Here is a 288,358-nt window from a genome sequence, read left to right on the forward strand (position 1 = left end):
GCAATCTTGGGAATGCAAGAATTGGAGCACTAGCTGGTTTTCATGCATCCCTGTTTTTCTGTCTTGGTTAGCACCAGTTCTAGGAATGAGTTCTTAAAGAGTTCTCATTGGCACAAGACAAAATTGTGCTTTGGAACCACAACAAGCAACATCTGTCTGGCAGCCCCAGCGTGCTAGAACTTTTTTTTTGTGCTGCCAAGTCACAGCTCTCAGTCAATCCTGTAGGGCCATGGTGGCGAACCTTTGGCACTCCAGATGTTATGGACTACAATTCCCATCAGCCCCTTCCAGCATGGCCAATTGGCCATCTGGAGTGCCAAAGGTTCGCCACCACTGCTGTAGGGTTTTCAGGGTAAGAGACATTCAGAAGTGGTTTGCCATTGCCTGCCTCTGCATCACAACCCTGGGATTCCTTGGAGGTCACCCGTTCAAATACTAACCAGGGTTAGCTTCTGAGATCTGGGGCTGTCCTGGTCAGAACTAGAACGTAGGGGCTGAATAAAACATAGAATAGCTTACTGCCATTCACTGTCCCTACCCGGTGGCCCACTTTTATGGTTACCATGGCAAGGTCTTAGCATAAGAATCCTGTTGGATCAGTCTGTTCAGTTTCTCCATTACTATGCTGACTCTAAAAACTGGGAAGTTTGTATTTAAGGAACCTCTATGCTGTCTCTAGAGTCCTGCTTAAAATAATTATACAATACAACATTTTATTAGGCATAGTTAAAATAATTCTTAATATAAAAAACAAATTACTGTATATTCACACATAAAGCAGGACGTTAAGTTGCAATATCCATTGGGCAGTCTTGTCAGACCCAGTGATCAGTCACATCTAAGCAGTATTATGTTCATTTTTCACACAAGCAAAAAATGAATAGGGGATTCCCTGGGAAGATACATAATACTGCGTACAGTTGGGTTACTAGATTTGATATGCAACCCATAAGAATGTATGGCAAGGCACACAGGTCCTAAATATTACAAACACAATACTTAGAAATGTTGCCATAAAATTTTTCCAATACTTCCCTGAAAAATATTTCCCTGACTGCTCAGTTTGAGAAGGTAAAAGTGCTTGAAGGTTTAGAACAGCTGTGAGGCAGGCCAGGCTTAGACTATTTGGTAAACTGAAAGTAAGCTTACGTTTTGAGATGTTTGTCTCACTGAACTCTGCTAAGAAAATTTGAAGTTCTGGTATTTTAAATGCCATTATGGGGCCTGGGCTGGTCCAATCTTGACAGGTCTCTGAAGATGAGCAAGGTTGGCCATGGTTAGTATTTGGCTGGGAAATCAAGGAAGCTGAGGGTTGCTGTGTACAGCCGAACAATGGCAAATCGCTTTCCACTAAGTACAGCAAAACCTTGTTATAAGCCAGAGAAGCACAAGATGGCCTCAGTTTTCCAGTGTTTAGTATATGCATAGAAAGTAGGGAAAGGTGTGTCAATAGGCAGCCTGCCAGCTATATTTCAGTAGCTGAGCACATGGGGAGACTTTGGCTGTCTAAAGCCAGTGCTTGCATTACTTTCAAATGGCTTCCGGAGGAAATGAATTGCTCTTGTCAGTAGGCTTGAAAAGAAAATTGCGGATTAAATTATAACCTTAGCAGTACTCTAAAGAACTATTTTTATTTCAAAATAAGAGCCCAGTAGCACCTTACAAGATTGACAAAAATGTCCCGCATATATACATTAGTAAGCCAAACCCTGCTCTACCAGTTCACCGGGGACTGGTCCATAAAAATTTCCTGTGTTGTAATAAAAATGTAAGTCTTTGAGGTGCCATTTTTTTTTGTAATGGATTAATTGAATGGATTTGGGAGGGGCTGTGGCTTATCTTGGAACCGCGTGGCGTAGTGGTTAAGTGCTTGCACTGCCACACAGTCAGGAGTTCAAACCCCCTGTGGGTCAGATATCCTGGCAGCTGGTTCATAGTCAACTCAGCCATTCATCCATTCCTTGGTCGATAAATGAGTACTTAGCTCATAGCTAGGGGGTAAAGAATAGTCGGGGAAAACAATGGCAAACTACCCCACAAAAGAGGCTTGCCTATGAAATTACTGCTTGCAGTGGTACCCCGGGGTCAGACACGACTGAAGGGGAAACTACCTTTTTTACCTTTATGGCTTATCTGCTTTGCATTTAGAAGGTCCCAGGTTCAATTTCTCTTATTTCCAGGTCATGTGAAAGACCCTAAGCAGCTACTGCCAAACAATTCTGCACAGACCAATGATCTGATGCAGGAGCCCTTATTCATATGTGCATTTGCGTGTATGTTTCTCAAAAAAAAAAGGCCAACACTTGTTCACTTTACAAATGAAACTGGTGTATGGCTTAACTGCACATCCAGTACTACATGCTTTGAATGTAATTTGAGAATTCTGCATGTTGAATTACTCATGTGTTTACACAGATTGTACATGCATACAGCACAATGTGTGAACAGTATAACATAGCTTCATGTTAGAGATTCGAGACCAGTGGCCCCTTAGAGATCTACAAGAATTTCAGGGTATTTGACTCTTAGGTGCTCCCAGTCTTGTTCTACTGCAGACCAACCTGGCTTCCTTCTGAAAATAGCTTTATGCCTATCCTTGAAATGAAAGTCAGTACAATGGTTTCTAGATATGTATAGCATTTGATTTCTTATGCCAAACGACAACGAGGACACCCCCGAAACACTGAGGAGAACATTCAAGCAGGACCTGAGGGCACTGAAACACTCATCCAAGACTGGAAATGCTGGAGAGCACTTGTTGCCCAATGTGCTACTTAGCATGGGAGGATCTAACTAACCTCTGACCTCGTAGGCTTAGGATAAGTACTGTTCTGTTTTCCAGTTTTGTTTTTGCAAGTCACGTAACAATACCTCCTGCTTCTATTTCGCACTCTTTTTTTGCTGTTATGGACTTGCCCTTCATCTGCTGGGTTCATCCTTTTTTTGCTGTTATGGACTTGCCCTTCATCTGCTGGGTTCATCCTGGGGATAAACTAGGAATTTGGTTGAGGCCACCCATTTCCCACTATTTCATTCCACTGACTTCCCAACCACTAAACACCAGTTGTCATCCGTAACTTGCCCTATGAAGGACAGACTGGGCATTGTCCCCATTTCTTTTCTTTCTCTTGGTTGTTGGCCCTCCCTGCCTGGATAAGATTATTTAGAGCAATAATTCCAAACCTGGGGTACATACCCCAGGGGTATGAGCCAGAGCACTTGGGGGTATGTGAGAAAATGACATAATGGGTTTGCTAATATAGGGGTACAATTTTAGGGAAATGGGTTGTCGAGGGGTACGTGAAAAAAGGTTGGGAACTACTGGTTCAGAGATGTGCTGAAGACCTATCAGTGTTGTTATCTGCGATGTGATATTAGTGTTATTTGATAAATTTTAATCTCGGAATTATATAATGGGTTTACTAGCATGGGGGTACAATGCCAACATGGGGGTACAGATAGAAATGTTATTGTAATATTAGGTTTATTTCTGCAAGCGAGATAGAAAAGTAATAAAAACAAATAACTAGGGAAAAAGTTATAACAAGCGAAGCGACTTCCTTCCTTCCTTGCCAGTTACTTCTACGCATGTCCAAGGGTCAACATGGCGGCGGGAGAAGCTGAGTCTAGTTGCCACGGCAACCACGGCGCAGGCACGCGCCATCCCTGCCGGGGGCGGAAGAAGCATAGAGTACTTCCGGTGTTTCTGTGGAAGGGCGGGCGTTATACCGGAAGGGGCTGCGCTTTGTTAGGCACCGAGGAGGACGGAGTGTGGGTGAGTGAGAAGCGTTAGGGGCATGTAACCTGCTTCTGTGTTGGGGTTTGCGCATTCCCACGTTCCCCTAGGCAGAAAAGGCTGTGACTCTCTTCTGGCTTCCCCGCCCCCTGGAGACGCTGAAGCCCCTGCCCTTGTCTTGGGCCTCGCCTGGTTTGCTCCTGTGGAGTTTAGGCTCAGTCCTCCCTTCCTTCCTTGGAATGTGTTTGGCTGGCGGGTTTCCAGCCTGGGACTGTCATATTCAGAATGGGCTGGAGTAATTCGTCGGAGAAGGAAGCAACAGAGGAGTGTTAAAGCGCCAAGAGAGGTGCTCCAGACCTACCTGTCACTCCTGAGATGAATCTCGTAGTCACCTGCCCTGGTGAGATGTAGCCTTGCCAAAGATGTCGGTGGAGAAGCTTCTTTCTGGTTGTACTTTTCGAAGTGTGTGAGAGATAAATGGTTGCTTCTGAAAAGAGAGCTCAGAATGGCAAGCTATAGTTGTGATTCATGTAAAAATATGAACTGAAACATAAGATGTGCGCTCAAGCAAACCAACACGATCAGTTATTGTACTTTTGTGTATAACCAATCCCATAGCAAGTGTGTATGCGTTTTGATTCACTGAAGATAAGTCTTTCTTGATGAGGGAATAATTATTGAGAAGAGGTTCCCTCAAGCTTCTCATTAGGTACCCATAGTAGCTGAAGGTACCCATAGGTACCCATAGTAGCTCATTAGGTACCCATAGTAGCTGAAGCAAGAGGATTGAGGGTAAGAGAAGGAGAGTTTGGATTTATACCCTGTCTTTCTCTCCTGTAAGGAGACTCAAACTGCTTCCCTTCCCCTCCCCCCAGCAGACACCTTGTGAAGTAGGTGGACCTGAGAGAGCTCTGGGAGAACTGTGACTAGCTCAAGGTCACCCAGCAGGCTTCATGTGGGGAAATAAATCCAGTTCACCAGATAAGAGTCTGTCGCTCATGTGGAGAAGTGGAAAATCAAACTCAAATCTTCGGATTAGAGTCCACCTTCCCTTAACCACTACATTAGTGGATTGTTTAAATTATATGTAACTGCTGCCGGAGTTTTAATGTTTAAGTTATGTTGTTGAGTTGCTGTTAATAACAGCCATGTTGTTGAGCCGCCTCGAGCCCTCCGGGGAAGAGGCGACCTATAAATCTAAAATATAAATATATAAATAAATAAATAAAACATTACGCTGGCTCTCCAAGAGAAAGAAGAGTTTGTGTTGGTAGTCAAGACACTTGACAAACATGTTGGGCAGGAAAGCAAACTTCTGTCTCTGGCGATCTTATGTAGAATAGTGGATATGCTTTCTTGTAGGACTGCCTCTTTGCCTCCACTTGTGCTCTGTATCTATGAATAAATCAAATTTTTACAGAATTGCTGTAAGACTCCAATGGTGTCTCCTCCAAAAGGAACTATCCCTCCGAACCTCTCACTCTTAAAGAAGGGAGTGTGTAAATATTATTTACTTAGCATTAGGCAAAGCAGTAGTTCAAAAGCTCTTCTCATAACTGAGTTCAATCCTGATGGAAGTTGGTTTCAGGTAGCTGGCTTAAGGTTGACTCAGCCTTATCCTTCTGCAGTTGGTAAAATGAATATCCAACTTGCTGGGGGTTAAGTGGAAACAACTGGGGAAGGCAATAGCAAACCGCCTTGTAAAACGTGGTCTTCCTAATAAGCATCGTGATATGATGTCACCCCTTGGGTCCGTTCTGACACAGTGCTGGCACCTTTCCCTTTTTAAAGCAATGATTTGTCATAAGATTACTATAAAATGAAGCTATAAGAAAACTAATTTAACTTGAGAAGTTTATGGGAACACGTGCATTCTAAGTTATTACAAGATTTGGAAGATGAGATGCTGTTTCTGTACAGAAGGTATTTTTAAGAAGGATAAATCTCCTTTTGCTTCATGTTTCCCCAGTCACCACAAAAACTAACTGTATTTGAAAATACATTAGAATGAGTTGTTAAAATTTGCTGCCTTTCTTAGGCTCATTCTGCACATGCAGAATAATGCACTTTCAAACTGCTTTCAGTGCTCTTTGAAGCTGTGCGGAATAGCAAAATCCACTTGCAAACAGTTGTGAAAGTGGTTTGAAAACGCATTATTTTGTGTGTGCGGAAGGGGCCTAAGTGATCAAATAAACTGGTAGTTTATAAACTTTGTTCCTAGGAATCAAGGCGTTTTGCAGATTATAGGAAACATCTTAGGAAAATTGATCCTGTTGAATGAGTTGCTTTGAAGACCATGTCTTCTGCTGAGTTTGGGTGGAGTAAATCATATCAGATCCTCTAATGCAGTGTTTGTAATCTTTTTTTGTTTCTAATCTTTTTGTTTCTAATTTTTTTTGACCCAACAGGTCCACATTAATTTGGTATAATGACTCATACAAAAATTATTGGAGCCCTAGGCGGACTTTGACCTATGGATTGGCAGTCTTCTATACTAGCTAACCAAATATTTTTGACATCACATATAGGGTACAGCTGCCCCCACTGTGACCCACAAGTAAGTGAAATGCTGATACATACCATCTTTGCATATGGAGGTTACATTCCATTTTTTACCATTCTTTTCGCCATCGCTCCCCCTAATCTCCCCTAAGATTGTAAGAAACTCATTCTAGTAACCATCAGGGTACATTTTACAACCATCAGGACACTTTTTACGTGACCAGCATGTAGATGCCATGAAGAAAAAATACCAGCTGCTGTATATCATGGAACAAACTGCTTCCAAAGTCAGATCGGTTTCCAAAATATAGAAGAGCAATGGAAAGGGCTGGCATGGAACCTAGTTGTAGGTCCTGACCCACAGGATAGGAAACACTGCTCTAAAGGCTTCACAGGAATGGCGAATGCCCTACATTGTGTTGCAGAAGTCTTTGCAAAGTGGGTTCCTCAGCAGGAGAGGATGACCCAAAGACAGGGAAAAAAATCCCATGGATGGAGCTAAAATCCAGTTTCCTCTTGAAAGTAAATACAGTGAGAAAAATGTCTTGAGGCAACTGTATGCTCATGTATTGATTTCATGTATTGCTCTTTCTTCCTTTCTCTAGCACTTTGGACAAATCAAGGCTGATAGCTTGCCACAACCAACCTTGGCATGTATTTGGAAACACTGCTTCATAAAGGTAAAGTTGAGCTTGGGGAGCTGTTGCTGCTTCTTTTGAAGGGTCTTTTGGTCGTCTGTTCTTAAAATATGTTTGGTCTGCAGGAGCTTTACAGTGTTACTTGGAAATGACAGGCTGCTTGGGACGTTGCTGAAGCTGCTAGTGAGGGAAGCACTTGCCACAAAATAGTTCTGTTTTGTGTAGGAGAGCTTTGTGAGTCCTTTCCCTGCTCAGACTGTACCACTGCAGCTGGCTGCCAGAATTCTCTTGCCCTATGAAGGTTCACTGCAGGTGGAATCCAAGGGTCTAGAATTTGCAGATGTAACACCTTTCCTACTCCCACAAAAACCAACAATAGGCTCCTGTGTGAAGAAACAGTTTCTGGGAAGAGGGTGATTCGTGTGGATTGGATTGGATTGGGTGTTGGCATTGTCTTGGGTTGGTCAGTGTGAGGATAAAAGGTGCTTAATTTGCCACTAGCTAAATGTAACTGAAATTGGCAAAAGTTTCTGGTGCCAAGAATTATTTGAACATGTGCCATTTAAGACGATTGATAAAGTTAGCTCACAAGTTGACAGCTCTATTAGCTTGAGCCTTAGCTAAAGAGCTTTTAGAAGGACAGGTGCCAGGTTGTAGGTGATGGTTAGGTTGTCGAGCCTAACCTGACAAAATTGTGCAGAAATCAGTCCTCATATCCCCTATTGCTACCTCTTTATCACCACTTTATCATCACTCATAAGAATACTTAGGAAGTAGCAGGAAATCTGTGTTTATAAATACAGCAGAGTGGCTAATGCCACTTAAATGCTAACTAATTCATAAAGAGGGGTCTTGGTTATGCCCACTGATTACTTTGCAGATCTGTAGGATTTTTTGTAGGCTGTCCCTAATCAACTTTGGCTTTTGAAAAATCACTATCTGAAATTTAAAATAGATTCTCCTCTGTTGCAAGTCAAAAGGGTCCAGGAGAGCAGCCCTTTGGCTCAAGCAACATGTGTTTAGCTGCCAGGACCTTCTCTTCAAGATCTAAGACAAGCCCTTAGTGCTATCCTTAAAATGTAATTCCTTGTCTCTGCGTTGGAATATTTCTAAAGAGATCTGCTAAAATATTATGTGAAGATAAATGTCTGAGTGCTGAAGGCTCACAAAGGACTCCAAAGGCTTTTTAATTAAAAACCAGTATCCTACGCTAGAGAGTAATGTGTAGCAGTTAAATTGTCAGATTAGGATCTGGGAAACGCAGGTTCAGATGTCCACTCCGCTATGGAAACTTTCTGGGTGATCTTGGGCCAGTCACACACTGTCAGCACTGACCCCGACTAGTATTTGGAAGGATACCTCCAAGGAATACCAGGTTAGAGACTTAGAGGCAGTCAATGGCAAACCACCTCCGAATATCTCTTGGCTTGAAAACCCCACCAGGGGTCGCTATAAGTCACTGTGACTTGACAGCAAAAAAAGCGAACCCACTTTGATTTAACATGACAATACTTTGCTGAAATGTTGTTTCATTATTTAAAAGCTTGTAGGCTGTACATTGTGGCCACCATTTGCATTCTTATGTAGCCTTGCATGTACAGAAATTTACAGTTGAAGGAAAATCTCAATAAGAAGCAAGTTTCTAATAAAAATGTGTACAAATGTCTACAATCAACAAGATAAATGAAAACTAGAGACTCATTAAAGAATAGTGTCTCACTGGAAGTCAGTTATTCTTGAATACAGTATTTGATTCTGGGCGTATCAACTCAAAGTAGAACTGGGAGAAGATATGGGGGAAACGAAAGTGGGCAGATGGACTGAAGCCGCTGTTTCCAAGTGGGTACCATTCCGGTCATTTTCCCCAGCAGGTTCATAGGAAACAGACGCTAAAGACTGTGATACTTAAGTGTTTATGAACATTTCCATTTTGTGTTTTTTTACTTGATCTCTTCTCTCTCCTCTCCCCCAAGTTGCCTGACCGGCTGCCAGCCTGCTGGGTCACGAAAAAATGCCAGACCGCGACAACTCTTACAACGGTAGCGGCAGTGACGAGGCAAGCGCGAACTCTGACGACATCTGCCGAGATTTTCTGCGCAACGTCTGCAAGCGGGGCAAGCGCTGCCGTTTCCGCCACCCGGACATCAACGAGGTGACCAACCTGGGCGTTAGCAAGAACGAGTTCATCTTCTGCCATGACTTCCAGAACAAAGAGTGCGTCCGCATCAACTGCCGCTTCATCCACGGCACCAAGGAAGACGAGGACTGCTATAAGAAGACCGGGGAGCTCCCCCCGCGCCTCCGCCAGAAAGTGGCGGCTGGCCTCGGCCTTTCCGCGGCTGATCTTCCCAACAGCAAGGAGGAAGTCCCCATTTGCAGGGATTTTCTGAAGGGGGATTGCCAGCGGGGAGCCAAATGCAAGTTCCAGCACCTCCAGCGAGATTTTGAATTCGACGCCCGGGGGCTGACTACCCGGGAGCAGGGCATCACCACGCCCGTGCGGCGGTACGACCCCTACGACCCCATGTACGATTCCGACCGCTGCTACGACGACCACGATCCCGTGCTCAAGAGACGGCGGGTGGACGGACTTCACTTTGAGACGTACGAGTACAACTTCACCAGCCCGCGCACCGTGGAGTACCGACTCCTGGAAGAGGAGAACATCATGCTGCGCAAACGTGTCGAAGACCTCAAGAAGCAGGTCAACAACCTCCTGGCCACCAACGAGGTCCTCTTGGAACAGAACGCCCAGTTCCGCAACCAGGCCAAGGTGATGACGCTCAGTGCCCCAGCCACAGCCACGGAACAGACTCTGGCCCCCACTGTGGGCACAGTCACTAACTACAATCACAGCATTGCACAGACCCACACCACCCTGAGCAGCCAAGCTCTACAGCCGCGGCCGGTGACGCAACAGGATTTGGTGGCTCCGGCTGGCGCACAGGCAGCACCGCCCAGCAACGCAGCGCCTCCCATGAACCCTGAAATCACCCCGCTCTCGGCAGCTCTGGCTCAGACCATCGCCCAGGGAATGGCTCCACCGGTCTCCATGGCGCCTGTGGCGGTGTCGGTGGCCCCCGTGGCTGTGTCAATGGCACAGCCACTGGGGGCCATAACCATGAGCCATGCCACCACGCCCATGGTGACGTACCCCATAGCCTCACAGAGCATGAGGATGCCTCACTAGTCCCCTTCATGAGGGAAGTGACCTCGTGCAGTATCTGTTGCCCCTAAGTTGGGGGTTAAAGCACTGTTTGGATCCACCTGATAGTGAACCAGGCTGGAGAAAAGAGGCTGGCTTCAGATGCGGATCTGAAACCCACTGGAGTTCTCATCTCTACGCAGTGGGGAAGGACGCTAGCTTGGGTGGACGTTGCCTCAAGCTGGAACATGAGGCTTGGGCCGGTCGCTGCGGTCGGGCTCAGGGATGACTGGATAAACAAAGCAATCTAGACAGCGTAGTGCTCGCCTACCCTTTTTCTCTACCGTGTGTCTCTTTTGAAGCACTTCCGTTCTCATGAAATCACCAGCCAGTCCCTTTCCAAGTTTAGTAACTGAGTTTATTATCTCCCTAGTGGGAGCCTTGTCCTCACAACCCTAGTAGACACGCGCAGTCCATCCTGCTCTTACCCATGGGGAAGATGTCAGTAGGATTTCCCCTGGCTCAGTCAGACGTAGAGGGGGAAAAGGGTTGGAAGGCTGCTTGTTCTGCAGAGGCTAAGATAGCCTGGGTCATCCAGCTTTGGCAAGCTTTAAGGCAAACATGCAGGCTCCTGGGTATAATTTATTTGAGCTCTGTTATAGCAAACAGTGGGACTAGAACTGGCAGCAGAAGTACATCCATCTGTTTCTTTTGATTCGATAGGCATCGAGTGTGGAAATGGCCACCATGACCCTAGAATGTGTTCTCCCTTACTGAAAACAAACTGGGTAGAATACAGATAGCATATTTTGTATTGTTTCCTCGGTTTCTCAGAGTTCACAGTGGATGGATACCTCGAGACTATATCAAGGATGAGCAGTTTTCTTTTCTGTTGTCAACTAGAGGAGTATTCTGTGCCTTTCCAGCCCCCTATAATCTCCCCCGCTCTTGAGCTTTCCGCAGAGGGTTTTGCGGCTTCCTGCCTGTACCTCCAGTGGGAATTGCAGTCATATATGGTTTTGGTAGGAGCTTCTCTGCCATGTGTCACTCCCGACATTTTTTTTTTTTAAGAGATGCTTCTCTCAGTGTTGTGCTTTTGGTTGTTGGCGTGAATTTCGCGCTCACCCTTGGGTCTAAAAGTAGCTTTCTGCATCTTTCACCGTTCTCTTTGGATTGGTTTTTATGAAGACGTTTTAAAGGAAACTTCTTCCTGACCCAGCTGTTTCCACAGTTCAGTGGAAATGTTTTCAGCTATTAAAGCTAATGTACCGTCCTCGCTCATATGACTGGTGTTGATATAATTCTTCAAAGTGTGTGTATAAAATGTATATATTTTTAAAAGGTTATCTTGTCATCACTTAAATGCAAAGCAGTCTCCAGAGTGAATTCGCTTCCAGAAATGCTTACAATGCTGCGGGATGCAATGAGACAATACGTGAAAAGTGTGGATGGGGAAGGAATCTAGCAAACTTTTTCTGGGTAAAATCTCTTGTTGTGGGGGGTGGGCAGCATAGGCTACGTTTGCTTCTGAGTTCAACCCCAGATGGATTTCAGTGGATCATTTCCCAGCCTGCTTTGCAACAAACCTTCTATTTCAGTGTATGTCAATTGAAGTTAGCAGTAGGAAATTCATGGGAAAAAGGATTTGATGTGCATATTAAACAAGCTATTTAGGATGCAACAATTCACAATCAACCAAACCCTTTAACTTTAATTAGCTGGAATCTAACTTAATATTCTGTGATGTACCAGTATGTTTCTTTGCTGCCACCCTATGGTTGCAGGAGGGAAATCCAGAATCCCATTTGTGAGGTAGATGAGAACTGCACAGACTTCTGTCAAAAGAGCAAATCGGTGCCTGGGTACTGGATTAGATCCACACGTTATACTCAGCTTCAATTATTTGATAGTCTTTGATGTAGAGAGTCACTGTGTCTCTTGCCATACCATGTGGCAATGTAACCAGACCTAACTAGCCTCCCTCAGCTGTTGAACATTTTACACGCCCTCCCATACCAGTGATAGAATTGCTTCTTTTTTTATTGTGCAGCAAGGCCGGGCAAAAGAGAGCTGCAGCAATTGATTAGTCTATGTTGGAGCTGTTCAAGCAATTGCTCGTGAGCTACCAGTAGTTTGCTGGCGGCTGTGGAGTAGCTTACTCAGACCCTGGAAGCCACAGGAAAATGTTTTTGAAGGAGCTCCTCCAGGCCTTTAAGAAAAAAGCTTTTATTCCTTAGGATTTTTCTCTGTGCCACTTAGTTGATAGTTTTGTTTCTTCCTAGTCCATGTTCTGACTTCTGACTCTTCCTAGTCCATGTTCTGCTTCTAGGACAGAGAAAACTCACAAACAAGCTGGAGTGAGAGGAGTTGCTCAGGATATTTTTCATTATTCTGAAGTAGCTCTCGTTAAATAAAAGGTTGATAGCCCCTAGGATGGGTACTGAACACCTTTGCTATGACTTGTGTGCGGTTCTCCTGCTCATAAGAGACACCGTATATCAGATATGAGTGACGCATCATTATATTCCAAGTTTCATTTCAAATGCATGGAGTTTTATTATTGGGTCCCTACACACGGAACATACAGAAGTGGGACTTCTGCAAAAGTTATACACCAAACTTTATTTTGTTCCTTGACTATTTATGAGTATGTACATTTGGTAAAAATCAGCTCTCAGAAGCAAGGTGTCAGTTTCCCTGCTTTAAAAAGGGAGTTTGAGTTGCTTCGGTTTCCAGCTTTCAGTTTTAAACAGGAATGTCCCAACTGGAGTCTAACTTATCTAACACTCTGCTTATGTATTACTTCTCAAGATTTAAACCCTGCTGTTCTTCCATTTAGGTCTTCCAGGTGAGTTACAAGTAAGTTCAAACAAGAATTATCCTCTAATTACCAGCAGCAACTTACACAGATTGGCAAGTGAAGCTTTTAAGAACATAAGAGCAAGCGAGCTGGATCAGACCAGAGTCCATCTAGTCCAGCACTCTGCTACTCACAATGGCCCACCAGGTGCCTTTGGGAGCTCACATGCAGGATGTGAAAGCAATGGCCTTCTGCTGCTCCTGAGCACCTGGTCTGCTAAGGCATTTGCAATCTGAGATCAAGGAGGATCAAGATTGGTAGCCATAGATCGACTTCTCCTCCATAAATCTGTCCGGCCTTTATAGAAGCTATCCAGGTTAGTTGGTCATCACCACCTCCCTGTGGCAGCATATTCCAAACACCAATCACACGTTAAGTGAAGAAGTGTTTCCTTTTATTAGTCCTAATTCTTTTCCCCCCAGCATTTTCAATGAATGCCCCCCCTGGTTCTCGTATTGTGAGAAAGAGAGAAAAATTTCTCTCTGTCAACATTTTCTACCCCATGCATAATTTTATAGACTTCAATCATATCCCCCCTCAGACGTCTCCTCTCCAAACTAAAGAGTCCCAAACGCTGCAGCCTCTCCTCATAAGGAAGGTGCTCCAGTCCTTCAATCATTCTCGTTGCCCTTCTCTGCACTTTTTCTATCTCTTTAATATCCTTTTTGAGATGTGGCGACCAGAACTGAACACAGTACTCCAAGTGCGGTTGCACCACTGCTTTATATAAGGGCATGGCAATCCTTGCAGTTTTATTCTCAACTCCTTTCCTAATTATCCCCAGCATAGAGTTTGCCTTTTTCACAGCTGCCATGCATTGAGTTGACATTCCCATGGAACTATCAACTAAGACGCCCAAATTCCTTTCCTGGTCTGTGACTGTTAGCACTGACCCCTGTAGCGTGTATATATCTTCCAGGCGAGAAAATTGGTTTGAGAGGCAAACTTGTCTAACAAAAGTGATGGGAACCAGGCAAGAGTAATCTACATAGTGCTTTAGAGAGCTAAGGAAACAATTAGTGTTCAGAGTTGAAAGTCAAGATGAAGCAAATCTAAGGCTAAACCTTACGTATGATTGTGAAGTGGTGGTATGGCAGAAATGGAGGGGAGACAAGCCAGTCTACTGTGGGGCCACAGTGTGAAAGAGGTTTGAACCCCCACTGGTGCCATGGAAGCTTGCTGGGTGATCTTGGACCAGTGACATACACTCAGCCCTGACCCGGCCTAGTATTTGGATTGGGAGATCTTCAAGGTCAGGCATGAGGCAGTCAAGGGCAAACCACCTCCAAAGGTCTCTTGCCTTGAAAACTCTGTGGGATCATCATAAATCAGCTGTGACTTCGGCAAAAAAAAAGATAGACAGAGGTGAGCTCACAAGACCCCTCTTTCTTTCACAAACTGATATCATGAATCTGAGAAAATAAGTGGAAGGGTTGTAAATGCCTTTCTTAGATGAGGTGCTTTTTCATAAAAGTTCATTTTTTTGTGATTTACAATGCAATCCAAAACAGTGGGGGCACGAAAGGGCTCTGGATGCTGCATGACTCTGGTGCCGGTGTAAACATCACCTCATGCCAGCTTTAAGTGGCATCTATGCCACTTCAGGGGCACTTATGCTGGTGCCAGGGAGCTATGCAGCTATATGACACCCAGGCACTGCTACAGCCACAGCAACAGTGTTCTTTCAGCGCCTGTAAGGGACTGGGTGTTCCCGGGGAAAGAGTCTACACTACATGAAAATATATTTATTTATTTATTACATTTATATACCGCCCTCCCCAAAGGCTCAGGGCGGTTTCCAACAACAATAAAAGTTTAAAACATCATATATATAATTTATCTAAAATACATAAAATACTAAACTATAGATGGCTTCAGCTCTTCTATTCCCCTTTTTATGAACCCACGGGAGGCCAGATGTTTTTTCTTTTTATGGCAAGTTGACATCATCCCGGCTATTAAGCATGCAAACGCTTCATGAACAGGTCACGTTTTACAGGCCCTCTTGGAAACTTTAGTAAATCCCGCCAGAACTCTGATCTCACTCCTGGAAGTCCATAGGGTCTCTGATCTCTATACAGTGTTATCTTCATTTTAGATGTCAAAAAGTATTTGCGGCTCCAAGTGTTTTCTTTTCCAAATGGCTCTTTGGGTGTTAAAGGTTGCTGACCCCTGTGCTAGAGGAAGGGTGGCCTGCAAAACCAATAAATGAATTGAAATGAAATGTAATGAAACAACAATTTTCTGTCAAGTTATAACCAGCTGTAAATGTCAGATCTTTTTCCCGTAGTCTTTCACATTGTGCCATTTGTATGCTTCTCCCCACATGATTAGCCCATTTTACATCACCAGTTTGACCCCCTCTTCCTCAGTATCCCACGACCATGGAGGATTTCTAAAAGGCCTTTATATGATTTGGTGGAGAATTCCACCCAATGCCCACTGGAAGGAAATCATGCTTCTTAGAACAGCCTGAAGTTGTTTCAGGTCATGTTACATTCCAGTCCAATTCAAATTCCTCTGAGCCATTTTTACATCTGCATTAAATCAGGAGAGCCGCAACAGAAGCAGCAGGTAGAAGTCTTAGCATCCGTATATCCAGGTGAGGCCTTGAGATCTCCTGAAATCGCAGTGGATCTCCAGATGACATATATCAGGTTCCCTAGAGGAAATGGTTACTTTGGAAAGTGGATTTAATGGTATTATACCCCACTCAAGTCCCTCTCCTCTCCAAACCCCATCCTCCCCAGGGTCCACCAGCATAATCTCCAGGAATTTCCCAACCTGGAGTTGGCAACCCTAAATTCTCAACTTAATTCAGAGATGGGAGCCATGCGCAGATAAGACCAACCACCCTAGGTTTGCAGAACAATCAGAAATCTAAATAAAATAAAATTGAAAAGTGGAGGTTAACCCTGCCCAATACTAGAAGGACCACCCGTAGCTTTAAGAAACCAATGCACTCCGTGGCTGTTGTTAAGCAACAAAAAAGTATTGCCAGATTTCAGGCATTGGTTTCTGTTGGTAAAAGGCAGTGGGAGGTGCAGAGCTTTTTCCAGGGCTGTTTTGACCTGTGAGGGAGGAGGTGGGGCAACATGGGCATGAAAAATGGCCTGGAAGAGGGTTCCACTCCCACCCAATCAGAAGGAAGAAGGGTTAGAATGTAGGATGTTTATGAGCCATTGGTCCATAAAACCCAAAGGCCAGGTCCCCCCAGTAAGTCAGGTGCCACCTCTCTTGCCTTGTGTGGGCCAGGCACCACTGCCTTTCTTTGCCTGTTGCGGTACTCAGACTGGGCGCCACTGCCTCCCTCACATGTGAGTCTTGGGCAGGCCTGGTGCTGCCTCCATTGCCTCACATGTGGGTTAAGGAACTTCGCCAAATGCAGTCCTTCTGGCACAGGGCTGGCCTAGTCCAGGTGAGGGGGGACGTCATCAGTCCACCTGGATAAATTTTGGTGCCCATGTTGCCCAATCTTCCTCTCAGTGGGTAGGCAAACTGCCTGGAGGACAGCGGCAGGATTCAAAATGTTCTGGACAGATTAGAGCGCTGGGCCAAAAGTAACAAAATGAATTTCAACAGAGATAAATATAGTAAGATTCTACACTTACGCAGAAAAAAATGAAATGCACAGATATAGGATGGGTGACACCTGGCTTGACAACACTACATGTGAAAGGGATCTGGTAGTCTTAGTTGACTGCAAACAACATGAGTCAGCAGTGGGATATGGCAGCCAAGAAAGCCAATGCAATTCTGGGATGCATCAGTAAGAGTATAGTGTCTAGATCGAGGGAAGTATTGTACCACTCTACTCTGCACAGGTCAGACCTTACCTCGAGTACTGTGTTCAGTTCTGGGCACCACAATTTAAGAAGGATATTGACAAGCTGGAACGTGTCCAGAGGAGGGCAACCAAAATGCTGAAAGGTCTGGAATTCATGCCCTACGAAGAGAGACTTGGGGAGCTGGGGATGTTTACTCTGGAGAAGCGAAGGTTAAGGGGGGACATGATAGTGATGGAGACTCCTTCTTTGGAGGTTATTAAACAGAGGCTGGATGAAAATATGTCGGGAGTGCTTTGATTGTATGTTCCTGCATACACTCTTGACAGCCCTGTATGATTCTATGGGATTCTTGGATCCACAAACTGATAAAAGGACTCATGACCATCAGTCTGGTTACTAGGTGTAAAGGAAGACAAGGTTTCCGTGCTTGTCTAGTTGAATGACAAGAAGACAGTTTTTAGCAGGGATAGCATGTTGTGGTGTCATGGTGAAGAGAAACTGCACAGTTTGGTTTGTAACTTGACATAAAAGAGTTGTCCACACACACACGACAGCTTAGTTAGGGCCTCTACAGTGGAGTTCTAAATGGAGTTACACTCTTCTGAGCCCACTGTGGATTTAAGACTGCACTGTTAATCTCTGTTGGTTCCCTTAATTTGCCAGATGAGCTTGGCATCCATGAAAGTTCAGTCTTCTGACACATGCCCAGAATGCAAACCCCAGCTCTTTGACGGGCATTTGACTGACTGAAGCAGTTCATCTATACGTAGTATCTTCTGCAGGAGCCAATCTGCAAATGGGAAAAATCAGCAACTGCCCATACACATGCGTTCTCTGTTGTGGCCCCCACCTTACCTGCACTGTGCAGCCATCCTGGAACCTATCAGCTATGTAGACGGGTGGTGGTAGTGTGGGGTCATGCAGTTTGAAGCTCCTTGCTCTTGTGTCCTATAGATGCACCACCCGCAGAATGCATGGTGGTAGAAAGTGCCATCACATTGCAGTTAACTTATGGTGACTCCAAAGGATTTTCAATTCAGAGGTGGTTTACCATTGCCTACCTCTGTGTTGCAACACTGGACTTCCTCGGTGGTCTCCCATACAACCACTAATCAGAGTAGTCCCTGCTTAGCTACTGAGCTCTGACAAGATCGGGCTAGCCTTGGCCGTCCAGGTCAGGGCAATACACAATGCATATAATCCATTACATTACAACACTGAGCACATGGAGCGGAAAGCTGATGTGTTTACAGGCTTCCTGTCTAGGGCTGATTTTGCATGGGCCAAAAACAGCGGTGTGAAAACAGTATAAACCCTTTTACACTGTTTTAAACCCTTTCACACCATTTTCACACTGCTGTTTTTGGCCCATGCGGAATCAGCCAAGGGGAAAATACATTCTGGGCAGGACTGAGGGTTGAAAAAGAAGCGCTGGAAAGGAAAAAGATGTCCTCCTATAAAAGAAAATGGCCGCTGTGCTGTGGCGGGAATGCAGAGGAGGGTGGGAGAAGGTATTTCTTCAGTCACTGAATGGGACTGTGCTTCCGCCCCCCACCCCCCAAAAAAATAAAAGACACCATGCCAAAGTTTCAAAATCTACTTTTATTTTTATTTTTCAAATCTCTGTGGAGTTCTGATTTAGAAGAATTATAAAAGTACTGTACAGCGGAACTACAAAAATACGGAACATTCGAATCGTTAGGCAAGACTGCCATTATTTTCAAGCTTTAAAGTCCTGTAATGTCCACATTTTGATATCTTACCTTAATATCTGTTGTTGCATTACAAAACTAGAAAAATCCACTTCCCTGTAATGTAAGGCCCCGAAGAAGACAGAGCGAAAGACAAAAGACAGAGCCAAATAAACCCTATCAATGCCCAATTATACAAATAACCATTAACAACTTATCCATTTAAGACACACAAGAGCACAACCACACAGATTAAAGACTCGTATTAAAACATTTCATCCAGAATTACTGATAATGCACAAGGTTGAAAAGATGCAGTATACCTTTTCCTTGTCCACATAACTTTTTTTTTAAACTGCAATAGACAGGATTCCATTTTTTCTTCTTTTTTGTAAGAAAAGATTTGGCATGCTTATACTAGTACCATTTCAATATGGTACTAGTTTGTATTAAAAATTAAATAAATATAAATATGTAAAATAAATATTTTTTTGTAAAAGGCTAATACAAATATCACATTGGAACATCATACCACATCATTAAGGATTTTTAGGGCTTTCTCGCAAGAATGGTTTAAAATTTAGACAGAAAAGTACTGGCTGGACACTAGTGGTTAAAAGCAGGTGGACTCTAATCTGGAGAACAGGGTTTGAGTCGCCACTCCCCCACCTGAGTGACAGAGGCTTATCTGGTGAACCAGATTTGTTTCCCCACTCCTACATCCCTGCTGGGTGACCTTGGGCTAGCTAGTCATTGTTCTCTGAGAACTCTCTCAGTTCCACCTACCTCATAAGGTGCCTGTGGGGAGAGGAAGGGAAAGGAGTTTGTAAGCTACCTGGAGTCTCCTTACAGGAGAGAAAGGCGAGGTATAAATCCAAACTCTTCTTCTTCTTCTGCACACTCAATGTGCACCACTGTTTTAGGGACACCAAAAAGCAAAACTGCGACCTTCAAAATGGGAAGTAGATGCCTCGATTACTTCATTTAGCTTTCTAAGCAATCCCTTGTGGATGGGGAAATGGATTCTGTTTAACAGAAAGAATCTTAATCCTCCAGTTAAAAATACCAAAGTAACCTTTTGGTGGTTTTGTAAAAAGCAATTTATATCCAGTTCAGTTTCTATCTACCAAGTCGTGGTGCCTCTGGCTAATGAAGTTAATCATCACATGAACAAAATTTGAGGAGCACTCCCCTTTTATCCCTTGTTCCGTGTAAACCATCGCACCAAGTATTAATAGTCTTGTAAGGACGCCAGAACTGGTATCTGAACAGATTTCTTTCAAACATGCAAAGGATTTCCAGTATTATGACAAAAGCCAAACCTTATTCCAGAAATATTTTTTTGAAAGCTTTGTGGTATGAAATCTTTTTAGTCGCAATTGGATTGACATTTGTGAGCTGGCGATTTCATAACCAACCTTAGATGTATACAAAAGTATTTGGAAACTAGTCTTTGGAAGTCTATGCTCTTCACTTGATCATTGCATTTGTGTTGCTGGTTCCGCTGTATTTAAACCATGGTATTCCCTTTAACAAGCAATCATTTCCTCATGTCAGCATTGTTTCAAGTACAGATTGTGGAAATGGTATGCCACTGGATGGAAACTACAGTGTGCTACAGTATAAGGCCCCTTCCTGAGATCCAGGAAATGCTTGGCAAAGAGACGGGTTCCAGTCAGTTCTCTTTCTTTTTACAACTCTGTGCAGTGAAGGTGGCTGAACACCAGTATGAAAAGAGAGTACAGTGTTAAGTATTTCCAAGATCACAGTCATGCTTGTGCCAAATTTTACACTCTATTTTGCTACTCAGGAGCTGCTTTTCAATCACTCAGCTCTTCTGTGGTGTAGAGCATTCTGGAAACCACCCCATCTTCCCCCAAAAGCTTCCAAGTTGGGGTTCTCTTCCTGACTCTGAGGCGGCAGTGTACAAGGCACATTGGAGAAAGTCTGGATTTCTCAAAGAGGATTTTTTTTGCTCTCTGACAATCCCTCTAAGTCACCCTGCTGAGGACAGACCAGCTTCACATCCCTGTGTGTGCAAAGAACGATCGGCCCCCATGAGTCAAACGACGTCCCCAGGGTCCTGCATATAATAAGGCTGGAAGAGTCTTTCCTGGGAGCAGATTTGCATAGCATGGTAGGTGTGCAGAAGAAGGTGAGGGAAACGCAATGTAAAGTAGTGCACAAAGTCATCTGGGACGGAACCCAGAGTCTCTTGCACTTCCGGCGGAAGTTCTCTATAATGGTGCTTCTGGAATGAAACAAACAGGACAAAAATTAAAACACATGCAAGGGATTCACGTGTATGCACGTAGTCCGTGAAAAGAAACTCTCTTTAAACCACTTCAAAGAAGGTTTCCACAGAAGCACTTACTTTAAACTCACAAACTGTTTAAATCAGGGGTGTCCAACTCTGGCACTTCAGATGTCCATGGACTACAACTCCCATCAGCCCCCGCTGACATGGCCAACTTGCTATGCCAGCAGGGGCTGATGGGAATTGTAGTCCATGAACATCTGGAGCGCCAGAGTTGGACACCCCTGGTTTAAATGAACAATATTAAGCATAAGCATAAGCATTTTATTGTCATTGTGCACGCACAACGAAATTTACAGCAGCATTCCTCGATGCACACAATTTCAGACTCATACATCATCCTCACTTTCCCCTTCCTCCACCCATCCCTACACAGCCCCAAACACATCAACACGAAGCCACGGAGCTTAGCATAGCCACAGCTCTAGAGTGGAAGCTGTCTCTAAGTCTCTTTGTCCTAGTTTTGATAGACCTGTATCGTCTGCCAGATGGTAACAGTTCAAAAAGAGAGCGTGCTGGATAGGAGACGAGGTCCCTCAAGAATATTTTGGGCTTTTGAGGCTTCGGGAATTACAGAGTTCTTCCAAGGAGGGGAGAGGGCAGCCGATAATCCTTTGTGCAGTAGTGATCACCCTTTGGAGCACCTTCCTATCTGCCACTGTGCAACTGGAGAACCATACACAGATGCAGTAGGTTAAGACACTCTCTATGGCACAGCGGTAAAAGGACACCAGGAGTTTTCCATTCAGTTGTTGTTTCCTTAACAGTCTCAGATAGTACAGTGTTTGCTGGGCCTTCTTAACCACCGCGGCAGTCTGTATGCCCCAGGTCAAGTCCTCTTTAATCATAACACCCAGAAATTTAAAACTAGCCACCCGCTCTACTTGATCTCCATTTATAGTCAAGGGCTGAATTCCTGAGCTATTCCTGAGCTATATATAAATGAAATGGCCAGCTCTGTCTCTAGAAGTACATGACAGTGCTGTGGAACCAAGGGGCAGAAGATCGATAGAGAGGTCGAGCACCCCAACTGCTATCACCTCCCTTCGAAAAATGCCTCCAAAGCTTCTGTGCATTTCCTTCTCCAGGTACACGAACCTTATTTCTCATGGCCCGCAAGAGATCTCTTACTGAACCCCCTTTGTAGGATCGGAATTTTCGAAGATCTGAAAAAGGAAACGAGAAAATGAGAGCGCAGTAATGATTGAGTCTTCCTTCTTGGAGTGTATCAAACCCAAGCTTGAAGACAGTTGGCTCTGTTTATGCACAGTCAGAGGCGTATCTAGGGAAAATGTAGCCTAGTGCAAAATCTGAGTTTTCCACACCACCGCCCCTCCCCGGTATGGGTGGCCGCCCTCCCCCACCTCAACCAAACAACTTTTTTTGCACCAGGTCATCAGGGAAGGAGGAGGGGTGTGGGGGGCGATTTTCCGCCCCACACATGACTAAATTACCACAGCCTGGGGACATTTGACCCCATATGTCCCCCTGGGTGATAAGTCCCTGCGCACAGTGCTTCCCCTGCCCCCCAAAATAAAAGAAGAGTAAGAGGCGCAGTCATCACACACTAAAGTCCAAATTGTCCAATTTGTTTCAAAAGTCCAAATTGTTTCAACTAAAGTCCAAATTGTTTCAACTAAAGTCCAAATTGTTTCAACTACCTTCTGGTGGTCCCCTCTTTGAAGGTCCCCGTAACATCTGAGGGACCTACCGCTCCCCTCCTGGGAGGGTTTTAGTTGTTGGATACGAGATGACATACTGGAACGCTGTGTTTTAATGAGGGTTTTAATTGTTTTAACCCAAATAGAGCCGTATTTGTTATTATAGTTGTATTTTGTTATGGTTTGAACTGTGCTCTACTGTATAGATTAATATGTTGCGCACCATAAGAACATAAGAACAAGCCAGCTGGATCAGACCAGAGTCCATCTAGTCCAGCTCTCTGCTACTCGCAGTGGCCCACCAGGTGCCTTTGGGAGCTCACATGCAGGAGGTGAAAGCAATGGCGTTCTGCTGCTGCTGCTGCTGCTCCCGAGCACCTAGTCTGCTAAGGCATTTGCAATCTGAGATCAAGGAGGATCAAGATTGGTAGCCAGAGATCGACTGCTCCTCCATAAATCTGTCCAAGCCCTTTTTAAAGCTATCCAGGTTAGTGGCCATCACCACCTCTTGTGGCAGCATATTCCATCCAGAGCCTTTTGGGGGAGGGTGGTATAAAAAACTAATAAACAAACAAACAAACACACAACAACAATACTTTCACACAAATAAAAGCTCACCTGTCTGTAGAGGGACAGTGATGTGCTCCCTCCAGTCCATTTTCACCACTGCTCTCCCACCCCTCTCCAACTCCTTGACTATCGGGCCGTCTGAGGATTCTTTTTCTATTCGGTCGCTGACATCCTGCAAGAGATATGACACTGACTGCGCGTTCCAGGTTTTTGCAAAGGCTCATGCAGCAAGTTGTTGTCCCCCTGCCCTCTTCAGACAAGGTTGCTCCTCCTCTTCCTAGAGCGCCTCGACTAATGCACTTGAATAAGAGCATGCTGCTCATTGGCCAGCCAGTCAGCAAGGTCACATGTGGGATAGGCAAGGGGCAGCGGAAAGCAGCAGGGCAGAGGGGTCTTGTGCGGTGGTGGATTTCCTTGCAGTGCCGCTATAAGGAGCAGCAGTGGCGTAGTGGCTAAGAGCAGTGGCTAAGAGCAGGTGCATTCTGATCTGGAGGAACCGGGTTTGATTCCCAGCTCTGCCGCTTGAGTTGTGGAGGCTTATCTGGGGGAATTCAGATTAGCCTGTGCACTCCAACACACGCCAGCTGGGTGACCTTGGGCTAGTCACAGTTCATCTGAGCTCTCTCAGCCCCACCCACCTCACAGGGTGTTTGTTGTGAGGGGGGAAGGGCAAGGAGATTGTCAGCCCCTTTGAGTCTCGTACAGGAGAGAAAGGGGGGATATAAATCCAAACTCCTCCTCTTCCTCTTCCTCTTCTTCTTCTTCAACTAGGTTTTAAAATTAGAACCCAGAGCAGTTACTCCAGGATAACAGAAGAAGAGGTGGCTAGGGCTGTCCTCTTCAACCCCTCCTTCGGTGGCAACAGAAGCACCTGCACCTGGAGGCCCTCCACCTGGATGGTAGCAGCAGATGCCTTAGAAAGGTGTCAAATGGAGGAGTTCAGAAACAGAATTGTGATGCAGCAAAAGAGAGACGAAGGGCTCTTCCCCTCCAGCCAGATTAAGGCTGCATACATTGATGTGTGGAAACAGAAGACAAGTAAAGGCTGAAGGACTTGGGAATGTTCAATTTGGAGAAGAGGAGGTTGCGGGGGGGGGGGGGACACGATTGCTCTCTCTAAGTATTTGAAAGGCTGTCACTTAGGGGAGAGCAGAGAGCTGTTCCTGTTGGCAGCAGAGGATAGGACTCAAAATAATGAGTTTAAATTCTAGGCAGAAAAGTACCAGCTGGACATTAGGATTTTTTTTTACGTGAAAGTAATTCAGAACTTGAATGAGCTGCCTAGGGAGATGGTGAACTCCTTCTCTCTGGTAGTCTTCAAGCAGTAGCTGGATGAAGGCTTGTCAAGGATGCTCTTGGCTGATCCTGCATTGAGAAGGGGGTTGGACAAGATAGGCTGTATGGCTCCTTCCAACTCTATGGTTCTATGATTCTATGGTCCCAGTAGCACCAACCACAGGCAGCTCCTCAAGTTGCTGAGGTTATGTGGGTGACTATAACCCACTCGGAGTGGGTATATCCCCAAGGTGGTCCTGGGAGTGTGGAGGCAATTCTGGTCAGCACCAGAACCCGGGTAGATGCCTGACCAGGCCATCTACTGGTGCCAGCCAATGCTGTAGATGCTGCCTTCCAAAAATATATAAACAACATCTATTTGATCTCTTTTTTGTTGTTGTTGTCAAGTCACATCTGAGTTATGGGGACCCCGTTGGAATTTTCAAGGCAAGAGCGAAACCCTGGTATTCCTTGGAGGTCTCCCATCCAAATACACTTACAAGGATTGATCCTGCTTAGCTTCTAAGATCTGTCAAGATTGGTCTAGCCCAGGGGTCTGCAACCTGCGGCTCTCCAGATGTTCATGGACTACAAATCCCATCAGCCCCTGCCAGCATGGCCAATTGGCCATGCTGGCAGGGGCTGATGGGAATTGTAGTCCATAAACATCTGGAAAGCTGCAGGTTGCAGACCCCTGGGCTAGCCTGCGCTATTCAGGTCAGGTGAATCTCTATCCTAACATATCTAAAAAATCGCTGAATAATTGTGTGCTCTTCAGCACAGGATTAACATTCTGCCCAGACAATTTAAATTCTGAGCCAAAGACAGCTAATTGTAGACACTGTGCAAATTGCATTAATTGGTGTCATTTTGCATAATATTATTTTTATTCTCATGATTTTCATTGTTATGCGGAGGAACAAAGGAATCATGTAGGACACTGGAGCTCCGCTGCCACCACTGGAGTCCATCCAATCATCTGGCTTCAGAGAGATCTGAGCAAGCCATGAGGGCTAGAAATTTGCTTTAATTTTAAAACAAAAACTGGGGTACTTAGGATGACAATTTCTGTTCTCATTTTCCACCACAAAGTCACACTAAACCAGTGATGGCGAACCTTTTTGAGACCGAGTTCCCAAACTGCAACCCAAACCCCACTTATTTATCACAAAGTGCCAATACGGCAATTTAACCTGAATGCTGAGGTTTTAGTTTAGAAAAAAACGGTTGGCTCCCTCTTCCTCTACCCCACCCACTCGTGCAGGGGCCAGCCTGCTCTAGCCTGCAGCAAGTCCCACGCACACCGCTCTGTGCCTCTCTAGCATCTCTGCCTCCTCTGCGCCACCCCCCCACCCCCCCGGGCAACAGCCACCCAGAGCACAGGCACCAGGCCTGCCAGCCGAGTCCTCCCTGCTCACCACGGTGCGCACACGTCGTCCTCAGTGGCCCAGGCCAGCCTAGATGTGTGTGGGGGGGGGGGGGGAGGGAGGTGATTTTCTGCCCCCACATGACAAACTCTGTGTGTGCGTGCCCACAGAGAGGGCTCCGAGTGCCACCTCTGGCACCCGTGCCATAGGTTTGCCATCACTGCACTAAACCTTGCATGTGACACTGATGAATACAGCTTTGCTGTGTGAAAGGCAGATTGGAATAGCAACTAAAAACATCTCATATCTTCTGAATCTGGTTCTCCAGCAGTTCTCACACTCAGCTGATCTGGTCGTGCGGGTCCATGTTTTTGTAACCTTTTGGATGGACTACTGTAATTTGCTCTAAGATTGGCTGCCCTTGAAGACAACCCAGAAACTTCAGCAGCTTCAGAAAGAAGAAGCCCAATTGTTCTTAAGGGGTAACTGAAGAGAACATACCTTGCCTATTTTAAACAGCTGCCAGTTTGTGTCAATGACAACCATTGAAGCTATTCCCTGCCTAGTGCCCATATATCTCACCAGCCATCTCTTGCAACATGTCCTGGTGCACCAATTATGGTCCTGTTAGTTTCTCCCCCATTTAGGTTTCTCCCCCATATAGGGAAGCCATCAAGCAGAGCACACAGCTTTCTATACCAGCTCTTGCCTGATGGAATGAGATGACTGTGAAGGCACACCACAAGAGGTGTTCAGGAGGCACTGCCATTTAAATTTCTAGGACTTTTAATGGCCTGCAGGCTGCAGGTACCCTGACCTAGATAGCCCAGGCTAGCCTAATCTCATCAGCTCTCAGTAGCTAAGCAAGGTTAGCCCTGGTTAATACTGGATGGGAGACCATTAAGGATAACCAGAATTGCAGAGGAAGGCAATGGCAAACAACTTCTGTTCAGTGTGGAGTAGTGGTTAAGAGCAGGTGGATTCTAATCTGGAGAACCGGGTTTGATTCCCCCCCTCCTCCACCTGAGTGGCAGAGGCTTATCTGGTGAACCAGGTGTGTTTCCGCATTCCTACATTCCTGTTGGGTGACCTTGGGCCAGTCACAGTTCTTCTGAGCTCTCTCAGCCACAAGGTGTCTGTTGTGGGGAGAGGAAGGGAAAGGAGCTTATAAGCCACCTTGAGTCTTCTTAGAGAAAGGTGAGATATAAATCCAAACTCCTCCTCCTTCTGCCTTGAAAACCCTACCAGGTTGCCATGAGTCAACTGCGACTTGAGGGCACTTTACACCCATTCACAGGCTCCAGGCACCTTTTTGCAGCAATGAGGGCTATGTGGAGGTTATGTTGTGTTTTGCATGTTTACAATATAAAGCTGTAAGCCACCTGGGGCCATGGGAAAAAGGCAGTTCTGTTTTTATGATCTATATTTTTTTATCATGTTAATCCAGCTTTTCCAACGCTGGATTTTTTATCCAGCTTTTCCAACGCTGGATTTTCAATGAGTATTTTAAAAGTGTTTTTCATTCATTCATTCATTCATTCATTCATTCATTCATTCATTCATTCATTCATTCATTCATTCATTCATTCATTCATTCATTCATTCAAGCCTCCTCAGACGAGTTCCTGGAAAGGCAGTATAAAAATGTTCTAAACCAGTGATGGCGAACCTTTTCGAGACCGAGTGCCCAAACTGCAACCCAAAACCCACTTATTTATCGCAAAGTGCCAACACGGCAATTTAACCTGAATACTGAGGTTTTAGGCTAGAAAAAACAGTTGGCTCCGAGGCGTGCGTTACTCAGGAGTAAGCTGGGTGGTAGTCGGTGGCTTTGCTTTGAAGCAACCATGCAACTCTTCCAACGGGTGAATCATGACCCTAAAAGGGTTTACTCAGAAGCAAGCCCCATTGCCAGCAACTGAGCTTACTCCCAGGTAAGGGATCGCGCTTTAGTTCTTTGCATGAAAATCAGTGGGGTTTAACAGCGCTTAATAGGGTTACCTACACTGCTTCCCCAAAACTAGGTCTTAGGTTTAATGCTAATAATTGAGCCCAGCGGCCCAGGCCAGCCTAGATGTGGGGGGGGGGGCACTCTGTTTGCGTGTGCCCACAGAGAGGGCTCTGAGGGCCACCTCTGGCACCCGTGCCATAGGTTGGCCATCACTGTTCTAAACCAACCAACAAAAACATTCGAACAAGCTAACCAACAAAGGCCTCTGTCTGCCAGCAAATATTCAGGCAGTTAAGCATTTCTCAATTCACATACTCTGCACGGTAGGCTACTCAAGTTTTTACCCTTAGAACATACGAAACGGCACTGAAGAGGAAAGAGTCATGACTGACCTGGAAAAACTGAAGCTGCTTTTCTAAACCCCAGAAAAATGGATGCTTTAGCACGCAGTTAGCTGAAGGCCGCTTCTGAGGAACTGTACTTATCATTTGCTCTATTAAGTCGCGAGCAACTATGTCTTCTGTAACAACAACAAAAAAATCAGATAGCCACATGTTTACACCCAGGCTATGTAAATTTTCAAATTATCTGGATACCTTTGAGTAAATCAGGTTGCCAAATGCTTCGGATACTGACACACACACAAACCCAACAATGGAACATCTCAAATTCTGCTTTGATTCAAACTCCATAGCTTTGCATAGAAAAGCAATTTGGATACTCCCCAGACCTTTTCCCATAGACCAGGGGTGAGCAATTATTTTTTCCATGGGGCCGCATAAGAAACAGAAAATATTGTGGAGGGCCGGGCCAAAAGGCAGGGGGGCGAGGCGCTTTTGAAAGCCCCGCAGAAGCCGGCAGCCAAGGCAACCGGCTTCTGCGGGGCTTTCAAAGGTGCACCGCTCCCCAGCAAGGCAGGGGGGCCAGTCAGGGTCATCCGGCGGGCCGGATGTGGCCCGCGGGCCATATAATGCCCAGGTCCGCCATAGACTGTTGTCTGATTGTTCTTGAATGCTATGATAATATTTTCTTGTACTTTTTCTTGGTATAAAGATATACAAAAGGTAGCCATTCAAGCGATGCAATAACCTTTATGCCTGCAACAAAAAAATCCACTATGGCTTGGATAAAAGGGGAATGTATTGCTGTATATACACATGCTTACCATGCTTCTCTGGATTTAGGAAGTCCAGATTGTAGGCGCTCAGCAAAATATTGGCTTGCCGCTGCAGGGATTTGCCAAATGGGTGGTTGCCTTCTGATACAACATAGTAGAACACACACCCCGCAGAAAAAATATCTACTGTATGTGTCTGGAAAGAAAATAATTTGAAAAGAAAGTTTATTTTAACATAATCGACAAAAAGGGAAAAGATTTCAAAATCCAAAGTGGAAGAACTATCAAAATCTTATGAAAAAAATCCATTGTGTACATATGTCGTTGGCCTGTTCCTCTGAAGTAAACCTCTAAAAATAAGGAATGCTGCTTAAAAGTACACATAAGGCCTACGTTGGCATTTCACTAAGCTTACAGCAAGTAGCTAAATATTTGTTCTAATTTCAAAAAGTAGATATTGGCAATAATAACTGAGTAATTTAAGTAACATTTGTATTGTCGAAGGCTTTCACGGCCGGAATCACTGGGGTGCTGTGTGGTTTCCGGGCTGTATGGCCGTGTTCTAGCAGCATTCTCTCCTGACGTTTCGCCTGCAGCTGTGGCTGGCATCTTCAGATCCTCTGAAGAATGCTGCTAGAACACGGCCATACAGCCTGGAAACCACACAGCACCCCACTAAGTAACATTTGACTATTAAGACTCCTTTCCTTCTTTGGTAGCTGCCTTTTATACACACACACACACACACACACACACACAAGTGAGAACTCCCAACTGTCGCAGGGAGATCTCTTCCCACTCTTAGCCCACTCCTCACCCCGGTCAACTGTGATGCTGCTGGGGCCATCATTGCTCCTGCCCCACCCCCACAGCAATGTTGCCAGGCTCACTGCTGCTTCTCCCTCACAATCTCCTCAGCTTCTACACTACTGCATCGCCAACAGAACATGGAAGAAATGGTATGTGCACTGTCTGCACATGTGCAGACAATACTCCTTTATTTGGGAGAAAATTTAAACACCACAATTTATTTTTTTGAGGATTTCAGAATTTTTTTTTTTGCAAATTTGGGGTGTTTTGGTGACAGATTCACATATCCGCAGATGGAAGCCAACGGATATCTAAATCTTTGGATTGGGGCCACACTAATACCAAACAGATTTTCCTGTAGGTTTGAAAATTCTGAAATCTTAAAAAAAAAAATATGGAGGATTTAAATTCTCCCCAAATTAAAAAAAAGTGTTGTCTGTGTATGTACAAACAACATACTTATCTTTAATCTTCATGCTTGGCGGCAGGTGAGGATGGAAGCTGCTTCAGAAGAAGGAAAGTTGGTTTTTATACCCTGCTTTTTTCTACCTTTAAGATCTCAAGGTGGCTCACAATTACCTCCCCCTCATCTCCGCAACAGGTGCCTTGTAAGATAGATGAGACTGAGAGAGGTCTGAGAAAACTGACACTGATCCAGGTTATTCAGCAGCCAGTGTGGTGTAGTGGTTAAGAGCAGGTGGATTCTAATCTGGAGAACCGAGTTTGATTCCCCATTCCTCCACCTGAGTGGCAGAGGCTTATCTGGTGAACCAGATGTGTTTCCGCACTCCTACATTCCTGCTGGATGGCCTTGGGCTAGTCACAGTTCTTCGGAACTCTCTCAGGCTCACCTATCTCACAAGGTGTCTGTTGTAGGGAGAGGAAGGGAAATGAGCTTGTAAACCACCTTGAGTCTCCTTACAGGAGAGAAAGATGGGATATAAATCCAACTCTTCCTCTTCGTAATGTGGAACAACAGGGAAACAAACCTGGTTCTCCAGATTAGAGTCTGCTGCTCTTAACCACCAAATCATGCTAGAGCTCTCAGGCCTGGTTGTGATGGTGCATGAAGTCAGGAGCCACTCTGGATCTGGCTGTGATGGCAGCAAACACTGGAGATGCTCCCAGACCCTGGTGCCACCCTCAAAGGTAGGTGGTGGGGCCTGACACCACATTGGCCGATTGGTGAGAGATGAAATTCTTCCCCTATGAGTTTTGTGGAACCCCCTACTTGTAGATATGTATATCATCCATGGGCAGCTTCACTAGGGCAAGTATGACTAAATCCATTTTCCCATTCTCTTTACAAGCTGTTTAAATGCTTCCACAGAATGTACTCCACTGGCAGTCCTGGGTCCACGTTTCAGACCAGCAATTTTTAACACTGATCACACTTCGCAGAATAGAAGGGGAAAGGGAATTGACCCACAGGTGCTCTTGGTGGGCTCCTTGAAGTCCCATAGCTGTGACCCCCACCCTCTGCCTTTTTGCAGGGTAGTATCAACCTTAAAGGGACTGGCCTGGAAAATGGCTCCAGGGCCTCCAACGGCCTGAAGTTCTGCAGCAGCATGGTGATAGGTTCTCATCTGACAAGCAAGTCCCAGCCTGGGACCATGCCCGCATTTTCCTATGGACAGCAGACCTAGCCTCTGGTCTGTGGAGACCATTTTTACCCCTAATAAGAAATAATGATCACTTAAAGGGCCATTATCATCTGTATGTGGTATACCTCACTGCTGCAGTCGGGAGGCCAGGTCTACTGCTCATTTATTTTGGTGTCCAACAGTTGACTGATGGAGCTTGGGGCAGGTCTACCTCATAGAAAATAACGTCCCTTCAACATTTAACCAATTAGTTGGGGTTTTTTTTCTCTTCTGTCCATCCCCCATTTCAATTCTGTACTGGAGAGTCAGGAAAGGCATCCATGTTGTTATCTTTAACTATCAGAAGTATAGTTCTGATATTTCCAAAACAACTTTTTGATACAATAATAACAGTACTTACTTAGAGGGCCATTGATGGGTAGCCATGATAGGCCCTTTCTGCACAGGCCAATAAACAAGGGTGAAAGGCCAATAAACAGGTAAACACGAACCCATCCTCACCTCGGTCCGTTCACATGGCTGGCTGTTCCAGGGGCAGGCAGCCATGTGAACAGGGGGCGCACCTTTGCACGGAGGTGCAGGGGTTTTTTGGGTCCCTGCACGACTGATCCGCCAGGGCCCTGCAGGCACGACTGACCCACCAGGGCAATGAAACAACTTTTTGTTCCTGCGTGGCTCCGCAGATGGGAGCCGGGGACTATTATTCTCTTGTTGGATAGCAGCCGCCTAACGCACCTCACAGCTGCAGGCGTTTGTTTGCCTGCGGCTGTGAGGGGCGTTCAAAGAATCGCACATAACGCAATTTTGAAAAACCTGGGTTGCGGGGGGAGGAGAAACACAGAGCGGACTTGCTTTAGGAGCGAGATCCGTGTGAAGTTCCCCCCCGCAACCCGGGTTTTATCCCGCCCTTAACCCATGTTTATTGGCCTGTGCGGAAAGGGCCTTAGTCTGTAGCAGCAGGAAAGAGCAAGACTCCAGTAGTGCCTTTGTCAAACAAAAATTTTGGCAAGGTATGAGGTTTCATGAACTGAGAGGTGTATCTGAAGAAGTGAGATGTGGCTCACAAAAGCTCATACTCCGCAAGAAATTTTGTTACTGCTTACAATACTTTGGGTACTTCGCACATGCAGAATGATGCACTTTCAATCCACTTTTAGCAATTGTTTGCAAGTGGATCTTGCTATTCCACACAGTAAAATCCAGCGACAAAGTGGATTGAAAGTGCATTATTCTGCATGTGCAAAAGTGCCCTTAATGATAATGATAAGCATCCCCTTCCCAACTTTTAGGTACATAATTAAAATTATTGTTTCACTGAAGCGCATGTTTTGCAGAAGCACACCAAGACCTGCTTCAGATCATACCCAAACAAACTGCCCCAAGAGCAAGTAATGCATCAAAAACCCTTAAGAGGTGCAATATTACTTACCGGATTCTCTTTGCGGTCCTCGCTCAGTATCTCTGGAGCTATCCAGCCCTCAGTGCCCGGTACTCCAGATTGACGGCTGAAACTGTGCCTGCCCACCGCAAGCTTCTTGCATAGGCCAAAGTCCGAGATCATGGCTTTGACCTTACCATGGGCATTAGGCATAGAAATAAGGATATTGTGGGGCTTCAGATCTCTGTGGACTAATACAAAGACACTTGAGAGCCACTAAGTAGTTAACAGAGCAATTTTATTGCTTGAATAGATCTATTTTAAATCATCAGTACTGCACTACAAACAAAAGAATAAATACAAAGATTTGTGGTGTTACAACAGGACAATGTAGTTGACTTCCATATAGATTGTTTCTACCTTGGTTTGGCTTCTCAACTGCAGTGGATTACTGTATATACTCATGTATAAGTTGACCCGAATATAAATCGAGGCACCTAATTTTACCACAAAAAACTGGGAAAACTTATTGACTCGAATATAAGTCTAGGGTGGGAAATGCAGCAGCTACTGGTAAATTTCAAAAATAAAAATAGATACGGCCGCATGCTATTTGGGGGTCTCTGCCACTGACTCCCCATCTCACCAATCCCAAGGTCTCTGCCACCAACCTCTCCATCCCGCAGCTTGTCCAGCTCACCCAGATTGTCTGGCTGTCACCCGCCGAGAGCCAGGAGCTGGCCGCCGCCGAGAAGAAGGCAGAGAAAGCAGCTGAAAGGCGGAAGGCAGAGAAGAAGGCAGAGGAGAGCGAAGATGGGAGAGGGAGAATGCCACACAAGAATTAAGTGGGACCCTCACTCGCGTATAAGTCGAGGGGGGCTTTGACAGCACCAAAAAATGTGCTGAAAAAGTAGACTTATACGCGAGTATATAAGATATTTCTATTCTTAATAGTAAAACCTGCATTTTCCCCACAGGTCCATTCTGACTGTCATAAGATAAGAAGATCCCAGACCATTCTTAGAATGTCTCTTTTAACATCAATCCCATCAGAGGGAGGACGAGAAGGCAGTTTATTACCTTTGTATATTTTGGGTGGACTATGCTAGATTACTGCAGTGCTGCAAGAGTTAGTAAAACATAATACTTTTTTTTGCCAACAAGTAACATCTGATTTATGACAACCCCTGGTGGGGTTTTCAATGCAAGAAATGTTCAGTAGTGGTTTGCCATTGCCTGCCTCCCTGTCACAATCCTGGTATTTCTTGGAGGTCTCCCATCCAAATACGAGTCAAGACCGACCCTGCTTAGCTTTTGAGATCTGATGAGATCAGGCAAGACTGGGCCATCCAGGTCAATAATATTTTATAATCCTCCAAGCAGTGGTGTAGCCGGGGCAAAATGGTGGTTGGGCCTGCCCTCCTGCGGCCCCCACCCCATGGTACCTCACCCCCACCCCTTGCTTCCCCACACTTCTCTTAAGAACATAAGAACATAAGAACAAGCCAGCTGGATCAGACCAGAGTCCATCTAGTCCAGCTCTCTGCTACTCGCAGTGGCCCACCAGGTGCCTTTGGGAGCTCACATGCAGTAGGTGAAAGCAATGGCCTTCTGCGGCTGTTGTTCCCGATCACCTGGTCTGTTAAGGCATTTGCAATCTCAGATCAAGGAGGATCAAGATTGGTAGCCATAGATTGACTTCTCCTCCATAAATCTGTCCAAGCCCCTTTTAAAGCTACCCAGGTTAGTGGCCATCACCACCTCCTGTGGCAGCATATTCCAAACACCAATCACACGTTGCGTGAAGAAGTGTTTCCTTTGATTAGTCCTAATTCTTCCCCCCAGCATTTTCAATGGATGCCCCCTGGTTCTAGTATTGTGAGAAAGAGAGAAAAATTTCTCTCTGTCAACATTTTCTACCCCATGCATAATTTTATAGACTTCAATCATATCCCCCCTCAGACGTCTCCTCTCCAAACTAAAGAGTCCCAAACGCTGCAGCCTCTCCTCATAAGGAAGGTGCTCCAGTCCCTCAATCATCCTCGTTGCCCTTCTCTGCACTTTTTCTATCTCCTCAATATCCTTTTTGAGATGTGGCGACCAGAACTGGACACAGTACTCCAAGTGCGGTCGCACCACTGCTTTATATAAGGGCATGAAGGGCTCTTAGTTCAGCCGGCTGCAAAAGCAACCTGGCTGGGCCCACCAGGCTGCTCCGGGCTTCTGCTGGCCTGGGGCGGGGCAAGGGGGAGGGGTGTGGGGAGCGATTTTACATCCCCCATGTGATGCCAATGGCACGCCCGGGTCCTCCAAGTCCAAAAAGGAGTTTTTTTTTAAAAAAATTCATTCTTGGACTAGGGAGGCCTGGGTTTAAAATTTACCTCAGCTACAGTCTGACTTACTGTGGGTGACTTACCAAGTCATACAGAATTCTATGAATTAAAAAATCTGATCTATCTTTTTTCTGAAATAACAGCCATCATCAAAGAAATGGATATTAAAATACGATGCTTCTCACCAATATTGAGAGAGTGGAGATAAGCAAGGCCAGACATGGTTTGTTGCAGGACAGTGATAGGCTGCAAACCGTGGTGACTGAAGTCCTTCTGTTCCACATACTAGAACATACACAACACAAAGTTAATTTAAAATGTGCAGCATCATCCCAGGATTCTAGATATAATTTAAGCACTCAGCATCTGCTCAAGGTGATGTTAAAGGCTGGAATGGAATAGAATCAGGAATATTCTATTCCATTCCAGCCTTAACATGCCTTTTGAAGGGATGTCATGCTGGTAAGGGAACAAGTTTGTTTTCTGCTGCTCCAGAGACTAGGACCAGGAGTAATGGGTGAAGGAAAGGAGATTCCACCTAAACATCAGGAAAAACTTCCTGACAGTAACGGCTGTTTGAAAGTGAAATTCATAACTTTGGAGCGTGGTGGGGGTCTCCTTCTTTGGAGGTTTTTAAAGAGAGGCTGGATGGCCACCTGTCAGGAGTGCTTTGATTATGTGTTCCTGCATTGCAGGGGATTAGACTTGATGGCCCTGGGGGTCTCTTCCAACTCTATGATTCTATATAAAAACCACACTTAAGCCACAGTGGTAGCAATACGTCTGACTTCTAGTTATTTTACTGCCAGTGATCCAGGGCTATTTAGATCCAAAATAGATGACACAATTTTTTTTACCTCTGATTGGGTGGAGGGGGGCTGCATGCGTAGTCTCCCCCCAAGTATGGGAGTGGCTGAAGCCTCGCCTCCTTCCATGCCATGAGCACAATCTGAATTGGGCCCCTTGGGAACTTAGTTCCCTGCAGCTGCCCTCAGACTGAGGAAAAAGTGATTTGGGTTGGCAGGATTCAGACATGAATCACTAAAAATCACTAAAAAAGTATTGTCTAGTTTGGACCTTACAGCAGTGAAAGTACAGAACAAAACCCACTATGGTAAGGACCATAGAAAGTTGGAAGAGACCACAAGGGCTACCAAGTCCAACTCCCTCCCATGTGGGAATACACAATCAAAGCACTCCTGATAGGTGGCCATCCAGCCTCTGTTTCAAAACCTCCAAAGAAGGAGACTCCACCACACTCCGAGGAAGTGTATTTCACTGTCGAATAGCCTTTACTGTAAAGAAGTTCCTCCTAACGTTTAGGTGGAATCTCATTTCCTGTATTTTGAATCCATTCATCTTTGTCCTACACTCTAGAGCAGTAGTTCTCAACCTGGGGGTCAGGACCCCTTTGGGGGGTGGAATGACCCTTTCACAGGGGTCGCCTAAGACTCTCTGCATCAGTGTTCTCCATCTGTAGAATGGATAAATGTTAGGGGTGGGGGTCACCACAACATGAGGAATTGTATTAAAGGGTTCCGGCATTAGGAAGGTTGAGAACCACTGCTCTAGAGCAGCAGAAAACAACTGCTCTTCAACATGATATCCTTTCAGATATTTAAACATGGCTATCATGTCACTCCTTAACCCTCTCTTCTCCAGACTAAACATACTTTGCTCCCTAAGCCACTCCTCACAGGATATGGAATCCAGACCTTTTGCCATTCTGGTTGTCCTCCTCTGGACCCATTCTTTCTTATCAATATCCTTCTAGAATTGTGGGGCCCAGAACTGGACACATTATTTCAGGGGATGGCTGATCAATGCAGAATAGATTGGTACTATTATGTTTCTTGATCTTGACCAGGGGTGTCCAACTCTGGTGCTTCAGATGTTCATAGACTACAATTCCCATCGGCTGATGCGGCTGATGATCAGCAGCGGCTGATGGGAATTGTAGTCCATGAACATCTGAAGCACCAGAGTTGGACACCTCTGATCTACCGTGTTTCCCCGAATATAAGACAGTGTCTTATATTAATTTTTGCTCCCAAAGATGCGCTATGTCTTACTTTTGGGGGCTGCCTTATATTTCACACTTCAACAAAACCTCTACTATGTCTTATTTTTAGGGGATGTCTTATATTCGGGGAAACAGGGTAGACACTGTAGTCCTGTTGATGCAGCCCAGAATTGCATTGGCTTTCTTGGCTGCCACATCACGCTGCTGCCTCACACTGATCATGTGTACTCTAAACCACATCCAAGAAATGACTTCGCCTGAGCATTTCACCCTTTCTCCTCTGAGCTGCCGAGTCTCCCGCTGCCGTAGCAGTCACAAATGTATATGTAACCCAGAGCTTACCTCTTGTAAAGTGGCAGCACAGAGCTCAAGCGCTATGTACTGGAACTGGCGGTCCCTCTCGGTGCAGAAATAGCGGATCACGTTTGGATGTTCGTCCGATTCTCGCAACAGCTGCACCTCTCGATCAGCAAAGCTGAAGCATTCGGGCAGAATTCTCTTCACGGCTACTGCTCGGTTATCAAATGTCCCCCTGGAGATGTTCCAACACATACCAGTGAAACCCCTCAACCATTAACCACATCACTCAACTAGGGCCTTGTTTGTGCGAGTCATTCTTAAGAACATAAGAACAAGCCAGCTGGATCAGACCAGAGTCCATCTAGTCCAGCTCTCTGCTACTCGCAGTGGCCCACCAGGTGCCTTTGGGAGCTCACATGCAGGATGTGAAAGCAATGGCCTTCTGCAGCTGTTGTTCACGAGCACCTGGTCTGCTCAGGCATTTGCAATCTGAGATCAAGGAGGATCAAGATTGGTAGCCATAGATCGACTTCTCCTCCATAAATCTGTCCAAGCCCCTTTTGAAGCTATCCACAGGTTAGTGGCCATCACCACCTCCTGTGGCAGCATATTCCAAACACCAATCACACGTTGCGTGAAGAAGTGTTTCCTTTTATTAGTCCTAATTCTTCCCCCCAGCATTTTCAATGGATGCCCCCTGGTTCTAGTATTGTGAGAAAGAGAGAAAAATTTCTCTCTGTCCACATTTTCTACCCCATGCATAATTTTATAGACTTCAATCATATCCCCCCTCAGACGTCTCCTCTCCAAACTAAAGAGTCCCAAACGCTGCAGCCTCTCCTCATAAGGAAGGTGCTCCAATCCTTCATATTGCTAGGCTGAAAGATGGGTTCCAGTCGACATAAACAGGCATGAAAAAGACGCTCACAGTATTCTAAGCACACTTTGAGCTCTCTCTCTTCAATATATATTTTTAAATGTCAAAATTATATACCAGAGTATGGTTCATTGGTAAGTTTTATGAAGGAATACATAAACAGTAGGAAAGAGAGCTCAAAGCGCTTTCAGCCATTTGCTGTAAGCCAGTTTTTAACATCAGTCTAGCAATAGCTTCATATTCAAAGAGATTTCAGTTCAGTTTAGATAGAGAAACACACTGGATACACAGATTGGTAAGCTGAAACACAAAGCGTACTGCCCACCTGCAAAGACAATAGGATCAGAAACATGGCTTTTTAAACACAGAAATAAAAAGCAACACGAGAAGCAACCCCTAGGCCCCTTCTGCACATGCAGAATAATGCACTTTCAATGCACTCTGCAGCTGTGCGGAATAGCCAAGGTCGATTCCCCACGGAAATATCCAGGTTTCAACAAGATCCAGGTTTCAACTGCTTGAGCGACGGACAGGGATTCATCCCGTTTCTGGCCCTCGTTCTCCCCCTTATCCTGCGTCCCGGCAGAATCTGCTTGCAAGTACAACTTTTTCCCTTAGCACGCTTTCGATCCAGTTTCATGGGGTGGTCCAATCTGTGTTTGAACTTCCCGCCGTGGAGCGTGACGCAAGTCTAGCAACCAATCAGCTTTGAGCAATGGATGTGCAGCCTCTTCCGGGTTTTAATTTCGCCATTGGTCTCGGCGAGAGACGTTAGCATAACAAAAAACTGCTTAAACGATTAACCGTTCACCCTTCTAAACAAGCGAAAACCTGCTTAGCGCCTAAACACTTAAACGTTCATCCTTGCAAACGAGCGAACCTCATGTTAGCAAGTCGCAGGGAAAAATGTCCTGCCCCAAAAAGGTCCTGCCCCAACACGGCAAGCCAGCCAATCAGGAGAGTCCCGCAAAGGAGATCGGATGGTAGTAGGGATTGCTTCCTTTCTGGGATCCAAGATAGGCCTACATGTCTTCGCTGAATACATGCTATGGTGGGGAGGTTGAAACCTCAATGAAAAGGTGCATTCTTTATGAACTAGGTTTGATCTGGATAGAATTTCACCATGGGGAATCGACCCAAATCCACTTGCAAACAATTGTCAAAGTGGATTGAAAGTGCATTATTCTACATGTGCAGAAGGGGCCCTGGATGAGTAGCAAACAACCCTATCTCAAAAAAACAGCCCACAGAACCCAATGTGTGCTGACGTGAAGAATACGAAATGTACACTAGAAACAGAAGAAATGAATGGTCACGTATGAATGCAAATGTGAACCTCAGTCTCCCCAGTGTACAGCAAGGTCAACTGAATTTGAAGATACAAGTGAAAATGTTTTCACATCATATTTTTATCTCATGTTACAATGATTTCTTTAAAAAGTCTCATATTTAGGGTACCTCAAAGTTTTACATTAAGGTCGTGCACTTCCACCAAGGAAAAGTTTTTGGATGATATGCCACAACTAAACATTAAGCAAGGAAAATTTCCTATTAAAACATTACAAAAATCTACCAAATTCAGAGATAAATGTGTGCACTGAAAAGAATTGCTTGTTTCTGTGAGTGCTATTTATTTTAAATATTTTGTTTGGCACTTATTATCATAGGATATCTTGAGTATTTATTTTTAAATAGAAAAGTCAGACATAAATAGTCTCTTCACTGATTAACAGGAGGTAGCAGTGGTTACCACGAACCAGACCATACTTGGCTTAAGACCTAAAGATGTATTTCAGTATCTCCTTGGGTTTCTCATGGGAGTCTCTACATATGCTTACCGCCACGGAAATTTACTATCATCTAAAGATCAGACTGTACGACCAGGAATACCAATCTCTCCTGAGTGCTGCACAAAGCTCCTGTTCCCCTCTATACTTTGAGATCACACCCCCGAAATCTAGCCCTGCTGTATACTTAGAACAGCTTGATAATTATAAGTGCAGATGGGTCATGACAAGAGCAAGGTGCAACTCATTCCCCTCTGTCTATCTTCAAGGTCGTTTCCTTAACATCCCACAAAGTGAGCGTTACTGTCGGTACTGTCCCAATGCTATAGACTCAATCCCTCAAATCCTGCTTTACTGTTTGAGGTATAATGATATTAGAACCGATCTGGGAGCTTTACTACCTCTAGAATTTATGTTTCTCTCAGACAAACTAAAAATATCTAAGGCTCATTCTGCACACGCAGAATAATGCACTTTCAAGCTGCTTTCAGGGCTCTTTGAAGCTGTGCGGAATGGCAAAAACAATTGTGAAAGCAGCTTGAAAGTGCATTATTTTGCGTGTGCGGAATGAGCCCATGCTATTGAACAGCCCTAATGTAGAAATTTCTGAAGCAGTTGCTACATTTTTAATTCATGTTCTACATGATATATAACAATGATCCTGTTTTTGTATTTGGAATGTATGGTACTTCTGGTTTACGCCTAATAAAGGTTTTTGGATTGTATTGGATTGTATTTCAGTATAAAGTGAAAATCTTGTGGCCCCGGATAATCAACTTTTCTGGGAGGAGGGAACAGTTGCAATCTCTCAGTAAAGAAATGACTGAATCCAACCAATGGATGTTACACTGTTAATGTCAGGAGTGGCGCCTGCTACCTCCTGGCATCAGACCACGAGTGATGGAATCGCCACCTGGACAATGAAGCATTGGTACTGTTGGGGCGGGGCCCTGGTCCCTGACCTTCCATGTAACCACACCTGTCATAGGTTAATGGGCCTTTTGTTTCTTTAATCTGTCTTTATGCGCTTGGAAATGGAGCTAACTAGGCTGACCCTGCAAGGCACTCCAGATGGGAGGGGGAGATAGTGGAGGCTACAGGCGCAACCCCGCAAGAGACTATCGCTTGGCCTTGGGATACTTGTCTTTGAAAACAAAGTCTTTCACACCTTGTTTTCTCACATTCTCTGGGAAGTTGGGAGGGGGGGATCCAAGGGGGAATAAATATGACTGTAAAAGCCAGGACCTCCAGAAATGGCTTTCTGAAGCTGAGTCCTTGATGCCAACTCAATAAAGACTACTGATCCTGTATCAAGAGTCTGCTTATTGGTTATTAGTCCAAGACCTGACTGTTAAGAGAGAATGCAAGGAAGATATTTTCCCCAAGGAAAAAAGCTCAAATAGTCGTTTCTCTGCATGAAAATGTTGCTAGTGGCAATATTCATTTATCACATGTATACCAGTAAGAGAATGAGATTATTCACTATTCACTGCCATTATTCACTGAAGTACAGAAAGAATGTTGGGCACCTTACCTATAAACAATCGTTCCCTCGGCTCCATGTCCCAGCATGTCCCTTGGGTGGAATGAAATCTTTCCAACTGTTATGACACCTGTGTCTGCATCTGAGCATCAGAGGAAGAAAAAGAAAGTCGTGCCTTGCATTTCACATTTTTGGGTACACACCTCAAACGGATTTAGACATTCAGCACTTAATATGGAGCTTTAAAAAAATATATTTTAATGCGAACAGTGAGATCTAGGAATGCATGTTCCATCTTGCAATAGGTGCTAATAATATTACTATGTGGTATAGCCCCTTCAGTAATGGAGGCTGGACCCAGTCAATCTGCATTACTTTGTATAAAAATTTCCTCATCCTTCACATGAAGGAAGCAGATGGTTGGTAGGAGGATGGGAAATGGTTGCTTGTATCTCTAATAGCATCGAAGTACACTCTGGAATACAGCTACTTTGCACCAATCTCTACAATGAAGGCACACAAAGGGGTGTTCTTAGGGGCTGTCCCACCAATATGGCATTCATAGAATCATAGAGTTGGAAGGGGCTAGACAAGCCATCTAGTCCAACCCCCTGCTCAATGCAGGATCAGCCTAGAGCAGGGGTCTGCAACCTGTGGCTCTCCAGATGTTCATGGACTACAATTCCCATCAGCCCCTGCCAGCCAATTGGCCATGCTGGCAGGGACTGATGGGATTTGCAGTCTATGAACATCTGGAGAGCCACAGGTTGCAGACCCCTGGCCTAGAGCATCCCTGACAAGTGGTGATCCAACAACTCCTTGGAGACTGCTGGTAAGGGGGAGCTTATCGCTTCCCCAGGCAGCCAATTCCACTGTTGAATTACTCTCACTGAATTACTCTCACTGTTGAATTACTCTCAGCCAATTCCACTGTTGAATTACTGTAAAAAATCTTTTCCTAATATCTAGCTCAGGGGTAGGGAACCTGCGGCTCTTCTGCCCTTGCACTGTGGCTCCACGAGCTGAGCCACCGACCCCATCCTTGCCCGCCCTGCAGGCAGCAGGGTGGGCGCACCAACTGCCCATGGTCGGCTGGGCCGCGCCATGGGCTTCCCCTCTCGCCCGCCCCGTTGGAGCGGGGTGGGTGCTTTCCCGGTGGCCAGCGAGGCTGAGCCGCCGGCTTCATCCTTGCCCGCCCTGCAGCCAGCAGGGCGGGCACATCCATGTGCTTCTCAGAATGAGCAGAGTAAAAGGTAAAAAAACCCTATATATGTATATAGTGTTATCTTTATTTTAAATGTCAAAAATTATTTGCAGCTCCAAGTGTTTTCTTTTCCCGTGGAAAACGGGTCCAAATGGCTCTTTGAGTGTTAAAGGTTCCCTACCCCTGATCTAGCTTGCACCTTTCTGCCCATAATTCATACCCATTGCGAGTCCTAACCTCTGCTGCTGACAGGAACAGCTCCCTGCCCTTCTCTAAGGGATAGCCCTTCAAATTCTTAAACAGAGCAATTATGTCCCCTCTCAACCTCCACTTCTCCAAACTGAATATTCCAAGTCCTTCAGCGTTTCCTCATAGGGCTTGGTCTCCGGACCCCGATCATCCTTGTCACTCTCCTCTGCATCCGCTCCATTCTGTCTACATCCTTTTTGAAGTGAGCCCTCCAGCTGCACAAGGTACTCTGTCTACATCCTTTTTGAAGTGAGCTCTCCAGCTGCACAAGGTACTCTATGCATTTACCAATGCAGCATACAGCGGGACTATGACATCTTGCAATTTTGACATTATGGCTCAGTTGATATACCCCAACATCTTTTAGTCTTTTTTGCCGCTGCATCACAATGGTTGCTCATGTTTGGCTTATGGCCCGTCTCATTTACACACAGGGCTACCTAGAGTGCATCCCCCATCCAGTATGTGCATTTCTCATTTTTGTTACCCAGATGTAGAACTGTGTCCTTGTTGAACTACATCTTGTTCACATCAGCTCGCTTTTCCATCTTGCTGGTGATTTGTCAAAGACCAAATCAGAGTCCGACCTAGCCAACCTTAACTCACTAGTTGCTAGACTGTGGAAGAAATGCCAATTGGCAGTCTCACTACAAGGAACATTAGATCATCTTTCTTACCGTCTTCCTGCTCAGTGGACAGACCGCTCCCGACATCAGAGGCAGACACATTGGAATACGCAGAGTGATTTGATGCCTTCGGGGACATGTTTGGAGTACTGGTGGCTGAGCTCTCTGCCACTGCAACGGAACCGTCCAAGAAGTCTGCCTCTGGAGGCAAATCAATGGCAGGACCGAAGGGCTGATGCTGCAACAACTGGATTTTCTCCTCCAGCTGTTTCTGGAATTGCTGATGTTGGCGCTGCTGCTGATGGTGCACACTCTTTAAGAGGGCAGGAAAAAAAATCATACACTGAGAATTAAATTGTAAAACCTTTGTCAGTGTTTGTGTGAGATTCTGCTTTTGAGAGCCAGTGTGGTGTAGTGGTTAAGAGCAGGTGCACTCTAATCTGGAGAACTGGGTTTGATTCCCTGCTCTGCCACTTGAGCTGTGGAAGCTTATCTGGTAAACTGGATTTTTGGGGTTGATTCTCCCCCACCCTGAAACAGCATCACTTTCATGTTTAAACTGGGGGCCTCAGATTTCTCCCTTTAAATCCATGCCACTGCTTACTCTGATCCTAGAGCCCTTCGGGGATTGGGCGGTATATTAGCTTGAAAAATAAATAAAATAAAAATAAAATTTTTTGTCTCTTCCTGCTTCTGGGTTGCTCCAGGCTGCTAGGTTCATTGCTGCCTTTTTTGGCCTTCTTTTTAATTTTTTTGGGGTGTTTTAATGTTCTATCGCTCCTGTGATAGGATGTTTGTGTGAAAAATTTTAAACAAGGACAGCCGTTGCTTCGTCAAAAAGGTCTGCTCAGGATTAGATGGAACTGCTTGTGTGTGAATGGGGGAAGGCAGAGGTGAGCAGAAAAGGTGAAGCAAGCAGAACGGACAAGTGGTCTCCTTTGCTTTCCCTGAACAGGCAGGGAAAGATAGGTAAATTGCCTGCTCTTAGAAACCGTGGGGCTTATCAGATCTGTTGCAAGTTGAGTTTGGCAGGGGGAAAAAGGTGTCCATAAAGGAAACTCTGCCTCAAAGAGAATTTATGTTCACCATGGGGCCGACCAAAATTGCATAATAAGCCATTAATAAATGCCTGGTTACTTCTGTGTCTTCTGCATCAGGCTATGCTGCTGCAAAATCCTATTCAGGATGCAAGAAGATCACACACCAGCCCATTACCATTGGATATGTGATGATAAAGGCGATCCAGCTAACAAGTAAGAACATGCTAAGGATGAGAGTGGCCATGTCCTTCAGTATAGAATCCACGGGAGCTTCCGGCCGGGGCACAGGTTGGCTGAGCATCTCTTCAGCAACTTCTGGGACAGGAGGGGGCACGTCTCTTGTGGAATGCCCTGCAATATCAATTGCCTAAGACAGAAACAAAGACTGTCTTAGTTCAGAAGTCTCAATACAAACAAAATTCCTCCATTACAGTTGGCCAGCTGCTTGCGATGCCCATTCATTACAAGCATTATTTATTGAAAAGTTACAACGAAGTCCTAGGCACTGGATTCAACAGACTTAGGAGGACCATTGCCCTGTTCAAAACAGAATTATTAGAATGTTAGGAGAAATCATTCCATGAACAAATAAACAAACGGGACTGGGGAGATGTAAGCATTAATTTTGCCCATGGCTCATTCCGTCAAAGAGACACATAGAGAAAGAAACTCATCCTAAATTTTGCACGAGACTGTGTGAAAAATCTTAAATCTTCACATTTCCCTGGCTATGTCCACCCCTTTAAATACAGTAAATATGATTTAATTGTCATGTTTGTTAACGATTCGCAGACCTCTTCAAAAGCTGCTTTGTCCGAATCCGCTGGGATGATATTTTCTTGCCGTTTTGGCAAATTGCTTGGAAATTTCTCCAGGATCTTTGTTGGTGCTGACAGTGGTGTTTCATGGTGACCTTGAAACAGGAATACAGCTTGTATTATTTTCAAGGAAAAGAAGCTGTCGGTAATATCATTTACTTACTTACTTGGAAAAAAACAGTAAAATACAGAAAATATAGGAACAATTGTCTAACCAGTCCAGCATTTATTTATTCCACTTAATCAATGTGGTCCAAATATTTCTACCCCACCTACAATCAAATAGCACCACCTTTCCTGTAATGGCTAGCTTTTGTTCAGTTTATACCCTCTTGTTTGTCCCAGAATATAGTATGATGATCACGGATTTTCCATTCAGTAATCACAGTTCATGCCTGTTTGTAAACCTCTGTGAAGCAATCTAATTTTTTAAAATTACTGACTATCATTCCACAGTGACAATGAATTTTACAAGGTAATTATGCATTAAATATTTTGACAGATCTCACATTTATAGACTGTAAAATGGCACGGAACTTTGTAAATAATTAAAGGGGCCTGTTCACTCAAGTTTTAGTTTTGCAATACTTGTAGGATATTTTAGGATTAAAGAATCTGAGCAGGAAAGAGACCAGGGGTCAGCAACCTGCGGCTCTCCAGATGTTCATGGACTACAATTCCTATCAGCCCCTACTAGCATGGCCAATGTAGTCCATGAACACCTGGAGAGCCGCAGGTTGCAGACCCCTGATCTAGACAGTGGCTTCCTTCCCCAGTTCAGCACTCCGATACACATTTTACAAGACGGAGGCCAGAACATGTAGAACTACATTTAAAACCTGAGATGTAATCAAGTTCTTTGCAGGCGAAACATTAGGAACAAGATCCACCAGATCACGGCCACACAGCCCGGAAAACCCACCAGAACCAATCAAGTTCTTTGTTCCTAAATACCTGTAAGTGATAAATGGAGTATGAGTAACAAATTAATAGAAAAAGGAATTTCTCTGTTATGTCCCTATGACCTTTTCAATCTTCTATCTTTGAGGAACTGGAAAGAACTTTGCTCACTGAAAAGACAAATAGTAAATCTGAATATTCTCGCTAATTTAAACTTGGAGTTTGTCCACCAGAGGGCAGTGCATTACAAAAGACATCTGATTACATTCCGATACCTATTAAAAGCCAGTGATTTCTCAAATAGTTGAGTCTGTTCTTGAATTTAAATCCAGAAGTAAACTTTAGATCGGTACTGGGGGTGATAACACATTCCCCATTGTCTTCAAAAGTGACCCCACGTGTTTTTGGACCCTCTATCAACGGTATTGCACTTCCCCTGGGCTAGAGAGAGAGAGAGAGAGAGAGAGAGAGAGAGAGAGAGAGAGAGAGATTGTTAGCAACTCTTCTTTGAACACAGCAATGGAACATTTAGTGCTTAAACAAAAGGCAGAACAAAAAGGTGTATGATAAGCCACTTGGATTTATTTGGTTACCTTCATTTTATATGGCATATAGTCAAGTTCATTTCTGTTGCCTACTGAAGGATAACCAACAAACATCCAGTTCAAAGACTTATGGGCCATAAAGAGTCTCCCTTTGAGACATAGGGGTAAACTCCTCAGAAAATAATGGCAGGTATTTTATGGTATTTTACCTGGGCCATTAATTCAAGGTTGGGCACTGCAAAGGTATATGGCCAGTGGTGTCTTTACTTTAGCCATAACTACTGCAACATAGAACCAAGACTGTTTCTGCAACTCATATAGGATAAAGTATTGTGGATTGATTATGAGTAAGTCTACCTTTGGAAACAAGTTTGCTACAGTCTCTTACTTCTGCCTTCTACTCTTATTTAGAATGGTTGTCTCCAGTGTGGTGGGAGTGGTTAGAGTGTTAAATTACGATCTGGGACACCCAATTTGAATCCCCCCTCTACCATGAAAGCTTGCTGGGTGACCTTGGGCCATTTTCTCTTTTCCTCTCGCAGGGTTGTTGTGAGGATAAAATGGAAAAGGGAAGAATAACATTGTTATCAATTTTGGGGGACTGCAATGGGGACTAAAGGAGGGTATAAATATGTTAATAAAGAATATATATATTGCCCCGCTGTCAGACTGTATATTTCTCTTTTTCTTCTTCAAGGAAATCAGCCTTTGATTCCTGTTACATACAGTGTCAAAACAGTTTTCTCTAATCAGACAAAACACAACTAAGACAGACGAGGTATTAAATGACCTCTAAGAACATAAGAACAAGCCAGCTGGATCAGACCAGAGTCCATCTAGTCCAGCACTCTGATACTCGCAGTGGCCCACCAGGTGCCTTTGGGAGCTCACATGCAGGATGTGAAAACAATGGCCTTCTACTGCTGTTGCTCCTGAGCACCTGGTCTGTTAAGGCATTTGCAATCTCAGATCAAGGAGGATCAAGATTGGTAGCCATAGATCGACTTCTCCTCCATAAATCTGTCCAAGCCCTTTTTAAAGCTATCCAGGTGAGTGGCCATCACCACCTCCTGTGGCAGCATATTCCAAACACCAATCACGCGTTGCATGAAAAAATGTTTCCTTTTATTAGTCCTAATTCTTCCACCTAGCATTTTCAATGAATGCCCCCTGGTTCTACTATTGTGAGAGAGAAAAATTTCTCTCTGTCCACATTTTCTACCCCATGCATAATTTTATAGACTTCAATCATATCCCCCCTCAGACGTCTCCTCTCCAAACTAAAGAGTCCCAAACGCTGCAGCCTCTCCTCATAAGGAAGGTGCTCCAGTCCCTCAATCATCCTCGTTGCCCTTCTCTGCACTTTTTCTATCTCTTCGATATCCTTTTTGAGATGTGGCGACCAGAACTGAACACAGAACTCCAAGTGCGGTCGAACCACTATTTTATATAAGGACAAGACAATCTTTGCCGTTTTATTATCAATTCCTTTCCTAATTATCCCCAGCATAAAGTTTGCCTTTTTCACAGCTGTTTCACAACTATCAATGAAGACGCCCAAATCCCTTTCCTGGTCTGTGACTGATAGCACTGACCCCTGTAGCGTGTATGTGAAGTTTGGATTTTTTGCAATCTCCTCTAGATTCCCTATAAGCCCACTTCAGGCTGTTGAGACGTCTACTGTAAGATAGAGGGAAGGGCTTGGATATTTGGTTCTCAAAACAGTGCTACGTTTCTAGAGAAACAGTGTTTGTCCATGAATTAATCCTTGTTGTTTAAGGATCCAAATAACATCAGTTTACAGACACACAGTACTTTGTAGAAAGGAAGACATTTTTTTCTTAAAAGCATTCTGAATAAAAAAGTACAGTATATTTTAAAATATTTATTACTATTAACCACATTTTTCACCCCATTCTCTTTCCCCAAAGCATACAGATCTGCTATACATGGTTCTCTCCCTTCCAATTTTATCCCTACTGTGATCTTGTGAAGTAGGTTGGGCTGAGACTGAACGGGCCATTCTCACACACTGAGCTTTGTGACTAAGCTTGGACAGATTTATGGAGGAGAAGTCGATTTATGGCTACCCATCTTGATCCTCCTTGATCTGAGATTGCAAATGCCTTAGCAGACCAGGTGATCGGGAGCAACAGCCGCAGAAGGCCATTGCGTTCACATCCTACATGTGAGCTCCCAAAGGCACCTGGTGGGCCACTGCGAGTAGCAGAGAGCTGGACTAGATGGACTTTGGTCTGATCCAGCTGGCTTGTTCTTATGTTCTTAAGGATCTGGCATTTGTGTAATTAGGGAATAGGGAAGTGATGCTCAGTGCTTATGCAACAGTCAAATCAGATGGGAATCCCAGTTCCAAAGAAGCAGAAGTGTGGAAAAGAGTTCAGCGCATTCCTCTGCATCTGGGGATTTTTACTATTAAAAAGCACAGCTTACCATAATAGCCACCCCTTCGTGAACCATTGATGGCGATGCATACAAACTGGTGGAATATTTTCCTACATAGAGTGTTGGCCTAGAAGCACAAAAGCAGAAAGAAAATTTTACAACGTGATTTTGTGTTTAAAGCCATACACAACCATCTACGAACACCTCTATCTATAACTGAGCAGGCTGAGGTAGCGACGACTCACTCCCAGCCAATCGTAACACAGAGAAGGCTTGGCCAGTCACAGTGCAGAAAAGACTTGAGGGTGGGGCTTCAACAGAAGAGGAACAACCAATGTGGAGCGACGAACAGAATGTGGTGGTTATCAATCCCCCTCCTTTGTGTGCACAACCCTTCTCCTGCCTTTCTTCCCTATGCCTAGATAACAGAAGGTACTGTACCCGGGCCCTCCTCCAGGTGATAGGGGAGGGACACTTCTTGGGCCCACTCTCCGGAACTACAACGGCACAAGTGGCTGTGGGAAGCATCTGAGGCGCAGCCATCTGAGCGTCCTTTCCTCTCAACCCCCCCCCCCACCCCCAAGCAATGACAAAGGCTCAGGGAAGGTCACTGTTCTCCACCTGTTGTCTCAGGGACTCAGGCTGACTGGGTTCTATTGGTGGTCAAGCTGGTGGGGTGGAAATCCCCCCCCCCCCCAGCCCTTCTCAGTCACTGAAAGGAAGGGAGTGAGGGACCGTGACTGTCAGAGGCGTATGGCCTATAGCCGTGGTGGCGAACCTTTGGCACTCCAGATGTTATGGACTACAGGGGCTTAGCAGGGGCTGATGGGAATTGTAGTCCATAACATCTGGAGTGCCAAAGGTTCGCCACCACTGGCCTATAGGGACATAGGATCACCCATGTCCACGGGCTCACGCCTTTTGGTCACGTGGGGAGCGCCGGGCACCCACACATGACCAAATGGCATGCACCGCAGCTGCACTCCACCAACCCCCCCCCCCTGCAGCCGCAGGCTATCAGGCCGCCCCACAGAGATAGATAATCGGTTTGCCCCTCTCACACCTCAGCACTGAAGAACAAGCATTCAATCTACAACTCAATTAAAAAGGGGAGAAAATGCACACAAAACAAGACTACTGTGGAGTGAAGGACTTACTTACTTGAGTTTGCTCAGAGTTAAAAACAAAACAAAAGGTGAGATAAACGAGCATTCCTCTACAATGCAACAGAAAGAGATCAGCTTTATTTAAGGAAGAGATTTTTAAAAGACTTCTAAAGTTTCCAAAATTATTTAAGTAGGAAGTGGAAGAAGAAGTGAAGAACAGATATGAGCTAGTAAGTAATGTCAGAAGGCAACTGTGTTGAACAGCTAATCAGTGGTTCTCAACCTTAAGAACATAAGAACTGGCCTGCTGGATCAGACCAGAGTCCATCTAGTCCAGCATTCTGCTACTCGCAGTGGCCCACCAGGTGCCTTTGGGAGCTCACATGCAGGAGGTGAAAGCAACCTTCCTAATGCCGCAACCCTTTAATACAGTTCCTCATGTTGTGGTGACCCCCAACCCTAACATATATCCATTTTGCAGATGGAGAACACTGATGCAGAGAGTCTTAGGCGACCCTTGTGAAAGGGTCGATGGACCCCCAAAGAAGTCCCGACCCCCAGGTTGAGAACCACTGAGCTAGATTCCCTTTGGGCAGCTCATCCCCCCCCCCAATCTTGTTGGCCCCAAGGTGCTACAGGACTCCAATCTAGCTAGCCAATAAGCCCATTTATATAGCACCGTACTCCATATAGGACTCCAAACCTGAACTGAAATTGAAGTGTTGGCAGTGACTTATATTTTCCCCGTGTTAAACTACAGTGGCTTGATTATTGGGAAAACAAGATATGCTTGCAGCCAAAATCACAGCTACGTGGCTGAATAACCGAGAAAGTCATTTGGAACGTCGGTCAGGCCTAACCATTCTTTATGGGCCCAATTGCTCTAGACCAGGTGTGCATTTTTCCGCCCTGGCAAGATACCTTCCAAACTGAGGAAGATCAGGACACAGTTTTGGGCACCACAACTCAAGTAGGATATTGACAAGCTGGAGTATGTTATTTAAACATACTCAAGTTTAAATAAACTTTGTTTCAAACATTTTTTAAAAGAAACTTAATTCCCAGGCACATGATGATGATGATGATGAAGAAGAAGAAGAAGAAGACGAAGAAGAAGAAGAAGAAGAAGAAGAAGAGGAGGAGGAGGAGGAGGAGGAGGAGGAGGAAGAGGAGGAGGAAGAGGAAGAGGAAGAGGAAGAGGAAGAGGAAGAGGAAGAGGAAGAAGAAGAAGAAGAAGAAGAAGAAGAAGAAGAAGAAGAAGAAGAAGAAGAAGAAGAAGAAGAAGAAGAAGAAGAAGAAGAAGAAGAAGAAGAAGAAGAAGAAGAAGAAGAAGAAGAAGAAGAAGAAGAAGAAGAAGAAGAAGAAGAAGAAGAAGAAGAAGAAGAAGAAGAAGAAGAAGAAGAGTTGGACACTGAGGGGTCATGTCAGCCATAGCCATGGCTGTATCCGCAAACATAGGAAGTGTCCTGAAGGACGTGGTAATGCTGGAGGCATGCATCACCACAGAATTAATTTTGACAAATATCATCCTGGTTATTTTGGGAAAGTTGGTGTGAGAACTACCACTTGAAGAAGAACCAGCACTTCTGCCCTACAGTCAATCTAGGTAAACTCTGGATGCTCGTCAGTGAGCAGGCAAGGCTCAATTATGCCAAACATCCGGCTGGATTAGCACCTGTGATGGATGTGGTCCACTCGGCCTATTACAAAGTCCTGGGCAAGGGGAAACTGCCTAAACAGCCTTTAACTGTGAAAGCAAAATTCTTCAGCCGGAAAGCAGAAGAGAAAATTGAAATGATTGGTGGGAAGCATTGGGAAGCATCTTTGGGGGGAGCAGCCAGGCACTGTGCATCTGGCTCTTGAATGGGGCTGCCAAGCTCAAATTAGGAGGAGTAGCTAATACTCTAGTCTAGCTAAGCCCTCTAGTCTAGTTAGAATTCAGAATTACCTGGACAGGTTAGAGAGCTGGGTCAAAACTAACAAAATGAATTTCAACTGGGAGAAATCTACGGAAGTACACTTAGGTAGAAAAAATGAAATGCACAGGTATAAGATGGGGGAGACCTGGCTTGACAACAGTACACATGAAAGGGATCTGAGAGTCTTAGTAGACCACAAGCTGAACACGACTCAGCACTGTGATGTGGCAGCTAAGAAAGCCGGTGTGGTTCTAGGTTGCATCAATAGGAGTATAATGTCTAGATCAAGGTAAGTACCACTCTATTCTGGATTGGTTAGAACTCACTTGGAATACAGTGTCCAGTTCTGGGCACCACAACTCAAGTAGGATATTGACAAGCTGGAGTATGTTATTTAAACATACTCAAGTTTAAATAAACTTTATTTCAAACATTTTTTAAAAAGAAACTTAATTCCCAGGTACATGATGAAGAAGAAGAGTTGTATTTATATCCCCCCTTTCTCTCCTGCAAGGAGATTCAAAGGGGCTTACAAACTCCTTTCCCTCACAACAAACACCCTGTGAGGTAGGTTGGGCTGAGAGAGCTCCGAAGAACTGCATATCTGACAGAACGTGGGACAACATGATCTGGAATGGCCTCATAAATAGTATAAGGTGCAGATAGGCACTGTGACCACTGTGTAGTAACTTGAACATTTATGGCGCTGCAATGCCATCAGGAATTTTACAAAGATCAAGCCAGACATAGTTTTAATAACGACAACAGTGACAAAAGAATCAGCCAGAAAGACCCAAAGGCTGTGATCCTATTCAACACACAAAGATTTCAGTCTTTTAAATGAATAATGTGGCAGAAGCACATAACTCCGCAGGGTCAAGACATAACACATTTAAACATTGGTTGTATGCAATGTAAGAGCATTCCCAAAACCAGTGGCATACCGGGTCTAAATGGTGCCTGGAGACTAAAAACACTCTGGGCGCCCCCCCCCACGGAGCCCCGCTTACTCGTGAGTAAGCACGCAGCACTCACCATTTACTTTCCCCACAGGCTATGACTCGGCTTCAGGGAAGCTGCTACTTGGGCAGGCTGTCTCTATGATTTCTTAAAAGGGCAACACAATTAAGCAATCTTTGGAGCATTGCCCTTTTAAGAAATCATAGAGACAGGCTGCCCGAGCGGCAGCTTCCCTGAAGTCAAGCCTCAGAGCCTGTGGGGAAGGGAGATGACAGCCGGGGAAGGGAGATGACAGCCGGCGGCGGCAGTGGTCGGTGGGCGAGGGGGGGAGGAGCCTGCTGGGCGCCCCACAGGCGTGCACCCGGCAACATGGGTGGCCCCATGTCTCCATGGGTGGCCCCATGCCTCTTCCTAAAACATGAGCTCCTTCTCTGTGAGAGAGAAACTGAGTTGACTAGCCATAAACACTTTTTAAAAAAAATCACTAAACTTATACTCACACCAATTTGCTCTTGGCCTCCGTTTCTTTAGGAAAGGGGTATTTCCACTTTGTGATGCGTCCAACTTCACCAGACATGAACGTCAGGTACCGCAGTGTTTCTACCCCCACGTTGGTATGCATTACTTTCCACAGACCCTCCCGCTGCCATATATAAAAAGCTACAACCGGAGAGCCATAATTCTGGATCCACAGGATGTCTCCAGACTCACTGTCCACAGTGACCACCAGTCCATCTCCATTAGATGCAAAATGAGACATTTCTGGAAAGCAGACAGAGGCAAACAAAAAGAGAGGTTGCACCTATGCCCGTTTGTTTGTTTGTTTGTTTCTCTCTCTCTCTCTTTCTCTCTCTTTCTTTCTTTCCACTTAATAGACCACCCACCCCCATCTGGGTGGTGTACAATTACATATTAAAACAATAGCAGTAAATAAAGAATTGTTCTTTATGGGCATACTGGATAATAGTAGAATAGAACAAAAAAGAAGATTACTGTGTAAAATTATAAGAAGAGTTCATGCAGTAATTGCGCTGGGATGGAAAGATAAGAAGATGTGGACAATACAAAAGTGGTTAGAGTATGTGTGGGAACAAGTACAGTTGGAAATTTTTGAAATAATGTCTCGGAACCAATTATGGCAAGACAGACAGATCGAAATTATGAAGATATGGACTGAATTTACAGATTGGATGAGAGAAATTAGAGTCACAGAAGACAGATGGGAGAAGAGGCTACAAAGGATGAACTTGCTGCCGCTTACTTAGGAAATGAAGAAGAAAATCCCTAGGGAGGTAGGGGGAAAAGGGGGGGGAAAGGGGGGAAAAGGTACAATTTGGACAAAATGTAAATTATGTAACATGTTTGTAAGAATCTGGTCCAATTATACCAATAATTAAAAAAACATATTAAAACACCACGATATCAAATCCCATAAATACAATAAACTATAACATAATTAAATGGTAAAAACACACAGGATCTACAGATGGCAAATAGCATTTCATTCCACGGGCTGGTCCGGATGGTACAACCACAGAATCAAATACAGGATAAGATGGAACAGATTATGGGGACGGCACACAGTCAACGACTACCCCCTCCAGGGCTCAAACAGATGATGGCAACAAGTTCCACCAGGCAGGGGCTAAGGCATAGAAGGTCCTGGCCTGGGTGGAGGCCAGCCATAACATGGAGGGGCCAGGGTTCCCCAGTAAATTGGCCTCTGCAGAACGCAGAGGCTGTGTGGGGAGAGATGGTCCTTCAGGTATGAGGGCCCCAGGCTGCAGAGTGCCTTAAAGGTTCATACCGAAGGCTAATATTTTCATATTTATATCCCACCATAACCCCGTGGGAATCAGGGTGGTTCACAATGATCAATAAATACAATCCATAAAACAGTTAAAAAAGCTATACAAAAGTTAAAACAATAGTGCAAAACGCCTAATGACATTATACCATATATTACAAAATTGTATAGAAGCAGATAGCAAAACAATCACTTCCAACTAATTCAGTATCCCACCCCCACCCCCACCCCCCACCCCCGTGGTGGGATTCAAATAATTTAACAACCAGTTCTGGCGGCGAGATTCAAATAATTTAACAACTGGTTGTATACAAGCACCATTTTAACAACCGGTTCTGCCGAAGTGGTGCAAACCGGCTGAATCCCACCACTGCCCCACCCCCCCACCCCCGGAGACCGAAAGGAGATGACTGTAATTTGTTTTAATCCAGCTGGCTAGATGGGAAAGGCTTGGTGGAAAAGCCAGGTCTTGCAGGCCCTGCGGAACGGCGAAAGTCTGCAGTATTAGCACATTAGGCTTTCATTAGGAACAAAGCTCTTACTGTACTGCATATCTTCATCGGGCAACATGGTTGCATAATCGAAGTAGGTGGCATTCCATCGGAGCTCTTTATTCTTGGTATCGTACATCGTTATTGTGTACTCTGTCAAAAGAAATTAGCCATGTGCATTGTGTGGGCTAACACCAGCATTGCTCTTGTGAGACAATCATCAAAATGAAGCATGCTGGTCACACCCCATCATCAAACTGTTCCTAGGCTTTGGTGTTTTTTTTCCCTTGACATTTGGAAGATTTGAACGATCACTACTTCTCTTAACCACTACACCACACTGGCTCGAAGGCCCCTTCCGCACACGCAAAATAATGCGTTTTCAAACCACTTTCACAACTGTTTGCAAGTGGATTTTGCCATTCCGCACAGCTTCAAAGAGCATTGAAAGCAGTTTGAAAGTGCATTATTCTGCATGTGCGGAATCAGCCTTAGATGCCAAAGGTAGGAAAGGTTTGCCATTGGAATATACCTTGGGGAGAAATAATACAGTTGAACTTACACAGAGCTATGTATTGTCAAAGGCTTTCACGGCCGGAATCACTGTGGTGCTGTGTGGTTTCCAGGCTGTATGGCCGCGTTCTAGCAGCATTCTCTCCTGACGTTTCGCCTGCATCTGTGGCTGGCATCTTCAGATTATTTTAATTTAATGGGGTTTTGTCTGTATATACTATATGTAGAATCTGTGTTGTGCACCGCCCAGAGCCCTCCGGGGGTTGGGTGGTATAAAAATCCCATAAATAAATTAAAAAAATAAAAAATACAGCCTGGAAACCACACAGCACCCCAGTTACACAGAGCTGTTGATGAAATCCTTTAGGAAAAGCTCTTCGGTAAATGCAGCAAGCATAGATGGAAGGAACTAAGCATTTGTCCTGATGCCAGTGCTATTAAATTTATTCATAAATAATCTGGCATCAGGAATGAATGGTGCAGGCCCACATTATTTGTGTGCAGTTTGTGTACAGTATATTATTCAGGATGGTGCAAACTCAGATGGCAAGAATCTCTATGAATTACATAAATAGGCAACAAAGTGGAAAATGAGGATTCATTTAAATAAATGTAAAGTACTGGCAGCTGAGGAAACCCCTCTGCACCCCCAAAAACTTAACTTCATTTATATGTGGATGTGGTTCTGCATTGAAAATTACTAACCAACTTTATGGTAGAGATCCATAAATGGAACTTACTTAACCATGCCTAAGGCAGAGGAGGAAGAAGATGAAGAAGAGGAGGAGGAGTTTGGATTTATACCCCACCTTTTTCTCCTGTAAGGACACTCAAGGTGGCTTACAAGCTCCTTTCCCTTCCTCTCCCCACAACAACCTTGTGAGATAAATAGGACAGAGAGAGTGTGGAGAGAACTGTGACTAGCTAGCCCAAGCCCACCCAACAGGAATGTAGGAGTGCAGAAACACACCTGGTTCACCAGATAAGCCTTTGCCACTCAGGCGGAGGAGTGGGGAATCAAACCCGGTTCTCCAGATTAGAATCCATTTCCTCTTAACCACTACACCACGCTGGCTCACCTAAAAATTTCTAGGAGATTTGGAAATTTGGACAGGGAATTGGACATTAAATGGACAGTATGGTTAAGGGCTTTATCTAAATCTTTGATGCAACTGCATGTGGAATACTATGACAGTTCTTGTTTCCCAAGTTAAAAAAAAAGATGTTATAGAAAGCGTTACCCTAACATGAAGTCATAACCATTAAAACTCACAATTTGAAAATGTATCTCGTTCAGCCTGGGCTGATGGGAATTGTAGTCCATGAACATCTGGAGAGCCGCAGGTTGCAGACCCCTGCTTTCAATGGTTACACTTTAAGGGGTGAAAAAAAATCCTTACCTGTTCGGCCAAGATACAGGAGAGATGTAGAAGGGCAAAGGCTTTCGGCAAAGGAAGACGTCAAAGTTTGCTGTTTCTCCCCTGTCATGAGGTCTATCACATACCAGCTGTCCTGCTTCTTTCCTAATTGGGAATGATCAGCATTTCAATATCATTAAATTAAGTTATGCACATGATACCTTCCACACCCCCAAGTTCCCCCTCTACAACTAGCTTGTGTAACCCCTATGTTCAGAATGGGATGACCCATTCTATGTTCAGAATGGGATGACCCATTTGCTGGGGGGAAGAATTAGGACTAATAAAAGGAAACACTTCTTCACGCAACGTGTGACTGGTGTTTGGAATATGCTGCCACAGGAGGTGGTGATGGCCAATAAACTGGATAGCTTTAAAAGGGGCTTGGACAGATTTATGGAGGAGAAGTCGATTTATGGCTACCAATCTTGATCCTCTTTGATCTGAGATTGCAAATGCCTTAACAGTCCAGGTGCTTGGGAGCAACAGCCGCAGAAGGCCATTGTTTTCACATCCTGCATGTGAGCTCCCAAAGGCACCTGGTGGGCCACTGCGAGTAGCAGAGTGCTGGACTAGATGGACTCTGGTCTGATCCAGCTGGCTTGTTCTTATGTTCTTATGACCCAGAAAGGAGTGGAGACTGAAAGCCGCAGGAGGCTGCAAAACTGATGAAGTTGGAGGAAGCAAGGCTACCAGGCTGGGACCTGGAGTTATTTCTTTTATAAACTCTTAACACCTTGTTTAAGCTAACTGCAATGTTGTCGGGAACTAGTGGGAAGGGAGTTGTTTATTTTGCTATATTGTAAATGTTAGAATTTATTGTTTCAGGGCTTTTTGTGGGTGAATGGTGAGAGTTCTTTTGGGGACCTTCATCATCTTGAATCCAGTACACCAAGCTTCTGGAGTTTCATGAGCCAATAAACTTGCAGGAAGAAATGGACTTGGCATTACAAGACTGTAATTAGAAGGACTTGAAATGAAACTTAACAGAACTTTGAAGTGTTACGTTAAATGTTAATGTTTGATGTTATATGTTAAGAAAAGTAAACCATTTTGTTTAAAATTTAGTTGTTGCAAACTCCTTCCAAATTCTGCCCCACCGAACCCATAAGCTGAGGTTACACATGCTCTTCAAAATGTAGTGTTATGGAAAAGAACATTTCATTTGGGTGCTGTGTGGTTTCCGGGCTGTATGGCCGTGTTCTAGCAGCATTCTCTCCTGACATTTCGCCTGCATCTGTGGCTGGCGATGCCAGCCACAGATGCAGGCGAAACGTCAGGAGAGAATGCTGCTAGAACACAGCCATACAGCCCGGAAACCACACAGCACCCAAGTGATTCCGGCCGTGAAAGCCTTCGACAATACATAGAACATTTCATATTTGGGTGTTGTGGGTTTTCTCGGCTGTGTGGTCTTGTTGATCTCCAAGGTATTCCTGGACATGAATCCAGAGTACAGAGAGTACAGCGAAAGATCCACATAATAGGTAGAGATCTACTTGGCTATAAACTGGATTTATAGTTAACCAGACTGAGATTCAAAGTTTGAAAAATTTATAGGGGAAAACAGCCTGTTGCCAAAACAATTCACAGCGGGAAAGATCAGTGACTTAAAATGCAATCCTAAACAGATTTATATCCTTCTAATATTATCCTGAACAGATTTATATCCTTCTAATATTGCTGCAGAGAAAGCTGCATTTGTCTATCGTAGTAAAGTAGAACTAAAAACATTTATTTCAATCTGAGTTTTCATGGTTTACAACCCATTTTTATTGAGATAAATTTCGTTAATCTTCAAAGTGCCCCTAGATTAAAAAATTTTTTTTTTACTCTTCTAAATCTCTCAATTTCAGTGAATTTAGAAGGAAATAACTGGTCAGGATTGCACTGCCATATTTCTAAGCAAATGAAATCTGGATTATAAATATCAGAAAATATCCAGAGGACAGAGAATCAACCATCATAAGCCAGGGAAGAAATTGTCACACAAGAATGCTGCCTCTATATGGAGTGACTTGTACTTTTGTGACAACGCTCTAAATTCAATTAACGTTTGGAAAGCAAATTAGGCCTTACCCATATATAGAATTCCATCTGAACTGCGGCAAGGGGACGCTTGAACCAGCTCCGGAATGGTGAATGGCAGTTTCTAGAATATACGAGTTGACTTTAGATACTTTATTTTGACACAATTGTGGTTTCAAAAGGGAAAAAAAAGCAATCAGCAGGCTTTGTGGTTTTACATTTAAGAGTCTCAAAGTAACTTTAAAGAAATTTGCCTTCCGTACACGTCAGCACCAGTTGGAATAATCTATAATATGCATCTCCCCTACATCACATGACATGGCAAACCCCTGGCACCAATGAAGCTGCCCAGGTAGTTTTTTGCCATGACAACGTGCCACCTAAGAAAAGTACCTGAGGACAAGTGGACCTATCGTCCTTCTCAACTTTGTCTTATTCTTCCACTTTGGTTTTAATTATGAGGTCTAGCAGGTTTTCCTTTTTGTTTCCCCTTTATTACACACAGTAACATTGTTCACATTCTCAAGATAGGATCTCATGGTCTTTTGGAGAAAACACCGCAAATAGCAGCTGATGTTATCTCTCTGTGCTAATGTTCAAATGCACCTTGGTTACAGTGGAAAAAGATGACAACTTAGACGCTCACCCCTAAAACATGTACAGCAATCTGTTCTGACTATGGAATTCCTTGACCTTCCAGAACCTGCCTGCTACTCTCTCCTAACTTTCTGGCTGTTGTCTTGAAGACCTGTTTTTTTTTTCGGAGTGCCTCTGAGGTAGGGTAAGCTTTTGGTTTTGCAGGGAGATCTTTTTACGTGTCACTATTTAATATCATCATCTGGGTGGTCAAGATTGGCTCTATCTCGGAAGCTAAGCTGGGTCACCCTGGTGAATGGGAGATCACCAAGGAATACCATGGTTCTTCTACAGAGGCAACTAATGCCAGACCACCTGTTCATTCCTTGCCTTGAAAACCCTACAGGGTTGCTGCAAAGCAGCTGCAACTGCATGGCACGCTCCACATATGCATTTAATGTGCTGTTGCTTATTATTTAGTACTTGGTGCTGCTTTTAGCTGGTTGTTTTGAACAGTTATTGTTATTCTATTTTGTTAGTTAACATTTTAAAATTGGAGTTTAATTTAATTTCATTTTAGACAGACAAAAAAGCTGTCTGGGATTTTTGAAAAAAGTGATAGAAAGGCAGATTATATAATTTTGAATAATTAAAACAAACCTAGAGTACGCTTCAATTACAGAAGATTGAGCAAGAGATGGAAGAAGATAGATACAATTTAGCACCAGATATAAACATGGATTGACTTTTATAGTACATTTCCCTCAAAAAGTACAAGTACACATGATTCGTTCCAATTCCTACCTGTTTTATCTTAATGGAATTTGTTGCCTTAAGCTAGAGATGCTAGCCAAGGGTAGAAGAAGAGTTGGAATTGTACCTGGTTTTCTCTACCGCAAGGAGTCTCAAAGCAGCTTACAAACTCCTTCCCTCCCCCTCTCCACAACAGACACCTTCTGATGTACATAAGTCTGAGAAAGTTCAGAAAGAACTGTAACTAGATCAAGGTTACCCAGCAGGCTTCATGTGGAGCAGCAGGAAAATAAACCTGGTTCACCAGATGAGAGTGGAGGAGTAGGGAATCAAACCTGGTTCTCCAGATTAGAATCCACCACTACACCACACTGGCTCTTTTCTCAGATCATAATCTGACACCTTAATCACTACACCACGTTGACTTCTCTACCTACTATGAACCCCCTTCGGGGGTGGGGGAAATCTGCCCGTGGGAGTGGTGCGCACCTGTGCTGGCAGATTTGCCCTCCCTAGCGCACTTACCCCTCCGGAACAGGGAAGGGGAAGGAATGAGGCTCCCGGCAGAAGACTATCATCTGGCTTTGAGACATGCAGAACTCTATAACAAAGCTTTTCACACCTTGTTGTTCTACTAATCTGTGGGAAGACGGAAGGGGGAGTTTGAGTGGGAAACCAAAAGGAATAAATATGTTCGCAAGAACCCAGGATCCAGGCTTCTTGTCGTTTGAGTCTCTGCTGACAACCCAATAAAGACTTCTGATTTCATATCCAGAGTCCAATTTATGGAACGTTGTACCAGGACCTTACAGCTGTCTTACTGAGAAAGCACAGTGATCTGCAATCTGGGGGTGGTCAGAACCCCAAGATTTTCAGCATGAACCAAAGACCAACAGCCCGTGGGTCCTAAAAGAAAAAACCTGCTAGATCAGCTTGCCTTTGGCATGTGATTTTTTGGTCATTGTGTATATCTGTGTCATGGAACGATGCTATCGCTACAGCAAAGGGAAGTCACATATGACTGTGAAAAGCATCTTTGCCTTTTGATCTCCTGGAGGGAAAACAGGAAACTATGCAGAGGTGCTAGGATGCAACTTCAAAAGGGAACCTTTAAAAAGGCCTAAATTACCTTGTGGCCTGAACAGAGTTTTCTTGAGAGGGGGAAAACAAAGGATTTTGGATTCCATCTTGAGACGTAGTCAGAGAAGGATCTCTGGACTATGGGTTCCCGGAATGGGGACAAAGAACGTCATAATAAGACTGCATTCAGCTGAGCAATCTCTAACTGCATTTATGTTTTATTTCTTTGCTTTGAACTTTTACAATAAATCGTTGAGAACTCAGCTGGTTGGAGTTATTGGAGAAAAGGACCCAGGTCTTTACTGAAACAAGCATTGCCTCTCCCAGGTTTGCTTTCATTATATCTGAATAGTGTTTTATTAGTTTAAATAGTTTAGTTAAATTATACTTCGGTAGAGTGTAAGTTACTTTTATTTATTTATTTATTTATTTTTGAATTTATATACCGCCCTCCCCCAGAGGGCTCAGGGCGGTTTACAACAAAAATAAAAGCACACATCATACAATGGCGATGGTGTACATTAAAATACAGCATCCAATCATAAAATATATCAACAACAGCAGCAACAATAACAGTAGATAGCGTCCAATATTTAAACTTCCCTAAGAGGGAACAGCAGGGCCCCCAGTTGTTAAATAGGAGGGGGGGAGGAGAGGAGGGGAGGGCGCATCAGCGGCTGGTCTCCCCAAAAGCCCAGCGGAATAGCTCGGTCTTACAGGCCCTGCGAAACTCATTAAGGTCCCACAGGGCCCGGACAGCTGGAGGGAGAGCATTCCACCAGGCAGGGGCCAGGGCTGTAGAAGCCCTGGCCCGGGTGGAGGCCAGCCGCATTTGGGTCCGTTGGAAAAAATAAGCAATCTAACACTTCCTCATATCTGAGGTACAGGCTGGTGAGGAGCTGCTTAATTTGGCCTCTGTTGCACAGAACCTTTGGCTGCTCTGGACATCTTGACGATGTTTTGGTAAACTTCCTGCTTGCTGAGAAGGACAATGCAGCCTCATACACAGTAGCGAAGTGCTGCTACGGCGCTTACAAAATGTGGGAGGTCCTGGTTTGTAAACTTATTAAAGTTATTATTGCACTGATACTGCACAACATTATTCTATCTCAATGCCTTTTTTCCCCCCAAGCTGGTCCATGAGTGTAGTTTAATAAACCATTTCTGTAAGCAAACTAACTAATAGACTAAATGAAAAATGTTATCATGCTTAGGGGGAGAGGCTGTGACTCAGTGGTACAGAATCTGCTTTTGCATGCAGAAGGTCCCAGGTTCAGTTCTAGATAGAATGGCCTGGTAATGACTGATGTAAAAGACCTAGGCCCCTTCCGCACACGCAAAATAATGCGTTTTCAGACCACTTTCACAACTGTTTGCAAGTGGATTTTGCTATTCCGCACAGCTTTAAAGAGCACTGAAAGCAGTTTGAAAGTGCATTATTCTGCATGTGTGGAATGAGCCCTAGACAGCTGCTGCCAGAGGAGACAATATTGACTTTGATAGACCAGGGGGTTTCATGTCTTCAAAATGATCCTCGTCACCTGCAGCATGTGAAGAGACACCCTGTGCATTCAACAGTGCTTCAGGGCCAAACTAAAAATGACACCAAAACCTGGAAGTGCCTGCTACCTGCAGAGCTACGCCAGCTCAAAGGTGGATGCTGGCACAGTTGGGGGCAGGCTGGGGGTGTTTCTGGGGATCCTAGTTGACTTCCACTGGATTTTTGGCCCAGGAATGCCCCTAGTGCACCATCTGACTTAGGCTACCCCAAAGCCTGGTGTTAAGTCCATTTGGCCCATTGGAGGACTTTCAGACGGTCGGGTTTTCTTCTGGATTTTGTTGCTTCCTCATGGAAGCCTGGAAGCTTTCTGGAGGTGGTGCAACAGTGGTTCCATCCCTGCCTGCCAAAGTCTCTGGATCGGGCTGAAAGACATCTTCACACACTCAAAATGTTTTGAAAGTCATGTTTCAGCTTCCTTATCTGCAAGCAGGGCACAGAGATACTTCTCCTGCCTCACAGAAGTACATTGGATTCAAAATATTCCCCAGAATTTGGTGACAATATACCAAAATACTGAAGTAATATTGAACATTTAAAACTTTCTGAAGGGATGGAAAAAAGTAGCCCAACTGGGTGCTACCCCCAAAGCTATAATGTACCTTAAAAATCTAGCACATTGCATTCAGCAGTATGATGTGGACCTATATTCTAAAGGACATCCGAGATCAAAAAACAAGATCTTCAGAAAAATCTGCCACCTATTAAAATGTGTCTTTCGAGCATTTGAAAAGGAAAATGATGAATATAAAGTTGTAAGAGGAAGTCACACACACAAAGCCTTTATTGGCATCATACAGTAAAACATTTTGTAACCAGAAACATTTTACAACCAGAATAACATAGTTACAGTTCAAATAACCATCATTTAATATAAAAATCTCCCTTAGCAGATGTACCAATTATATCCAACAGAAACTTGGCAACTAATTCAGAAAAATCCTGATTTGATCCATCCAGGAAATACTTTATCCTTTGATCATCTGTCATATCTACATTAAAAGATGTAAACAATGGTCGATATTTATACCTTAAGTATTCCCTATTTGCACAGTGAAACATGACATGCTCTAGTGTTTCTACTTGTATGCTGTTGCAAGGGCATAATCTTTCAATCTTTGGTATTTTTTGGAATTGACCCTCGAGTAAGGCAGATGGCAAAATATTGAATCTTGCTAAAGAGAATGTACATCTTAATCTAAAATTAATCATATAGAGTAAATAATGAGACATACAACCCTTTGCTTCAACCAATGATTGATTTAGAGGTGAGCAAATTGAATTTGCTGCTATTAAAGATCTTTGATAATCCCATTCAAGGAATTTTTCTTTTAACAGTTTTTTTGCCTCTAGATAAAATAACATTGATATTTCATCCACGGATATGCCAATTTCTGTAATCTTATCAACTATTTTGTCATGCCAGTTTGAAATGTTAAGTTCAGAGAGCAGTAAGCATGTAAAACTGCCTGGCTTGGAATGGTGGTGGATTTTTAACCAGTATATAGTTGCTCTAATCCAAGCCAAGGTAGTTAAGGAACATAGGCCTAGTTCAATGAGTAAGGCTGCGTAAGACACGCAGTTGGGGAAACCAATAATCCTATGCAAAAATTTAGAGTGTAGAGTGTTTCGACTGGTGTTTTGAGCTAAGAAAAGGACTGGGGAGCCATAGAATAGCTGCGGAACTACTGTTGCATTGAATGCCTTGATTACTGCTGGAATGTATTGGTGTCCTCTGGTATAAAAGAAATTCACTAAAGCGTTTACAGTTGGAGTAGCTTTTACTGATGCCATTTTAACATGGGCTGTCCAAGAAAGATTATAAGTAAACAAAATACCTAAGTATTTGTATTTCTTGACTTGTTCAATTTATTTTGTCGCTACTTTCCAGGGTTGTTTTTTCCATGATCTAGCAAACACCATAACTTTTGATTTATCAAAGTTAAGTTCCAACTTGTTTAATTTGCAGTAGCTGTAGCATCTGTTCATTAAACGTAACAGGCCTACCCTAGTGTACAACATTATAATAGTATCATCTTCATAAAGAAGCGCCGGTAAATGTGTATTTCCCAGTTTGGGGCTGTGTCCATCAATATCCTTAAGTTCCCATGGTAAGTCCCTTAAGTATATGTTAAACAAGGTCGGAGCAATTATACACCCCAGTTTCACCTCTTTGTTGCTTAAGATACTATTGGTCAATGCCCCCTCCTGAGTGCATTTTACCCAGCAAGAGGTGTTAGTGTGTAATTGCCTGATTTAAAAAAGCAGTCTGGGGTCGATGTTCAAATCCTCCATTTTCTTCCATAACAATTCTCTAGATAGCGAATCAAAGGCTTTTTTAAAGTCTAAAAAGCAACATAGAGCTTGCCTGATTGTTGTTTTAACTGTTTTTGGGCAAGGTGGGCCAGGACTATTGCATGGTCATAAGTAGATTTTCCTCTGGAGAAACCTATTTGTTCGTGTCCTATGACCTCTTGCTCTTGAATCCGTCTGTTTAGTTTAAGGTAGAGGAACCTGGCATATAATTTGCCCACTACAGACAGCAGGCTGATGGGGCGATAGTTAACAGGGTCCTGATAATCACCTTGTTTATAGATTGGAACTATTATCTCTTATGTTTTTGGTATTTTTCCTGTTGAATTTACCTGGGTAAAAACAGAAGACAGGAGTTGTGACCACCAGCTTATGTTGGATTTAATCAGCTCAGAAGTAATTAAGTCAGGGCCTGGAGATTTGCCATATTTCAGATCTTTTAATAGAAGATTTATCTCTTGGGGAGATACAGGAGGCCAGTGTGGGATGTTTTCTAGATTGATGTCTGCAATCGTTGATATGGTACTATCATTAAATACTTGGTTAAAGTAGGCAAACCATGTTTCCGGAGGGATACAATGTTGAGGGGCCTGTTTCAACAAGAGGGATTTATTAACACATCTCCAAAATTGTTTAGGGTCTTTGGAATTGAAGGCCCAAAATAGACATTCCCATTCATACTCTAGATTTTGTTGTAATTTTATCATACATACATACATACATAAAACCTTTATTAGGCATAATACCAATATAACAACCAGCATTATCCAGGCAAATGTTCCATACATAAAACCATCACAGGTATTATTCCAAAGTTCCTAAAAGGAACCTAGCTACAGAATTTAAAATCACAGAAGAAGAGTTGTTTAGTAGGAATGCAACCTTCCCAGCCACAGAGTATTCCTTAAACTTAGCAGGAAGAAGAGTCAAAAGCCTGGTCCTAGCTTCTTCGTATTTGGGGCAATTAAGCATTATATGTTCCATAGATTGCACCACTATAGAACAGTGGGGGCATTTCCGCTCTTGCGAGTCAATTTTAAGAAACCTCCCTTGGAGTACAGAACAAGGGAAGGAATTACAACGAGCCCTTGTGTATATCCATCTAAGCTTGGGCTCTTGGAGTATACTCAGATAGTCTGCAATCAGATTGGTTTTGAATTTGATGTTGAAAAAGAAGGGGGAACAGTTACTTCGCGCTTGGTCTTGTAGAACTTGTAGCTCCTGGTCAAGGAGTCGCCTTTTTAGTTGGAAAAAGAGTTCGGAAGGAGGTAGCATTTGTAAAGAGTCCCAGGAGAATCCCAGGGAAAGTATTTTAATTTCAACTGCCCGCCACCACTTAGATCCATGGAGTTGGGGGAGGATATGATTGATAAGGCTACCAGTGTCCGAATTAAAGCACAGGCAAACCCAGAACTTAAGGGTGGCCAGCCAAGCTTTCGTAACCAGAAGATGTTGTCCCGCTTCCAAACAGAGTGCAGCATAAGGAATGCAATGTGGCACTCCGAATATTTTGTATAAGAAGGCTGACTGAATCCTTTCAACTTTTTGGCTCCAAGCATTAATCCACAAGGGGATTCCATAGAGCAATTGAGGAATCGCTTTCATGTTAAAGACTCTAACTGCGGCAGGGATAAACCTAGTGCCTTTTGTAAAGAAAAAGTTCTCCACACCCGCCACAGTAGCCCTACAAGCTGTCATGGCTAGGTCTCTGTGTTTATACCAACAGACTTTATGATGGAAAACGATTCCTAAATATTTACAGAACTTGACTTGTTCAACCAATCTAACATCCATCTACTGGGTTTATAAGTGTTAGCAAATACAACCACCTTAGATTTAGCAGGGTTGATGGATAAAGAATTCCGTGTGCAATAATCACTGCATTTGGATAACAAGGAATTTAGGCCCCTCTTCGTTCTAGAGAGTAATAATGCATCGTCTGCAAATAGAAGTAGTGGTAGGGTCACATTACCAAAGCTGGGGCAAGGTGAGTTGACTGATTTTAGATCAGGGGACAGATCATTAATGAACAGATTGAATAACAAGGGGGCCCAAACGCAGCCTTGTTTAACACCTTTATAGGATTGGATTTTTGGCGTTAGTCTTCCCAAAGGGTCACATCTCACTTGGAGGGTGATATTTGTATATAAAGCCTTGATAAGAGCAAGCAGCCTACCATCAATACCCATTTCCGTAAGTTTTTCCCATAAGAGTTCTCTGTTCACTGAATTGAATGCCCCTTTGAGATCCAAGAAGGCAACATACAAAGGGGATTTACCCCTTGTAACATACTTGGCTATCATTGTATTCAGTAATTTTATCTTTATCAAGTTATAACTTGATAAATAACTTGGTAAGAGGAAGTCATGAGAGCTTCCAGGAAAAGAAAGCGGTATGAAGCAGATATTTATCTGAATTTCATCATAAAACAGTAGCTCTCAAGTGAGTAGGCAAGCAACATCTATTGGGGTAGGATCAATCATACCCATTTAACACTTTATGTACCTTTACTAAAGAGAACTAGAGACATCTTGTACTGAAGTTAATACTAGAACTCATGTACCTCCCTACCACTAATACACTTTCTCCACATTCTTTCCCAGTACAGGCTGGATTTCTCGACAAGGCTGTTTAATACCTTCAGGCAATAACTGTTATGGCTCTTCAAGAGATGCTCCAGGAACCATAATGTCTTTCAAGTGCTGCATGTGAAATATAATGGAAAAAAATAAGCCAAAAGACACTTGTCTATTAGAAAACCAAATCAGTTTTCCCAACACTCATTATGCACTTGGTAACTTCTACTTCTCTTCCCAGCCAGGAATTTGGAAATCCAGAGAAGCAGGTGTTACACAGTGTGGGTGTCTCTGTTCCTGGCATTGTTACTCTGAACTGGCACCAGCACTTAATAAAGTTGCACAAGCAATGCACGGTTCTAGGAACCACAAGAATTACGAGTACAGACCTTTACGGCATTTTGAGAAGGGAGGCACCTAAACTGGGGGGCAACACAAACATTAATATCTGTTGCCTAGAAGAACACCAAGTTATATTAGGCATCAACCTGTCTGCATCTTTCAAAATGCCTAACTATTACATTTTCATTTGCTAGGAAATTTCCATATAGCAATATTGTCTTGAAGCTGCATTTGAAATGTGGAGAAGCTAGCTATTCCATTTGGAGCAAGAGCAGTGTAGTGGTTAGAGAGCTGGAGCAGGAACTGGGAAACGTTGGTCTAAATCTCCCTTCTGCCATGGAATCTTAGGCCAGACATACACTTGCAGGGTTGTTGTGAGGATAAAATTAAGAAGAGGAAAACAGTGTGAGCTGTTTCAGGTCACCACAGGCGTATATATGAGGTAAATAAAGGAAGACCTAATTAGTTCTAATCAATGTTCCCTGTGAGCTGCATGTCTGCACAGGTACCATATTGGTGCCGCGCCGGTTGGGTAGCCGGCCCGCATGGGGAGTTCTCGCTGGTGGCTCAGTTCTGCTCAGTGAGCTTCCATGCACTGGTACAGAAACCTTAGAGCAGCAGTTCTCAACCTGTGGGTTGCGACCCCTTTGGGGGTTGAACAACCCTTTCACAGGGGTCGCCTAAGACCATCGGAAAACACATATTTCCGATGGTCTTAGGAACCGAGACACCGCTCCTCTATGGTTGGGGGGGTCACCACAACATGAGGAACTGTATTAAAGGGTCGCGGCATTAGGAAGGTTGAGAACCACTGCCTTAGAGAGACTATTGCTTCTAATGTAATTAACTGTGCCTGTTCTCCATTTTACTGAGGGAGAGCAGACTCAAATCAGTAGTCTGGGTGAATTATCAAGATTTCTCGCAGTTAATCATGAATGATGATGCTCTGCAGCATGGTTGGTTCCAGGTTTTGAGGGACCTTGAACAGGGAATTCCCAGGGCTTCTTCCTCGCTTCTGTCCACCACTCAGCCCACACACATGCCCAGCTCCCTTTCCCCATACCCACATGTGTCCCACCTGTCCGGGAGTCCTTCCCCAGCCCACTTTTGAGCTCTCCCACTGCTCAGTGTGTAGTAGTGGGTAGTGCAGCGGACTCTAATCTGGAGAACTAGGTTTGATTCCCCAATTCCACACATAAAGCCAAATGGGTGACCTTGAGGTAGTCAGTTTGTTCAGAACCCTCTCAGCCTCACCGACCTCACAAGTTGTCTGTTGAGGTGAAAGGAGGGGAAGAGGTTTGTAAGCCACCTTGGGAAGCCTTACAGTTGAGAAAAAGCAGGGCACTAAAACTAACTCTTCTTCCTCCACATGATGCCTGCTGGGTGACCTTGGGCCATTCACAATTCTCTCAGAACTCTCTCAGCCCTGCTTACCTCACAAGGTGTCTGTGTGGGGAGGGGAAGGCAATTTTAAACTGCTTTGAGACTTCTTAAGGTAGAGAAGAAGGAGGGCATAAACATTAACTCTTCTTCCTCTACCTGAAGCCTGCTGGGTGACTTTGGGCCAGTCACAGTTCTCTCAGCACTCTCTCTGTCCCACCTACCTCACAAGGTATCCATTGTGGAGGGAGGAAGGAAAGGCAATTGTAAGCAGCTTTGAGACTCCTTAAAGGTAGAGGAAAAGCGGGATATAAAAACCAACCCTCCTCCTTCTCCTTCTCCTCATGCTCACCACTGCCTGCAATGCTTTCCCCGGTGGCCCTGGGCAGTGAGTGAATGTGGGAGTCACAACAGCAAGCGGGCCCAGCCAAAAGCCCTGCCAGCTTCCCCACCTCAGGTTTGCTGATGACAGTCAGGTGCTGAAATGTGCAGGGGAGAGCTGGACACACTTTAGGGCAGACCTGGGCATTATACGGCCTGTGGGCCTCATCCGGCCCGCCAGGTGACCCTGACTGGCCCCCCTGCCGTGTTGGGGAGCGAGGCGCCTTTGAAAGCCCAGCAGAAGCCGGTTGCCTTGGCTACCCGCTTCTGCGGGGCTTTCAAAAGCGCCTCGCCCCCCTGCCTTTTGGCCCGGCCCTCCACAATATTTTCTGTTTCTTATGCGGCCCCATGGAAAAAATAATTGCCCACCCCTGCTTTAGGGTGTACTCGCAGATCTAACACTTGCAACGAACCTGCCAATCACCCCTTGCAAACCAAGAGTGCAAACTGAAACAAGTTGTCAGCCCTAACGACGTGCCTGATCAAATTATACGTACAGTCAAGCCTTCACTATTCTTGCCACCAAGAGTGTACAGACTGCCGTCATTAGGATCAGGAAGAAATGCCGGTCTAGGAGTTAAAAAAAGAATTAAAACACCAATGAACGAATTTGCATTTGTGAGATCAGAAAGCACAATGGCAGTTCTCGGCAAAGGCAGCAGCTTCCTTTTAGAAACACAAATAGTGCTATTTTTTTTCTCCTCGAGGAAAAAAACCCGACATGTGAATTATTTATTTTTAACTTCGAGCAGCAAATTACACCACACTTGTGTGGTCTGAACTCCAGAGGCAGCTGAATCACCTCTTTCAAAAATCATATGGCACATTTTTGAAGGTTAGTGTGACAGATTTATTTCAGGCTTCAGAGGCCGATAAACCTCCCTGGAAAAACCTTTTGAAATATGTGGCCCTGGTGCCCGTCACCATGTTTTCAAAGAGTTTCCCCAAAGCTAAGATCTAGTCCTGGTTTTCCTCTGCTCCATCAGAGTAGGTGCTTCTTCAAAACAACAAGGGCCAGGGCTTTTACTGCCTACCTGGTGGAACAGGCTCCCTAAGGAGACCAGGGCCCTGCGGGACCTTCAGAGTTTCCGCAGGGCCTGCAAAACGGACCTGTTCCGCCAGGCTTTTGGCCAGCCGGGATGACCATCTGACCCTCATACCATCTTGGTCTCCCATGGGCGGGAATGGGGTTGGGATAAGTCGCCTTCTGCAAATTTTAAACTGTTTAAATTCTATGAATTTAATATTGTTATAGATTGTTTTTATATTTGTATTTATTTGATGTTGATGTACACCGCCCTGAGCCCTCCGGGGGAGGGCGGTTTAAAAATGGAATGAAATAAATAAATAAATAAATTAGTTTTGCGTCTCTGGGGGGCATCCATGTGGAAACAGCTTACTTTATTATAGGAGAGTGCTTGGCTTGGGACCTCCTAACATTTTGGGTAACCTGCTTACGTTCCTCCTAATGTTAAACTCCACGGTAGCTGTTATCAGTCTCATCCAGAGGTGTATGGCCTATAGCAGTGGTGGCGAACCTTTGGCACTCCGGATGTTAAGGACTACAATTCCCATCAGCCCCTGCCAGCATGGCCAATTGGCTGCTGGGAATTGTAGTCCATAACATCTGGAGTGCCAAAGGTTCGCCACCACGGGCCTATAGGGACATGGGCTCACCCATGTCCATGGGTGCACACCACCGAGCCCCCCCCCCCCCGCAGGCCGACTCAGGAGCTGGGCAGCCAGCTGCAAGGAGGCAGGGGGCAGGGCTCAGCAGCTGGCAGCCACAGTGCCCTCCTGGGCTGCCGCCGAGCCCTGCCCCTGGCCTCCATGCAGGCCGGCTTCGTTTTGCCCTCCCCAGGTCCTGCAGGCCTGCATGGAGGCCGGGGGGCAGGGCTCAGTGCCCACAAGCCACGCCCCTGAGCACGGGGATGGGGGACGTGGGGGCACCTGGGGAAGGGGTTGTCTCTGGGTGCCATTTCCCCCCGATACACTTCTGGTCTTATCCCCCACGCAGCCATCTTATTGTTCTCAAAATTCTGCATCCAGCCAACCGCGAAATAAATCTAGAACAGCTGTAGAGTTTACCATGACTTCACCACCTCTGCTCAAATTTCCTTAGCAGTGCACAGCCTGACATAGAAAAATTTAGCAGGTAGCTAAATTCTGGCATGGGGAAAAGCCATTGGACAAGCTTTACTTCCATCATTTCTGTGAGTCAGGCTACCATTTAAAGCCCATTTAAAGAGATGATACCCTTTGCTCACTGTGGCCCCTTCCGCACAAGCAAAATAATGCGTTTTCAAACCACTTTCACAACTGCTTGCAAGTGGATTTTGCCATTCTGCACAGTTTCAAAGAGCACTGAAAGCAGTTTGAAACTGCATTATTCTGCATGTGCGGAATGAGCCTGTTTGCCAGTCATTTAAATGGAATAATGTGTCGGGGACCAATACGTTGGATATGGCTCTTCCCTGCAGCCATGTAAAGTTCTACATGCACTCTAACAGCCAGTACTAAACATGTTCACAGGCAGGTTAATTCCTACTGAAATCCACACTTGTCTTCAAATTGGTGTGATTGAGCTTCAAAGGGCATGTCAGCCCACAATTTTTACATACAACCACATATTCTAGAGAGGCATAGGCCACATGAAAGATCTTTGTGCTTTGTTTTATCTCACTGTATTTGTGGACTACGTTAACAATGAATGCTTATGTCCTTGTCTCCCCTTTTGACTACAGTTTAAATCACAGCAAAAGCAGCCAGGTGAACACTCAGGTTTTTCCTGCCCTTTTAATCTTCAGTGGCACCATGACAAATGCACAGACCAGTCTGCAATTTGGCAAGGAGAGCAGCTGAGGATGAAATGGACTAAAGAAAACAATGAGGCATTTTCACATTTTTGCCTTTGTGTGCATAATAATAGTTCATCTCACTGAATTACGGGCTTGGATGCTGCGACACTGTTTATGTATTTATTCATTTAGGAGATTTATATGTCGCCTCTCCAAAGTCCTGCTTGAGTTGACTTACAAATAAAATCAACATACATTATCAACATTTTTAAAAAACAAGCCAGAGACTAAAAAACAGCAGAAAATATCTGTAAAACAGACAGACCAGAAAGACACATAATATTTCTAAAAAGATAAAAGGAGCCTGTGACATTGTTCCTTCCCTCTTCCCTATAACGACAGTGGAAGCCTCCCTGCTTTCTTCACTGAGTCGCAAGCATCATAGCAGAGAAAAGCCTTGGCAGTGGCTGAACAGAAGCGTGAGAGGAACAAAATCACTGGATCCTAGTTGACATCTTGGTGTCAATTATTTTGGCCAATTCAATTACCAGAATGGCAAACCATGGGAACAGAGGAATCAAACTGGAGTATTTAGATCTAACTTTTGCATACTTGGGGCAACAAAATAGTCAGTGGGTCAGAGTTTCAGTTTGCCCTTGTTGCTACATGGATGATCCTCAGGGATTCTTGGGTTTGTACATGCCCTTCCACCACCATGGCCAATCTGGCAATTGCCAGAGATGTCTGCTTTTGTGGCGATATCCAAAACAGAATATATCTTAACAGGGGCTCCAAGGAGGCAATGCGTGCTGAGTTCCCAGTTCTGTGAGTTCTTTCTGTTTAATTTTTATCTTATTTCTAGCTAATCAATCAATCAATATCCAAAACAGCAAACTATGGTTTGAACGTACCTTCCCAGTCAGAATTGTTTGTTCCAAGTTTTGAACCTGAATAAAGAGCAAGCTATAGTTGCTGGTCTGGACATATCAGCAACTTATGGTTTGCCATGAAAGCAGAAGTCATTCATTAGCTATCTGTGAGTAATGGAAGGAGGGAGAGCAGGAAGTATAAAAGCTTGACGATCCTTCTAGGCTAGCCATGGTTTGTTATTATGTTTGAAATGAACTGATATTAAGAACCTTGCATTTACCACAATGCTTAACTTGTCAATGAAAACCAAGCTGTAACCTCAATAGTCAAGAAAAATGGGGAAAAAAATAATGAAGGTGACTTACTCTTCTACATGTAATGGCACCTGAAGTACAGGATCTGCAAAACAAAATAAGAAAAGTCAATGTCAAGCTAAAAAGCACCCAGATCTCACATCAAGGTTGTAGCCCATGATATACTACCACCACCGATGGTCCATTATGTGAAGCACAAAAAAAAAGACCTCTGTGGGATAACTTAAAAAGAGGCGATTGCTTCCTTTCACTCTGCACCCCCAAACGAAGATGTCCAAGGGACGTCTTAAAAACAGGCAGCTTCTGGCTTGGTTCCGGACAGCAAAGGCATCAGGAGGGAAAAGAGGCTTCTGCCCACCCATCTGTTTTGTTCTCTGGTCAGTTTCACCCTCAGCTTGAGCCTGAAATTTTGTGCGCAGCTGAAGGGATTCTCCCGGCTGCCATTTGCTGAAGGTTGCCCCAGGACATTTGCTCTGCAGGCTGCGATCCTGGGTGCCCTTTCAGCCCAAAAAGTACTTTATATACTCGTGTATAAGTCTACTTTTTCAGCACATTTTTGTGCTGAAAAAGTCCGCCTCGACTTATACGCGAGTGAGGGTCCCACTAAATTCTTCTCTGCCTTCCCCCTTTCAGCCGCTTTCTCTGCCTCTGCCTTCTTCTCTGCCTCCCCCCTTCAGCCGCTTTCTCAGCCTCCTTCTCTGCTTCGCTCTCCTCTGCCTTCTTTGATGCCTTCCCCCTTTCAGCCGCTTTCTCTGCCTCTGCCTTCTTCTCTGCCCTCCCCCCTTTCAGCCGCTTTCTCAGCCTCCTTCTCTGCTTTGCTCTCCTCTGCCTTCTTTGATGCCTTCCCCTTTTCAGCTGCTTTCTCTGCCTCTGCCTTCTTCTTGGCGGCGGCTGGTCCCTGGCACTCAGAGAGTGACAGCCAGTTGACCCGGGTGAGCTGGACAAGCTGCGGGATGGAGAGGTTTGTGGCAGAGACCTTGAGATTGGTGAGATGGCAGAGTGGCAGAGACCCCCAAATGGAGCCTGACCATATCTATTTTTATTTTTGAAATTTACCAGTAGCTGCTGCATTTCCCACCCTAGACTTATACTCGAGTCAATACGTTTTACCAGTTTTTTGTGGTAAAATTAGGTGCCTTGACTTATATTCGGGTCGACTTATACACGAGTATATACGGGTATGTAGTTGTACTCAGCTCGTCCGACTGATTCTGGCAATATATAGTTCTCTATTTTTAAACATTTTTGATGAGCTGAGTACAGACAAGAGTACAAAAATCTTAGCCATTCAGACCAGTCTGCCTATTGAAAAGCATTGGGTAGACCTACCCTCCACAGACTGACTTTTTTTTTTACTGCGCAGAAAAACCACTCATTTATTCTACAAATTTATGTTATTGAATAATGCAAGTGAACATAGTCCAGAAATATTGGAAACATTGAGAGGTCAGCAGTAGCTAAAGACCTGGCTATTGAGCCATTGTTGCTGTACTACAAAATAATACATTTAAATTTTGGACTGAGGAATAGAAAAAAGGATAAAGGGGACAGAAGAGGCTTGGGAAACTGTCCTGTCCTGGAAAGGAAGAATTTTTGTGTGGAGGGGGGCGGGGGGGGGGGCGGGGAGAGGGATGTTGGGGATCACATGTGGAAAAGGCTGTTGCATTTGCAGTGGCGTAGTGGTTAACAGCAGGTGCATTCTAATCTGGAGGAACCGGGTTTGATTCCCTGCTCTGCCGCTTGAGCTGTGGAGGCTTATCTGGGGAATTCAGGTTAGCCTGTGCACTCCCACACACGCCAGCTGGGTGACCTTGGGCTAGTCACAGTTCTCTCAGGACTCTCTCAGCCCCACCCACCTCACAGGGTGTTTGTTATGAGGGGGGAAGGGCAAGGAGATTGTAAATCCCTTTGAGTTTCCTACAGGAGAGAAAGGGGGGATATAAATCCAAACTCCTCCTCCTTTTCTTCCTCCTCTTCTTCCTCCTCTTCCTCTTCTGCTTAGCCCCCTGTACTGACAGGCCCCAGCAGGGATCCGTTTGACAGACTTTTTGGAGGCCCTCCGTGTCCTGAATGGGGGGGGGGGGAGAGAATCCAACACTGGGGCTGCTGCCCAGAGGCAGGTGAAGGTTTTGGGCTCTCTATATGCTGAGCTGTTTCTTCTCCTCCCAGCCAGCCACAGTGCTTCCTCGTTCTTTTCCCCTTTGTTCACCTGCTTCTTGCAGCACTCCCCTTGCACCTCCGGGTGAATGTGCAACATGGGAATAACAGAGCTGAATTCCCTATGCCTCCCTTGGGAGCAGCTTCCAGGCCATCAGTGACAATAACAATAACAGATGGGGACTGGATGCACGGATGGCGGGGATGGGCCAATGGTGTGCCTCTGAGCACCAACCTCCGCCAACCCTCTATCCCTTTACATGCGCTTCTGCTGCCTGCCTGCCTGCCTCTGCCCGAGTGTGCTGCCAGCAGGTGTCAGCTAGGGCGTGGGCAGGCTATCCCAGGGACAAAGCAGGTAGCAGGCAAAGGCGTGGGCAGGCAGTCCAGAGTCAAGCAAGTTCAAGCAGGCAGACAGGCTAGGCACAGAGGTACAAGGCAGGGAGCAGGGAACCTGGCGAGTGAAGCTTCCTGGTGAAACACACTTGTTGCACCCAGGCAGAGCCAAGCCCAGGACAGGGTTTATATAGGATGCCTTTACTAACAAGGTCAGGATCCTGCAAAGGCTCAATCCTCCTCCGATGTTGCTGTTTCTTGCTCCCAGAGCCTTTTGCCATTATGAGCGGCAATACGGGCACTTCTCCTTTTACTGCTGAATTGCTGTCTCTGCCTTTGCCTTCTTCATGCAGCTGGTTCATCACTTCGTTCATCTGGGGCTGCTGAGGGCTCTCCCAGCTGCATCACATCTGGCTCAGCATCCACTGGCAGGGAAGGGCTTGGCTCTGTTGCTGGTCTGCCTTGGCTGGCAGAGAAGGGCTCTGTTGCTTGCATCTCCTTGCAAGGAACCAGTTCTGGCCTCACAATATCTTCAGGCTCTACATCAGACTCCTTATTGCCTGGGGCATGGCTCATCAGACCGAGCTTGGAGGTGACCAGCCAGAGGCTGGGTGTATAGGTGAGGGCAGGGCGCAGAAGTGGGGCAGGGGGTGCCTCTAATCTCAGGGAAGAGGCAGTCAGCAGGGGCTAGCAACAGCAGAGGTGGGCAACCCGGGCAGCAACAGTGGAGGATGCAGGAAAAGGAGGTGGCACAGCAGGTAGCCCCGTGGTGGCAAACCTTTGGCACTCCAGATGTTATGGACTACAATTCCCATCAGCCAATTGGCCATGCTGGCAGGGGCTGATGGGAATTGTAGTCCATGACATCTGGAGTGCCAAAGGTTCACCACCACTGAGGTAGCCCAATGCAGCTCCTTGGTCGGGGGGGGGGGGGGAAGAGGAGGTGATTGAATGTGCCCCCGCACATGATACATGCAAGTGGTTCCTGGGGCATTCACTCCTTCTGTCCCCCTCCAAATACACCATTGAATCCTATACACATTGACTTGGATTAAGTCCCATTGAGTGGAACTGAATTTACTTCCCAATAAGCATGCCTAGAACTCACTGGTACCCCCCCCCCCCACAACATCTATCAGTGTTGTCATCAATAGCTGTACAAGCCTGAATGGTATTCTTTCTGCTTCTAATGCTTGCAAATGGAAAACATGCGCAAAGCATGCACAATTCATCCACAACTGTACAGAACAGTTCTAAGAATACAACAAAATTAGATTAAAAACAGCCCCAGGTGTGAACAGATAACATGCAACCATATAGTGAGCAAAGAAAACAAGATTTACATGCCAACTATGCCTACCCACAATTTTAGATCAGCTTCTTCTTCACACAAACAAAATGATGCAAGAGCAGTGAAATAACAGATCAATCAGTCCTCTTCTGGACAGGCTCTCTGGCACTAAACATTTTTTTTCTGCATAAATAGGGTGACCATATTTTTCTTTTCTGATAAGGCCAAACAGACGAAGTTTCCTTGTCATCGAATGCAGATGCCACAGAATCTATATTTGTTGAATTTCTGGCTGTCAAAAAGCACCCCTGCCCCCAAACAAAACAGTCCTACCAGAAACATAGTACAAAACCTATGCAGGAATCTCACTTTTTTTGCGAGAGAGAGACAACATGGATACCTTGTGTTATCAGCATATAAGTCTATTTGGCCATGAGAATACAGCAGCAAGCAACCACCACCTACGTACTTTTTAAATAGAAATATAGACAACTGTGACCCTTTTCACATTATACTACTCACATTTCTAACATGATGATGTTCGGATATAATCCAATTTAACTTTAGAATCTAACTCCAGACTCTACCACAACCAACTTTTGATTCTGATAGCTAAACACTGTATTATTTTATTACTTTTGACCACTGAGGAAGGCCAGTTGGCCTTCTGTTTTTAAGGGTCAAAAAAGTACCCCTTTCTCTTCTGTGTATTGTAGCTGAGTCTCCTTACAGGAGAGAAAGATGGGGTATAAATCCAAACTCCTCCTTTTCCTCCTCCTCCTCCTCTGTGTGCCTTTCTTCTCTGTTTCCCTCTTCCTTTTTTTAAAAGAATGCACTCCTTCAAAAACAACGATTCCTCAAGCCTGCTGCAGGTCAGCCTGCGTGCAACCCAGCTGAGATCCATATATTCAGATGGATATAATGAAATAATCTGATGGTAAGGAACAGAAGATTCTAATCTGGAAAGAAACAAGCTGCACAGATTAAAAAGACAGCTCACTTTTTAAGGAGTGCCTCTTCCTAGGAAGATAAGAATTGAACTTGCATGTTAGAACTTCCCATGTTAGAATTAAAACATGCCCTTGAGAAGCTTATGTAGTTGGAGCATGATACTTTACCTTTACCACTGCAGATTCTTTTTTAACAATTGTGGCTGAGAGCTCTCAATGGGCCTTTACTTTATTAATGTGATGAACCTTTTAAATTGCCACATCTTGGGGTAATGAATTCTGTACCTTAATTATATGCAACATGAAGAACATTTATTTTGTCCTGAATCTTTTTTCTTCTGCACCTACCAGTAACCAATAGAACTGGATTCTTTGAGACAGAATCAATAATCCCCCTCACATACATAATATTACAGCTGTAGCTCTAGTTCAGGGGTCTGCAACCTACGGCTCTCTAGATGTTCATGGACTACAAATCTCAAATAAGGATCCAGCAGGCTACTTCTTATGTTCTTAAGATTTCAGAGGAATGGAGCATCCTCCAAGGGCAATATGGGGTAATGTGGTTCTTCAGATATGATGATCTCAGACCGCTCAGGACCTTAAACCAAAACATTGAATGTGATTTGGAATTCCACTGGCAACCAGTGTAGCTGCCGAAGCACAGGTGTTATGTGCTATCTCACAGATGTACCTGGTGCATTCTGGACCAGCATTAGTTTCCGAGTCACTCTCAAGGGTAGGTCCATGTAGAGCGAGTTACAGTAATCTAGCCGGGAGGTGACCATTGCATAGATCACTGTGGCTAAGTCAGGGCAGGATAAGTAGGGGGGCAGCCCTCTAACCTGTCAGAAATGGTAAAAGGCGATCCTTGCCATATTAGTGACTTGGGCCTCCATGGAGAGGCCCAATTAAATTAAAAAGTAAACGTCACTGTTATTGGTACTGATCTACAAGACTTTTAAATGCGTGCATTTTAAAAAACCTTTCAGCTTGACAGGTCTCTGCTAAAAAAACTCTCAGTTTCCTGGATTATTACATGTTTATAGTGTGCACACCTTGTTGGCCTTGTCTAAACCAATGTAAATATGTGCCAGAACTTTTTAATTAAGAGCTCTTAGAAAGCTGCAATTTTTGGAAGGTATAGGTAAGAACTGTTCCTTTTAGTTAATGACATGCAACACAAAGGTAATGGTATAATGTTGGTGTAAGTAAGGACGGAACCTGACCTTTTTCTCTGTTTAAGGTATCTATTAGTATGACTGAAAGTAGTCGGAGGCCTGGTCAAAATATACCTTTCCCATGTTTCTGGCTGGTGATGGAATGTCTGGCACAAGAACTTGCTGTGAGTGTCACAAATGCTAACATCCACTACATGATGTACATCAAAGGTGTCCAACTCTGGTGCCCCAGATGTTCATGGACTATGATTCCCATGTACCATGATGCTTGGGCACACTCGATAACTGGTTGAACAAGTTTGATTTCCAGCTCTGCCGCCTGAGCTGTGTAGGCTTATCTGGGGAACTCAGATTAGCCGCCGCCGCCGCCGCCTCCTCCTCCTCCTCCTCCTCCTCCTCCTCCTCCTATCTTTTCAGCACCGCCTGTCCCCTCCCGGCCTTAGGACCGGGCGCCACCATCTTGTACTATTTTACCGTGTTTCCCCGAATATAAGACAGTGTCTTATATTAATTTTTGCTCCCAAAGATGCGCTATGTCTTATTTTCAGGGGATGTCTTATTTTTCTGTGTTCTGTTCATCGGGCATGCTTCCAAACAAAAACTTTGCTATGTCTTACTTTCGGGGGATGCCTTATATTTCGCACTTCAGCAAAACCTCTACTATGTCTTATTTTTCGGGGATATCTTATATTAGGGGAAACAGGGTATATTATGTTTTATTGAAATGGACTGCTGCTATGTTATAGAGTTTATGTTTGAGTTTTAATTTATATGTATTATTGTATTTTGTGCTCTGCTGTACACCACCCAGAGCCCTTCGGGGGTGTGGGCGGTTCCTAAATCCAATAATAAATAAAATAAATAAATAAAATAAAGGATTAAAAAACAAAACAAAATTCCAATGTGATGTATTCTTACTTATCTTTTAGAGCTCTGGGGGTTTCATATCCCATGAATAATTGCTAGCTTTTTAAAGGAGCTTGTAGAAGCAACCTCTAAAACCAAATATTTAAAAGTGAACCTCAGACACACAGTGGCTAGATAGTCTCCACTCTTTTAGATGGTTTGGAATCAGAACTCCATAGCTGGCATATAGCAACAGAGTTAGGATTATGCCCGTCAACCATGGGTATAATAATGGAAATAGTCAAATGCCACAAACTGGAAAGATCACATCAAATCACCGCCAAGTTCTTGAGGTGGATTTCTGCATGTTAAAGCAGGGGATAAACTTTACACATTAGCAACTATGTCACATGGAAACAGGATGACTCACTGAGGTGAGTGCATCATTTAGAACACACCTTAGCTGATCCAGTGTTTCCATGCCATGAAGACTTTCGCAGTATTGTGATCCCAGTGGAACTGCACAGTCTGGAAAGGAGGACAATGCAGAACCAAGTCTGCGGCCACCACATTTTTGCTAAGCTAGTTTTTCTTAAGTATTCTCATGATTACCACTGCACACGGAAAAACACTAGACTGTCAGATTCCACTTTTGTGTAGAAACTTGTTCAACCAGCCATCTTCCACAGGTCATCAGTATCACATTACGGCCCCCGGCTTTACATGAATGGCCCCTTTCACAGTTTTCTTTTCCGTGGGGAGAAGCGCAAGGCATTTCCTTAAACTATTACAACATTTCAGGTTTGTCAAGGAACAAGCTTGAACCACTTTCCATCGCTTCAAAAGGTTACAGCCCTGTGTGAAGTTCACTAATGTTGCGAAGTAAAGGTCACAACTGCACACCTTTCAGGTTCTCTTAAAAATGGCAGAGCCTCAGTTTTCACTGATGGAAACGACACTTCAACCTTCATAGTTCCAAAGATAAGATACTAAATTGCTAACTAGCACTGTGCTCTTACCAACAAAAGTAGCTCATCTCCCCTGTTACTTTTTGGCCCCTTCCGCACACGCAAAATAATACGTTTTCAAACCACTTTCACAACTGTTTGCAAGTGCATTTTGCCATTCCGCACAGCTTCAAAGAGCATTGAAAGCAGTTTGAAAGTGCATTATTCTGCATGTGCGGAATGAGCCTTTGAGAACCTATTGAGGCATTACAAATGGGTTAATATTATGATATTTAATTTATATACTGCCCTCCCCCGAAGGGCTCAGGGCGGTGCACAACATAATATACAATACATAATACTATAATAGGAATACACATAATAATAAAACCAGTACAGTAGCCCCACAATAACCAACAATGTATTAAAGAAAAGTCTAACAGGGTCCTGTTTCCATCAGGGACCAGGAAGACGGGTCTGAAGAGGCCACAAAAAAGGCATGTTGCTTCTCCTCTAAAACGTAGAATTCAAAGGTATAGTATTTCTGAATTATAGCCATGGACACATGAAGCAGCCAGGGACTGAATCAGACCATTGGTCCTTCAAGCTCAATGTTGCCTACTCTGGCAGTGGCTCTCCGGGGTCTCCAAAAGAGGTCTTTCACATCACTTGCTACCTGGAAGTTCCTGTTAGTCACACCCTTCATGATTTTGTTTTACCCTCTTTTAAAGCCACCAAAGCCCGTAATCATCACCGCACATTATGGCAGCATGTCCTCTGTGTATTCTAAAAAATAAATCCTTTTGCTATTTCTCAATCTAACTGCCTATCTACTTATTTCCCACTTTCCTCCTCAAGGAAAACCCAAAGCAGCTCACAATAACATTCTCACCTCCTTCAGTTTATCCTCACAACCACCTTGTGAGGCAGATTATGCTGAGAGGGGGTGACAGGCTCAAAGTTACCCAGTGAGCTTCCACGGCATGGCAATCTTCCATGAAGATTTTAACCCAATACTCCCAACGCTATGGCCCTTTCCGCACGGGTAAAATACAACAGGTTGCATTCGGGGTTAAGCAACCCGCATTGCCGTCGGGGCATTCGCATGCCTCTGCGCAGACAGCGAACGGAGCCTGCGGAGGCAATGCGGGTTGCGCCTTCGCATGGAGGTGCGTTTTGTTTTCACTCACCTCCCTCCACAGCATAGCTACAAAGCCAGGCAGGTATGGACCTCCACAGCCACGCTGCTGTCCCTGTGCTCCTCCATAGCTACGTAGCAGAGAGGCGTGGACGAAAAAAAAGGGAAGCGCAGCCAAGTAACGCGCTTCCTGGGGCAGCCATTTGTTCAGCCGTGGCGGCAATCCATGTTACAACAAACAAATCGCCGAAAGTGCGATTCTTGAAAGACCCGGGTTGGGTCTTTCATATCATGGTGACACCCTTAGATTTTGTTTTGTTTCTTTAAAAATATTTTAGCCTTTTTTCATAAGAACAGTGCTCCAATCCTCTGGTCATTTTTCATTGTCCCAATACTTTTAGGGTGCTATTCTGTTTGAAATGGTGTGACCAGAACTTTATATAGTATCCTAGATCTGGCCATACCATGGATTCCTATACAGTCATATGATTCGCCTTTTTCTTGTTTCGTCTGTCTGACTTTTTGGCTTTGATGTTGCATGCAGAACACCACATTATATGCTATATAGATATCTGTGATCACAACTCCCAAAGTTTAATTTTTAAAAGCCGCTCTGGGAAGGCAGTTTGGATTTATGACATGGTGCTGGAGATTGGGGATAATCTTTTCCTTTCACCTCTTGTTTTTGCTCCTTCACACGGCTAACAGCAGTCAGGGCAAGTGCTGAATGCTGATTCTATCAAGGAAGTGATCTGAGTGAAAAGAGTTTGACTCCTCCCTATCCATCAGTGCTGCAGCCCTAATCTAACTTTGACTCATCGCTCTACCTCCACAGCCATCATTGATATTTTATGGCTCTAGGTATGATATCCTCTAGATCCTAGATAACAACAGCCAGTTGAGATTCTGTCAATGCTTGTGTGATAAAGACTTTTTTGGCCTCCAAGTGCATCTACATAGTTGTTGATATACTTAACAATTCAAAGCTAGTGAGCAGGCTTTTTTTTATAGCCTCACTCTTGTATTTGTTTAAAGATACTAGCTTTAATCTAAAGGTCTGTACACCAGTGGCCTCTTCCCATTAGTTCTTGCTTGTTGTTCCAACTCCTAGGTGTATTTAACTCTCCTTGATATGAGCAAGGGCATTTTTTGAAAAAAAGAAGAATTTATTTTACATAAATTTAGACAAGAAAAAAATAGAAAAATTCAGACCTAGTGAGCCCATAATCTTGATTTAAAATGGTCATTACCTTTCACACCTTCCCAAAAGGAGGCTGATTTTAACAACTTTTTATATTTTTGTTAAAAAGGTGAAGGTAGTCCTCCTGCGGAAGTACCAGGTCATTAATGACCCATGGGGTGACATCACATCACAACTTTTACTTGTCAGACTTTGTTTATTGAGTGATTTGTCATTGCCTTCCCCAGTCATCTACACTTTACCGCCAGCAAGCTGGGTACTCATTTTACCAACCTTGGAAGGATATCCGGAAGGCTGTGTCAACCTTGAGCCGGCTATCTGAAACCAACTTCTGTTGGGACTGAACTTACCTTGTGAGAAGAGCTTTGACTGCAGTACTGCAGATTACCACTGGGGCTCTATTTTTATTCTTCAGGGAGAATACCAGATTTTTTGTGTTTTTTAAACATATGATTCTGTAGCATGGAAGTGAATTCCTTGTTTTATTTTTATGTTCTTTATTTTATTCAATTTATTACCTTGCCCTCTCTGGCCAAAGCCGGGCTCGTGTGATATATACCTTTTGCTCATTCTGAAATTAAAAGTCCATATAAATTCCTCTGTGTCAAAGGGTCCTTTTTTTTTTAGGTTAGTAATAACTTTACATTGGAGCTTGTTAAAATATCATTAGTATGCCAGCCAGGCAAGATTTTCATTGGTCAATTTGATCGTCTCTCGTCACTTGTATTTGATGTTGTTCTTCAGAATTTAACCAATTAAAGGCCTGGGAAGTTTGACAGTTGTGGAAGGAATGGGAACTCTTTATTCTTCCCCAGCTACATGGTCACTCTTCAAATTGTACATCATGGTTGACTCCAGCCCTTGCTACCCTTTCCCTGAAAATGAGACATCCCCTGAGAATAAGACGTAGTAGAGGTTTTGCTGACGTGCTAAGTATAAAGCATCCTCCAAAAATAAAACGTAGCAAAGTTTTTGTTTGGAAGCATGCCCGTCGAACAGAACACCAGAGCATGCAGCTGTGGAGCAGAAAAATAAGACATCCCCTGGAAATAAGACATAGCGCATCTTTGGGAGCAAAAATTAATATAAGACATTGTCTTATTTTCGGAAAAACACGGTATGTTGCCATTCGAGTAAATTCTGTTCCTTGCTTCAAGTGATTGCTGTCACTAAACACTACTAAGTCTGCTTCTATCTTTACAGCCCCAGCCTGGATTCTGTTTCTTGGTAACACATGAGAGAATGTTCGGAAAATGAGATGGATGTTGGGAACAGGCTGTTATATACGTGGTACAGAATCTTCTTCTAACTGGAAATCTGTTACCGTTGATTTGTTATGAAATGGAAGGTATCCAAACTTGCCTTTGGGTTCTGGTTTTTTTGCCATTTTCATGGCAACGTCACGTTGGCTGGTACAAATGTTGCTGTTACAACTTGTTAATTTTAGTAGGCGGGAGCTTGACATAAATCCAGGTAGCACTGCGCATCCTTCGAAGAACCTTTTAAAAGGCAGAGGAGGTAACTTGAATCCTGAAATGGTTCCTCAATCCGATGGGAAGGCAAATATTTATTGTCTTGTGCAATCCAGTTACTGAATCAGCCCTTATCAATTCCAGCACGACTGCTGGATCCCAGTAGGTAGAAGTCCTGCCTATTGTTCACCCAAACATGTTGGCGTTTTCATAGCGTTGAGCAAATAAAGTTTGCTTTGTGCATGTGTTTCTCAATGTTTTCTCTCATCCAGTGTTTCACTGTGGGTTTCAGCTAGGTCTTCCATTTCTCATTTTCAACTACCATATACACTCATGTATAAGTCGACCCGCATATAAGTCGAGGCACCTAATTTTACCACAGAAAACTGGGAAAACTTATTGACTCACGTATAAGTCGAGGGTGGGAAATGCAGCAGCTACCGGTAAATTTCAAAAATAAAAATAGATACCAATAAAATTACATTAATTGAGGCATCAGTAGGTTAAATTTTGTTGAATATTTATTTCAAAGAAAAACAGTAAACTAGCTCAGTAGCCCTGATTCTCCCTTTAAATCCACTCCGGGCCGGGTGTGTGTGTGTGTGTGTGTGTGTGTGTGATTTAAAGGGAGAATCTGGGGAAAATTTGAGGGTGCCTGTCTGTCAGGGAAGGAATGTTTATGTTAGCAGTACCAACATTTCAGAGTATCTTTAGGAGACCCAAAAGGGTAGCCCCATCTGCTATTAGCTTCCATTGGAAACAATGGGGGATGGGAGCACCCACTTTGGGGATCCATAACTTTGGATCCCCTGAACCAAACATCACCAAACCTGGCTGGTATCATCAGGAGTGTCACCTGATGATACTCTGAAATTTTGGTGCCGCTAGCCTAAAAACTACGCCCCTTGGTGGCCGACAAAATAAAAACGCTAAGATATTTTTTAAAATACCCCTCACTCATGTATAAGTCGAGGGGGGCTTTTCCAGCTAGAATAACAATGAACAAAGCTGTCAGCTTTCTGAATTTCTCTTATTTCTTTAAATATCTCCCTTGCAGTCACATGAGCATTCTGCAAAGAGATTTAAATTGACAAGTCACAGGAATGTGCTGTTTTCACATTTGTGATATCTAAATATAATAATTATAAAAAATATAGTTTTTGAAAACTGAAATCTAACTGACCTTCCCTCCTCCCTGTGTTTATTTTGGTGGTTTCAGTTCAATATCTGGTAGTATAACAATACAAGTATTTCTAAGTGATCCTGAAAACCAAGCGTTAAAGGTCTAAGGCAGGCATGGAAAGGAAAATGTAGGGTGGAATTTAGCAGAATAATTAGAGATCATTTACTGATGGGCAGTGGGGACACATATCCCTGGACGGAGGCTATTTAGCCACAGAAGATCGCCACCACACAGCTATACCCCTCTGCGCCCCCCCACCAATACCATGGACAAAGCACCTGTGGTTTTTCCTGAGTGTTAAACTGGTGGCCCTGGACCGCCCAAGGGGACCCTGCCAGCCTGCCCACCCTTGCCTGGTCCCTACCGAAGAAGAGAAAGGTGAGCACCCATTGGAAGATGCTGAAGGTCGTGAGGTGCAGGTGAGCTGGTGCCGTGGTGGTCTGGACTGAGTCATGCGGGGGCTGCGCAGCCAAGCAGTCTCGGCCTGACGGGAACCTCTTGTGACAACCTGGCCGTCTCTGCACTACACTTTGGCCTGGCTGCCTGGAAGGGGGGAGGAGAGTGGCACGGTGATAAGGAGCTTACTTTGTGGACAGAAGGCAGGGATGGGAAGGAAGCTGGCTGGGAGCTCTGCATGGGAAGTTCATTCTGGGTGCATCCTTGGGAGAGCGCCGCATGTGCCAGTGGCTCAAGAGGGTAGCTCTAGAGCCACTCATTGAGGGGCGTGGCCTCCATGCCCCCCCCGGAAAACTCAGGTTTTGTCCCAGGCTCCATTTTTCCTAGATATGCCTCTGCTGATGGGAAACAGAAATACAAGCAGAGGTGGGATCCAGCAGGTTCTCACCAGTTCCCGAGAGTGGGTTACTAATTATTTGTGTGTGCCGAGAGGGGCTTACTAATTGGGTCTGCTTTTCCGTTAGAAATTCCATTCACTCCAAAAATCATGAAGTCCTGTTGTTTCCTATGTGGCTGGTTAGTGAAGGTAGAAAACGGGATAATTCTCCCATGCTTTAGAAATATGGTAAAGTTCCTTGTTTAAGGAAAGTATCCTTCTTTTGATTTCTAGAAACAAAATTAAGTATTTGAAGGTATTAAGTATTTGACAGGGAGTCAATTAGAGGAGAAGTAGTTGTTTCTGTTGGCAGTAGACGATAGGACTTGCTATAATGAGTTTAAATTATGGACAGAAAGATACCAGCTGGAAATTTAGGAACTTTTTTTTACAGTAAGAGTTTTTTACAGTAACAGAGAAATTATTAATGCCCCGCCCTCAGAATGCCCGGCCACGACCCTGTCGTGCCCCGCCCAGCCCCATTGGCGCTACATCACTGTTTGAATCCTACCACCATGGGAACCTGTTACTAAAATTTTTGGATCCCACCACTGAATACAAGTATATAATAGTATCAAACCATGTTACAGCATAACATAAAATATCTGTACACAGTTCCACACAAAACCTTTTTGCTACAGGTACCATAGCAGAGGACTGGCGAGTGGTGTTTTCACAAATGTTGAATAATGCACTTTTCGATGCACTTTAGAATTTTTTTTGCAAGTGGATTTTTTTCATGCGAGGGTTTTGCTGCATGTGTTATTTCGCCGGTTGTGGGTCAATACTGTGCCAATTTTGTTTTTTCTTTTCTACATGTGTTTTGTTCCCTGTATGGGTCATTTTAATTTTTCAATGATTTTTCTCCTCAGGTTTTCTCTGAATACTTTCTAAGTGCTCATAAAAAACCTGGAGAAAGAACTGAGTGACCACTAGAGGAAGCAAAGCACATATGGGGAAAAAACTTGACACAGTACAGGCATGCAACTGACAAAATAACACATGAGGAAAACCAATCACACAGGAATATTTACTTGCAAACGATTGCTAAGGTGCATTATGCAACAGATGTGAAAACAGCTAAAAGAAAGGAACAGTAAGACTCTCCTAGTTATTCAGCTATAGTTATCTGTTTAAAATATTTGTGTGCCTCAGCCTTCCTCCTAACATGGTCAGGGTCCAAGGGTGATCATCTGCATATTGTTGACACTGAACCACAAAACTGGATGTGATATTGTTACCACCAGGAAAATAGCCAAAATATTTTCCTGAGTCGGGTTACCTGACTACACTGGCTCCAGGTCAGGACACACAGACCTGTGTGGATCAGAAGCCTCCATAAGGTTTGCAAAGGACACATATATGATTATGCCAATGTTCTACATGGTTTCCCTCTTGCCTTTGCCCCTTTTAGGATATAATGAAAGCCCTTTAGTGTTGAATTTACTATTTGCCCATTGTCTAGGATTATATTTTAGCTAGGTTTTCCAGTTGATTTAAGGTTTTGTTATTGTTAATTTAGGATATTCTTGCCTATAAGTATATGTGCTTGTACTCTTTAAGGTTTTCTCAAATGTTTAAGTTTAGAAATGTTATTTTTGATATTTGTGTTTGTTAGTAAAAGAAATAGCCTGTAAAAGATGATATTAAGGGACAAGGAAGTTAGCCTTGAATTCAGCTTAGACCAACACCCAGCCGACTCCTCGGCAAGGACAAAGACCCCTTTGGTTTTGCAAATCAAATCTGATGACAGCACCCAGATGTCCCAGCTGTTGGAAAACGTGTCGGGACCACCATTGGACGGTTTGAACTTTCTTTTGTTGCGGAACCTAGGCGCGGGAGCCTCAGGTCATAACTCAAGGAAATAGCCCGTCTGATAACAGAGATAACTGGGTGCGGTAGCAGGCCCACCCAGTTCTATGAATGGACCTTCTCCACTCTCCTTTCAGCACCATTGTAAAGTCTCGCGGGAAGACGCTTGACAGCAAGATTTCGTGATCCCATTCACAAAACTTGTAACTGTATCTTTCTTTTGTATTGATGTTTCTTTATTGGTGTTTAGTAAGGGACCTGCCCCCTTTACCTGCCCCTTTGCCCCTTTTGATGTGTGTGTATAAAAGTTCTTGCGCTTGGTTACGAGAGTGCGATTCTCCTGCCCGAGCTGTCACCACCACTTCCGAATAAAATACTTTGCTTTGAAGAACACCGGCTTCCTGTGCCTCACTACGTTGCCTGAGCTGAAATCACTTAATGTTACCCGAGCAGCAGCGGTAACAATATCACTCAAGGGCTCCTATTTGGGTGCTGAATAACACGGATTACCATTGTCAATTCCTGTGGCCCCTGATATTCTGACAGGCTGTTCCACAGTCCAACAGAATGGTGAATCTCACCATGTCAAACACTGGTGAGAGGTCCCCCCACCCAAAAAAACCCCCCTCCCAATATGGGTTTATTCACTGTGTTTGATTGTAGATGTAGATCATCCAGCAGGACTCCTGAAACAGTCTTCATCCCATTATCAGGATGGGATGTGTATGTTTGTGTGTGTAAAGTGCCATGAAGTCGCAGTCAACTACGGCAACCCCATAAGATGTTCAAGGCAAGAGACTAACAGAGATGGTTTGCCATTGCTTTCCTCTGCACAACAACCCTAGTATTCCTTGGAGGTCTTCCACCGTATTGCTAACCAGGGCAGACAGTGTTTAGGTTCTGAGGTTAGGTTAGCCTGTGTCATCCTTGTCGGGGCAATCGGGACTGCAGCCAGATTTTTTTAAAAAGGTGCATCTCTCAGGAATACTTGCAGCTGTTAATGCTCTTGCCACAAAATGTGAGAATAGTCCAAACCTGGCCAGAACATCATCATTCAAATATATATTATTTTCAGGACAAGATGTCCCACTGCTTCTGTCAATATCTGAGCAAACTTCCCCTTAAAGGGATTACATGTAAGCTTGGCTCTTATTTTGTCTTTATTCTGTTAGACAGAATGGAGGATTTGATTTTATTATTGTTAGCCATGTCATGATTGCTTCCTTAAGCAGAAGACTGCTGGAACATGAATGGTGTCTCTTTGATTGAGATACGGAACTTGGATCTGTTACAGCTGAGGCACAGAAACTTAATCAATTCTTATTTTTTTCTCCATTGGCTAGCTAGCACAAAGGATTCTTACAGCAGCTTATAACTGAAAAGCTTCATAGCAAAAAAAGTTTATTTTAAACAACAGCCTTGTAAAATTTGCCAAATCATTTTGTATTTCAAGCTTCAAGGTTTGATTCCCCACTCTTTTGCTTGAGCTGTGGAGGTTTATCTGGGGAATTCAGAATAGCCTGTACCCTCCAACACACACCAGCTGGGTGGCCTTGGGCTCGTCACATCTCTTTCAGCCTCACCCATTTCACAGGGTGTTTGTTGGGGGGTGGGGGAAGGGAAAGGTGTTTGTAAGCCCCTTTGAGTCCAGGTTAAATAAATTAAACTAACACATGAGCAGTCCCATCCAAGGAGTGAGGTGGCAGGGAGGAGATGGCGCAAGGGTGCCACTCCCAGAGAAATTTTTCAGCGAAGCAGGGAGGCTTGCAAAATAAACAGCCTCCCCACCACCGAGAATCCTCTATGGGGCTGGATAGACGTACATACTCAAATTGGCTCCTTGCTACTGTACGATTCCCCCATTTGGATTTCGGCAATAAATAAATCATTTAATTTATTACATTCCACATTCCTTCGGAAACTAATGGGGCTCCCTAGATGTGTGCCTTATGCTGCATTGTGCATTGAGATGGGCCAAACAACTCTAGAAACCTTGGCATGGATAAGGGCCATAAAATATTGGCGGCATATACATTTTCTGGTGGGATCCAATAGCTATATTCCCTCTCTGTTATCAGATCACTTTATTTCAGAATGGTATACTTTGATCTTTAGAAAGGTTGAAGCTATTGGTTTCCCCTTGGAATCACTCCTTATGCTCACAAAGGTGGAAGCCTTCAGACTAGTTAAGAATAGGCTCTTGGATCTTGATTTTCATAATTTGACTCGTGCTGCCAAGACAACCTGTTCTCCGACTACATTATTAATCCCATGCGAGCGTGGAATTATGGCAGCATATCTTCGTCTGCTGATTAATCCCACCCAGAGGAGAGCCTTGGCTATTGCAAGATGTAATGTGCTGCCATCAGCTCTGCTGGAGGGAAGATTTAAGAATATGGAACGTTCTAAAAGAGTTTGTTCATGTGATAGGACTACGGTTGAAACACTTGACCATTCTTTGTTTCTATGCCCTAAATACAATAAGATAAGCATGAAATACATGAATTCCATTTTCTTGCAATGTTCTCAGTGGCATAAGTGTTATAAGATACCCAATCTCCTGAACATCTCTGATGTGCTCTTTTGTGAAACTGTTGCAAATTTTATACTGGAAATTAGTAATTTTAACTGTATTTCTTAACCTTGTTTTGTTTTAAAATTTTGTCCTGTTTTATATGCCAATAAAGGCTTGTGCTGTTGTTACATGACTCAAAAGGGTCTAGTAAGGCTGCATCTCCCGCTGCTGATGTAACCTGGTGAATGGCCAGTAGGAAGCCAACTAATGTTGGCTCCTCCCCGACCTTGCCTCTGGTCTGTCCCTGCTGCGCTGGTGGCAGCGGCAAGGGTGCTGTTGCGTCCCAGTGCCAGAATGCCAATGGCAGCCATGCACTAGTAGTGGTTTTGCCTCTCCGCCGGGGTGAGTGCCCTGAGGAGGTCAAACACACCAGCATGAGGGTGATTTGCTCCCTCAAGCCCTTGTAGACTGCCCCCCTTTGGATGGAGCTCTCAGTATTGTGTCCTGTCCCAAGAGATTTCATAACAATAAGCTAAAACACAGCAATGCTTTTAAAAAACAATGTTAATGTTATTGACACTTCATAATTGGTGAGTTTATTACTATATAGAACCAAACCAATGAGTATTAAGTATAGAACAATACACTGATTGAGTAGACCACATACAGATAAGGATCCAGATTAACATAGCCAATTTAATAAAAGTTTCCACAGAACTGAACTATCCAGTCTGACAGTTGTAACATGCCAATGATATTTTGCAATAGATTTCTTTAAACCCTGGCCTAGTAATTTCCATGTCATTGCTAGCTACAACAAACGTCCTTATTAGAAACTCTTGCTCCTTATTTATTATTTGCTTACATACAGGAGTCAAACTCAATAATGGACGTGGTTTACAAAGCGACCGCCCCCCAATGCAGTTAATGGCACGCAAATGGAGCAATACAGATTACAATACCGTGTTACCAGTTGACAAAACAACAGTAACATGAAAACAAACCAAATTGTGTGTAACGTATATGACAGAGGAACAAAACAGCGCGTCACACACTGAAGACGGAGAATCAATATATTCAATAAATGTATATATGTATGTTTTATAATTGTCCAGTTACTGAATCCAATAATTGTACATCCAGTTTTTTCAACAAAAGTTCATTTTTGAGATATATAATCCATATCTTCAATATATACTGAACAAAAATAGTTCATTTTTTCAATATCTTTAGGATAATTATATTCCATATAGAAAGTACTTCCCAAACGACTCGCGCGTTTATAAGTACGTTTTCACTGTAGTCTTCCTCAGGAGAAGCAATTCTTTCAGGAAAATTATTCATTCATTTGCCATGCACAGGTCTTTTTGTCTCTCAACAGAGCTGACACACAAACCCAAATGGCTGCATAGACTGTAGACGTACTTATAAACGCACGAGTCGTTTGGGAAGTACTTTCTATATGGAATATAGTTATCCTAAAGATATTGAAAAAATGAACTTTTTTTGGTTGGTATATATTGAAGATATGGATTATATATCTCAAAAATGAACTTTTATTGTTGAAAAAACTGGATGTACAATTATTGGATTCAGTAACTGGACAATTATAAAACATACATATATACATTTATTGAATATATTAAAACAACAGTAAAAACATCATTTCTAATCTTGGCCTTCTATATATAGGGGCTCCTGTACAGATGTCAGTAAACACTTCGATTGGACCCACTGCATTGGAGCTCTGGGCTGCTTACACTGATGCAATGTCTCTTTTTTTTTTCAAAGGAGGAAAGATCCTTTATTTTCACTGTGTTTGCTTCAGCTGAACCAGGTATGGCCAGAATAAAAAACATGCAAGTGAGCAGCTGTCCTGAAAAAGGACAGCATAACAGCATGTTTCAGTAGTTGATGTTCTGCAGGTGTTAGCAATGAAATAAGTTAAACAGAAATACTAAACTAGTTTAATTAAACCTTTTTTTCTGGTATGATATTTTCTTAATTTTTTTTCCTGATCACATGAAATTCTGACTGTATTATGCTTCATGAAAGACTTTCTCCTGATTTGTGTTGAAGAGTTAAAACTTGGATAAACTCATACCTTATTCTAGATCTTGGCAGAGATATCTCAGTCCTTAAAATTCCTCACACGGCATATGCTCTTCCTGGAAATATCCATCCCAACAGAACTCTAGCTTGGGTTACCATGGGGCATGGTAGCAATTTTCGGAACGAAAGTTGGGGACTGTTGGATCTGACCAGTGGTCCACCTAGCCCTACTGTTTCACACAGGTCTATTAATAAGAAAATCAACAAAAGCTGAAGAAACTATGTGCCAAAACAAGAGCGGCTCTCTTCTAAAATCTGTGAAATTCTATGTAAAGAGAGTAGTAGCTCAAAACAACCGGTTCAAACTAAATGGGGAAGAATATGGATTGGATGGAAGAGATAATAATTTTAAACTTGGCTTCCTCTTTTATGTATTTATTTTTGCTCTGGTCGTAGACCATAAAAATAAATAATCGTGTGAAGCTGTGTGTGTATGTAGAGTACAAGTCCTGTGTGTGTGTGTAGAGTACAAGTCCTGTGAGTAACTAACTAACTAACATGTAGAGTACAAGTCCTGTGAGCAACTAAGTAACAAACGGCATATATCAAATGTTTACAACACGCAGACTACCAGGTAAAAATTTTATAGAAAGATTCTCTACTAAATTTCATTTAATTTTTTTTAAAAAAAACAGATCAGTAATTCAATTAGGACTAGACTAAACAGCGTGTGCTTGAACAATTTCTTCAAGTTTGAGAATGTTTTGTTTCATAACTTCCATCAAGAGGTTCGCAACTAATTCTGCCGTTTTTTGGTTCCTTTTTTTGGTCAATTTAGCACCTTTTAGATGGCTATAATTTATTCGATAAGATGGTGTCCAAGAGTGTCCAAGAATGATAAGTAAACAATAAAATTTGTCAAAGGCTATAAACAGGTGAGTAAGTATATCCAGAATATTACATCCATGTAAAGCAAAGTCTTTCCTAGAGTGGTATTTGTTTATATTGCTATAGAAAATGTTAGAAGGAAAGATGTTTAAACGGGGCCAACTTGAATGCTCGGTGAGCAAAAAAAGAACTTACAATAGTAAAGTAGGACAATAAAGTTTTGTAGGAGAGGGGTATACCATGGAATTTTTGTAAGAGAGGGGTATACCAGGGGTATACTCATGTGCTTTTACTGAAGGCAAAGTTGTGCAACAGAGCAGAATTGGCAGGGGGGGAGAGAAACCCCTGGACGCCATCTTGTAATGGCGTTTAGTTTTGGCGAGCAAAAAACTCTCACGGCCTCAGTGGGTGGGTGGGGGGGGACTTACGCCCAAAGACAAACAGACAAACTCAACTCACAAGTCTTCTAGACACCAAACAAAATGGATAGAAATAAAATCAGACAAAAAACATAGACAAGGTATTCAAATAACCCAGTGGTGGGATTCAAACATTTTAACAACAGGTTCCGATGGTGGCGGGATTCAAATAATGACTGTTAAAAAGTATTTAAAATATATTTTTAATATCACTTTTTTATTTTAAGCATTAAAAATATTAATACTTAATAAAAATATTTTAAGTATTTAAAAAGTGATATTTTAAATTTTAACAACAGGTTCTACAGAACCTTCGGAACCCCCTGAATCCCACCTCTGCGTGGAGCCTAAATTTGGAGATGCCGTCCCTAACGAGGCAGGAACAATACTGAGGGATTTAGAGGCGGAGCCGGGACAGGAAGTGTATCTATGAAGTTTGGAGTTCCTGCCTACCAAATCGGAGGATTGGAAACCCCATGCAAGATGGTCTCTGCCTCCAGTAGAACTACACTATTTAAAAATTACAAACACAAGGAGGGAAATATCATTACCAACTCTCTCTCTCTTTGTGTAAAGCGATGTTAAGTCACAGGTGACTTATGGCAACCCCACAGGATTTTTAAGGATGTTACCAACTAGCCCAAACTGACAGGTCTTTCCCCACTTTGTTGTGAATACAAATAACAAACTGCCAAGTGACATCAGGGCCCTGCAGGAGTTATCTCAGTACCGCAGGGCCTGCAAAACGTGGCTGCTCCACCAGGCGGGATAGAAATCTAATAAATAAATAGATAATAAACCACTTGTAAGCTCAGAAAGGCAATTCACGGGGAGATTATTGTTTTCAGGGTAGCCACTTTCAAAATATGAGTTCAACAATTAAAAAATGGCTTAGTTCAAAAAGATAACAGAGATTTCTCCTGACACTTTTACAATTACAGTTGCCAGCTCCAGGTTGAGAAATAACGGGAGATTTGGGGGTTGGAGCCTAAAGAGGGTAAGGTTTGGGGAGGAAAGGGATTCCAACTGGGTTTAAAACCATAGAGCCCACCTTCCAAAGTGAGAATTTTCTCCAGGCGAACTGATCTGTCTACTGAACATCAGTTGTCATCCAAGAAAATCTCCAGTCACCACCTGGAGGCGGGCGTTGTGACTGAAAAGGCAAGGCGGTTTCCAATAAGAAGTACCGTGACTCCCTTTTACATTTGCTCTCCAATTTATTTGGGAAGCACGGCAACGGACCATGACATGGTACACAAATGTTTTATGCAGCCAGTCTTTGAGAGCTCATTGACTAATTGATTTTGGGTAAAACATGTTTTCCTGAATCACGTAAAAGTGAAAATATCTTTTCCCATAGCTGAAACCAGCGCCAGATTTATCAGCCGACTCCAGAGCACGACCTAGTCACAAGACAAATTTCCTCAATCATTTGAAGCATTCTGCTTATCTGGAGCTTATTCATTACCGGCCATTCTTTTATCCTCAAACAATATTGGAGATTTAACAATACAATCAATCCATTTAAAAACAGTGAAAGCTGCATTATGAAATATGCTCTCTTTTTCACACTGCTCACCTCTTGCTAAACAGATTTATGTCATTTAAATGTCTTAGCTACATTTAAATGCAAAGAGGAATAGATTCAAAGCCCACTACAGAAATAATTTGTTTAAGAAAAAGAAGAAGAGTTTGGATTTATATCCCCCCTTTCTCTCCTGCAGGAGACTCAAAGGGGCTTACAATCTCCTTGCCCTTCCCCCCTCACAACAAATACCCTGTGAGGTAGGTGGGGCTGAGAGAGCTCCAAGAAGCTGTGACTAGCCCAAGGTCACCCAGCTGGCGTGTGTGGGAGTGTACAGGCTAATCTGAATTCCCCAGATAAGCCTCCACAGCTCAGGCGGCAGACCTGGGAATCAAACCCGGTTCCTCCAGATTAGATACACGAGCTCTTAACCTCCTACACCACTGCTGCTCACTGCTGCTCACTGCTGCTTAAGACAAAATTTTGCCAGATAAGTAAAAGTCATACATCCAGATGGCTGTTCTAATCACATGCTGTTTCCTTCAGGAACAGAAGCAATCAGTATGGACATACAGAGGGAATTCTCTGTTATGCAGCCATTGAAATTGGTATACCATCATTTAGAGCACTCCAAAACATAAGAGAAACAGAAACCGGAAGCCACGGACTGGTGCACCCAGGCACTGACCTCAAAACAAAAGGAACGGCCTATATTTCAGGCATAAAGTCAGTATGGTAAAATTCTTAGGAGGTGAGACTAAGACCAGACAGACCAAGATTCAAATTGCTGCTCAAGGTACCCAAGTTGCTGGGTAACACCTTCTCACAGCAAGAACGCAAAATGGCGCTTGGAGCAAACTGTCAAATTGCACACACACCCCAACCTTCTGGATCTATCTCTCCCCGCTCTCTCATGCCCCCACCTACTCGTGAGTAGTCCGCCTGCCTGCTCGCCGTCTTGACTGCCCTCTGCCTACTCTCAAGTCAAATAGCCTTCCTGTCTGCTCACCTCTCTCACATGAGAGCATGTTCTGCCACCTTTCTGCCAAGTGGGGGCAGGGGGAGGGAGGGTGGGAAGCCCTTAGAAAAAGTGCCGGTGGTGACCTCACCTTTCACCAGAGGGAGGCACCAACTGCGCTGGGCAGGCCTAGCCCTTTGGGCAGCTCGACCGTGGTGTTGGGGGGGGGCAATTTTATCACCACAGGTACTGCTGGGCTGGGGAACCAGCATTGGTGCAGCTTCTGAGCACATGCAGAGGGCAACCCCAGAGCATGCTGTACGCTGCTGCGGATAGCAGAAGGGGCCTGCAGCGGTTGGCTCCTCCCCGGTAGGCCTCACTGGGCTGGGATGAATCCTCCATCCTTCCTCCCTCAGTTAAGGCTGAACTGGTACCCACAGATTGGAGGGCTGAGTGGGGCCACCCACTTCTTGCCTGGCAGCTCCTTGGCCTTGCATCCCAGACAGTGGCAGCCCAGAACGGTGGAGCTCTGCAGAGTGCCTGGACTGGGAGCAGAGTGGACCAGGTCAGGCAGCCGGGTAAGGCGGAGGGGTCGGGTAGCCAAAAATTGCCCCCCATGGGACCCAGGTGAATGGTGCCTGATTCAAATAACCCCCCACCCCCCAAGATTTGCCAGGGTCTCACAGTAACCAACTTTACAGGGTTGTTGTTATAAGGATAAAATAGAGGACAAGGGAACTACATATATGACACTGAGTTTCTTGGAAGAAAGGCAGGATAAAGATAAAGTGAACACTTAGAAATAATGATACTGGTCCCAATAAACTCCAACCGTAAGGCTAATAATTCAGTGGTTGGTTCTGTGATATTGGTATTAACTAGTAGGTCATCCCAGTTCAGACAGCACAATACTACACAAATCCTAAATGCTTTGGTCAAAATTAAATACAGATTTTTCTTGGAAGTCTATTATTCTTGATCAGAAAGTACCCTTATAATAAGATAGCAGATTTAAAGTTAGTTTATTTATTTGACTTATATCTTACCCCAGAGTGTCAAACTCGCAGCCCTCCAGATGTTCATGAACTGTAATTCCCATCAGTCCCTCCCAATATGAGCATTGGTTATACTGGCAAGGGATGATGGGAATTGTAGTTCATGAACATCTGGAGGGCCACGAGTTTGACACCTGTGTCTTACCCATTCCAAACAAGTTGGGAATACAATTTTAGGATGACAGGGAATTGCACTGCTATGCACAAACTCTAGGCAAACATAACTATGAATAAGCGCCATTTAAACCAGTTGGATCGACATCCAAGTAAATGCGCATACATTCGGGAATGTAGACAGGTTTTCCAAAATTATGCCATTTTTACAGCGACCACAGAGGAGACAAGATAACATCTCTAACTCACCTTCTTTTAAAGTCCACTTAATTGACCCTGTCCTCTTGCTCACAGCATGTAAGTTCCCATCTAAAGTTGAAACAAACAGCAACGTCTCTGGAAGAGTCACCGAATTGGCATTTCCACAGTTCTGGAAAAAAAGAAGAATCCCCATATTTAATGTTGACTGAGGAAAGTTATAAGATAGCAAGCAGTAAAAGAGGCAAGAAATGCAATTTTCCCCTTTCTCTGTAATTACTGCTCAGCATCACGTCTTCCTAAGTTCCAGGGTGGAACTCGAAGCGGATAGAAGGCCAACACCAACCAGTGATTGGGTGGTTGTGATTCAATGTGTTTGTTGTTTTTGTCAGTAATAGTAATCACTAGCACATCAAACTGTATCTATTTTTTTCACCTTCTTCCTTCTTTTTGAAGGAGATATGAAACCAAAACAGATCTTGACTTCTCTATGCAAGCCTCCAGCAAGAACATAAGAACATAAGAACATAAGAACTAGCCTGCTGGATCAGACCAGAGTCCATCTAGTCCAGCATTCTGCTACTCGCAGTGGCCCACCAGGTGCCTTTGGGAGCTCACATGCAGGATGTGAAAGCAATGGCCTTCTGCTGCTGCTGCTGCTGCTCCCGATCACCTGGTCTGCTAAGGCATTTGCAATCTGAGATCAAGGAGGATCAAGATTGGTAGCCATAGATTGACTTCTCCTCCATAAATCTGTCCAAGCCCCTTTTTAAAGCTATCCAGGTTAGTGGCCATCACCACCTCCTGTGGCAGCATATTCCAAACACCAATCACACGCTATGTGAAGAAGTGTTTCCTTTTATTAGTCCTAATTCTTCCCCCCAGCATTTTCAATGAATGCCCCCTGGTTCTAGTATTGTGAGAAAGAGAGAAAAATTTCTCTCTGTCAACATTTTCTACCCCATGCATAATTTTATAGACTTCAATCATATCCCCCCTCAGACGTCTCTTCTCCAAACTAAAGAGTCCCAAACGCTGCAGCCTCTCCTCATAAGGAAGGTGCTCCAATCCAAGAAAACAAAACTAGCAGCTTTTCCCAGTCACCAGTGGCCTGTGGATATAGAATGTTTACTAGCACTGAATTTGCTCATGACAGTAGCAACGGTCAGAAAATTTCAACCCACATAGTGTAGGCCCGTGATGGCGAACCTTTGGCACTCCAGATGTTATGGACTACAATTCCCATCAGCCCCTGCCAGCATGGCCAATTGTAGTCCATAACATCTGGAGTGCCAAAGGTTCGCCACCACTGGTGTAGGCAGTACACACTGCATTACATTTAAGGTTTAAAGCAATCAGATTCTGCGCTATGCACTGAAATGATAATATAATTGTGTACCATCAAGTTGCAACTGACTCAAGGCAAACCCGGGACTATGGGGTTCTCAAACAAGAGGTGGTTTGCCACTGCCCTCTCTCAGTAGTCTTCCTTGATGGTCTCCCATCCAAGTAGTACTGTGGCTGACCCTCCTTAGCTTCCCAATTGGTGAGACTGGGGTAGGCTGGGCTACTAGGCTGCTACTGAATTTTTAAAAATGTGATCAAATGAAGCACAGCATATAAGGAGCAGGAAACATCTCTGTGTATTGAAGAGTAAAATATAGTCATGTAGGTGTGGATATCGAAAATTTCTCAGCCTTCTTATAATAGCAGCCCCTGTGATTCCTGAAAAGACACAGCTGGAGGGTGCGAGGGAGGCATAGATGAAACATCATATCATGCGGGGCAGGGAGAATGTCATTTTTAATATATATATATATATATATATATATATATAATATATATATATATATTGTGTGTGTATATATATATATATATATATATATATATATATATATATATATATATATATATATATATATATGTATGTATGTATGTATGTATGTATGTATGTATGTATGTATGTATGTATATATATATGTATGTATGTATGTATGTATGTGTGTGTGTGTGTGTGTGTGTGTGTGTGTGTGTGTATGTATATATATATGTATATATGTATGTATGTATGTATGTATGTATATATATATATGTATATATATATGTATATATGTATGTGTGTGTGTGTGTGTGTGTGTGTGTGTGTGTGTGTGTGTGTGTATATATATATATATATATATATATGTATATGTATGTATGTATGTATGTATGTATGTATGTATGTATGTATATGTATATGTATATGTATATGTGTGTGTGTGTGTGTGTGTGTGTATATATATATATATATATATATAACACCTTTAACATGATTGATGAGTTCAACTGTGACTCTAGGCCCGTGGTGGCGAACCTTTGGCACTCCAGATGTTATGGACTACAATTCCCATCAGCCCCTGCTAGCATGGCCAATTGTAGGGGCTGATGGGAATTGTAGTCCATAACATCTGGAGTGCCAAAGGTTCGCCACCACGGCTCTAGGCCAATGAGAGGTTGTTGCCGGGGCGGGGGAAAGTATTCTTGTTGGATGTATAAGAACAATTGCTTTGTATATGCAGTGTTCAGTGATTGAATGTTAAGTTCTGTATAGCCTTATAGTCTTGTATAGCATAGACTTGTGTAACCTTGCAACTGCCAAAGTAAAACCTTCCTATGGAAAGAACATCTTGCGTGGAGAGTATCCTTTTCCAAGTGTGATAGAAGGCTGCAGTGAGTGCAAGAAGACTAACAGACCTCATCTTACCAGAGTGACTCCGCTTTAAACTCTGCTGATAGAGCACAGTGCATTTTTCTCCACTTCCCATTAAAAAGAAGGGTAGAGATTCAGCAGGGTTTTGTATTTCGAATGGGGAGATAAGTTGTACATCCATGCAACCAGGTTTCTCACCAGTCTCCAAACCTTTAAGGCATTGTGGCATTTTACATTTTTCCTGAGTGTTGAGATGGGACTATGAACTTGAAAGCTGACTACTGCCCTGAATGTGCACACCAACTTTCATTTTAATATCTCAGTCTTCAAGGAAGATAATCACATTATACAGTATTGAATGTTTTCCTTTCCCTTTTGAAAAGAGGCACAGCAGCTGAGATTTGTACTTTGAGTGGCTAGTTAGGCCACCAGTGTTTATAAGCCACCAGCAGAAACTATTACAAAAGTGATTTTTACTTTTAAATCTCAACTCCGATTTTATTTAAAACAACAACAAATGTTGTTTCATGAAACCATGAAAATGAACAGAACTTGGCTGCCAGTTTTGAAAAACACTAGAGTCAAGACAGAGACTAATCAGCTCCACACAAACACAGGGTGACTATAGACAATAATACAATCAAAGGGAACAAAGGCCAGGCTACTTCTATTCAGACTGCCCTCACCTATTGACCTTGCTATCTTCATTGTTACTCACATGCTACATACATCATTGTTACTCACTTGCCAGGCCACTTCTATTCAGATGCCCTCACCTATTGACCTTTACTCACAGGTATATATACTCCACTTGCTTTCCTTTCCTACTATCAAATCCTCTGAAGATGCCAGCCACAGATGCAGGTGAAACGTCAGGAGAGAATGCTGCTAGAACACGGCCATACAGCCCGGAAACCCCACAGCACCCCAGTGATTCCGGCCGTGAAAGCCTTCGACAATACATTGAACAGCAATAAATGTTTACAAAGAATGTAAATTGTCCTATAGCCCTAAGCGTATACATCCTTTCAGAAAGAAAAGAATTCTGGTCCTATAGAATATAGAAGAATACAAGTCGGAGCAACAGCCAGAGCGGCTTCCTGTTAAATTCAGTGCTTTACCTAAAGAGTCACTCTACACTTTATGGAAAGTTTCCACACAGTATCTACTGTTATCTTCCTTGTAATGTTTAAAGACAAGATGTGCCTCAAATGCACCTGGGAGTCTTGGCCAATTGTACAAAACAGTGTAAACATGTATTTATCCATATAATTTAACTTTAAATGTAAATAATCTAGAATGGTGGGGGAAGCAATTCTATGAGTACTTACTCTGAAGTATGGCCCACTGAAGTAAGTATGAATAGATGCCTCAACAAAATTGTATGCAAGATGAAAACAAGCCTCAGATCGTGTTCTGTTCCCCAAGTGAAATATTCTAGGTGCCCTGTACTTGGCCAGAACAGAGTGGGAGACTCACAAGCAAAAGTGTAACAGTTCAGAAAAAGAGGTTTTATTGCATAGAATAATTAAGACCCTAACTCCTCCCAGGGTCTGACTAAAATAAAGCACTTGCTTCACTGGAACAACTTGAAACTTGAGACTTTGATCCTTTCTTGATTTTCCCCAAGAAAGTCCACTTTGTCTGTGCTTCCTCTTGGTTCCTTCAGTGTCCTCTATCTGGACTCTACTTTCTGTAACATCTTAACTTGATGCTCTATACCTTATACACGGCCTAGAGCCCTTTGGGGTTGAGGCGGCCTATAAAATCGAATAAATAAATAAATAAATATACGTAAGAGATATTACAGCCTTCCAGCTCCACTGGCACCTTAGAATATCACTAACTGAAGAGCATTACTGGGTAATAAAAGGAAGACTGCAAGGCTGTTGCCTCTAGGGGGCTTCTTAGAGGGATAGGGTCTAACTAAAGTTCCCTCCCCTAGAACACTATACAAGAGGAACTAAACCCATACTAAGAAAGGGACAACCGAGACTTAATAAAGAAAATAGTAAGAGCTTCTCTGGGGGCATGACAGATGTCATAGATATAACAGTAGGATATCAGAAAAAGGTACAGAATAATGGGGTCAACAAAGTCCCAAATTGATTGCCTTCCCTTGAGGCCCAGGAATATTCTACTCAGAAACCCAGAACAAGAGAATAGTGAACACTTCTGATGCTCCTCAAAATATTCTCTGGAAATTAATAATTGTGGATTATAATACTACGCCATACTTATATTTGTATTATAATAGAGGGCCAGCTATGTAAAGATTATTAATACCCCAATCCTCTGCATATGACTCAGAATTATCTCCCACAATGTTCAATAGTGTTTTCCCACAGGTATTTGTGCACCGGATTGTATTGAAAGACAACACTGAAACATATGTAAACTTCCAAAGAAGGAGCTGCAGTTTTAAGTGATACCATTATCACACTTTAAAAATAAAATGTGGGAAAATATTGATTGATAATTTTTTCTGTGAAGTAATCTCTTTTTTAAAGTTTGACATTTCACGTAATATTCCTCCCTGTAGTTTTCATTCTCTTCTGAGTCTACATGCCAACTGAAAATATATCAGCCATTGTCTTCTCTTGCCCTCCTCCTCCTCCTTTATCTCTTGCCATGCTTTCATTTCCCCCCGCTTATTGGTCAATTTATACCAGGGGAGTTGAACTAATTTTGTCACAAAGGCCGGCTATGACATAAAAGTGAATTGGTTGAGATCAGTACTGGGGGAGGTAGTTAGCCCTGGAGCGGGGGCAGGGGCTGCCTCAGATGGGAAGCCTGCAACAGCCTTGCCAGCCTAGATCAGTACTGGGGAAAGTGGTTGGCACTTGGGGGAGGTGGCTGCCTCAGGTGGCAAGACCACAGCAGGCTCACCAGCCAAGATCAACACTGGTGTGGGGGGGGAGGGGGGAGTATGGCTTTCTCAGAAACAAACTGTATTGTGATTGAGATTATTTTATCGTCACCAGAATATTATTATGAGGAAATGTACTTTTAAGTTCAGTTTGTTAAACTGTTTTGTAAATTTTGTACCAGTCAACAACAGGTACAAACACACACTAAACACTGAGAATAAACAAATAATTTGCAGAGCCTGTAAAGGATGCTGTTCTCCCTGTCAGGCGGGAAAGTAAACTGGATCTAAATGGGCGACCAAGCGGTTCACAGGAAGTGATAAGTTTCTATATCCTGCCTCCCTGAGAACGGGTTGGAAACCACCCATCAAGATGCCCTTCCGCCTCCAGTAGAACAAGACTGGGGAAGGTCCTGGGGTATGCCTGCCATGGCTTGTGATCCCACAGCTGGCTCGACAGCCTGGAATAGCACAGGGGGAGGTGGTGGACACTGTCTGTGTGTGGGGGGGGGGAGTGGCTGCCTCAACTGGTGAGCCTACAGCAGGATCGCCAGTCCAAATTGGTGGTTTTGGTTTTGGTTTTGGAAAAGGGTGGGCTGGGTTTCTGAACTGGCCAGTCCACAGAAGGGTGGGGTGGCTGCCTGGACTGATCAGGAGCAAGGGGAGGGGGTTGCCTCTCCTGGTTCACAAGCCAGATAAACCCTCTCAAGGGGCCCTGATTTTTGACACCCCTGATTTATATGTATCTACCTTATAAAACTGCTGGTTGAGGGGGGGAAAAGAGAAGCAACTTCTTCAGAGACACAAATTAGGCCCCTTACACACAGGCCATTTAGTGAGGGGCCGGTAAAAATGCTGGTGGGGGGAGGTGAATACCCCCCACACCGGCGTTTTCTTGACTTGCTTGTTGAGCGAGTCTTTTGGAAAACGCCACCTTCCACCCGGCGCCGAGCAAACGGCACCGGGTGGAAGGCGGCGTTTTCCCCGGACCACTTTTTTTTCTCTTACCCCCTCTCAGCTGCCATGACTCTACACAGGCCAGGGGACATGCCTCCTGGCCTCCATCCCCGGAGGCGTTGCCATGGCCATGGGATCGTGTCCCCTGACCTCTGCTGAATGATGGCAGCCAAGTGGAGGGAGGGGGAAGCAGCGGACCCTGTGTGAAGGCGACCCCGCGGGCCACTGGGGCACTGGGGCCGTTCAAAGGACAACGTGCAAACGGCTCCGGAGGTTGCACCGGCTGCAAGTATGCCAGTGCACCCCTGCTTGCAAGGCTGTGTGGAAAGGGCGTTAGTTTTCTCCTTTCTAGATGTCTTGTTCTGGTTGGAAAATTAATTGCATAAATAAGACTTTATTCCCAGGAAATCTGCCACTTAACAGCTTTTTGCCAAATCTGTTTTTATTCAATTTGAACCAACTCTTATTGGAATTTGCTGATAGATTCAGCATGTTTACATTCTTTGCACAACACTTCCCCAATGTCTCCACTGCTGGAATCATGAATTGGTAAGCTCAAGATGGAGAGAAAAGGAGTAATAGTATAGCATGATCTTGTTAGATTGGAAGCTAAGCAGGGTCACTACTTGGAAAGAAGACCTCAAAGAAGACTTTGCAGAAAAAGGTAATGGCAAACCACCTCTACTTCTCATTTGCTTTGAAAGCCCCTTGCTGGGGTAACCATACCTCTGCTGTGACTTGATGGAATTACACACACACACACACACACACCGACACAGAGAGAGAGAGAGTGAGTAGGTCAAGACACCGACTCTTCTCATGAATTAACAGACAAATAATGATAGAGTCAGAAACAGGATACAAAAATCCTGGAAGTTAACTGTTTGTTTAACTAGCGGGGTACAATAACTTCTGTTTGTAGAGTTCATCTGACTATCCAAGGTCACACCTGGAGAAGATCATCAGAAGTAAGGCAGTGAATTGCTCTTGACATTCTCTTAATTTTAATATTTTCTCTATTTTGCTAATCAACAATTCTTTTTCCCCTTTTGTATTCACAGTTACTTCCCCCACTGTAGGTTTTCAGGTATTCCTATAGCATTCAAACAGCAACAAAGTATAATTCTACAATCTTGACCTACGGTAATCTTTAAACAGGTACATTGAAATTATCGCAAAACGCTCTCACTGGTATCAACTACGAATAAATAAACAAATCATGAACCATATGGCTGCTTCCCACCCCTATAGAATAAAGGACACCCTTCATCTATTAAAAGAAAATATCTTTTATTCAGCAATATTTGTTTTGGCTAGCCGCCTCTGCCTAAGATCTAACTGACAACATTTACTTGCCAGAAACAGAAGAACAGAAGTTGTGTGTTTTGCAAGAAATAACTGAAGCTGAGCAACAGTTTAACCCCTCTAATACAGGCTAGTATTTTATTAATGCATCAAATTGCTCATAAGCACTAAACATCACTAAAGAAATAGGAGTTTATCCTCTCAAAGAAAAAAACTAATTGGGAATATAACTTATTTTTGACAAGTGTATCAAAGAAAGCATATCAAAGAAAGAAAAACTTCTTTGTGACAAGTGTATCAAAAGAAAGTTGTACACGTCAAGGACTCTCCATTTGATACACGCACGGGCAAGAGAGCATTCACACTGGAGTTTTCTGTCCACTTTCCTTTGTCAGACACCAGTTTCCTTGTTTTTTCCGTCCAGCAATGCCACCTGATGGTTTAAAACCAAGACAGTAATTACTACAGTCGTTTGGCTGAGGGCTTTTAGATTCTGGCTGCGAATTCATTTTCTCTCAGACTGTAATTCCCTGGTCCACCGTCTGCTCTCTGACACTCATTCCAACCCCTGGTTTTCCATAATCGAAGAAAAAATGGCTTCTATTGGACTGTCAGTGGATTAACTTTGCCCTTTGTCCTATTCAGAAGCCTATAGGAAATTAAAAGGTCAACTATTGGATAGAGAGTTCTCTACCCTAAACACCGCAGCCAAGAAAACGTGCTCCCCCGTGTATTTTTTTCTCCCATTTGAACGGGGCCACTTGGCACACTATCTGTATTGCTTAATAAACCCTGCTCAAAGGAGAGTCATAATGCTCGCCAGGTTTAATGTTATGCCTTCTGCCTTGTTACATGGCAGATTTAATAAGAAAGAAAAGGCTAAAAGATTGTGCCCGTGTAATGATGGTTCAGTTGAATCTCTGGCCCACCAATTACTACACTGTCTCAGATTCAAGGAAATCAGATCCAAGTCTGTGAATCTTACTCCTTTACATTTACCCAGTCTCCCCGATTTAATTAGATTACACTACTTGTTGGACAATCATGATCCTTCTCTCTGTATGATAGTGGCAGACTTTCTCCTGGAAATTACTAAATGCCAGTAGATTTCCTTCGACTTAACATTTATTTTCTGTATTGTATATGCTTTTTAATCCGTTTTTTATTATTGTTGTACTGTTGTCTATGCCAATAAAGGCTTGCTGATAATTACTACAGCATTACAGTGCTATTTTTTGCTATTAAGAAACACCCGACTTATTGAAACCCCATAGGGTTTTCAAGGCAAGATATATTCAGAGGTGGTTTGCCATTGCCGGGCTTGGTGTAGCAACCATGGTATTCCTTGGTGGTCTCCTATCTAAATGCTAACAAACCTAGCTTTCAAGATCTAGGCTGGGCTATTGCTATAGCATTACAGTGCTATACCAGTTACTTTTTAACCTTCAAAACCCCTTTGGTGGCTCAGCAGAGGAAATGGAATGATGGAAGACAAATGGTACAGTCTTGAATGGGCAGCTCCCTGTTTAGACAACATGTTAACACATTTGGACTGTGTTCTTTCAGAAAGAGTATAAGCCAGATTTGAGAAAGAGCATGCTGATAATGCAGAAAACCTATATTTGTGAAGGTTTGCCATGGCCTTCCCCAGTCATCTACACCTTACCTCCAGCAAGTTGGGTACTCATTTTACCAACCTTGGTTGAGGCTGAGTCAACTTTGAGCTGGCTATTTGAAAGTGACTCCTGTTGGGATTGAACTCAAGTCATGAGCAGAGCTTTAACTGTAGTACTGGAGATTACCACTGGGGCTTTATGTTGTCTTACAGCAACTGAGGCAGCATGTCGTTTCGGCGAGTGAGAGATGCAGGGGACAACTCTGCCGTCCTGTTTTCTCCCAAGCCCTTTTATTGACAGTTACAGGTGGAAAATCAAACAGGGCATGCAGGTGGGGGGAACGCAATACAATGGAGAGAGCAAAGAGCACGGGGGTTAGAGTAGAGAATTAAGTATTTGCACGTACACATATTGGGGCCAGAGAGTCTGCAATGTCAGCAGTTTTCTTCGAAACCACCTTTGGAAAGGAAAGGTCAGTTGCACGTGAGAGGCCTTTTTCCAAGCAGTCTATTGCTGTACTCAGGCGCCCCCCCCCCCCCGGATGTTGGGGGGCCCTTTTCCAAGCAATGTGCTGCCGTATTCGAGAGCCTCCCGGGTGCTGTGAGACCCCTTTCCAAGCAGAATGGCTGCTGTACTCGGGAGCCTCCCAGGCGCTGTGCCCCCCAACAGCTTTACAAGAGTTCCTATTCTGCAGATAGTATAGCATAGTGATGGCGAACCTTTTTGAGGCCAAGTGCCCAAACTGCAACTCAAAACCCATTTATGTGTCGCAAAGTGCCAATACGGCAATTTAACCTGAAAACTGAGGGTTTAGTTAAGAAAAAAACAACTCATACATTACCATCTTTTGTCTTAAAAGAAAAACACAATGACAGAGCTTTCAATGATATAAACAACTTTATGTAAACAACTTTTATGATCCGCTCCCTACTTTCTACCTTTCTGGAAACTTCAAGGACATTTTTCAGAAGCCAGCCCCGCCATGTGACCTGCGCTACCGTGTTTCCCCAAAAATAAGACAGTGTCTTATATTAATTTTTGCTCCCAAAGATGTGCTATGTCTTATTTTCAGGGGATGGCTTATTTTTCTGTGTTCTGTTCGTCGGACATGCTTCCCAACAAAAACTTTGCTACGTCTTACTTTTGGGGGATGCCTTATATTTCGCACTTTAGCAAAACCTCTACTATGTCTTATTTTTTGGGGATGTCTTATATTCGGGGAAACAGGGTAGTGATTTTGTGGCCACTCTGAAAGGTGATCAAACCCCCTTTGCCATCACACCAGAGTAAGGGAATTTCTGCAAAGCGCAATCTAGCCCCAGAAAAGTGTCCCTACGTTTTTCGAGAGGAAGGGATGGAATTAAGAACAGCTACTGTTGTACAATATGTGCAGTTACCAACCTCCAGGTAGTGGCTGGAGATCTCCTGGGATGACAACTGATCTCCAGGTGACAGAGATCAGTTTACTTGAAGATCAGTTCCCTTGGAGAAGTCAGGAAGCAGGCTTCTCCGGAGTGCTAACGACCCCTTCTCTCGCTCAGCCCGGGTGGGAAGGACCAGCCTTCTGCGGGGCTCCAACACCCCTATTGCTCCTGCTGCCAGCGGGGGAAGGGAGGAGGGTGTTCAAAGCCTGATGCCAAGTACTGGAGCCCTGGGCAAAACCTGAGTTTGATGCCCACCCCCCCGGGCGGCCACCCTCCCCCACCACAAACAAACAATGACAAAAAAGACAAAACATTCCCTTCTCACTGGACACAGCATGTAACAGACTTCCCTCTGTGATACACCTCTGTCCCAGCCACAATGGAGAAACACTGGCAGGGACAGATCAGTTGCGTCACAGCCAGCCGCGTTCTCCTCCGACTTCTTCCCCTTTCCAATCCCTTTCTCTGCCCGGGTTCTCCTCTGTCTTCCTTTCTGCTTTCTCCTTTCTCCACTCTTCCTCTGTCTCCTTCCTCTCTCCTCTTGTCCTCTCCTATCCCTCCACCCTCCAAAGTCCCCAACTTCTCCCCTCTGTCCAGACTCTTGCGCGCGCGCCCCGTCTGAAATTTCCCCCACTGCATTCTGGGGTGCTCCCCTCTCAGTCACTCTGCCTCGTTTTTGGCCGATGCCGGCTAGTTGCCGCGCGATTGGCCGCTCACCCCGCCCCCTGTCCAGCCGGCTCCCCTTTGACCCAGCCAAGCCCGGGGAGCATCCCTCGGCCGGCAGCTTTTCCCGGGGAGGCGGTGGCACCGCTCCACCCTCCAAAGTCCCCAGCTTCTCCCCTCTATCCAGACCCTTTTGTGCTCGCCCACCCCGCCCTGTCTTAAATCCCCCCACTGCATTCTGGGGTGCACCTTTCTCAGTCTCTGCCTCATTTTCGGCCATTGCCGGAGCTACCTGGAAAATCGGGGGTGGTGGTGGTTGCAGAGGCGGTGAAGGCGGCTTCCCCCTCCACCAGAGAGCGTGTGGCGGCGGACAGCAAAGCGCTGTCCTGCCAGTCGCAATGGTGCCCACCTGGCTGTGTCCGGTTGGCTGGACAGGCCCTTCTCCTGGAGAGTCAGCAAAGAATTTGGAGAATCAGCGAAGGAGGTGGGAGCCTGTGCACTGGCTGCTGTGCGCTGCCTCCCTGCTTGGCTGGCTGGCGCTGGCATGTCTGGGTGGCGAGCGTGGGATGTGGAGGAGGAACGACTCCGAATACAGTACGGAAGTCCCAGAATGCAATGCGGGAGGGGAAGCCCTGGCCCAGAAGGCAGTTGACTTTTCAGAAGACCCGGCCCAGGAGCCACCTCTGGAAGGGGGAGGGGGAGCTTCGGCACTCGCATGCTGGAGGAGAGGCCTCCGCGTGCCATAGGTTCGGCACACGTGCCATAGGTTCGCCATCACAGCACGCGTGCCATAGGTTCGCCATCACAGGTATAGCAGGTTTTTATGTTTTTAATATCAGTGGTGTACCACCCCCGGGGCAGGGGGGGGGGCATGACGCCCTGGGTGGATCAGCGGAGGAGGCGTGACCAGGTCATTGAGGGGGCATGATGGGGGCATTCCAGGGCGTGGTGGGGCAGGCAGTGCTGCGGCTGGGGCGCAGGGCCAGCGCACACCCCAGGTGCAGTTTCCCCTCACTCCGCCTCTGTTTAATATATATATATATATATATATATGATTCTGTTGCACAGAAGTGAGATTCCTTGTGGTATATATACTCATCACTCATTCTGAAATTAAAAGTCCTCTGTAGGGGTTGGAAACAGTTTGCTTATCTAATTATTACTCACTTCCTGCTAGCAATCCATGCTCTCTTGATTCACTTGATGTAGAACATGTGGTTAATTTTTATTGTATTAAAGCACTGAATGATATTTTCATTTCACTTTTAATTTTAATACCTCGCCCTATCCCCAAAGGGCTCAGGGCGGCTAACAACATGATAAAACAGTACAATATAATAGAGTAACCATTAATAACGATAATAAATGCATTAAGAACTAGAAATAAGACCAAAATACTCAGATGGCGACATAAACACAGCAACAGCAGCACTAAAACAATACATCAGAACATTGATATGAAATCTCTACCATAACAATACAGCAAATCAATATGTTAACAATAACACCATGACAGTATATTAATATACGAAACAGTATATTAATATACGAAAAATCAATACATGGACAGTCAAAACATTTACAATAAATCAATACATTTAAAACGGTACGTTTACCAATGAATCAATCCATTTACATTACTCTGATAGGACTAAACTATTAGCACTACTCTGATAGGACCATTAACACTACTCTAATAGGACTATACTACTACTAGGACTAAAACTTCCCACAATATATCCGTAGCTACCCCACTGTACTAACTAAGAATAAATGCAGTACTACCTAAGGGAACAAAATTAACCTACAAAGGGGGACAGTACTCAACGAATCATACTAACTAACAACTCTACTGACCACAATCACAGTCCCTAAAACAGTCTCACTAACCTAGAAAGATCACAAGATGCTGCATTCATGAATTGTCCCTGAAAAACAGACTCAAAACAAAACAGCTAATAGGCTTTCAGGCTTGCAACTGCACCTGTCAACAGTGAACAACATACATTCACATTTAAAATGATCACCCTTCAAAGTGAAAAGCTGCACTACAGGCTGTATTTGTATTCATTCTTATGCCAACCACAGACAGGTTCAGTATGGCCAATATGTATGTGTACATGCCTTAAGACCGTGATGGCGAACCTATGGCACTGGTGCCCAAGGTGGCACTCAGAGCTGTCTCTGTGGGCACGCATACAGTTATCTCCCCCTCCCCCTCTCGCCCAGCCAGAAGCGGCTGCCAGCAAACGCATTGGAAGTCACATTGCGCAGGCTGGCCGTGCACAAGGCGCTCTCCTACCCTGGGAGAGAGAGTGATGGGGCTTTTAGTGCCTGGGAGGCCAGGGCGGGGAGGAGAGATCTTGCAAGGTCCCTAGGCTCACGACGCCAATCCTGTTCCCACAGGATCAAAGCAAACGTACAAAAGGCATTTCACACCGATAAAGAATTGAGCTAAACCAGGTCCCGGCCAACTGGCAGGAAAGGGAGAGGAGCATCCCTTACCACCCTGAGCATCCCTTCCCCACCCCCCTTGTCAGAATTAGGGCCATTCCGACAGAGGCAAATGTGGGACAGAGAGGTCCATTTCAAAATATTCTCCATGCTTTTATTTTTCTGTTCCTGTTGCATTTTTGTGGGAAGTCAAGTGCTGTGATGACACGTGAAGGAAAAACCACAGATCAGATGGCTGCTCCACAAATTTAGCTTTCCTGAAGTTATCCCACCCCTCACACAGCATTCTTGCTTAGGAGTGCCTTCCTTGACTGCCTTTTTACTTCTATTTTGTGGTGGTGGGGTTATTGGGTTTAGACCCCGATTCTCCCCTCCAAACTGGATCAAAGGCTCATTCCGCACATGCAGAATAATGCACTTTCAAACTGCTTTCAATGCTCTTTGAAGCTGTACAGAATAGCAAAATCCACTTGCAAACAGTTGTGAAAGTGGTTTGAAAACGCATTATTTTGTGTGTGTGGAAGGGGCCAAAGATTTTTTTTTGTTGTTGAAAAAGTAATACTTTCAAGCAGGTTCGCAAAAGACGTGGGATAAGGGGGAGAATGAGCGTCAGAACCGTGATGAACCCTTGTTCGTCGATCAGGCAGTGGTGAGTTCTTCCTGAATCCTTGATATTTCATGTGAGTCTCACGCGATTAATTGACTGTGGGGAATCGGCCTATGTGGAGAAAGGATTTGCTCCTGGGGTCCTGGGGTGCCTGAAACCCAGTCACATTTCCTCCTCTCATGCAAATTCTATGGCAGTTTAAGAGCTTCTCTGACAACCGCCTATTTTGCAACTGTTCCCCACTGTTTGAAAGATTATTTCTTACTTCATCTTTTGTCTTGAATGTCACATATCACTGGCAGTTGGCAAATACATTGCAGCAGCACTAAAATTTGAGCTAGTCCCATTAACTCAGTGCCTAATTAAATATCCTTTGATTCTGTGCTTATTTTAACTGCAATTTAAATTCTCTACCCAAAATACATATTTAATATTTTTTTCCAAAGCAATGAATTTCCTTCTTTAAGATATTTTAATTATTGTTACATTATTTTATCCAAAAGCCTATGTGCTATAGAGGCTTCCTTGACTAAATGAATGAAATGAATCTTCTTCTTTCCCAATAATATTTTTCTATAATTTTCATTATTTCCACATTTAAAACATACAAAAGAATCATAAACCAAATTTAGAGGGGGGGAAAAGTTACAGAATAACAAGAGAAAAGAAAAAAAATAAAGAGGGGACTTAACTGTTACAAATGAATTGACACTATAAGAGGGACTTACTAACAATTATTCATTTAAAATAATATACAATAATCTCTCCTACGCAGTGGCGTAGGAGGTTAAGAGCTCGTGTATCTAATCTGGAGGAACCGGGTTTGATTCCCAGCTCTGCCGCCTGAGCTGTGGAGGCTTATCTGGGGAATTCAGATTAGCCTGGACGCTCCCACACACGCCAGCTGGGTGACCTTGGGCTAGTCACCTTGGAGCTCTCTCAGCCCCACCTACCTCACAGGGTGTTTGTTGTGAGGGGGGAAGGGCAAGGAGATTGTCAGCCCCTTTGAGTCTCCTGCAGGAGAGAAAGGGGGGATATAAATCCAAACTCTTCTTCTTCTTATCTCCTCTCCAATAATAGGAAGCTAAATCCATTGAAGATGAAGGTCCTGTGACTGGGTTGGGAGATGTCCAACTCCCAGCCCTTGAGGGGGCACAATTAGCACCTCCCTGGACCATCAAGAGCTTGAGTAAGGTCCTGGGTACCTTCTTATCCATAGTGGCCTAAATCACCAATACAGTCTGCTTAGTGTTTTACCACCTCCACCGGGCAGGACCGCGTCCCTGGTATGTCCTCCAAAGAGTCCAGGACCGCTCAGGCCTGGTGGAATGTTCTGCTGGGATATTGAAGCTAAATCCATTGAAGAAGGTGGTCCTGTGGCTGGGTGGCAGGATGGGGGGGGGGTGTCCAATTTTGGATTTGCCGTAATTAAGAGAAAGCACATTAGATCAACAATATATGTGGAATGCATTTAGATATTATTTGAGGCCTATTTTTGTTCTGGAAAGAATAACTGTGTCATCAGCATAGAGAAGGGGAGTGGGATGGCAACCCAATTTGGGTGGGTGACCATCAACATTTCACCACCATCACCCTTCATACGCCTTTCTCCCTTGGAGGTACCAGTATTTTTACCCCTTAGGGAGAAAAGAAGCTGTCAATTTTGAGCAGCCAAATGGCTGATAAAAGAGAAACAGATGCTCCTCCCTCTGCCTGCTGGTCTTCTGCTCAAGTTGGAGATATTTGCAGATACTTTTTCTGATAAAAGAAAGCCATTAAAGAAAAGAATCACAAAACTACGTAGTAGGTTATTCCATGTTGACAACACCCAGTCATCTAAGTATGTCCCACGGTTACACGATTAGCATGTTGTCACTATTATTTCTATCTATACTCTACAAGGGCTGGTTGGATCTTGTAACTTGCTTTTTTTTTATTGCTTACTTCACTACATGGATGCAAATGTTCTTACTTCCAACTGAATTGTTATGCAAAAGATCACCAATCCACTGACTTGCCTGCACCACACAGCCTCTTGGAACACAACTGACTCCTGCAAGGCCTTGCACAATACAACTGCACATTATCTGGGTGTTCCATGGTACCACAGCAACCTGCAACTCAGGATGTGGGGTACAAAAGCCCATTAACTCAATCTATCCACATTTTGCCTTACACAAGAATTGATCATGTGACTGGACCACTAGCTATCACCACAAAAATTAACACAGAAGTTCCAGCAGGCAGATAAACAGAGCTCTGATGTGCATTTAGAAGTTCACGCAAGCAGTGGAAACGTCCCTTTCTCTCTGGAGCAGAGCTCTCCGCCATTTAAACGTTCCTTAACAAGAGCCCTATACTATTTGAAATGCCATTACTATCAGTGCAGTAGTATTAAATATTAATCTAGTAAATTAATCCATGTCATCCTATTCAGAGTAAAGAAGTTTTTTAAGGTGCCATAATATTTTTATTTATTTTTTATTTTTTTTTTCAATTTATAGACCGCCCCATCCCCAAGGGGCTCTGGGCGGTGCACAACATTCATATAAATACAATAAATAGAGGTTCACAATAGTGACCACATAACAATCAACACATTAGCTAAAATCCAATAAAATCTATTTAAAACAGCGATCCACGTAACAATAGTAGGCATCCTATACCCAATTCATTAAAATCTCCCCAGAAAGAAGGAAGGAGAGGCCAGATCCCTCTCTAGGAGGGTAGCATAGATGGAACCAGACTTAAGATGGTATAAATGCATAAAACCTTAGGGGGGGGGGGGTGCCACTCAGCGACTGGACCCTCCAAAGGCCCGGCGGAACAACTCAGTCTTACAGGCCCTGTGGAACTCACCAAGGTCCCGCAGGGCCCGGACAGCTGGAGGAAGGGTGTTCCACCAGGCCGGGGCCAGGGCCGTAAAGGTCCTGGCCCGTGTGGAGGCCAGCCGCATCATTGAGGGGCCAGGAACCACCAGCAAGTTGGCCTCTGCTGAACGCAGGGGCCGAGTAGGGGCATATGGGGTAATGCGGTTTTACAATATGGTTGTAAAAAGGTCAGTGTGTCACAAATGGGAGGATATTGGGAAAACCACAAAAACTGACCACTTTATGCAGACCACAAGGTAATTTTTTTTTAATTTTGCAGAGGCTTTGACCATGCCTTTCCATGTTACTAGTAAGTCAAACTAGACATGATAGAAATCCTGGAGATCTCAGTATCTTTTAAAGTTCAATTACAGCCACATAGGATCTCTGCAGGACCATGAGGAAAGACAGAAAATGGATTTAACCCTGTTATTCCCATGTGGGTTTGCTAACTGAAACTGCCCAGCTGTTATTAAACCTTTTAAAGGAAAATAAGGCTTTTGCCTGACTCATTTCTTTTGGTTATAATAGTGAAGTGCAGGGTCAATTTCAATTTGCAACACTGTGCAAAGTAAAAGGATTCCAAACCCCGCATTTTTCCCTGCATGGCCTGCATCCAGATCCAGACATCCTCTGCAGTTATATTTTAAAACAGGTTGGGAAGACCCAACTATTGATCTCACTGTGCCTTATCCAATAAACCTATTGAAAAACTGTACCCCAAACCAGCCATGACAAACTACAGTTACCATATGTCTGAAAGACTGGAAAAAAATGTTATCCAACTTTGAAGAGGCAAAATATTCTTCAATTATAGAGGCAAGGATAGAAGCAAAAATCACACTATTTCAAACATGAAACAGTGGAAATCTACAAGACATTGTTATTCCAGGTTCAGGAAACTAGGAACAGAATTAGGCCTTCTGCTTCCTGAACCAATAATCAATATTGTTTTAACTATGGCTTTAGTGCAGGCTGAACGTGGACTACCCGTACTCAGGTCATCCTATTCAGGTTCTTGAGAAAGCAAATTAATCTTATGTCAGTCCAGACTGGATCTTTAAGATCAATACAACATTGGACAGAAATACCACCCCTCACTCTAGATTTTCTCTCTGTTCGAAAAGGACCACGACAGAGCTTCTTATTTGTCTAATATTATTTTGCTGTAGTTAATTGTGTAAGCCTCTCTATGGCCCCTTCCGCACACGCAAAATAATATATTTTCAAACCACTTTCACAACTGTTTGCAAGTGGATTTTGCTATTCCGCACAGCTTTAAAGAGCACTGAAAGCAGTTTGAAAGTACATTATTCTGCATGTGCGGAATGAGCCTATATGCCCTAACTGTAATGGCCGGCAATAAATGTTTGCCTTGCTTCCTGTATTTTTCATTTTGAAATTTGATAAAGTGATGACAATTGGTAAGAGGATTAAAAACTCTTGTTTATGTTACTGATAAATTGAGGCTATCATATTACATAAATTAAGGCTTCAAATGTAATAAGCATATATCGATTCTGAGCAGTTTTCTGACATAATTTTATACCAGAGCATAGCTAGAGGCATATGAAGAAAGCCATTGAAAATGATGCTGTTTGGGGGTGGATTCCAGCATCACTTGTTTAAACTAGGGAGTCCAGATTCTCCTTTTAAATCCACCTTAAAGGGAGAATCTGGGGTCCCCAGTTTAAATAACATTGAAAGTGATGCTGTTTCCCCCAATTGGGGGAACTGGATACAACGCCATAAAATGTTTTCATAGCAGAAACAAAACATTTGGAAACCATTTTGAAAATGTTTTCCAAAATTATTTCTTCTGTGTGGCACGGCCCATTGCTTTGTTCAGATTTGTGAGTTGGGGGATGTTCTATAATGTGATGGTGACTTTGAAATGACCTGGTGGAAAAAAACATTGTTTGGTCACCGTGGGGAGGGTGGCTGCCCATGGGAGGACATCAAACTCAGGTTTTGCCCAGGGCTCTAGTTTGCCTCGGTACGCCTCTGCCTGCAGGAGGTGCAGTTTTTTGGCTAGCAGCACCAAAATTTCAGGGAGTTTTCGGGGGACTCTCCTGATGATACCACCCAAGTTAGGTGAGGTTTGGTTTAGGGGGTCCAATGTTATGGACTCCCAAAGGGGGTGCCCCATCCACCATTGTTTCCAATGGGAGCTAATAGGAGATGGACTTTGAGAGTCCATAACTTTGGACGCCCTGAACCAAACTTCACCAAACCTGGCTGGTATCATCAGGATAATCTCCTAAAAATACCTTGAAAGTTTGATGCTGCTAGCCTAAAAACTGCACCCCCTGCAGGCCTAAAACTGAAAAAACATTAAAAATACAACAAACAAACAAACATGGGGGGGGGGGCAGCAAAACTCAGATTTTGCACCAGGCTCCATTTTCCCTAGCTACACCTCTGGGTGGAGATCACCTGGAATTACAGCTGAGCTGGAGAAAATGGCTGTTTTGAGGTGTGAATTGTATGGTATTATACTCCACTGAGGTCACTTCCCACCCAATACTACCCTCCCCAGGTTCTACTCCCAAATCTCTAGGAATTTCCCAACCCAGACTTGGCAGCTCAGCCAAGTAGTAAAAACATCAGCCACTGAAAATAAATGAACCAAAAGACTGAGAAATGTTAACCAGATTATAGCTACAATTTCACACCTGTTGTTTTTAAGATGCAATAAGGGGGGGAAAAGGAGAGAATAGGGGAAATTGGCTCCTACATGCCCACCTCAAACATTGTTCTCTGCCCACGGACAAATTCTGACTTCTGTTTTTCATAATTATAGATCTTATTTATTCAGAATAACGTGGCACCACCGCCAAGAACCTGCCCCCGGGCACCATACAAAATAAAAATAATAAAAACAAAACATTAAAAGTAAAGCTTCCCCTTCAGTCGTGTCCGACTCTGGGGTACCCCTGCGAGCAGTGATTTCATAGGCAAGCCTCTTTTGTGGGGTAGTTTGCCATTGTTTTCCCCAGCTATTCTTTACCCCCTAGCCATGAGCTAGGTACTCATTTACCGACCAAGAAATGGATGGATGGCTGAAGTGACCATGGGCCAGCTGCCAGGATATCTGACCCACATGGGGGCTCGAACTCCTGACCCTGTGAGTGGCAGTGCAAGCACTTAACCACTACGCCATGCAGCTCATAGTTAAACGAAACATTAAAACACATTAATTAAAACTCAGTCTTTTTAAAAAGTCCCAGTTTGGCATAAAGACACAGATCCTTAAAAAAAAGCCACAGACAGCTTAAAACAACAGTTTGGTGTACGATCTTTCTCTTTCTCTTTGTTCTAGGGAAATATAAAGGATTCTTGTGTTGAAAACCAAGCACTGCTTTGAAAATTCCACAGGCCTGATTTTTCAACCTTAAACACACTATGAATAACCTACTGGCTTCCTTCTGTTTCCGCTATATTAACTTGAGAAAATGAATGAGGAAATTTCACATCCAAAAGCAGTTTTGATTCTTGATTCTATTCATGTTTACTTACTCCCAGTGTATTGCATGCCAAGGGTGGCAGAATGAAAAATATTTTAAAATGGCACTTGAAATATTCCATCCATTTTCAACATGTGTGCATGTTGTCAAGTCACAGCTGACTTATAGTGACCTCATATGATTTTCGAGGCAACAGATGTTCAGAAGTGGTTTACTCTTCACTGTCTCTGCGTGGGTTGAGAGAGTTCTGAGAAAACTGTGACTGGTGTCAAAAAACGGACCGGAAAAATTATACAAGACACACGTATGCTGCTAAAGTGGCATTCAATGTATTACCCTCTTATATTTCTAATCATACATAAAATACAAGTGCAACAATGCTTATTTGTATTCCAAGTGGACTTCCTTGGAAGGAGCGCAGGGATTTTCTCACGCGTGCTGAAACAGTTCACTCTCAGTTTAGTGCACACTCAAAACAGTCCAACGTATTAGTCCTGCTCTTCATATATATGAAGAGCAGGACTAATACGTTGGACTGTTTTGAGTGTGCACTAAACTGAGAGTGAACTGTTTCAGCACGCGTGAGAAAATCCCTGCGCTCCTTCCAAGGAAGTCCACTTGGAATACAAATAAGCATTGTTGCACTTGTATTTTATGTATGATTAGAAATATAAGAGGGTAATACATTGAATGCCACTTTAGCAGCATACGTGTGTCTTGTATAATTTTTCCGGTCCGTTTTTTGACACGCTCTTTGAGACGCACGTTTCCATTCATAAATTTCTAAAACTGTGACTGGCCCAAGGTCACCCAGCAGGTTTAATGTGGAGCAGTGAAGAATTGAACAATGGCTTTCCAGATTCAATTCTGCTGCTCTTAACCACTGCACCATAGTGATTACTGGTTACATATTTTTACTGAGTAAGGGAACGAGTGGGCTAGTAATAAATTAATACACAAAATAATCAGAGCAGCCTGCCGATGCAAAATGCTGGCAGTAAGTAAGGATACAGTGAACTAACTGCTTGTCTGATATGAGTACACTTTGCTACTTTTCTACAACATTACTAAAAAAAACCTTGGAAGCTCATGTTCCATTTGTTCTTTAAGTTGGCCATGCCATGGGTCCCTTGGGAATGAACAGTCCCATTTGACATTCCGATCAAGCATTATCTAATATTTAGAACAAGTTAAGGAAGTTGTTTATCAAAGGTACAATCATAACCTTTAACAGGAACCTACCCTCAGGTCTCCGTTAAAAGTCACGAATTTTCAAAACTATACTAATTGTCACCGCATCCCTCAGAACATGAAGAAGAATTAAATATTTGAACATCCAGTTTCCTTATTCCTTTCATCTTCAAGTGAGTTACAACATGCAAATATCCATAGGTTCTTCTATACCAGTGGTGGCGAACCTATGGCACGGGTGCCAGAGGTGGCACTCAGAGCCCTCTCTGTGGGCACGCGCAAACAGAGTGCCCCCCCCCCCACATCTAGGTTGGCCTGGGCCGCTGGGCTCGATTATTAGCATTAAACCTAAGACCTAGTTTTGGGGAAGCAGTGTAGGTAACCCTATTAAGCGCTGTTAAACCCCACTGATTTTCTTGCAAAGAACTAAAGCGCGATCCCTTACCTGGGAGTAAGCTCAGTTGCTGGCAATGGGGCTTGCTTCTGAGTAAACCCTCCTAGGGTCGTTATTCACCCATTGGAAGAGTTGCACGGTTGCTTCAAAGCAAAGCCACCGACTACCACCAAGCTTACTCCTGAGTAATGCACACCTCGAAGCCAACTGTTTTTTCTAAACCAAAGCCTCAGTATTCAGGTTAAATTGCCGTGTTGGCACTTTGCAATAAATAAGTGGGTTTTGGGTTGCAATTTGGGCACTCGGTCTGGAAAAGGCTCGCCATCACTGTTCTATACACATCTGACACAAGTTGTCACAGGCACAGATTTAGACATTGGCTTTTAAGTAAGACTGATACAAGACTTGGCCATGAAACAGAATTCATATTTTAACACTACTTCACCCAATGACAGGCAATCATTGTAAACGTACAAAAAAACCCCCACTCCCAATCTACATACAAGACGATAACGTAGCATAGCCTCAGTTGTTCATACGGTTCTGGCCCAATAATATGCTCACACCATCAATAGATTGCTTGAGCACTAGGTGAGAGAAACATCCTTCTTTCTTTCAGTCATCTCTATGCTGGGGGAAAGGAATGAAATAGAATCCTACAGATGGAATACAGTTGCTGTGGATCTTACAGCACAGGCCAAATCCTTAACCATTTTCAAAATCAAAGTGAACACATGTACTTTTTTCTACTAATAAAACAAAATGTGTTAATTACTCCAGTTCATGTTAGTAAATCATGAGTAAATCGAAATTATTCATTGTTTGATCATGACTTTGGTGCTTCATAAACAAACTAGAGCAGTGGTGGCGAACCTTTGGCACTCCAGTTGTTATGGACTACAATTCCCATCAGCCCCTACCAGCATGGCCAATTGGCCATGCTGGCAGGGGCTGATGGGAATTGTAGTCCATAACATCTGGAGTGCCAAAGGTTCGCCACCACGGAACTAGAGGTCTGTAGCCAATAGATCCAACATGTTTAACCCGTTTCTTCCGGCCGACTGAACCTGCAACCTGTGAAGGAATTTTTTTCCTTGTGTCTCATTCTACTAACCTGCCTCTGACATACTCTCTCCATGTTTGGTGCAAGGGAGGGGAGGGAGGGGCCCCGGCATCTGGACATGGCCCACCCACCCTAGCGGAGGAAGGGGGAGGGGAGGGAGGGGGAGGGGTGGCATGCAAGGGAGGGGAGGGATACAACATCTGTTGTATACAGGTGCCTGTTGTGAGATACCCACCTAACACTCATGATCTCTCTGGTGCTCCCCCCTGCCCCCCCCCCCAGCAATGCATGTAACGTTCATGGAGCCTTCACCATTGCAACCACAATGCAGGATGTGTTTCATCGTTTATTTGTCTCTATAAATCTGATTCAGCTTACATATTACAATACTGTGGTGTTTAGGTTTTCAGTTTCTAAAAACAATTTCCTTAAAGCATGATTTTCCATAAGTCTATTCACATTTTAGAAATTCTCTTGCATTTTTTTCTAGTGTTACAGTCAACATGCCAGAAAGCAAATAAACCCTCCACCATGTGACGGGGCTCTTCTTATGGCAACCACAAAGATAGCAGGAAGCATGTGTAACCTCTAACTGTGGGTTCTGTGGGGAAGAACTTGGAAGGAGTTGCAAAGAACTACATTTTAAAACAAAATGGTTTACTTCCTTAACAAATAACACTTTTACCATTAACATTTAACTTTTAACAATTTACAGTCCTTCTAGGTTGCATTTCAAGTCCTTATCTTGACAATCTACTGATAAATGCCAAGTCCAATTCTTCCTGCTGGTGGTTGGCTTATGAAGACTTCAGAGGCTTGGTGAATGGGATCCAAGATGATGAAGGTCCCCAAACGAACTCCCATCAATTACATACAAAGCAAGCCCTGAAACAATAAATTCTAACATTTACAAAAAGAGCAAAAAATAAACAACTCCCTTCCCACTAGTTCCCAACAACTTTGCAGTTACCTTAAACAAGGTGTTAAGAGCTTATAAAGAATCAATTCAAGGTCCCAGCCTGGTAGCCTTGCTTCCTCCAACTTCACCAGTTTTTGCAGCCTTCTGCTGCTTTGAGTCTCCACCCCTTTCTGGGTCAACCCATTCTGAACATAGGGGTTACACATGCACAAACCAATGTCCCTGAGATTCAAACACAGCAAACAATGCAAAGCATTTCAAGTACTTTTATGTTACTCTTGTGTTTCCTATTTTAATTACTAACATATCATGAATAGAGAAGTCAAGTGTGGAGGAGGCCTGCAGAACATATGGCCTTGGCAAGCCAAATGAAACCAGCCAGCGACCTATCAGATGACTGAGAGGCTGCCTTTTTTTTGCCACCCGCCTACAAGAACAGCAGCCTTGTCCAATATCTGGCTGCCACCAGGCTAGCAGGTGACATGATGTGCAGGCCTCAAGCGGAATGTTAATCAATGGTCGATGTTCCTGTCAGAAGTTGCCCCTTTTAAACCAAGCTCTTTCAAGAACGACAAAGCTTTGCTTTCAGAATCACTACACACTTGTATACTTCAGTTGAGAGAATTCTAGTTGTATCCAACTAACAGCCCTGCCGGAGGAGTGGCACGGCCTTGTGGCGGTGCGTTCGTCCTCCCAGGGACACTTGCCCCAGGGAGGAGGCAGATCTGGCAGCTCCTCAGACCCGCTGCTGTAAGACCTGGAAGTCTGGGCAGAATTGGGGCTATGCTAACGTCCCAATCGGGCATCAAAAGGGAGGGCGTTCCTGGGGGCGGAGCCAACATTAGTTAACTCCCTCCCTGGGTTTAGGGCTGGGAGCATAGTGCCTGAGGTTTGCGCCGCTGTGCAGACACACTGTTGCATATCTGCGAATATGCGTGACCCTTAAAGGCCACACAGTCGAAGCGGCGTTGAAGCGGAACACTTTGACACTGCCGCTGCTGACCTCACCGCCATGGCCGCCATAATGGTTCTCCCTCCCCAACATGGCCGCCGCCAGTGTGGGCTGGCGTTCGGCAGTCACATTTTTGACATCGACTCCGTGGCCGCGGTTTGCACGACTGCGGCCTCGGAGCGCCGTATTTGAAAAACCTCCGTTCCTGGGCAACTTTTGAATACAACGGCTTTGCGCCAGTTGATCGTTTTCGCAACGGCGCGGCTGTGCAGCTCCGCCGCTGCGCGTGCGAACGCTTCCGCTGTGACACTCTTTTTCCCGTTTCCATGATGTTGTAGTTTGTCCGGGCGAAAACGGCCATAGTGTTTAATGCTGAAAACAGTCACAAACAATAACACTAGGACCAGCTTCAGAGCCAGTGGACCAATGTCGCACCAGAAAGCTGTCCCAAGAGGTCTGTTTCTGATGCCTCTTTAAGATTTATCTGAAATGGGGCAAGGCATTGTCATTAAACAAGTTGCAGAGACGGCCTGCAACAGCTTTGTCCGGGTGAGTTTTCTCCACAAACCCCTGCACCTGACTGCAAATCGATTAAAACCGAGGTAAATCGATGAAAACTTTTCACTGAAAAAATCGATGAAAACCAAAGGCAATGAAAACCGAGGTTCCACTGTAATTTTTTCTTGGGTACAAGCTCTCATGAGTCAAAGCTCAGTTTGTCAGATAAATCAAGCATCTCCTCCCATTATTAGAACTTAAAAATAGCATGGCTGTACTGAGTTAGCTACAGAGGTGTTATGAACTCAACACAACTGCTGACGGCTGCTGCAGAAACAAGAAGCTGCTTGCTATATCAATCAGCAGCATTCTACATAGCTAGGAGATCAGAAGCCATCCGGATCTGCCTTCCTGCCAGACATCCAAGCCGTGAGCCGCACTGACCCTCATGGCTTAAATGAGATCAAAACCTGACCCAGATTCCCCACAACAGGGGACCTCTGTTTTGCCTCTCATCCATGGTTTTGCTGTGCCAGTACTTTTACGGCAAGCATCTTGCTCTTCAGGAGTAACAATCAAAGCAAGATGGCTGAAGACTCGAGCTGCATAAATATTGGGGAGGGATAAAGGTAAAGTTAAAGTAAAGTTTCCCCTTCAGTCGTGTCCGACCCTGGGGTACCACTGCAAGCATTGCTTTCCCTGGCTCATCTTTACCCCCTAGCATAAATATTGGGGAGGGATAAAAGTATCCAACTGTAACTAGGTTGCAGCAGCAACACAGTGGCAAGCAAACAGCTGATCGTTGGGGTGCTGTATGGTTTCCGGGCTATATGGCCGTGTTCTAGCAGCATTTTCTCCTGGCATCTTCATCATAAGAACATAAGAACGTAAGAACAAGCCAGCTGGATCAGACCAGAGTCCATCTAGTCCAGCTCTCTGCTACTCGCAGTGGCCCACCAGGTGCCTTTGGGAGCTCACATGCAGGATGTGAAAGCAATGGCCTTCTGCAGCTGTTGCTCCCGATCACCTGGTCTGTTAAGGCATTTGCAATCTCAGATCAAAGAGGATCAAGATTGGTAGCCATAAATCAACTTCTCCTCCATAAATCTGTCCAAGCCCCTTTTAAAGCTATCCAGGTTAGTGGCCATCACCACCTCCTGTGGCAGCATATTCCAAACACCAATCACACGTTGCATGGAGAAGTGTTTCCTTTTATTAGTCCTAATTCTTCCCCCCCCAGCATTTTCAACGAATGCCCCCTGGTTCTAGTATTGTGAGAAAGAGAGAAAAATTTATCTCTGTCAACATTTTCTACCCCATGCATAATTTTATAGACTTATAGCATCCTCTGAAGATGCCAGCCACAGAAGCAGGCAAAACGTCAGAAGAAACGTCAGGCGAGAATGCTGCTAGAACACAGCCATACAGCCCGGAAACCACACAGCACCCCAGTGATTTCAGTCGTGAAAGCCTTCGACAATACATTAAACAGTTGATCATACAGCCGGCCTGTTAAATGTCCACTGCTTCCTTGTAATTTTACTATGAAGAACTGCTAGAGACATTTTAAGGATTAGGAGAAACTCAGATTGTTACATCTCTAAACCAAAACAATTACAGTTTCGGAGATAGGCAGGTGCCCTGTTCAGTTTTATTTCCATTCTCTGAATTCTATTCTCCCAGTGCTCAGGTAAGATGGCAAACTAGCTCTGGGTTAGCACATCCTCTCACCTGCCCATTTCGTTAGTGAATGACCAAGAGAATGACCAGACAAGGACACCTAGTTCTTATTTTGCCTTTTTAGCAGATTCCACAGTGCAATGATAAATCTTAATCCATTAGAGTTAGAGGGTTTAGAAGGGTGCAGATCTATTTAGATCTGCCCTGTCAACTTAGTAGGTTCACTTCTCCTGGTCTACACTGTCAACGGAGTAGGTTCACTTCTCCTGAGTTAAGGGGTGAAGGATATAAAGGATAGCAGAAGCAGCACATGGCCCCCGATTTCTCCTTGAGTGCAACTCCAAATACCTTTCGTATCCTGCACTGTGTCTGACACAGAAAGAAAAGGAAAACACTGAATGCGTTGACTGAAATTGTAAGCAGAATGCATGGTCAAACTGTGCAGTCCACGTTTGCAAATATTTTATCAAACCCAACCTCTGAACCTGTAGCAGCTCTAACAAAAACACAGAATTGGCATCAACCAACAGCTGAAATGTAAATCGTGTTATCTGGCTCTAGCACTGCACATACGGGCAATTTTTTTTTAAAGAGCACTTCTGCACAATAACACAAGCAACCGGCACGATCATCATATACACCCTATGATTCACGGAGCTTATTTTGTCAGCTAGTGCTCTAATTACATTGCTAGGTTACAGGCCGACAGCATGAATACTTGGGGGGAAAAACAAGTCACTGAAATATCTTTAATGCGGTAGAGGCGACTGATACTGCTATAGTATTATTCATGTTTAAAGAGAAACACAAGAAAATACTTTTCAAACAGAAGTTAAAATAAAACTTAAATATATTTCAAGACCACAGTAATTCTTGCAACTGTGAAGCACTTGCTCTGGCATTCCAACGCTACTAGATGTTTTGCTTGTACCACATCCTTCCTCCAAGGAGTACAGAAATGGGGCATTCCCAATTTTACCCTCCCATCAATGCTGTGAATTAGATTAGGGTAGGAAGTAGTGGTTGGCCCAACATGCACTTCCTTATTGAGCAGGGATCTGAACAAGCTTCTCCACTCCAAGTCCAAAACACAATCATGTACACTACCCTGTTTCCCCGAATATAAGACATCCCCAGAAAATAAGACATAGTAGAGGTTTTGCTGAAGTGCAAAATATAAGGCATCCCCCGAAAGTAAGACGTAGCAAAGTTTTTGTTTGGAAGCATGCCCGACGAACAGAACACAGAAAAATAAGACATCCCCTGAAAATAAGACATAGTGCATCTTTGGGAGCAAAAATTAATATAAGACACTGTCTTATATTCGGGGAAACACAGTACATTGATTCCTAGGCCATTTACGCACTTGCGTTCTCCTTCACATTGAGTGTATTTTCCCTTCAGGTTTGATCTGAGCCCTTCGGGGATAGAGCGGTCTATTAAACAAACAAACAAACAAACAAACAAACAAACAAACAGTATTATTATTATTATTATTATTATTATTATTATTATTATTATATTGATACAAAAACAGTTATACACAGCAAATATGCTGGATTTTGTATTACATCACACGTTGGACACTTCCCAAGCATCTAGGACTGTGTGATGTATCGACAAATAATGCGTGCAAAGCCGAGTAGGGTGGCTTTTTGCAGCTGACATATGGTGATTTTGTCAGCGCCGATTGTTTTTAAGCGCCGTCCAAGGTCTTTAGGCACTGCACCCAGTGTGCCGATCACCACTGGGACCACCTTTACTGGTTTGTGCCAGAGTTTTTGTAGTTCAATCCTTAAATCCTCGTATCGTGTAAGTTTTTCCAGTTGCTTCTCAGCAATTCTGCTGTCACCAGGAATTGCAACATCGACTATCCACACTTTCTTTTTTCCCCACAATCGTGAGGTCAGGAGTATTGTGTTCCAAAACTTTGTCAGTCTGAATTTGGAAGTCCCAGAGTACTTTTACGTGTTCATTTTCAGTGACCTTTTCAGGTTTGTGATTCCACCAGTTCTTTGTCACAGGCAGATGGTAGTTGTGGCACAAGTTCCAGTGAATCATCTGAGCAACAGTATTATGCCTCTGCTTGTAGTCTGTCTGCGCGATCTTCTTGCAGCATCTAAGTATGTGATCTATTGTTTCGTCTGCTTCCTTGCAGAGTCTGCACTTGGGATCTGTAGTCGACTTTTCAATTCTGGCTTTGATGGCGTTTGTTCGAATTGCTTGCTTTTGGGCTGCAAGAATCAAGCTCTCAGTCTCCTTTTTCAAAGTTCCATTTGTGAGCCACAACTAGGTTTTTTCCTTGTCAATTTTGTCCTCAATTTTTTCTAGGAACTGTCCATGGAGAGCCTTCTTTTGCCAGTTTTCTCTTCTGCTTTGCACTGTATTTTTACGGTGTTCACTCTTTGTCTTTTGCACTTTGAGCAGTTTTTTGCTGTTGACTTCCATCAATGTTGGGCCCCTTCCGCACACACAAAATAATGCGTTTTCAAACCACTTTCACAACTGTTTGCAAGTGGATTTTGCCATTCCGCACAGCTTCAAAGAGCACTGAAAGCAGTTTGAAAGTGCATTATTCTGCATGTGCGGAATGAGCCTTGGTTCTTCACTGTTTTTCCACATAATCTGCCAGTGCATGTTTCTCTTCTTCCACCGTTTGTTTCACTTGTACCTCCTGATTTTCTGCGTAGGTAAAGTCTGTCAACATCACTACGTGGGTGTAATGAGAAGTGGATTGTCATCAGTTTTCTTGTTTTTCTGTCCAGATCATCCAGCTCTGCTTGCGTCCAGTTTACAATTCCAGCAGTGTATCTGATGACGGGTATGGGCCAGGTGTTGATAGCCTTGATCGTATTCCCGCCGTTCAATTTGCTCGTCAAAATTTTTCTGACCCTTTGGACATATTCTTTGCTGACCACATTTTTCACATGTCCATGCTTGATATTGTCCAGCTGTAGTATTCCCAGGTATTTATAGGATTCAGGTTGATTGTACTTTATGGTTTTTCCATTAGGCATCTCTGTGCCCTTACTGTCAGTAATTTTCCCTTTCTTCAATGCCACTGTGGCGCATTTGTCCACGCCGAACTCCACACTCATGTCATTGCTGAAGATTCTGACTAGGAGCAGCAGTGGCGTAGGAGGTTAAGAGCTCGTGTATCTAATCTGGAGGAACCGGGTTTGATTCCCAGCTCTGCCACCCGAGCTGTGGAAGCTTATCTGGGGAATTCAGATTAGCTTGTACACTCCCACACACGCCAGCTGGGTGACCTTGGGTGAGTCACAGCTTCTCGGAGCTCTCTCAGCCCCACTCACCTCACAGGGTGTTTGTTGTGAGGGGGGAAGGGCAAGGAGATTGTAAGCCCCTTTGAGTCTCCTGCAGGAGAGAAAGGGGGGGATATAAATCCAAACTCTTCTTCTTCTTCTTCTGCGTTGGTCAGTGACTGAATTTCAGTTTCTGATTTTCCATAAAGTTTTAGATCATCCATGTACAGCAAGTGGGAAATTTTTGGTGAATTTCTTGCAGTTTGATAGCCCAGGTTTGATGATGATGATGATGATGATGATGATGATGATGATGATGATGATGATTGTTATTATTATTATTATTATTATTGACAGAACCGACAAACACATTGTATCACAACCGCCAGATCACTGGTTGGTGTTGGCCTTCTATCCACTTCGAGTTCCACCCTGGAACTTAGGAAGACGTGATGTATCGGCGTAAAATGTCTGCAGAGTCTAGTAGAGCAGCTTTCTGCATTTGGCAGACAGTGATTTATTGACATTAAGTTGTTGCAAGTACTGTCCCAGGGATTTAGGGACAGCACCCAGTGCGCCGATCACCACTGGGATCACTGCTGCTGGTTTGTGCCATAGACGCTGCAGTTCAATTTTTAAATCTTGATATTTTGTAATTTTTTCTAGTTGTTTTTCTTCGACCTGGATGTCATTGGGTATTGCAACGTCAATAATCCACACTTTATTGTTCTCGACGATGGTAATGTCTGGTGTGTTGTGCGCCAGTTACTTTATCTGTTTGAATTCTAAAGTCCCATAATATTTTGGCTTGCTGATTTTCTATCACTTTTCCGGTGTTATGTTCCCACCAGTTCTTGGGTGTGGGAAAACCATAATTTTTATATAAATTCCAATTAATCATTTTGGCAACTGAATTATGCCGCAATTTATAATCAGTCTGCATGATCTTCTTGCATGAGCTGAGTATGTGATCCACAGTTTCATCCAATTCAGTACACATGATGATGATGATGATGATGATGATGATGGTGGTGGTGGTGGTGGTGGTGGTGGTTAGGCACATTTTCCCCCTCATTGGCAGTCACCCTGCTTTCAGATCAGAGAATCCCCATGGTTTCCGAATGCTCTGAAAGTGCAACTTTTCGTCTCCCTTTGCAGGGAAAGCAAAGGAGATCAGCATACATTTAGTTTTCTTTGGGTTTTCTCATTCCTCCCTGCCTTCCCCTGCCTGCACAACAGTAGTTTCTCCCACTCTTCAGGAAAAACATTTCAGAAAAATCAGAAGGGCTTTCTTTTTGTGTAAAAAAAAAGTTTCATACTGAAAGTCTATACTGAAAGTTTCATACTGGAGTGATAACCCCAATAAAGCCGACAAGAAATTGACATGGCTTAGCAAACTAATACTAGACCAAAGACAGCCAGGGGCGGGGGGGGGGAGCAGCAGGCAAAGTTGCATGGAAACAACAAGGACGCAAAATGGCAGCTTGGTTAGGCACACTTTGCAGAAAGGAAATAATAATAATAATAATAATAATAATAATAATAATAATAATAATAATAATAATAATAATAATATATCTCCTTATAATAGTACTGCAATCATTAAGCACGAGGAACTGTACCTGGGTGGATGCAGAGAATACTCAAAAATTCTATCTACAAAAATAACTACAGTTGCTAGTAGAGATGTGAAGTCTTCTGGCAAGAGGAGGAGACAAACAAAAACATTTAAGTTAATGGAAGGGAATCTATTCAGAATGACCAGTGAAATTATGTTAGTTATATCAGTAGAGTATGCATTTTGAGCTTTCCTCCCAGAAATGGTAGTTTCAACAGCTTGTACTGCACAGCTTGTACTGTAGTTTCAACAGCTTGTACAGCAGTACTGACAACGGCATCTTCTCTGCCCCTTTCCCAATGTTCTCCTTAGGGTAAGTGGACTCTAGGATGGTCTGGAGCCTGAATACCTAAGGGACTGTCTCTCTTGGTACGTTCCCCAGAGAGCAATGAGATCAGGTAATAATAACTTACTGGTGGTCCCAGAGAAGTGTGCTTAGTCTCAACCAGGGTCAGGGCCTTTTCAGCCCTGGCCCCAGCCTGGTGGAACGCTTTGTCCCATTAGTCAAGGGCCCTGCAGGATCTTATACAATTCTGCAGGGCCTGTAAGACAGAGCTATCCCACCTTATGGGTGATGTATTTAGAGTGCTTCCTTCTCCTCCCTTCACCCGCTTTCCTTTTATCCTCACATTCTCTTCTGTTTTTCTTGCTTTATCCCCCACTATTGGTTTGTGAGGCTCGTTCTGCCCAAAGAAATGTTTCAGCCACTTCCTGAATTGACTGAATTGACTGAGTTGTTAGACTGTTTTAATATTGTTATATATTTTATTTACTGTATTTTAAACCATGTTGTAGGCTGCCCCAAGTCCAAAGGGAAGGGGGGGGGGCGACCTGTTAAGTCAAAAAAAAAAAAAAGGAACCGAGTGGGGGGCAACGTAAAAGTCTGAACCAGAAAATAGGAACTGGCAAAACTGTTTTCTCCTCCTTTTACAGATGGAACCATCATTTGTTGATGCAACGGCAGCCTCTTAGGATCCACGCCATCTGTATTTGCATGAAGAGGTCTATACATGTTTTCTAAGCCAAACTATCATAATCATTCCTTCTAAATGAACTGTTTACGATGCCACGAAACCTTATTGTGATTGCAAAAAACCAACAACTCCCTCTGAGGAGCCTTCCTCTTTCATTAACCACAATGACGGTCCCTATTTTCAAGTTTCTTTCTGAACAGGCAAAAATGTATACTGTGGGTAGCAATCCTAGGATTGCTCCCCTAAGAATCTGAAATGTTGTAGTTTTGATCATAATGAACAGCCTGATCCAGTTCCTCTCCCATTCACACTACCCGTAGGAGCAGCTGTTTTAACAAGCACAGTTTCTGTACCTAGGAGGCAGGCAGAAAACTGTGGTAGGGGACTGTATGCGAAGCAGTGGGGGCAGGGAGAGCAGAAGAAAACGCAGCCTGCCTTTAGAATGTGTCATTTTTCACGAGCGCAACAAAACAATAACATTTGTAGGGCTAAACTAAACATACAGGCAACCAGACCAGTTAAGAACATAAAAACATAAGAACAAACCAGCTGGATCAGACCAGAGTCCATCTAGTCCAGCTCTCTGCTACTCGCAGTGGCCCACCAGGTGCCTTTGGGAGCTCACATGCAGGAGGTGAAAGCAAGGGCCTTCTGCTGCTGCTGCTGCTGCTCCCGAGCACCTGGTCTGCTAAGGCATTTGCAATCTCAGATCAAAGAGGATCAAGATTGGTAGCCATAAATCGACTTCTCCTCCATAAATCTGTCCAAGCCCCTTTTAAAGCTATCCAGGTTAGTGGCCATCAGTTGTAGACAATCACAGCTGTAACCTATACATGAGGCACATCCAACCTTTTCCAGTACTGCAGGTATACCCTAAAAGCACCTGTGGCATGGAACTGGGCCAGTGGTGGGATTCAAATAATTTAACAACCAGTCCCGGTGGTGGGATTCAAATAATTTAACACCATGGTGGCGAACCTTTGGCACTCCAGATGTTATGAACTACAATCCCCATCAGCCCCTGCCATGCTGGCAGGGGCTGATGGGAATTGTAGTGCATAACATCTGGAGTGCCAAAGGTTCGCCACCACTTTTAACAACTCATTGTTTACAAGCACCATTTTAACAACTGGTTCTGAGGAAGTGGTGCAAACCTGCTGGATCCCACCGCTGAACTGGGCCTTCTGTAGTTGCTGCTCATGTCCAGGGAGTACTCCCAATATGCACACTTAACTTTACACAGTCACTAATCATACGGAAACTAACAATAAGCCTGTTCTGAAGGGAAGGGTCCAAATTTTTCAAAATGGCCTGCAGATATGTGGTTTTCACAATGTTCCCATTTTTGCTACTCAAAGTTTCAGCAAGGCATATTTTTAGTCAGTTGATGCTTATTACCGTCACACAAACTGCTTGGTTAACCATACCCGTAATAACTGTTGTATGGTACAGTGTGAAGCAATAATGTGGTATGCTCAGGATGATATTTTAATATTGGCAAAATAGTAACATTAAAAAAATCAAAATCAAAGCACGCTAAGACAAAACTTTGAAGAGCGGCAATATAATACACAAAGAAATGGTTAACAAACAAAGGGGAATTAAATTGTGGCAAACAATATCGATAGAGTTAAGCAAAATACAATGGTTGATATATTTTCAGATTTCATCTAGACTTAAAAGAGAATTAAGCTCACAGAATGGAAAACTACAGGACTTTTGAAAACGAGATCATAACACAGAAACAACATTGGATGGGCACAATACACAAGAGTCTACTGAGAATGGAAACAGAAATGGAACAAGGAAAAGCATGCATGATAAAATGGATGCAAAATTCAAGGAAGAGATAATGTTTCAACAGTGGACTAAAAACATTAAATTCACTGCAAGTCAAATACTGAAGGAGAACTGGTATAAAATGTTTTCAGATGATATCTGATATCTGAAATTATTAAGAATGTAGTAATGCACCGCTGACCCAGCAGCACCGTGGTCGAGTGCTGGAACACCTACGCTCCTACGGCCTTCTGGTCGCACCGCACCCCCACTCCTCATCCCCCTATGAGTCACGGGTCATGAACTGTCTGGCTCAGTCATCGGTAGCTTAGGGACAATGGTGCTTGCCCCCAGGTGAGGATTAGGCTCAGACAGCCACGCTCCTCTCCTGCATCGTAGCCAGGTGAGATCATGCATCACATGATGATCTCCTCGACCTCCACGCCTCCGGAACTCCCTCCGCTCCTCCCTTCTACCGCCCAATAGAATCACAATAAAGAGTGCCAGGAACCAGCACGCTTGGGAGACTTCGCTTAGAACATCGGACGCCAGCGCTACCCCGCTGCTGAAGCTTATCTCCACCAGATGCGCCATTCTCCGCCTCGCCTTCGCTTCTTGCGCTGACCACGCAGTGCGACTTCAAGCTGGTGCCGAACCGGGGACTCCTGGAACTTCGCACCCTGCTCACGATGGCCTGGGGAAGGGTCGTACCGGTCCGAAGTCGTGATCGGCGATCCAGGGGACCACCGCTCGGCATCGCCTGTCCTCTGGATCGGCGATTCAGAGACTTCGCGTCACACCTAGGACACTCTCGTCCGAATTAAAACCGGAACACCGGTGAAGTATGGGGAGCTTGCAAAAGCAGGAGAAACTTATGACAAGCACGCGTTAACTTAACCAAAAGCGCTAGCTTAAATGCAGCAGGTCTCCATAAGAGAGGGGAGCTGGCGAAATTGGTTGAGGAGATTGAAGCTCAATGTCCATGGTACCCAGAAGGGGTACATTTGACCCTACTTAAGGATTGGGAAAACATGGTACGACTCTTTCGCATGCAGAGCCTCGCTAGCGCCGATGTCACTGCGTTACTGACGTGGAGAGCAATGTTGTATGTCGCCATCAGATCAGTGGTGACCCATGGCTCCTTTGCTGTAGGTCACCCTCCTTCTCGATCTTTCAATCTTCTTCAATTTCAACCCCGAGATTTTTCTCTATCCACTAAATTGGACTTCCTGTCCTCCTTCTGCCCCGCTGCTCCTCACCATTTCACCTTACCCGGCTGCCCAGCCTTCAGCCTCCCCCTTGTTCGCCTTCCATTTTTCGGAAGCCATCAAGACTCACGTCAGCGCCCACGTAATGGCGCCGGTTTTCAAAACTCGTGAGAGGCGTATTAGCCACGATTCGTAAAGAAAGAAACCCTGACGGAAGACGATGTCGAGTTCTCCGCTGACAGCCCGGCCCATTTCACCAGATACCGAGGGGAGGATGGCATTGTTCATGGCAGATTTGTCGAAAATCACTCTTGGCTATAACATCCTCACTGGAAGCTCCCGCCAAAGTTTACGCGGGACGAGGGAATCACTAGCCCTCACGTGAGAGGCATAAGAGGCTGTCACGCGGAACGTCACTTAATGGTTCCTCGACGACTGGAAGACCACCTTCCGCATGCTCCTGGAAGCCCCTGCACAATTTGTGATCTGGGAAAGCTGAAGTTCGCCAGCAATGTGCTTTAGCAGGGCAGTCAGCCCGGGCGGCTTCTAATCACAGACAGCTTTACAGCTTCACGGCCGATGCCTTCTCAGTAACCCCAACAATCAGATTGTCCTGCCTGAGGCCACCCCACGTCAGCTTCTTCTGAGTGCACTTTACAAGGCGTTTGTCAAGGTCCCCACTCCTGGCCAGCCCACACAGAGCTTTCCCGCCATAACGGCAAAAGCCCCAAAGAGCCCTATGCCGAAGCCAGAACCCAGGCTCCAAGGAAGCTCAAGAGGCAGGTAGATAGCTTGAAGAGGGGCTCCAAACGAGCTCCTCATGCTTCGCTAAGGGAGAACGCTCTCCACGGAGTGTCGCCAGAGCAATCTCACGGGCCTAGGGTAAAGACCCTGGAACTGGCCGACATGCTTTTAAGCGCTTGCCAGGACATCGGATCTTCCTCCGGCTTCCACCAAGCTAGGCCTTTCCCTCAAGCCAAGGGCACTCTCCACCGGCCAGGGGACAGCCTCAGGATGATTGCTTTAACTCGCGGCAGACCCGGACACTCCTCCAAGGGGAATGTAGGCTGTCCGGGTGGGGGGGCCTATAACCCGATGGAGGAGGGTCCTCCCCCAAGAGGGAGAAGGCCGTCACCAAGACCCGGGTGCCCACGATGCCAGAGAGGCTTCCATTGGAGAAGCCACTGCCTGGAAACTCGCTCAAGGGCCTCGGGCTGCCTCCCCAGCCCATAGGACCACAAGGAGGGAGAATATTAGAACAGACCCAGACACCAAGGCCCACGCCCCAAACCGGGCCCCCCACTCGTGGCATCTCAGGCTCAATGCACTCCCAGCCCATCTCCTTCAAGTTCCCCCACGCAGGTCCTTTGTCGCCCCAACCCAGTAAGGGAGCACTCCCATCCCTACCGGTCAGACTATTGGGCTGGTGCTGCCTAAAGGCCTCCTCGGGCCAGAGCAGGGGAGTGTTCATCATTCTCGGAGTAATCGACCTAACGCACTCAGGGACCCATCCACCTCCAGATCTGGACGTAACATCCCGCAGGAGTTTGCCCACTGGAACCAGCTCGCGACAGCTGATCCTCCTGCCCCATAGCGCGCTGCCTCGGGCTGTCGACTCCAATAGCCAAGGCGCATAAGCCCTCTGCAGCCTTAACATAGGCGGCAGCCAGGGCACCACCATCATGGGGCGGTGGAAACATTCCATCCGGAAGCTCCCGCCCACACCTGGAGCTTGCTATAGAGGGATGCATGTTTAAGGGGCCTGTGGGTAGACACCGGCGCTTGATGTGACTGGTCATCAGGGGCAGCCGAGTCAAGTCTGGACCAGTGGCCGACCGAGGCTTGCCCGCACATCACAGGTGTGGGAAAACAAACCATGGTAGACGGGAGACATCCGCCTGGCCACGCGGTCCACAGCCCAGGACTGGGAGCCATTGACGGCTCACGGTACGCCCCATCGAACCTTGGGACATCCACATGTTAATCTCTGGGAAAGAGACCTCATGAGCTGTGGGTCAAAATCGACCTTAGTCTGGGATGGATAAATCCATCACGCCAGATCACTAATCCCCATTGTACCCGGTTCGCTCTTCGAACTTCCTCGCAGGGGAAGCTAACTTTCTCTTCTTTCTTCTTTTCCTCTATCTTTCTCAACTCAGTAGAGGCTGGGAGGGCCAATGTTGGCTGACTGGCTCCTCCCTGGATTAAAATCTGGGCCCGGCCCTGATACCACAGCACTGCCAGGACAGGCCCCAGTTTAAAAAGGAGGCTGTCACACAAAAAAATTCACTCACAAACCAGTTTGGAGCCTCCAGTGGTCAGTGGTATTATAGCACCATCATCACTTCTAAGGCATGCTAGCGAAACAGCAGCTTCCTTAAGGGAGTGGTTTCTCAAGCGGCTGCATCTCCCCAAAGATAATTCGGATCACAAAATTTTAGCACCATCCAGCCCTCTTCTGCGTTGGCCCACCAAGGTCACGGTAAAGTACATTTCCCTTACAAGGAAAACCCCCCCCTCTGCATGTGGAGTCCTCTGCCTTCCAACCGGCCTGGAATGCCTTGTTCCTCCTGACGCACTCCATCCCCCCCAAAAAAGAGCTCCTAAAAGCCCCTTTCGGTATCTACTGATTAAGCATGCATACCCAATAATTTTGCAGGGTCCAGGGCCCCCACCCCTGCCCTCCCTGTCGTAAATAATTTTTCAAGAAAGAGGGATAGGCGGCCCCCAGCAGAATTGCATTAAAAGGCAACCTTCAACTACACGCTAGCTCCGTGCAAAATAGCCCTCCCACACATTAAACTCCCCAACCTCTAATAAAAAACTTCGGATCTTTGATTCTCCCATACGCCAATCTCCGGGGCCTAGAACCGGAAATTGGCGGACCTCGCCCCCTCCTATAACCTGGGAAGGGGGTGGTGTTTCAGTCCTTATTCCTACAGGCTCCTGCGGATTCCGGGACTACTGCCATGATCGGCCAGCCCATGGAGATGGCGCCAGGAGGAAACCAACTCCCATCCCAGAGATGGAACACATCTCTCCTGGAAGGATCCCCGCCCCAGCTGGCCTCAACGGGAACGCCGACGCCGACACGCCCAGACGGCCCAAAGACCCGGGATGACCTGGGAAACATCAAGCAACCGCCAGCCAAGCTTCAAGAGCTGCTGTACGCCAGCAAGGCCACCCCCCGGAGACACCCGGCGAGAACCTCTGTGCCAGCTCTCTTTGCAGTCATCACCGCCAACTCGGGCGGCCATGCCATCCTTGGTTTTTTTTCCGCTCTGCTGCCCTCCCCGCCGATGGCAATGCGGCCACCCCTGACGAAGCGCTTTCACCAGAACCAACATCTGGGGAGCAGTTTGCTGCCGCTGCCAACGCCTCATCTTTCTGCCTGGGCCAGTACCTAGGGAGTCGGGAGGGTTTGCTAAGCTCCTGCCTGCTCCCCGCTTGTAAAGCTCCCTGGAGAGCTTCCCTTACGGGAGTCTGGTTTAAGTCCCTTCATGGAATGCTCTCTATCCATCAGGGTATTCCATGAGCGCTGACTGGGGACCCGCCGTCCAATCCCTCCCGCCGGGCGCTCTCTCCTCATTATCCACCAAGACTGTCGCTAATCACGGAAGTCCAACACCCAGGCTTCGCAGACTGCCGGGCGCGGCCAACCAAGGAGCCGACTCAGGCCCATTTGTGCGGCTCGGCCAACTGGAACTGTACACGCACAGCTGGAGGACATTCCCCCCGCACTCGGCAGGAACATCCTGCTCCTGCTAAGGGCTGGTTCTGGACCCGCGGGAAGGAACTTTCAACTACATCCCTCGGCCGGCTCTCTACCGGGGACCCTCTCTGCTGCCTCAGTCAGCCTCTACCATTGTTTCTACCTCCCAGGCTCCGCTCCCAGGAGCCTCGGCAATCGCCGGGCCGGGCCAGCCCGGGCTCTTGCCTTCGGGATCCACTCCCCTGCCGGAGCTGCACGCTGGGTTGCCCCTCTCCACAGCTCGTAAATCAGCTTCCCTCGCTTGGTTTCCCCTAGTGGGGAGTCCCTTGACCTCGGCTCTCTTACAATGCTAAGACTATTGGCCCAGCTGGCCTGTGCCCTTACTGCTAAGTCCATCAATTCTACCTCCCACGCTCTGGGATGCCTCTAGCCTCCGGAAAGCAACAGGAACTTTCGGCAAAGCCGCACCCTAGATAATCAGCCGCGCTATTGATTACTTGTTGTTATTACATCACCAAGGTTGTGAGAATGTACATAATATGTGTTGTTTTAATCTCTGATAACTCCCAATTGATTCTATATGAAAGCGCGGAATTGCAAAAGGTTGTATCCAGTCTTAAGTATGATGTATTGCCCCATTGGTGGTCAGCCCTCTGGAGCTGGCTGCCGGAGTGATGGTGGTTAAGGGCTATCGTATTGCAGCTCTGCATTGGTTTGGATTGTATGCCTCATCGCCGTTTGGTCTTGTTTCGCTTCCAATGTGTATCTAATATTGCCTGTAACGGTAGTAAGAAGCCCCTCAGACTTTCCGCCCCGCTGCCCCAACCAAGTTCTAATGTTGTACAAGCAGCCCTACCAACTCAATTCAAACAGCCGGAGGAGACAAGCGCCCCCCTTAAATCGCCCTCAGCATTTCGCCTCCCTTCTAAAATGTAAAAAAGGAGGAGATGTAGTAATGGCACCGCTGGACCCAGTAGCACCGGTGGTCGAGCTGCTGAACACCTACGCTTCCTATCGCCTTTCTGGTCGCATCCGCATTCCCCACTCCTCTCATCCCCCCCCTATGAGTCAATGGTCATGAACTGTTCGGCTCCAGTCACCGGGCTTAGGGACAATGGTCTTTGCCCCCAGGTGAGGATTAGGCTCAGACGCTACGCCATTCTCTCCTCGACGTAGGGCCAGGTGAGACTCATGCATCACATGATGATCTTCCCGACCTCCCCGCCTCCTGAACTCCTCCTCGCTCTCCTTCTACACCGAGGAATCACAATAAAGGTGCCAGGAACCAGCACGCGGGAGACTCGCTAGGAACACGGACCTCCGCGCTCCCGCTGCTGGCGATCTCCACCAGATGTTATCTCCGCGTCTCGTCTCGTTCTTGCGCTGACCACGTGGGTCGACTTCAAAGAAGATGACTAAACAACATGACAGTATGTGCTGAAGATGTAATGAAGAGGTTGGAACTTTTTTCCATATGTGGTGGACTTGTAAAAAACCCCAAGAAGTTCTGGATAGGACTACATAAGAGGATGCAGCAGATAATCAAATTTAAATTTCCTCTCACTGCAAAAACAATACTGTTGGATATACTACCAGAAAAGCTTCCTAAGAAACTGAATAAGCTGTGTTGGAACTTAATCACTGCTGCAAGAGTCATAATCGCAACAAACTGGAAATCTGACAAAGGCCTCACAACAGATTGCTGGGAGGACCAAATCAGAGAATATGCTATCATGGCCAAACGAACTCATCTTGTGAACCAACGTTCAAAAGATGAATTTGAGGAGAAATGGATCTGACCATGTAAAAACAAAATAACTTGAAGATTGGAACTTAACAATATTAAAGATATAATAAATGGATTAGTAAAAATGTTCAGAAGTACATAAATGATAAAGATTTTAAAACCTTATAACGTCTCTCTAATATAGAAAATGGTATATCGGGATCCATTATGTAATATGTACTTAATATGAGGGGTAGATTTCTTTTTTTTTTCCTGATGTAATCATGTCTGTTTTCTATTATTTCTTTTACTTTTGCTTTCTTGTATGTTTCATGAATGTTGAAAAACAATAAAAATATTTTTTAATTAAAAATCCCAGATGGATTGACTTTATAAAAAAAGACATGGACCTCAGTTTGAAAGACCCGAGTAGGGCTGTTAACGCAGTGGTGGCGAACCTATGGCACGAGTGCCAGAGGTGGCACTCAGAGCCCTCTCTGTGGGCACGCGCAAACAAAGTGCCCCCCCCCACACTTCTAGGCTGGCCTGGCATCTGGGCTCGATTATTAGCATTAAACTTAAGACCTAGTTTTGGGGAAGCAGTGTAAGTAACGCTGTTAAGCGCTGTTGAACCCCATTGATTTTCATACAAAGAACTAAAGCGCAATCATTTACCTGGGAGTAAGCTCGGTTGCTGGCAATGGGGCTTGCTTCTGAGTAAATCCTCCTAGGGTTGTGATTCACCCATTGGAAGAGTTGCATGGTTGCTTCAAAGCAAAGACACCGACTACCACCAAGCTTACTTCTGAGTAGTGCACGCCTCTGAGCCAACTTTTTTTTCTAAACTAAAACCTCAGTATTCAGGTTAAATTGCCGTGTTGGCACTTTGCGATAAATAAGTGGGTTTGGGGTTGCAGTTTGGGCACTCGGTCTCGAAAAGGTTCACCATCACTGCAATAGGGCATTTTAGAGGACATTGATTCATAAGGCTACCTGTAGTCCTAAACAACTTGACAGCACTTAACACTAGTGTCATTAGTATCTATGAAGTAAACATAAGAACATAAGAAAGAGCCTGCTGGAACAGACCAGAGTCCATCTAGTCCAGGACTCTGCTACTCGCAGTGGCCCACCAGATGCCTTTGGGAGCTCACATGAAGGATGTGAAAGCAATGGCCTTCTGCTGCTGCTGCTCCCAAGCACCTGGTCTGCTTTGGAAACTTTGGAAAGCCTTTAGCCCAGGAAAGGTGAGATACAAATATTTTAATAAACAGACAAATGTTCCAGCACTTATTATAATACAGTGAGGTACAAAGGTAACTCTTATGACCAAAAATAGCATACAGAAAAAATAACAAGTGTGTAGACAAAGTTGAGAAGCAAACACTGGAAAATGGCAGTTATTCAAGGGCATTCAACTGAGCAAACAGTCTTCTCGATGAAAATACATAAAACAAGAATGCATCTAAAATTAACCAAAATTGCCAGGGTGGTGGTTCAACATTTCTAGAACTGACAAAACAATTCTAGAATTGAGAAAACAACCACAACTCAGTCACTAATGAATGAGAAGTCTCCATACACGGAGCAAGAGTCATTGGGTTAAACAAGCATAAGGCAATTCACCTCACTGCGTGATATAGGACTGCAACAGCGGTTCTCAACCGGGGTAGGATACGCGTCAGAACGTTTTGGGTACACGAAAAGTATATATAACAGAGGGAAAAGGTTCACTAATGTCCACAGTGTAAGACAAAAGCTGGTCAATTGCTACCCTGAATTCATAGATCTGTTTATGGTGCAGGCGATCCCAGTTCATTAAATGGGGACAAACCACTTCACAGACCCAAAGCCTCAATGAGAATCTTACAAAGAGTGTGAGGACCCTAGGATCAACTAGGTGCGGTAATGTTCTTTCTCAGTATCACTTCCTCTCACCTGGTGCATGTTCCGATTCTCCTTCCCCAAGCAGAGAATACCCCCTTCTTGCACCAAAGGACACAGGGTGCCAGTTCAGTTGGGACATGGGAAACTTAATGGCCATATGGCGTTCATACAGTACAGGACAAGTCAGTCCGCTTTGCTGGGAGATACCCTAAAGCTAGGAAGCTCAGATTAGGAACTACAGGTCCATAATCACCTCTGTCAGGCATGCAGCCATGCTGGTAGGGGCTGATGGGAATTGTAGTTCCTGAACATCTGGAGAGCCGCAGGTTCCCTACCCCTGCCCTAAAGGGTCTGGATATAAATCTGTGATAAACTGAGGCAATTTCTTCATACTACTGTCCCCCACATAACACACAGCACAACCCCCCAAGTGGGAAACGTCTCCACCAAGGAGGCTTTAGGACAGTGATGGCTAACCTTTTCAACACCAAGTGCCCAAATTGCAACCCAAAACCCACTTATTTATTGCAAAGTGCCAACACGGCAATTTAACCTGAATACTGAGGTTTTAGTTTAGAAAAACAGTTGGCTCCAAGGCGTGCGTTACTTGGGAGTAGGCTTGGCGGAAGTCAGTGGCTTTGCTTTGAAGCAACCGTGCAACTTTTCCAATGGGTGAATCACAACCCTAGCATGGTTTACTCAGAAGCAAGCCCAGCAACCGAGCTTACTCCCAGGTAAAGGATCGCGCTTTAGTTCTTTGCATGAAAATCAGTGGGTTTAACAGTGCTTAACAGGGTTACCTACACTGCTTCCCCAAAACTAGGTGTCTTAGGTTTAATGCTAATAATCAAGCCCAGCAGCCCAGGCCAGCCTAGATGTCTGTGTGGGGTGTGTGTGTGAGGGTGACTCTGTGCGTGCCCACAGAGAGGGCTCTGAGTGCCACCTCTGGCATCCATGCCATAGGTTCGCCACCACTGCTTTAGGATACAACTGATAGTTGTCTTGCTCCCTGCAGGCAGGATATAAGGTGGGTGCCAACCTGCCCCATGCAGCACGCACCCACAAGTCCACAGAGTCCGGAGAGGGAAAAGTTGCTCCCATACTGTTTTGTTTGTAAACAACTCAGGTGCTGCCGGTTTGTGGGTTTTCTGAGCTGTGCGGTCAGGTAGATTTTGCTCCTAAGGCTTCGCCCACCTCGACGGCTGGCACCCCCGTGCCAGGGAGAGAAACGCAACCTCCCCTGCGGACCAGCCTTTGTATTAAACGACGCAGGTGAGATGTCAGGGTGCAAAACTCCCAGCGCCACGGCCCTCCAGCCCAGAAACCCCACAACACCCCGTCGATTCCCGCCGCGCAAGCCTCGAACTCAGGCGCTGCGTGGCTTGCGACAGCCCTGCCAAGGAGCTCGACCCTGACCCACGGCGGTGCCAAAGCCAACGAGGAGAAGGGCAGGGTGACACCCAGCCAGGCTGCGCAAACAAACGACGGAGCCTCCCTCCCTGCTGGCCGGAGGACACCACGGGGACGCCCGGGAGGACGGTGTCCCCGCAGCTGGCTTCCTCCTGGCTCATGCCCTGCTGACCCAACCTGCCCTGCCCAGCCCCGTGCCTTACCGGGACCCCCAGCCAGAGCAGCGACAGCAGCGCGCACAGTCGGGCGACGCGGCAACCCCAAGCCATGGCTGGCTGGCCGGCCCTGGGAGCCGCCCGGGCCCCGCGGATCGTCCTGCCCGCTGCGCAGCTCCCCGGCCGTGGCTCCGGCTGCTGCTGCGGCGGCGGCGGCGGCGGCGGCGTGTCCGGCCTTTCCTCCTCCGGAGGCGGAGCGCGGCTTTGGCGTCAGCCGCCCTGCAGGAGGGAAGCAGGGGAAGGGGTGGCGCCGCCGCCGGGGCAGCCTGGGGGAGGGCCGTGGGGGCAGCGCTGCGCGGGTGGAGCTCTCGTGGGAACGGCTGGGAGGGGGAAGAATAATAGGGATGAAGGCTTCATCCCCCCCCCCCCACACACACACACCCGGTTCTCTGCCCCTTTCCCCCCCAAAGACCTTGAATGGTTATTTTATTGACTTCGTTTCTAGACCTTCCTGGAGAAGGAGGGGCCTATGGATTGACCCACCTTCCGAGGGGACCTTGAGTGCCCTTGAGATGGCACGTCTGTGAATCAGGACCAGGTCCCCAAGACCCCAGAGAGTCCACCAACAATGTAGAGGGGAGAGGTGTGAAGGAGGTCCTTTCCCCATCCCCCACAAAGACCCTGAATGGTTATTCTGTTTATTTCGTTTATAGGCCTTCATGGAGAGGGAGGGGCAGTGGTGGGATTCAAATAATTTAACAACCCTGTTCTGGGGGTGGGACTCCAACAATGTAACAACTGGCTGTTTACAAGCACCAAATTTAACAACCGGTTCTGGGTTCTGCCGAAGTGGTGCAAACCGGCTGAATCTCACAACTGGGGTGGGGAGGGGCATATGGATTGCCCACCTCCAGGTGGGGCCTGGAGATGGCACGTTTGTGAATCAGGATCAGGTCCCCAAAGACCCAGAGTCCAAGCATTTAGAGGTGCGAAAGAATAAAAAAGTGTTTCTTAAACTGCATCAGAACAGGGATGGGGTCACTCTTGGAGTTAGAATTGATCTCCAAACGGCAAATGTCACTTTTTTCTGAAGAAAATGGCAGCACGTGGTTGGCTGGCATCACACCCCCTACTGAGTTGCCTCCCCTCCCCAAATCCCACAATATCCCAGGCTCCTCTCAGAATTAGAACTGAATTCCAGACTACATATATCCCCCTGAAGAAAATGGCAGTTTTACAGGGTGGACTCTCATCACGACCCTGCTGAGCTGTTTCCCTTCCTCCAGTTCCACCCTCCCTCAGGTTCCATCTCCAGTCCAATGTTTAGGTGGCTATCCTATCTCCCACCTTGGTAACAACAGACCCCATAGTTAAGTGTGTGGAAGCCTTTGATCCAGTGGTGGGATCCAAAAATTTTAGTAATAGGTTCCCATGGTGGTGGAATTCAAACAATGGGGCTGGGCAGGGCACGATGGGGGCGTGGGCGGGTATTCTGGGGGCGGGGCATTGCTGGGCAGGGCTGTGGCAAGCCACTGCGCCAGTCCTTGGGCGGGAAATGAATGCACGCAGGTGCAGGCTGCCACGCACACCGGTGCACCTCCTGCTAGACTGCTTCAAGTTCTGTGCACTACTGCTGAGGGAGCCGGAGGAGGGCTGCTTAACTAAGGCAAAAAATCACGCAAGCAAAATCACCAATTAGTAAACCCCCTCTCGGCACACACAAATAATTAGTAACCTACTCTCCGGAACCTGTGAGAACCTGCTGGATCCCACCTCTGCTTTGATCCTGACCCACACCTTCACAGCACCCACTTCCTAGACTGAAATTAATAGAAGTCGAGTGGCACTTAAAACAGTCATAGGGTTCGCACTGTTATAAACCCATCAATTTCAATGGGTTTAGACAGGTGAAATTCCACACGGACTGAATTTAAGACTTGTGGACTAAAGTCCACATCTTTGAGTGCAGTGATGTGTGAGATACGGGATGTGAATTAACAGGAAGGTTGAGGGGGCCATGAAATGCAGAAAGCACAGCATGAAATGTTATTTGTGAAAAAATCAAATTGAATCAAGAAAACAGCATCAACACAGATCGTTGAAATCAATGGGTGGGCCACTGTTTGAAGCAGAATTCTGGACAAGATGGATCCCTGGTGTGGTCCAGCTGGGCTCATCTCATGTTCTCAGTTTTATTAAGTCTCCCTTTTTTAGACATTTACATGGGAATAAGTGTCATTGAATAAAGTGGGACTTGGTGGTGGTGGTGGTGGGAAATGCCTTCAAGTCACAGCCAATATGTGGGGAGTCTGTAGGGTTTTCGGGGCAAGAGATGTTCAGAGATGGGTTGCCATTATCTGCCGCTGTCACCCGGGACTTCCTTGGTGGTCTCCCATCCAAATACTAACCATGACTGAGTTTACTTAGCTTCTGAGATTGGGTTAGTAGTTAGCCTGGGCCATCCAGATCAGACCAAGTGGGTCTTACTTTTGAGTGAATGTTGGTTTTCCTTTTTGGGATGAGGTGCTAATATCCTATTGCGCTTGGGACTCTGATTGGTTATTAACTCTGACATTAAGTTTGAACACTATCCTGTCTGGTTGGTTAGATATAGCCCCATATCCTGTCTTAGAAGAGAAGAAGAAGAAGAGTTTGGATTTTTATCCCCCCTTTTTCTCCTGCAGGAGACTCAAAGGGGCTTACAATCTCCTTGCCCTTCCCCCCCTCACAACAAACACCCTGTGAGGTAGGTGGGGCTGAGAGAGCTCCAAGAAGCTGTGACTAGCCCAAGGTCACCCAGCTGGCGTGTGTGGGAGTGTACAGGCTAATCTGAATTCCCCAGATAAGCCTCCACAGCTCAAGCGGCAGAGCGGGGAATCAAACCCGGTTCCTCCAGATTAGATACACGAGCTCTTGACCTCTTACGCCACTGCTGCTCTTACATATGCCTTCTGTTCAAACACAAAGCATGGTCAATTGAATTAAGTCCTTGCAAAACACAGATTTATTGCATTTCATTATCTGTAAAATGGGACTAATTATGGAGGCACCATGGGGTAGCGGCTAGCTAGAGTGTTTGATTAGATCCATGGGACTCAGGTTTGAATTCCCACTCGGCCATGGGAACTTGCTGGGTGACCTTGGGATAGCCACACACATCAAAATCTGCTTCATTGGGTTGTTACGATGATAACACAGAGAAGGGGAGAATCATGTAAGCAATGTTGGGTCCTCATTGCAAAGAAAAGCAGGGTATTAATTATCTAAATAAAGTCAGTAAGTTATTTTGAGGATTCAGAAATGCTGTGTAGTGTCGGGGCAGCTTACAAAAACATATAAAAGGCATTGGTGGCTTTGCTGGCAATAAAATTTACATGGATAGGTTAGCCTTTGGGGACATTCAGTGTCCATGTGTTGTGTTTCTTGATTTCTGTTTCTACTCACTTTACACTCTTATTTTGAGAAGTATTATTCTTCATACCATATGGTTCCTTCACTCCCTTTTGGAGAAGGGGAAGTAACAGAGACAACAATATGTTTTGACAAAATTGAATCTGATTTCATGACATTAGAGCATTAGGTCAGTCTAAAGGTCAGTTCCAAAAGAGCATGTATAAAACGACAATGTTTTTTTAAAAAAATCCTGGCACTTTTAACTTGTAGTCCCGGTTAGCCGAGCGAGCAATACGTTTGCTTTACAAATTGACAGGGGGATTTTAAGGAGAAAAAGTCGGCATGACCTGCCTATGCCGAGGTGAATTTCAGATGTAATGAAAGGGGAAACCATGCATTTCCAATTATTCCTCCGTTCCAAAAGTCCATGAACAAATATAATGGCCACGGAAGGAGACGCTCAACAGGGTGAGCGAACAAACGCTGCTTAGCAAATCATTTTCCTAAGGCCACTGCCTACTCATTTGCCCTTGTTAGATATTATTTGAGGCTGTTATTGTGAATAAGAACTGCAAGGCAAACGGTGTTCTGTTCAAGGTGTACTCCTATTATGCATTGTGTGCCTATATCAACTTTGTCTCCTTTGAAGAAAAGGTCGGCTGTCTGGGCGAGGATAATCCAATTATAAACATAAAAGCTCAAATAGGCAATGCCGCTTGCTGTGGGATGGGCATGCGGGGTGGAGTATTCGCACATGCAGCTCCCGAAACCTATCCAGTGCTTTCCTTTCTTGACAGCGTTGGTAGGAGTTTGAGGGAGGAAGAAGGGCAGCAGCCCCTGGTTAGGACCTTCTCCTTCTGAGTAGGTGACCATAGGTGTCCGTGCAATTTAGAAGGCAGAATATGGCCTTTTGCTTCAGCTCCTCTGGACCCAATGCCACTTTACATCTAGAAGAGGAGGAAGGAAGAATTTGGATTTATATCTCCCCTTTTTTCTCAACTGTAAGGAGTCTCAGACAGCTTACAATCTCCTTTCCCTTCCCCCCCACAACAAACACCCTGTGAGGTAGGTGGGGCTGAGAGAGCTCCCGAGAAGCAGTGACTAGCCCAAGGTCACCCAGCTGGCATGTGTTGAAGTGCACAAGCTAATCTAGTTCACCAGATGAGCCTCCACAGTTCAAGTGGCAGAGCGGGGAATCAAACCCGGTTCTCCAGATTAGAGTGCACCTGCTCTTAACCACTATAACACGCTGACTCTCTAGTTATATATGTTTACTCAGAAGTAAGTCCCCATTAGTTGACTTCATTTTGGATTGAGTAGCAATCCTACACACACTTATGTATGTGCTGTCTGGTGATAACCAACATATGGCAACCTTGGCAAGATGTTTCAAGGCAAGTGAGAAGAGCAGAAGAAGTGGTTAGCCATTGCCTTCCTCCGTGGTCTTCCAGAGTGGTCTCCCATCTAAGGACCTACCCTGCTGAGCTTCCAAGATCTGTTAAGATCAAGCTGTACCATGCCATTGTCCCTCCTGCCCCCTGCACACTTATTAGGAAGTAACGCCCTCGAACACATTAAGCACTTTCTCCAAATAAACATTCAAGACTCATTCATATGATTGCAGCTGACGATTGCAATCCTATGCACATTTACTCGGGAGGAAGCTCCAGGAGGACTTTCTTTCAAGGACACCTTTGCACATGATTATGCCGCGTCCCACTATCATCAAATATAGAACGCCCACAATAGGGTGCAAGGATGCAAAGCTTCTTCTGTGCAAGCAGCGCAATTCTAAGTACACTTTCCTCTTGGAAAGCCCCACTGAACAGACCTGAGTAGGATTGTGAGTTGACCTGTTTAGGATTGGTCTCCAGCTCTGCTGAGGCAGTGCCCTTCTGCAGGCAGGTGCAAACAACAGAGTTTAACATACACACACACCCCATCCATCCATCCATCCATCCATCCATCCATCCATCCATCCATCCATCCATCCATCCATCCATCCATCCATCCATCCATCCATCCATCTCCTCATCATCCTCATCCTCATCCTCATCCTCATCCTCATCCTCATCTATCTATCTATCTATCTATCTATCTATCTATCTATCTATCTATCTATCTATCTATCTATCTATCTATCTATCTATCTATCTATCTATCTATCTATCTATCTATCTATCTATCTATCTATCTATCTATCATCTCCTTACAAAATCATAATGTCCCTTCCCACAACCAAACAACAAAGGCAAATCAGGATGATATATTATTGCAACAGCCATAGTAATCACATGCAAAACAAGTCTGAATGTTTTCTCATGATCTAATTTTATTTTTATAAATGGGAAAAATGTTTCTGTTAATGCACTCCTCTGTAAGCACTCCTCTAATATATACTAAAATTTTAAAAAAATTAAAATTAAGAAAAGGGCAAATGAAACTGCTGAAAGTAATAGAGAAAGGGGACCTTTTTTGCTGGATGTATAAGGCAGAATTGCCAGTATCTGATGCAGGTTAAAATCTTGTCAAGTGGGTCTTTGTTGGGGAAGTGTGGGCGTGGTCTCTAGGAATTTCAGGACAGAAAGACAGATGTTTGCCAGCTACATCACTGACTTCCTTATGGACCATTCCTCTGCCAGGTGAATCCACATAGTGCTTTCCAACGTACCAACGGAACGAGGGTTTGTGTGTTCAAAGTAGACAGCAACAATAATCCTTTAACAAACTAGGTCTTTAAAAACACTGAAGGAATGCAATCGTTTGGCAGCAACAGCACTTGGATTCTCTGTAATAACTAAGTATACATATTATGTCAGTTCTGGAGAAAACTGCTAGCCTGGAATTAATAAAAGCCACTATGTTTAAGGAATTTCTTTGGAATATGGTGAGCAAAACCATGCAAACCATGTTGAAAATGAGCGCAACAGGGGACGGGCAGTGGAAGGGGGGAATCCAATCTGGAAATGCTACCACTATCATAGCAAATGTATTATGGGTTGCAGGTGTTACAAAGGAACCCATTTTCCCTTTTCCCGTTCACATGCGTGTCGTGCAGCCAGCGATTGGAGCCCAAGGGAGCAATCCAGGTTGCTTTCACACCTTTGCACGGAGATGCTTTTCTTAATTTTTTTTTCCGCTATAGCTGTCCAGGCATACAGAAATGAACCCCTGCAGCCATCCCGGTTGTCCCACAATGCAATCAGCTGCGTCTGCGTAGCTGCGCATGTGCAACACACACAAAAAATTTTAAAAAGAAAAAGAGACCTCTGTGCAATGGCAGGGCAATGATGAAAGTCTTGCCATGGCAGGCGGATTCTCCCGGACTGTGGACGGTGCAGTGAAGGGAGGACCTTTTGCCTGGCTGTTTGCAAAGGAGTGGCTCCAACTGGGGATTTTGCAAAAGAATTGCTGGTTTAGCGATTTTCGAAAATCCCAGATTGAGGGAAATAAAATGGGACAAACTAGTTTCGGGGACAGTACCTGTGTGAAGTCCCCCCCGCCAAATGCTTTGTATTGTGCTCTATACTTTTATATTTGCCCTATGTTGAATCCACCATTTAGCAAGTACAGTTATCCCTTCCATATAGCGACTTCTATCGCAATTTTGATACCTGTGTTTCGCCAAAAATAAAACAGGGTCTTATATTAATTTTTGCTCCAAAAGATGCGTTAGGGCTTATTTTCAGGGGATGTCTTAGTTTTGTCCATGATTTTGTGGCCCTCCATGTGACCAGACTGAAGCAAAGCCAGGGAATTCAGTAACATTGGCCGCTTCCCGCGATGGGTTAAAAAAAACGGCCGCCTCTGCAAAAACGCCGCCTCAGTGGCTGCCGCCGCCAAGATTGCATGAAGGCGCTTGCTGGAAAACGCAGCAGCTTCTAATCTGGCTGCCCCTTCCTCTCCCTCACAGGGCTGCAAGGCCAGGTCAGCTTCTAAAACAACCCTTTTTAAAGGTTGTTTTTGAGGGAACAGCTGCCGCTGGCGCCGGGTGCTTAACAGCACCGCTGGGAACACGCCAGCTCTCTTTTTCCCTTCGCATTTGCTTCCAATTTCAGCGTCATTTCAGTTAAATCGAAATACCATTCGGCCAACGCTGTTCCTCCCACCCCTGTAGGTCGGAGGGCAGCGTGCATGGGGCTTAGGGAAGACAGCAGGGCTTAATGACCGGGACAAGGCAAGTAAGTTTAGGATTAGGAAGAGGGCGGCTCCATGCGGAGCCAGCTCTCCCAAGCAGGCCTCTGTTAGCTACTCGCGACGCCATATAAGGCGAACGGCTCTTCCACCCCCCACGCCAGCAGAATTCTCCACTGTCAGTCAGTGGAGGGCTTCAGAGGCTCAGCGGAAACGGCCTAAGGCTTATTTTTGGAGTAGGGCTTATATTTCAAGCATCGTCCAAAAATCCCAAAAAAACATGCTAGGGCTTATTTCGGGGTAGGTCTTATGTATATTGCTTGTTTGCAGAAGACATTAAATGGGAATTTTTGGGGAGTTTTGTGGAAGCTGCAAAAGACACATGAAGGCCAGCAGACAACAGAAAATGTTAGGCACTCAGAAATGCACAGATACAAATAGTACATATCTATATATCTACATATTTTATCTACATATTTACATATCTATGCAGTGGCGTAGGAGGCTAAGAGCTCATGTATCTAATCTGGAGGAACCAGGTTTGATTCCCAGCTCTGCCGCCTGAGCTGTGGAGGCTTATCTGGGGAATTCAGATTAGCCTGTGCACTCCCACACACGCCAGCTGGGTGACCTTGGGCTAGTCACAGCTTCTCGGAGCTCTCTCAGCCCTACCTACCTCACAGGGTGTTTGTTGTGAGGGGAGAAGGGCAAGGAGATTGTAAGCCCCTTTGAGTCTCCTGCAGGAGAGAAAGGGGGGATATAAATCCAAACTCCTCCTCCTCCTCCTCCTCCTCTTCTTCTTCTTCTTCTTCATAGCATAAATATTTACATATTTTATCTTTTAATAGCATAAATACAACACAATCTCTTTTAAAAAGTTAAAAGGGAAAAAAAATCAGACTTTTTCTCTGGTATGAAGGGAAGGCCAAAATTTTTTACATGGATTTCCAGATCATGGGGGGCACCGCACCGCTAACCCCAGCGATGTGGAAGGGATAACTATAGACGTTTTATTCAGATTTATAAAGGCCTATGTACACCCATGAAATAATACTTTGGTACCATCTTCCCAATACCAGTTGGGAAGCTGCTGTTTTAGTGTTGATGTAATTCTTCTGTTTGACTATATTATTAAAATGTTTATTTACTGAACTTCTGCAACAGATAATTTTGTTGACAGAGAGTGGAATACTGTTCTCCTCTAACACTTACCTGATCTTTAAATGAGCAATCAGTGCCCTCTAGGGGGCAAAAACATCAGATATGCCCTGCATTTTCTTAACATCCAGTCGAAACAGTTCTGTGGAATCTGGAAACTTGCTGACTGATTTGTGACATTTTAATTGGTCATTTTATTCTACTGTTGTATTTTGATTTTTTTAAATGGACCAAACATCTATTTGGAAGTTTTGTGTGCTTTGGGGAATACCAAATTTAGTCATTCTGGAAGAATATCACACAACTAGGGGCTCCAGTTGGATATAGCAGTTTTCTTGTGGGGAAGAGATGCCCCAACCAATCAACATGACCCAGTCTGGCTTCTTCTGACATTTGACCTAGCACACCATCTACAAGTATTTTTTAGCTATGCTAATAGAACTACCATGTTTTTCTTTACTTCTACTCTGAATCTCCTAACAGAACTCTGTGTTATCATTAGTGGTCAAGATGGATCCAAGTATCAGCTGACATTTGTCCCAACAGTTTTAGATGAACATACTTTTTTTACATTTACCATGGTTAACCGAATTTGCAGTGCAATATTTAATGGTGTTACATCCTTCTAAGGCCAAAGAAGTTGCATTCAGAAGGGTGTAACTCTGCTTTGGACGGCAGTGTCAGTGTGCTCTCTTTCACTATGTTAAAGGATAATTTGTTTATTGGCTTTACATTCAGTCTAAAGAAGAATTCTGGGAAACTCTTAAGGTTTGGTCATTCATTTACTTCCTTTTAGCTGGTCTTCTTGAAGGCACTGCTGTTAGGCTTTTTCCTAGAAGGTGAACATGTCTACCAGCAGTGCACATTTTTTAAAGCATGCAAAATTTGGTGCATGGAGCCAAAATCAAAAAGCACCAGCTCCTTTTCAAACAGTACTCAGCAGATATCTATAGGAGTTTGAAGGATTTATCCTGTGGGCATCCAAACTGCAGTAATCTAGATTCTAAAACCACAGACAATTCAGTTGCTTCGTTTAGATCCTACCTTTTTCCCAAACGGGGACCCAAAATGGTTTATAACCCTCCCCTTTATTTTATCATCACAGCAATCCTGCAAGGTGGGCTACGGCCCATCAATGTCTCCAGATCAATGCACAACACTGACCACTACACTTGCTCCTAACATGCAACTCCCAAAATTATTTTTGTAATAGATCTATAAATCTCTGCTTCCCTACATACAAAAAGGGACCCAATGCTTGTAACAAAATGAAACGTACAGAAAACAATCGCGGCATTAAAAACGATAAACTCGTGAAGAAAGTGATGCAGGATCTGAAAATTGGAGGATTTAAGCTATCGTTCCTGCCAACTCCTAATATGGACGGAGCGACTCTTTGGAATACACGCTTCTTCCGGTTTTCCACGCGTAAAACCCGGACGCGGTGAGTGTTCTGTGCGTCACTGCCCCGCTTACGTCACATCCGCCCGTGATGGTGTACCAGTAACCCAATTGGCTTCTGACGGAAAAGGGGCGGTGTACGAGAAACGGTATAATTACCCAGGGAGGGGGCACAGTCCTTCTTTTCGCTGCAAGTCGGAGGATCTACTTGCGCGGGTTTGTAAAATTTCCTGCATTGTGCAATGGGGCGGATCCTGGTTTCCCCGCGGTCCGGGAGCTGCTTGCATGCCACGTGCGCGGCTGGTTTTTGGGCAGGGGCATCCCCGGGCAATGCGGTGCCCAGGGGAACGCTTAACCCACTATTAACTATAGCCAGATTTGGGGTGGGGGTGAGGATACTAAGGCGTCCTGCAGGCTGGGTTAAATGTCGCTTGCACGCCCATTTGCGCGATCCTCCCTATGTGCATATGTACCCAGGGTCGGGGGAGGTCCCCTGCTGCTGCCCCTGGGGGATCTGCTTTAGTCCCTAGAAAGAGAACCTGAGCTTGGTAAGGCCTCCTATGTCGCCTTTAGTTCCGCAGGAAAAAAAGGTAGATTATCCATCTGCAATGGCCAGGTTTCCAGGTTTTGTGCCTTTGCCGTTTAAAACACAAGTGAACCTTGCTTTATGGCCCATTCCACACATGCAGAACAATGCACTTTCAGTCCACTTTCACAACTGTTTCCAAGTGGATTTTGCTGTTCTGCAGTGCATTGAAAGTGCATAATTCTGCAAGTGCAGAAGGGGCCTAGAAGCCACTGAGGTAGTGATTTTGAACCCAGCAAGGTGATTTTTTTTATCCTTAGGGCTTGTTTAAAATTAAAGATCTCTCCTATTCCAGGCCAACTCTTGGAAATTCATTGATTTGTATCTCTGATCTCAGATTGCATGGTCAGTGGCAAATTGAAAGGTTTGCAGATTCTTCTACATGAACAGCAACTAGACTCAAGTCTAGTAGTACTAGAGACAAGATTTTCAGGGTAGAAGCTTTTGACAATCAGTGCTCCTTTCCTATTGTATCCAATGAAGTGAGCTTATGCTCTGGAAAGCTGATATCCCAAAAATCTTGTTGGTCTGTAAGCTGCCACCACCATATCTACCTGTTCTGCTACAGGCCAGCATGGCTATCCTCTGAATCTTTTGTGGGTATGATTTTTTACAAATGTTAATCAAATCTTAACTTTTGGGCAAGTACTTGAAGAGTTGGTGTAAAAGCTCCTGTTCCGCCCCATATTTTATTATACAGCATAGCAAAGAGATGTGCTTTTGTAACTTGGCTGACTAATCGGCATGATTTCTGAGCAGATCTGCAGTGCAACAGTCTTGAATGTGGCTAATAATTTTTGTTGTTGCTGTTCTACAGAACAAATGCATTTCAGATATGCTTCTAGTGCAGTGATGGCAAACCTATGGCACGGGTGCCAGAGGAGGCACTCAGAGCCCTCTCTGTGGGCACGCAGAGTTCATCATGTGGGGGGAAAATCGCTCCCCCCCCCACACACATCTAGGCTGGCCTGGGCTACTGGGCTTGATTATTAGCATTAAACCTAAGACCTAGTTTTGGGGAAGCAATGTAGGTAGCCCTGTTAAGTGCTGTTAAACCCCACTGATTTTCACGCAAAGAACTAAAACGCGATCCTTTACCTGGGAGTAAGCTCGGTTGCTTGATTCTGAGTAAACCCTCCTAGGGTCGTGATTCACCCGTTCGAAGAGTTGCACGGTTGCTTCAAAGCAAAGCCAACAACTACCACCAAGCTTACTCCCGAGTAATGCATGCCTCAGAGCCAACCATTTTTTTCTAAACGAAAACCTCAGTATTCAGGTTAAATTGTCGTGTTGGCACTTTGCGATAAATAAGTGGGTTTTGGGTTGCAGTTTGGGCACTCGGTCTCGAAAAGGTTTGCCATCACTGTTCTTGTGTGTTGTGGGAAGTAGTTAAATAGGAAGTGAAGCTGCTGGGTGGAGAAATGGGACCTGGGGAGAGAAATGTGGGGGGCGGGTGGGTATTCATTGGGCGAAGAGTAGATTGCTCCCGTCTCGGCACATTGCTGGTGGCTGTGATGATTCTTTTCGCGTGTTAGACTGCTGATGCGGATGAAGAGACCTTGAATCTGAGCCTTCAGTATCGGGTGCCTGAGGCAAAGTGTGATATGTATGCCCTATTTGCCGCTCCAGTTATCTGCAGGTTGCATTTGTCCCCTGAGATGCGTTCATGGAGACGACGAAGGGTTCAGTGGTTGTGGGTTGGCCTGAGCAAAAGGTACTCTAGAAGGCTAGCAAACTGTTACCTGAAAAAAAGAAATATTGACAGTGCTGTGAAAATCATTCCTAGTTAAAGAGGGTACAGCACAAGCCTGTGGGTTGTCCATTTATAGCTTCTTCGGACACGTACAAGGTCTTGATTGTATGCAAAAGAAACTTAATAGGTGCTGGTGTTTCTATCTTTGGAGAATGTACTACATAAGCTGAGTAGGTAGGAGCCCTGAATCTAATTTCTGTTTCTCTTACCTGCAGGTATGAAGATGGTCAGGAATGAGAACGGGACTGGATCTACAGACATCATCCGAGGCTGAGATGCAGATGTTGCCTTTAAATAAAAGTTGACTAAAACCATTCCTTTTGTGTAAATGTTCCTTAAATTGGAAGCACTGCCTTTGAACCAGGATACGGCCTCATTCGTGGCCTCTCTGGCTACGCTGCAGTGCAAAAGTAAAGCAAACTTGTTTATAACTGGTTCTGCTCAGCTGAAACCTGAGTGGTTCTTTTAAGGGCAAGTTACATGTAATCCTGTGATACGCCTGGTATGTTTTGTCCATAGTAACTGTTCAGCCTACAGACCCATTGAAAGATTTTTGCTATTGAGGACTTCAATTTCAATTTGACTTTGTTTCCCTGAATGATATTAAGAGTGATCTAAATTAACACTGCATCTGATGAAGACACCAACTCATGAAAATGTATGTGGGAATAAATATTTAACTTGGCTGTATCAAACTTAACACTGGTGCCCCTCTGGAGCTATGAAATGGAAGCTCCTATTGCCGCTGGGCTTTGTTTCGTTGATCTATGCAAAAAATTCTGCTTAACTTGAGGTGGTTTATCAATATACAATCCTAAACACATAGGTCTCATTGAGTCCAAAGGGGATGAACTGTTCAACATGAAGTATACATTGGATTGTGACCTTGCTTGTCTGAATGTACTGTTCAATCCAGACCCCTGGGCGCCCAGGGGCGGTGCCAGTCGCCACCTCCAGAAGAAGAAGAGTTGGTTTTATATCCCCCCTTTCTCTTCTGAAGGAGACTCAAAGGGGCTTACAATCTCCTTGCCCTTCCCCCCTCACAACAAACACCCTGTGAGGTGGGTGGGGCTGAGAGAGCTCCCGAGAAGCTGCGACTAGCCCAAGGTCACCCAGCTGGCGCGTGTGGGAGTGCACAGGCTAATCTGAATTCCCCGAATAAGCCTCCACAGCTCAGGCGGCAGAGCGGGGAATCAAACCCGGTTCCTCCAGATTAGAGTGCGCCTGCTCTTAACCACTATGCCATTGCTGCTCTTAATACATATATTAAGAAGGCTTAATGTATGTATGCCACCCAAAGGCCTGGGCTGTAGCGCAACTCCACAAACCTGAAATGGAAGCATACTAAGTTCAGCTCCACCCCTGAGAATGCCTCCACCACGCTCCTGCTGTGCCAGCAGCAGCATGAGAGTGCTGGTGTGCTTCGTGCTGCATCTGGCTGCCCCAGAGGGCCATGAAGGTTGCCCACTGGCACATCTGCTCCTCTCCCAGGGTAAATGCCCTAGAGAGGGCAAATCCGTCAGTGTAGGCCTGTGCTACCTCCGTGAGTGTCTTCGGCCCTCCCCACCCCCACACACTTTGAATTGGGCTGTCTTAGAATTGATGCTGGTCATGAATGCATGAAGTTGCCCAGTATTGATTCAATCATTAATCCTCCTAACTGCCCACAGATTCCCAAGGCCTAATTTGCTTTAAAAGCCTAGAGCTGTGATTCTTTAGGCTTGTGTATCCTTTATTTGGTCCGTACTCAGTAGTACCATAGAGACCTGCAAGATTTTGGGGATATAAATGAGATCAGAGATCTGTAAAATGCTACTAAACTCAAATCTAGCTGCCTGCCCTCGGAAACAACTGTTTACATATAAAAGACAATTCATTGAAAGCTGGAGGTGGAAAATTTAAGGAGAAAAATGAATATTTTTACAAGAGGATATTTACATAAGTATTCTATATCTCTGGGGCCAGTAAATACTTAACTGCCCAGCGTGGTGTGGTGGTTAAGAGCAGGCGCACTCTAATCTGGAGAACCGGGTTTGATTCCCCATTCTGCCACTTGAGCTGTGGAGGCTTATCTGGTAAACCAGATTAGCTTGTGCACTCCAACACATGCCAGCTATGTAACCTTGAGCTAATCACAGCTTTTCGAAGCTCTCTCAGCCCCACCCACTTCACAGAGTGTTTGTTGTGTTGGGGGAAGGAGATTGTAAGCCCCTTTTGAGTCTCCTTACAGGAGAGAAAGGGGAGATCTAAATCCAACTCTTCTGTACATACAAAATCTGCTATATATAGATGTAACACATGTGCAGGTATTAATAGAAGCACTGAAAATGGGCTGTCGTTCATGATGAACCCTTAATTTGTCTGCACAGGTTAAAGAAAGTTTTGAAGCTAGAACTATTAAACCTAAGTTTCTGCAAAGCTTATTTAGCAGAGCAATCAGATTCAGCAGCAAATTAAAAGGATTCTGTTACTATCTTGTAGACTGTCAGCCTTGTTGGATATGAATAAACACATTCTCGTCAGGAGGAATTTTTTTGCTTTCAGCAAGGGATGCACAGCACCCTGCACCCCAAGCCCCACCCCCCAGCCTCAGTGCTTATAAAAGAAGGTCTCTGAGGCCGAGACTGCAGGCTGCTGGCTGGGAGCCCAGCCGGCAGGGGGAGGTGGGACCCTAAACCTTGCCCATGTCCATGGTGACATGGGCGGGGTCAAGGGCAGTGGGGGTGGAGCCGAGGTGGGCGGGGCAGAGCCTGAGGGGGCGTCCTGGAGACAGTTTGTCTCCGGTGCCATTTACCCCTGGCATGCCTCTGCTCTTAGTCCCAGGGGAATGGCCACACCTTTGGGCTCACATAAGTTCTTGGGTGGGAAACCAATTCCATGTGCTGACTGTACCACCTGGTATGCGAGTCAGGAGTCTGCTATATTGGATTAGGATCACCATAATGCAAATGGTCCACTAAAAAAAGTTCTGTAGTAAGCATATATATGTACATAGGTATCAGGGATACCCAACTTTTTGAACCTGTAGGCGTCTTTTGAAATTCTGACGTGGTGAGAACTGCAAAAGGCAAAGCAAACCTACAAAATACCAGGGGTGGGGTTATATTATGCATAGGTCTAGCAGGAATTGAAACATTTCAGGCAGAAAGTCTTAGATTGTTCACCTACAAAACCATCCTGCTATAAATAGTTGCTCACATACACAGCTTACCTTCATGGGCAGCTGCTGCCAAACAAAATCTGCCCAGCCCATCAGGTCTCCAATGGCCAATCAGAAGTCTTGCTGGGCAAAACCCCCACTTGGCCCCACTCACTTCCTCAAAACATTTGGCAGGTGGCCACGGGCACCTTGTCAGAGATCCTTTCTCTAAAGATGCTGTTGCCCCTTCCTACCACCAAACTGCTTTGGTTCTAGTCTCAAATAGTCACCACCAAGACGAGAAGCAGACAGCAATTGCTGTCTGGGAGTGTAGGTATGTTGTAGGCTGCAGTGTTCTTGCAGCTTTATTGATTTGCGCATTCTCTTTTAAATGGCTCGCCATACCAAAAAGGTTAGCCTACTGCCGCTATTCCTTCAGCTGTCCCTCAAGATTCTCCTACAATAATAATTTGCATGTCCGAGCTGAGCGCCATGAAATAAATGTATGCTCTTGGTCTTTACCAAGCATCTTGGGAAAGCTGCACAGACCTTCCCTTAGCACACATCAGATCGCTGCGACTGTGAAGAAATTAACATTATTCCCTATGGAGCATTTAGAACGAATTCCAGAACTTGGGACTCATTTAATACTGGCAGATGCCCATTTGGGAGTTGAAGGTCTTAGGCGAAACCTCATTTCCTAGAGCTCCTACCAGTCTTAGCATACCTGACCAGGTATGAGTATTATAATAATAATAAGCCTTTATTTGGCATAACAATAATCATAACACAATAAAAACCTGAGATAAAAGGTATACAAATACAAAGGTTTAGGATAAAATATAAATTATTGATTGTGCATCACCTCCAGTAAAAATTGTGCAACCAATTCACAAGTTTCATTGTCAGAATTGTCCAGAAGGAAAGGAAGTCTACCTGATTCTCCCATTTCACTAGGTATCCTAGAAAGAATATTGGAATATTTTGATCTGATATTTAGCAGATTTAGGGCAGCAAAGCAGTTGATGTGCCAATGTTTCAATTTGTTGTTCACCACAAAGAAAGCATACCCTTTCGCTACATTTCCAAGTTGTTTAAATCTACCACGCAATAAAAGCCGGAGGGGGAAAAACATTGAAGCGAGAGCAAGTGTGAGGGGCTCTTTCTCTCGCATTTGGATTAGGGTCAAAAAAATACAAATGAGGGGAGCCATCCTGTTTTGGATATAGAGGGTATTGAAAAGATGTCTTAAGGGTGAACAAGTTTTCATAGCAGCCCTAAATAGAATTATTCCATCTCGCTTTCCAAGCAATTTTTGTTTTAACAATGTTGTAGGATTCCTGAACTAGATAGGCAGGAAAAGCGAGAGCCCAGAGATAGTACCAAGTGATTCAATCTTTCTTTTCGATCAGAGAGAACCATGGATTAGCCTGAGTATCAGGACAAAAGTATAGGGTGAATCAGCCGAAGTGCTCATCATCTCATGAAATGCAGGCGAAGCTTTCAAAATTTAAAAAAGCTCTCAACCAAGCCCTAGTAAACTAATGAATTTTGGCTCCAGTTCTAAAACAGAGGGCCGCATACGGTACACAATTTGGCAGGCCCGCATGAATTTTGCACGGAAAAAATTTGGATTGGACAGGTATTCAAGGAGTCGTCAACTGCTTGGAGCCAGATAGGTACTCCATAAAGTGCAATCCTCGCGCTTTCTATCTTTAGGAGTTAAAGATTTTTTAGTGCTGCTGGGACAAGGGAGTAGCACTCTTTCCATAAAAAAGAAGCGTGCAATGGCAGAATAATCTGATGGTAGCAGCTGCAATAGCAGCTTTTTTGTGGGGTAACCAGGAGAGGGTATAAGAAAATGTAATTCCAAGATATTTGTATTGGTTAACCTGCTCCACTGGCACTTTATTAATCGCCCAGTTATGTTTTTTGTATTGTTTGGCAAAGATCAAAATCTTGGTCTTTTGATAATTGATGACTAGTCCGTTATCTGTACAGTACTGCCCACATCTATTCAGCAGTCGACTAAGTCCAACTTTTGAGCGAGATAGAAGGATGGTATCATCAGCATATAGAAGTATTGGAATATGCCTGGAGCCTAATTTAGGGGCATGGTTATTAATTTCCAATAAGGCTGATGGAAGGTCACTCAAAAATAAATTGAAAAGGGTTGGTGCTAACACACAGCCTTGCCTCACACCTTTAAAGGTAGAAATAGAATCAGTCATGAGACCTTGTATGAGTATTATGGCTTGCTGGGAAAAAATATCTAGCTCCTAGCAACATGGATGTAACAGAGGAGGAAATTTTACCACTAATTGCAAATCTTAAATCCAACAAGGCCCCGGGTCCTGATGGAATCCCAGCTGAGATTTACAAATCTTTTCCTGATTGGTGGTCCCCTCTATTAGCCTCATTATTCACAATTGTGAATGATTCTGGCTCAGTGCCGACAATCTGCACTAATGCAACCATCATACCATTGTTCAAAAAGGGTGACCGCAATCTTCCCTCCAACTATAGGCCAATCAGCCTGTTGTCTGTTTCAGGCAAATTGTACGCCAAATTCTTATTGAATCGTCTTATGGACTGGATCTTGATTAATAGACCTATAGGAATAGAGCAGATTGGTTTACAAAAGGAAAGTCCACCCTGGACCACTGCATGACACTGAAAGCTCTTGCAACCAAATACCTCCACAGCGGAAAATCCAGCCTATATGTACCATGTTTCCCTGAATATAAGACAGTGTCTTATATTAATTTTTGCTCCCAAAGATGCGCTATGTCTTATTTTCAGGGGATGGCTTATTTTTCTGTGTTCTGTTCGTCGGGAATGCTTCCAAACAAAAACTTTGCTATGTCTTACTTTCGGGGGATGCCTTATATTTCGCACTTCAGCAAAACCTCTACTATGTCTTATTTTTAGAGGATGTCTTACATTCGGGGAAATGGTAGCATTCATTGATCTAAAGGGGGCATTTGATTCTGTAGATAGATCACTGCTAGGGCTTAAATTACAGAAGCTTGCTATAGAACCCAGGCTTCTTTTACTAATTAGGTCCCTGTCAGATAAGGTGTTCATCATCAAGTCCTCTGACACCCAAAATATTGGTCTCAAAGGGGGTAAAACAGGGTTGTGTGTTGGCACCTGTATTATTTAACCTTTTTTTGTACAATCTTGCCCCCATTTTGAATAACTCCAACCCACATTGTCCTTATCTGAACAGTGTTCCTTTGTCCATCCTCCTTTATGCCGATGACGCAGTCTTGCTATCAAGAACAAGGTTAGGTCTCAAAAACTCCCTGATCAAATGCGAAGAGTATTGTTGAAACAATAGGTTGGTTATTAACCCTGTGAAATCTAAAGTAGTGGTCTTTTCTAACATCTTTAGACCCATGAGATGGTCCATCCAAGGGGTTGACATAGAGCAAGTCAAATTGTTCAAATACCTTGAGATAACATTTCATCATAAGTTAAGCTGGACCACTCATAGGGATAACACTATTAAAGGTTGCAAGAATCCGTCTGCTGCAGTTCTGAAATTTTTTAACATCCATGGTGGGAGGTTTATTCCAGCAGCACTGAAGGTGTTTAATGCCAAGGTGGTCTAGTACCTATTGTATGGTATCCCTGTCTGGATTCAAGCTTGGCACAAGAACCTGGAGTGCATCCAATCAAACTTCCTATATAAGATATTTGGCACCCCACATTGTGTCCCTTGTGGTGTGCTTTGTTTGGAATTAGGGCAACATCTATTAGAAACTAGGGCATGGGCTGTACCATTTAAGTTTTGGCTGTGTCTGTGCTTCTGCACAGATCCAAAAAACTTATCTTTGCTAGAAATGAGGGAGCTTCAGCTTTCGAAGTGGTGGCTTCATATTGAAAAAAAAGTCTTCTCCTTAGGTTTCTCATGGGAGTCTCTTCATATGCTTACCGCCACGGAAATTTACCATCATCTAAAGACCAGACTGTATGACCAGGAATACCAATCTCTCCTGAGTGCTGCGCAAAGCTCTTGTTCCCCTCTATACTTTGGGATCACACCCCAGAAATCTAGCCCTGCTGTATATTTAGAACAGCTTGTCAACTATAAGTGCAGATGGGTCATGACCAGAGCAAGGTGCAACTCATTCCCCTCTGTCTATCTTCAAGGTTGTTTCCTTAACATCCCACGAAGTGAGCGTTGTTGTGGGTACTGTCCCAACACTATGGACTCAATTCCTCATATCCTGCTTTACTATTCGAGGTATAATGATATTAGAACCGACCTGGGAGCTTTACTACCTCTAGAATTTATGTTTTTCTCAGGCAAACTAAAAATGTCTCAGCTACTGAACAGCCCTCATGTAGAAATTTCTGAAGCAGTTGACACATTTTTAATCCGTGTTCTACATGATGTGTAACAATGATCCTGTTATTGTACTTGGAATGTATGGTACTTCTGGTTTTATGCCTAATAAAGGTTTTTGGATTGGATTGGCACATGGATAAAGATAATTTAATCCGACAGGGTGAACCCCATTTAATTCATATTCTGCCTTTCCCCCCATTATGGTAACATATCTTCATCTGCTGATTAATCCCACCCAGAGGAGAGCTTTGGCTACTGCAAGATGTAATGTGTTGCCATCAGTTCTTCTGGAGGGAAGATTTAAGAATATAGAACATTCTAAAAGGGTTTGTGATCTGGTTACGGTTGAAACACTTGACCACTCTCTGTATGCCCTAAATATGATCAGATACACATGAAATACATGAATTCCATTTTCTTGCAATGTTCTCAGTGGCAAGAGTGTTACAAGATACCCAACCTCCTGAACAGCTCTGATGTGCTCTTTTGTGAGACTGTTGCAAATTTTATACTGGGAATCAGTAATTTTAACTGTTTTTAATCTTGTTTTACTTTGAAATTTTGTCCTGTTTTGTATGCCAGTAAAAGCTTGTTGAGTTGGCCACTATATAAGACAGGATACTGGACTAGATGTATTGGTCTGATTCACCAGGGCTCTTCTGTCACCTATAACAAGCTTTCATGGCAGAATGGGGATCTGAACTTGTGTCTTCCAGATCCTTACCAACACTAAGCACTATACCACCACACAGGCTCCTGAGATTTCTGACCCAGGACTGATACAGGTGATTATGGCAGCCTTACACTCTACAGCCAGTGCAAGCGCTTCCACACAGCTTTTCTGAATGCTCCCCCGCCCCCACAACCAATTCTGAAATAACACCCAAGCGACAGGTCTTTGACATGGGAGAAATTTATTTCCGAAAAACAAAGCAAGCCCATTGTAAGAACCCACATAATCTATGAAGTGTAATGAAAGTAACTTGTGTCAAATCTGAATCTCTACGTATTTGTGCATCTAGTCTTTAGACTTGGATTGTTATTGCACATGGGGGGGGGGGAGAAAGGAGCTGTGAACGACACATGCATACTTGAAGACAAGAGGCAAGTCATGTTTCCATCGTGAGTACACAAACAAATGGCCAGAGAAACCTAGGTAACAAAAAAATGGGGGTTCAAATCATATGAGTACTTAAAACATTAAATGCTAATTTCTTCAGGCAAGGTGATTTTTAAATTTAAAAAAAACACACCTTTCGTTCAGAACTCCTTCATATAGAGATGGCAAATCATGTAAAGTTTTACACAGAGTTAACTGAACACAAAGTACAAAACAGGGTTTTTTAAAACCACTTAAAGCATAGTACACAATTTAAAGGTGGCTTCCAGAGCTCGGCTCCTGTGTAAACGAAATTAACATTCTCTTGACAGAAGTTGGCAATATCATCAGGGAAAAAAGAACCCCTCATTGGCGTGGACCACTATGTAGTGTTCAGAACAGTTACCGATTTTAATAATGCACGTGTGTAGCCTTGAATGTTGATACGAGGAAAACAACTGAGGCAGTTTGTCTGAAGCCCGTGGTGGCGAACCTTTGGCACTCCAGATGTTATGGACTACAATTCCCATCAGCCCCTGCCAGCATGGCCAATTGGCCATGCTGGCAGGGGCTGATGCAAACGTCCACACCGGAAGCAGCGCCACCCATCAGCCCCTGCCAGCATGGCCAATTGGCCATGCTGGCAGGGGCTGATGGGAATTGTAGTCCATAACATCTGGAGTGCCAAAGGTTCGCCACCACTGTCTGAAGCTGTTGGTCACTGGTGGTAGTTGCTTGTGGAGTCAGGTGTGGCTCCTTTCAGTCTTCCCAATTTTCATACACCAAGCCGGCCTGAAAGTGCCCTCGATAATAGCTAATAAGGCTTTCCTGATGGAGAAAGTTACAAGTAGGATTTGCAACTCTTTTTTTTAAGTCGCAAGGATGTGCAGATCTGCAAGAGTGTCTGAAAACCAGAGCGGTGAGAAAACTCGCAAACAACAGAAACATACCAGTTTAGTCCATCCGGTTGAACACCTCCATACAGGTTGGCTGTGATCATTTTTGTCACATATGCACACACAAAACACTTCCCTGTGTGTCTAGCATTCCTTAAATCATCAGCCACTTCGATTGTGCCTCACCTTTTCCTTTTCCTTTTGTTAGCTTTTTAAAAAAAGGCTTACAATGGTTTGGTCTCGTAGCTTAAACCAAATGCTCCTTTCGCTTAAAACGAAAGCACGAGATCCCACACTAGCCAATTCGGCACGTCTGCATGTCTTATATGGCTACTCGTTTCCAAAAGGATTGCAATTTTTGCATGAAAAAATAAGTTACTACGTATAACCCACACAAAGTGATTCACAATATTACCTATACACCCAATTTACATTCTTAACTCCCCCAAAAAAGACATTTTCAAAGTTTGCTTGACACAAGCCATCGCCCGCAGAAGTGAAAGAACGTTCTAGTTCAGTTTACACCTCCAACTGCCTGAGAAAGAGAAAACGAACACGCACAAGAAAGGAACAAAACAAACCCCAGTCTTCCAGTTACAGATTGGTTCCTTATGGAGGTATAGATTTTAATGGGCTGCAAGAGATTCAAACCTATCAACGCGCCATGTGCATTACCAGGACTGCGTGCCCACACACTGAACTCGGTTTGTGCCGTAAAACTCCTGACCGATAGAAATTTGTGGTTTTTTTTCCTTTTAGTAATTTGCTGCAGAAAAGTGCACGTTAGCTGCTAGGCTAAAACCTCAACGGCAGCTGCTGCAAAGAGATACAAACAACATTAAGGATAGAAGGGAAAGCTTGCATAACTTAAGTCGGTAGGAGCAGTGCCTGGAAAACTGGGCAACCGATGGAATAAAAGCATCCATCTTCAGTAAGGGAAAAAAACACAGTGTGGCACTAGGACAGAAACTTCGTTTACTTTTGTTTGAAAAAAGGAAAGAAAACCTTGTTAATACTGTAAACGACAGATGTCACATTTCATGGTTGATCAGCAGCCTCCAGGATGGGATCTTTCAGAGAGCAAACTGACGAACGAGGATCCATGGCCGAGTGCATTAGAGGAATATAAATGTCGTCCATGTTTGGCATGACAAAGATTTTCTGCAAAGTAAACACGCTGATTAGAACACAGCTCAGATTTATATTGTATTGTATTATTTGATTTATATACCGCCCTCCCCCGAAGGGCGCAGGGCGGTGAACAACAACAGCATACTAGCAAACCTCAGTAATCATAACATTAAGCAACAAAACATCAATAAACAGAGGATCAATAAACACAACATTATAAACAGAGCATTATAAACAACATGAACATCAATAATGAGAACATCATAAGCTATAAGGCGACAATAATCATAGCAGCATATATGTCCATTTATTATCTTCTGTAAAGAACAAATTGTCTATTTTGGCTGTTTCAAACACATTTCTCCGTTTGGTGACCTGCAAGCTATTATTGTTTGCTGCAGATGAGCTAGCAAATTGTTATTTTCAAGGCTGTGGTAAAGGGTCCACAAATACCCTACCCCATCAGAGCAGAAAGATGGGGTATACATTAGGCTACAGAATGGGAAAGTCACCATCTATGCTTGTTATCCAGATGCACCACATATCTAACACCTGGGCCCAACCACTGAATGGGAAGATGCCAGGAAGACATTTAGTCGATACCTGTCAATCTACAGTTGTAGGGCTTATTGCAGCCAATGAAGTGAATCCAGCACAAAATCTCCACTTGCACTTAAACTCTTTGGCTCCTTCTGCACATGCAGAATAATGCATTTTCAATCCACTTTGCAGCTAGATTTTACGAAATAGCAAAATCCACTTACAAACAACTGAGAAAGTGCATTATTCTTGCACAAGCGGAACAAGACAAAGGCCGACATAGCTGCTACTAAACAACCTTCTCATATCCTCCCTTAAGATCTTGTGCAACCCTCTTGTTAGTACTAGGACATTGGGAGACAAGGACCACAAGTTACGCAAGATTTTGAGAAACAGAAATGTGGGAAGTTGGTTTAAGTTTCCTATTGTGCATCACTGGATCCTATCAAGTGACCATAAAAATGTCCATTAAGAAATGCAGAGCTGTACCCGTCAAGGGTTTTTACGCTCCAGAACAATTTCAGAGTAGGAATGACCATCACAATGCTACATCTATATAATTATATCTATGTAATTTCTATATGACAACAATTTCTCTATACTACAATACAATATATTGTTGTAACAATGTATTTCAACATTTTCTCTCTATACTACAATATTGAACATCAACATTAAAGTTAATAAAACTGTTTTTATCAATGAGGTGCTGTGTGGTTTCCGGGCTGTATGGCCGTGTTCTAGCAGCGTTCTCTCATACAGGAGAGAATGCTGCTAGAACATGGCCATACAGCCCGGAAACCACACAGCACCTCAGTGATTCCAGCCGTGAAAGCCTTCGACAATACATTGTTTTTATCAAGGTTATAAATTTGTTTAAAATGCTTATTTTATAAATCTATTATATCATACGCTATATATAATAATTATATTTCGTATTTTATGTTGCAAAACGGCCTGTGCCTTAATAAAACAAAGTCTGGGTCCTCCTGTCTTTTAACTGAAGGAGCTTAGCCATCTCAGAAATGTTCCAACTTCTTGCCAGCCCATCTTTTTGCCAGCCCATCCTACACACTTTTTGAAAACACTTTGCAGCAGAGTGGCCACACCTAGTTGCTACCGCTTCAGATCCTGGGGAAACCAGCTAGTTTCTAATCAGGATTCTCTGAGAAGAGAAAGGCACACAGAAAAGCTTGACCACAAGCTGGATCTGCTCGTATTAAGGTTAATGTTTTGTTTCAAGTGAAGTCTGAATGCAGCCTTAGATTCACACAGGAGAAAAGAGCTGGGTTTGACAGCACTGTATCAAAAGTCTGCAATATTATTTGTATTTAGTTTTAAGTATTTATTTATATCCCACTTTTCTCCCCAATGGGGATCCAAAGTGGCTTAGAATATTATTCTCCCCTCTCTAATTTGCTCACAAGAAACCTGTGAGGTAAGCTAAACTGAGAGGAAGTGATTGGCCAAGGTCATTTAGTGAATTTCCACGATGGAGCAAGGATTCAAAGATGGGTCTCCCAGGACCTCAGTCCAACACTTTGTCCATTGCACCATGTCAGCTGTCAAATTACTCCCTAAAGAATCCATGTAAGCATAGTAGACAACAATCCTGTTGTATTTCTGGAGAGATCTACTAGCACTTCAGACTTCTTGCTATTAATGCTGGCTACAATATAACTTAATTTAAAGCAATGACTCTCAGTTGCGCAGTGGCATATTTGCCTAGGGACGAGGGGTATCTTTTTTTCCCGGGCACCACTAATTAGACTAGGAAGACGGCAAGGAGCCCCGCCTTGCCCCCAGGTGTAGGGGGGCGGCACCCGTAGACAATTTGTCTCTGGGCATCACCCCCCCCCCCCCCCCCGATACGCCTCTGCAGTTGGGACAAGGAAAAAACGGAGGCAGTGGAAGAGAGTGAGCTGGGAACCTTGGGATGAAATTTGGATTTGCCTCTGCCTGATGCATTCAAATGGCCATGAAACACTACTTGTTCCTCAACGCTGAAACAACAACAAAACACATCCTCGTCAAAATGAAAAAAGGTCTTTGAAGATACACACCTGGAATTCTTGTTCCAATTTTCTCTCTATCCACTCTGTCACGTGAACCAACGTCACCTCTCTCTCACCAAGCTTCGGGCGAGCTTTCAGCTCCAGATAGGGTGGCCTTCGGAAACCGTACCTGAAGGTAATACAATAAAGTTTTCTTATTTACTGATCATATCTATATTCCACCTTTCTGTCACCAGGGAAGCACGCATGGGGTGGCATTCTTTATCTTCCGTCGCAGCCCTGCGAGATGCAGTAGGCCGTCCAAGGATACTGAGACCACGTGGGGCCATGAACTCAGACTTCCTTGATCCAAGTCCAACAATCCATCCGCTATATTACATCTGCAGATCTGCTGTATAACATGGTTAGCAGAAGAACCTCATGCAGGGTTAGTACAGTTCGAGCCCAGTGAAATCAAGGAGGCTCAGACTGGAACGAGATTAAGATGGGACTGCGAAATGTACACCTTCCACTGTTTTTAAAACTATTCTATTTAAATCAAGACAGTTACAAAATATTGCCTTACCAATTTTATATGACCACATTTTCCAATATAATATAAGAGACCCTTTTCCCTTGAGGGACATTTCTGCAATGTCTCATACTCTAATCCAGTGGTTCTCAACCTTCCTAATGCCGCGACCCTTTAATACAGTTCCTCATGATGACCCCCAACCCTAACATTTATCCATTTTACAGATGGAGAACACTGATGCAGGGAGTCTTAGGCGATCCCTGTGAAAGGGTTGTTCGACCCCCAAAGGGGTCTCGACCCCCAGGTTGAGAACCACTGGTCTTATCAGTAGCTTGTTAGCAGTTGTATCAAGCTGCAGGCAATAAAGCATTAGGTGCTAATAAAGGGCATGACTTAATAGAAGTTGAGTGGATCCTCGGATATTTGCATCCAGATAATTCTGCTATATTTTACTGCAAGATGGTGTGGAATTAATGCTGTTGATTGGCTGCTATACCATTAAAAAGCTATTTTAAAAAACTGAATAAAGTCAGAGGACACATTACTACTTTAGAAAATGATGGAAAATAAATGGCATATTTTTAAAAGTAACTTAATAAAGATGATTTTAGCTGGGCTCTCTTTGATGGCTTGCAGCCACGGCAAATGTTGACTACAATCAGCACTAGAAAGTATTTCTTCTTTCCAACATTCTTTCACGTTTTAGTATTTCACTTTTATTTTGCCCAACAACTCCTCTGTCTGGCCCCTTAACCAGATGAAAAAAATAAGTAAGTCTAAACCAGAAGTGGTGGTTTAGATGGAAAATAAAGTATTCATGTTATTTGACTGAGTAATGAAGAATTATGATTAGAACACTGAGCCATTTGTAAAGATAAGATGGTTTCAAGGAATAGAATAGGAGTAAAAAGTCAATCGGGTGATTGGGTAGACAGCACCTTCAGGACTTTCCAGGCCATGATCCACCACACAATATTTTTAAATACTTTAAGCTGCTTTGAGGACTCAAAAAATCCTTCTCTTCATATTCTTGGTTCTTATTTCCCCCTTTTAATGTAATCCTGTCACCATTTTTATTTTCTGAGCCACCATAAATTATTTTTTAAAATTGAAACTCGTTCAACATGCGGCAGCCAGACTACTTACAGGAACAGCTAGTTGGGACCGGATTACTCTGGTCCTATACCATCTACACTGGTTGCCCATCGAGTTCCGGGCCATCTTCAAAGTGCTGGTTTTGACCTTTAAGGCCATCAGCGGCATTGGGCCTACATATCTGAGGGATCGCATCTCCCCGTACTGCCCTACTAGGGCCCTCCGCTCTACGGAGGAGCGGTTGCTGGAAATCCCTGGTCCAAAAAACATCCGGCTGGCCTCAACAAGGGCCAGGGCTTTTACTGCCCTGGCCCCTAACTGGTGGAACAGGCTCGCTAAGGAGACCAGGGCCCTGCGGGACCTTCAGAGTTTCCGCAGGGCCTGCAAAACGGACCTGTTCCGCCAGGCTTTTTGGCCAGCCGGGATGACCATCTGACCCTCATACCATCTAGGTCTCCCGTGGACGGGAATGGGGTTGGGATAAGTCGCCATCTGCAAATTTTAAATTGTTTAAATTCTATGAATTTAATATTGTTATAGATTGTTTTTATATTTGTATTTATTTGATGTTGATGTACACCGCCCTGAGCCCTCCGGGGGAGGGCGGTTTAAAAATGGAATGAAATAAATAAATTATTTTCTGAGATAAAAGAGAATGCCACTTGTACCTCGATCACAAATATACAAATTCCAGGAACAAAGTGTCCAGTTACTGATTCAGCAGCGGTCAAGACTACTACTACTAAACCTTGCCCCAGATTGGGTTGGAGGAAGGTGTAACGGGGTCGCCTTATATTCAAGGGTGAGGGAGAGATATTATCCCACCACTAGCCCTCCAATTGTAACGGGACGGGTGGCCTGCAATCAAGGTTCCCACTAAACTGACCAGTGGGGTTTCCTTTGCCACCCTAAATATCCCAAGGCTAGTGTTCAGGGATCTTCTTTTTATTCTGCTGCCACCATTAAAGAAAAGAAACTAGGAATTCCAAAAACTGCTGCTGGCTGCCAAATATATAAAGGATCCCACCTCACATTCACTCTTTGACTGAGGGGAATAAACTTCAGAGCCCCTAAATGAAAATGGAGGGAACTCAACCTGGTTGTGATTCTAATCTCACAGACAGGCACTTCCCCACTCTTACACACACACGCGCAAACTGGCACGAGGGTAACTTGAACACAGTGATTGAAATTTATTTTTAAAACAAAAGAAAGGCTTCTTAAACTGGCTCAGAGAGGTACTAACGCTTGATGGTTTCAGAGAGGTTCTTTTCACTTAAAAATTTCAGAGCTTCAGATTTTTTTAGGTTTCAAACACACATATACAGACACACGCAGGTGTCTCTTCAGAAACGACTTTGCTTTAGTTCAACTAAACTTCTTCACAGACAGACACTAGTCCTTTCTGATCTACAACCCACTGAATACACTCACACAGCCTATGCCCAGTGAGATTCAGGCACACATAGCCTCCCTCTCTCACCCTAATCCCAATTTGGCTTCACTGCCTCTGGATCGGGCTTTTCCCAAGACCGGTGGTACACAGTGTTATGGCAGACTCTATGTCTTCACTGTCAAGCCCCTGACTGGCGCGTCACCCTGCCCCAAACTCAGGGCTTCCTCTCTCTGACAAGCCTCCTCAGCTAGCAGAGTGACTGGACTTCTGGCAGCCAACTCAGCTGAGACAGAATCCTTCAGCTTCGAATCTGACAGACCGCTCTCTGCCAAACTCTGGCTCCTTCCGATCTCTGTGTCAGAATCTCTTCAGAGAGTGTGAATCTGCTGACAGGCTCTGCTCTGTCTTTCTGGGGTTTTTTTCTAGCAGCGTTTTTAGCGCCCCCTTTCATTGGCCAGGCGTAACAGTGCCTTCCATCGACCAATCACCTTCCTTTTATTTAAATTAGGGCCTGCTGCCTACTTTTACTGCCACCCAGGCCTCTTTAAGCAGGCCTGCTTCACACCAGCCCTTCAGGGTGGGGCAAATCCATTACAGGGTGGGGCAAATCCGTTACCCCTATACAGCTGAGCACTGGGAGGCGGAATTTACCTTTGTTTGCTTGAAATGGATGGAAAGTTCATAGTTCCATGACAAGAAGGAACCTCCACCTCTCTGCCACCCACCCCAATTTCCCATCTCTTTGGTCATTTCTTATCCGGTTCTATAGTTAACTACAAGGACTAGTCTACACATTCAGAAGAACTCGATGGAAGCGAGACGGAAGAATACTCAGATGGACAGTCAATTCCATGATGTTGTGTGTGTGTGAGTGTGTGTATAAAGTGCCATCAAGTCACAGCCAACTTAAGGTGACCCCATAGGGTTTTCAAGGCAAGAGACATTCAGAGGTGGTCAGAGGCGTATCTAGGAAAAATGGATCCCAGAGACAAAATCTGAAAAAAAAACCCCGCCCCCTCCCGGTTTCCAGGTCTTCCACCCAAAGCCCAGGTCTACCACCAGGGGCCCATGCCGGCGTCCAGGTCTACTGCCTGGAGATCGCACCAGCATCCAGGTCTACTGCCTGGAGAGCACAGGTGCTCAAGTCTACTGCTTGGAGCCGACACCGGTGTCCAGGTCTACCGCCCGGAGCTGGTGCTGGCACCCAGGTCTATGTGCTCCCAGGGACATGTCCCCATAGGCAGTATGCCCCTGGAGGTGGTTTACTAGTGCCTTCCTCTGCATAGTAACCGTGGACGTCCTTGGCAGCCTTCCATCCAAACACTAACCAGGGCCTGAACCTGTTAGGCTTCCAAAATTTTTCAAAATTACCAAAATCTATTAAAACTATTGAGGGTTAGAGATGAAAAATCAGATGCTGGGCCAGACAACATCACATATCAGGAGCTGGCTCCTCGAGAGGAGATGCAAATAACAGAGCCAGGCCTTTCCCTGCCAGCAGCCGTAGGAAGCCCAAACCACAGACTTGTGCAACAAATCAAAGCTCAGAGACAAGGCTCTTTCCCAACAACAGTTTGACGGTTATTAGCTAACATAAAAAATAATCTCCCCAAGAAAATAAATATGCTTAAGAAAAGGGCTAGTCGATTACTTGACATGGTTATTTTCTATTTTCAGGGAGGGAAACTATATGTAACTGGAATGGGTGACTGTTCAACCATGTGAACCCCAAATTTTATTTATTTATTTATTTATGGGATTTTTATACTGCCCAACCCCCAAAGGGCTCTGGGCGGTGCACAACACAGATTCCATATACAGTATATACAGATAAAAACCCCATTAAATTAAATGATTTAAGTTTAAATTTAGTTTAAAACACAGCGGTAAATTCAATAAAAATATAAAATATAAAAAAATAAAAAATGGCATCAGCAATAACCCTAGTTAAACCCTCCCAAAGAGGGGGAACCAAACAAAAGTGGGTCCCCTAGATGACAGGGGGACTCCGGAACCGGGGAATAGAAGGGGGCACCTATCAGCGGCTGGGCCCTCCAAAAGCCCGGTGGAACAACTCAGTCTTACGGGCCCTGCGGAACTCACCAAGATCCCGCAGGGCCCAGACAGCTGGAGGAAGAGTGTTCCACCAGTCAGGGGCCAAGGCTGAAAAGGCCCTGGCCCGAGTGGAGGCCAGCCGCATCATTGAGGGGCCAGGAACCACCAGTAAATTGGCCTTTGCTAAATGCAGAGGCCGAGTGGGGACATATGGGGTAATGCGGTCCCGAAGATACGAGGTAATGCGGTCCCGAAGATACGAAATGAAATGGAACACAGCTTTATCACCACAATAAGAGTTAGGCCTGAGAAATGGCAGTTGGTGTGAGCTGTGAATCACACTCATTGTTCTCTCTCTCTCTCTCTCTCTCTCTCTCTCTCACACACACACACACACACACACACACTCACACACTCACTCACACACACACTCACACACACACACACACACATACACCCCTCTCTCTCTCTCTCTCTTTGCCAGACACTGGGTGAACTGCTTGTTAGCACATTAGGACCAACTACTATACTGCATCCTATACTGCATCCCAGTTATTCATATATTGATCTATTACATGTCTTTCATGCAGTAAAGATACAAAAAGAAAATGCAGGAAGTCCAATATACCAGCAGAAGGAAGATAGTTTTAGGGAAGAATTCAAAGCACACAGAAATAATAAACCAAACTACGCTGTTTTGCCAGTGACACAGACACAGATCACAAGGGATACCAATCTTGAAGGTTACTACTGACAGAACCCTTGCTACACTTACCATATTCTATCGGTAGGTGGCGGTGGAATGTTTACTGCCAACTTCCCTTTGCATTCTTGCACCTCAACAGTTAGCAGCAGTGGAGTGTTTGAGACCTCTTCAATTTTCTTTTTGATGAACTCTGTCTCTGTTGCTTTTTGGAAGTATTTCGACTTTGTAATTTTATCCACAAATCTCATGATTTTGCTTGTTCGATGTCCTGCCACGTAACTGTAAAAGCGAGAGAGTAAGGACAAGGCATACAAATGAATTGTACAGCAGCTAGGGCAGGGGTAGGGAACCTGCGGCTCTCCAGATGTTCAGGAACTACAATTCCCATCAGCCCCTACCAGCATGGCCAATTCTTATACTATTCAGCAAATATAAACAGAATACTGGGTGCTGACAGGTACCAGGGAGGAAGCAGGGATGTGTGATAGACCAGGACAGGAGAAGGTAGGCCTACCTGTACTGTTAACTAGATTATATGCCAAAAAACGCAAAAAGAGGCCAAGAAGGATGGAGATGCTCCCATGGTGATGATGATGAAGAAGAAGAAGAAGAAGAAGAGGAGGAGGAGGAATAGGAGTTTGGATTTATATCCCCCTTTCTCTCTTGTAGGAGACTCAAAGGGGCTTACAATCTCCTTGGTCTTCCCCCTCACAGCAAACACCCTGTGATGTGGGTGGGGCTGAGAGAGCTCCGAAAAGCTGTGACTAGCCCAAGGTCACCCAGCTGGCGTGTGTGGGAGTGCACAGGCTAATCTGAATTCCCCAGATAAGCCTCCACAGCTCAAGCGGCAGAGTGGGGAATCAAACCTGGTTCCTCCAGATTAGAATGCACCTGCTCTTAACCACTATGCCACTGCTGCTCCTGGGGGGTTCACAGGCCTTACATGATTATTCTAATCTGGAGAACCGGGGTTGATTCCTCACTCCTCCACCTGAATGGCAGAGGCTTATCTGGTAAACCAGATGTGTTTCCCACTCCTAAATTCCTCTGGGTGACCTTGGGCTAGTCACAGTTTTTTGGAACTCCCTCAGCCCCACCTACCTCACAAGGTGTCTGTTGTGGGGAGAGGAACAGAAAGGAGCTTGTAATCCACCTTGAGTCTCCTTATAGGAGAGGAAGGTGGGGTATAAATCCAAATTCTTCTTTTTCTTATCAACCAGCCGCTTTCAGTTATCTGATGCTACTGGATGAAGCTTACATGAAGCCATTTTTTCCCTGGGAATGCTGGCCTCAGAAGGTCCTTACACAGGCCAGAAGCAAGAAAACTACTGAAAGAAAACTGCCAAAGCATAAGAATATTATTTTCCACTCCATGAATTTCTTGCTTTAAAAGGACCATATCGTTTTGGAACAAAGGGGAAAAAAAGGGGGGGAGGGCAGGGAATCTTGTAGAGAATTTGGTAGTTGATTGAGATTGCTTCTTCAGCCGTTTGCAAGGTTTACTGTTCAAATTTCTGTATCACGGTTTTGGTACAGAGTTTGGAACTCCCTGTTTTTAAGCAACTGAGATCTCAAAGCTTCTAGACATCAGTTTTTGAAATAGGATTAAAAAGTTCAGTGAAATAGTTAAAAAGCACAGTTCAATGCCTGCAAAATATTAAAGTCACATAACTGAAAAACACAATTAAGAACTGCAAAGTTTTCCAAGTATAGCAGTATTCTCTAAGTGCAGAAACAATTCTGGATGATCTTGGATGTGGTCACTTGGCAGATCCTTGCCCAAGAACGAACAGCCATTGGGGAGGGGTGGGGGTAAAATACCGTGTTTCCTCGAATATAAGACAGTGTCTTAAATTAATTTTTGCTCCCAAAGATGCACTATGTCTTATTTTCAGGGGATGTCTTATATTTCTGTATTCTGTTTGTCAGGCATGCTTCCAAACAAAAACTTTACTACGTCTTACTTTTGGGGGATGCCTTATATTTCGCACTTCAGCAAAACCTCTACTACGTCTTATTTTCCGGGAAAATATGTCTTATATTCGGGGAAACAGGGTAAGCTATTGAGTTACCTCCTTTGTCTAATCCCTATAACTACTGAAGACTTTTGTGCATTACAGCAACACAGACAGCAGTTTCAGACATTCCTGTCATCAGCTGAATTTGTTAAATTATTTATATCTTTCCTTGAGACATGCTATTGATCAATATTCAGTCAATAAAAATGTCTTGATACACACAGATAGTCAGACTGTTAGCTTCAACCCCTCCCCCCAAAAGCCCACAGAAACATCTTCCTGTTTACAAACGTTTTGCAACGTTCTTTTAATTCAGCCCAAACGGTTTTCCTTTCCAGATGGCACTGAAACTATGACAGTTGGCTATTTTTAACCACTAAATACATTTGTCGTAACATAAATTGGCATGGTAGTTGGTGATTTATTCATTAGATGGTTAAAACACTTGCCTGGGAAAACACTCAAGCAGAGAGTTATTTCTCAAGCTTGCAGATATGACTTCTTCCATCTATGTTATCCATGTCCTGGAATAGCAGGACCAATGGTTTGCCTCCGGTGGAATAATGGTTAAGAGCAGCAGACTCTAATATGGAGAACTGAATTTGTTTCTCCACTCCTCCACATGCGCAGTGGACTCTAATCTGGTAAACTGGGTGTGCTTCCTCATTCCTCCATATGAACTGGGTGTGTTTCCCCATTCCTCCATATGAAGCTGAGAGAGTTCTCTCAGAACTCTCTCAGCCTCACTTATCTCACAAGGTGCCTCTTGTGGGGAGAGGAATGGATTGTGATTTTAAGAAGAGGAATTTGGATTTATACTCCAGTTCCCTGTCCTCTTAGGAGTCTCAAAGTGGCTTACAGACTCCTTCCCTTCCTCTCCTCACAACAGATACCTAGTGAGTTAGGTGGGTCTGAGAGAGTTCTGAGACAACTGTGGCTAGCCCAAGGTCCCCCAGCAGGCTTCATGTGCAGGAGCAGGGAAACAAACCTGGTTCACAAAGTAAGTGTCCACCTCTTTGAGACTCCTTAAGGTAGAGAAAAAGGGATATAAAACCCAACTCTTCTTTTTCTGTGTATAACAGTTTCATAACGTTCCTAAATGAAGGCATTTATTGCTGTTCAGATGCACTGAAGCAATAATAGAACCAAGTAGCAAGATAGAGCTCCTAAAAGCAATTAGGAAACTTATTCCAACACAGTGCCAGTAAGAACACATTTTAGGAATATTAGGTACTTTGTGTCTATGTTTCCCTGACAGTGTGCATTTGTGGTTAACAGTAGAGCGGGTTCTTAAGAGACTGGCAACAGCCTGATGCCACCACTCACCACACGCCCTGTGACATGCCATGAGCATTCATCTGCATAGCTCAGTGGATGTAAATGATTTATTCACACCAGCTGACGATCTCTGCCAGTAAAAATCAATTTCCCCCATAAAATGACCAATAAGGACTGCTGGTAAGAGGAACTCATTTGGACAGTCTGCAGGGCACTCTGGATTTGGGAACAGATAATTCCTGGAAATCCAGATACAACTAAAAGGGTTTTGCAGACAATACACCCAACAGGATGCTTCCACATCGGGCCTCTAAATCAGAACAGTCTCTTGGAATGTCGCTTTTAGTTGCAGAGACCTGCCTTATTTGGTAGGTCACTGTCCTCTTTCTAGACCAGCGATGGAGAACCTTTTCGAGACAAGAGTGCCCAAATTGCAACCCAAAACCCACTTATTTATCGCCAAGTGCCAACACGGCAATTTAACCTAAATACTGAGGTTTTCGTGTAGAAAAAATGGTTGGCTCCGAGGCGTGCGTTACTCAGGAGTAAGCTTGGTGGTAGTTGGTGGCTTTGCTTTGAAGCAACCGTACAACTCTTCCAATGGGTGAATCACGACCCTAGGAGGGTTTACTCAGAACAAGCCCCATTGCCAGCAACCGAGCTTACTCCCAGGTAAAAGATTGTGCTTTAGTTCTTCCCATGAAAATCAGTGGGGTTTAACAGCACTAAACACTGCTTCCCCAAAACTAGGTCTTAGGTTTAATGCTAATAATCGAGCCCAGTGGCCCAGACCAGCCTAAATGTGTGTGTGTGTGTGTGGGGGGGGCTCTGTTTGCACATGCCCACAGAGTGCCACCTCTGGCACCTGTGCCATAGGTTCGCCACCACTGAGATAGAGGCTGAGTTGAGTTCTGTGTGTGTTGAACTTTGCTATTGCTGAAGAGTTCTGTATAGTATTATAGTCTTGTATAGCATAGACTTGTGTAACCTTGCAACTGCTAAAGTAAAAGCCTTCCTACGGAAAGAACATCTTGCGTGGAGAGTACTCTTTTCCAAGTGTGATAGGAGGTTGCAGTGAGTGCAAGAAGACTACTATAAACCTTCTCATCTTACCAGAGTGACTTCGCTTTAAACTCTGCTGATAAATACACCCAACAGGATGCTTCTACATCGGGCCTCTAAATCAGAACAGTCTCTTGGAATGTTGACTGTTGCTTTTGGTTGCAGAGACCTGCCTTATTTGGTAGGTCATTGTCCTCTCTCTAGACCAAGTCTGACACTGCCTTTAACAGTGAAGAACTACAGGGCCATAGAAAATCTGTGGGTTTCCCAACCTCAGTTGTATTCGATTTAGAGCTGCTTCGGTTGCTCGGCAGTCATGGTGGACGAAGCAGGTGATTCCCATTTGCTCTTCTTGCCCCACCCAGTGTAGCGCGTGCAGCAGCGGTCTGCACGTGACCTTTCCAATGACCTCAAGCATACAAATCAGTGGAATAATTGGGGGACTTCTCAAATGACATTATTGCTTGTATGCAGACAGGAATTTGCAAAAATAGGTTATTTATCTGCACCTGTTGCTCTTTGGAATAGTTGTCTGGGCACACACACACAGATTGGTTTTGCATTTGTCCCAGAGGCATAGCTGGGTCAAACTGCGCCAAGGGACAGACTCTGCGTTTTCCGCACCCCCCCCCCATGGCCCCCATTCCCGAACCCCCCACTTACCTTAGTTCTTCATTTCAGGCTTCGTTTCAGGCTGAAAAGCAGCCTGTTCAGCTCAGGCTGAAAAAAGCCCGGGTGGGAACTACACTACCCTGGTGACCTTGGGGCTCTCAAGGTCTCCTGGGTAGTGTAGTTGCCACAAGGGCCCATTTCACAGGGCAGTGTAGTTGCTACAAGGGCCTGAACTGAACAGGCCGCTTTTCAGCCTGAAACGAAGAACTAAGGTAAATGGGAGGCTGCAAGGGGGGAGTCGCGGTGGGAGGGGGTGAGTTTCCGCCCCCCAGGCATGTGCCCGGTGCATAATGCACCCCTCACCCCACCCTCCGGTAGCTTCGCCTATGGCAGTGATGGCGAACCTTTTCAAGGCCGAGTGCCCAACTGCAACCCAAAACCCTCTTATTTATCATAAAGTGCCAGCAAGGCAATTTAACCTGAATACTGAGGTTTTAGTTTAGAAAAAATGGTTGGCTCCGAGGCGTGTGTTACTCAGGAGTAAGCTTGGTGGTAGTTGGTGGCTTTGCTTTGAAGCAACCGTGTAACTCTTCCAACGGGTGAATCACAACCGTAGGAGGGTTTACTCAGAAGCAAGCCCCATTGCCGGTAACCGAGCTTACTCCCAGGTAAAGGATCGTGCTTTAGTTCTTCCCATGAAAATCAGTGGGGGTTAGCAGCACTTAATAGGGTTACCTACACTGCTTCCCCAAAACTAGGTCTTAGGTTTAATGCTAATAATCGAGCCCAGTGGCCCAGGCCAGCCTAGATGTGGGGGGCACTCTGTTTGCATGTGCCCACAGAGAGGACTCTGAGTGTCACCTCTGGCACCCGTGCCATAGGTTCACCACCACTGGCCTATGGTTTGTCCAGAATCATGATTTGGAAATTTCTTCCAGAACTAGCTTTTTAGGCATAGCAAAAATCATCTCCTTAGAGATGCAATCTCGACTGTGTATGCATCTTCCTGCTCTGCTCTTTCGGAACTGAAAGGGTACCCACCCCCACCCACCCCCTTAACAAGTTCAAGGCATTCCTTGTGAGAGGGTTGTGTGACTGCACAGGTGAACTCTTGGACAGGTTAATCGCCTCTTTATTTCTTTGTGTTCTCTGTTCATCACACTTTTGCATGTAGAGTAGCTGGCTGGACATTAGGGCACAGAGGGTTTCAAGAAAAGCACACTGCTTAAGGACACATCGGCTCGGGGGCCGTCCTAGGAGGAACTGCTTCAGAAAGGTGGAAGGCTACACCCAAGTGGTTGACTCTGCAGAACTCCATCTGTTGAAGGTGTGGTATCAGCTCTGGTGGAATTGGATCTTTGTGCCCCAAAATAGCCAGTTCATAACAAAGCTTGATGCTATCAGTGATTTCAATTCTGTGACTCTCTATCATTCTTCGCTCTCTATTTTATTTATTATTACACGGTTAGAGATCACCATCCTTCCCTCTCATTTCTGCACTTCAGCAGCCAAACAATCCAGTCTCTCAGAATTTCAGTCAGAATCCAAGTTACCATTTACTTAGAGTTTGGAGTTATTAGATCAATGATTATTCTCCAAGTTAGCGCAAGGGTTTTCACTTGACCTTACCTTATTTTCACAAACTAAGAGATAAATGTATTAACATTAAAGTCCCCAAAGACAGTCTCTTATGTATGTTTGTCAAGAACTGTTGTTCTGCTGTGCGGTCTTGAGATGTCCCTAGGAGAGGGAGGTTGTGGCATGTGAACAGTTCCTGCTTGTATTGTATTGTACTGCCAGCGTGGTGTGGTGGTTAAGAGCAGATGCACTCTAATCTGGAGAAACGGGTTTGGTTCCCTGCTCTGCCACTTGAGCTGTGGAGGCTTATCTGGTGAACCATGCCAGCTGGGTGACCTTGGGCTAGTCACAGTTCTTTGGAGCTCTCTCAGCCCCACCCACCTCACAGGGCGTTTGTTGTGAGGGGGGAAGGGCAAGGAGATTGTAAACCCCTTTGAGTCTCCTTACAGGAGAGAAAGGGGGGATATAAATCCAAACACTTCTTCTTCTTCTCTTCTTATGCTATGTATTATGTATGTAGGTATACACAGGCTTACTACAATACCTTTCTCAGGCAGACATTTGGGTTGTTATATGGCAGCGGCCTTGAGGAGTGGAGCTAGCTTGTGAATGAGCTAAGGTAGGGGTCTGCAACCTGCGGCTCTCCAGATGTTCATGAACTACAATTCCCATCAGCCCCATGCCAGCATGGCCAATTGTAGTTCATGAACATCTGGAGACCCACAGGTTGCAGACCCCTGAGCTAAGGGGAGAGATGTTTCCTAGCAATGGGGATTAGTCGGAGGGGCACAGCCTCCATTATTGGAGTGGCCTGGCATGAAAGGTGAGTCTCGGCAATGATCTTGTAGTGTAACCTACTTGAACTCCAATCAATACATTGATTTCATTCTGACCCGAGTCTGCTTACTGGGAGATCTATGGAACCTGACTATGTTAAATTAAGAGATCCCAGATTTTCACAAACTGTGAATCATTCTCTCCTCATCACTCTGAAAGCTTTAAGCCAGTTGTACTGACCAGGACTCACTTTTCAGCATACGAGAAAAGCTTAGTGTGCCACCCGAAGGAGCCCGTCCTGCCCAAATAGAAAGAGACTGCTAATATTTGTAGAATACAAAGCCTTCTCCACTTCTGAAGTTGGGAGTAGGAAAGATGACAGCGTGGCAATGAGAGTCTGGATTCGGTTCCTCCTTGCTAAACAGACTGAATGAGAATTTTAGGGCAAGGAATTGCAGGTTCCATGGGGGAAGGATTCAAACAGCTTATCCGTCAGCAGAGTAAGGACAAGCTGCAGTTCCCATACTGGTGTGAGTGGCTGAACTGGAGAATGAAGCTGAAGAAGGCCCCTGAAGATTTGCTTTGCTGTTTAATTGTCATTTGTAAATAACTAGCTCTGAGAGAGAGAGAAAAACCTCACAGTTATTGACTGTGGAAGGAAGGAAGGAAGGAAGGAAGGAAGGAAGGAAGGAAGGAAGGAAGGAAGGGAGGGAGGGAGGGAGGGAGGGAGGGAGGGAGGGAGGGAAGGAAGGAAGGAAGGGAGGGAGGGAGGGAGGGAAGGAAAGAAAGAAAGAAAGAAAGAAAGAAAGAAAAAGAAAGAAAGAAAGAAAGAAAGAAAGAAAGAAAGAATGAATGAATGAATGAATGAATGAATGAATGAATGAATGAATGAATGAATGAATGAATGAAGTATCAGTCAGGAAGATACAATACATACTGCTGGGGTATGCACACATGTCTGAATGAAGCTAGTTCTAAAAATTTCCAAACCATCAGTGTGTCACACAGAGACCATCAAGTAGTAATTAGACATTACAGGTAACAGTGCTAGTTGTAACAATGCCAGAATTTGAACAAACCAAAATTCACCAAGTGGCAAACAGAGATGGACTCACCCTTCAGCTCCTGGTGCTATAGGCTTCTCGGTCCCTGTTGCCTCTGGAGCATCATCTTCCTCCGAGGAGCCAGCGCTAGACGATTCCTCATCACTGTCTGCAAGGCAGTACGCTCTTGGCCTGAAACTGAAACGAGAGACACAAGCTGTAATACCCAAACAAAGTGTAATTAACCACACGGGCTGGCACAGCGTTGGGTGCCTTGGCCACTTATGCGTCCATTCTTCTGTATCTGCTTCAAAACAGATATGGAAGCTCAAAGCAGCATACGTTTCTGCAACATTTTTTCCCTTCCACACGGCTGAACAGAGCTGCGCTTATGCAGACAAAGAAACGCTTGGGTGCTGAACAACGGAATGTCCTGCATACAAGTCTCGTGGAATATGAAATGGTTTGAAGAGGTTCAGAAGGGCTTCCTTCTTGGAAGTGATTTTCCAGCAAATTAAATGCAGTGCAGACAATTACGCCACCAGAATACAATGGATCGAGAACTTTTATCAAGCACGGTTTTTGACTTCGTGGGGCATGCTTAGGAAGATCAATGGGTTTCTCCATTGGACTCGGGATTGATTCTGCAAGTGCTGTATGCTTCCAGAAGAATTTTCATGGTTCTCACATCTATATCTCTTATCTGCCTCTTCATGTATCCATCTACCAAACTGGTTGCTAGCAGCAGAGTCAGGTCCTTTTTAAACAGACTCTTTAACATACTCTGGCTCTTGAAAGTAAGTGGATTTTGTTTAAGGTTTTGGAAAACTTTAAAGATAAAAAACTATCTCTCCACAATTAATGAGACTTTAATCCAGGTTTCCCAAAACATGTTTGGATTGGGCTGTTGTTGTTGTCACTCTTTGTCCTTTGTGTGTGTGAACCTTAATTATAGAAGTTTTTAAACAACATATTTGATGAGCAGATGTAATGGGAACAGAACCAACTCTTCTGGGGTGGGTGCTGTGGAACTGCGTGGCACCCACCCGCTGCCTTCTTTGCCCTCCCTTCCGTTGTAGGGACAATTATGTGGGTGGGGTGGGTAACCGCATTGGTGTGGGCTCATGCTGATTCCACAGCCCATTCCACCCTCCCATCTGGATTGGGCTGTAATTCTACGTTCTTCTAGTGCAGGGGTCTGCAACCTGCAGCTCTCCAGATGTTCATGGACTACAATTCCCATCAGCCCCTGCCAGCATGGCCAATTGGCTGATGGGAATTGTAGTCCATGAACAGACTCCTGTTCTAGTAGGACCTTAACACGGATATTCCTAAAAACTGGTAGACGAGCTTCAATGCTAACAGTTAAAATAAAAGCTAGCTGCCAAAACACTATTTTAAAACTACTCAAGGAACACAATCCCCACAAGGGTAATTGCAAATTAACACAAAGCTTTTCAACCCTTTCCTCCCTTCTCTCTAAATCACCCCCTTGAAGCTACTATTTGATTCAGAGGCCCATTCCACACATGCAGAATAATCTGCTTTCAATGCTCTTTGAAGTTGTGCGGAATAGCAAAATCCACTTGCAAACAGTTGTGAAACTGGATTGAGTGGGGTGCCATGTCTCTCATACATCACTACTGTATGAGAGTGTCCACTCTCTAAAGCAGGGATCTGCAACCTGCGGCTCTCCAGATGTTCATGGACTACAAGTCCCATCAGCCCCTGCCAGAATGGCCAGTTGGCCATGCTGGCGGGGGTGATGGGAATTGTAGTCCATGAACATCTGGAGAGCCGCAGGTTGCAGATCCCTGCTCTAAAGCATCCACTTGTTCCAGGTCTTTGGAGAGGAGCTGTGATTCCAAGGGATCCTTAGGTCCTACCTGAAGGCTGGCATCTCTATTCAGCAGAGGTGAACAGAATAATCTCTCTGTTGAGAAGGCCTCTACATTAAATCAGAAAGCTAAAAATGCTTGTTCGTTAGGGCAAGGGTCCCCCAGTCTTTTTGTGCCTGTGGGCACCTTTGGAATTCTGACAAAGGGCAGTGAGCCCAATCACAGATTGGTTACCAAAGGAGGTGGATCCAATCACAAAATGACTACCACAGGAGGTGGGGCCAATTTAAAAAAAAGAGAGGCAGGAACTGAGGTTACATACGACTCTAATAGTAACTCTTCAGCTTTCAGGCAGAGGCTCTATTTAACAGGATACCACTGAATCTGTACAGCCAACCAGAAGCCCTGCAGGGAACAAGCCCCACTGCGCCCCAGGTGCCAGGAAAAATGTTAGCAGGTGCCCACACTGGGGCCCCATACTTTAGGGACTGTCAATACTTTCCAGATACTAAGGACAAATTGAGTTATTTCTGGCAGAGACATGCCATGTCCAAATGCAGAAAGCACACCATGCATCTTTCCCCCGCTCTTCATTCCCACAGTGACATGCAAAAGCTGAACTTCAAAACAATCCAAGAAAATGTGGGAAGAGAACTTTTTTGCTTCATTCAGAACATAAGAAGTAATTACAGTAAATCCAGCTAGATGTCATTACTGTGAATCCATTACTAGAATACGTAACCAGAACACATCAACAAACTGATAAAATCCATTTTGTGGTCCCTCTTGATGGTATTGTTCAGATATTCAACAGGATAGCTAAAATGAATTAAAAGCCCAGCTACTGTAGAGGCATAGGTTCTAAGAAGCGCCATCTGCACAGCCAGAGTATACACAATGCTAATCTTGAGTCAAAAGATCTCTTCTATAGGATTATTTGAATTGGAACATACATTTCTTTTGTTTCTAGTAGAAAGCAAAAGAAAACTCTCTGAATAGTTCCAGCACTAACAGAATCAACACTCCACAAGGAATGAGATGAAGCAATGGGTACCACTCACCAGATAAATACAAATCCACAGATTGACGAATCCAAATATTATCAAAGGAAAGAAAATCAAGGAGAAAAGAACACACACAAATACAAGTTAGAGAAGATGAACAGTGTGAAAGATTTCTACATATTTTCGACTAGGAGGACCTTGATTTAGCCAACAGGAGGGGAATCAAACTTTGATATTTCAGATAAGCATGTTCTCAGGTTGAGTTGGCACAGAGAATTAGACACATCGATGAAGGTCAGATGCATATGAGCTAAAACATTAATTCTAATTCCTAAATGCTAGGAATAAGGGAATTTATATAAGAGTAAGGAGGGGAGAAATCACTGAGCATACACAACAGCTATCTCTCATATTTAAGCAGACAACAGATGCTATCCAGGCACAATACGGCACTAGAATAAATGGGAAAAGAGATGGTCGGTGAAAACCGGAGCTTTGGTCCAAGTTCTACCTCAGTTATAGGACTGCTCTGCCCTCGCCCTTAGTAAGCCACAATAAAAAATATGCCCATTGATGATTTTTGCATATATAATGCATGCCCTGGGTGCCCCAGCAGAATACTCCCTACAAGCTTTGATCTGCTGCCAATAGCCCATTATGCTGCCTCTGCATAATCAATAGGGGAGGCAGCTTTACGGCTGTCTGCCTGATCTTTTGTACTGTGCATATGCATACTCCCCAGCATAGGGGAGTGCAACAACAACCATCATAATCAAGAATAAACTCTAAAACCCAAAAGAGACTCAATGGTTGAGGAGAGGGACAAGGAGGGAACAGCGCTACCTTGCCGCTTTTTGCAAACTTTTACAAGTTTACATTGTTGGATGTGTATTCAAGTGCTGGGGATGCAGAACGGGCTATTGATAATAAACCACCTAGGTATTGGTTAACTCCCAGGGCGCTTCCAGCTTGCTTCGATGGATTCATTACAATTCTATCAGCCCCCTGCCAGGCAATGGCTGAAGGGAATTGTAGTCCATGATCGTCTGGAGTGCCATAGGTTGGCCACCGGTGACCTAGGGGAAGGGCAAAGATACAGATTGATAACATGCGTATTGTTTCCCCTGCTTTAGAAGGGTGGGTTAGAAGTTAAGGAAAAAAATTCTTTTCTAAATATAATCATTACTGTCAGAAGAACTGTTACTAGCACTCAGTCTGAGTAAGTCTTAATGACATCAATTATATCTTTGGAGGGTCTGCAAATAGATGTACAAGCATAATAGATGGAACAATGAGTTCAAAGGAGTGTTGTGGGATTTCTGGGTTGTATGAATCTTCAGAGGATCACCTTCAGTGGCTGGTATCTTCAGAGGATCATCTCTGAAGATGCCAGCCACAGATGCAGGCGAAACGTCAGGAGAAAATGCTACTGGAACACGGCCATACAGCCCGGAAATCTTCAGACGATCCTCTGAAGATGCCAGCCACAGATGCAGGCAAAATGTCAGGAGAAAATTATGTCCCTGCAGCTCTAAAGGTTTTCAACTCCAAGGTAGTTCAGCAACTTCTCTATGGAGTTCCCCTATGGATAACTGCATGGAACAACTCAGTTGAAAGAATACAATCTGGCTTCCTCTACAAAATACTTGGGTTACCACACTCTGTACCATACGCTGTACTATGCTTGGAAACTGGTCAGAAACTACTTGAAACAAGAGCATGGCTAAATACATTCAAGTATTGGATCAAACTATGTTTTAACTCTGATGAGCGCAGTTTAACAAACATTGTGCGCCCAGACCTATTTGCCTCCGAATGGTATCAACTTCCTCAATCAAAAATCTACTCTCTAGGTTTAATACCTGAAGATCTCTGTATGCTGTCACCCAGAGAGATTCTGCAAACCTTAAAAAGCAGACTTCTAGAACAGGAATACCATATCTTGTTGGGGCAAGCAAATAAATCATGCTCACCCCTCTCTGTCGGAATAGTACCGGAACAGGGGCACATAGCCAAATATCTTGAACTATTACCTGAACCCCAACAGAGATGGATTATTACAAGGGTCAGATGCAATACTTTTCCATCGGCCATTACAAAGGGTTGCTACTTATCTATCCCTCTCCAGGATCGGGTCTGTCCACACTGTAAAAACCAAGTGGAGACTCTTTCTCACATTATACTCGACTGTCTGAGATATGTGGGTATCAGGAATTTTTCTCCTGGGCTGGTCCTAGACAAATCTGAAAGAGACTCTGACAACTTTGTTGTGGAGCTTTTGTTAAATAATATAGATGCCGTGCTTTTGGAAAAAGTAGCAAAATTTCTTTTACAAGTGACAGAACTTTCTAAGTAACGTCCAATGCTCGATACAGTTTCTCTGTCTGTGTTCTGAATGTACTTTTGATTTGTATCTCAGAAATGTCTGTAACACTCTGGAGCCTATTTTATATGCCCAATAAAGGTTGTTGTTGTTGTCAGGAGAAAATGCTACTGGAACACGGCCATACAGCCTGGAAACCCCACAACACTCCAGTGATTCCAGCCATGAAAGCCTTCAACAATACAATGAGTTCAAAGTTTGAACATCCAAAATACACATGAAGTGCTCATCAAGCATACCTTTAGAGGTCAGTGTCAAAGCAGTAGAACAGCCTTTCCGTGATTAAGACAATCATCACTACATTAATTTCCAATTCATCAGCTTTTTCATAGCTCCTTCGGTATACAAAAAAGAAACCAATACTAATAACTTGCTTACCCTTCTTTGCCAATGTCTCCAAGCTTCAGTGTTTCACTCAAGGGCTCTTTACCAAGTTTGGTCAAATTCATTTTGGTCTCAAGGGTCATTAAAAAAGATCCATTGTAGGATATTTCCAAGTCAACCCAAAGCCCTAGAATTGACATTTGGAAACATTTTAAGCATAACATATAGGAACTGCATATACAATGATGAAGAAACAATGTTATAGGATTTATATAGTATAATAAAAACTATTTTAGAAAGCATGTTAGTCGGGGGGGATACAGACTTGTAAGCCTCATTTAAAAGATCTAGATTGGTTCTTACCTCTTTTTCAAACCACTTGCTTCCCAGCTCACAGTAACTCCAAGTTATAGTCAGAGCTACTTCAATTCTATACGCTAATTGAAAATTGTAATACTATGCAAGTCAATGGATTAACATTTCAGCGACAGACAGTGGTTGCCATTTTGATCTCGGAACATTTTACTGGAAATGTTAATTTTTGTTATACGAGTTGGTACAGTAAAAAAGAATTAGCCTTGTCACCTCTGGCAATTCTCAAAGCAACTTTTCTGGCCACAGGTTTTTCTATCATTTAATAGACGACCAGCCTACCCTACAGGCGATACTACAGGAACATTCATCAGGAGTATGCAAGTACTCATAGAAGAAGCAGAAATAGATTACAAATTCAGCCTGCACTCCTGACTACACTAAAGTAGACTACAGATACCAAAGTACAAAGACTGAATGTGTACCATACTGTCCACTGAAGTGGCCCTACATAACATACCATACTTTGATATGTGGCACACTTGCAAAATTACTATTGCCAGTCTAGGTCAATTACAGCCATATTTTTCCTCTTGTTTATCTCACTTCAAAATACACCACAGGAGCGACAGTTATTGGCCAGGACCCATATCTTGGTTATTTCTGTTGTTTTCAACTGCAACTTCTTAGATAACACTGGAATCTCCAAATTTCCAGAGCAGCTTTATTCATGTATTTATTTAGATCAGGGGTAGGGAACCTTTAACACTCAAAGAGCTATTTGGACCCGTTTTCCATGGGAAAAGAAAACACTTGGAGCCGCAAACAATTTTTGACATTTAAAATAAAGATACCACTGTATATATTGTTTTTTTACCTTTTACTCTGCTCATTCTGAGAAGCGCATGGATGTGGTAAGGATGGGGCCAGCGGCTCGGCCTTGCCGGCCGCTGGGAAAGCGCCCACCCCACTCCAATGGGGCAGGCGAGAGGGGAAGCCCGTGGCGCGGCCCAGCCAGCCGCGGGCAGTTGGTGCACCCGCCCTGCTGCCTGCAGAGCGGGCAAGGATGGGGCCAGCGCTCGGCTCATGGAGCCGCAGTGCAAGGGCAGAAGAGCCGCATGCGGCTCTCGAGCCACAGGTTCCCTACCCCTGATTTAGATTTATATTCCGCCTCTCATCGACCAAGGTCAAGCTCAGGGAGACTAACAAGACAAAAATATAAACCATTAAAATAGACAAGCTAATTTAAAACCCCGCCATTCAAATTTTCACTTGGCACCACAATTAGTGCATTAAAATGGTGACCACCCCAGAAGGGAGGGACATGAAAAACCCAGAAAACCACACCATAATCAGGGCATGAGGGAAGAAGATGAGAACAGAGGTTTGATGCTTTCCCCATTTTGGCTTTAGAATTCAGCTGTAATGTGGAGGCCTCTTCAGTGGCTTAGCTGCCATTCATTTCAAATGGGACGTGAAACCACAATATCCAATTACTAAGAGCTATTTGCAGTAGAAACAACATTCTCTAGACAAAAACAGTGCTCTGTTCCTCTGTGTACCAAGCAGTGATTACAATGCAGGATGTTTGAGAACTTCTGTGATCGACATAAAGCACCACTTAACAGATTCAGAATTTTGCTAATGTCCGGAGGAAATGGAGAAGCAGTATTTCAAAGCTTCTGCAACGTAATATTTACTGCGAATCGGGAGAAGTGTGCTCTTTATGCAGAAACTGTATTGGCGTCCACAAGCTGCTGATGAGACCAATGGTTCGTAATGTATTCAGCTGGTGCACCCGCTTTGAACAAACAAGGTTACAGTGTGACAGCTTCTAGAACCTGACATTTACAAAATACGCAAGGCTACATTCTTTTTTATTTTTGTGTGGTTTCCCCCTTTTCTACTCTCATGGAGAGACGTAGCTGAGCCAAACTGCGCCCGGTGCGGACTCTGCATTTTCCGCCCCCACCCCATGGACCTCGCTCCTGCCCCCCCCCCCCCCGCTCTCCCCATTTACCTTAGTTCTTAGTTTCAGGCTTAAGTTTCAGGCTGAAAAGCAGCCTGTTCAGTTCAGGCTGAAAAAAGCCCTGGGTGGGAACTACACTATCCAGGAGGCTCACAAGGTCTCCTGGGTAGTGTAGTTCCCACAAGGGCCCATTTTAGCCTCATTGAAACAGGCCGCTTTTCAGCCTGAAACTAAACCTGAAACTAAGAACTAAGGTAAGTGGGGGGTTGCGAAGTGGGGGATTGCAGGGGGCAGGGGAAGGGTTGGGAGCCATTTTTCACACACACCCAGGCGTGCGCCTGGTGCGAGGCAGACCCTCCTCCCCTTTGTAGCTTTGCCTATGCTCTCATGGAAACACTGAAGTGCTTGTTTAAGATCACTGATTTTCAGAACTGTGGTCCTAATTTAATGTGCATTGGAATTGTTGTCCAATACATCTGCTGTCCATTGTGACAATATCAGGGGACACACACACATCCTCTATGCATATCCCATCTCTTTTGATGGGATGCATTTTTCTAGTTTTAAACCCCAACCCAAGTAAATTTTAAAAACTGGACAGAATTCAAGGTAACTTTTCACTCCAGCCAGACTACAAAATCCATGTAGAAATTGTACCTGCTGAATGTCAGGACCATGCCTGTCAGTATCTTGATGTCTTGCTGTGTGTGATTTGCAATTGTTTTCCTGTTTCCCTCTTCCCTTCCTAGCAATCTCCTGGTGCCAGCCCATCTTCAAAGAGGTGTGAAAGGTTCCCAGGTTCTTTGTAGCTTTGTAGTAGAAACTGTAGTGGACATTTGGTGTGGGGCGAAACGGGGGGATTAAAGGATATAAGTCCTGGATCTGAGCTCTCTTGCTCAGATCCTGCTTTACATTGTTACTCTTCATATCACCTGGAATAAACTGCTTTTGGACTTTCCTACAGTCTCTGTTATTTCCACGTTCAAGAGTCTGACACTGAATTCCTGCAGCAATACTAATGTTTAATATCTCACAAATGTTATAACCTTGTTTTTAAAAGAAGTACTTTTGCGTGGGACTGGGATCCTCCCCTGCACTGTACAGTTTTGCAAGACTGGATAGGAAAAGACCATATGCATTTCATTACTTAGAACACACTTTCTATTAATAGTCATAGCCACAGGTGCCCTTAAACATTTAATAGGGGAAACAGGTGAAAATATTCTTCCAGCAATAATTCAGTGATCAGTTCCTTAAAAACGAAGACAATTTGAAATTTATTTGTAAGCACCCATGTACTGGCAATAGTTATGTACTGCATGTTCCATAAACCATAAGTAATCAGCCCGACCAATTCAAAAGAAGAGAAGAAGAGTTAGTATTTATATCCCCCTTTCCCTCCTGTAAGGAGACTCAATCTCCTTTTCCTTCCCCTCCCCCAACAAACATCCTGCGAGGTACGTGGGGCTGAGAGAGCTCCGAAGAACTGTGACTAGCCCCAGGTTGCCCAACTGGCATGTATTGGAGTGCACAAGCTAATCTGGTTCACCAAATAAGCCTCCACAGCTCAAGTGGCAGAGCAGGGAATCAAACCAGGTTCTCCAGATTAAGTGCACCTACTCTTAACTATCTCTATGATCTCCATTTCCAAAGGCATTAGTAATTTGGCATACCTGCGTTTCAGACGCCAAGAACTGAGTATTTTAATATGAAAAACCTGAAAGCATTGTGTGGTTTTAGCCAAACTTGCTGATTACCTATCAAAAAGTCACCGTCCCATGGAAATATCAAAGCACAAACAGTGCTCATCTGAGTACATTCCACTGCGATGAACACGACTTACAGACCAAAATGACCAAATACAGAATATTCCTTTGGTTTCATTGGGGGCAATCAGAGAGCATCTGGAGCAGACAGAATCCACACGGCTGAAGAGCAGATTCCACTTCTGTAATCGGTGCATCAGCATGCTCAAATGCCAACAATCTTTTAAACAATGTAATGAATTAGGGGAATGAAGCAACTTAATTGGATTACTAAGAGAAGACATTTTCTTCCCATCTGTACAATTTCAAATTGGGAAAACTATAGGGAATAAAAAGCAAAAGAGCCATGCAACAAAGTCAAGCAGTTAATTGACCCCAACAGGGCAATCACTAGCTGCAAAACATTCGCTTAAGATGGCTTCCTCAAACTGGTTTTCACCTATCGTTTACCATTTCCTTCATCTCTCTCTGTACCACTACAGGCTGCTTTCAGACTTCACAATAAAGCACAGTTTATAATCTGTAGCCCAAGGACGTAGGTGGAGGGGGTGGGGGGTGTTTCTCAGGTTCAACTCCCCCATTACATGTCCGAAGCTCTGCCCCCTCATTTGTGGGGTTTTTTTGTAATTTTTTAGTGTTGTTTTGGTTTTTGCCCTGCAGGGGGCACGGTTTTTAGGCTAGCAGCATCAAAATTTCAGGGATTTGTTGGGAGACTCCCCTAATGATACCACTCAGGTTTGGTGAGGTTTGGTTCAGGGGGTCCAAAGTTATGGACTCCCAAAGGGGGTGCCCCCATCCCCCATTGTTTCCAATGGGAGCTAATATGAGATGGGGGCTACACCTTTGAGGGTCCATAACTTTGGCCCCCATGAACAATTGCACTCCTGACCATTAAGAATTGCACCACTGACAGCAGGCACCCCCCAAATTTCTCCAGATTCTCCTTTTAAATTGCACCACTGACAGCAGGCACCCCCTTTGGCATGGATTTAAAGGGAGAATCTGAGGTCCCCAGTTTAAACATTGAAAGTGATGCTGTTTCAAGGTGGGGGAGAATCCACCCCAAAACAGCATCACTTTCAATGTTTTTTTTTAACTGGGGACTCCAGATTCTCCCTTTAAGGTGGATTTAAAAGGAGAATCTAGGCTCCCTAGTCTAAACACCATTGGAAGTGATGCTATTTTGGGGTGGATTCCAGCATCACAGTGGCCGTGGCCGTGGCCGTGGCCGTGGCCGTGGCCGTGGCCGTGGCCGTGGCCGTGGCCGTGGCCGTGTGTGTGTGTGTGTGTGTGTGTGTGTGCGCGCGCTCCATTTTCCCTAGCTACGCCTCTACCCGGAGGGGAGGGCAGAAGGGACTGCCGGCTGCCGGCTGGGAAGCCAGTCAGGGAGGGCGGGGCGGGGGGCAAGGGAGTCTGCTTTTATAAGCACTGAGGCTAGAGGTGGGGCTTGGAGAGGCGTGGCCATGCCCCCAGGGCTGGGGGGCGTGGTCCCGCCCTCGAACCCCCCCATAAAAAATCTATACCTACGTCTGGTCCTCTTATGTATGTCTAGCAGGCTAACCAGGATTTGTGCAATGTATTTTGGTTTAAACAAATTACAGATTATCACGACATCTGAGCCCAGCCTACTGAACAAGATGTTAGTTTTTGTAGTGCTTCATGAAACCTGACCAGAGAGGGAGACAAAAGAAATGTATGCAGAAGACCGGTGTTTGTCTATGTCATACAACCTTCACCTATATCATCTGTGCTCTGCCACAGTTTGGACTGCTTAGCACAGGCATGATTCAAACCAGGAACAATATGATGGAGGGCAGTGCTCACCAGTAGTTAAAGACCTCTTTCACAGCAAACTGTAGATATAGTCATATCACAAACTCTGGTTTGTGCTCTTCCCTACAAACCAGGATTTCCAACCAGTGCTTGGAATCCTGATTTAGAAGGAAGACTGCAAACCACAGTTTGTGAGATGGATGTTATGACTAGCTATGGTTTGTAAGAAACCCTTTAGTAACTTAGCTGGATGTGGATAGTAGTGGGGGGAAGCATGCAAGCCCAAGGGACCATCATGGTTGGATCATGTCGCAGACTTGGTCCATAGCTCTTTCTTCACAGATGAATTTTGCTTATAGTTTGGCTCCATCATATTTGGGGCCAAGGAGAACTACCCCTCCCTTGGACTGTGAACAGTTTACTTATTTGTTTAAAATGTTTTTATGCCACCATTCCATCTGATCAGATTTCCACAGGGTGAAAAACATAAAAACATAAAAATGTAACTAATTAAAATACCATTAAAATTACAACATAATTCAATTAAGACACAAACAAACAATACTAGAAGGAGGGCCAGTAACTGTTATTGGGGAAAAGCCAGTGGTAACACTGGGAAGGTAACATACACCACACATTCTTTTGCCCTGCCTTTTGGGAAAATTCCTCTTTTTCAAAGTACATGTGTTATGAACACATGGTACGTACCATTTATTAAGAGAAGAAAGAAAATAAACTGTAGTAAATATGCTAGAAAAACCAAATGAACAAGCAAACCCCAAGAATTTTTATCAATTCATTCTGATACCCCTACAAAATTTGTATTATTATTAAGACTGGAATATTGCATTAGCAGCTAGAGTACACCCTTTTATCAATTAGAAGCAGGACTCTGGAGGGGTTGCATTAAAAAAAAAATAAACATCAAACCATAAGAAGTTGCTAAGTACAGGACACTTTTTTATTGTTAAAAGACCCAACAACTTTTATGTGTTACCTTTGTAATCCACAGTGGGTTTGTAGGCTTGAAGGATTTTCGGCATTGCAACTCCCATGTCTAGTTCAGTTAGTGTTAGCTCATTCATGAAGTACGGCAACTTGGAAAACAAACAAACAAACCAACACCCTTTAGCAGCATCAAGGTAGACAGAAAAGATACTAAGGCTGATTCTGCATGGGCCAAAAATAGCAGTGTGAAAATGGTGTGAAAACAGTATAAACCCTTTTACACCATTTTAAACCCTTTTACACCATTTTCACACCGTTTTCACACTGCTGTTTTTGGCCTATGCGGAATCAGCCTAAGACATGAAAAGTTGCATCATGAAAAGGCTCCCTTGAAGATAGCCCACTGACCAATTTTTGGTGGGTCCCCTTAGATTGGCTGATTGACAGGATTCTTGCAAAGCACTAGATCAAGGCAGATGGTGGTGAAATCTGGCAAAGCACATGCTCTTAACAGGACATACTCTTGACCACTTAATTTATTCTTCAACTATTAAGGGATCCTGAGTACACAGTTAAAATTAAGGCAGTTAAAAAAACCACCTTTAATTCGGGGGTTTAGGAAATGTATGTTAAAGATCCAATATTCAGAGCTTACAAAAAATTTTTAAATCAAAGATACATTTAACATTTCTTGCAAAAAAAACCCCCTTTTCAAGTAATTCTGATTCACCTGGCATGAAGCAACTTAAAAGTATAAACTATAAGTATTCAAAACATGACCAGGAGCAATTCCCACTAATGCATTTTTCTACCATACAGGATTAGTACTACAAACCCCACTAGCAAACTGCATAATTAACTATAAGACAGCGGTGAATCACCACGGCTGCAGTTGCTGCTTGGGGTGGGTAGGCGGAACTAAGCAGGCCGCTTCTGCCCAAGTAAGGGCGGAAGCAGAGCCCTGGCCATGTTAGGCCAGGGCAGACGTCACTGGAAGGGGGAGGGTTGGCTGAGCCTTTAAAGGACCATGCCCTTCTTTGTGCTGGCCATGTGCTTCGGCTGGCTGACGATTGCACAATTAACCATCAACTGTGGTGATTGCCGTCAAGTTGCAGGTGACTTATGTTGATCGTGTAAGATTTTCAAGGCAAGAGATTAACCCAGGTGGGTTTGCCATTGCCAGCCTCGCCATAGCAACCCTGGCCTTCCTTGGTGGTCTCTCATCCGAATTCTGACCAGGATTGACCCTGCTTAGCTTCCAAGAATGAGTTGGTGTAGGCTGCTTAAAAATCACAGTTCGCAGTAGAATCTGCAATTAGTGGAGAAATTTTTTTAAAAAATTAAAAGCCCACACATTTAAATGGGTAGCCCTTATGTTCTATATCAGGAATAACACAGGAATTGCCTGGATGGAGCAGATCAAGATCCCACCTGGCCCATTATTTTGTCTCCAAAAGCTAGCCAGAGGCTTTGGGACTCTCACAAGTGGAACAAGCGCACCTGTTTGTTCCCGGCACCTGACATTCCGCCTCTGTACATGGAGAATCGTTTAACAACCATGACCAACGGACAACTTCTTTTAATTTACCTTGCTCATGAAAGAGACCACTACTGTAAAATGGTCCTCCTTAAGCAGTGAAGCAAGAGACATACTATAACAAATTCCATGATCAGATGGAAGAGGCTTTTTCCTCTCTGATGGTTTCCCAGCTTAAAATTGTCCTCTTTGAGCTACTTTTTCTATCTACAGAAGGACACATGGAAAAGTAGCTTGGGAGAGCACCATTTGGGGCTTGAGAACAACCAGCAGTGAAAGGGTTACACAGCCTCGCATTCCTCAGCTCAGATCTGCCCAGGTTACTTTTGAATTTTTTTTAAAGGGGAAAGGGAGCTCCTTGAGTCATATTGATTTGTCCCAGGTCACAACAAGTTATTGCCTGAGGTAGGTATGTTTTCTAATCCAGTCTGCATGCATCTGGGGAGCTGGGCCTTGCTTCTATTTATCATTCTACTTGCCTTTCTTCCTTGACTGTGCTCTTGCAAGAGAATGTATGGGAGGAGATGCAATGTGAGATTTGCTTCTAGCATCATTTCCAGCACTGGCTGCGGTTTCCACCTCTGCCGTGACAACCGGTAAAGCAGCTTTCTGCCAGTACAGCAATAATTACCAGAATGGCAGCACTGATAAGCAAGTGAGTGCGCAAGTAAAATCTAATTAAGTCGATCTGCTTAGTGCTGCATACAAGGAGACTATTAGTTCACATGTATTTGCCAAAGGTACATTTAGTGGTGACCAATGGAGAGTGAAAGAGCTTATGCTGTGCCTGGATTGGTGCCTTAAGCAGAATTGCAGGTTTCCAGCTGACAAACACATTATCCGGAACACCACTCCTGTTGTGGCTTCTGAAGGAATCTAGAGAACCTTCTACTTTAGGAAGATGCAATTTAGCCAACTCGATTAAGGAATAACAGTCTAACAATAGGATACTCAAAAAAAGAAATAAAGAGGGAAATTAGTTTTTCCATGGGAAGTAAAAATATTATTAGGCCAAGAAGGAACACTATTACTGTCTGCAAGGGAAGAAACGAGAATAGCAGGGTGTTCTTAGGGTTTTAATGGAATAGGCCAGGGGTCTGCAATGTGCGGCTCTCCAGATGTTCATGGACTACAATTCCCATCAGCCCCTGCTACCATGGCCAATTGGCCAATTGGCCATGGTGGCAGGGGCTGATGGGAATCGTAGTATATAATATTTACTTAGAACAGGTTAAGTCATTTAAATATCTTGGGCTGAATTTCTATTATAATTTCAGTTGGTCTCTACAAAGATCCTGTTCTGTAACATATGGAAAATGTCTAACTTCGGGTATTGTGCAATTCTAATATGGGAAGGGCCATCATTCACTGGATGCTGTTTTAAAGATCTTTCAAGCTAAAGTAGTCCCGAAGATCCTCTATGGAATCCCCACAAGGATAGAAGCCTTTACTTCAGAACTTGAACGTGTTCAAACAAACTTTTTGAGGCGAGTTATGGGTGTTCCTAATAGTGTAACCCTTACCACGCTATGCCTTGAAGCTGGCTTATCATTAATTGAGACCAAGGCTTGGATCACTACAATAAAGTATTGGCTTAAGATTCATTTTAGAACAAATCAAAACGATATGACATACTATCTTCTTACAGATAATTATATTTCAAAATGGTCTAAAATGATTATCCAAAAAATTAGGCATATTGGAATTGACATAACTGCATTACACAATAGCAACGAAAAATTCATTTTGACTCAAATTAGTGATAGGTTGAGAGATCACAAGATACATTTTTTTTACTCAATCATGATCCCAATCTGTTCACCTCGAGCACTGGGAATTTCTCCTGGAGTCCCAGGTAGATACTTAGTTTCTACCTTATCTGTTGAACAGCGATGGGCCTTTATGTTTGCCCGATTTAATAGCCTTCCTTCAACTGTGACATCCGGCAGATACCAAAAAATCCCGAAACATCAAAGGTTCTGTCGATGTGGCTCACTTGACTCCGACTCATATTCTGCTTGAATGTGTCCTAAATGCCTATGTACGATCAAGTTTGATTCACCCTCTATTATTAGCAAAGATAATACAAAACTCTACTTGTGCTGTACATTTTCTTTTACAGGGCCATTTTTTTGATGTTACTTGTGCAGTTGCTTCCTTCCTGGCCATTATTTTAAAACGATAGCTATTGTTTTTATTTGCTTGTTGCTGATTATCTTTATCTAATTAGTTATTTAAATGTTTATATATTTTGTTGTTATACTATGCTAATAAAAGGCATATTGATTGATTGATTGATATTTTTTTCCAAATGGACATCTGATTACATAGCCCACTTATACCACCTTGACATCAGATTGTACACTGCACTGTTTTCAACATGGCAAAGTAAAAAATCACTGACACAGTTAAGGGAAAAAAGGAAGCTGAGTTCAGGATTCTAAAAAGGCAACTTTTAATACTACGTGTATTTCCGTATTTTGTCCTAATATTATATATCTTATAAAACATTGTGCTGAGAACTATCAAGATCGCAAATTAACTTGGAGAGTATGTGCAGGGCGGTAAGCTGCAGTGCAAGCTCTGTTTACGACTTGAGTTCGATTCCGACAGAAGTTGGCAGCCAGCTCAAGGTTGACTCAGTCTTCCATCCTTTTGAGGTCAGTAAAATGAGTACTCAGATTGCTAGGGGTAAAGTGTAGATAACCCGCAAATATAGTCTGCCTAGTAAATGCCATGATGTGATCCCACTCTATGGGTCAGGGATGACCCAGTACTTTATTTAATTAACTTGGATAATAGAAGGTTCTGAACTGCCTGCAAGAACTGGCAATATCTTTCTTTTAATATGATGATTAAAAAAGGAAGGACATGACCTCTGGTCAGTGGCGTAGTGCCAAGGGGATAGGGGGTGCACGAAGCACTAAGGACGTGCCCCTGTGGGGGTGTGGCAAGGGTGCAGAGGAGGCTTTCGGAGCGGGGGCGGACGGAGGTGTGGCGGAGCGCAGGGTACACGCGTGCTCCAGGCACAGTTCTCCCTCACTACGGCTCTGCCTCTGGTGAAATACAAAGCAAAAAAAGAAAAGCATGGATCATCTAATCAAAGCCCAAGACAGCCAAAGTCAACAGATCTCTCTATTTCAGCTGTCAGTTCATGGCTGGCAAATCTCGAAAGGGCTGCACTGAGGAAAACTGATAGTATTCAGCTATTCATTTCAGAAGGAAGCAGACAGAAGTCGGAGAAAAGTTGTTGTTCAAATCACTCACATTTGTCAAGGAGATCACCAAAGTGAAACTATCGACACAAAAGCTACTTATGAATTAAACAAGATGCATCATCATCATCATAAGCAAACACTGGTCAGATATATATTCAAGAATAAGAAGGGAACCTTGAGAGTTATTCATACCTTTATTTTGCTAAGCTTCATTTGTATCTTCTTAGACACGAGGTCAGACCAATACTTTTCTCCCAAAAAATCCCAAAATATTCTTCCAAGCAAAGCATTCACCCACGCTTCCTCCTCTTCTTCTTCACCATGGACATCTGGCAACTGCAGTAAAGGAGAATGGTTTATCTACTTACAGCAGTTCATGGAACTGAATTATATCTGAAGGTACTTATAATGTCTATGTTGGTTATTACCTACTAGGAAGCTACATAACACATGCAGTAAGCAGGACCGGATCTAAAGGATGGGGGGGGGGGCAAGCTGCCCCAGGAGGTGAGCAGAGGGGGCCACCGCCATGGCAGCCAGAGGTTGCGGGCGTTGCTGTCTGCCTGGTTGCTGCTCATGCTGCCCTTCCTCATTGGCCTGAACAATTGCTGCCAAAAGGCAGCAAGGAAGCAGATGGAAACAGGTGCCACCTGCATATACAGACAGACACAGAAGACACATGGGGCAGCAGGCACAGTCTTGCAACATGGTCCCAGCCCACTGAGGCAAGGACCATCCCCAGCCATGCGGCTGCCCTTCAGGGGCATCACCAGCTCTGCCACCTTCAGCAGAGAAGTTCTCTGAGAGCAGGCGAGCAACGTCCGGCTCCTCTTATCATGCCCAGTCTCCAAAATAGTAAGTATTACGTTGACAATACATGAGTTACACCAGCTCTGAAATCCCCAGTATTTTCATTATGGTAGCAAGTAAAAGTCAACAAGGCACCAACTTAAACAGAAAATGCCGACAGAAAAAGGAGCAAAGCCGCTTAATGGAAGATGTTCCCTTTCCCAAACGCAATAACAGCAGCTAGAAGCAGCTAGAAGAAGCCCAGTGTGCATAATGCAAGATGGAGAACAATGCGGAAAACTGAATCTGAATTTCACCTTCTTCACAGCAGTCGGGCTACTGTCAGCACTGTGAACTGGGCTGGCGATGGGGCTTCGTTGTTCTGGTGGAATGCACTTTGCCATGTACACGCCGTAATCCAAAAACATTTTTTGTCTCACAATGGCTGACAGTTCCTTCTGCTTTGGCTGAGAGAGGATTTCTTCTGTGCTTCCTTTGCTGCTGCTTCGACTGTGCGTAAGAATTCCGGTCTGGCTATTGGATCTGCTGTGCGCTGGCAAAAATCCTAAGGGAGGGAAAGGGGGGGGGGGAACTCACTATCATTGATAAATGTTCAAACACAAAACTGAATGGCTATGAAAGTCTGAAGTTTAGGATCCCTTCCCTTCCTTGCATGCCACCCCTCTCTCCCTCCCCTCCCCCTGTTAGGGTGGGTGGGCCATGTCCAGATGCCGGGCTTCCTCCCCCTCTCTCCCTCACATGCCACCCTCTCGCTCCCTCCCTCCCCTTCCCTTGCATGTCACCCTCTCCCTCCCTCCCCTCCTTCACTCCCCTTCACTTGCATGCTACCCCTCATGCCCTCCCCTTCCCCTTACTTCCTCCCTTCCCTTCCTTCCCCTCCCCTTGCATGCAACCCCTTCCCCTCCCTCCTAATTGTCTTGCTGATTGGATTGACAAGGGAGCAAGACTAGTATGTGGCAGTTTCAGAGAGGGTAGGTAAATACCATAAATTCCAGGACCATGTACCCCAAATCACCATGTGTTACAATCTAATAGCCAACCACACACTTTACTATCAAACGTTCAGTTTGCAAACACCTGTGGTCAACAGTACTAATGCTAAGCAAAAAACCCCACTCCTTTTAGAAATTAATTGCATAATTAGCAACATACATGCTAGCAAATGTAAGTGGTAACTGTTATTTGGAAGGGGATCACAGGAGAGAATGAACCCGGAAGAACTGCACTGACCACAGCTGAAACAGCTGTTCCCCACCAATGCTAGGTTGTATGCTGTACGGCTGTATGGCTCAAAAGGAATTTCACTAAGGGGCAGAGTTTGTAAACCCCATGCAGGGCTGTACAACCACAGATATGGACAGAAAACAACTAATTACACACCAGCATAAAGCTCTGCACAGTTGAATATAAGATGTTATCTGGCTTCACTCACCTAGGGTAAAAAAGTTTATGTTCTCCAACAGTAAATTCTACCAGTAGCATGGTGTAGTGGTTAAGAGTGGTGGGCTCTAATCTAGAGAACTGGGTTTGATTCCGCACACCTCCACAAGAGCAGCAGACTGTTATCTGGTGGGCTAGATTTATTACCCTGCTCCCCCACATGAAGCCTGTTGGACGACCTTGTGCTAGTCATTGTTCTTTGGAACTCTCTCTGTCCCACCTATCTGACAAGGTGTCTGTTGTGGGGAGAGGAAGGGAAGGAATTTGTAAGCCGCTTTGGCACTTCTTATGACTGAGGAAAGCAGGCTATAAATCCAAACTCTTCTTCAAATCTGGCAAGTGTTCGTGATTTTACTAATTTTAATCACAAAATGCTTCTGCGCTGCTGACAGTCGGTTGTGCACAAGAGCAGGGAATGTTCATTTACTTAAGACATTTCTAAGCCACCTTTCCACCCAAGGTCTCCAAAAAATTTCAAACATTAAAACAGTATTTAAAAGAAAAATATATACACAAACATACACACGCAGGGAGGAGGGGTAATAAGAACACAGAGTGCCAAGCAAAATGAAGAAGACAGACAAATCTCCCTGGGGAGAGAGTTTCAAGGTCTTCCTGCCAATGACTGTCACCTATCTAGAACTGATGGGAGCATCCAAACCCAGACCTCCTCAGATAACTAGAGTGGATGGGTGGTTCATGTGGTCATGTAAAGTCAGGGGAAAGACAGAGACTCAAATTTAGTGGAACAATTCAGTTCCTACTGGATCCTGCTCTCGTTTCTCACTGCTTTGCAAAATCTGCCTCAATGTTTTATGTTTGTTTGGGCCATATTATATGCTATGGGAGGGCATGTATAACACTGGCAAATGAACAGGCGAATGAGTGGCTATGAGGACAGATCTTGGTTTGTTGCAGGCCCCGGTTGGAGACTGTCTTTGGGCAAGAAAAGGTTGGCCTCCCATTGACTGTGAGAAGAGCATCATTTTCCAGCATGGGTCGCTGGCTGTTAATGATGTGTTCAGCCAGTTTGAGCTGAGTGCCATATTTTAATGTTCTAAGCTTGTTGTAACCCGCCCAGAGTCCTTCGGAGATTGGGCGGGATACAAATCAATCAATCAAATAAATAAATGGCTCAATTAAAGTCCAATTGCTACATTAGATTGCTGAATTGTTGGGCAACCCAATTGGGTGGTCAGGGACAGCCCTGCTACACTGCCTCCAGAAGGTTTTTTGGCAGCGCAGGGAGGCAAAATACAACACCCCCCCTCCCTGCCACTGAACAGCCCTCCATTGACTCAATGGGCTTACGCCAAAAAGATGGGAGGCAAACCAGAGTGGAAGCCCTCTAAGGTCAGCTCCACCCCCAGCCACCCCTCTGGAACACCTTTGCTATGCTGGCAGAGCCACTGTAGAGAGCCACAGCGGTCAACCGGGGAGGGGCCCCGCCATCTGGACCTGGCCCACCCACCCTAGTGGAGGGAGGGGGAGGGGAGGGAGGGGTGGCATGCAAGGGAGGGGAGAGAGTGAGGGGTGGCATGCAAGGGAGGGGAGGGGGCCTGGCATCTGGACCTGACCCACCCAACCTAGCGGAGGGAGGGGGAGGGGTGGCATGCAAGGGAAGGGGAGGGAGGGGTGGCATGCAAGGGAGGGGAATAAGTGAGGGGTGGCATGCAAGGGAGGGGAGCCAGACATACCCCAGGTAAGTGCACCTGGGAGGGCAAATCTGCTGGCGTAGGGCCCCACCACCTCCATGACTCTCACCCCACCCCCATTCTCCAAGAATTGTGCTGCTAAAATAAATGCAAAAGTAAACTTGAAGCCACAGACCTCCCAAAACATTTTGTTCCATCAATGTTTTTTGGAGGGAAGGGAAAGGAAGAAGAGACTCTCCTAAAGCAAGAGGAAAGATAAAAGGGCCTATTAAAAATTAAAGGCTTCCCACATTACTTATTCGAATCACAGATCTTAGGCAGTATGTCAGATGTTCCTTGCCGGAGTAACTTTAGAACTCTTTAGATTCATGCCAGTTTCAGTCATAAACAGCCCTTCAGCTGGAGAGTCTTTGAGTGGGTGTCCGCTTGCCATGGTTTTAACCGAAGCAGGCACCACGCCACAGAAGATGCCGCCATGGTGCGTGAAGTGATAAGAAAAGTGTCTAAGGTAGAGTCAGCTAGAAAAGACACTGACATAAGTACCCTTTCAACTCCCTCCCTAATTCCCTGATTCCCAATTGGCTGATGGGAATTGTAGTCCATAACATTTGGAGTGCCAAAGGTTCGCCACCACTGCTACCGTGTTTCCCCGAATATAAGACAGTGTCTTATATTAATTTTTGCTCCCAAAGATGCGCTATGTCTTATTTTCAGGGGATGTCTTATATTTCTGTATTCTGTTCATCAGGCATGCTTCCAAACAAAAACTTTGCTATGTCTTACTTTTGGGGGATGCCTTATATTTTGCACTTCAGCAAAACCTCTACTACGTCTTATTTTCCGGGGATGTCTTATATTCGGGGAAACAGGGTATAGTGGCTCTGGCCACAGTGGCCGAGGGAGCAAGAATCCTGGCGGCCATGGCAGTACCCTTGTGTACCTTATGTAGGCTATGGTCCACCTTTCTATCAATGGAGTCCTTTAAATTACCTTCACCATCCCTGTACACTAAGGCCCCCGAGTGAAGGGCAGACACCGGGCCATCCACTAAGGGAGTCTTTACCATTCTACTGAAGTGCTCAGGGGCCAGATAAAGTTTCCTGAATACGGATGGGAAGCTCTTATTCGCAGCAGGACTGGCCCACTGTTTCCTAAACTTCCGCTCGAAAGACTCAGGCAATGGAAATTTTTTTGAAGGGTCCTCGTCTGCGGGGAAAATAGCAGTACTGCCCTTGGGACAGCCCTTAATGGGCTTAGATGCCCCGGCAGTGCAAGGGTCTACTGCTTCCTCTGTGTCGTGTAACTCCAAGGCTGCGATGGTCTTGGCCATGAGCAGAGAAATCTGCTCAGTTTTAAAAAGACGCTGGCCTTGCTCAGATGGCTCAGGGGAGAGGTCCTCAGGATCAGAAAAATGGTCAGAAAAATCCACCTCCCCCTCACTGTAGTCATCCTCTGAGTGATAGGGAGATCCCTGTCAATCCCAATTCTCTCTGCGCCTTCTAGGGGATCTGGCTCTGGCTCTATGGGAAGGAAGGTTGTGGGGGGGGGGGGAGGCTGAATCTGCCTAACAACAGCCTCATCAATGGAGGATTATAGAAGCGCCACTAGCTGCTGCGGGGAGCAAGAACTCCAATCCTACAGGCTGGAGCCTGCCAAAACTCTCCCGCCCACTGCACTGTTCCCGCCTTCTTGTCTGACCTGCTCAGCTGAGGAGGTAGAAGGGATGTCGAAACTCGCCTCTGTTAAGCAATAAATAGGCAGGGAACCCGAGGCGGATGCCTGGGAAACCACCAGAGCTGCAGCGGCGCCTGGACCCCCGATCGGGGTGACGATCTCACGGCTGCGACTGTGCCTCTCTGGAAAAAACACTCCCTGATGCCCTGTGCTGGGACCAGCCGAGCGTGTGCGCCTTCCTGCGCGCTGATCCGGCGACGGAATCTATGGCCGCCCTGGGACCTTGCCACCTGTTCGTCCCTCCCAGCCGAGCGGCTGTGTGGGGAAGAACGCAACCTCCTGGCAGTGGCTCTAGTGTTTTCTGCCGCCAAGCGGCAGAACAACTCCCTGGAGGGAAAAAATGGCGTCTGAGTGGCTGAAGCCATAGCCGCAATCTTCTCCCTAAGGAACCAAAAAAGGACGCCAGACCCGCTAACACACCAACACGGGGTGGGAAGAGTGGGGGGAAACGTGAGGTAAACCAAAGACACTACAAAAGACCAAACACACACACACACACACACACAAAACACTAGCAACTGAAGAGCCTGAAGAGATAGCTGCACTCTCTGCCAAGGCAGGAAAGATACTGGGGTCAGAGGGGGGCACAACCCTACCAGAGGAAGTGACCAAAGCATCTTTCCTGCCTCTCTAACTGAAGGTGGAAAATACCCAGCAAGACCGTCTCCACCATCCAGTAGAACATCTAGATGTTGAGACAGTCTCAGACCCTGGAAAGTGGGACACACCATGGATAGGGCCGCCACCTGACACCTAAGGGTGTTACTTCTAAGACTCTTTTGGAACCCGTCCTGTAGGAATTCCAGGATGGAGGCCATGGAAGGAAGACTGGGATCCTGTTGTCGTGTTCTGGACCACAACACGAAGAATTTCCAGGTCGAGTTGTAAAGCCTCAAAGTGGATGGGCGGTGTGAGGCCAAGACAGTGTTGATGACCTCTGTTGTGTAGCCCTTATGAGCTAAAGATCCCCGCTCAACTGCCAGGTGGTCAGGCAGAGCCAGCCGGGTTCTGGATGATGAAGAGGACCCTGCAGTAGTAGGTCTGGTAGTGCCGGAAGATGAAACGGAGGGGATACTGCCATTTCCGTTATTGCCAAGAACCATGGTCTCCTTGGCCAGAAGGGGGTGACCAGAATGACTTCCGCCTTTTCGGCTCTGATGCATATTAGCAACTTTGGGATCACCGGTGTTGGTGGGAACGCATAGAGAAGTCCCCCTTGGCCACGGGGCGATCAGAGCATCCACCTCTTGAGCCTGGTGATGAGCAAATCTGGAGAAAAAGTTTGGTACTTGTGCATTCTCTGCCGTGGCCAACAGGTCCACTCTCAGGGTGCCGAACCGGAGCCTGATCTGCTGGAACACTGTCTTGTTGAGTGACCACTTGGCAAGGGAAACCATCTGTCGGCTCAACCAGTCGGCATTCAGGTTGAGTTTGCCTTTGATGTGTTCTGCCTGTAGACTCAGAACGTTCCCCTCTGCCCATGTGAGAATCTTGCTGGTCTCTTTGTGTAACCTGGATGATCAGGACCCACCCTAATGGTTCAGGTAGGTCTTAACAGCCACGTTGTCGGTTCTGATCAATATGTGTTTGCCCGTCACTTTGGAACTGAAGTGTTGCAGGGCCAAGAAGATGACACGTATCTCAAGCAGACTGATGGGAAGGGATGACGTTGGTTTGGCCCACTCGCCCTGTGCAAAGTCTTCCCTCAGGGTGGCCCCTGGAGGCCCCCCAGCCCTGGAGGCTCGCATCCATGAAGATCTGGATGAGGGGTTTGTCTGCATAGACCTTGCCCTGAGACAGGTGGGATCTGATAATCCACCAGCGAAGTTCTGCTTTGAGAGACTGGGGAATGCTGATCGGCCTGTCTTGCTTCTGAAGAATCTCCCATTGATAAGGGCGTAGAAGGAATTGTAGACCCCTGGAGTGAAACCTGCTCCATTGGATCAAGTTGAAGGTGGCCGTCATGACCCCTAGCAATTTGGATAGGGACAGGAGGGAGGACGTCCTGGACTTGATGGCCATGTTCACCATGCCGATGATCTTCTGAATCTTGTCCTCTGGAACAAAGAGAGAGTTCTGTACTGTGTTGATGCAGGCTCCAAGGTGGATCAACTGTTGTGTGGAATGTAGATGACTCTTCTCCCTGTTGATCAGGAACAAGTGGTTCTGTAGGACCTGCATGGTGAGATTCAGATCTTGAAGAGCTGCTGAGGCAGATTTGAACCTTATCAGAATATCATCCAAGTAGGGGTGTATGTGTACCCTCTGCCAGTGAAGAAGAGTTATGGGACCTAGGAGAAGCTTCGAGAAGACTCTTGGGGAGGTGGCCAACCCGAACAGTAGGGTGTGGAACTGGAAGTGTTGATCCCCTAAGTTGAACTGGAGGAACCTGCAATGAGAGGGTCATATCGGCACATGCAAGTAGGCTTCTCTTAGGTCCAGTGAGGTGAGGAAGTCCCTGGGTCTGTAACGGCCCTGATCACCCCCCATATGTATTATTGCAATATATTTTCTTTAAAATCATATTGGCAGAAGCCAGTTGCCATACACTTCTCTGTGTAGGTAGCAGCATGTCCACTTAACAGCAAGCCAGAGGTCAAAGGTTTGCTTCACAAAATCTAATCAAGGGGATGAGTTACTCCTGCATAACCTGGGGGTCTCATTTTGCCCTGAGTTCCAGTACATTGATGTGAAGCCTGGTCTCCACTGGTGACCAGGTCCCCTGGACTGGGATGTCTTCTAGCATCACTCCCCAGCCCTGGAGGCTGGCATCCGAGAAAATCTGTTTGGTGGAGGAAATCCAAAAAAAACGTCCTAAGTTCAGATTGGTTGGCCTGGTCCACTTTAACACACTGATTTTTACTGATCTTGAAATCACAACTTCTCTGTGGGATCTGTGGGAAATGAGGTCCTGATACAGTCGGAGGAATTTCTGAAGTGGTCTGGATCTGGACCTTCCCCACTAGATGGCCTCTGAATATGCCACCATTAAGCCCATCAGGCTTGCAAGAGAGAGGATGGAGCATCTGTCTTTGTGCATTATCTGTTGTATTTTTGTCCTCAAGGTATGTTGTTTCTCTAGGGGGACCAGGATCTTGCAGGAGATGGTATCTATGATGAAACCTAGATGTTCCAGTCTCTGTGACGGAATTAGCGAACTCTTTTCTCGATTGACGATGAATCCGTGACTCTCTAGAGTCTGAATGGCTGTGTTGCCCGGCTTGAGACATTGAGTCTGACCGAATTAGAATGTCGTCTAGATAGGGATGTATTCTGATGCCTCTCTCCCTGAGTAGAACCACCAAATTGATGAGGAGTTTGGAAAAAATCCGGGGAGCCGTGCAGAGTCCAAATGGGAGACTTCTGAATTGAAAGTGATTCTTCCCTACACCGAATCTCAGAAATTGGCGGTGACCCTGGAGGATGGGGACATGCAGATAGGCCTCGGACAGATCTATGGACGTGAGAAACTCGTTGGGTTGTAGGGAGTCTGCAACGGACCTCAGAGTTTCCACTCTGAAGTGTCTCAGCCTTACAAAGCGATTGACGTATTTCAAGTCTAGAATCGGGCGCCACTCCCCATTTTTCTTGGGTACCGTGAATAGGATGGAGTAGACTCCCTGTCCTCTCTGCTCCGGCGGGACTGCTTCTACGGCCTCTATCCTTAGAAGATGGGCGATGGCCTCTAATTTTCTTGCTCTTTTTTCTGGCATCTTGGACAAGGGAGACATCATGAAACGGCTTGGGGGGAGAGAGAGAAACTCTATTATGTATCCTGATGAGACTATCTCTAGGGACCAGGCATCTGTGTGGGAGGCTTGCCAAACCTGGTGAAATTTTAGAAGTCTGCCCCCCACCGTGTTGGCGTCATGCTTTGGATTGCCGAGCGTCTTACTGGAATCGGTCTGAACCTGAAGTCTTCTTGGGGATGAAGCCTTTCTTGAATTGTTGTCGACCCTGATTCCAGTAGGGGTGTCGAAAATTGTCTCTTTTAAACTGGTTGTTGCTCTGCTGAGGACGAAAATTGGAGTGAAAAGACGTCTTCTTGTCAAAGCTGCGAAAAGGCTTAGGTAGATGCTTTGGTTTTTCCTTGGGGTCAACCAGGAACTCATTAAGGTCTTCACCGAACAACTTTTGCCCCTGAAATGCACATTCCGATACCATGGTTTTGGATCGCCAGTCAGTTTGCCATGCTCTCAGTCAGAGTAGTCGGCGTGTAGCCACAGCAGAGGCCATGGATCGAGCCAAAAAGGTGACTGAGTCTAGGGTGGCATCAGCCGCCTTGAGCATTCTGTTCACTCCCTCTATGGCCTTGGTTTCGGTGGGTGGCAGCAACTCCAAGACCTTCCTTGCCCAGACAATCGATGCTCTGGAGACGATAGAAGCTGTTGCTGAAGCTCTGATAGCCATGGCTGCCGCTTCATGGTTTGTTTGTTTTTCAGAATTGGTCCGACCTTCTGTCCTGCATGTCTTTAATCTGGCCTCTGCCATCCTTGGACACAAGGCCTGTAGCGCCGCTACAGGGCCATCTATAATAGGTACTTGTAAAATGTCATTAGCATGAGAAGGTAAGTCATACAGTTTACGTAGGAAATTGGGGCACCTTTTATTCACTGCGGGCTTTTCCCACTGGTTAGTGACCTGTGTCTCAAAATACTCAGGGAAGGGAAAAACCTTCTTAGAGTTAAGGTTAGAGGGAAAAAATTCTCCATCACCATTATGCAGGGAGGTGGATTTACATTTAGAAGAACCCTCACCGCTCTTAGCTTCACCAAGGTGTAGTGCAGCAACAGATTTGGACAGTAAGTAATGGTAATCCTCCAACTTAAAGAGGCAAGAGGATTGTTCCGTAACCTGAATCTCTTCCAAGTCTTCTTGGTCAGATAAAATCTCCCCCTCCTCCCTACCGGGGGTCTCAGAATCTGAAGAATTCCCAGCGGATTCAGGAATTAATCTGGGTTTTTGGAGGGCTGCTTTGGTTTGCCAAGAAGAACCAGCCCTTTTATTCTCTCTGACTACTGATCTGGAGGGAGGAGCAATTGAATTAGGAGAGGAGCTAGAGGGGCAGTCATCCATATGAAATCTATAGAGGGATAACATCTCCTCCCTCATTTCTGCCCTCTCTTTCTAGAAAGCCCCTTTAACGAAGGCAAAAATCTCAGACTTTAATTCTCTCAATGAGAGCTTACTGCCCTCCTCCAGAGTCACAGGGGGTTCCACTCTCCCTCCTTGCTCCGTAACAATAATTTTAGCGCCCTGACCTGGGACACCAGGGTGCATTGGGCTTGAGCAGGAGGAGGCGCTGCAGCCATCGGTCATTTGGCGCGTCTCTTCCTTTTGGCGCGAAAACTCCTTGCCGCTGGAGCTGTCCTCATGGCGCGTTTCCCCAGCCGGGGACTCTGATTGCATGCTCCTCCGAGGGCTGCCTGCCCTATCGGAACCCTCCTGGGACCCTTGACTGCCGTCGCTGTCCTCTTCTGAGGACAAAAGAGTTTCCCTTCTTGGCATAGTGAGCGGAGGGGAAAAGAAAAAACAAACCGCTCCCGCTTACCGCTTACCGCTGCAAAACAATGAGCCGAGCAGTGCTGTTGCCAGGGGAATGCTCTGCCGTTTAAAAAAGGAGAGCTAGCTTCTCCTACTCCCTTGGGCAGTAAGGAAGTTTGCATTAGAGTAGCTAGGTGTAGAGCTTAAGGAATTAAAGTTATAGTGGCAGCAACAGCCACTGTGCCTGCTCTTCCTGAAGGCAGGGAATAAACTGGAGTACAAGAGAGGGAGCGGACCCACAGCACAGAGAGGAGCCTGGGGGGGAATTTTTTATTAACCCCTGCCTTCCTGGTAGGAGGTCAAGCAAAACCCAGATGTCCTCTTGCTCAATGGAGCATCATTCTCCTTCTGGAATATGCAATGTTTGTAAACTGAGAGTTTGAATATCATACTACAAGAGAGACGGAAAGTGGGCAGAGAAGAAATCCTCCTCTAATTCCAGCACTATACTTAGATAAAGATGTTAATACTGTCACTTGAGGTGCAATGGTGAGAAAATTGTATGCTTCCACATTAGGATATAGTCCCAAATGAATATGAAAATTATCATTCATTTATATGTGCTGCCTTTGTCAAAACCATTATTTTGTGCATTACTGAACATACTCCTTTGATTCAAGAGAATTTATAGGTCGCTGAACAACTATCATTAAACATTCACATGGATTGGGCGAGGGGTGGGGGGAGTAGGGCCAGGTAGGCACTAGGACCCAGGCAGAGCATTCTACAACAAACAAGGTCCGGCATGTTGGATTCTGTGGTGGAGGAATATACAATCTACTAACATCTTTTTGTGAGATTAGGCATAATTTGATCACGATTCTTACCTGGCTTGTTTCCGCATACAACTGGCTTTTTTCCTTCAGATTTCAATTTAGAAGCCAAGAGAAATCTCCTAAACCATTCTTCCTTCTCCCTACCAGTCCTTCCAAAGAGATAAAGCACTTGATCCTTTTGAGTGACTGACTTAGCTCCATCCTGAGGCTGTTTCTTGCATTCTTCACTGACGAGCTCTGCTTTTTCTGTGGATGGCTTCTCTTCCAAGGTCTCTTTATCAGTCTGGGCTTTAGCCATAAAATCATCTTGCGGCCCAAGCTCAATGCAAATAGGATACTTTTTATTCCAGATTCGTTTGCGAGCCAAACTTTTGGGAACTAGGTGAATCTAGAGGAAAAAAAGTTGCCAGAGAGTTTCAAAGTCATTCTCACTACAATATTCCATGCATAGTTGAACCCATAACCCATTGCAAACATAGATGAGGAAGAACTAACATCTTCATTCAGAATGAGCCTGACATTTCATGGGATTCCTAAAACATTCCCAGAGAACAGCTGAGCTTTCTGAAATTTATCTTGCAACAAGAGGGAAGGCAAGACGCCAGCAGCAGAGAATGTTCGGGGATAGGGAAGATTTGTCTTACATCACTGGGAAATTGAACATGGGCCCACTAACGTAGCCAACCTATGGTGCTCCAGATGTTCATGGACTACAATTCCCACCAGCCCCTGCCAATTGGGCATGCTTGCAGGGGCTGATGGGGATTGTAGTCCATGAACATCTGGAGTACTATAGGTTGGCCCTCCTAATCTAGGGTTAACAGGTTTCCCTGGCCACCAGCAGTTGATTGCAGGTGGTGGGGGAGGGTGGTCAGATCCAGGTTGGGAAACTCTTGGAGATTTGTGGATGGAGTCTGGGGAGAACAGGGACTTCAGTGGGATACGAATGCCATAGAGTCCACCCTCCAAAGATACAATTTTATCCAGGGGAACTCATATCTGTATAATGGAAATGAGCTGTAATTCTTTTATTGCTTTTTAAAATATAATTTTATTGATATATTTGGATCAATCTTTCAATCATATTTCATCATTATGTTACATCCATTATATACTTTTCCCCTTTTTTCCCCTGCTCTTATCATCATTTCATATAATGTCTGTGCTGCTATCTATGTGTCCAGTTCTGGTCGCCGCATCTCAAAAAGGATATTGAGGAGATAGAAAAAGTGCAGAGAAGGGCAACGAGGATGATTGAGGGACTGGAGCACCTTCCTTATGAGGAGAGGCTGCAGCGTTTGGGACTCTTTAGTTTGGAGAGGAGACGGCTGAGGGGGGATATGATCGAAGTCTACAAAATTATGCATGGGGTAGAAAATGTTGACAGAGAGACATTTTTCTCTCTTTCTCACAATACTAGAACCAGGGGGCATTCATTGAAAATGCTGGGGGGAAGAATTAGGACTAATAAAGGGAAACACTTCTTCCACTTAGCGTGTGATTGGTGTTTGGAATATGCTGCCACAGGGAGGTGGTGATGGCCCACTAACCTGGATAGCTTTAAAAGGGGAAGGCTTGAGGACAGATTTATGGAGGAGAAGTCGATTTATGGCTACCAATCTTGATCCTCTTTGATTTGAGATTGCAAATGCCTTAACAGACCAGGTGCTCGGGAGCAATAGCCGCAGAAGGCCATTGCTTTCACATTCTGCATGTGAGCTCCCAAAGGCACCTGGTGGGCCACTGCGAGTAGCAGAGAGCTGGACTAGATGGACTCTGGTCTGATCCAGCTGGCTTGTTCTTATGTTCTTAATGTCTTTCTCTATTTTTCTATTGTTTTATTTTCCATTATACCCATGAACAATAAGTCTATATTCACCAGTATCTTAACTTTTACATATTTTTCTATATACAATATAACCTGAACCCACAATTGTTTAACCTCTTTCCATTCCAACCACATATGCGTATAAATTGAATTTTTTTTCACCACAATGCCAACATTTTGGACTGAATCCGGCATCTCTTTTATTGCTAAGTAAGTCTGAAGTCTGTGTAATTCTAATTCTGAAATCCAATAATTAGGAATAATAATTATTTCTAATCTCAAATTCCACCTGAGGAAAGAAGCCTGATATGCAAGATCACACTATTGTACACTATATTAATTAATCCAGAACGACCATTATTCCTGGCTTCGCACTCAACACTACTCTACTGGGCATGATTTTCAATCCGTTTCCATGCCCTTAAAGAAAACGAATAGCTCCAGGATGCAGAAAAAAAGCAAGTGGGAGATGAGGTAAAGAAATGAAACGGTAATTTTAGCCTACTTTATCGTGGGAAAGAGCAGCACTGTAAGAAAGCAGGTATGATTTAAAAATCAGGCAGAACTAGTTGTCATAACAAATCCAAGGCTATTGTCGAAGGCTTTCACGGCCGGAATCACTGGGGTGCTGTGTGGTTTCCGGGCTGTATGGCCGTGTTCTAGCAGCATTCTCTCCTGCCGTTTCGCCTGCATCTGTGGCTGGCATCTTCAGAGGATCTGATGATTCAGGTCCTCTGAAGATGCCAGCCACAGATTCTGGCAACGTCGAGGATGATATAAATGCTGCTACTGCCATACAATCTTCCAGGCTCCTAGCACTTCAAATCCAAGGCTGCTCTTTTACAGTTGCCCTGGTTTTCCTTCTCATAACATCTAGGGATATTCAGCATGCATCACAATGCTGCCAAGTTTCTCTTCCTCCGAACAGTTTTAACGGCTGGCACTTGTGGAGACAGGGAAACAATGCAAAATCATACCACACATTGATAGTCCCTAGATATTACTGGCAGAGGGAATGAACAATACCATTCTTGCCATTTTTGAAAGCAATTCATGCCATTCAACATGCTTCCACCCTCGGAAGCATATACTTCAACAATATGGTTGACCAATAATCAATCGTGTGAGATAAAATTTCACTCGCGCTCACCTTGCTGTCTGTAAGATCATAAATTTTCTGGCTAATGTAGACCACTTCAGCCTTTGATTCATTATAGATAGCCCTTCTGGAAATATTTTTGTTGGGTTTTGAAAGTCTTAAGGTACTTCCCTCAAGTCTCACAAAGACGGAGTGAGTCAAAGTAGCATGGTAGGTTTCTGGATCGTAGTTGGAGATTTCATTCATCCAGCCCTAGTGGGAAAAACACACACAGTGTTATTGCACGTGATGCATAATGTATCCAAGTACTACCAAGGGTATCGAAAAGCCTGTATAAGCCTGTAACAGAAGAAGCTTCCATGTACGCTGGATGTCCGGGATCACATAACACAAGAGAAACATCAATCCATCACAAAAATATCAACATTTTGTAATGAGTAACAACACATGAGATCATAGAGTTGGAAGAGACCACAAGGGCCATCCAGTCTAACCCCAGCTACATAGGAACACACAGTCAAAGAACTCCTGACCGATGGCCATTCAGCCTCTGTTTAAAAACATCCAAAGAAGACTCTATCACACTCCGAGGCAGAGTATTCCACTGCCATCAGGAAGTTCTTCCTAATGTTTACGTGAAATCTCTTTTCTCGCAGTTTGGATGCACTGCTCTTTGTCCTAGTCTCTGCAGCAGTAGAAAACAACCACTGGTCTTTCCTGTGAAGCAGGGACATAGGTATAGATTTTTAATGGGGTGGGTTCAGGGACGTGGCCACGCCTCCCCAAGCCCCGCCCCGGCCTCAGTACTTATAAAAGCAGCTCTCCAAGGCCAGGGATGGCAGACTCCCCTACCCTGCCCCCCCCCCACCGGCTGGGCTCCCAGCCGGCAGTTCCTTCTGCCCTCCCCTCAGGACAGAGGTGTAGCTAGGGAAAATGGAGCCCAGTGCAAAATATGAGTTTTGCAGGCCCACTCCCATGGGCGGCCACTGTGATGCTGGAATCCACCCCAAAACAGCATCACTTTCAATGGTGTTTAAACTAGGGAGCCCAGATTCTCCTTTTAAATCCATCTTAAAGGGAGAATCTGGGTCCCCAGGTAAAACAACATTGAAAGTGATGCTGTTTTGGGGTGGATTATCCCCCACCCTGAAACAGCATCACTTTCAACGTTTAAACTGGGGACCTCAGATTCTCCCTTTAAATCCATGCCAAAGGGGGTGGATTTAAAAGGAGAATCTGGGGAAATTTGGGGGGTGCCTGCTGTCAGGGGTGCAATTGTTAAGATAGCAGCACTAAACTTTTAGGGTATCTTTAGGAGACTCTCCTGATGATACCACCCAGGTTTGTTGAAGTTTGGTTCAGGGGGTCCAAAGTTATGGACCCTCAAATGTGTAGCCCCCATCTTCTATTAGCTCCCATTGGAAACAATGGGGCACCCCCTTTGGGAATTCATAACTTTGGACCTACTGAACCAAACCTCACCAAACCTGGGTGGTCTCATCAGGAGAGTCTCCCAACAAATCCCTGAAATGTTGGTGCTGCTAACCTAAAAACTGCGCCCCCTGTAGGCCACAAACTGAAAAAACACTTAAAAATACAAAAAACCAGAAATGGGGGGGGGACAGAGCTTTGGACATGCAATGGGGGGGGGTTAAACCCGGGAACCCCCCTTACCTACGTCCTTGCTATCATGCCACCCCTTAACCTTCTCTTCTCCAGACTAAACATATCTTGTTCCCTAAGTCTTCCCTCACAGGACATGGAATCCAGACCTACCATTTTGGTTGCCCTTCCCCCCCCCCCCCACCCCCCAAAAAAATCAACATGCTCCAGCTTGTGAATATTCTTCTTGAATCATGGTGTCCAGAACTAAGCACAGTATTCCAGGTGAAGCCTGACAATGCAGAACAGACTGGTACGATTACTTCCCTTGATCTCTAGACACCATAATCCTATTGGTGCAGCTCAGAATTACACTTAGCTGCTGCATCACACTGTTGACTCATGTATAGCTTATGATTTTTTAAGATTCCCAGACCCCTTTCACATGGACTGTTGCCAAGCCAGCTATCACCCATCTTTGGGCGTTTTGTGCATTTCATTTTTTTCTCACTAAGTGTAATACCTTATATTTTTCCCTGTTGAAATTCATTTTGTTAGTTTTCGCCCAACTCTCTAATCTGTCAAGGTCATTTTTAATTCAGACCCTGTCCCCTGGGGTATTAGTGACTTCTCCTAATTTGGTGTCATCTGCAAATTTGATTAGCATGCCCCTGAGTCATTTAGAAAACACTGACTAGCACTGGGCCCAGGACAGAAAGCTGTGGCACCCCACGAGTCACTTCTCCCGGATGAAGAGGAGTCATTGGTGAGCACACTTTGGGTTTGGTATGTAAATCGATTACAAATCCACTTAACAGTAGCATTCTCTGGCCCACATTTTACTACCTTTTTTGCAAGAATATCATAGAGGACCTTGTCATAGACCAGTGATGGCGAACCTATGGCACAGGTGCCAGAGGTGGCACTCAGAGCCCTCTCTGTGGGCACGTGCAAACAGAGTTGCCCCCACCCCCCCGCACATACGGCTGACCTGGGCCGCTGGGCACGATTATTAGCATTAAACCTAAGACCTAGTTTTGGGGAAGAAGTGTAGGTAACCCTGTTAAGTGCTGTTAAACCCCACTGATTTTCATGTGAAGATCCTTTACCTGGGAGTAAGCTCAGTTGCTGGCAATGGGGCTTGCTTCTGAGTAAACCCTCCTAGGGTCGTGATTCACCCGTTGGAAGAGTTGCACAGTTGCTTCAAAGCAAAGCCACCGACTACCACCAAGCTTACTCCCGAGTAACACATGCCTCAGAGCCAACCGTTTTTTCTAAACTAAAACCTCAGTATTCAGATTAAATTGCCGTCTTGGCACTTTGCGATAAATAAGTGGGTTTGGGTTGCAATTTGGGCACTCGGTCTCAAAAAGGTTCGCCATCACTGTCATAGACCTTACTGAAATCAAAGTATGCTACACCCACAGCATTCCCTTCATCTACCAAGCTTTGTCACTCTATCAAAAAAAAGAGAGAGATAAGATTAGCCTGCCATGACTTGTTTTTGAGAAACCTAAGTTGACTTTTAGCGATAACTGCATTCCCTTTAATGATCTGCTCTAGAATCCTGCTGGTATTGATGTCAGGCCAACTGGATTGTAATTGTTTGGGACTTCTTTTTTCCCTTTTAGAAGATGGGGACAACATTTGCCTCCATCAGTCTGCTGAAACTTCTGTTCTCCAGGAATTCTTGAAGGTCATAATGTTACCGCTGTTGCTCGGGTAACAATAAGTGATTTCAGCTCAGCAACGTAATGAGGCGCAGGAAGCCGGCGTTCTCCAAAGCAAAGGATTTTATTTGGAGGTGAGGGTCACAGCTCAGGCAGGAGAATCGCGCCCTTGTAACCAAGTGCAAGAACTTTTATACACATCCATCAAAGGGGCAGGTAAGGGGGCAAGTCCCTTACCGAACACCAATAAGGAAACCTCAATACGAAAGGAAGATACAATTACAACTTTTGTGAATGGGATCATGAAATCCCGCTGTCAAGCATCTTCCCGCGAGATCTCGCAATGGTGCTGGAGAGTGGATAAGGTCCATTCAGAGAATCTGGGTGGGTTTGCTACCGCACCCAGTTATCTGCTTTATCAGATGGCTATTTCCTTCGGTTATGACCTGAGGCTCCCGCGCCTCAGCTCCGCAACAAAGGAGAGTTCAAACTGTCCAATGGTGGTCCTGACACGTTCTCCAACGGCTGGAACCTCTGGGTGCTGCTATCAGATTTAATTTGCAAAACCAAAGAAGGTCTTTGTCTTTGCTAAGGAGTCGGCTGGGTGTTGGTCTAAGCTGCATTCCAGGGCTAACTTCCTTGTCCCTTATTATCAGCTTTCTACAGGCTACTGCTTTTACTAACACACACGAATATCAAAAATAACATTTCTAAACTTAAACATTAGGGAAACCTTAAGGAACAAATACATATACTTATAGGCAAGAATCTCCTAAATTAACAATAACAAAACCTTAAACTAGCTGGAGACACTAGCTAAAATATAATCTTAAACAGCGGGCAAATCATAAATTCAGCACAAAAGGGGCTTTCATCATATTAAAAAAGGGGCAAAGGCAAGAGGGAAATCATATAACATCGACACAAGCACATATATACGTTCCTTATGAGCCTCGTGGAGGCTTCTGAACTACACAAGTCTCTGCGTCTCGACATGGGACCAGTGTAGTCATGTAACTTGATTTCAAGAAAATATTTTGGCTATTTTCTTGGGGTATAACTTTCTTCAGAGTTGTTGATAGTTTGAACGCTGCGGTTCTTTTAATACCCGTGGATGTAGTTCATCAGGTCCTGGAGACCTGAATTCATTCAGAGTAGTCAGTTATTCTGTGCTAGGTTTCCCCTACTGCATCATCTCCTTCATTTCCCCCCAGCTTGAGCACTGTTTTCCTTTTGGGAGAACCCCGAGACAAAGAAGGCATCGAGAAGTTCTGCCTTTTCTCTGTCCCGTTAGCATTTTGCCAATTGCTCCCACAGTGATCCGACCATTTCCTTGTTCCTTCTTTTGCTATGGACATAACCCCCCCCCCCCTTATTGTTTTTAAACTTCTCTAGCAAGCCTGAGCTCGTTCTAAGCTTTAGCTTTTCTGACTTTCTCCCTACATCAGCGGTGGCGAACCTATGGCACGGGTGCCAGAGGTGGCACTCAGAGCCCTTTCTGTCGGCACGCGTGCACAGAGTCGGTCATGTGGAGGGGCAGAAAATCCCCCCACCCCACGCACATCTAGGCTGGCCTGGGCACAATCGTTTACCTAAGAGTAAGCTCAGTTGCTGGCAATGGGGCTTGCTTCTGAGTAAACCCTCCTAGGGTCATGATTCACCCATTCAAAGTGTTGCGTGGTTGCTTCACCAAGCTTACTCACGAGTAACGCGTTTCTAAACTAAAAACTCAATATTCAGATTAAACTGCCGTGTTGGCACTTTGCAATAAATGTGGGTTTTGGGTTGCAATTTGGGCACTCAGTCTCAAAAAGGTTCGCCATCACTGCCCTACATGCACTGGCTATTTGTTTGAATTCCTCTTTGGTGATTTCCCCTCTTTTCCATTTTTTGTGCATATCCCTTTTCTTTGTGCATATCCCAGTTTCTTTGGACACCTCCCATTTTTCCTCTCGTTGGAACTGTTTGACACTGCGCCTTCAATATTTCACTTTTCAGAAACTCCCTTCCATCATGCACTCCCTTCTTTTTTAGTAATCTTATCCATGGGATCACACCCAGTAGTTCCCTAAGTTTACAGAAAACAGTAAATACGTACCCATGGCATCAATGCATGATCCAATGAACACTATGCTTTTACACAAACATGAAAGGAAGCCAAAACAGAAGGACTTGTGTTTTTCTATAAAATATTATTTTTGAGTCAACAACAAAATACAGTGTAAACCAACCTCTAGTTCAGTGGTGGCGAACCTTTGGCACTCCAGATGTTATGGACTACAATTCCCATCAGCCCCTGCCAGCATGGCCAATTGGCCATGCTGGTAGGGGCTGATGGGAATTGTAGTCCATAACATCTGGAGTGTCAAAGGTTTGCCACCATGGCTCTAGTTGATCAATTCCAGGGGTTCCCAACCTTTTTGAGCCTATTGGGCCCGTTTGGAATTCTGACAGTGTAGTGGGTGCAGCCACAAAATGGCTGCTGAAGGAGGTGAAACCAGTCATAAAATGGCTGCCGCAGCTTACTTTCAGTCACACCGTGAAGAACCTTGTGTTATGACAGCTGCTGCTGCCAAAACAACCTTTTAAAAAATCTGCATAGCCAAACAAATCTCCAATGGCCAACTGGAAGATTTTCTGGGCAAAACCCCTACCTGGCCGTGCCCACTTTCTAAAAATACTTGGCAGGTGTCAGGAAACACATCGGGGACCCCTGATCTATTCCATACCCCTCCATTTATTTATTTAGCAGATAAAAGAACCACTACATGCTGCTCTATATTATTTATGCAGTGGGTACAATAATTCAAGTGGATTAAACTCTGCCAGACCAATCAAACCACGCTAGAAATTAATCTCGTTTGTTTCTCAAACAAAAATGCAGCATCTTCATTTCTCTGGCACATTAAAACTTGTCTTTCCCCATGTTTTATTGACTTAAGCACTTTGTTCCCAACCAGGTTCAGTTCTGGTATTGGAATGAAACCAAAGTCCAGCGGCACCATAAAGATTAACATAATTTATTCAGAACTAGCGGGGCCCGGCCACGCGTTGCTGTGGAGTAGTCTGGTGGGAAGGAAAAGGAAGAGAAGAGGAGGTGGACGTTTGAAAGCTGCGCAGGACCCCCTAGAGCAGCGGCGGGTCACCTGTGGCACAGGTGTAAGAGGTAGCTGTTGGAGTGTTCTATGTGGGCACGTGCAAGCAGAGGTAGTGTTTTGGGGGGACAAACAGCAGACTCCCACTACAGACACAGCAAGGCTGGCCTGGGCACATTGTTGTGCGTGTGAGTAAGCGTGGTTGGTGGAAATTGGGTTTGCTTCCGAGTAAACCCTCATAGGATTGTGTTTCACACGTACCCCTGAGTGAGGGACACATCAGAGGCTGCAGAGGTCCTGCACATAAGCAGCAGGCTCTAATCTGGAGAACTGGGTTTGATTTCCCGTTCCTCCATAGGTAGGCTGCTGGGTGACCTTGGTTTAGTCACAGTTTCTCAGAACTCTGTCTGGTTCTTGTTGTGGAGAAAGGAAGGGAAAGATACTGTGAGGCTCTCTAAGGTAGTGAGAATAGGGTGTGAAAACCATCTTCTTCTGATCCCACTATTACTCAGTGTGGAAATATTGGGATCAGGAAATGTTGTGGAGAAATGGATATTACAGACAGTGGTGTTAGAAATGTGCAGAGGAAGAAAAGAGAAGGTGGTGATGTTAGAGAGTTGTGTGTGTGTGTGTGCGTGAGAGGCAGTGCATTTGCTGGTGGAAGTGGGAGAGAAGTGAGAATGTGGGAGAGAGCTGTGAAGGATTTGGGAGATTTAGTGTGTCAGTGATGTGGAAAAGGGAGGTTGGTCAGAGTGAAGGTTGTGAGGATGAGGGGTGTGTGAGAGAGAGTAGTGGGTTTGCAGGATAGGAAATTGCAGAGCAGAGAATGAAGGCTACCTGTGTGAGGTGGGATGGAACCCTCCGTAAAGTCTCACACACAAACGTGAGTTGTTTGAAGAGAGGAGGGGGAGTGAGTGGTGGTTGGGCAGTTGGAGCCGTTCTGTGGGCCGTGAGGGACCCGAGTAGTTGGTGTGAGGAGGCGGACGGTGTGCCTAGCGCACGTAGGCAGTCCGGGGTGGGAGCTGGCTGTGCGCAAATGAGGTTTGCAGCGACGGGAGTCCAGTGGCGTAGCTAGGGAAAATGGAGCCCGGGACAAAATCTGAGTTTTGTGCTCCCCCCCCATATAGGCAGCGTCCCTCCCCCACCACGACCAAACAACATTTTTTTGCACCAGGTCATCTCAAAGTCACCATCACATTATAGAACATGCCCCAACACACAAATCTGAACACACCAGGCTCCCTAGTTTAAACAACATTGAAAGTGATGCTATTTTTTGAAGGGGGGAATCCACCCTGAAACAGCATCACTTTTAATGTTGTTTAAACTAGAGAGCCCAGATTCTCCTTTTAAATCCACCTTAAAGAGAGACTCTGGGCTCTCTTGTTTAAACAACATTGACAGTGATGCTGTTTCAGGGTAGATTTCCCACCCATCCACCCCAAACAGCATCATTGTCAATGTTGGTTGTTGTGGGTTTTCTGGGCTGCGTGGCTGTGGTCTGGTAGATCTTGTTCCCAATGTTTCACCTGCACCTGTGGCTGGTATCTTCAGAGGTGTATCACAGAGAGAAGTCTGTGTCCAGACTTCTCTTATAACAGACTTCTCTCTGTGATACACCTCTGAAGATGCCAGCCACAGATGCTGAAATAGCGATAGGAACTAAAGATCTGAACCAATAACCACACAGCCTGTAAAACCCACAACAACCAGTTGAATCTGGTTGTGAAAGCCTTCAACAATACTTTCAATGTTTTTTTTAGTCTAGGGAGCCCAGATTCTCTCTTTAAATCCACTCCAAAGGGTGGATTTAAAGAGAGTACCAGGGGAAAATTTGAGGGTGCCTGTCAGGTGAGCAATGTTTAAGCTAACATTACCAAAATTTTAGGCTATCTTTAGGAGACTATCCTGATTATACCACCTAGGTTTAGTGAAGTTTGGTTCAGGGGGTCCAAAGTTATGGACCTTCAAAAGGGTAGCCCCATCTACCATTAGCTCCCATTGGAAACAATGGGGGATGGAGCACCTCTTTTGGGGGTCCCAACTTTGGACCTGAAACATTCTTCTCCTGAAACCTGGATGAGTTATCAACAGGAAGACTATCACTGTATGATACCACCTAGTTTTAGTGAAGTTTGATTCAGAGGGTCCAAAGTTATGGACCCTCAAAATGATAGCCCCATCTACTATTAGCTCCCATTGGAAACAATGGAGGATGGGGTCACCCACTTTGGGGGTCCATAACTTTGGACCCCCTGAACCAAACTTCACCAAACTTGGCTGGTATCATCAGGAGAGTCACCTGACAATAGCCTAAAAATTGCGCCCCCTGCAGGCCAAAATTGAAAAAACAGTAAAAAATACAGAAAGCCACAAACGAACCTGCAATCTTTGCGCCCACCACAAGGTGGCGCCCGGGGCACTTGTCCCCACATGTCCCCATGGTAGCTACGCCTGTGCGGGAGACTGTGCAATAGAGAGGAGAGAGGATTCCCCCTCTCTCTTGGAGCGGAATACTTGGTGAGCCAGAGCCTCGCCTGACGTTGCGGCAGCGAGGAGAGTGCGGCGCTGGTGGGCATGCGCAGTAGGCGTCGGTGGGAGGAGGGGGAGGTTTGGCGAGGGGGAGGGGCGGGGCAGTTGTAGTGTTCACGGCAGCTGGTAAAATAACGCAGCGAGGCAGCTTTTGACCGGGGGGCGCGTTGGGAGAGGCAGCAGGAGGGAGGTTCCGTCGGCTCGGTTTTGCAGGCACAGGAGGGGTGTCTGAGTCACTGGAGGAGGTGAAAAACATGCTCGCTTGTTAGAGCAGTGTTGTTTGAAAGTTGCAGACGATTTGGGCCAGTACGTCCAGAGTGACACCGAGACCAACAAACGAACGGATAGATTTTTATATAGATAGATGAGCTTTCCTGAGTCACAACTCACTCCTCCAGTCTTGGAGAAGATGCCTGTGAAGCATCCAGATGGGGAAAATTCAGCTCTATCACCCGAACAGGTGTCACATCTGATGTTAAAACTCCCTTGTTTCATCCTCTTGCTTCATGCATCAATGCGGCGGACACAGGTCACAAATCTTTTTGGAAATTCTTAGACGCAGATGTGACACTTTTTTGTTCATCCTGTTGACTGGATTCTCATAACAATGTCAGGGTCTCTTTGAGCAGGTTTTTCAGGGAGATCTGCATCATTTTGCATGATTCATGCGTTTGGGCGTCATGGGGAGTAAACCGCCCACACTAGCAGAGTATTCTTATTGCTAGGCATTATACAACACAGCCTTAAGCCTTAGTGTAGTGATACAGAAACCTGAGATGGAATCATAGCATTACATGATCAATAAAACCAGTTAAACCACAATCCAGAATGAAATTCAGTATTCTGTTTTTTGGCTGTGCAGAATATGTAGAGGTTGCTTCAGTGTAAAAGCATGCTAATTTGATGGATGTTCAGTCTCTTCAAAAGAAGAGTCGTCATGCTTTCAATAGGTTTCTGGTGTTAATCTAAAATAATGCAGAGATAGACTGTCTGCTGAAAATAATAGATGTCCGTCTGCATTCTGTAGCGATGTATTTGACAAACCTAGCTGAGTGTCAGTTCCCAGATCAGACAACAAAGCACTTGCAAGTTTTCAAGGATTTTATTGACAGACAGGCAAAGGAAGACGTTTCTGGAGAAGGCGCGAAGCAGTTGATAATATAGAAAGCACGCTCCCCACCCACACGTGGGAACAGAGAGTCAAAGAGAAGCCCAGGTGGAGGCCGATTCCAGCAGCAGAACTCCAAGGCCAGACCGGGTAGATAGCTTTGCACCTGTAAAAGGGAAAGCCACTCCAGAAAGCTCCCCCTCCCAACAAAGCCATCCTGACACTGAGGCAACACCACACTGTTACCTTTATTCAAACTGTACCCCTACCAGTTACCAAGATCCACAGTGCTGTGAAATTATTAGTTCTACAAGTGCAAGGCTATTTTAGATTTTTTTTCCTCACCTCCGTATCTTAAAACTGAGGAGCATTTCAAAAACCGTTTACACGAGGGCTTGGGAATGTTTGTTCAGAGGAAACAATGTCCTGAACTCAGATAAAAGGGTCACATAAGAAGAAGAAGAAGAGTTTGGATTTATATCCCCCCTTTCTCTCCTATAGGAGACTCAAAGGGGCTTACAAGCTCCTTGCCCTTCCCCCCTCACAACAAACACCCTGTGAGGTGGGTGGGGCTGAGAGAGCTCCGGAAAGCTGTGACCAGCCCAAGGTCACCCAGCTGGCGTGTGTGGGAGTGTACAGGCTAATCTGAATTCCCCAGATAAGCCTCCGCAACTCAAGTGGCAGAGCTGGGAATCAAACCCGGTTCCTCCAGATCAGAGTGCACCTGCTCTTAGCCACTACGCCACTGGTTATTTGGGTTCCTTCAGAAGTGCATCAGTGAACGAATCAATGATAATGGACGGCTTTGCTGGAAGACTATCTTTGTGATCAGGCTATCTTTTCCTGCAGTGTACACTTGTAGTCACTACTCAGACTGCATACTCTGCTTTGTGAAGTGTACTGGGGAGATGCAGCAGGTCTGGACAGTGTTGTGGGTATACTGAAAGCATTTCCTGGGGTACCTCCAGGACTAGGACCCGAGGTAAACACTAGTGGATTCCTCGTTAGGCTTATGTGAAAAAGGCTATATTGATGCATGGAAAATTTGTCTCCTTAAGTTGTTTCAATATTTTGGAACTTAAAGGAAAATAGACTTCAGTGACTTCCTGCTATTTAGGCATGCAGGACCAATTAAATTGGAGTCTGGTATCGTCCGTTCCGGTAGCCTCCATTCTTGAATTTATGCCATCTGTTCAGGTTAAAAGTTTCAGTTGAGATGCTCCTGGAGTTTGAAGGAATCAGCTTTCCAGGGGTTGTAAAGAACTGTGGTGTGTAGTCGTGAGGACATGGGAAAGATCCACAGTCATCAGCACCTTCTGACGACCAGAGGCGTATCTAGGCAAAAGGGAGCCCGGGAACAAAACCTGAGTTTGGTTTGAGGACAAAACCTCTCCTCCACCATGACCAAACAATGCACCAGCTCACAAAACACCTCCCATCCTCAGCAAAACATACATGGCTCTCTCCGCACCAATACTTTCCTAATTTTGTCCTCACACCAACGCTATGAGGTAGGTTGTTAGCCTGAAAAACAATTCCAAGCCAGTGCAAGTGGGTATGCATGTATTAATTAATTAATCAATCAATCAATTATTTATTTATTTATATTTTTAGACCGCCCTCCCCAGTAGGCTCAGGGCGGTGTACATCATAATTAAAACATAAAATGTATAATAAAATAAAATTAATAAAATAAAATGAAGCATGTAAATCTCTCACACATCACCCCCAGCAAAACATTTACCAAACAACATAAGAACATAAGAAAGAGCCTCCTGGATCAGACCATAGCCCATCTAGTCCAGCACTCTGCTACTCACAGTGGCCCACCAGATGCCTTTGGGAGCTCACATGCACGATGTGAAAGCAATGGCCTTCTGCTGCTGCTACTCCTGTGGGGGGCGCCAGGGGACATTTGACCCCCTTGTCCCATGGCAGATAAGCCACTGCTGATGACAGATTGGTGGATCCATCACACGCTAAGGGATTTGCTGTCATAAGATGGGGTGACTGCTGCTAGTTTAGAGTTAGATTCAGTGAATATTTTGTTTGTGCTGCTGTGGAAAGCCTGCTTTGAGCTGTAAACCGGCAGTAAGATGTTTAATGGATGCACTTTGAATAAAGCATCAGACAGAATGTGCTTAGAAATGCTACATAAGTGGCTATGATATCACTATACAAGACTATATTTATAGATACAATTATGCCAGTGAGGCTGTTTCAACAAAAGAGGGTTGAAATGACAGCTTAATTGTCTACCATCCATGATCTGCAGGCATATAATGTAGTACCCTTGCTAAAACAAAGCAGGTCTGAGGTTGGTTAGGGCCCAGCTGAGTCCCCATGCGGTCTCCCTGGAGTCTAAGGAAGTATTCGTAGTTGAGCTGCAGGTGAATGAAGCTCAAATAGTCAAAACTGTTTAGGCTGTGAAGAGCTACCATATGGTGCCACATATTTGTGAATATGGAAATGGAGTCTATGTCACTATGACAGCCATTTTAAATGTAAGTGTTGTTAATTATGTTTACGCTTCATTCCTCTTGAACTTTCCTGTGATTCCTTTCTTAGACAGCCTTCCAATGAATGTGGTAGGCGATAGTGAGTCAGACCTGTTGGATTTGAGTAAAAAGTTCACATAAAGGTTTCGTATTGATATCTTCTTTCTCCGTATAGTGGAACCTCGGTTTTCGTTGCCTTTGCTAATTCTTTGGGTGAAAATTTTGCCTCGGTTTTCATTCATTGCTTCAGTTTTCGTTGGTTTTCACTGTGCTAATTTTGCAGTGAAAATCGGCGACCTACTGCTTTCAGCAGTGGATTTGTAGGCACAGAGTTAGGCTAATGGATTTTAATCTTTATAAGTGATTTATAAGTAAGACTATCCCCCCCCCCCTTATCTTTCCTATAATGGGGTGATGGCAACCACAAAGCTGCTGACCAAAGAATTCATGCAGGCCTTTTTGCACACTGTTCTTTCACTGTTGCTAGCCAGAATTGTAACAACCCTGAAGAATGCCCCTTGTTCTCATTCTTACAGAATTTGTGAACTAAGTTGTTTTTGAGGTCTTAATGTCTCCAACAAGTACCTTGAGGCTGCCCTTTTCTGATACAGAGTAAAGAGCATGGCTAAATGTTTAGGCTCTTTGTCTGGAAAATAGGGCAGCAAAGAACAATACTGATAAGGTGAGACAGGGCCTTAGTTCACAAGACGTCAAAGGGTGAAATTCTGACATCTTCCAATAAGGGTTTTAGCCTGCCCCAAATGTTTTGGGGAAAGAGAAAATCTCCTCCTTTCTAAATGATTGATTGATGATGAGGGTACTTTGGGTGTATACTTTTCTGCCATTTTGTTGTAACCTGCCTTTTATCCTATAAAAGTAAAAGACCGTAGCCATTTTAGGGTGGCTCCTCTAACTCTAGCTTGCCCATCTGTTGGCCTAAATAAAAATTTCTTTAATTTTATTCCTTTTCGGCTTGAGCTTTTTGGGCTTAATTTCTTAACTCGTTACTCCGTGGTAACAGATTCAATAGAGCTTCGGTTTTCGTCAGTTTCGGATTTCTCCGATTGTTTTCGGATGGATTACCGACGATTCCACTGTATTGCTTTTTTAAAAGAACTGAAGAAAATTAGGAAAGACATATTCATAAACTGTCCAGCCATTGCTAGTTTTGTGCAGGCTATCAGTGCTAGGACAATTCTGGGGAAAATGTGGGGGAAACTTCCATTTATATAATTCATTTGAATCCAACCAACCTTTTTTGCCCAATCTCACTCAGTTCCCTTCCGTAATACTGCCCCTGTCACTCATGGAGTTGGTCCTTGCACATCCCATGATCTTCAAAGGGGACCCATTCTTTCTTTTGTTATCTGTAGGTAAACAGGCTGGATCCAACACATCATTATCGGTATTTTGAAACCGCTAGCTTGAGACCTGAGGGAAATTCTTTGCCTGAGATCTGAGTTGTCTAAGTACTAACCAACATGTATTTCTCCTCCTCAGCATTATACTTTTCAGGTTAAAAGATCTCCATCTCTCTCTTACACACACAAGTACTTTATATGAACAAACAAGATATTTTAAAGCAATAGTCAGTGTCTATTTCATCACGCAAGTCCCAGCTTTCAGATGCTTAGTGGGCACAAACATGACACACAAAATTTGACAAGTGAACCAAGAATACAAATTCAGATTTGAAGCCGCTGAGACACTAGAGGCATGACAACGTAATCAAAATGACTGGAAATAGTAGAACACAGAAGTGTCAGTCAGTCAGTTTTATTACGGCCATTAGGCCAGCAAAAAAGAATAGAGAAGAACAAGAAAAAGGAAGAACAAAGAACACAGAAGTGAATTACATGATAATGTAGCATTCTTACAAATATGAGTATTTCTGAAAAAACCCACTTGACAAAATCTCTCTCCCAGTGGCGGAACTACAAGGGACGGGGGGTGCGCCATGTACCGGGTGCATGTCTGGGGGCACAGAAAATTGCCCCCAGGCCCCTCCCCATCTCCCCCGCGGTGCCCCCGCCCTTCCGCGGCGCGCCCCCTTCCCACACTTACCTTAGTTCCTTTCCTTTTTCTTGAACTTTTTCAGGCTGCAAAAGGTCTGTTCACAAGGTCTCCTGGGAAGTATAGTTCCCATCAGGCCATTTTTACTGTGAATAGGCCTTTTGCAGCCTGAAAAAGTTCTAGAAAAAGGAAAGGAACTAAGGTAAGTGTGGGAAGGGGGGAACTTCTCACAAAGGCCATGGAGAGTGAAGGGCTGAAAATATAGAATCACCTGGCACTTTTAGCTCTTGGCCCAGCTACGCCTCTCTCCCTGTTCACTGCACTAAGAATTTTACTATAAGTCAAATGCCAGGGCTTGAATGTGGTAAAGACTCTTCCACATGCAAATTTTTGAATTAAACACCTACTACATTCTTTAAAAATATCCAGTTGAAGAGGCAGCTGTATGAACAAGCATGGCTGCCCATGTCAGGTCAAGTCTGGCTCTTAGTAATTCTCAGGCGAACAGAAGCAAATAGGTCAAAGAGCTGAAACAACAAATTTTTCTTCCCTACCTTTATAAATCAGATGGATTTTGCATGTGCAGGGTCCAGTTACCAAAAACAACAGCACCCCAAGTATTTTAAACAGGAATGAACTTTCTCTCCTTGGAACAGGGAGATGTTGGTCAAATTACCCCAACAATCTTTCGGTATTCTAACATTAATAAACCTTTAGATCCGTCAATAGGACAATACTGTTTTGAGGCAAAGCTTCTCCAAAACAACTTCTTTACAGTGTTTGAAGAACACTTCCAGACTGGACACAGAAAGCCCTCATTACATAAACATATGGAACACTGAACAATATGTTACATTGTGTGGTTGCCACATATACCACAGCAAAATCCTCTTAAGAATCAATCACAGGCAGTGTAAAATTCCAGCTGGGGTGGGTGGAGGGAGTTAAGCCTTTTAATTAGTTAAGAATCCAGGATTTCACTTCAATATACAAAGTTAAGCCCATTCCTCTGCTTGCAAATTCTTTGGAATTAAAGACAATAGTAATTTATGATAAAGAAGTTTCTAACAAATGGAATTGCCATAGGAAATTCAACCTAACTATGTAGATTAAAGTACATAACAGTATGGCCACAATCCATAATTTTCCTGCTTCCTGACAAACTGAATAAAAATCTGGGTACTGTTCACATAAATACAGCCTTACAAATATGTGCGCACATATGTTGGGCTATAATGCTACTATCCAGTATGAATACAATACAATAACTCCTTCACCAAAATACAGTAAAAATCTATCATGAATCGAGACACAACACAGAAGGAGAAACTGGCAAACAATCCCTGAGTTGGGGGCAATGTTAAATTTTAAATGCAACATGCCAAATGGACACAGCTTGGACATTGCTGCTCTTCACAGTGACTAAACAAGTGTCATGAGGCAGTTTCTTTTTAAAGCTGTTTGTGTTTAGCTTGGCTGCAAACTGAACCAGATTTAGGTGACACAGTCAGGCGTGAGGCCTAAAATCCAGCCCACAGTTTTGTAAGAACAGGATGAGGGAAGAAGACGAACCAAACTCTCCCACGCCCCCCAAAAATCCTAACAGAGATTTGCTAGTACCGTATATACTTGCATATAAGTCAACTTTTTCAGCACATTTTTTGTGCTGAAAAAGCTCCCCTCGACTTATACGTGAGTGAGGTGTATTTTAAAAAATATTTTAGGGTTTTTACTTTGTCGGCCTCCAGGGGGCTCAGTTTTTAGGCTAGCGGCACCACAATTTCAGGCTATCGTCAGGTGACAATCCTGATGATACCAGCCAGGTTTGGTGAAGTTTGGTTCAGGGGGTCCAAAGTTATGGACCCCCAAAGGGTTTCCAATGGGAGCTAATAGTAGATGGGGCTACATTCTGAGGGTCCATAACTTTGGATCCCTTGAACCAAACTTAACTAAACCTGGGTGGTATCATCAGGATAATCTCTTGCTGATACCAGCCAGGTTTGGAGATGTTTGGTTCAGGGGGGCCAAAGTTATGGATCCCCAAAGTGGGCGCTCCCATTCCCCATTGTTTCCAATGGAGCCTTAATAGTAGATGGGGCTACCCTTTTGAGGGTCCATAACTTTCGACCCCCTGAACCAAACTTCACCAAACCTGGGTGGTATCATCAGGAGCATCTCCTAAAGATACTCTGAAATGTTGGTACTGCTAACATAAACATTCCTCCCCTGACAGGCACCCTCAAATTTTCCCCAGATTCTCCCTTTAAATCACCCCCCCCCTTCTGAGTGGATTGAAAGGGAGAATCAGGGTTTACAGACCTAGTTTACTGTTTTTCTTTGAAATAAATATTCAAAAACATTTAACCTACTGATGCCTCAATTAATGTAATTTTATTGGTATCTATTTTTATTTTTGAAACTTACCAGTAGCTGCTGCATTTCCCACCCTCGACTTATACACGAGTCAATACGTTTTCCCAGTTTTTTGTGGTAAAATTAGGTGCCTTGACTTATATGCAGGTCAACTTATACACTAGTATATACGGTAAGTAAGGGAAAACTGGGCTCGCCAGATTTCATCAGATCTCAGAAGCTATGGAGGGTTGACGTCAGAAAATATTTGGACTGGAGGCCTTCATGGAATACCAGGGTTATTATTCAGAGGCAGGCAATAGCAAACTACTTCTGAATGTTTTTCCCCTTGAAAACCTCCTCAGAGGTCGCCATAAGTCAGATGTGACTAGATGGCAAAAAAAAAATTAAAAAAGAAAAGAAAAAAGGGAAGGATCCATCTTAACCAACCAGTAGAGATTAATTGAATCGGGGGGTTGAGAATGCATTTTTACCCTCTTGTCAGAAGAACAGACAGGGGTTGATGTAGGCAAAACCACAGTGAAAATACAGAAGTGCTAGCTGGGTCCTTACAGAGCAAAAGTCATTCATGGGCAGGAAAAGGCTTTATAAGCCAGAAGCCAGGAGAAGTACTGCCAAAAGTTACAGGAAGGGCCAGAGTAGAAATAAAAATGTAATAAACGGCAAAATTAAACTAATGTTATGAAAAATGAAAATAATATCTCAGCATAATCTTTTAGATGAGAAATTTTTTAGAGTTGTAAGAGAAGTTGTTAATCAGTGTTTTTAAAATATATCTTGGATTATTAGAATTTATAATAAATATAGTCATTATTAGCAACCGTTTTGATTCTATAATAAGCATAATATGGTTTTGACTCAGGCCTATTATACATTTGTGCTCTGGCCCACAGTGAGTGTACCTTCCCTTCAAGGCAGAGTTTCTGATATGGATGCCTTCCCGCACCCTAAACTCACCGTGCTGCAGATCTGATAAGCCTTGCTGTTTCAAAGAGCTGGCAAAGAGCAACCTCACCCCTCGACTTCACAGGGAAAGTGAAGCAGATGGTCCTGCATTACTCTCTCCTCAGGTTTTTGGCTTCACCCTGCCTCCCCCACCCTACTTCCGCCTTTGCCAATCAATTGGGAGATTTTGAAAGATTACTTTAAAAAGTTTACGCAACCCAGTTTATTTTTTACTTGTTAAACAAAATACAGTTATTAAGCAATAGGTGCCAGTCACATGTTTAAAGAGGGTAGCGCACAATATTGGTTTGAAGGAGGAAAATGCCTCACAAAAATTCTCACGTTTACTCATGACTAAGACACTGTGCAAAGAACTTCTTCAAGAATGAAAGTCACTTTTGAAAATCTCAGTTACAAGTATGTTGAGCAAATTATATACATAAACTGACTTGCAGTACTTCCTTAATATAGACTGTCTGCACACTTTTGGTCTTGTGGAGATGGATCAGAATGTCTATAAATTTGTATTTGATTAAGGAATATGGAAATTCATATGAACCAAAGATATGAAGAATCAAAATGGGAGCTTCTGTATAGTGACTAGCAAGATTGCATGTTTGCAGCAGGTCAAAAGGAATATTAGAAGTTTGTCAGTGATTATGCAGGCAAGCAAAGATAACATCTTTAAGATCTTGTCACTAAAGGTCAACGTGACAGAAGACTTATGCATTTTATAACTTTGTTTTTGGGTTAGAAATGAATGTGATTAGTTAAAATTAAAAAGTGTTTTTCTATATAGTTAAATGAACACAGAAATGATAATGAGAGATTCACATGTATTAGTATTTCACTATAATTCTATTGTGTTGGAATCAATAATTGTATAATCTTTTAAAAGTTTAAAATCATGTTTTAACATTTTAAACTGGGGAATTGAAGGGAAGTTTTATGATCCTAAAGAATGCTGCATACCTTAAGGACATATCTCTCCTCAGGAGAAAACTTAGAAAACGGGTTTTTCTTGGAGACAACAGGCTAGTTTTATTGCTGCCCTTTGCATATGGGTAGAGGGGCATGAGCTAAGGAAACTGACACGTAGAATAAAAACTGTCTTACTGTGACAACGAGACAGAACGATCCAATGGGATTTTAAGGTTCATGCTTATAGCACAAGAAAGAGGTATGAATTATGTACGTGAAACTTAAGGGGATGAACTGTATGGCGTCAGTATTTCTGTATCTATAAAAACTAAGGTTCTTCCTATGCTGGGCGTGTCTCTTTCGAGAGCCACCCGGAAGGGTTAAACCTTCTGTAACTTTCTAAATTCTGTGTCTATAAAATTGGTCCTTTAGAATGAAGTGGGGGGTGCCTCTTAAGGGGACACCCTGGTCAGATACTTATGCTGTTCAGTAAACTTATCTTCTGTTTCAAAACTGCTTCTTGGGTGTTTTCTAACTTAGTCTTAAACTAATTCAGCTGTGTAGGACCAGAGACGCGGTCCTGGCCCCACAGTCTCTTCAGGCCAAGCAGACATTACCTTCAGGTCAGACAACTGCGCACATTCCCCCTCTTCAGATCCCATTGCACCGCAAATCAGAGAAGTCCTCTGATTTCCAGGAGCAGAAACTATTACCTTTTCTCTGTCTAAACAGGGGAAATGGAGTATACCGGTGTGCATTTTGCTCCGCTCAGCTTTTCCCTCCAACATCGCCTTCCCCTGCCCATGCAGGAGCAGTTACCCTGGCATATCTAGGGGATCATTGGGCCCTCCTTTTTTAATTTTAAGACTTTTGAACTGTCACTCCTTCAACAGATCAGAGAAACAACGTCTAAAAACAAATAGAAAAGAGGCAGTGAACAACTTCTTGACCTGGGAAAATGATGGCTCGGCTCAGGAGAAGCAGCAGGGCACTTGCTTGCATGTAAATGAGGAAACACGAGGAGACCCTGCTGTAAAGCAGAGAGCCACAAGGCAGACGGTTGAGTGCATGAAGTGCCGTAGATATATTCCAGGTCAGAGTCCCCGTTCCCCCCGCCCCACACACACACAAGTTGTCAGGACATGCTGATTCTGTACTAGTTATCATTTGTTGTCCTCCCCACACCCCACATCATCAACAACCCCAAACTAGACTGCAGGAGCCACCAGGTTCAGAGCAATAAAAAGTCCTTTCTTTCCATAAGCAGTAAAGGCTTATTTTATCCCTTTGCCTTTTACACTGCATCAGTTCAGGTCCCATGACTCTATTTTTCCCTAGACTAGATAGGAACACAGGAAAGTTGTGCAATCCTTGCACCAATGGGTTATTGAATCTTATCCATCTATTTTTTTTCTTTCCATTCTTTTTCTTTAATAAAAAGAAAGTTCATCCTGAAATTAACGGTTGCTCTGTTGTGCCATCCTAGCTACAAGACCCTGGGTAGGAGGAACCATCAGACTGAGGTCATGCACAGTGGGCCCACAGCCCAGAAAAATATATTTGGGGAAAAGGATTCTGAGAAAAGTTATGTTACGTTAATACTCCAGCTCTGGTGTATTTGGCAGCAGGAAGGAATCTGAACCCAGGCCATGCTGGCCACTGGGACCTGAGATTTTATTAATAGCTCTTACGCATGAAAATATTCAAAGCTAGCTTTCAGTGCTATCTAGATTCTAAAGACTGAACACAGGGGTCCCCAAACTTTTTGAGCCAGAGGACACATTTAGAATTCTGACACAGAATTCCCCAGTAACAAAATGGTGGTCACAAAATGACCACTGCAGGAAGTGGAGCCAGCCACAAAATGATTGCCCCAGCTTAACTACAGTAACGCAGTGTAGCTCCTTATGCTGTGGTGGCAGATGCAGTCGAAGCACATTAAAAAAAATCTGCACTGCCAATCAAATTGCCAACAGTCAAAACATCCTATCGGCCCCACCCACTTCCTGAGAACACTTGGTGGGCGCCATGCTGCCCGTGAGCACCACTTTGGGGATACCTGAACTGTAGACTTCTAAACTCTTTCAAGCCACAAATTTTATTTACTGCCATTTTCCAAATCAGAATAAGCTACCATCGTATTAATGCACACAAGAGAAAAAAAAAGGCAAGGATGCCAGACAATACAGGATATTCTTATTTTTTTAAAAATCTGTATCCTGTTTAAGCAACAATGCACTCGGAAATTGTCTTTTCTGGCATCTGGAGAGGCAGTACTCTAAAAGCTGAGATCATCTTGCACTGGGAACATCACAAAGCAGCTGAGCTTCACTATGAAACTCAGAGCTATTTATATTTCCTAGTAACAACCTGCAGTAGAGACAGGCTGCAACCTGATTCCCAAGGTGGGGCAGGAGGAAACTTAGGATAGGTAAGTGGTAGGCAAAATGGTGTTTAAATGCCTCCCCGTTCCAGTTTTTCTAGAAGAGGGAAGTCTCTGCCCCAAGACTGTGGAAGAAGAATTCAGGAGTACATTGCATGAGTACAGGAAGAATTCAAGCAACTCCCTCCATCTTGAACTTCTGCACTGTATTTTTAAGGATATTTTTGTCTCTTACAAAATTGCAGCTGCCAAGGAAGTGATCAGGAGAAGGGGGAAGGGGCTTCTTTCCCAACTCGATGCCTTTGTTTTGTCATAGAGCACTGCATGTATATACACCACAAACACACCCATGATGGGGATAGCTTATGGGTACAGATGATCATTTTATATGAGGAAAATGTCATTAAGAAGAAGAGAGTTTGGATTTAAACTTCATCTTTCTCTCCTGTAAGGAGACTCAAGGTGACTTACCAGCTCCTTTCCCTTCCTCTCCCCACAATAGACAGCTTGTGAGGTAGGTGGGGCTGAGAGAGTTCCTAAAAACTGTGACTGGCCCAAGGTCACCCAGCAGGAACGCAGGAGTGTGGAAACACACCTGGTTCACCAGATAAGCCTTTCCAACCAGATGGAGGAGTGGGAAATCAAACCCAGTTCTTCAGATTAGAATCTACCTGCTCTTAACCACCACACCACACTAGGAAGAAGTTCCTATCTCCGTTTGACTTTTCTCCCACTTGAAAGCCAGCGTGGTGTGACAGTCAGGGGCGTACCTAGGCAAACTGGCGCCTGGGGACAAAACCTGAGTTTGGCCCCCGGCCCGGCGTATGGGCGGCCACCCTCCCCCACCATGACCAAACAATGATTTTTTGCACCAGCTTACAAAACACCTCCCACCCCCAGCAAAACATACATAGCTCTCTCCCCACCAACTCTTTTCCTAATTTCCTAATCACAACAACCCTATGAGGTAGGTTGTTATCCTGAGAAACAACTCCAAGTCAGTGCAAGTCGGTATTAAGCATGTAAATCTCTCACAAATCACCCCCAGCAAAACATTTACCAAACAAATGTCAGCATCATCTCTCACAAAACACCTCCAGTGGAATCCACCTCCAAACAGCATCACTCTCAATGGTGTTTAAACTAGGGAGCTCAGATTCTTCTTTTAAATCCATCTTAAAGGGAGAATCTGGGGTCCCCGGTTAAAGCAAAATTGAAAGTGATGCTGTTTGGGGGTGGATTCTCCCCCACCCTGAAACAGCATCGCTTTTGAGGGTTGGAGATTCAGATGAAACAAATACCAGATTCAGCCGGAATCTGGGCAAATTTGGGCACATTCAGACAAAAATTGTCCAATTATGTCCTGCTCAAATATGAACAAATGCGAATGCAAGGTATTTGGGCTTTTGGGGAGTATTTTTGGTGGTTTTTTCGGCCTGCAGGAAGGGCATTTTTAAAGCTAGAGGTACCATGATTTCAGTGCATCATCCAGAGACTGCCCTGATGATACCACCCGAGGTTGGTGATGTTTGGTTCAGGGGAAACAAAGTTATGGACCCCCAAATGGAATGCCCCCATCTCCATTGTTTTCAATGGGAGCTAACAGGAGATGGGGGCTACCCATTTGAGGGACCATAACTTTGGTCCCCCTGAACCTAACTTCACCAAACCTGGGTGGCATCATAAGAATAGTTACCAGATGATCCCCTGAAATTTTGGTGTTACTAGCTTTAAAAATACACCCCTTACAGGCACCCCAAGAAATTTGCTCAAGATTCTTTGCTTTGCAGTGACTTTGCTACATTGTAGCCAATGGGGAATTTCTGAGGCAGGCTGCAAATTTTTGAAGATAGAGGCACCAGACTTTCAAGGTGGCTCCAGGAAGCCCTCCTGGTAATAGCATCCAGGCTTAAAGACCTTTGCTTCTGAGGGTTCAATTTGATGGGCCCTCAAAAGGCTTATTTTGTTTCTACGCTCCTGCCCATGAAGCCTGCCGGCTGAGTTCTCTCAGAACTTCTCAACTCGTGCCCCTGCCCACCCCCAAAAGCAAAGCTCACCAAGCTTGGATGCTATTACCCAAGGCCTCTTGGAGCCACCTTGAAAGTCTGGCGCCTCTATCTTCAAAAATGTGCAGCCAGTGCTTACACACTCAGAAATTCCCTAGAATCTGGCAGGCTCTTCAGCAAGTTCTTTGGTGGGAAAAATTATTTTTCCAACCATAGACTTCAATGGGGCTTTCTATTATGCCCAGCTGGCTCTGTGATAGAGGTTTCAACAGGAGGCAATGTGGTAGTGGTCTTGCTCTGGGTGGGGGCACTTATTTTCTGCAGGGCTGCTGGTGTGAGTCTCCTGAAAGGAACCAGCCAACTTTGCTAAAGTTTGCCTGGGATGGCCGAATGCTGTGGGCATCAGGTTCACCTTCAACTCGGTACCCACAGCATTTTTCTCTTCCACACACATTTTAGCAAATTTGGTTGGTTCCTTTCAGGAGACTCACACCAGCAGCCCTACAGGAAATGCCCCCACCCAGAGCAAGACCCCTACCACAGTGCCTCCCATTGAAACCTCTACCACAGAGCCATCTGGACATAACAGAAAGCCCCATTGAAGTCTATGGTGGGAAAAGTAATTTTTCCCACCACAGAACTTGCTGAAGAGCCTGGCAGATTCTGGGGAATTTCTGAGTGTGTAATCACTGGCTGCACATTTTTGAAGATAGAGGCGCCAGACTTTCAAGGTGGCTCCAAGATGCCTCCTGGTAATAGCATCCAAGCTTGGTGAACTTTGCTTCTGGAGTGGGGGGGGGAGTTGAGAGTTCTGAGAGAACTCAGCCGGCAGGCAGGAGAAGGAAAACAAAATAAGCCTTTTGGGGGCCCATAAAATTGAACCCCCAGAAACAAAGGTCTCCAAACCTGGATGCTATTACCAGGAGGGCCTCCTGAGCCACCTTGAAAGTCTGGTGCCTCTGTCTTCAAAAATTTGCAGCCTGCCTACACACTCAAAAATTCCCCATTGGCTACAATGGAGCAAAGTCACTGCAAAACAAAGAATCTTGGGCAAATTTCTTGGGGTGCCTGTAAGGGGTGTATTTTAAAGCTAGTAACACCAAAAGTTCAGGGTATCATTTGGTAACTATTCTTATGATGCCACCCAAGTTTGGTGAAGTTAGGTTCAGGGGGACCAAAGTTATGGTCCCTCAAATGGGTAGCCCCCATCTCATGTTAGCTCCAATTGAAAACAATGGGGATGGGGCACCCCCTTTGGGAGTCCATAACTTTGTTTCCCCTGAACCAAACATCATCAAACTTGGGTGGTATCATCAGGACAGTCTCTGGATGATACTCTGAAATTCTGGTGCTGCTAGCCTTAAAAATGCGCCCCTTACCGGCCAAAACATAAAAAACACTTTAAAAAATTAAAAACACGAACGACCCTGAAATGGTGGTGCCCCCTACGTGACCAATTACAGTCCAGTGCTCCACATGAGCACTGGACTGTAATATGGTTTCCCCACATCTCCACAGGAAGCCTGCTAGGCAACCATGAGCTAAAATTTTCTCAACCCCACATACCTCACAAGGTGTCTGTTGTAGGGAGGGGAAGGGAAGGTGATTGTAAGCCATTCTGAGATTTCTTAAAGGTAGAGAAAAACCACTCTGAAACCTCTTAAAGGTAGGAAAAAAGCGAGGTATAAAAACCAACTCTTCTTTAGCTTTTGGTGAGGCTGGCTGGTGAGGTGTCATCCCTATATACTTTTCCACCTGGAATTACATTCGGATTCGACTGCCATATGACTGGGCTACTCTTAATGCCTAATAAAGGTCTTTGAACTTGAACTTGAACTTGACTGGGCTACTGATATTGCTGCTACTGTTGATTAGGTTTGTGTATTGGAGGTACTGGATGTTTTAAAGTGTTTTAACTGAAATGTAACATATTTTTATTGGGGTATATGGATGTGTTTGTTTAAACTGTACACCGCCCAGAGCCCTTAGGGGATAGGGTGGTATAATAAATCCAACTAATAAATAAATTAAATAAATAAATTTATGGCACCAGCAGCAGTTTTTTGTAAGAAACAAAACCATCTTTTAAAAAGCCGGGGAACCAAATATACCATGTGGTTTTTCTCCGACTCATTTAGTGCAAGGTTCAGTGTGACTTGTATTGTGACATATAGGTCATACATCAAATTAGGCACTTCACAGATACAAAGAGAACAGTGAATGTGTTAGTTTCACACGGCTATACAAACCACTGCTGCTAAAACAGTAAAGCCATGTTTACTTTTCTGTATGAACCTTGCCCTCTTCCACCCAATCCTTGTGACTCAGATCATTCTTCACTCTTTTTGGTTAGGATTCGTATGAGCTCATCTGAGTTGCAAAATACATATGGTGAAGCTGTTGTCTGATCACCTGATGAATTTTGCGGGCCTGCCTATCATGAACTCTTAACAATGCCTTACAAAGTACAACAATTCAACTTCCTGGAGCTCAGAGGTCAACTTTAACAAACAATTAAGCAATTGGCCAACTACATCATTGTGCAACTTCTAAAACAATTCTTATCACAGATAGTCACAAACCTTTACTAGGCATTAAGAAAGAAAGAAAAAGGAAACAAAGCAAAACATAGCAAGCCAAAATAAATTATTCCAATATGTCAAGGAGAAATTTAGCTACAGAGGTTACAATCAGAGGGGAAACGTTGAACAAGAATATAACCTTCCCTGATGAATATTCATTAAACTTTGCAGGAAGCAAAGAAAAAGGGTTGGACCTAGACCCCTCATTATTTAGGACAATAAAGCAGAATATGTTCCATAGACTGGACCTTAGAGATACAGTGGGGACATTTTCGCTCTTGTTGGGCGACCTTAGTGAACCCGAAACAATTCTTATCCATCCACATCCTGCTACACTGATAACAGGGATAACAATCTTCAGTCCCCACTACACAAACAAATTGAACAGATACGGAAATCAAAGCAAGTGGGAACTCACCTTCAATATCTCAGGCTCTCTAATGTCCAGAGGTTCTGCGTTCAGCTGCCAAGTGTCATATCTGTGTAGCCTGCTATACCTAGCACTTGGTGTAAAAAGCCAAACAACAAAGACGGCAATCATAAATCCAATGGCAACTCCCAGGAAGAGTCCACTGAAGTAACTAGGGAGCGGGAGTATAAGGTAAGCATAGATCAACATTGTGAGAAAGTACAATGTCTTCATTGGGAGGTTAACCTGTTCCACGGGTACTTCCATTTCACGTTCACTACTGAAGGACACAGAGCTTTCTTCAGGCAGCCCCGTCATCAGGGCACTTTCCAAGGGCTTGTCGACTTTGCTCTCATCCTCTATCACACAGAACTCCTCCGAGTACAATTCACAGAACTCCTCATCATCTTTGCTCGCCAAGGCAGACAGAGAACACCTTTCCAGTCCCAGTGACGCCTTTGAATTGAAGTCCTTTGTGCTTAACAATGGGGAACTTTTCGTTTCCGTCTCTTTTCCATGCTCTTCAGCTGCTTGGGGCTGTTTGCTACTCTTATTTATGTGGGAATCACTTCCATAGAAGTCTCCTTCCGAATCGTATTCCTCCTCTTTAATGCTATAGTTGTTATTGCTTTCCAAATGGCCATTCAAGCTGGAAAGATTGGACAGTTCTGAAGCACTTGAAGATAAGGCTTTGGGCCTGTGGCCACTACTCTCGTCGCCCATGATTTTGCTGAGGAGCTGAAAAGGCTCATAAATTACTTCTGAAAGGCGTCTTTTCGTGTCCTCAATTTTGGCCTCCATTTCAGGTACTTTAAAAAAGGATCGCGTATCCGAGGGAGACGTTAAGGGGGATGAAGGCGCGGTTTTGGAATCGCCGCCAGTACTCCGCGGTTGGGTGAACTGCTTGAATAAGTGTAAGTTCAACTTAGAGTCAGGTGGTTTGCTGGGCGCACTTTCAGGCTCCTGCTTAGAAGTATCTGTAGACAGAGACTTCACTATGGTTTTCATTAAGTGTCTATGTCTTGTGGGTGGAGTGGGCTCTTTTGGTTCTACATCTGTCGAAAGAGACTTCACTAAACTCATGAAAGGCTTTGAGCTGGTAACAGTGGATGGCGCACTAGACAAAACAAGGGACTTGGAAGGAGAAGGCAACGGAGAAGATGATAAGCTGGTTCTCGGTTCTGAAGGCAACGTCGTGCCAGATGGGCTAGCGGCATGACACGACTGTGAAGAGGGCGAAAGGGCTAATGGCACTGAACTGAATACTTGGGATGCTGAAGACTCCAATGGCTTTGCAGTTGGCATGGCAGTGGGAGAGAAGACGAGTGGGGACGCAGCCATGTTAAGCGAGGTAGTGGGGCCAGAAGAGTCAGGGTCACCATGATCAAAGCATAGGTCTTCCCTCGCTTCAAGTCCTGTTACAATGCTTTGGTCGTCCAGTGCCACAGTGGGAGACTCCGTAAACTCTTCCTCCTCCTCCTCCTCCTCTTCCTCCTTCCCAAATGCCGAGAAATGAATGGTGATGGTATCTTGGGAGACAGATCGCTGGACCTGCACTTTTGGCGCTGTCTGCTTTGAAGACATTTCACCGGTTTTCTCTGCATGGCGACTGCTAAGACTGGTCATTGCAGGTCCCAGAGATGCACCAAGGTCTGTGAAGAGAAGGCCAAACACAATTAGACCGAAGCTGAAAGACCGCTTAACATTAGTTCAAAAACTTTTGAACACTCCACATAAATATTTGCCTATCTGTAAGGGGTAGCCAGAAGAAAATACAAGCTGCTGTCATCACTGCCTCTGAAATTGATAGGAAACTGTTCTCATAACTACTGCTGGTTCCATCTTTCGGCGCTGCTAGCCCCTCCCGGCCTTTTAGATCTGGTGCCTCCAATCATGAATTGTATTGCTGTGATGGAGTTATTTGCTGCATTTGAATTTGAATTTAATTTATTATTGTTTTTAGATGGCCTATGTATTCCACGGGATTAATTGAATTGTTATGTGGTTGTTTGGGGTAGCTGTGAGCCGCCTAGAGCCCTTTGGGCAGTCTATAAAATTGAATAAATAAAATAAATAACTAAAATAAATAACTAAAAGATAGTTAAAGATGGAAGATAGCTAAAGAAGACAAGAGGTGAATGATTCACCATAGAATAAGATCTGGAACTCTCAAAATTATTAGCGTGAGCAACATGACGATTGTGACAGAGGCCTCTGTTCCTAACCCCTCCGGCCTGGAAGCTTCCCAGATATTCCCATGATCTGGGTGAATGAAAAATAATAAGAAAAGTGACAAAGTAGGCAGTAATTGCAACACATCAAGGAATGTAAGTATGCCTAAGATATTTGAATGGGAGTATGCATACTGATACACACACATCTTTGATCATGAAAAAGCATTCAGAAAAGAGATGCACACATGAATGTGGGTATAAAATGCCATTGAGTCTCAGCCAACCTATAGCAACCCAAGAGGGTTTCCAAGGCAAGTGATTCAGCAGTGGTAGTTTGCCATTACTTTCCTCTGCAAAGACTTATTTTGTGGTCTCCCATCCAAGTACTGACCCAGCTTAGCTTCTGAGATCTGATGAAATCAGGCCATTCCACATCCCCACAGAAATGAAAGTGTATAAAATACGTGTAATGATGTTGATAGCTGTATCAGCACTATTTACGTCAATCATCATAATGACTAACAATCTGAGATTCCAGGCATCTTAAAGCACTTGGATGAATACTGGAACCAAGATCTAGAGCAGGGGTCAGCAACCCGCGGCTCCGGAGCCACATGAGGCTCCCCCGCCCTTGCACTGCGGCTCTGCCCAGGCACAACCTGGCTAATCCCGGGAGGCGGGGACTCTCTCCTCCTCCTGGGCCTGTAGGACAGAGGCGGGCAGAGGCTCCAGGCAGGTGAGGCGTGGGAGGCATGGCCTGAGTGTGGTGGGGGATGGCGGGCGGCCACCGAGCCCAGCCCCAGCCACCTGGCTGGGACCGGAGGGAGGACAGGGCTGGCGACAGAGACGGTGGCGCAGTGTGGAGCCCACAGATATGGCTGGATTGGCCAGGATGGTGGGCGGCAAGAGGAGCTGTGCCTGCGCAGGCGCCAGAACTGACGCTTGGACGGGTGAGAAGGAGGGAAGAAGAGCAGGGCCAAGGTGGAGAGGCAGGAGCTTTATGGATTCGGCAAGCTCTGGAGGGGATAAAAGGTGGAGGGCTGGATGCGGAAGAGGGCGGTGTGCTGAGGAGTGAGACGAAGAGGGAGGAGGACATGAGAGACCGGGAGAAGGAAAAAGGACGAGGTGGGGAAAACGGAGGACAAGGAGGAGGTGGTGCCAGGGAAAGTCAGAAAGAGGACAGAAGCGGGCAGGGAGCACTCCGTACCAGACAACTCAGAGCTCCTGGTGTCCCAAGCCTCAGCAGGCATGCAGATGTCCCAAGCCACAGCAGGCATGCAGGTGCCCACTGAGCCATCCACTACAAAAGAGGTCCCCTCCGCACCTCCTCTCCCCCCAGCTGCCGCTCCAGTGCATGTGCCCACGAGATTCCACGCTTTCCCCGCACACCCTCACAAAAAATGTTCAAAATGTGTTCTCCATACAAATAGAATACAATTTTCTCTGTAGCAACTCATGGACTCCACAAGCAACACATTACAACTGTCTGCGTAAAGGCTAAAAAACAACATATACAGTGCTATCCTCATTTCAAATGTCAAAAAGTATCTGCGGCTCCAAGTGCCCCCCCCCCTCCGTGGAAAACGTGTCCAAATGGCTCCCTGGGTGCCAAAGGTTGCCGACCCCTGATCTAGAGGAACACAACACAAATGCTGCATGCACAAGCTCCTCACACAAGTATCATCAAAGGATTTAATGGCCAGAATCAACTGGCTGCTGTGAGTTTTCCAGGCTGGGAGACCACTGTCTGGTAGTTTTTATGCCTAACATTTCGCAAGAACTACCAGACTACAGCCACACAGCCTGGAAAACCAAAACAGATAGTCCTCACAGCAGTTTTGTGCACAGCTACTTAAGATCTGGAACTCTGAAAATTATTAGTGTGAGGAACACGACAATTGTGACAGAGGGAAGAAAAAGGGAATTCTCTAGTCTGTACTTTACAGTTCTTCACTGACAGTTAAATTGGCCAGAAGAAAAAAAAACTACAAGCAACCTTCTGTCATTTCTATACAAAAGTTGGGATAGCCTAGGCAGTAACATAATTGTACGAGAAGATGGATATAGCGTTATTTGTCACTTTGTCACTAACTGTCCAAAGTAAGGATGATAGTCAGGATAATTACTGGGACGGTAACAAGCACCTCAGCAACGACAGCGGCAAACAATGTCGGTTATTAATGGGCAGGAATTGGATTTCATAAATCAAAGTCACTTGGCCCCTCTGAACATTAATCTTTTTATCAATGCAAGTGTTTATTCATCATACATGTTTTATACACACACACACACACTTAAGATCACTGTGCACTGAAATGACCAGAAACTCCTGCTAGTCCTGGCAAAGCCAAGCACCTTCTGTTTACTTAGCGTTTTAAGATAATACGAATGCTTTCTGTATGACAAAACAAGTCTCAGGTTATGGCACAGATCTGAATACGCTTCCGTAAAGAAAAGGTCACAGGCCTTCTGTGCATTAATGATACTGAATTCTCCTTTTCGGATCAAATGCACATTTGCCCCCAAACGAGCAAGAAATGAAGCTACTGTTCAAGAATTGATACTGTCTAGAAGAACATAGTTTTATTCTTTGAACTAAAACATGTGGCTGAAAACTACCAGCTTCCCAAGACCACATGCTGATATTGCAATAAAATGAGTCCGATGCTGATTTCTCTTATCTTTGTAAATGGACTCCATAATTTCTTCCCCACCTTCTTCCCACTGGCAATGTGTTGAACAGTAATATGGCTAGATGGACTGTACAATTGATTAAAAGAAATAATATGCACATGGTTACTGTTGCCAGTGTGCACCTGATTTTTATGTTTGTGATTTTTGCTATCCATGGTGCCTTTTTGTTGTTATCAGTTATATGGACAGCGATAGATGGCTTTATGTCAGGGGTCCCCAATGTGGTACCTTCTGACAATTTTCTTGGTGCCTGCTAAGGGTATTTTTGAAAGCTGATGCTGTTAGGCCGGGCTTTTGCCCAGCAAAGGTTCTGAATGTCTATTGGAGATCTGACGGCTATGCAGATTTTAAAAAATGTTACTTTGGCAGAAGCTGCTGACACAAGTTGACAGCGTAGGCGCAACTGAGCATACACAGAGTGCGGCAATAACCACTGGAGCCAGGGAGTTCACTCAAAGAAAGGATGTATTGGCATTGATACAATATATACAGTTTAAACGGACAGAGCCTTCGGCTTAGGTCCTGTCCCCAGCAAGGAACATGCTTAACTTGATGTTAGCTTTGTATTTATATACATTACATGATACGTTCATTAGCCTATGTAAGTTGGGGTACAGTCCAAAGGTCACATGACTCTATATATATAGCTGATGCAATCATGCTTTAAGTCATTCCCTTTGGCTGACTGACTGTCCAACATGAGTGAATGCTGCTGTAGTTAGTCCTTCAGCAGGCAATTAAAGGCAATCAAGGGCTTTTGCCACATGCAGCTGTTATATACTTTCTCAGCTCCTGACACCCCTCTTCCCTAGATGCTTGGGTAAAACCTACATCACATTTTTGTTTTATCACAGTAACAGTTAAGCATTTTACACATATATATCAATTCAGTGCATTGCCTTTACTTTCCATTACACTTGGCTGACTCTTACTTTCAGAGATGCATCTGTTAGGTACCCAACAACTCATGCGCCTCTCTTTCATGTTTTATAGTGGTTAATGGCTTGGTCAGGACAAGTCCCTGCCTTATTGTCCTGTGAAGGTAGGAAAGCTTGCCTCTATATGAGTCCTGCTTTGGAATCATCTCGTCTGATGTTTTGATAGCGTGACATCTCTACAGCTTTGTTCTGGTTCTTAACAGATTAGCACTTTAAGAGACTGTGTATACAACTTTGAGAGAGTCATTGAATAATATATGCTTGGTTTTGGTACCTTGAGACCTTAGTGCTCTTTAGCTAATTCAGACACCCATTGCATGTCTAAAGCACAACTATTCACAGCGGCTGTAGCTCGGCCTCACAGCTGCTTTTTGTATACTTAGAGTTTTGCTTAATCATGGGATGCCCATAAAATGGGCAGTACACCTGCATAAGGTTATCATACAATCCGGTACAAGAGCATATTGTTCTCTTCATTCGCATTAAAACTAAGCTATCTGCATATCCAGCAATGTTGGTAGTTTGGTTCAAGTACAGCAGTAAACTCTTTAGACATGGTTGCATTAAAAGGTATTTCAGTAATCCCTTTTACCCCCAGTCCAGTCTGCTGTTTCTTTAGTTGGTTGTTGGCGTCAGTCTTCACATTGAGTATCGCTGACAGCATGTGGAAATATCTTGGTCTGCTAATGGAAGCTTTCAATATACTGCAAAGACCTAATTACACTTCTGTAGAGACTGAGTCATCACATTCTTGTGTCCTGTCTAGTTCTTGGAAACTCCTACTACTCATGGGTGTTTGCTGGTTGCTGAGTGAGTTAACCATTTATGTTCTCTCAAGAGCTCTTTATTTTACCCTCTTGGTGCAGCAATAAACCCTCAGCAGTTTGTACAAATTCCATACTTAGGTAGGATTTTATTTCACCTAGATCCACGACGACTTTAATGTGTGTTTTACTTGTAAAAGTCTGACAACACTTTGTTCAGTTCCCTTTAGGTTTCCTGTAAATTATTATGATGTCATCGTCCATTCACACTACTAGGAACGCTTTCAGCACCTGGTTTCCCTGTTTTATAGACACAGGAATCAATTGGCACAACTTTGAAAACCTCTCCTTTCACCAACAGGTCATCTTAAATGGTTTCTCTCCACACATATGTGCTGGGATTGTTTTAAAACCATAAAGAGCACGCTTTCAGTAACCAAACTTTATTTGTTTTTTACATTACACCTGTAACCGAGGTGGTGGTCTCACATATATTCTCCTCCTCATCCACCTTTGCATTCAGATAGGCGGTACACACATCTAGTTGCTTCTTGAGACATACCCCTTTGTTTCGGCAAATAGCCTAACACAAACTGATGGATTCATATACCCTAGCTGTAGTGCAGCATAATGGTTTCAAAACAAGAGTCCTCAGGAAAATTTTGTGGTTTTGAAACCTCTAGCTACTGAAGGTCTGGCTTTTTAAAAAAGCATTTCACCATTAAACTAAAAGCTTTCTTTTATAGACCCATCTGGAGTCCAACAGAGTTCTTCCTTTCTTTGGCATATCAACCTCAATTGTAAATACATCTAGATGCGCATTAACGCATTTGAACTCATAGTTTCAAACCATGGCTTTTGCTCAACTTCATCCTTCTTGTGCAAAACCTCTTTGATAATTGTTTAGTTCAAACCATTCATCATGTATTTGTTTTGGTAAAACATTCACCGCCTCCATTCTCTTGTTTTCATTTTGTGTTGTGTGTCATACCCCAAACCTCTGGGGTGGTTTCCCTTTAGTCACACGTGCAGACCTTTTGGGGAATTGGTTCTTTCTCCTCTTATCACTTTCTGAGTCTAGTTCTTAGCTTTTAACAGGAACACTAGACTTGTATGCTACACTCTACCTCAGAAGAACTTTTCAGTTTCAGTTCTTTGTCTCTAATTCTCTCAATATGTTTACTCAGCATATGGCAGAATGACAGATGGACTTTTCTTGCTTAGAAAGCAGGAGTCTAGAATTGCTATGCAGCCGGGACCAACCAGAATGCTTCTCAAACTCAAGCACTTCTGGTAAATGAGTACCCTGACCATTTGGTAATAGGGAACCACAGAAAGCCTTCATGCCTAAGCTTGGGACACCCACAAACTGAAGCCTTTGTGGGAGTGCACCTTTCGCTTTGCTTTTCTGTGGTGGCAACAGAACATGTTGGCATATAGAACCAAAAGTATGAAGGTGGTCTAACTTAGGTGCCCTTACCATACAGCTTCCTATAATGAATGTCACTCGAGTGCTTCGGGCTGAATAATCTGTTCATGACATAATGCAGCAGTGTGCAGTAAGCCATGCCTCCGCCCAGAGACTATCCTTTACATTTAAGCTCTCAGCACTTGCGCTGGCCCCATACCATTTGTTTCAGTACACCAATCTTTCTCTCTGCTAAACCATTTTCAGAATGCACACAGGCATTAGACACTGTCGCTGTCGCCCTCGCTGGCAATTCCTCGCTAGGTGGTTGGTTGCTCCACAGGTGTAACATCTGCGAACAGCATTCGCCTCTGCCAATTTGTCACCTCGGTCCTTGCTGATGCTGTTGTTCACTGGAGGCTGAGGGTAGGCACGTAAATCCATTTGCCCCTTCCATTCCAAAAGCCTCCCGTACACATAGTCCAATGTTAAATCATCCTCTGGCACACTTTGTAAGCCATCCACTAATGGGTCCCATTGTGTGCCAAGAGAAGAGAGCAAAATCAAAGCTTGCAGATTATTATCAAAAGCCAAACCTCTATCGGACAAATCAGCAAAGAGTGCTCTCATTTGTTGCAGATGGGAAATCACATTGCCTTCATGCAACTTGAGATTAAAGAGTCTACTATCGCGACCAGAATCAGCTTGGAGCCCGCGTTGTCCCTCTGGTACAACTCTTTCAGAGACAGTCCAACACCCCAAAAGCTGTTGTTTTATCTCGCTTAGGACACGCCAATTGGCTGTTTTCCACTGGGTTAGAACAATGGCTGCTCTGGCTTTCCTTCTCTATCAGCCTCCACCTCATCATCGTCGTCGCCCCATATCTGGAGCTTTCACAGGCAGCTTTCCAGAGTCCTTCCCGGATGAGGAAGCATTTCATTTTCTCCACCCATGAGACGTGGTGGGACTCATTTGAGCCTTTCAAACAGCAGCCCATGAGCGCAGGACCCGATCATGACTTCACCACACTCTTACATTCTCCGCCCACTCAGGCAATGTTACTCACCAGTGGAAAGTTGTAATGCGATTTTACCTAGCAGCAACTGGGCCCTCCATAACCTGACACGAAAGTTGACGGCGTAGGTGCAACTGGTTTATACACAGAGTCTGCGCAATAACCACTGGAGCCAGGGAGTTCACTCAAAAAAGATGTATTGGCATTGGGATACGAAGTATATACAGTTTAAGCGGACAGAATTGCTTCGGCTTAGGTCCTGTCCCCAGCAAGGAACATGCTTAACTGAGTTAGCTTACTTATATACATTATGATACATTCATTAGCCTATGGCTAGTACAGTCAAAGGTCACATGACTCTTATATATAGCTGATGCAATCATGCTTAGTCATTCCCTTTAGCTGACTGTCAACAGGTGAATGCTGTAGTTAGTCCTTCAGCAGGCAATTAAGGCAATCAAGGGTTTTGCCATGCAGCTGTTATACTTTCAGCTCCTGACAGCTGCCACTGTGTAACTGAAGTTAAGGTGTGGCAAGCCTTCTGTGACTGGCTCCACCTCCTACAGTAGCCATTTTGTTGCAGCCATTTTGCAGCTGTGCTCACCATGCCATGTCGGAATTCCAAAGGTGCCTGCAGGCTCAAAAGGTCGGGGACCCCGACTCTTGGTCATACCACCTGTAGCTCTTCTGAGCACCGTGCCTCAATGTGGCACCCACCCTGTATTAAAAAGAAGTACCCAATGCTCTTGGCCCAGTGGGGCTTCTCAGTTGGGTTCCCACCTTCATAAGAACATAAGAACAAGCCAGCTGGATCAGACCAGAGTCCATCTAGTCCAGCTCTCTGCTACTCGCAGTGGCCCACCAGGTGCCTTTGGGAGCTCACAGGCAGGATGCGAAAGCAATGGCCTTCTGCGGCTGTTGCTCCCGAGCACCTGGACTGTTAAGGCATTTGCAATCTCAGATCAAAGAGGATCAAGATTGGTAGCCATAGATCGACTTCTCCTCCATAAATCTGTCCAAGCCCCTTTTAAAGCTATCCAGGTTAGTGGCCATCACCACCTCCTGTGGCAGCATATTCCAAACACTGATAGCTTCCAACAGCTATCAGAGGAAATTGTATGCCAAGAGCCTCCTGGAGCTGAAGGTATTGCCCAAGATGGAAATAAGTGCAGCTCTTTTGAATGATGGTAACTGCAAATGTGGCTATCTACGAGCCGCAAGGTAAGTACCTCTGGGGTAGCTAAAAATGGTCTTTCCCAGCAGTACTTCATCCACGAGAAACCAACATTACATGTATAAGCTCTCTTCAATATACACAGAAGAGAGCATATAAGATTTTTTTAAAAGGAACTACTCAGTAGCCCATTCTAAGTACACCAAAGATCTACTTATATGACATGTGGGCAGGTAGAGATCACAAAACAGGCCAGTCCATGTTGGCACCCAAGCCTGTAATAAACCAGTTGTGTGTATCTATGACTGGGGATAGGATATAGGATGAGAAGAGAGAAAAAGACCAGGAACTGAATCAAAAGGATTTAGGATGAGACACCAGATCAGGAGCTTGGAATCTAAGCAGGATGGGACCTGATTAGCATTTGAATGGCCACCAAGGCCACCAAGGAAGTCCAGGGTTACAATGTAGGCAGACAACGGCAAAGCATCTCTGAACATCTCTCGTTTTGAAAACCCTTCAGGTTACCATAAGTCATTGTGACTTGACAGCACTTTCTATTACTATCAAAGCAAATGCTTTAAAAGCCACACTTGAGTATGACTGGTATGCTGTAAGATGAAACGGTTCATGACAGCAAACAGGTTTACCATAGGCTAAAACCTAGTGCATGGAAAGTCCTCCCTATTGCTACATATCCAGCGAACTGACTTAAAGAGATCAGAATTATAACATCACACTGAGAATGTTAAGATAGTTTTTAGAATCTAGGCCAGAGGGGTGAAAATAGCCAAAGAGGTGTTGCCTTGGGGGGTGAGGAAGAACAGATTACCATAATTGTCAAGACAACAAATTTATCACCTCGGTAACTGGACTATTTTCTGGAGCTGCAAAAGGTGCCATGATCAAACTGTCAAGCAGAATTCATCAGAAGTCCTTAAAAGAAGCACAAAGCTGAAAAGTACCTTTGCAAAAAGGAAGGAAAAGAAACTTTTTGTCTCTGTTTCAGTTGCTGGATTCTGCTTGTGATTCATGCGCCACTGGAAACACAATTTTGATTCTGTCCCTTTCATCTGACAACATTCAGAACTAGGGAGGGAAGAAAAGCTTTTTAAAAAATCAGTTTAGATTTTGATAAAATTTGCATGTCTCGCCACCAAGCCTTTATTTTACACATGATTAGAATTAGTTAAATCGTCAGTGAGAAATTGGTTATGGTGTTAGAGGAGAAGGTAGTTCTTTTAAATGCTGGTTTTGTAAGATCTGCTTTTTGAAAAAAGGCCTTCAGAAACCAATGCATGCATATCGCACTGTTGCCTTCCCATCACGTTAAAAAAGAGGATGTAATAAGAGCAAGTTAACAATAACTAAAGCAGGGCAATCCCCTGGAACACAGCATGAGGACATCCTGAATACTTATGGAATATGGCACATGGACACACGGAGCCAAACACTAGTCTTAAAATACACACAGAAGTTCAAAGCAGCTCCATGGAAATCAAAATCACACGAACACACATATGCTCTTCTATTGTTCATTTGAAAAAGAATGAACTGATTTGTGATACAAAGAATTTGACAAAATCTGTTGATACACTAAGCACTAACCTACCGTATTGTTTTGAGATTATTAGCCAAGAATACGTCAACCTAGGCTTTAGATTCATTGCCTCAGTTACTGAAAAAGGAAACTATAGTACAGATTCCCTGGTCAAGGTCCATCAAACTGTAGCTTAAGGAGACCCATGCTGAAAAGAAATCAATGCCTTGGCTGTCAACCTCTCAGGTGGGAAAATAGCTTTAAGGATTTCTCATTCCATTTTCCCCAATAATGTTAAAAAGCGGTTAACGCAGGCAACTGGAGTACTTCTGCGATGACAGTTCAGGCTACTAAATGCTTCATTTTAAAAAAAAAATACTTTGTTGAGTTTTCAAAAATCTAATGCTTCATTTTAATACAGCATTTCTCACAATGCATTACAATTCTAAAGCATATATATACCTATTCATTCTGCCTTCGATTATATCTACATTCTTACTGGCTTGCTTAGATTCTTCTATATCAGTACGACTCTGCCTTTTTCCCTTCCCACCCACATTCCTAAATTACAAGTGACAGATTTCCTCCCACCCCTTTAAATGCATTCACTTCACCTTAATTTTGAATATGTTCAATGTGTGCTTGTAACTATCTATAAAGAATCTGACAGTAGCCTCTGGGTGCCATATGCTGTATGAATGAAGGTGGCAACGTTTTTCACTGTGAAGTTAACCAGGGGGGGAAATGGAGCTATAACAGCAGTTTCCCTTTGTAAGCCTGTTCTGAATTTTAGCATGCTCTTTATTTAGTTGAAAGGAAGATGACCCCCCCCCCCTTAGTAATGTTATACACAAAAGGAAGGGAAGGAGGGGAAAAACAAAAACATTGTTTTTTCTGACGCCATCAACAAATATGGTTCTTTTAACTTTTGTGAGGGTGGAATGTTTTAGCTGTTTTAATGTATTTAATTGTTGTGAACCACCCTGAGCCCCTTGGGGGAGGGCGGTATATAAATTGAACAAATAAAAAATAATAAATAATAAAATTACTGGATATAACTGTAACTGGAATGCAAATGCAAGACAACCCTTTGAAAAATCTAGCCTTGCATTTGAGTAAACACTACTGTTCCTTCAGTCTATTATCCAGTCATGTCACTGATGATAGAGTAACAATGAATTACTGGACTCAAAGAATTGCCATTGGAGGACAGTTATTAGCGTGGGGCCTATCCTGTGGGATTCCACAGGGCACAACCCTATCCCCCATGATCTTCAATCTTTTTAAAGCCCTAAAGCCAACCTATTCATAGTTTTGAGGCTGTGTGACAAGTCATTGTATCCCAGTGGTGACATCGTATCCCATCGTATCCCAGTGGGATAAGAACAACGAGCCTAAATCCGCTATCCTTATTAACAAAAATAAATATTTTAAGTTCGAACCACCCAACGACAAGGAGGTGGTTCTACCTAACTTTTGCTCCAATCCTACCCATCCCAGGGAACGTTTAAGGCACCACCTGGATGTGTGTCCCTGAGGGCCTTTCTCATACGCAAGGAAAATATCAGAGAATGTGAGTCCCTGTTTATTAACATGGTTTCCCCTAGGTGAGGCAATGTCTTCTGCGGCCGTTAGTTCCAGCATTAGGGCATGGATCATTGGGGCACACAAGGCCAGCCGTCTACCGGATCCCAGTGGCATCATGGCCCACTCTACCCTGAGTGTGACCACTAACGCAGTCTTGGTCAAGCACGTGTCCCTAGAACAGATATGTAGGGCGGCCACTGGAGCCTCCCCCTCTTCTTTTGTGAGGCTCTATAGGTTGACCTCTCTGGATGCTGTTCAGGCCTCCTTTGGAAGGAGAATCCTGGAGCACATTATCGGAGATTAACAGAACCCACACTGCAGGTCACTGCTTGGGGAGTACCCAAACAAGATGGCCTACACCATTCTAGGAGAACAACCCATTGGATACTCACCGTGAAGGGGTCTTCTCCTGGGTGGTTGTAGGCCAGTGGTGGCGAACCTATGGCACGGGTGCCAGAGGTGGCACTCAGAGCCCTCTCTGTGGGCACACACAGAGTCCCCCCCCCCACATATATCTAGGCTGGCCTGGGCCGCTGGGCTTTATTATTAGCATTAAACCTGAGACCTAGTTTTGGGAAAGCAGTGTAGGTAACCCTGTTAAGCGCTGTTAAACCCCACTGATTTTCATGCGAAGAGCTAAAGCGCGATCCTTTACCTGGGAGTAAGCTCAGTTGCTGGCAGTGGGGCTTGCTTCTGAGTAAACCCTCCTAGGGTCGTGTTTCACCCGTTGGAAGAGTTGCACGGTTGCTTTAAAGCAAAGCCACTGACTACCACCAAGCTTACTCCCGAGTAACACACGCCTCAGAGCCAACTGTTTTTTCTAAACTTAAACCTCAGTGTTTAAGTTAAACCTCAGGTTAAATTGCTGGCACTTTGCGATAAATAAATGGGTTTTGGGTTGCAATTTGGGCACTCGGTCTCAAAAAGGTTCGCCATCACTGTTGTAGGCCATCTTGGCCCTCCCTGTTCTCATTCTTCTCTGGTAATGTGTTTCATATATAAAATTGCAATGTTAACATTCCAAGCTAGAGTTTTAGAGCCTGTGAGGATCCTTTGAGCTTTGGTCCCTTCCAGAGTTGTTAGGTTAGGTTCGTTTTTTCAGCATGTTATTGTGTGTGTTGTTGTGGTTTCATTGTTCTTGTCTCACTGTGGTGAGTCCGATCCTCGGCTAGTCAGATACTGGGGCAAGATAGCTATGACCAGCCTACAGGGAGTGACCAAAGTATATTTCCTGCCTCCTTGATTGATGGTGGAGAATAATCCAAACAAGAAGGCCTACAACCACCCAGGAGAAGACCCCTTCACGGTGAGTATCCAATGGGTTGTTCTCTCAGATCTTAGTTTCAGGACTTCCACAAAGAAATGTTGAAAAGTTTCTAACTAATTTAGCATAGAATATTAATCGCACATATATTTGCCTATAAGGAATTAGACAAATGATGTTGCCGTTGTTCATCTGAGGCAATTGAATCTATTACTCACATTCTTTTGCATTGTGAACTTTACTATTACTAAGAACTTGGCCACCAGCTTTGTGGTTTGTGGAAATTCCTCAATAAAGAGAACATTAGTTAGGGTACCCAGAACTCTTGTTCAGTAGGATCCCAAAACCTTGGTTCGAGCATCACTGTAAAAGCTGCATCTAAAAGGGATCCGTTCTATATTAGTGTGAATTTTTCTGCCCTCACATGGACAAAGTCTTTGGGGACGAGGAATCTTCCTGAATTTCATCATAAAAAGACAGAAATCAAACTAGACAATGCACTAAAGTAAAGGCCCTTCTGCAAATATTTATTTCCAAAGTCCTAAGATATGAAGCAGGATAAGGAATGTATTTCACACTGATCAGCGATCTGAAAGTAGGAACTCTTGTGTAGATCCAACTGTCTTTTTATATCTAAAATTCTTTGTTTTAAGAGCTTGCTTGGCTATGTCAAATCCTAATACAAGACTTGTGAAGAAAATCCAATCTTTCAAAACTCAGTGGGAGAAGGCCGCAGAGCATAAGATTCAATTTAAGCCATAGAGAAAGTGATAACAGGGCAACCCTCGCCTCCACTCCTATTTGGCCGTTCTCCAGTCTAACCAGCGAATCCGCCGCATATTTAGGGAGCCAACTATTACTGATATGCTGTTTGTCCATTTCCTTTCTTAAAAGTACATTTTTAAAGTGAAGTAAAGTAAAATTTGCAAAAAACTGCATCTTGAAAATAAATTACCGTATATACTCGAGTATAAGCCGACTTTTTCAGCACATTTTAAATGCTGAAAAAGCCCCTCTCGGCTTATACTCAAGTATATAGGTAATTCCAAGATGGTGGCTGGAGCTGGGGCTGCTGTGGGGATCCGGTAAGCATGTTGCTGCTTTTTTTCTAACTCACCAGAGAGCCGTAAAAACAAGCTGTAAGGACAGCCTGCATAGCATTACCACTAAGTTGTGTGTGTGTGTGTTAAAAGAAACCAAGGCATTTCTCTCCTAAGGGTTATTGGTGCGTTGCATTCTAGATCAGGGGTCTGCAACCTTTAAGACCCAAAGAGCCATTTAGACCAATTTTCCACGGAAAAGAAAACACTTGGAGCCGCAAATACTTTTTGACATTTAAAATGAATATAACACTGTATATATTGTTTTTTTTACCTTTACGCTTTGTATAAACAATTATAGTGTGTTGCTTATGAAACTGTGTAGAGTTTGGCTATTGGAGGCCAGGTCTACCTTCACAAGGGCCAGAGCTGCCTCCTTGGAGGCCAGGTCTACCCTCCTGGAGCCCAGGGCCACCTTCCTGAAGGGCAGGTCTTCCCTCTCTGTCCTTGAAGCATCGTTCTACCTCTTCTCTGATGGACTGTTGGAAAAGGGAGACTAGATCATCCCTAGACAGTCCCTGAATGATCTCAGAGTTACTGGGGGCAGAATTGGGGGAAACCACCTCCCCATCCACTCCGTTTCCCTGTTTCAAGGGGCTCTCTTGCCTGAGGCTGGAAACATTGAGTCTTCTGAGGGGGATGGATCACTGCTGTAGCTGGAGCCTTTCCCCCTCTTTGCCAGCTGGGCTTTTGAAGCTGCGGTGTGCTTTCGTTTTTGAGCACACTTTCTCAGCGACTGTGGGCTCTGCGTTGGGGCTTCTGCTGGTGCCTCTGATTTTTCCATTTCACCCCCCCCCCCTTGAACAGGCAGTGAAGTTTACCCTCCAAAGCAGCCATTCGCTGCAAGGAAACTGAGTCTCAGAGTGTCTGGGCTTGGAGAAGTAAGACATGTCCCAGCCCGGACTGATGGGTCCCTCCTCGCTATGGGACAATCCCAAAGGAACTTTGACAGCCGCAGAAGGGGACAGCCCGGGACGAGACGCCGAGATCCTGACACCTCTGGAGGAGGGAGTCGACAGCCGAGCCACCAGACCGCCCCCACTGATTAGAAGTAGAGATTGATCAACTAGGGGAGGATTGGGAGAACCGCCAGCTGGGTGAGGGCAGGAGGTAGTGAGAGGAAAGTTATAAAGGGAAGGAGGTGCAGGAGAGGAGGCAGTGTGTGAGAGGAAAGGAGAGAGTGGGGCCATTAATGAGCAGAAGAGACTGAGAGAAGGGAAAGGAGAAAAGGCAGAGGGGGAGGGGTTGGGAGTGGAGACAGCGATTCTGGCCTGTGCAGCAGAAGAAAGCGCCTAGAACCCTGACAGAGGGAAGGGGCTGGGACAACCCACTTGGGAAGGGGAAGAAACCCAACCCCAGCGAGAATGCAAGGACACAGGGACAGACAAAGCTCAGGGGAGGCGTTCAAAGAAACCCCAGGTCTCCCCTGTCACTCCAGAAGGCTGAGGGAAGTCTGTTTGGGGAGGGAAAGCGCTAGGATCCATGGCAAGGCAGCCAACTGGAGAGCGCTAGAGAACGGGGTTGAGAGAAAGCCCCTGGAGCATACGGAGGAAGAGGCGACCAGACCCCTGGGAAAGAGAGCGTGGAGATGCCCCCCCTGACACTCCCAGAATTGTTGTCAGCGGTGTCTGCCTCTCCAGACCTTCTACCAACTGAGGCCAGAAGCCCCACCGGAAGGAGGGAACTATACCCAGACCACCACACAGTGTGTGTGCAAGGGACTCGCCTTGCCTTCCTGTTCAGCTCCGGGCGGCTGCAAAGACACGCCCATGCTGCCCTCTGACCCCTGAGGGTCGGAGGACAGCGTGGGCGATGTCTTTGCTGGCCACACCGAGCTGAACAAGAGAGCAAGCGAATCCTACACACTCAGGGCTCTAAACTTTACCTCAGCTTGCTCTCCTCCCTCTCTTGCCAGGCCGTGCAACCAGCTTGCTCTCGGCCTCTCACTCCCTCTCTTGCAGGACTGTCTTGCAGGACTGCGTGGGAAGCCTCGGAGAGCCGCAGGTTCCCGACCCCTGTTCTAGATGAATACAATTCTTCATACAGTAGTTTACTGCCAAATACTGATGTTGCTGAAGATAAAGACTTTCTTTGGAGCAAAGTTTAGGCTGGCATGGCTATGAATCTTAGAATTATTCTACATTTGGAGGAAAACAGTGGTTCATTTGTGTTCCTAGAGTGCTGGAAAGCTGCTCATCCCTAATGCAAACTCTGTTAAGCAACTCTATCTCATCTTGCTCCCAAATCTTTTGTTTTTAGCTGCTACCGAGTCAAGTTTGAAGGCTTATACTCGAGTCAATAAGTTTCCCAGTTTTTTGTGCTAAAATTAGGTGCCTCGGCTTATATTCGGGTCGGCTTATACTTGGGTATATATGGTGCCCTCTTTCTCTGAAAATAAGACATTCCCTGAGAATAAGACGTAGTAGAGGTTTTGCTGAAGTGCTAAATATAAAACATCCCCCGAAAGTAAGACGTAGCAAAGTTTTTGTTTGGAAGCATGCCCGTCGAACAGAACACCAGAGCATGCAGCTGTGGAGTGGAAAAATAAGACATCCCCTGAAAATAAGAGATAGCGCATCTTTGGGAGCAAAAATTAATATAAGACGCTGTCTTATTTTCGGAGAAACACGGTATGCAAAATACACCCGTCAACATTTGGGTGATTTATCTTGATAGATCTGGATAAGCACACTCTGCTTACAATCTTGACCACAATTGCTATTTTTGTCAATTAAGCTGCATTATTCTAGTTAGCGTTAAGATGCCTGACAGGCAACAGCAAGCTCGCATATGGCATCATATAACCCATTTACTGGTATTTCATTCTTTGCTAAAGTCCTAATTTCATTTAAATAGTTTATACCCTGAACATACTGCAACATAATAAAACTATTCAAAGCTACCCCGCCCCCCAAACATCATCCATACATGAATTTCAGATAAACAGCAAACCCTCTGAAAAATAATAGTTCTAAATGGGTGTCCGAACGCCAAAATAAATGGCCAGGGTTTCTGAGTAGAGCATCGCATAACTGCGGTGCGTCTAAAGGGCTCCTGGCATAAGTAACCCACTGCACAAATTATGGTGGCAGAGAAGTGAGCAGAAGACTCAAGTGAACAAATCAGTTTACATGGCTTCAGGCCACACCCACAGTAATTTAGAAAAAGTGTTCAATCAATACACTTCTCCTTGGACAAAAGTAGCCACACCAATGTAGGATATATGCAGCGTGCCTTTTTTTCCGATCTCCAACCCAAATAAAGACTTTGCATAACCCTACAACATCATTTCTCAAGACCACCTATACTTTCCTTCCATTTATTTTATTAATCCTTAAATCTGACTTCATATTTTGCCTCGTTTCTCCATCTCAGCCAACTATTTACATCTTCTACACGATCCTGAGACGTGCTGTCACCCTGGCCAGATGCAATGTTCTTCGCTCTATTAGACGATATAATAGAGAGTGCCATCCTTTATCTACTGACAGAACTTGCAGCTGTAATCTTGGCCTCAAGGAAACTGTTCACCATGTTCTCCATCACTGTCCCCTATATGAATCTGAGTGGGAAAAACTACTCAACCCTCTTATGGCTGGATTAGGCAACACTGCAGATGTTGCCAAAACTCTGTTCCTGCTAGACAGCAATTCAACTGCCATTCTTGATCCAACTGCCAGATTTCTGTGCGCTGTCATTACCAAATGTTCCCAAATATTTATTAGACACACTTTTAACTCAATGGCTTAATATTTTAGCTTTTATACGCTGTATGTCCAAATAGATTTTAAATTAACTTAACTTCTACTGTATAACTGATATGCCATTAAAGGTTTCATTTCATTTCAAATTTGACTTCGGCCCTGATTTTTTAATGCTTTTCCATCTAGATTGAAAATGGTTTGCCAGCTGAATTCTATGTCATAGTGCAAGCTGTGAAGCAAAACCATCACGAGCTGGAGACAACTAAAACCTGATCCCTTTCACTCTTATGAATGACACACATTTCTTTGTTGTTTGCATGGATTGGTGGATGAACAAGTCCTCAGCAAGGCCCAAAATTCTGATTTCAGATTTCCCTTCCTACCGAAAAACCAGTTTGACCAACAGACAACCTAATGAATTCTTTCCTTTGCTGATAGAGGTGTGGCCAGGTCACCAACCATCACAATATCCCAACACTTCCTGCACTGACACAGCTCAAGAAATGTTTATTAGGGTTGTGCTGCATTTGCAGAAGTGAATACTTTTGGCATGAAGGAATCCAAAGAATTTTCAATATTCTCACTGTCTTACCTTGTTCTATCATGGATGACTTAGCTAGCTTGACAACATCACAGCAGCACATAGCTAGATGAGGGCACATGGTTACACAACATGTTCAAGAAGCCTGATCTCAGACCAGGGCTGGTGCCAGGTTTTGAGGGGCACACAGCAGCCAGAGGCCTGTGTGGCCGCCACCAGCCCCCCTCATACCTGTGCCAAATCTACCTCTGTGGCCCCAACTTCTCCCAATTTTAAACCTTCCCCCAACCATGCTCAGTTACCCATACCACCTGCAAATCCTTTCTCCAACAACACGGCCACTGCAAACAACTGGGAGTGATCCTGCCACGGCCAGCAGCAACATTACCACATGCCATTCCCCAAGAATGCTGGGCAGCTGGGAGCGTGGGTGGCAGAGCCCTTCTAGCAAACAGATGGGGAAGGACAAGCAGACAAGTAGCAGGGGAGGTGACTGGGGGACATAGCAGCAGTAGGCCCCACCAGGCAGCGGCCTCTTGCACATACATTTGACCCCACATATTAGATTTCACTTTAGTCCAGGGCAGGTCTGCAAACTTTTGAAACGTTAATTGGCGAAAGTGAACTCTGAGGATTCACAACATAAATCTTAGATATTTATGGGAAGACAGTTATATTGTTGATCTACATCTAACATGCTGGGCTGTAAATAAGATTTCATGTGTGGATATTAGTTCTATGTTTCTGGCCTCTGAGGAAGATCCAGAGGTACTGAAACACATCACATCTCTTGGGGGAAGATTCTGGGATATTTTGTGTACGATCCTCACAATTAAGATCTTGTAGCTATTTGTCGTGTATTTTGTGATATTTTCGGTGTGTTTTTAGATACTGATGTGTATTTTCTATTGAGATTTTATGTATTGTTTTCTACTGATAAGATTTAACCAGAATGCACTAAAATGTATATTTAATATAGCTGAACGATCTTTTAAATAAAGGGTGCTGAACTAATTTGTTACAAGGGCTGGACATGACATAAATGTGACTTTGTTGCATGTCTGTGCCCCTTTTTGGGGGGGGAGTCGCTGCCTCAGCTGGCTGTACTCTGTCTCACAGAAAGTTAAAAGTATGGTCATTAATGGTGTCGTAGAAGTGTGTGCTTTCACAGTAGGAAATAGTCCCAAAGGACTATGAGTGGGCGAGCCAGCGAGCCAGGGGCATACCGCCAAAAAAATGGTGCCCAGGGCAAGTGCTTTGTGTTCTCCCGGGCCGCCAAAATTGCCCCCTCCCCTCAAAATAATGTCCCTACCTCTCCAAAACAGGGACAGGTGGGAGAATGAGGCAGGGAGGGAGGGAGGGGGTGGCCGGCCAAGATACACCTGTGGTGTGAGCGGTGAGTTGTGGGGGAAGGGGAGGCAGGAAGTCCTAGCTTGGCGTTTGGGCCAGGAGGGAGAGTGGGGGGGGGGGATAGAGAGGCTGTTTCCAGGCCTGGCAAGAGAGTGGTGGCTTGCCGCCACTGCCTGGCCGGCCCAGCTTGGTGTTTGAGCGGGGGGTGGGTGGGCGCTAGGCACTGGGACCCAACAGGAGCAAGCTACAGTGGAACCTCAGTTTTCGTTGGTAATCCGTCCGAAAAGAATCGATGAAAACCGAAACCAATGAAAACCGAGGCAAACTTTTCCACAGGAATCAATGTAAATCCAATTAATCCATTCTAGGCACTCCAGAAAATATACCAAAAACACATTTTTTGGTGAATAAACATAGTGTTTAATGCTGAAAACAGTAACAAACAATAACACTGGGACCAGCTTCAGAGCCAGTGGACCAATGTCACCAGAAAGCTGTCCAAAGAGGTCTGTTTCTGACACCTCTTGAAGATTGGTCTGAAATGGGGCAAGACATTGTCATTAAAAAAAAGTTACCCAGACCACGGCGTACAGCAGCTTTGTCAGATTGATTTTTCTCCCACTGAAGCCCTGCACCTTACTGCAAATCGATGAAAACCGAGACAAGTTTTTCACTGAAAAAATAAATGAAAATCGAAGGCAATGAAAACCGAAGGCAATGAAAACTGAGATTCCACTATATGGTCCAGGAAGTGGCGCAGATGAATACAAACATCTTCTGAGATCTTTCGGTGAGACAGATTATAGTCCACAGCAGGATCACTAGCCCAGATCAGCACTGGGAGGGGGGCAGGGAGGGTGACTGTCTCAGCAGGCAAGCCTCCAGATCAGTATTGGGTGGGGAGTGAGCCCATTGATCAGTATTGGCAAGTTGCTGGTGTGGGGTCAGTGCCTGGACTGGCAAGCCGCAGCTGGAATGAGTGGGTGCCTGGACTGGTGAGCCCGCAGTTGACTTACCAGGCCAGATTGGGGTACCTCAGCTGGCTCACTGGCCTTATAAGCCTTCTCGAGGGGGCTGGATTCGGTCCCAGGCTGCATGACTGAAACCCCCATATCAGACTTTTCAGTCTATTGGGCTTGTATTTTTAGGTTGGGTCTGGATTTCCCCCCGCCCTTTTCCCTCTTTCTTTGGCCCCATGAGGGCTTGCTGACCCCAGCCCTGTGGCAGACAGCCACACCAAATCACCACTCACGCATATGCACAATTCTCTCCCCGAAACCCAAGTAAAGCCACGCAGCAAAACGACTGTATGAAGAGGCCTTCAGAAGGACTAGCCAACAGCCCGGCTATTGTCCCCTTTTATGAAACGCTGTTGATAGGTTTGTTTTGAAGCTCTGTTGACTTTTTTCTAGTAGGAGGTCTTTGCTTAGTGTTAATCGTGACCACGAACCAGAAGACAAGCACATGCTCTGCTGATTAATAAAGCCGACAGCTGCAGCCGAGTCCTCGCTCAGAGAAGTACCAGGAGCTGGTTTGCTTTTTTCCCCCTAACAACACATTTCGGGAAAATTCTGTTTCCTGCTCTTTGCACACAGCGCACTTTTTCAGCCTCGGAGCTGATGCCTACACATTGTTGCTGTTGTCATTCATATACCCATCGCAGCAAGGGTACAAATGAGTTCTGAAATACAAGGGGTGCGGCTGGGGAACAATGATGAATATTTTGCATTAAAACCCCGAAAACATGGCTACACATCAACAGCTTCCCTATGTGATGTAAAGAGTGTGTGAATGAGCAGGTAGATAGATTCTGAGTTGGTATGGACGGTATAGCAAAAAATGGACTATGCAAGATGGTTTTGCTCATGGGTTAGCCTCATATGTAATCTAATCAGAGGCGTACCGCCTATGGAGACATGAGGCAACCCATGTCGCCAGGCGCATGCCTGTGGGGTACCCAGCAGGCTCCTGCCCCCCCTCGCCCCCCCACCCACCCCCCGAACGCCGCCGCCACTCACTGGCCAGCCAACTGGCCAGCCGTCGTCCCCTTCCCCACAGGCTCTGAGGCTCGGCTTCAGGGAAGCTGCCGCTCGGGCAGCCTGTCTCTATGATTTCTTAAAAGAGCAATGCTCCAAACATTGCTCCAAAGATCTGCAGGAAAAGTAAATAGTGAGTGCTGTGCGCTTACTTGTGAGTAAGCGAGGCTCTGCAGGGGGAGGAGGCGTCCAGAAGGTTTTTAGTCTCTGGGCGCCATGTAGACCTGGTACGCCACTGAATCTAATTGAATACCTTAAGATGGTTTTCTCTCCCACCCAATTCTTCCTATTTTCAGAGTTTATCTGAAATAACAGTTGTAATTTATTTTTTTTTTGGCTTTGTGCATTGCCCTGGCCGCTTGGTAAAGAGGAGGGGCAATTATAAAATTACAACCATCCCAACAAAAGAAGGTACAACACTGAATTCTATATTTGTACCAGAAAGGGTGAAAAGATCTGAACTCTCCATACATAGCCAAACACGACTGCTTGAACAGCGAAAGCTAAAAATCGGTTAGCACCCAAATGTATAGCCAAGTCATATTTTCTTCATACGCTAGGAAGGTTTTCCAAGCTCTCCTCAGCAAAAGTGAAGAGACCATTAACACTACTTTAAGTATGGGGTTATATCTCAGTGGCCTTCGCCAACCCTATGTTTCAAATGCAGGTGCTGCAGCAACAAATGAAGTTTTTTGGAGCCATGTTCATTTAGGCCACAGGTGTCCAACTCTGGTGCCCCAGATGTTCATGGACTATGATTCCCATCAGTCCCTGCCAATTGGCCATGCTAGCAGGGGCTGATGGGAATCACAGACCATGCACATCTGGAGCACCAGATTGGACACCCCTGATTTTAAAAAGTAAAGTTTCCCCTTCAGTCGTGTTCGACCCTGGGGTACCACTCCAAGCAGTGATTTCATAGGCAAGCCATTTTTGTGGGGTAGTTTGCCATTGCTTTCCCCGGCTATTCTTTACCCACTAGCTATGTGCTAGGTACTCATTTACTGACCAAGGAATGGATGGATGGCTGAGTTGACCATGAGCCAGCTTCCAGGATATCTGACCCACAAGGGGCTCGAACTCCTGACCGTGTGAGTGGTAGTGCAAGCACTTAACCACTACGCCATGCGGCTCCTACCCCTGATTTAGGGAAAGGCAAAAGACAAATAGATGCACATTTCTCAGTTGAACACCAACTGACTCACCCCAACAAAACAGAGCAAACTCCCTCTCTCTCAGCAACATGTACTACAGAGCAGGTGCCAATTAAGAAGACTTTGGATTTATACCCCACCTTTCTCTCCTGTAAGGAGACTCAAGGTAGCGTACAAGCTCCTTTCCCTTCCTCTCCCCACAACATACACCTTGTGAGGTAGGTGGGGCTGAAGAACTGTGACTAGCCCAAGGTCACCCAGCAGGAATGTAGGACTGGGGAACAAATCTGGTTCACCAGATAAGCCTCTGCCACTCAGGTGGAAGAGTGAGGAATCAAACCCAGGTCTCCAGATTAGAATCCACCTGCTCTTAACCACTACGCCACACTGGGGGGAAGATGGAAATTAAGAAGTGAAGATGTTCTTTATCAAAGGAAATCCAACCACAAACTGGAAGAATAGTAAGATATCTGACACTTCTAGACACCTTGTATTGCTTGCTTATTTTGAAGACCAGGACACCGTTATTTCCTATCTTAATGCCACAATCCTTAAATATTTGACTAATTTCTATACTGGGTGTTCCTCTTTCATTCTCCCTTCAACTGGGGCACTGGAGGCTGCTCCTAAAATTGGTTTCCTTTCCCAGGACAGCTTGAAGGGTTGTTGTTTTTTTACGTATAAAAAGTCTTTATTAAATTCTTCAAAAGGAATACCCTATATACTTGTGTACAAGTTGAGTTTTTCAGCACATTTTTTGTGCTGAAAAAGCCCCCCTTGACTTATACATGAGTCAGGTGTATTTTAAAAAATATTTTAGGGTTTTTACTTTGTCGGCCGCCAGGGGGCGCAGTTTTTAGGCTAGTGGCACCAAAATGTCAGGGTATCATCAGGTGACACTCCTGATGATACCAGCCAAGTTTGGTAAAGTTTGGTTCAGGGGGTCCAACTTTGGACCCCTTGAACCACACTTCCCCAAACCTGGGTGGTATTATCAGGATAATCTCTTGCTGATACCAGCCAGGTTTGGTGAAGTTATGGATCCCAAAGTGGGTGCTCCCATCCCCCATTGTTTCCAATGGAAGCTAATAGTAGATGGGGCTACCCTTTTGAGGGTCCATAACTTTGGACCCCCTAAAGATACTCTGAAATATTGGTAACTGCTAACATAAACATTCCTCCCCTGACAGGCACCCTCAAATTTTCCCCAGATTTTCCCTTTAAATCACCCCCTCCCTTCTGAGTGGATTTAAAGGGAGAATCAGGGCTTACCATTTGCTGATGCAGTTCTCACCCTCGACTTATCCGCGAGTCAATACGTTTTCCCAGTTTTTTGTGGTAAAATTAGGTGCCTCGACTTATATGCGGGTCGACTTATACAGGAGTATATACGGTAAATACAAATTTTAAAAATCACAATTAATTAGCATTATGCAGACATTTAGACTGCCATCTTCACATCCATCTGAGAAATTACTTACATTCTGTCTTTCTAGTATATGTCATATGCATCTCAAATTTGTATAACAGAGAAGATTTAAAAAAAACTAATACGGTATTGTCTAAAAAGAGAGGAAACTTAATCAATATTCACACTTCATTCTAAAAGTTAAATCCAGCTGCGAATAAATCTGAGCCATATTGTTCTTTCATGAATTCTAACCAGCTTGCAACTGAAGAGGATCAGAAGCAAGACCCTTTCGACTTTAGTCTACAAAAATGTGCAGGTGCTTTGGGCAGACTTATTTGCTTAACTTTTTCTACAACACATTGTTTGGGGGAAATACTGGCAGGTTACCAGAACAGTGGACTCTGAATCCAGGAGAAACTGCTTTTACCAAGACTCATCTTGAACTCCCTTTTTGCGCCGAACTTTCTAAGCTCTGGGATTTGGGGCAACTGTATAGAACAACCTTATAGTCATCAAGTAAACTGCCTCACTTCGTGCCTCTGGGTTTGCATTTTGCTATCCAGGTCAATTTCTGCTCTTCCAGGAAGTGAGGTATGTCATTTATAGCTGATTATTCTAGATATGTGATAATATTTCTTATGAGAGAAAGATCTGAGACTTTGAACAGGTTTAACGACTATCTGAGAATGGTGCAGAACAAGTTCCAGCAAAATCTTCAAATCCTGCGCACCGATGGAGCAGGAGAATACATGTCCAGAGCAATGCAGGACTTCTTGAGATGTGAGGGCATTCACCACCAGACCACGGCTACCCAAAATGATGTCTCAGAGCAAACCAACCAGAATCTACTGACCAAGGTGAGATGCTTGCTAATTGCAGCACACATCCCCCACAGCACTTCTGGGGAGAAGGCATCATGACAGCAACATATATACACAATAGGCTGTACACTAGAACCACAGGTGTTACACCCTTTGGATTTTGGTAAGGCTACAAGCCATCAATGACACATCTAAGAGTCTTTGGGTGCACAGCTTATGCATATGTTCCCAAAGAAAGACAAAACAGTAAGTTTAAACCAAGAGACAAATGTGCGTGTGGAGCAATTGCCCCATAGGCCCCGTGCGCAGTGCTGTAGGAAGGAAAAATGGTGTCTGGGGCAAAATGGCAGCTGCGCCCCCCACCCCGACATGCCTCACTTAACTTTTACGGTTAAAAGAGCAGCCTGCTCCGGGACGCAGAGGTGGCCTGAGGGAAGTGGGGGGGGGGAAGCGATTTCCTGCCCCCCTGCGCCTGCGCCCGGGGCATTTGTGTACCCCCCCTCGCCCCATGGTAGCTCCACCTATGCCTGTGTGAGGGTTTCTCATACTCCCCTTATGGCCTGGGAAGTCTATGCTGCGGCAGCTCTCGCATCATGAAATTAACATAGAACAGAATGTAACGAACCATGCTATTCAATGTTCAAAAAGTGTGGTATCATCCCATTTATATAAACTTTTACTTGAAAAGTGTTTTGAAACACCAAAAGGAAACATAATTAAAACCAATCTTTTCCTCATGGCAACTGAAAATCAATCAGCCCTGAGCAGAATGTAGATCTCCCGGTTTAGAAGAGAACCATTAATCCAAAGAAGGGGAGGGTGGTGCTTTTCTTTAATCTCAGAGATTTATTTAAAGTTTCATTCTAGGCAGGAGCCACAAGGGATTATCTGATGAAACTATCACTCCCGTAGCCTTCAGACCTACTGCTACCAAGAAAAAAATATATTAATGGACTGCAGGCACAAACAAGGAAAAGAAATCCACAAGTGAACAACATGAATGGAATACAGGCGATAGCTTCAATTTTTAAAAACGAAAACCATTTCAATTGTTTCTTTTCCCCACATTATATATTTAGATCAACCTGCTAACGTACATCATGACTTTCACTGAAAACTGTACCTTTACTCTGTGTCAGCTTGTGCCATGAACGACAACTGTTTTATCAGGACAGTCCAGTACATCAGATCTCTCTGGGCAATCTAGAGTCATATTCCTATTCAACCTTGGACTGGGTGTGTCCTGGGGAATTCACTATTTCTGTCTCCCATTTGTAGACCAGGAATCTTGGCAGGGGATGAACACGGGGAAGGGAAGTAAAATGTTCTAAAGCCAGTTTTTACAAAAATGTTGCTAATAATCCTTGCTTCCACCAAATACTCTGACCCAGAAGTGCCAAACACGGTGCCTGCTGGGCTGTGCAGATTCTAAAAAACAATGCAGTCGGGAGCAGTGGCCACCACAGCACATAGATCTTCAACATGTGATGGAAAATAAGCTGCGTATATGCAAGAAAACACTTTAAAGTTGTATACTCATTCTAAAAGGCATCCTGCTAAACAGAGATTCTGCCTGAAATTTTGAAGCGTTACTATCGGAGTTATGCGTAACCTCACTCCCTGACATTTTTTTGCTTGGCTGCAGCAGCCATTTTGTGATTGCGTCCAGCACTCGTGACAGAACTCCAAAGGTGCCTACTAACTCAAAAAGGTTGGGGACCCGCTTACACTATGAGAAGTATGTTCATTTGCACAAAATAAATCCTACTGTTCTTCAATATTGGTGTGTGCTGATCTCTGGCCATTTCCCCACTGAGAAATTCAAGCAGGATACAAGCAGGTTTCAAAAGAAACAGCACCTTTTCATCGAGGGTTTCTCCCTCCCCACTGCAGCATGTGTCTAGTGAAGACCTCGATGTCTATCGTGGATTCAAGCAATGTAACACTCCCCACGAATACGCAATCTGCTCGGCGGGTCTGTTCTTCCACATCCTGATTGGCTGTTGTGTTGAGTTGGGGTGGGAAGTTTTTTTTAAACTTTTTTTTCATGCAGCTACATCGTTACGTAGATGCCTAGGCAGATTTTCCCCGCCTTCTGATTGGCTATTGTGCTGGAGTGGGAACACCACTGCGCCCCTGATTGAAAATTCATATTCTTCTTGTTTTTACAATCGAATGGAACCATGCATAAACAATTTATCAAAATCATTATACTGTAGCTTCCTATTTACATTCCTTCGTAGCCACGCCCAGCGTGGCACAAAAAAAGAGCTGTGTGTGCTCTACGCACAGCCCACTGCGCTTTGATTGGCTGGAAAGGTTGGTTCGAAGGACGGGAAGGATTGGAAGGTTCGAAGCACGGGAAGAATAAGCCGCGTGTGTCCCGTTTCTCCCCACCGATCTGGTTTTGGAGCATGATTGGGAAAAAAGGTGCACTTCAATGCAGGTTCTGAAAAAATGTGGAATAAGTGGGGGAGCGTGTGCCAGAACCAAGATGAATCCGTGTTCGGCACTTAAGCGGTGGGGAGTTCTTGCTTAAACTGTGTTTTTTCACATGAGTATCACATGATAAATTGACCGTGGAGAATCGACCTCTAACTCCAATTACAGAACACAGTAGTCTTTGTTTCCACCTCCATTTCCCCCCTGTGAGTACTAAATGCTGGGCAGTTATCCCCAAATGTCTAGTTTTCTCTACGGTCAAAGCGAACTATGAAATTGAGTCCAGGCAAACTGAGCTAGTTGAAGGCTTCATGGGTTTATAAAAAGGAATGCTCAGCTATTTTAACATAATTTCAGGTCAGGACAAGTGTCAGTGACCCTAGAACAGCACTTTTCCCAATTCTATGGATGGGATTAAATCTGAGATAAAGGTTTAAGGTACATGAAACGTGCAGCCCAATCCAGGGGGGTTCAAAAACCCCTCTGGAGCCAGTGAGGGTGCCCACTCCACTGGTGCAAGGGGCAAATGCACTAGCAGAGGAGCAACTTACTTGGGCAGCACGTAGTTGTGCGGCACCCAACCCAGAAGCTATTGCTCATTCCCAGGCCCGCCAGCACAAAAAGCTGGGCTGGCATGGTTACGGGCGTTCCGGGGGCAGGGCGAAGGGTGGAGCCAACCTTAGTTGGCTTCCACTGCCCACCCAGCCCCTGTGCGCTGGCAGACCCAGTGTCAGAGATATGTTATCTTTTTGTGACATATCTCCATTATTCCCTAGGACGGATTTTTGTCCCCACCCACCCGCTCTGGATTGGGCTGTTAATTTACTAATACGCTACACAGTTCAGGTTTACAGGCAGTGAAAACTATATTTTTTTTCTGTGGGAAGCTAGTGCAATCACCCTTATAGTAAAAAGCAGACTCAGTTCTTGGAACACTGTAAGAGGTATGTTTTACAGATCAGTTTAGTAAGCTCTTACAAAACTAATGAAGTCGACTACAGATCCATTCTTCTACAACAGGGGTATCCAACTCTGGCACTTCAGATGTTCATGACCATGTTCATGACCATGCCAGCAGGGCCTGATGGGAATTGTAGTCCATGAACAACTGAAGTGCCAGAGTTGGACACCTCTGTTCTACAGGATTATGATCTTGAACAGTCCAGGTGTGAGGCAACCGTATTTAAATTTATTTCAGTTTTACTCTCCCGATCAACTTTTTTTAAAATGAGAAGTTCCAGCAGAACGCCACAAAAATCATACAGAAAGCAACACTGTTTGGCCTTAATCTCTGAAGGGGAAAATCTGCTTTGCCGCACACAATCTTAACGGACTAAAGTCAGCGTAAAGAAGCATTACGGTATAAAAAGGAAATCCGAGAAGCCTTACTGAATATTACTGAAAAGGCCATGTATGCTTTGAAAAATGGAACAGATAATAAAACGGAAAGCCTTGTACAATTCAGGAAATTGCTCTCGGTTCATATCACCAAGCACGATTTAGCAAGCAGCAGAGAGAACACTGAGGGATAGAACAACTTTATATCCCTACCAAGTTTGTTCAGTGACAGAAGAGAGTGGGTGAAAAGAGTTGCCATCTGCACACCGCAGAGGGACGGGCAATCATGTGAAAGTTGCATTTTTTAAAAATGATCAATTTTCATTATGTTCCACAGTCAGACGTAGTTACAGGCTTTCCTTCTGGGAAAGAGATTCTCTGGGAAAGACAGGATTCTGGCAGCTGGCTTTCCTTCTGAGAAAGAAGTTCTCAATCCAGTGTGGTGTAGTGGTTAAGAGCAGGTGGATTCTAATCTGGAGAACTGGATTTGTTTCCCCTCTCCTGCACATGAGGCCTTCTGGACCAGTCACATTTCTCTCAGAATTCTCTCACAGCCCCACCTACCTCACAAAGTGTTGTGGGGACGGGAAGGAGTTGTAATCTGCTTTGAGACTCTTTGTCATAGAGAAAAGCAGGATACAAACCCAACTCTTCTTTTTCATTAAAGTTCAACTATCATGGAAACAGACAGTCAAGTAGAGAGTCTAGACAAAGAGTCTATGAGAACAGTGTGTAAAAATTGAGGATTAACCAAGTGACATTCTCATGGACAAATTAGAGGTTATAATTCGGAAATGAGGCTATAATTTACTGTAAGCCTTTCACTCTGTTAAAGTTACAGTTTTGCTCTATGCAGTATGTATTAATAAGAAGTAGGGTAGGGTCTTGTAGGCATTTCTACATAAATGAACCTCCTCAGGAAAACAGGAAGCTACAGGAAAATACCCAGCTAAGAAACCCCTGCTGCAAACAGGCACAAGAACAATTCATTAGCTGAATGTTTCAGTTTTTTATGAACAGTCTGACACACAATGAGCGCTCTTGCTGTGTGTGCCAGCTTTGCAAAACTGGTTAGAACCCACTTTGCTGGAAATGAGGTTTTTTTAAAGTCATGGCTTTTCACTTATACCATTCTCAGCGTATCAAAGCTATATTAATAGTGATTAAGGAACAAGATGGGGCACGACAGAGAAGGCTGAGGGCTTCCCAAGCAAACCTTTTATGCTTGCGCTAAGCTCCTGGCCCTACCCCCATGAAGCTGATGTGGCAGCCATTCTCCAAGTTGGTCTCCTCCAACTGTTTAGAACAGGGGTAGGGAACCTGCGGCTCAAGAGCCGCATGCGGCTCTTCTGCCCTTGCACTGTGGCTCCACGAGCAGAGCCGCCGGCCCCATCCCTGCCCGCCCCGCAGGCAGCAGGGCGGGCGCACCAACTGCCTGCGGTTAGCTGGGCCGCGCCCCGGGCTTCCCCTCTCACCCGCCCCGTTGGAGCGGGGTGGGCGCTTTCTTGGCGGCTGGCAAGGCCGAGCCGCTGGCCCCATCCTTGCCCGCCCTGCAGGCAGCAGGGCGGACACATCCATGCGCTTCTCAGAATGAGCGGAGTAAAAGGTAGAAACCCCCCCAATATATATAGTGTTATCTTTATTTTAAATGTCAAAAATTATTTGCGGCTCCAAGTGTTTTCTTTTCCTGTGGAAAACGGGTCCAAATGGCTCTATGAGTGTTAAAGGTTCCCTACCCCTGGTTTAGAAGAAGAAAAGAAGAAGAGTTTGGATTTATATCCCACCTTTGTCTCCTGTAAGGAGACTCAAGGTGGCTTACAAGCTCCTTTCCCTTCCTCTCCCCACAACAGACAGCTTGTGAGGTAGGTGGGGCTGAGATAGTTCTGAGACAACTGTGACTACCCAAAGGTCACCCAGCAGGAATGTAGGAGTGTGGAAACATATTTGGTTCACCAGATAAGCCTCTGCCACTCAGGTAGAGGAGTGGGGAATCAAACCTGGTTCTCCAGATTAGAATCCATCTGCTCTTAACCACTACACCACGCTGGCTCATAGAAAACACATGGCCAGCTCAGCTTCTGTCTTCTCCTTTCCAGCTTCTCCCGAGTGGGACCCTGTGCCTGCAGGTAAGTCTGTGCTGCGTTTAACAGTGGCCCACCTTCCAGATAATGCAGCTATTTTGAACGAACTATTTGTAAGAACATGGGTAAATCACAGTGTCAGTACCAAGGACATTGGGCGGAGTCCCAGTTACTCCATGACACACTGTTTTGCAATTTGGTTTATTAAGCTTGTTGACCTCCATCTTTGTAAAACCAAGATTCGTTTTTTAAAACCCTACATTACAGAATTCTTACTTGTAACGTCTTTTAGTCATTTGAATCTTCAGGATTTTTTCCCCACAGCTATGTGCCCATCTTCCATTGAAACCAAATATGTTGGAGAAGATTCTGGGACCTGTTATTGGGTGCATGCAGACATGCTTTCAGGGCACTAAACAGGTAGGTGGAACTTCACTGTTCTTTCCTGTGTGAACTGAAATGCACACCAGAACAAACAGTCTCCTCCTTTCTTCGTTGTGTGTAGCCACAAGTACACTATGCCGGGCAAGCATCTTCCCAAAACTGTCATTGCTTATTTTCTCATTGGGTGACACTCTAGACTTCCAAGGTAACCAAATGTTCAACAGAAAACTGTGTTACCTGATTATGAGTATCCATGTACAGTGGTACCTCGGTTTTCATCGATAATTCGTCGGAAAGGAATCGACGAAAACCAAAATTGACAAAAAACCGAGGCACCATTTCCCATAGGAATCAACGTAAATCCAGTTAATCCATTCGAGGTACTCCAAAAAGTGCCTCAAACAGATTAATTGGCTTCCTCAAACCCCAGCCGGGAGGCAGAGGGAGCTCCTTATTTGGGCAGTGACACCCCCTGATGTCACTACCCAAATAAGAAGCTCCCTCTGCCTCCTAGCTGGGGCTTGAGGAAGCCTAGCCAGGAGAGGCAGGGGGAGCTCCTTATTTGGACAGTGACATCAGGGGGTGTCACTGCCCAAATAAGGAGCTCCCTCTGCCTCCCTGCTGGGGTTTGAGGAAGCCTAGCCAGGAGAGGCAGGGGGAGCTCCTTATTTGGACAGTGACATCAGGGGGTGTCACTGCCCAAATAAGGAGCTCCCTCTGCCTCCCAGCTGGGGATTGAGGAAGCCTAGCCAGGAGAGGCAAAGGGAACTCCCTATTTGGGCAGTGATTCCCCCTGATGTTACTGCCCAAATGGGCTTCCTCAAACCCCAGCTGGGAGGCAGAGGGAGCGAAAGGAAGGAGGAGGGAAACTTCCTTTCGCTTGGGTGACTTCCCCTGAAGACGGGAGGGAGGGAGCGACAAAAACACAGGCAATCAACGAAAACTGAGACAAATTTTGCCCAGAAAAAGTCGACGAAAACTGAAACCGATGAAAACTGAAGTCAACGATAACCGAGGTACCACTGTATTCTACATGTACCCAAAGTTTTCACAATATTAATAGGTGCAGAGCAAACAAACTGTTATGTTAATGTCAGAATAAACTATTTCCTCACATCAACAGAACAGGGCCAGGATAGTCACAACCTTAAGAAAGACTTGGCAAGGATTAAAAAAATAAACAATCACAGATTCCAAATAAACCACAAGCTCTTATGAATCAACACAGGATGTGCGGAAAAGATATTTGGTGCAGACATAAACACTCTGCCAAAATTAACATTCATTTGTTTGACACAGAAACCCCCCCCACCCCCCACCCCAAGACTAAACTCTTATTTTTTTTCTAGTGGCACAAAATGTCCATTTGGCAAATTCTTGCTATAGTTTAGACTACACAAATCTGCATGCAATATAATTTAGTATCTACATTACTGAATGATAAAGCAACATAATTTATAGTAGATGGGTCTAAATCTTATACCCTATCAAAAAACCCCTCTGGGTATAAGGCCAACATACAACCAATTTGAAGGAGGGATTTTGTTCCTGTTTGTGAAGAACAATAAGAGAAAGCAAGAGACATTTTATATAGAGATAGATTTTTATAGATAAGTTTTATATAGGGATAAATACAGAAGAAGATGAAAAGTTGGTTTTTAGACCCTGCTTTTCTATACCTTTAAGGATCTCAAAGCGGCTTACAAACTCATTCCCTTCTTTTCCCCACAGCAGACACCTGAGGCAGGTGGGGCTGAGAGTGTTCTGAGAGAACTGTGACTGGTCCAAGGTCACCCAGCAGGCTTCATGGGAACAGAGGGAAAACAAACTTGGTTCACCAGACCAAATTGCAGGTGTAAGGAAACAAATCCAGTTCACCAGATTAGACTCAGCGGCTCTTAAGAACTACACCATACTGGTTTTGAGGTGCAAATTAATACTCTGGTAATTAGCTGCTATAATTTTAAGCAACAGAGTGGAGGATCAAAGCGGATTTCATCAATGAGAAAACCAGGAATGCAAAAGTTAAGCATGCATATTCAACAGAAAGAACATTGTATTAAGTGTTCTCCGCACCTTAACTGAAGGGTACCAATTCATGTGCTGAACACCGAATTCCCTAACTGATGACCCACCTGATCTTAGGAAGTATACCTGAATTAACTGACCATGGTCGATTCCCCACTCGCGATTAGATGCACGCTCATTGTCAGACTCTCAAACGTGGAAATAACAGAGACCATAGGAAAGTCCAAAAGCAGTTTATTCCAGGTGATGTGAAGAGTAACAATGTATAGCAGGATCTGAGCGAGAGAGCTCAGATCCAGGACTTCTATCTTTTAATCCCCCCCGTTTCGCCCAACACCAAATGTCCATTACAGTTTCTACTACAAAGCTTCAAAGAATCTGGGAACCTTTCACACCTCTTTGAAGATGGGCTGGCAACGGGGGACGGGGAGAAGCCGGCGGGGGATTGCCCCACTGTTTCAGTAGCTGCACTCTGCGCAGATGGACCACTGCCTCGCCCGCCCGCGTGTATCACCCCGCCAGGGAGGTTGGCTCCGTAGTCACCATGGCCCACTGTGCCACCTCTGGGTGAAGCCCCTCTAGGAAGAAGTGAATTTTCACCTGCTCCGGCCAATCCTGGACCACCCCGGCTAGCGGGCGGAACTCCGAGATGTACTCACTCATGGATCTGGACCCTTGCCTGATTTGTCACAATCTGGCCCGGGCCTTCTCTTCCTCGGACGGATCCTCGAACTGCCGCCGCAGTGCTAACATGAAGCGGGGGAAGGAACGCAACTCTGGGGCCCAGCCTTTGTAAAGTCCCACGTACCAGCCGGCCACCCCCCCCCCTCCAGGAGGGCCCCCACCTCATGTACTTGTTCGATCTCGTCCTCATAGTCACCACCGCACCTCTCCATATGCGCTTCAACCTGCACAAGGAAGTAGGGTAGCGTCTCCGTCGTCCCATCAAAACGGGCTTTCAAGCGCGGCCGCCGCCGCGGGGCAGCAGCAGCTGTGGCCCAGGCGGCCCCCACGGCACATCGTTGGGGGGTGCGGGCACCGGTTGCTCCCCCTCCAGAGGCGGCAGCTGCAGCAGATCCTGGCGATCCCACTCTGCCGCCTCGGCGTGGGTCAGGAGGAGTTCCATGTTGCGCCGTAGGAAGTGTATCTCCTGCCGCATCTCGTCTCACTCCCGCCACCAGGCCACCGCGCCTTGCTCAGGGGCCCATGCCTGGGCCTGGACCCGCGACCACTCGCTTTGCGCCGCCGGGTCCCACTCCGAGTAAATGTCCTGGTTCATGGGTTGCGTGATATGATACCACCCCATGTGTCAATAATGACCCAGTGCTTGCACCTTTACCATTATTGGGCTCAGGATAATCCTGTTTGTTGCAGCTGTGGCTGGAGCCAGATTCTTAAACTGCTGCTAGGCTGGCCCTTGTATCAGGATCAAACTCAGGACGTGAGCACAGTGTTGATGGAAAAACTGCAGCTTGCCACTCTGAACCACAGGGCTGCATGAGCTCAATACAAGAAGTAAATTACACACAAGTACCCAAAGTAATAAGGGCATATCTTCATATACCTATATGACCCTTATGGTGAGATCCAACTCTATTCCACTTGTTTTATGCAGTGCCACAAACCCCTGTCTCTGTATTGCTGAAAGGCCTCAGTGCAAGAAAAACAGTCATTTTGGCTCACCTTTTGGCAACTCTCTCCCTAACATGATGAAACCTCTGACACCTCCCCCCCGCCACCTGTTGCTGCTACATCTGTACAGGGGGAGTAGAAACTAGTCCCGGGGCTAGAACAAACATGCTAATGCCTTATAGACAAAAGGTGCGCACCGGGAAAGAAGACAACCAGTTTCGCTGCCCTATCAGCATGAGATAATGCACGTTCAAAATGAAACCGCTCCCACCCCAAGGCCTGATCTCTCCATCACACAGAATTAAAGAGCTAGCTCATCAGCAATCTGCTTTTACTCCAACATTATCCAGTATGCCCTCTCTTCCTCCCTCTTGACTTAACTGCTTCCAGTTTATCTGCTGAACTGGTACATTCAAGTTCATTCAGGAGATAAAGAAACAGCGATTGGTGGGTGTCTTCTGCTCACATGGTTGAACATTTAGCTGCTTTGAGAAACCACCATTTAAGATCATGGACACAAATATCCAGCACCAAAAGGACAACTAAACAGTCTAGACGTAGTCAAATGAAGCATACCTGCATCAAACAAATATCAACAGTCCTTCTTTTGTCCCACCAAAAGCCACCTGAGATGCAAAAGCCCACTTCAATAAATGTAAATACTGATTTCAAACCAAGTCAAGGAACTCTGAACAATGAAACATGTCCTTAATGGAACAGAAGGGATTTATATTAGAAATTAATATATATAAGTTTAATATATATATATTATATATTAATATATATGTATATATCAGTTTTAAGTATTATTTGATAAGTGTTATTAGGAAGTAAAGCCATAAGCCATAAGTTATAAGCTAAGGTAGAATACAAGGATAGCATTTTTTAGAAAAGTTATACCACTAAGTGTTAAGTTTATCTAAGAAGTGTCTGACATTGCCAGTATTAAATTCAATCTGTCTGAGATCTTTATATCACTATTGTAAAAGCCATGACTTGCAATTTGTCTTCAAAGGTGTTTTAATAAGGAGAGGGGCGCCAGGGTGTTATGGATCTTGTAAGACATTAATTCTAGCAGCAACTTCTGTTGTGGTCAGCTAGAGATAACATACACCCACCCTGCTTGTGAGAAGACACCCAAAGTGCTATGAGTATGGAATCGCTGTACTGTACATTATGATCTTGAATGAGACACACAGTCCACGAAGGTATCTTGACTGAGCAAAACCTTAGGTTAATTTACATAGAAGACTGGCATGAGATAAGCTCACTGTGGTCAGGTGCCCAAAATGCCCAAAAGAGACCTCATGACCTAACTGAATGCGAAAACCCCACCTTCACATTTAATGATACCTTCCCCTTTTGAGTCATGTGATGTCATTTTAAAGGCTTATGTAAAAGTGGGCGGCAGCTGTCAGCCAAGTTGATGTGCAGCTCTGCTCTTTTGCTATCTTTTCCAATAAACTTTTTATGTTCCTGAAGCTCATATCTGGTCGATGGACTTTGAATTATTCTGAAGCTTCTGATTCGAACTGGCTGTAACACCCAACAGCTTATATTGACACATTTTAGACAGAAAACAGGTTGATTGCAATCCCAGCATTCTGAAGAGCCATCCAAAGATCAAAGACTAGTATAAGTACTTACCATTGTGTTCCACTGGTTTCGAGTTTATTTGGAATAGCTAAGTTATCGGGAATGTAAGCCAGATTTGCCTTTTCTTCTGGTCACATTACTGTACTGAAGCACCCTCTTACCCTGCAGGGTACACTCTCACCTTAGAAGCATTCATGTGATCCAATAGTAGATGAAATGCCACTTTCCGGGTGGAGTGTGCAAATACATGCAGCTGCCCAGTGTTGGGATTCAAATAATTTAACAACCGGTTCTGAACTTTTGGTGGTGGGACTCAGTGGTGGGATTACAACTGGTGGTGGGACTCAGTGGTGGGATTAGCTACTGGTTCTACTGAAGTGGTGTGAATAGGCTGAATCCCACCACTGCAGCTGCTACTTGTATGAGCTAAAAAAGTTTTTCCCCCCATTCACCTTAATTACCCTGTTTAAAGCTAGTTCTTAAATACTAAGAAGTTCAGAAGACTTCACTCCGGGATCAAATCACCCCTATTCTGAGAAGTCCACACTGGTTTCTGATGCACTACTAAGCTCAATTTAAAGTGCTGGTGCTAACCTATAAAGCCCTATACGGCTTTGCTCTTGGGTACTTGAGGGAGAGCATCCGCCCACATATTCCTGCCTGGGCGCTGAAATCGGAGGGGGAGGCCCGCCCAGCTGTTCCCCCCTCTTTGGAGGTAGGGGGGCTGCCCAGAGGGATTTCTCTACAGTGACCCCTACACTATGGAATGCCCTCCCTCCAGAGGTTTGCCAGGGGCCTACTCTCTTGGGGTTTCAGTGCCTGGCAAGACCATCCTCTTCACCCAGGTGTTTGACTGATTCGGCCCACTTGGAGGGGGTCCCCCCCCAAGGTGTCCGTACATCCCTCCATTTTTCGTGAGTGGGTACTGGAGATTTTAGATTGTTTTAGGGTTTTTAGAAAGAGGTTTCCTTACGAGATTTTTTTATGATTTTCATTACAAACCCCCCACCCTCCGAGACTGTGGTAAAGAGAGGGGAATAAATGTAAATAAATAAATAAATTCCAATAGCAGCTTCCTATAATCTATTTTTAAGCCCAATCAATGGACTACTTTCAGCTTACATTGATTCACAAAACAGAAATACAGCTGCATTAGGCCAATTTCAGTTGCTCTTTCCTTTCATATGTAATACAACTAAGCAACAGGCAGCACTGCAATTCAGCCTTACCTGAACTCCTAGACTGGCAAATAAATAGGCATCACAGGCCTCATGAGGACGGCACGATAACATGATTTATGTACATCCTGCCTTTCAATAAAAGATGCTATTAGGTCTTGGGAGGTTTTTATATGCTCCCATGTTCTTCTTCTGATAATTAGTTTAGTGGGTTGAAAATGAGATCCAAAAAGAGAGGCAATATAAGTATGGGCTATAATACAGAGCAGGAAAGTCTCAGCCCAAACCTATCCTTGCTTCAAATATTTTTATTCATTTGCAAATGTAATGATCAGCTGTATGATACAATTAAGCGTGATGTTTCATTAACTGGACAACAGGCCTCCTTCAACCTCTTTGACTATTACATCTAAGGAGCGGTATACTGTAGTTAACATCTTCTGTTAACCTTATACTACAGGCCATTACTTTTAAATGAGATGTGTATCAAGTGTCTAATGCTTACACAGTCGAGCTTGTAATTGCTGGGACATTTTTACACCATTTTGGGTTCACCTTTCCTTCCTTTTTCAAACCATGTGTCCCCATGTTCAACAAACAGCGGAAGAAAAATAAAGCTGTAATTAGCTTAATTAATAATGACATGATCTGCCATGAGCGAGACAACAACTGAAGCCCCACACAAAGGAGGATATGAAATGTTAATGGAACAATCAGGTAAGGCTATTTGCTGAACAAAAGAAGATAACCACTGTTAACCACCTGCTGAATAAAAATCATAGCAAATGCCTCTTGGGTTGCTTCTGCCCAAATACCAATTGGGGGTGGAGAGAATTCTTCCCCCTATAATTTATCTAGCCCCATCATCAACGTTAGAGATATTTCACATTTTATTGGAGATCCAAAATTATTCGGCATTTGACATAATGCCTAAATAGTCATGCCAAAATAGACTTGCCCTTATGATGCCCTTTTTGGTAGACGTGCAAAACAGACATTATAAGGAACCCAACCCCTGCTTATAACAATTATTGCACCATTTATTTTATTTTATTTTATTTTTTATCTATACACCGCCCTTCTCCATGGCAGGCTAGGGCAGCCAACAACAGATTACATTGATCAAAACATCAATTCTTGGCATGCTGCATTGGCACTAGAACCAACTGATTGAGAGGGCTAGTAAAAATGAAAGGGAGGAGGAAGGGAATGCAGAGGGGAAAGGAACAAGGAGAGGGAATAGGGAAAAGGACAGGGAAGCCAGTTCTGTTCGAAATACCGTTGCTGCCGTCAATCATAAGCCTAGCGGAATAATAGTTCCATCTCACAGAGAGGCGTAGCTGGGCAAAACTGCGCCCAGTGTGCAGTCAACATTTTCCGCCCCCCATGGTGCCCCGTCCCCCGCGGCGCCCCCCCTTCCCACACTTACCTTAGTTCCTTTCCTTTTCCTAGAACTTTTTCAGGCTGAAAAAAAGGCCTATTCACAGTTCAGGCTTAAAAACGGCCTGATGGGAACTATACTTCCCAGGAGACCTTGTGAGCCCCAAGGTCTCCTGGGAACTGTAATTCTTCAGGCCATTTCTAGCCTGTACTGTGAAAAGGAACTCCCCACTCCCAGAAAAGTTCTAGGAAAAGGAAAGGAACTAAGGTAAGTGTGGGAAGGGGAGGATGCTGTGGGGGGCGTTGTGGGGGGAAGGGGGAGGGGCCTGGGGGCAACTTCCCCCCAGGCGTGCGCCCGGTGCATGGCGCACCCCTGTCCCCTTGGAGCTCCGTCACTGATCTCATAGGCCCTGCAGAACTGTACCAATGAGATTAAAAAAACCCTCACATGTAAAAACTGCAGGTGGAAAGTAACACCTTAAAGACTTCTTCCCCTTCTTTGTGAAAGGAAGAACTCTTCCCCTTCTTTGTGAAAGGAAGAACTCTTCCCGCAACCAACTGCCAAAATCCAAAAAGCAGTTATAAAAGTAGGTTTTTTTCACACCGCTACTGACGTAGCCAATGAACATACGAAGCTTTCTTTTAACTGAGCAACACCCTTACAACATACAACTCAGTTTCCAAAAGTACTGATGCTGTCCACCTCCAGTAGAAGGTAATACAGGCACTTATTACCATGCAGGTGTATTGGGATGTTGTCGAACTGTGATTAGTTACGACAGTTTTCACACTTCGGGTCTCTGCATAACAGCAGTCTACTCATGGTGCATGCATCTTGTTCATATGGCAACAATTAGATACAAGTCCAGTTAGAGACCAACTAGGATATAAGTTTATACCTCAAGTGAGATTTGACTCTAGAAACCATATACCACAAAACTCTTGCTGGTGTTGAATGTGATGAAGGACTAGAATCTAACTGTTCTACTGAAGACCAGCAAAGCTGTCCTCTGAAACTATTTTCATGGCAACAATTACTTTACCACATTTGGTAAAAAGAGCAAGAATGATCAAGGCATTCAATATTATATATGAACAGTATTTACTACAGGTAAAATAAGAACATAAGAAAGAGCCTGCTGGATCAGACCAGAGTCCATCTAGTCCAGCACTCTGCTACTTGCAGTGGCTCACCAGGTGCCTTTGGGAGCTCACATGCAGGATGTGAAAGCAATGGCCTGCTGCTGCTGCTGCTCCCGAGCACCTGGTCTGCGATCTCAGATCAAGGAGGATCAAGATGGATCGACTTCTCCTCCATAAATCTGTCCAAGCCCTTTTTAAAGCTATCCAGGTTAGTGGCCATCACCACCTCCTGTGGCAGCATATTCCAAACACCAAAATAGAATGAGCATTAGATTTATTGATTTGCAACTTAGGGGCCAAAATCATGAGAATCATACATACATACATACATGCATACATACATACATAAGCCTTCCTAATTGGCATAGTCAGAAAGAGTTACATAAATCAGGAACAATTGCATGAATACATGATAGATAAAAGGCCCCACAGGGAGAACAACAAATACGTTCCACTGGGAACTCTCAACTATCTCCGCAATGAAATTGGCGATCTCTTCACAAAGACCGGGGTCTGAGTTGTTTAACAATAGAGATAACCTAGTCAGATCAGGCAGCCCAGACTGGAAGAAAAAATGTAAGTTGGTATATTTAGATCTGATGTTATCAAATCTGGTGCAGTGCAAGAGTTGGTGAGTCAACCACATTAAGTTTGCAACTGCATAACCTTGCGGATTTATCTAAATTGTTGAACCTACCCTTTAATAGGGCAGAGGGCATAACGTTAAAATGCGCAATGGTAAGGGCTCTCCTTGCGCGTGGGTTCGTTAAGGTATGGAGGTAATAGGCCATACGTCTCTGCTTAAATGGAATTAGGAGTTGTGTTGGAGAGCAGGTTCGTTTGGCTGCTAGATGTAAATTTGCAAATTCTAGATCTAAAAGCCGATCTCTAAGCCTATTGTACGCTTCTGAATAGGACATTAGGTAGAGTGATTCATTAGGCAGGCGGATGGAAATCATCTTTCTCTCGATTAGAGAAAACCAGGGGTTAGCCTGCATGTCCTGTAGTGTCAATGAGACAAGGGAGCGTTCGGATGGCAGGTAGTGAAGGCGGAGCCAAAATCTGAAGGCTCTAAGCCAAGCTTTATGTTCCAGGGTGTTTTGCCCCAGTTCTAAACACAGGGCTGTGTAAGTTTTGAATTCCCATTATTTGGTGGAAAAACTTGGATTGGGGGACATTCAGAGCTTGGTTCACTGCTTCGATCCAGATGGGGACCCCATAGAGTAGTTGGGATTCAACCTATGCATTGAAGATCCTTACTGCAGCCAGAACAAATGTGTGCCCTCTGCTATAAAAGAATCGAAGGATTCCAGAGATACTAGGGGAGGACAGAGTGAGCGCTGCCTTTTGGTGCAAGGACCAGGAAAGATTGTGTGAAAAGGTGATGCAAACCATGAGAATCAACATTTATTGCAAGCTGTGTGGCTGCATAGACATCGTATTGGTGCCACGTCGATTGGGTGGTCACCCGGCACAGCTGGCTCAGTTCTACTCAGTGGTAGGGAACTTCCGTGCAGTTCCCTACTACAGTTAGAGGGACTATTGATGAGAACATATGGAGAATATACAGAAGGATTGCCATTAGGAAGGCATTTGAAAGGGGTGTGAATTAGACAAGGAAATAAGAGGTATGTATTGCACAAAAAGTGTCAGTACTAGTACACTCTCAAGTAATCTGTTGGATCAAAGTTGTCGAAACTGAAGGCAACCTGCGGCTTTTTTCTAGAACCAACAAAACAATTAAAATTCATCAATGAAAGAGCAACTCCAAACTGAAGTTTTCCTTTGCACAGGGAATAAAGAACAAATAGCACAAAATAGCAATAAACACTCTCCCCCAAGGAAAGTACAGAAAAGAATTCTGTCTGCTCTTTAACCTAATACAGTGGTTCTCAACCTTCCTAATGCCGTGACACTTTAATACAGTTCCTCATGTTGTGATGACCCCCAACCCTAACATTTATCCATTTTACAGATGGAGAACACTGATGCAGAGAGTCTTAGGCGACCCTTGTGAAAGGGTCGTTCGACCCCCAAAGGGGTCGCAACCCACAGGTTGAGAACCACTGATCTAATATGTAAAATTCCAAATTTTGATTGGTTAGTTTAGAGTTGCAATGCTTCCTCTTCCAAATGGCTAAAATTTCTCCGGGGAGATTAATGGATCTGTGTGTTCACATGAAAAGTTGTTACCTCAACTGTATCTTAACCAATGTGGGTGCCTGATCAATACAAGGGAGGTTGCCTTATCAGAGTAGTTTGTGTTAGATATTGTAACAGGTTTCACTCAACATTACAGGGGCTAGTTGAGCGTGTGCGCTGACCTGCGAGCCGAGAGGGCGATGGCAAAGAGGCCCGCTGGCTAGCCCCATGGCTGCTCTGGGACCGCGGTTCTCACGCCCAGACGCTCCCTGGCACCCTGTACAGGGGCTGGTTGAGCGTGCGTGCCAATCTGCGAGCCAAGAGGACGATGGCGAAGAGGCCCGCTGGCTAGCCCCACGGCCGTTTCTGGGACCGGCTCACTTCCAGACGCTTCCCTGGCACTTGTCGCGTGCTACCAACCTGTCAGAGAGCCGAGAGGCCGGTATGGCGAAGGAGGCCCTAGCTAGCCCACTGACACTCTGGACAGCTCTCACGCCCAGACGCTCCCTGGCACCCTGTACAGGGGCTGGTTGAGCGTGCGTGCCGACCTGCGAGCCGAGAGGGCGATGGCGAAGAGGCCCGCTGGCTAGCCCCACGGCTGCTCTGGGACCGCGGCTCTCACGCCCAGACGCTCCCTGGCACCCTGTACAGGGGCTGGTTGAGCGTGCGCGCCAACCTGCGAGCTGAGAGGGCGATGGCGAAGAGGCCCGCTGGCTAGCCCCACGGCTGCCCTGGGACCGGCCGTTGCGCACTTCCCTCTCAGCCACATGGCTGTGGTGGGGAGAGCGGGAAGCTTGACTGGCAGACCTGGTCACTGCCCTCCGTGTTCTCCGCTGCCGAGCGGCAGAATCCCTCCTTGTGAGGAGAAAATGGCGCCGATGCCATAACTGCTGAAGGGAAGGCTTTTTTGGCGGGAAGAGGGAAACACAAGGAGGGCAGGGACCACAGACACAGAGTTACAAGGAAAAAAGACTACAAACTCTCACAGACACAGAAAGGAGTTTTTGGGATCCAAAGGACACAAAGCCTATCAATAAGCAAAGAGCCTGTTGAATTTGCTGCACTCTCTGATGAGGCAGGAAGATACTGGGGTAAGATGGCTATGGCCAGCCTACAGGAAGTGAACAAAGTATATTTCCTGCCTCCTTGATTGATGGTGGAGAATAACCCAGACAAGATGGTCTACACCAGACCTGGGCATTATACGGCCCGCGGGCCGTATCCGGCCAGCCGGATGACCCTGACCGGCCCCCCTGCCTTGCTGGGGAGCATAGGCGTATTTGCCTAAGGACAGTACCTCTTGTCCCCGGCCGCATCCATTTTGGTCACGTGGGGGGCGCCAAAATGTCCCTGCAGACAAGCTGATTCAGTAGGCGTTAGCAAGGCCAGCACTGAGGCAGCGACTGTTGCCAGTGCCTGTTGTAGCCCCGCCCACTCTGTACGGTGGCCTGGAGTGTCCAGGGGGCGGGGGAGAGATCCCACTGTGCTCCCAGGAGCAGGACTGGGGCGCTCCGCCTCCCCTCCCTCTGACCCAGTGTGCCTTATTCTCCCTTACTCACAAGCCTTCTCAGCAGACTGGCTCCCATAGGCACAGGAGAAGGGAAGCTGAGCTGGATCCCAGCAGCAACAGAACTGATGATGATGCTGGCATTTGTTTGGTAAACCTTCAGATGGGGAATTGATTTGTGAAAGATTTATATGCTTAAAAGTTAATTTCCCTTGCACTGGCTTGGAGCTGTTTCTCAGGCCAGCCTACCTACAGGAGTTGATGTAAGGACAAGTGGAAAGAGAGTTGGTGGGGAGGGAGAGCCATGTATGTTTGCTGGGTGGGGGGTGATCTGTGAGAGATATTGCTGACATTTGTTTGGTAAATCTTCTGATGGGGTGATTTGTGAGAGATTTACATGCTT

At 44.7% G+C, this 288,358-nt stretch overlaps 3 protein-coding genes, 1 long non-coding RNA gene and 2 other non-coding genes across 10 annotated transcripts in view; 4 read left to right on the forward strand and 2 right to left on the reverse strand.

The window, feature by feature from the left end:
• The first annotated feature begins 3,354 nt into the window (after positions 1-3,354).
• Positions 3,355-11,363, forward strand: ZC3H10 (zinc finger CCCH-type containing 10). 3 transcript variants are annotated; one of them, XM_048491831.1, is made up of 4 exons: positions 3,355-3,775; positions 6,145-6,293; positions 6,844-6,918; positions 8,850-11,363. In XM_048491831.1, exon 4 carries the CDS (start codon positions 8,888-8,890, stop codon positions 10,064-10,066), a length of 1,179 nt encoding a protein of 392 aa, XP_048347788.1. In that variant the 5' UTR covers positions 3,355-3,775; positions 6,145-6,293; positions 6,844-6,918; positions 8,850-8,887; the 3' UTR covers positions 10,067-11,363. The 3 variants fall into 3 exon arrangements, with proteins under 3 accessions (XP_048347788.1, XP_048347791.1, XP_048347790.1); XM_048491833.1 differs by lacking the exon at positions 3,355-3,775 and adding an exon at positions 3,884-4,136; XM_048491834.1 differs by lacking the exon at positions 6,145-6,293 and having other exon boundaries at positions 3,737-3,775.
• Positions 11,364-19,139: 7,776 nt separating this feature from the next.
• ERN1 (endoplasmic reticulum to nucleus signaling 1) lies at positions 19,140-144,871 on the reverse strand. Of its 2 annotated transcripts, XM_048490950.1 has the most exons (22): positions 144,647-144,871; positions 99,300-99,420; positions 74,233-74,266; positions 70,697-70,769; positions 59,292-59,364; positions 57,195-57,317; positions 55,333-55,434; positions 53,484-53,745; positions 49,047-49,125; positions 46,326-46,491; positions 45,127-45,245; positions 44,508-44,699; positions 43,344-43,605; positions 41,265-41,355; positions 37,109-37,298; positions 34,929-35,028; positions 32,462-32,661; positions 28,667-28,814; positions 27,894-28,021; positions 22,957-23,080; positions 21,776-21,843; positions 19,140-20,611 (listed from the first exon to the last, which is right to left on the reverse strand). In XM_048490950.1, the coding sequence occupies exons 1-22, from the start codon at positions 144,710-144,712 to the stop codon at positions 20,423-20,425; spliced, it is 2,910 nt and encodes a 969-aa protein (XP_048346907.1). In that variant the 5' UTR covers positions 144,713-144,871; the 3' UTR covers positions 19,140-20,422. The 2 variants fall into 2 exon arrangements, with proteins under 2 accessions (XP_048346907.1, XP_048346908.1); XM_048490951.1 differs by lacking the exons at positions 70,697-70,769; positions 144,647-144,871 and having other exon boundaries at positions 99,300-99,344.
• A 9,895-nt stretch (positions 144,872-154,766) lies between these two features.
• LOC125429507 lies at positions 154,767-157,337 on the forward strand. The gene is made up of 2 exons (XR_007244005.1): positions 154,767-154,900; positions 157,239-157,337. It is a non-coding gene; the product is annotated as an uncharacterized LOC125429507 (long non-coding RNA).
• Positions 156,779-156,841, forward strand: LOC125430349. The gene has a single exon (XR_007244136.1). It is a non-coding gene; the product is annotated as a small nucleolar RNA SNORD104 (small nucleolar RNA).
• Positions 157,338-157,367: 30 nt separating the features above from the next.
• Positions 157,368-157,507, forward strand: LOC125430353. Its single transcript, XR_007244140.1, has one exon. It is a non-coding gene; the product is annotated as a small nucleolar RNA SNORA50 (small nucleolar RNA).
• A 9,297-nt stretch (positions 157,508-166,804) lies between these two features.
• Positions 166,805-288,358, reverse strand: part of TEX2 (testis expressed 2) — a 150,322-nt gene continuing 28,768 nt past the window's right edge. The window contains exons 2-12 of one of the 2 annotated variants that reach the window (XM_048488706.1): positions 242,439-244,081; positions 216,344-216,544; positions 213,417-213,753; positions 202,513-202,760; positions 201,599-201,742; positions 196,701-196,800; positions 189,938-190,070; positions 184,407-184,526; positions 176,036-176,245; positions 170,249-170,369; positions 166,805-167,675 (exon numbers count right to left, since the gene is read on the reverse strand). In XM_048488706.1, coding sequence (XP_048344663.1) covers positions 167,553-167,675; positions 170,249-170,369; positions 176,036-176,245; positions 184,407-184,526; positions 189,938-190,070; positions 196,701-196,800; positions 201,599-201,742; positions 202,513-202,760; positions 213,417-213,753; positions 216,344-216,544; positions 242,439-244,055 — 3,354 coding nt within the window. In that variant the 5' untranslated portion in view covers positions 244,056-244,081 and the 3' untranslated portion in view covers positions 166,805-167,552. Of the gene's footprint in view, positions 167,676-170,248; positions 170,370-176,035; positions 176,246-184,406; positions 184,533-189,937; positions 190,071-196,700; positions 196,801-201,598; positions 201,743-202,512; positions 202,761-213,416; positions 213,754-216,343; positions 216,545-242,438; positions 244,082-288,358 lie in introns of both variants that reach the window. The other variant, XM_048488705.1, reaches the window with a different exon arrangement.

This window comes from Sphaerodactylus townsendi, linkage group LG03, assembly GCF_021028975.2.
Source record: "Sphaerodactylus townsendi isolate TG3544 linkage group LG03, MPM_Stown_v2.3, whole genome shotgun sequence".
Lineage (NCBI taxonomy): Eukaryota > Metazoa > Chordata > Lepidosauria > Squamata > Sphaerodactylidae > Sphaerodactylus > Sphaerodactylus townsendi.

Bases quoted from the DNA above. Each gene is read 5' to 3' on its own strand.
- ERN1 (XM_048490950.1), bottom strand. From the start codon at position 144,712: ATGGCTTGGGGTTGCCGCGTCGCCCGACTGTGCGCGCTGCTGTCGCTG. The intron at 41,356-43,343 runs GTAAGAAAGATG...TCTGATGCTCAG, and splicing joins GTCCACTGAGCAGGAAGACG to ATGCAGACACAGGTGTCATA. The intron at 20,612-21,775 runs GTTCGTGTACCT...GTTTCATTCCAG, and splicing joins TGCGGGCCATGAGAAATAAG to AAGCACCATTATAGAGAACT.
- ZC3H10 (XM_048491831.1), top strand. From the start codon at position 8,888: ATGCCAGACCGCGACAACTCTTACAACGGTAGCGGCAGTGACGAGGCA.